This window comes from Coloeus monedula (genome assembly GCF_965178545.1).
Source record: "Coloeus monedula genome assembly, chromosome: 1".
NCBI classification, from domain to species: Eukaryota; Metazoa; Chordata; class Aves; order Passeriformes; family Corvidae; genus Coloeus; species Coloeus monedula.
The window spans coordinates 109,646,966-109,900,240 of record NC_138781.1 but is presented as its reverse complement, the minus strand read 5'-3'; the positions used below and the strand labels follow the sequence as shown (position 1 = coordinate 109,900,240).

The following is a 253,275-nucleotide window of genomic DNA, read 5'->3' as shown; positions in this document are numbered from 1 at the left end:
GTGTTCAGGGGTGTGGACATGTTGGTTCACATCTACCTCAAAGAATTTCTGCCTCAGAGTGAATGTTGACCCCAAATCTACTGATCTGTACTCTCAGCAACATGCATTTTATATACATATTCCTTTTCTGAAAAATGACTTTAAACTTAAAAAGACATAGTGGCATCCTGCTAGAAGTTTTAGAATGCTGATTGCTGGTGCACGTCTTTATGACAGTTCTAATAAAATGAAATTTCTCCAAATTAAGGGGAAATAAAGCAGTGCAATTTGTGGTGGAAGGTTCTCCAAAGATTCATGTCTCAAAGATAGGCTAAGCATTAAATTGGCGTACTCTTGATATATCTTGAATACTTGAATAAATGTATTCAAGTATAACATCTAACACCAGCAAGAAACTAAACTAGCCCTGCCTTAGCCCTTTTTTCTTTTTTATCCTCTCTAAATTTAGACATCAAGACTTGAACCAGGCAGCCATAGTGAAGGGTTTGCCATGTAATAATTTGTCCCATCACACCAAGTTACTTGATAATATGTCTTTTAAATACATTTATTTTAATTCTGACATCTGCCTAGCCTTAGCCTCCAACCTTGAATCTTGTTGGATTAAATACATATTCTAACAGAAATGTTTCCTTTTGGAATTAATCTTTTGCTTTTGGTAGTCAGTGTAGGCTCTACCAGCATCATGTGATGTATGTCCCTGCTAAAAAGAGGCAAACAGAAAATTAAGGATGGTTTCCAGGGTTGTGCAATAGCTATCAGAGATTTCAGGAAATTTCACCAGGGAACTTGGAGGATTTTCCAGCAGAGTGATGGCAAGTTATTACAGTGCAAATTACTACTTTGCAGCTGATATGGTCATAACAGAATGGAGCTCTGAAGGTAAGTGTCAATTTTTTTCCTTTACCCACTCTTTACTTTGTAGCAGAGCAGAGACCTCAGCCTTGCTGGGCAATGTGTATTGTCCTCCCTGATTTCATGAGGAGCTGGTGGAATACCATGCTGGAAAACTGGGAGAAAGTGGTTGCAGTTCTGGTCTGGGCCTGCTTTTCAGCTAGCACCCAGGGATGCAGAGACTGCCTGTCAGGTGAGTGGGGATGGATACCCCATGTAGCCCAGTGATTTAGGTTGGATGACAAGTCCCTTCTGCCAAACCACACTTGTGGTATTACAGCCCCACCATCAGTATCATGGCCCTGACTCTACAATCCCATTATCACCAGTACTTCTCTGCCCAGGGGTATCTCATCTGGGACTTCCTCTGCCTCCTCCAGGGCCGAAGTCCCCTTGTCAGCCAGAGCTCCAGTTCAGGGAAAGAGCAGTGAGAGCAGAGGAGGAAACGATGATGCCCAGGGGAGCAAAAGGAAGGCAGAGCAGCAAGCAAGGCAGGGAACCACTGAAGGATGTTGCTATGTTACCTGCTGTATCAGCAACATTAATGAAAAACACACACATTCCAAATGTCCATTGAGACACCCTGTGAGACTATAGCAGTGTAATTACTGGAAGTTTTCTGCTGAAGCCTCCAGAGGAGGTGCATATTTGATTAAGTTAGCTTTATATTGCTATTCTGAACTCCATTTCCGCTAAGCCTTTAAAGAGATTTGCAATCACCATTGGTGAGTGGTTCATACTTCAGTTGGTCACAATGGGAAGAGAGAGAGGGAGGTTGCTTGCTTTTTAACAGCAAAGGTATCAATTGTTCTTAAAGACTTTGATGCTTACAGTACGTTGCTGGGGTTGTGTTAGTGTCATTTTGTGGATATTTAATAAAGTATTAGTAAGGAGCTGTTACCTGCCTTCATGCACCAACATTTTCTCCCAAAAAATTCTGTTCCCAAGTTGTTTGGTTTAGGGTTTTTTAAATATTTAGGAAACAAAGCCCATTAAAGTTACATTTCATGATCACACAGCAAGGATAGGCAACCATCACAGACCAGATCTGCAGTAAATTCCTTTTCACCTGCCAGAATGCAGTATGGCATAGGAGAAGCCCAAATTAGTTTTAATATCTTCTTTTTTAGAAGTCCATTTGCTTATTATCTAGGAACTAGAATATGTCTTACTGATGGTAGCAGTATCAATAAGAAGCAGCTGTTCCTCCTGTTCTGCCTGTTCTGGACAGGGTGTAGGGATTTTGACATTCCTGCCACACCAGGTCATCTCCCCACAGGAACAGACATCATTTCAGGTTCATAAAAAGTATAGACATGTGTATGTGCATACACACACCAAGTTATAATGTACATGCATACATATAGTTCTTCTATTACCCCGTATTTCCATAAACAAGCTCTTCCACACCCACTGTGACTGTGGAAAAATTCCAAGAGTGCTACTGTGTTGACTGGGATGTGCTTTAGCTGCTCACATGCCCTATCTCTGCCTGTGTGGCATGTCTTTCTCTGCTGTGAAATGGTTCTAAGAGCAGAGCAGCCCCAGCTTTAGCAAACAAAACTGACTTAAAAGAGGGGTGTATGTAAACTAATTGAATGCAAATTTATTTTAAATCAGCCTATATATAAAAGTAAGGAAAATTTCCAGTTACTAGAGGCAAAAAAAATTAGCACCTTCAGTTTGTAAATACATAAATTCCAGAAGTTTTACAATATATGTTAATAGGTTCTTACAACTCTAGTTTTTATAGGACTTAGTGTTTATGAGGGCTCTAAAGAAATCCCCATTGATTACTTTGTAGGTAATTATTTTCCAGTAGCCTAGCTCTTCATGACTGCACTATTTAGGTCCTGTTTGTATGCACACCATCAAGCACACATGGACTTTGCAAGCGAAATGTGCCACAACGACCTTCCTTCAAGTTGCCAAAATTGAAAATATTGTATACAACAGCAGAACTATGTGTTTTACAGTCCTACCTAGGAACAAATTAGGAAAGAATTTTTTTCATCTAATAACACAGTCCAAGAATCTTTGCCTAAACTATGTAATGTTCACCCTTTTTAGCAAATGAATGTTACTTTCTTGTTACTTAAAGGACATTCAGTGGTCTCTCATTTCTTACTATCCACTCCCTCTTTATCCCTTAGCCTGTAACTTTGGTAAATCAATTAAACCATATAATGCAACAAATATTTCATTCAAGCCTAATTTCAAGAATGGAAAAATTACTTTATTTTCCCCCAGTGTACTTAGAAGTTTGGAAGACTGGTGAACAACTAACTCACTGCAGCAACCACTGATTCATCATTTTTCACAAAAAAAAAAAAAGATTAAAAAGTTACTGAATAAAAACCTGAGCTATTGAATTAAAAGTTGCTGCTACTTTGTTTAATGGAAAATGGGAATGATCCCAAAAAAAATAGAAGTTAACTTTCACCAGTAAACAGCTCGTGAAGACAAATGTTTTGCATTAAATACAGCTCCTGCTTTTAGTGTGTTCTTATAAACAAAATATAGAAGAGAAATGAAATGGCAATGTCATAAAATTAGTAGCTAAAGACTGCCTTCTAAGAAAAGGGCAAGGTGTACTGTCGTGCTGTCATGCCTGTCTTTGTAACTCCAAGGGTCTCTCAGCAGGTGCATGCTCCCGTGTGCTGGTATAGTATCCGCCTAAACAACCGATTCAGAAGATACAGATCAAAGGTCCAGCTCTGCTCAAGCTGGAAGAGCTGGTTGAGCAAGAGGAAGATTCATGACAGCCTGAGGAATTCGGTGAATTCTTCCGAAACAATGGAGGAGGCCATTCTACAAGTTGCTCAAGAGTTTCTTTTCTTCAGCAGAGTCCCCAGGGCAATTCTGGGACAGAGACTGTCCTGTGAAAAGTGAGAAGGGATGATTAGAAGTCCTCTTAATACTAAGGACTTCTGGCAGAAGCAGTCATGAGAGTAGATTTGGTAATGCATAGCAGAGCTAACTCAGCGGTGAAGGGAAGTCAAAGCAGAGCTGCTGAAGTGGAAGCACACTGAGGGCTGGGTCACACGTGAGAGGCTTCACATGCTGAAATTGAGCTTGCGTCTGTTGCCAGTGGCAATTTTGGCAGATAAATAGGTTACAGAGAGTTGTCTTCAGTATGGCAACTTCATCTTGCATCATCCACACCTGAGCTGACCTAAAGCATACAACGTGGCCGGTTGAGTCAAACTGCTGCAGCAGCACGGTAAAAATGGGGGGAAAGAATAGCACCTGCAGTTTGTAAATATATAAATTCCACAAGTTTTACAATATATGTTAATGCGTTCCTACAACTCTCGCTAGATCAGTTAGTGAGTTACAGTGTGTTGCTGTTGCAGTGTGGTGTTGCACGGACACGGGCAAGCTTGCAACTAATCATGTCCTTCACTGGCATTTTAACCACTGTTTTGAATTTTTAAAGTACATTCCGAGTGGAGAGCCTTTGGATGCCAAAGGCAGTTTGTTGTCATGCAGAGCTTGAAAGGAAAAAGTCCCTCTGAAAGTGGGTGGGCCAGACTGAGACAGGCTTACCCAGCTGCACTCTGGGTGGAGATTATATCTACCTGCAGAACTTAGCCCATCCAGGAATCCATGTCAGAGCATCTGATCCGTACAAGATCTAACCATTCTTGTCCTCTCCCTTACTCTGGAAACAAACACTAGCAGGCCATCAGGAGTGCTGGTGGAGCGCTGTACTTGTCTCATGCTGCACAAAGCCAAAAGGGCCTTTACTTTTTCCTCTTAACTGTAACTGGAATAAGCTCGTGATGCTGGTAGAATCTCCCTCCCCTACTAATCTTTGCCACCGTCGTGTGCCAAGATATTTCAAAGATGAACAAGTGTCCTCAGAGAAGTCCGAATGGAGGAGTGTGTGTAGGGGAGGTGGTAGTGTGGAAGCAATAAGAGCATGAGGAATCAGACATCACTGGCTTTGAAATTTGGGTCTGAAGTTCCACATCTCCCAAGAGGAGACCTGACAGCTTGTTAGGCCTCTGTTGCTGGATGCTTCCAAGACTGAAGCAGTTTAGGATTAGACATGAACTAGCCATGGCACATGACTTGAGAGTGTCCCCCAGGAGACTCAGAAGTGTGATAAGAGTTCCCTAAAAATGGATGCTGATGGCACAGGGAAGATGAGCAGAAAAACAGAAACTGCAGGAGTTCCCAAAAATAGAATGCCAGATAAGTATGCAAGGAGTAGCAGGAAAGCTGACCCAAGAGATGGACACATCTACCAGCATGAGAGAGAGAAGTTTATGGCAGATTTATGGAGGGCCTCACCAGTGCAACTCCTAAAGCCTGTTTCTGTTTCCACACTGACAGATAGGCATGGATTCGGGATTCTAGTGGATGTACATTACAAAACCTCTTTGCAGTAGACTTGGAACTTATGCCAAATACCCTGTTCCAAAAGATTTTATGGGCCATTTTTCCTCACCATTGTGATCCCAAGTTGCTGAAAGGTCAAGGAAACAGAATTAACTTCTAAAAAAAGGTTTGGTGGTAGAATAAACTATTTTTTTGATGAGAAAGAAAGCACTCTGAATTTTTTAGATTTTGTATCATCTTTGTGAGGTATTTTGTGGCCCCCAGAGTGATCCAATTCCCAGTTACTCAACCACCCACTGGATCACAGCTTTGGAACGTGTGTTCTAGGCTATGCAGGCCCAAGTCATTTTTGATGTTAATGTTTCTTAAGTGTATTTTCTAGAAAAATAAGCAGGTTTGGATATACACCAATATACTTCATAAGCTTTACATATAAAATGCCAAGTATTCTGGAGATTAGTTGTTCCTTATATATTGATACACTGATTCTTAAATGCCATAAATACATGTAAAATGTGTTGATTTTTTCCCCTGAATTGCTCTACTTTCTCTTACCTTAGAATTGTAATATATACCACTTCTGGTGTTAAGAAAGATTGGAAATATTATTTTAACCAAATGTGTTGAAGTGCAAATAACAAGTGAACTTCTGAACTCTTGCATTCTCTGAGGATTTGGAGGGGTTTCTGCCAGGCTTGGAGAAAGAGCTGAACATGGATGCTTTTGTTAGAATTTTGGCAAATAGAATTATCTGTACTCAGCATGGTTTATTCAGATTCCAGTCTGTCACTTCAAACTAGATTTCTCTTCAATAAGAGTTACTCAGTTTCTCTTATGAAGGTTTCCTGTATGTAAGAGGGTAATAGTGACCCTGAGTCAAATGCATGATAGCATTATCAAAATAGAGGAATTTGGGGTCAAAGAGTTTGCTGGTTAGCTCTGTTGCCAAGACTGACTGTTCCAGATCCTTATAAAGACATGCTGACACATCTGTGTGATGTGTCAAGGACCTGATGATATGGAACATTTTCCATAACACCACTTCAAATGTGAGCCTTTCCTTTGTTGAAAAACTCTCCTGCATGCACAGAGATTGTATGCAAAAAATAATAATGACAAATATGCCATCTGGGGGCAGGGGAGAGGGGACAAGAACTGGAAAGAAATTTGGGCTCTTTTTCCTGAGTTGGAAAAGCACTAAGCATTCAGTGTTCTGCATTAAAATGTATTTTTTGCAATGCATTTATAATACAGGTAGAACTTTGGGAATCAGAAAGTTTAATAATTGTTATTGTTCTCTTGTTCTCAGTTTTCATATGTTTCAAAATCATAGCTATCTCTTTTAAGTCTGTTCTGTCTTTGGAATGCGTTTGCCATATTTTGCATGGACACTAACTGTATATCTCACTCCACTCTTTCTAGTTCTCCTGATTCCTGGGAAAGAGGGAAATTTGTGGGAACATTCCTCAGGTTTTAGGCAATGCCAGTTATTGCTCTTGGAACACTTTGACAAAGCAACTACACAGAGGGATACAGAAGTAGTCAAATCCTGTTCAAATTTTCACTTAGGTGAAAAATAAATAATGCCATCTTAGAATCCGTAACAACTAGAGCTTTCATCTGTATTATTTCCTCTGTCAGCTTACCTTTTGCAAAAACAACTGTCTTCTATATATATTATATATATTTAGTAAAGATTGAGAAAGATTTCTGAGTAGTAAATGTAAGCTTCTTCTCAAAAGGAAAAGGAAAACCAGAATCTTTAGTATGAAAGAGAGCTATCAGATTATCTTTGCCAAAGGATCTGAAACTCTTTGAAGATGAAATGCTGGATGTCACTTCATAAGATTTTTTTTTTCCTTCCTAAAATTCCAGTTAAGTCAGCTGGTATAAATTTCTCTGGGATAGAAAATAAAGATGATTAAATAGGATTCATTCCTGCAGGCAGAGAAGCAGTAAGCTTCTGTGGAAGCTGCTGGCTATTTTGTACTAGACATCAAGCCATTAGATTTCCACCCTCAGAACACAACATTGTGGCTCTTTCAGTATCCATTTGTGTCCATGATGGTGATGGCAAGTACATTTGATCTGCTTGTCGCTGACTGTTAGAGCTGCCAAATCTGGCTCATTTGGATGGTATAAATGTCATTTAGTAACCTGCACTCAGAGTTAAGTTTTGATAACCAAATGCTTTCTCCCTTTGTTTAAAATATCAGCAGAAGATCCAAGGTTCCAATAATGATTAGAGAGCATCTGCAGATGGGTCTTACATTTTTTAATAGTCTGATCCTCTACTACACTGGATAAAAGTCTTACTCACAGGCAGAAGCCATCATTCATTTAAATGTGTACAATTCTGAATGCTGCACACGTCTGTGTTTGCAGCAGCAGCAGGAGCCTGCAGAGGCCCCTCACCTTCAAAAGGCCTAAGCCAACCTTGTCCTTAACAGCAGTGAGGTTTTGCTTTCAGTGTAAAATGTTTTGTAACCACTTTTTGCCAACTTAAAAACAGGACCAGACCCTAGAGACAGTCTGTAGAAAAGGATTGATTTGTTCCCACCCCTGGATGTGTATCCAACCTATGTTGCAATGTTTGGCTGTGGAATTCTGCTTTCTTTTTTTTTTTCCCCTTTTTTTTTTCCTTTTTTTTTTGTTGTTAACTGCCTGTTAACAAAAGAGTATATCCGTGCAAAGGATCTAGGCCTGAATTTTAAGCTAGCTCCTCGCACTTAAATGGCTAAAGCCTGGAAAAAATTATCAACGCTTACATCTCAGAAGAGTTTTGCAAGTCACCGAGAAATGAGTCAGGCATGAAGTGCTGTCTGTAGGTTTAGGGGGTGACTGAAATGTAAATACCCAGTTACCACAGACAGAATTGAGGGGAAAGAAGGGGAGAGTCTCACACCAGTAACTCAATCCAGATATATGATCCTTACCACAGAAAGCTTACACACAAGGAAAATGAAATAAAGTAATTGCAAAGCAAGGTTGATAAAAGAGTGAAGAACTCTGAATCTAAAAATAAATAAATTAAAGTCATTGTTGTCTTTCATTATGCCACACAGCAAATAGTGCTTTAAGGTAATCTGTGTTTCCAGCTTCAGACAGCAACTCCAGAGGACTGCTGAAAGTCAGAAGCAGTTGGGTAAAGATGGTGAATTACTGCAAAGCTCTAACAGTAAAAAACAAAACAAAAACAATTCAGGAGACTGGCTTAAAAGTCAGATATGAAAATGATACCATTATATGTACTTTCCTTTTTGTTTCTGAGTCTGTAGGATGGATTTGAGTCAAATTTTCAAATTGCTCTCTGCAAAAGAATGCCAGAACTAACTTTCTCTTGCAATACAATCTGAAGTGCTCAAATCACACTGGAATTCCAGGAACTGGAACTTAAATGAAAAAGCAAAATGTAGATGCTGCAATACTAAAAAAAATGTAAGGACAAATGAAGCACAGTAGGTAGAGAAATTATTTTCTCTGCCTCAATTTTTAAAGAGAACACTGATGTAACAAAATACATCCCGTAATCTAACAATGATAAGTCATTCCTTCCCCGTTGAGATTTCCCTGTTGCAACTTGTAAAGTACATTGAACTGAGCAGACCTCTCTAGGAATAAAGGTCTTGGGAGCATTCCCATTTTTGCAAGGGAAAAAGGACAACTCATGCATGAGGCAGTGAAGTTTTGGCTGTCTCAGGATACACTCAGTGAAGTGGCTCTTTGTGAGTTATCTAAATCTCTCCAGTTATACACAGTTGATATTTCTAGACGTTTGGCTTAATGTTTCTGCTCTGGCTATGGATGTCTTCTCTGTAAAGAAGGACTGTCCCCATAATTCGTGTTAATCTTCTGCAGTACACTATTTGCAGTGAAAATACAGTGTAATAATTTCCAGTGACTTCCCTGACCTCCAATTAGGAAATGTCCTACTGTGCTTCAGGCAATTTATTTCCCCTAGTGTAGTTTAAAAATATGTCTACAGTCACAGCTTCTGTGATATTATTTCTCTATCAATGGAAAACTTCAGGGAACAGTAGGAATGAACTGCTGTGATTTACTAATTGAATGTTTGCCTTCAAGTGGCCTATTGTTGGTAATGCTGGAAAACTGTTCAAACTGATTGTGTAGGCTGGCAAGAAGCAAGGCAGCTTCTTACAGTAAAGATTGTACTATTTCTCCAAAATCAAAACTGAAAGGAGCAAAACAGTAGCCAATGTATTTCTAAGCAGCAATGACAAATATAATTATTTTATTTGTTTCAGAAAGAGAAACACAAAGCAAAAGAAAAGACCAAAAATCCCCTGCTCCTCTTCTGCTTTCTTCCCACTCCCTCAGCCTCCATCCTAACCTCAGCTGCCCTACAACACTTAGTGTGGGTGGTGTTATTACTGGAATACAGGGATTTTCATCTGGCACAGTTTAACCACTTCCCAAATTAAAATAGGCTATCTCAGCATATGCACAATAACCACACCTGTACCTACAGACTTTTTCTGGCTTTAACACTGTTGGTGTAACTGGAGTGGCAAAATTCCCTGTAGAGACCAGGCCTCGGCACAAAACTTGAGACAGTGTAACAGTGAAGACAACAGAGCTCTGAGTTTGTTCATATTCTCTAGCATCACTGACAGGTACCTATAAAACAACAGGATTCCTTCCTTAATCATTTCTCATCCTAGAGCTGTGATGACTCCACCGTGTTGTTCTGTAAATGGCTAAAGGGAAGAGAAAGAAAAGCCCAACACCAACAGGAGCAGAGAGTACTAACAGCTCCTGACAGAGTTCATCCTAAAGTTTAGATTTAATTTTAACTGTCATAAAAAAAATATCTTAAACAACATTCTGCAAGCCTGAAATTCTGTGCTTGTTAAAGTAAAAGCGAATGCTGTAAATAATGCCAGATGCCCTGAACTGAGTCCATGACTGAGTTCATTCTTGAACACATGCTCCTATACATAAATTCTTCATATCTTATGTTCACTGAAGTAAATTCTAAAACCATGAATTCATTTTACCACTACTGCATACAGTCTTGTCCAATGGAAGTATTACTGTCATTTGATCCACCATTTCCCAATCCATCACACAGGAAACACACCAGCAACGTTCATCTTTTAACAACTTCTCCCCTGACCATCATCCCTGTAGCCATTGCTCTTCCAAGACAATATAAAACCACACCCTCTTTTGGCAACAGATATTTCCTTTTAACAATAAAAGACAAATTAAAGAGGATCCAAGTCCGTGGCTGATCAAGAACAGTTGTCTGTACAGCCTGCAACAGGAAGGATGCTGAACTGTAAGATCTGTCTGAAAGAATCAGAGGAAATGGTGTCACCATCCTCACCAGGAGGTTTTGATCTCAGGTGGGAAAGAGGAAATTCAAGACTAATCTGGACTCATCTCATAGATAGCTTAAGGATAATGCTGAAATCTCTGAGATGTTCTAAAATCAAAATATCAGCAAGATATATATAAACACTCAGTTAACTGAAGGATATTATGATACAAAATGGAGATGTCATGGTGAGTGAATTTGAATACATATTTAAATACTCCTCACTGTCTACCAATTGTAATTAACTACATGGCTACTGCTTGTTAGGAGGCATGTATTTAAACCCACCAAGTCTCTCCCAGTACTGGAAAGAAACAATAAACTAGGCCATTGTCCATGGAAAACACTTCTGTACTTCCCTGAACTCCAAGGGCTTTGCTGCCCAAGTCATGGAATTACTTCAAAACAGCATGTCTGAACAACAGAATATTTGGTGTTTTTAAATAAACTACTGATTCTTGTCTGAGATTTTCAAGATAAGGTGGCAGAATGAGGCAGAAAATCCACAGAGATGGTATCCAGTGATGTTATCCAGCAGAAGTTTGACTGAAACAAATCTTGGGTGCTCAATCCCTAGTTTTCACAGAGATGAGGGCTGTTAATTCTCACTGACATTGGTGGGAGTGAATTACTTACCTACTTTGAGGATGTTGGCCTCAGCTCATTTGGATTGCTAAGCTGATCAAACCAGAGCACTGCTATCACCAGTATATTTATTTGCAGCCCTGAGAAATCCAATATACGTGGTTTGCACAGTCTGATTAATACACAGTTGGACACACTATTAGGATACAAAGCAAAACATTTATCAAGAATAATTCATTGAAAAATCTGTAAACACAGGTAATTATTAAGTAAACTTTTTTGAATGCAAAATAGATAAGAATCGGAAGAAAAGTAGAGAAGGTTTCCTTCATTTTTTTCATTGAGAAATAATTAGGCCAGGAGTTATTTTTTTCCAAGGAAGCAAGACTGATGTTGTGAATCACAGTATGAGGTCTTACCGACGTGAAGAATTTCCGCCTCTTGTTTTCAGGAAGACCTTATTTTAAGTGGACTGACTGCATTTTTAATAAATTCCTTTAAATAAATCAACATCAATTATGCCTAAAATGAGATTATAATGTCTGCATAGAAACTTGCACCTCTTATAGTTAGACTCACGTAACTTTCCTGCTTAGTTCAAACTTCAGGAGCTTCAGCAAGACACTGACTGGACAAACTGATGAACAAGGAATTCAAGCTTCAAAATCATGTGATTTTCTATCAAGAGCAATGTAACTGTTTAAAAATCTGCTGACAGCTTTGTCTCAAACACTGTAAAGCCATGTGCCACTCCCTTGCAGTCCATTCCAGCTCATCTCTAAAGTATCATGAAAGCTGAAATCTGCCACTTTCAATCAGAGAGCAGCACGTTGAGAAGGGCAGTGCACACTGTGAAACTCTGGAAGCTGCCCTGTACTAGAGGTAAGGACTGCAGAGTAATTAATGCCCTTGGATTTATGCTTTTTCTGAAATATTGCACTACTATCAAAAGTGAAATATCAAAACAAGTATGACAGGTCTTCATTTCATAAGAAGCAAGATTCAAATAAACACTTTACAGCAATGGTAAACAGTGCATACAATTTCAGGCTCAGCCTTATAAATATGTTTCAGCAATTTGCCGGCAGGTTTTTGAAGAGCCTGTGCACAGGTAGCAACTATAGTTTTGTACAAACCATCTTTGTCCTACTGCATGTGCAGGTTAGAGAAGCAGTAGCTGTGGAAAGAACAAAAGAACACTGTGCATCTTCTCCCTTGAAGTCACCTGGCAATTTCACCAAATCAAAGATAAGCAGACACAAAAGAAACCTCCCTATCTTCTCTACCCTCCCACCAACATCCCATCTGCCAAGAAATGCCAATCTCCTCTGATTTTATTCCAGTACTCATTAACTTCTTCCACCTTTGCATGTGTCAGCTAGCCTCAGACTTTCCACTGAAAGATCTTTTGGAGCAATAAAATGTTTTCTTCTGATTGTCATCCCATATTGGATGTCCAGACTTGCTGTGCTCAGAAAACCAAGGTAACAGCGGATGATGTGTCAGTCGGTCCTCCCACATTATATAATAAGTAATATAAGAGAGCACTTAACTTTTGTATGGGAGGAGTGTAGAGCTTAATCCCACTCCTTCTTTAGTGTCACAACCACTCACTATAAATTAGATACGGTGTTCCACAGGTGTGGCATACTTGTGGCTACCATGCTCCAGCACTCAGGCAGATCATTCTTCCAGGTGAATAATGTATCTTGAACTCTGCTGTCCTGCCTCAAGGCCTTGTACAGATTGTAAACTGAGAGCTGTAACTGCTATGGCCCTCCAAGTAAAGACAAAACCAAAATACTCTGCTCTCCCTTCTCTCATTTGTTTATTGATTGATCTCTGACTAGTGCTTGGATTTTTAATACAAGTTAACCTGTTTATAAATAGTAATTTTATTAACATCTGTTACTTACTTTTCATTCAGTCATTAATTTTCATTAAACATTCACAGCTAATATGTGTCTGGCAGACTTTAGTGAGGTGATTACACATAAAAAATTAAAAATTGAAACCTGCTTCTTGCAACAGGGAACGATTTTTTAAAAGATACTGCAAACAAAGCTCACGCTCTGATCCGAGAGTGGAAAAGTTGAAAAACACCCGTCCTAGACTCAAATTGAATTTTTATGTTAATGTTAAGATTACTATGTGATGACATACAGGTCAAGTGAATGGGACAGGGCTGTATCATGTCCCTGTAAAACAGGATTCAAACCCCTCTTTCCCCATAGAGTACTTTTCCTGGTATATCCAAGCCAGTGTGCGTCATACACCTCCATCCAAGCTTTCCTCTTTTAGCCTGAAGTTCCCTACAGCTTCCTTTCAAACTTTTCTTTGTTCCCTAATACTAGTTCCATCTTTCCAGAGGGACACTGTGACCTGCTTTGACTCATGGACAGAGTTAACGCAGCACCAAATGTAAACCCGGACTACTCACAGCTGTAGGCCAGCTCCTCACATCTGGTGGCTGCTGAGAAGTACCTGAAAGACCTTCTGTGCCACAGACAATATTTCCTGATGAGAGAGAGAATCTTTTTCATTAAAGAGAAGCATCAAGGCAGTACAAACACCTCTCTGAGAACCATCCACCTCAGGTTATTTTGGCAATGTGAACCTGAAGAAAAGGAGCCCAGAATTCACAAAGCAAATTGTTCCTGAAATGTACAGAAAAAACCCCCAAACTGATAGATAAGGGAGGTAAATTGCAGGGAAAACACCATTTCCACCCCATGCACCACACCACTACAGACACATTTCTCTCTTGGAGTTCTGCAGAAAATACTCCAGTAATATTTTTGCTATTTATTCTGCCCACCTGCTCTGTGCACTTTTCTCTCTCTGACAGGCCCTTGTACATGGCCCTTGTTTCCCCATCATTATCCTGTTATGAAGTAATAAAGTGTGGTTGATCTTGGTGCTGGAAACACAGCCAGACTGCTCAGTAAAGAAACAAGAACTTTAAAATATTTCAAAGGATTTATGGACTCACGTTGCTGAACTCCGTCTCCCAAGGACATCTGTACTGAGCTCGCCAGCCACTGAAGCTCTCCTCTCTGCACTCCCAGACTACATGCTCCATTTTTAGGGAGGGGTGGAGGGATGCTTTCCATGTACTGTAAGAATCATGTCTTGGGATTTCTGTGAATTTTAGAGATGAGAGGACATAGCACAGAAATACAAAATGTGAACATTTCTGACTCCTTGAGAACACGATTAACCCTCATACTTACACTGTGAAATAAAACTAGTTACACCCACAGAAAAAATGCAGCCATGCACAGAGCTCGGACCACAGCTTCAGCGTGCACCTGAGCTGAAGATTCTTCTGGCAAAGCCCAGTTTCTGTACTGGTTACTGTTGAATCAGCTGGTATTGGAGGTCCAGTGTGACTATCAGAGGAGCTGAGGTCAGATCTATGCATCTCCCCAAGTTCATCCATTTCTATTCAGCTCAATACTTCTAACACAAGTCATCCTCTGCTGATCCTCCTTACTGAGCCACCATGAAGCCATGCTAAAACTTCCCTCTCTGCAGCACCACTTGTATTCAAGTTCCCACAGATCTCTAGTTTCAGGGAGAAGATGGGAATGGTCCTGCAGGACTTTGTTTTTCATTGTTATGGTTTATTTTAAATGAAACAAACTCCAAAATGCACTGTGCTTTGCAATGGAAGAAGTCTCACATAGCCTGTTAGAGAAATGGCAGCCAACGCTGTCAAAGCCTTGTTTCATAATATTTACAAAGTTGTTGATCTGGACAGAAATCAGAAATCAGGAGAGATTTTCTTGCATAGTTCTCGAGTGAACAAACATAGACGGAGTCCTGAAGTTGTAGGAAGCTCCTGACTCATTATCTGTCATATCCATGGGGTAAGCAGGGGCTCTAACAACTCTCCTTCTAGTGGTGCCCCTGTGTGATGTTTGGTCAGGCAATCGACTCTGAGGTTCACAGGTAAGTAGGGTGCCCTCATGGCAAATCAGGTAACATCTGCTTTGTCTTCCTTCACCAAAATATAAGCTCAGTGTTCAGCATACAGAAATATACTGTTGCTTCATGCTCATTTTGTTTAAATCAGTCTATTAATTTTTGTACTATGCAGTCATTCTCAAGACAGGCATGACCTCAATCTTTCAGTATTTAATGACTTTCCCTTTGTGGGACAACGTACAGCTCTTCCATGTTGCTCATCACTTTTGGAAAAGCACCAACTTTTTGAGTTCCTCGGCTGAGTGAGGAGGGGGAAAAGGAAGAAAAATCCTTCTTCATTGCTTTTTAGGGACTGAACTCTAGTCTTGCTTTCTACAGGCTTGGGAAACTCCAGATAATTTCTGCCAGCACAAGTAATGAAAACTGAATTACATGCTTCTGTGAATGCAAACAGTGTCAGAGGAAATTGTTTAACCCTTGAGAAGGTTAAAGCATAATTTAAGACAGTGAGGTGTTAACCTCTTCAAAGCATCTGCAGAGCATTAGAAGGGTTTCAAGTGAAATGGGACAGGTGGAAGCAACATCTCATCCTTTTCCATTGCTATTTATCACCAGCGAAGTGTTCCTATGCATCTCTAATGGCACACATTTCTCTTGGGGACAGGAAGCTTTGGTGTATATTTCCAATGAAACAGTTTCTAAAAACCAGTCTGAATGCATGATTTTGACCTCAGCATTCAGAGCTTGCTTCCCTGCAGACTCGGAGGAAGAGTGAAGTTGTTGGGTGAGACTCACAGTAAGACTGGCAGATGAAATTTGCCTGTTTCAGCAGATCAGGGCAAATGATGAGGTCAGCAGGCTGCTGCCTACAGCAGAAGGAAGAGTCCTGCCCTGCTGCTGGCTCTGCCTGCATGTGAGACCTAGGAAAGCCTGAGCAGCTGCTGTTGGCCATGGGAGGCCTTGGGAAAGCATGAGCAGAGTCGGAGCTGGTCAGGCTCAGCAGGAGCGGCAGGCACGGCTCCCAAATCTCCCACCCAAACTCTTCTCCACCCAAACATCGCTCTCCCCGTTTCCCTCCTTCCCACTCATGGGAGCACCCTGCCCAGATCCAGCCTCGATGCTTTGTTTTCAGTGTCGCTTCAGCCCAAAAATCCAACTCCCAAAAGAGCAGGAGCTGAGGAGGATAGAGGAACATCCCTGTGGTCCTGCCCTCGGTGGGACGGCCTCACACGGGCAGACCACTCAGTCAAGGTGCTTGAGCTGGATTTTAACAGCCAGGTGAAGCTGAATGCCCATTTCTCTCTCTGCCCAGTGAACACTTCTCCTTACGAATAAAGGCTTATTGTACGCTCCTCGCTGAGGTAGCCGCCAGCAGCCTTCCCATGACAGTGGGCGAAATGAGCCGTCGTCGGGCCACGCAAGGGAACACTGGCCACCCCATGGCACTGGTGTCAGGCGGGACCCCAGGGCTGCCACAAGGCAGCGAACCAGCCTCAGCCTCCCCCGCACACACCGGGAGCTCACCACGTCTGCACCGGCCCCAGTTGAAGAACGCAGTGCCCCCTGCCCAAGGAACCCGGGCCCCTGGGGGCAGGGGGCTCTTCCCCAGCGGCCCGGCCGCCTCCTCCCATCAGCTTTCCAGTGGGAAAAACTGGTTCGGGGGCTGTCGCCGGCCAGCTCGGGCAGGGGCCGGGGAGCGGGGGCTGCGCCGAAGGGACCCGCTGATGGCGGCCGGGCACCACATGGGGCCGGGGGTGCCTCACCGCCCCTGCCCGGTCGGGGGGCTGGAGCAGGGCGGGGGACCGGGGCCGGCCGGGCGGGCGGGTGGAGGGGAGCGGCGCCTTGGCCGGAGGGGGGTGCGGAGCCGCCGTGGAGGGCGGAAACGGGGTGGGGGGATTTGCGTCAGTGAGGGAGCTGGGAGCAGGCGAGGGCGGGCGGGACGGACGGAGGGACAGACGGACGGAGGTAGCCCTCGGAGAGGCACCGGCCCGCTACGCTCGCCCGCCGCCGCTGCCCATCGCCCCATGGAGCTGTGCCCGGGGCCCGCGCCGCCCTCGGGATGGGCGCTGTCGCTCCTGCTCGCCCTGGGCGCCGCCGGGCTCAGCCACGGCACCCCGCACCTGCCGTACTCCCGGCCGGGCTCCCGCAGCAAGTGAGTACCGCCCGCCCCGGGCGCGCTGCGGGCCCCGCCGGGCCGGGCGGGCTGCGGAGCCCGGGGTGCCTGACCGACACTGTCCTTCTCCCCCAGGAACTGGTGCGCCTACATAGTGAACAAGAACGTCAGCTGCTCGGTGCTGGACGGGACGGAGAGCTACGTCCAGGCCCAGTACAAGTGTGCCTGGAACCAGTTCCCCTGCGAGCCCACCCTGGTGTAAGTAGCGCCGGGGGCGATCTCGGCAGGGACAGCGCTTGGCCACCCGCTGCCGGCCGGGAAGCGCTCAGTGATTCCCGGCACCCCGAAAAGCGCAGGGCCGGGGCAGGGGGGCGCGGACCGCCCTCGGTCCCCAGCGCGCCCCAAACAAAGCGCTCGCTTGGTGCGGACATCAGGCTGCTGGAGCTAATTAGAGCCAGATTGAGTTGCTGGTCCGTGCAGCCGGGAGGGAGCTGCGCTGGCACACCTCGTCGGCATGGAGAGGCGTGCAGGCGGGCGGAAAGCACGCGGGCTGCTTTCCATGGGCGGCGGGAGCGCCGGCATCAGGACCGCACCTATGCGCTGCTGGGAGCGCACCTGGGCCGGAGCTGCCAGCCTACAGCCGCGCTCAAAACCGGTTTCATGGCTGCTCTGTGTTGCTGGATCGGCGCGTAAAGGGAGAACCAGGAACGGGAGCCAACCCCTTTACAGTCTGTGTATCCCCTGTCTGTTATCCAGCAAGGGGAGCAGCCAGTGCAGAGATTTTTACGGGGGGTAATGCAAAGTTGCTTATTTGATTTTAATCTTCGTGCGTGTGACCACGTGGTGATGTGTGGAGTGGCCTCCTAGGGCAAGGTGTGCTGCAGCAGGTACAGCAGGCATCAGGGGACAGATGGATCTCGCTCACCTGCTGGTAATTGCAGGCAAATCTCCTTTCCTCCCTTTTCCACTTGAAAAACAGTAATATTTACACATTTCTCTTTGAAAGCTCTATGCGATACACACTCTGTGAAACCACTTCAGCATCGCCAGAAAGTCACTGAAAAGACACCCACAGATTTTCATAGGCTCAGACTTGGGCTGAGGTGATGATGAAGATTGTTTTACAATAAAACTACAGTAACTAGTTTTTATTTTGACATGAAACAGTGAGGATGAGACAGATACTGCTAGATCCTGGGTATTACTGAAACAGAACTTCAGACACTGATGGCGTTGCCACCCTGGGGCCCATGACAATAGGTGTTCAATGTTTGGCATTCAAATGTGCTGCTTTCTGTTTGTTTGGGTTGTTATTTTTGTTAAAAACCCATCTTTTCTCTCTATAAATACTAGAATTTGAGGGGAAAAACCAAAGCAGACGGCTGAGTAACACTGTCTTATGTAACTTCCCTTGTTTCTCTTTGGAGTCTTGAACTGGTGATTTTGGACTTCTGACTGAGTTTATGGATGTGTAATGGGGTGTGCCCTCTGTCCTGAGAAGTCTCTGTAATGGAGCTACAGAGGCAAGAGGAGGGGTTGAAGCTGAGCTCTTTAAACACATAAATCACCAAGTATTAAGATAAAGAATTTCAGAGGCAGTAAATTAGGACTTTCGTGGGCTATCTGCTAGTAGATAGTGAAGAAAGTGCAAAGGCATTGCTTCTAGCTCAGAAAATTCTTGCACTGAGAGTGTGAGATTGTTGTCAGGAGTAAGAAGGGGAAGCCCAGCTTGAGCAGGGGCCTGGACTGCACGACCTCCAGCAGTCCCATCCCTTCCAGATTTCTCTGTGGTTCTCTGAAATGGCATTGTCTGTCCTTGTGCTTCTAAACATCTGGAGTTGGCTGCTGTCAGAGAGAGAATGTGGGACTGAACAGACATTTGGTCTCACCAGCCGTGTCCAGTCTCATGGGTTTTTTTTGTTCTTTTGAGAATGGAATTAGATACTTATCATAAGACTTTGTTTCCTCTGTTTGACTTTCTTTGGTGAACATCACTGTTTTCTTCATAACCATAATGGCAACTGCAAAACAATTCCTTGTTCTTAACATAAAATATTCCTTATTCTTACCATAAAATATTTTTGTCTTGTCACAGCACCAGCTGATTAACACTGAGAGAAGGTGGAATATCAAAATCTTGAAATTGTATTGTGTTCAAAACTGTTTATAGGTTGTCATTTTATTTTTGTGTCTGTTGCATATATACTGTCTCTTAGTGGCAGAGTAAGAAAGGTGCTAATCCAAAAAGGTCTGAATTGCATGCTTCAAATCCTGCAAACCCCTAACTTATTTCCTGTGAAAAATATTGTTTAATTCAAGAGTAGCGGTCTGAATAACAAAATGTGTTTTTATAGGTTTACTAGCCAATGTTCACGAAAATAGGATAGGAAAGAGCTATAAAACAACAAAGAAATGACTGAGGACTTTGTGGAAATTATTCTCTTTTTTTTCTCCTTTATACACTTGAACAGAGAACTTAAAATGAGCTAAATAGCAGATATTCATGGGAATAAAGTACAGTCCCTGTGTAGTCTCCTCTTGATACCCATGGTTTATCTAAGAGCTCATTCAGCTGCAGACAGTGGGGACAGTGAGATCCAAATCAAACAAAGAGTTCCTTAACTGTATCATGGATGTGTGTGTTTTATTAGTACTTAAGTACTATTAGGTCTATTTTTAAATCAGTCAGTGGATTTACTGTTGGTTTATATTAGTTTAAGACTAGATTTAAAGAGCCCTTCTAGTGTTTAGGTACAGTCTAGGTTATGCCTAACAATTACTTAGGTTGCAGTGTATAGGGGAGCATTTCACTGCCTTAAACTTGCAGTGTACTCCTGAATTCCTTATGCTCTTTACAGACAAGAGCGTGCGTGCTGCATATATGGATTATAGTCAGCACTGATTTGCCTTCGAAATACAAAGCTCTGGTGATTAAGCCTAAAATTATATGCATGCATGAACCCTTTTTATCTACCCTTTAGGCCTATTAAAATATAATTTGTCTGAAGACAAAAGCCCCAAAGACCCTTGCTGGAATGACTACACTTCTAGGATTGTTAACTGTAAATTCACTTTGGCTGCATGGTGTTTTTCCTGAAAGCTTAAGCTGAAATTCAGGAAATTATTACACTTCATTGTTTAACTGTTTTATAGGTACTTGGGCTCGATAGTGCATTTCCTTGCTGAAAAGTCGGTGAATGCTTTGGCTGATTAAGGTGTCAGGGATGAATGTGAGTTGAAGTGGGGCTGCTTGAGAGATAGGAAGAGAGAGAGTAGAAAGAAAGAGCAGAAATGCCCTTTGAAGTATGTTCCCTTTGAAGTGTTGGGGGCTCCTGATTTATTTTTCTTAAAACTGTGACTAGCAAAGGAAGGAGGAACTTTGTTATTAGTGGGTCATTGGGCTGAAAGGTACAAAAATATTAGTGTTTATACTCACTAAAAAGAACTTGGCTGTTTTGAAATTTAATATTGCTTCATAAATAACCGACCCCTCACTGCTTTTGTCGTGGATTTCCATTCGTAGCTTTCTTATGAATGGTTTGGTTACTTACTTAGCAATAATAGCAATTTGTAACTAGTAGCATTATCTATTTCTAAAAGAAAAAACATGTTGCCTGTCTGGTTAGATCCTACGCACTCTTTAGGGTTGTGTCTTGTTTGGGACATCCTCTGGTCACTGTAGCCGGTTCAGGGCAGGATGTTGTCATAGCAGTTGTTTGTGCAGAGCATGTGAGTACACCTGGCTGTACCAGAGGTGCACCAATTTATGGCCCAGCACTTTTGGGAAAAGCTGCTTTCACTAGTAAGGTTTTGATTTTAAAGTCTGAAGTGAACTGAAGTGGCTGGGGCAGAGGGATATTTTCTGGGTTTCTGCCTTTGCTAGAGAACTGCAAGCAGGACTTCTCCCTACAAGGTAGTAAATCAAATAGAAAAACATTCAGATTGGTAAGGACCTCGGGAGGTCATGCAGTCTCCTCAAAGCCCCCAGCTAACAGCAGAACCAGCTTCAAATTTAGATAAGGTTGCTCAGGGACTTGAAGAAAGGAGTTTTTATCAGATCTCCTAATTCATGTACCAGCCCCCATTAATTATGCTCATGTGAGTAAAGATATCTGTGTGCTCAAGTCAGGTCATCTTTCTTTAGCTTGTGAGGAGTGAATTTCATGATTTAGTGTAAGTTTCTCATCTTAACACTAATGATACATTAAGCCCATTATTTCATTTATAAAATGACCAAGAAAATGATGAATGAATCAATAGCTAAATTATCAAGCCTCTCCAAATTTCTAATTGAGCAATATTTTCCAACTTCTTGTCATTTTATACTTTCAGATGATCATAAATAAGCCCACTGCCAAACTAATCACAACTTTATTCATGGCCCAGAAGAAGATTCAAAGCACAAGATTGAAATAACTTTAGAGAATGTTGCTACAAGTTTTCTGCATTCATAAATATCAGAACAGATTACTGCTTATGAGTAAAACACTGCTTTTAGTAAGCAGCATTCAGCATTTCTTAACAATATATTATTGGCTAAAAGTGGAAATTTTATAACTGAAAACCCTCATAGGAGACCTCCAGTTCAAGCTGAATGTTTTCATCCATCTGGCAACCCCAGAACGACCTGGGTGGAGCACATCAGCCCCAGTCTAGGAATATATAGGAAATCCCCATGTAATTTTCAACCTTCTAACAGTCCCAAAGTAGTTTTCTCTGAGACTGTTCTGTTGCTAGAAATTAAGCATGCAGATCAGTGTCAGAGTTCTCAGCACCAGGCAGGATCAAACCTCAGATGCACAAGTCTGCACGGACTGAGCCTGTTTGCTGCTGGCCTCCAGCAATACATATCTCATAAGAAAAACTTCTCAGGATGCACAAAGACTTGAAGGGAAAGCAAGAACTGTTTAATGTTTCCCCTCCAAGTATCTATAAAGGTCTTCAGGACTTTCTTTCCAACTTTGTGTATTTTGTATGAAGCAGAATCTCTTTGTACAGGCTCCAGCTAGCTGACTACATAGGGAGGTTAGCCTAGGGGCTTGTGCATTGAAAACTGTAAGGAAACTCGAAAAACTTCAGTCTCCTGGAGTGCTTGTTTGAAAATCTTTGAGGTCCTGCTGGGTGTGGTAAGTTTTCCTGGCTGCCTCCCTAAGCCTGAAATTGTGCATCTCTGTCTCCACACACTGAACGCAGCAGAGTCTTTTTTTCTCCGTGAACTGGACAGGGAATTTTCATTCCATGCATCATTTGAGTTTGTTGCAATAATGTTAAAAAAAAAAAAAACCCATGCTACTCCTCACTTCACATTAATGTAAATACTTAGAGTTTCATGCTCTTCTGATTTGAGAAATGTGTGACCTGGAGGTCTGGGGCCTCTTCTGTTAAGCACCAAACTGTTGCCAAAGAAATAAGTTTTTATTTTCAGGGAGCTGCTGACCAATCAAGGTGTATTTCATCATAAATACCCAAATAACCAAGGAACATTCTGTACCATTAGACCATTAGTGGGCAGTGCCAGTTTTACACATTGGGGATATTTTGACTCCCATCTGACTTCAGTTTTGCGTTCACATCTCATCTTTCCTTTGCCTTCTGGTTCACTTTTAACTTGGTGTCTTGGAAAGTAACTGCTCTCAAAACAATGCTCCATTTTATTCTTGAAGTTGGGGTCCCACTTAATCCCACAGGTTAGCTCTTGCCTTCATGAAAGTATTGCTTGTTTGTTTCATCTGGGTATATTTTCAAATAATCTCCAGCAATAGCTCTTTCTAGAGCATTCTAGAATTTTATGGGCAGAGAAGCAGAAGAGAGACTGAGCAGGAGCTCAGTTTGTCAGGCAGCTTTATCAGTAGCAGTGCTCTGCATCCTCACTTCATCTTTCCACTCGTGTAAAGTGAGAAACTTGATCCCTACTGCTGGGAGAGGCAGGTGATGATGTTGTTAACATATAACCTGTTGCAAAGTTGTTCCTGTTCCATCAGTGTTAAGAGTACATCACTTTGCAGCTCTACAAAACTTTCCTGAAATCCTTTTGAAAGGGCTGTATTTTCAGGGTTCTCCTATCCCATTCTATTTAGGTGGGATTTTAATAGCTTCTTGTTGGTCTGTTACCATGTGTTTGACTGGCATTTCAACATTGTAAATCCCAAGACTGAAGTTCTGCTCTGAGCTTTGCCACAGGCTGCCTGTGGCTCTGAGTTACTTAAATGCATCCTATGTCTTGGTTTTGCTGTTCATAAGAAGAGGATGCCTACCTAGTGGTAATTTATGAACATTAAGCATAATAACATCTTAAAGTTCTGGGCATTTCCTGCTGGACTTTAATGGTCAGCTTTTTGAAAATAAGACCCTTGGCAGCCAAGAGAGAGTTAGACAGGTAGGTAGGTATTTGTGTATGTGTGTGTGAAGTTGTATATACAACAAGAAGAAATACCTAATATGTGACATGAGCTGACATTTCAGAATGTGCTTAGTTCTTTCTTCCCATAAAGAAACGTTTCTCCCCCAAGAGAGAAAATTGTAGTTTGAATCTCATCTTTTTTTGATAGAAGAATTCCAGCTGAGTGGCATAAAATCCACTGTAAAAGTAATAAACAATGGCACTTCTGGAGACTTTGAAATGAAACCATGTGGTTTTGCCTGAGAATAGTTGAATGTTTTTGTCTTCTACCAGTTCCTGTAATCTTCTGTCCTTCTTACTGAGCAAAACACGAACTTTGCAGTAAAATTCAGCCAGATTCTCTCAAATGCATTGAAATAGTGTTCAGTATTGAAGACAACTAAGTGCCAGCGACCAGGCTGTAGTGAGCTAATTGGGGCACCATGATTCTTGGCTTCTTCCCTGGCACCAGTAGATGAGATGACTGTTTTATTTAGGGATAGACAAAAACAACTTTTTCCTTCCTTGTATGAAGGAGTAATACAATCACCTGTGCCAGGTCTCTGCCCACTTAGCAATTTCTTCCAGATGAAAGGCCATCCTCTACCATCATGCTTTCCAGGTAGCGTGAAGACACCAAGTAAAAATAATTGATGGAAGAAAGTACTGAGTCTCTCAATGCTCATTCCTATTCTATGAAACATTCAGTGTAATTACAGTGCTTTTGTAGTCAGATACTAAAGCACTCTTTGCAGTGACCTGGATGGGTGATTTCTTGGGTGTGCACACAGCAGGCAGTTGTGTTCCTGTGAATGCAGAGTGTTTTGACTCATTCCCTTTCTTTCCTTCGGTTTATGTCCCTGTTAATGCTCTCAGCCAGCAGCAGTTTTTTGTTCAGGATTTAGCTCAGAACAGATCTGGTACAAATGTTGGCCATGCTATACATGAGGGCTAACTTTATTAAGAACTCCCTTGTGTGCCTGTGCGAGCCTGGAGAAGCTGAGTCTCCTTGGTCATATGCCCTAGTGATGCTTGTCATAACTTTATATTTTCCACAGGAGTGCCTCAAAACTTTGTTTCTCCCAGCACAAAAAAATTTGAAACACTCTCTTCCTGCTTTCACTGAGCACTTAGACTTCTGTAGGTTCATCTGTTCCTGTCAAAACATCTTTTCACTGCTTGCTATAAATGCCTTAGGACAAATTCTTAGTAAAGACACATTTTTCTCAAATTAAGCTCATCTGTGGGCTGGAACACAAGCTAGCTGCCAGTGCTGCTGTGTAGTAGCAAGGTAATAAAAGAATGAAAAACAAAGGTGGGATTTGATTCACCCTGACCTAAATTGTCTGCCCTGTATGCAGAGGGATGAAACTGAGCGTGGGAGCTTAGACGTGCAGTGATGGTGACTCAAATGCAAGTCAGTGGTGTCCAGCACACTCTGTAGGTAACAGGATGTAAATAATGACTTTAGGGTGAGATGCAGCCCTGTTTTGACTCTGCTGGCTGTGTTGACTATTTCTGTTTGCCTTCATGGAAATACAGACCCTTAAAGCCTGTCCTTACCTACACAGGAGGCACCTGAAATCCCTGTGTGCTGAAACTCACTGTTACTGACAACTGCTAAAATCTCCGAAGATTTCAGTGGAACTAGGATTTCTACCACCATTTGCAGGGCTTACAATTAAGCCTGCACTCTTGAGAAGCAGAAAACTTAGGATCAACTGGTTCTAGTTCAGTGTTTGTGTAGTATAAACAGCCAATAAGGTGTATTTTCAGCCTACAAAATAAAAAAATGCTTGGTCAAAATATGATTGCATTTAATTACATCTTCTAGGTAGTGTTTTTGAGTGGTGTCTATGTGCCACTTAAGTGCTCCCATCGCAATATGTTGGAGATTTAGATGACTGGGACTATATAACTGTAGTATAACTGTATAAATATAACTACCAGACTATGCAATTTACGAAGAATGTGTCTACATGCAATAAAAATGTTAGAGTGTAGATTTTGTATCTTCTATTTTGTAAAGACAGAAATTTGCAGGCTGCTGAAATCATGGGACTCGTTCCAATCACTACAGAATTTTGGACCAACCTTGAGGCTTTGTGCTCAGAGTAAACATTTTTTATGCTGCTTATGTAGAAACATGCTGATTCTGTGGTCCCTTCCTCACAGTGAGGATGTGGTGGCACTTATCTCATTGTATTTCCCAGAAGGTTGAATGCTAATATCTAGTTACAGAGCTGAGCCATATGTTTTCCCACCAATTTCACCCAAGTGTTTCTGATTTGTTTTATCACTATTAGGTGACATTCCAAATATCAGCATTAACTGTTTCCTTCTGTGGCTTAGCACCATGAGAATATTATAGCTCATTCCCTAGTCAAAATGTCTAACATTTACAGCAAACATGTATTTTTAATTAAGCATTTTCCTGTGGAAGTACTTCTCTCTCAAAGAGGAGGAATATTTGAATGCTATTGTCACCCTGTACAACTTCATTTCAGCTGTGAAACACTTAAGATATTAAAAGTGGAGGTTTCTGTTAGTGGTCTGGGTGTGTTTTCTCATTTGATCAGCATGTTGAGTTCATGATGAAGGTAGTAGGCGTGGGTAGTTACAAGCCTGTTGTGGAAAAACTCCTGCAAAACAGCTGTTCTTATGTTCTCTGTTGCAATGAAAGATTAGAGATAGTTGATATTAACCTTTATTCATGCTTTATAAAAGAATGATTTCAGTATTTAGCTCAGTTCATCAAGAGATTACGACCACCATCTTGGACTTGAAGTCCACAGGAGAATGGAGTGACTCGGCACAGTAATTGCTGGTGTGTTATATGTAATTTCTAACCACATAAGAAATGACTATTTTTTAAAATAGTTTTGAAGTATACTTGTAAAAATAATTACGTTTGTTAACACTTATTTGAATAGCAGAAATCCAAGTCAAACAGACGAAGATTTGATGTTTTACTGGTTTTAGTTGCATTGCAGCATATATAGGTGTAAAAGCGGAGCCTCAATTTTTAAGAGACTTAGGAAACTTTTGTGGACCCTTTTGACAAAATTGCTTCACTAGATAAATCTGTAAAGATTCACACCTGGCAGATAAACAGTGTGAAACTTGATGTTATATTCCAACCATGTATCTTTATCCAGCTTCATAGAGAAGCAACATTTTGCTCTGAGTACCCTGAGTGCATTTTATGTGTTTTGTGTGCTTGTGATTGTATATTATATGTTTGCTGTGACTATGAGTGAGTAGTTGGATTCAGAATACTGCAGATTTAAATAAAGACATGTCTAATTTGTACATTTTGATAGTTCCCGGTCCTATGTCTTTCACATACATAGAATCACAAATTATTCTCAGGATGCAGTCCCCAGAAGAAAATTATGGTTTGTTTTGTTAGAACTGTAAGCAACAACAGAATTGTGTTCAGTGCTGTTAGACTGCTATATCCTAGCAAAATCATGGAAGTCTACAGCTCCTCCTCTGAAATTCACTGAGTGAGCAAAGTTCTGACTTTAAAAAGCATCTTGTATGATTGAGAATCTCCCTGGGGCTGGATGCATGCTGGTGACTGTCATTTGCCAGTGCACCGTGACACCTTTTCTTGCATGGGCAGCTTGCACAGCAGCTGTGCATGAAGAATGTCATTGGTAGAGAAGCTGTAGCAGTGAAGTTGTGATTTTAAAGAAATTTTTATGTGACTGGATTCAAATTAGAGAAGTGCTAGTGTAAGTTCCTGTTTCCCAGCCTTACATGACTGGCCCTCCTGGAGGAAATGGGAGTAGCTCCGTGATTCATTCAGCTGGACTGGCAGTATAGAGAAGTAGTTCTTGGTAAGTAAATCCCAACTGAATTTTTGAGCTTTCCATGAGTATTAACTGTCTTGTTACCACAGTTCAAAGTCTGAAATATGAAAGCTGTTCTAGATCCAGATTTTGAAATGTTCTGATTCTAGCTTATTTTGGCTCTAGGAAAATAGTGATTTAGGATTCAGGTTAATCTGTATTTGATGTACCATATCCGAAAACAAAACAGATCCAATTTGTGTATTTGCTTGAGTTCTCAAACTTGCAAGAATTTGTAAGAAGTGGACTGCATTTCAAATAGTTTTTAAAATTAAATAGTATTTAGACATTTTATGCCTATTAGGATCAGGAAACAATAAAACAAAAAAGAGTAAGAACGTCAAGAATGCCTGTTTTTTAATTTTAAGATGGAGTTTGGAAAAGTTTTAAATTTTTGACGCTGAAAAAATATTAAGCTTGATTTCTTTTTATTTGTTTATATTCTTCTTTTGCATTTGGTTGTGTCTTATGATTTGTCTGACTGTTGAAGTCATCTCAAAGTGTCTATGTTGATGAATATGACTACAGACAAGGTGTTCAAAGAGAAAATTGTCAGAAATGTGATGGAAAATCCTTGTTCTGTAGTTTGAGTGAAGAAGCACACAATTTGCATATAAATAGTTCTTATTCATTTTATGAAATTAATTTCAGCTATATTCTTAAAGCTTTGTTAGGGAAAAAGAGAGATGTGGCATTTGAAAATAACCAAAATACTGTAATTTTCAGGAAGGGCTTTGGCCCTGACAATAAAGAGGAACACACACGAAGTTAGAAGCAGTTAAGTGTTTTATGGAAATCATACAGAAATATGTACAACCATTTCCGGCATGTGAAAACTGATCTGGAAGTTCCAAGTTTGCACTTCAGTAATGTGGTGGTTGTGAGAGAGGTTGTAATGACTCTCAAAACCACTTCAAAACACTAAAGCATCTAGCTAATCCTGTGCTCCTGATTCTGGCAGCTAGCTGGAAGGAAAGGATTCAAACCCAAATTATCTACACAAGATGTAGTTTAATGCTTTAGATAAGGGAGAAGGAAAAGGAAGTTCCTGGGTGGCCGGGATATTGTTCTTCCCAGTGGTGCCCTCTACGTTGCACTCCTCTATTTAATTTTTAAAGCACTTGACCTTGGGGATTTCTGTACTTTGTAAACAGGATTCAGCAGATGTTTAAGTGAAAATTGTAGAAGAAATGATGAGCTGGAGTGCAGTCTACAGCTGTTTCATATATGGTGTTCAGAAGGTATAAAAGGGTTGGAAACCCTCTCTGAGTTTACGTGCTCCAAGTCAGAGTATGAAAAGCTGACAGCCACAGCAAACCACTGCAGTTATGAGCAGCTCATAGACAGAGATACAGCACAGCCTGCCCCTGCTCTCCTATGCAGATTCACAGAAGAAGGGAGAGGCCTCCAGGGAGGCTTTTTAGTATAAACTACTCTTGGCCTAGAAATAGTTGCAAAAAAATATGATTGTCTCTAGTGAAAGCAGCTTTTTCCCCTTAAATGAGGAGTCATAGACAAAGTAATAATGTGAAACAACACTGAGTATTTCCCGAGTGCAGAAATTAGACTATATTGTGGCAGAATTGGGAAAGATACAGTTGGAAAAGAAACCAATTCCTAATTAGCAGTTAGTATTTTAAGCACACCACTGCAAGTTTGTTACCAAAAAGGGACAGCAAATGGCTGTCAGATGGGAGGACATTATATTAAAGTTATGTATCTGAAATATGCTGAATAAAAAAATGTTAGAATTATTTCAGCAACTATTTGCATGTGTGGCAGGAGAAGCCTTGAAGGGTAACAGTAAGTTAAGTCCCTCTCTGTGACTTTCAGCAGGAAATGTTTCACAGTCTGTGTAAGATTTACTTCTTTCCGTTTGGTAGCTGATTACTGATTTTTTTTTTTTTTGACCAGTAAGGAATTTTGCATATTAATACAAGGCCACGTTCAATGAAATACGTGATTTTTGTGGGATAGCATGGCTGCTTCTGGTGCTGTTCTGTACTGTATTCTCTCTGTCCCAGGATAGAGCCCCTGTGAGCCCAGCCAGGCTGTGGCTGAAATCTACTGCAGAGCTCCTGTAGATTCCTTTGCTACTGTTCTGCATTTATTCTGCTGGTGTTACTGTTTAGGGGCACCTCAGCTGTGAAGTGAGCCTGTCATTCATTAATGGATGCAAACTGTTCTAATCTGAAATAATATTAAGGAAAAAAGATCTGAAAAAGCCATAGGGAAATTAGTAACGTGATGCTAGTTTTACTCAGAGAAAAGAATTCACTTGAGAAATTGGGATGACTTTTTTTGTTTGTATGTGTTCCAAGAATACCATTTTCTAGAGCTCAGGTGGCAAATCCCTGTTTTACTCATTTTCCTCATCTCTCAACCCAAAATAAGCTGTACCTTAAATTGATGTAGTTTTTATCCAATAGCACAGGGGATGTGTTTGAAGGGACATTATGGAAGAAGTCTTTGGTTAAAGAAAGTTGCACAACCAGAATCAGTTTGTCATTTATTAACTTCTAAGTTATTAATCAGGGAAGCTCAAGGTTGTATGTACATAATGTGTGCATAGGTTTGTCTGCCAAAACCTCTTCAACTTAACTGATGAAGTAGGAAAGAGTTGATTTCTTTGTTGGTTGTAGTGTTTCATCTGACTTCTCCTTTCATGTCCTTGTCTGAACTCACACTTTCATCTTTTTGTCCTTCACTGGAATATCCCTCCCAGCTTTGACTGCTCTGTTCATATGGGTTCTGAGGAATGGTTTAAGTGGAGACTGTGGAAAGACAAGTGGGACAAAGCAGGCAGAAGCATTTTTGTGATGTTCAGAAGAGCCCTGGGGGGAGGGTTGCAGTGAGAAGTTAGAGGAAAAACATTTTGAATATATAGAGTAATACACTGGTGGTCCCTGCTACTCTCAGTGGTGTCTGATGAGTTGTACCTTCACTTGCCACATTTTATCCCTCTGCTCATACATGAAAGCCCCTATTCCGTGGCTCCCTATCACGACTGTGTTGAGTGGAGGCAGCTTTAAAACCTAGACAGAAACATTTGTTCATTTGATGTTTAAAGCAGAAAATGAATCATAGCTGTAAGTGTTTGATTTTCATTATAAAACCCCCTGAAACTTATTTTAATTTTAACTTTAATCTAAATAGCAGCTTAGGTTACAGATTGTTTAAAACACTTTCTGTTTTCGCAGATACCGAACAAGTTTCAGACCTCGGTACACAGTTGCCTATAAGACAGTAACAGAGCTGGAATGGAGATGTTGTCCTGGCTACAAAGGGGAGGACTGCAGGGAAGGACCAGCAGAAAAGCCAAACACTGCTCGTCGTCCCACAACACCAGCAAAAGCTGTTGTGAAGAAAGGCACAGGTAGTTTCTTGTTTGTATGCACAATCATGTCTGGTTTCTTGTTTTGTCTTCTAAGGATAAGAATCATTATGGTTTCTATTAAACTCAACTACTGCCAAGTACAAAAGCCATAGGAAAGACTCTCTGTGGTGGGAAAACAATAGCCAGGCCATAGCAGTCTTGATACGGAGAATTTTCTGAAGAGTAACAGAGGAATGGGCTGTAGAACACTGGCTGGAAATGCCAGCTGCCTACTCATGGTTCCAGAAAATCTTTGTGTTAAGTCTGTGGGTTTTGTAATTTTACAGGGGTTTTTTTTGTGGTTTCTCCAGTGCTCAGAAAAAAAATTTAAAAAGAAGAACTGTTATTAAAACAAAAGAAAAACTCAGGTACTAATTTTAATCATATATAAGGGTTCCTAGCAGTTTCACAATGTTCTGTTCAAGATTGTGAAGATTTTACAGATTCATGTTAGACTACCTGCCTTAATAATAAGGGAATAAGTAAGGATAAGCCTCAACTTCTCAAAAAGTATCTTAAGGAATGAATGATGTTTGTTTGTGTAGGATACTGTCTTCTGAAAGGGCAAGAAGGAATTCTGTTACTGCCATATTATACCTTTTCTCCATTAAGAAAAAATGATAAGCAGATGTTTCCTTCTGAAGGACTTTTTCCGACAGAATTGGAGATTAGTGTCACATACAGCACTTAGTCAGATTTCCACATGTGTTTTCTGTGTAGTGGAATGTATTGAATGACTGAATACATGGTTTCAGACTAGTCCCATAGATTATATACCTGCTTTAAAAACAAGCTTTTAAAATATTTTGTTAGCTGGCCTAAAATATTAATTCCAAATGATGATAATAAAACATCGTGGTATCTGTACCCTTCTCCCCTCTTCTAGACAAAATTAAAAATTACTTTGCCTTTTCCTGCAGTTTATCCTTTCTTGACCTCTGATAATGTTTGTTTTTTATTTTGTGGTTCTGGATTTTCTGCAATTGTTACATATTTTGCTTGAAACTGAACATCCAGATTTGTACGTGGCTCTGTAAATGTGGTGCTACTAACGACAATATTCAGATTCATTAATTGATTTCTCATAGGTAAAAAGCAGATTGCAGCTAAAAGTCTTCTCTTTCTGATTTTCATTCAATGAGGATAAGTTGTTTTTATCTAACAGTTTTGAACGTGTAGAACTTACGCTTTTATGCATGGTTTTATTGCCTGCTTAAATATATGTCAAATAATTAGGTATTTGTGAAGCAAGTATGATAAGTGGAGTGTCTTGCAGAACCTCATGTCATATATGGGATGTATATTTGGACCCCAGTTCAGTAAAACACTGAAGCACAAACCCACTTCAGGCACATAAATGACTGCCACTGAAGTTTTCAGTGGGAATTCAGGGGCAAATTATTGTTATAGGAGATGCAGTGGTTCTAAGGTGATTGGGCTGTGATGTGTATGGATCTATAATGGTCTGTTATATATGCTGCAGCTCAGATCCATTGCTGAACAAAAGGGATGATTCTGCTTGCCAGTTTATGTATGGCCACTGTATCTTGGAAGGAATTGGTCACTGTGCTCAAACTTTTAGTTCTGACAGTTTTGATAACGTATTAATTATAAACAACTGAAAATAAGGACAGAAAAGACAACAAGCATTAGGCAGTTTAAATCATTATTTCATTGTAAAGGAAAGTGAAGTTAACTGCAGCTGATTGAAACAGATACCACTGGGAATATTTACATCCACATTTTGTTATTTCTGGGAAACAGATGCAGAACCAACAGAAGCACCAGAGCCTCCACCATATGAGAAGAGAATGCAGTTTCTTGAGGACGAATTGTTTAGACTTACACGGTCTGTGATTGAACTTCAGTCCTCTGTGGCAGGTGTGAATGAAAACCTGAAGCTGACTGTACAAGAAGATGCTAGCAAGATGTTGGTCACTTGGCTGAACAACCTTTACGACCGCCCAGAGCCTGACAGTGCAGTTGGTGGTGCAACAGACACTATTCAGCTGCCAGGACTCTTCAACAATAAAGATCAAAAAGACCCTTTTATTGATTTTGAAATGGAAGATATAAAATCTGAGCTAGCTGAGGTCAAAGAAGCCTTGAAGATGAGGAATGATGAGCTGGAGGAACTGAATGGAAAGGTAAAAGGTTATGAAGGACAATTGAAACAACTGCAGGAGGTAGCACGAGGACCTACAATAACAATGCCCCGTGACAATATATATCAGGAATATATAGACTCAAAATTTGAGTCCCTCAGGCAAGAAATAATGGAAGCACTTGAAAAGGAAGTGGCAGATCTGAAGAACTCCTGTGAGGATATTCAGCAGCAGTATGATGGCAATAGCTGTGTAGGGATAATCAATGTTATAAAAGGAAAAGAGAATGACTTGAGAAAAGAAATAAATATGCTCCGCACTCAGATTCCATCAAATGACTCCAGTTGTTGCAAGAAGGGCGAGGGAAATGACTTTGACCAACAGATGAAAGATTTAGATAAGAAGATTGACAGAATTGTGGAAGCACAGAGGATGTTGAATGTCAGAATAGATAATGAAATCATTCGATTGTCAACTCCAGATCTAGAAGATGTGTTTGGTGAGAGGCTGGAGGAGCTGGATGCGAGGATGAATATTACGGAACGAAATGCTGAAGAGCATTGTTTTTATGTCGAGGAGACTCTCCGCAGTGCTATCGCTGCTGAGGTGGACGAACTGAGAGACTTGTTCGACCAAAAGCTGCGGGCACTGGAGGTTAGGCTGGGCGGCACTATTTTAGAGCTTGCCAACACCACAGACCCGGATGGAATGTTTGTTAATCCTGGGCCCATCTTGCCCAGTGATGCAGGATTTGCAAATGAGCAGTTTACAGCAGAGATGAATTTCCTGAAGGACAAACTGCTGTCACTTGAACAGGTCTGTGGGCAGAAATGTCAGTCTACACCACAAGGTATGGAGGGCCTTCAGAAAGAGCTAGAAAATTGTAATGACAAGTACAATCACTTGCTTTTGAAAACAGAGAATAATTCTGTTCTCCTGCAGTCTCTAAAAAGCTCTCTTAATGAGAAACTCAGCTTAATTAAGAGTAACCAACGTGACGTGCAGAAAATGCAGAGAGATGTACGTGTATTCCGATACAATCTAAATGCCATTGATAAAGATATGAAAAATCTTCAAGATGGCCTGAGTAGCTGCAGGGAGCAGCTTCTGGGTGTCAATTCGACATGCAGAAAAACACAACGAGGTGTCTTCCGAAAAATTGATCAAATGCAGAGGACATTTGCAAATCAAACTGCTCATTCCAATGAGAGCTGCTGTGGTGAAGTGAAAGACAGACTAGAACAATTGAATGACCATATCCTGAATGATCTTAGCAAGTGCAAAGAAAAGACCCAAGGTGTCCAGGAGGGTGTTTCAGATGTTGAGAGCAGAGTCTCACATGTTGAAAAAGTCTGTGGCAAGCTGGACTCTGTTTCAGACAGCTTGCAGAATATAAAAGACGGTCTGAATAAGCACGTGAGCAGCTTATGGAACTGCATCCGTGAAATGAATGGAACTATAGCATCTCATTCTACTGATATTTCTGGACTCAAAAAGTCTGTACAACAGTTTCATAGTCAGGTCTCCAAAATCACCACAGACATTGAAGGCGTGCTGAAATCTCAGTCTGACACAAGTAAGTTCCTTGCTTTCTTTTTTTTACTTTTGTTTGTTTGTTTGTTTTTCATCTGGCTTTCCTTTCTGAAACGCTTAGAAAAGAACTAAACAAGGGAGGAAAAACTTAATATTACACAATATCTACTTTGTTTTTACAGTGACTCTAATTTTGGCTCTTTGCTCCAGAACGCCACAGAGTACTTTGAGTGCTTTTAAAAGTACCCTCCAAAAAAATAAAAAAGAAGTCTTACATGTCTTTATGTTACTTTGAGCTAGAATAAAGAGAGTGGGAAAAAGTAGTGGTTTTGAATAGTGATTCTAAAGTGAGTTTTTATGTAATAATTGTCTGTATTATTCCAGTTCATTTGATTTCATTTTTGTTTTGTTTAATTTTGTTGTTGATGATTATTCTGTATGTCTCAGGGAAAATTGAACAGTAAATAGAGAAAACTGAAGTCAAATGAATTCAAATTTATGATAAGAAAGATATCCTCTAAGTTGTGTTTTTAGCATGGTTAATGATTATAATTCAGCACCAACTCTTTGATCTAGAAGTTTCACAAGTGAGCTCTGGCATATTTTGTCATGGCAATGTAAGACTAGTGCTTCATCTCTCTCCCAGAAGCTTCCATTCTCACAAGGTTGTTGGCAGTAGTTGGCACATTCCAGCTGGCAGTGTTCTAACACCTCAGCTGGTTCTGTTAGTCCAACATGTTGCTGCAAATCTACCTCCACAGGTAGTTTAAAGTTTGCATCAGAGCAGATGAGAAGCCAGGGCACATTCCCTTTGGCTCAAAATGCTGGGAAATGGTAACCTCAGCATGTTGGTGAGCCTTGCTATGAAGGTTTAGAGACCTTGCCCAATGCCATCCAGTTCCCTCTGCAGTTCTTGCTCAAAATTTCAGCAATGGGTTGTTTTTCTGAGACTTGAAGTTTACAGGAGGAAGCTGAGTTCCTCTTTTCCTGTTTCTGTTAACATGACACAAAATCATAGGAATTGGAGACTGTTTTGAAGCTGCACTCCCCAGGTGGTTGATGCTTCTGGTTCTAATTCTGTGCATGTATGAGATAAATAAGAGGCCAATTTCTTTGACTGGCCTAAAATTAGAAGAGGTGCTGAGGGAAGAGCCTGTGGGCTGTTGCAACTGATGGTGGTTGGGAGAGATCAGATGCAAGACTCTTGAGTGTTCTTTCTTGAATGGACAAGTTGTGTTTCTTGAAGGGTCTGAAATTAATTTCTGTAGGGAAAAATATCGTCCTCACCCTGAGGCAGAGACTTGAAAACCTGTGATAGATGTGTTTCTTTTGTTTAGTTGTTTAAAACCAAATGCATAGCAGCACTTGACACAAAAATCCTTCTGAGGTGAGAAGCTTTTGTGTGAATTAAAAAAAAAAAGTTTCTTTTCCTTTAAAGGAGGAAATAGAGTGAAGAGGGACTGTAAATTTCAGGTGATTCTTTTACTGTAATTTTGACTTAAATTCAACAGGGTTAGGACCTCTATCCCTAAACCTTGCAGAAGCAGACCCAGTCTCCATTAAAATGGAACATGATGTATCTATATAATCCTGTTTCTCATCCATCTTGCCCAGAATTAACTAGCACTAGGGACCAACATTGGAGAAAGGTCCAAGATACACACAATTAGTAATCTTTCTTCTGCTATTTGAAGCAGGTGTTCAAGTAACCTCATGGGTTGCATTTATCAGCCCTTGTTACAATATATTAAAGCATTAAAAAGCCTCAGCACGCCTGGGTTTCCATAAAATACCTTTTCAGGGCAGACTGCTCCATCCACCACTGTGTGATAAAAGTCTATGGAAGGACGCTGCTGCTGGGTCTGGGGTGCAGGAACTCTGAGCATCCCTTGCTGCTCTGGGGTGCCTCTGGCCTCTGCAGGATTTGTGAAGCATACACTGCAGTTCCCAAATGTTTCCAATTACAATAACACTGTCTGGCACAGCAGCCTAAGTAAGTTTTGATGGCTGGAGTTGCAGAAAGATTTTGGCAGAAGAGCCTTTTTTGGAAGTGATTTTGGGAACCCTGTTACATGAGTTGGGGTATGGCTTTAACTGTTTTTACATCTGTGATCTGCAGCATTGTCTCCCATACCAATGTTATTTGACAGGAAGACCTGGACTTGGATCAGTGGAGAATTTCTTAGGCACAATTTGCCAGCATATCGTAGCATTCAAACGATGTCATCTGACTTCAGAGGGGCCGAAAACAGAAACAAGTTGTTACTAATAAAGTTGTTTAAGGGCAGTAAGGCAAGGATGTGTTGCAAGAAATAAAATGTACAATCTTACCAAGCATTGTAAAGCCCAGCAAAGTCAAATGACCCTCATCTTAAAAACGTGGCTGCATTTTCTCCCATATTTTTTATTAAGAGGTTTAAAATGCCTCAATCCTCAAACTAACAAGGCAACTTAGTGATTGACTGTGCATCAGATACGAACCCAGAGACCAGAAATGTATTTTATTTGTTGCAACTCCTGGCGAAGGTAGTGAAATGTCTACAGCACGCAAGGTAGTGGTGACAGCAGGCAGTGGTCTGCTCGAAGCATTTAGGGAACCATGCACGATGTGCTCTCCAAGGTAAAGCAATCCAGCAGCTTTCCATTCCCATTAAATGGTGCCTTCCCCCAGCTCCATGTCTCATAGTCCAAGTTGCTCTCATTGCACTCTGTTCCTCTCTGTGGGTATGTTTGTTCTTCACATGGCACAAAACTGAAAGACATGTTAAAGTTGGTGGTCTCTTTTAACTTACTGCCTACTCATATGTAGGCGTGATTCATAGATCCATGAAGTTTTCCAGGAACCAAAACTGTGGTCTTGCAGCCAGATACCGTGCTGGGAGTGCAGTTTGCTTTGGTTACGGTTATTTGACCTGACCTGCCATTCCTATGGTAGTTGGCTCTGTAGCAGGGTTTTGAAACCAACAGCAAAATGTTGTCTGATGAAGTTGTGGCCTAAGAAACCAAATGTGTGCTCTGCATTACAGCATCTATAAAATGCAACATAAAATTTTAATGTGGTGGTGTGAATAGTCATATAGTCAGTTCCTCTGGGTTCCCTGTGAGCTTGTGCACAATGCTGCTTTCTAACAGAATTGTAGAGTCCCCTTGGTGTCTGTAACAAAACTCAAGTGAGGTCTTTTTGGCTACTTGTGAGAGCAGGCACAGATTCCTTTACTTGCTAGTTAGCTTTATGCACTTTGTTCCTGTGTGATTTGGGGGCTGAGGAGAGCATGAGAAGATGCTGGTATGTGATGTGGTAACCACATTGCCACTCACAACAGTGATGACAAGCAGAGCAGCAAGGCTGCTGCTGCTGAGAACAGTGTTACTGTTCCTGGCTGCGTAATGATCTCAGCTCTATTCTTTGCCTTCCCAGATAGATGGGAAGAGGATGGGAAGATTTTGTTCGTGGCCTGCTCAGCAAAGTTAAAGCAGATCTCTACACACACGTATCTGATTGCTTCCACTTGAAGTTGAGCTTTAGGCAAGTGATTCTGGATTTAGTGTTGTGGAGATGGGACAGTTCTGAATATTGCAGTATTTATGTTGCATGCAAGGAAGCAGTTTCCTCAGGATATGGGACTTCAGCAGTTGATGGTTATTTAAAGGTCCAGAAAAGCAAGCAGAGAAATATATTCATTTTTCCAGTGTCATTTCAAATAACTGTCTTTATAAAGCTTAGCATAAGTGACTCAAGAAATGACAAGTACGTGCATCCCAAGGTATTTTGTCAATTTGTTTTTTCAGTGAGGTTAATCTGAAGATTTTAGTTGAAGGTCTAAATGAGTACCTCTGTGGACAGAAGTTGTCTCACTAAGTTAACAATTCTGTTAAACAATTCACCTCAATACTTAAAGACTTTTTTGAAAGATTTTATAAGATTTTTTTAATTTTAGGGTTTTAATGAAAATAATTTTAATCTGTAAAAAGTGACCATTTCACTCTCTAGGCCTCTGCCCTGTGGGCTGAGTGAGCTTCAGCCCAGCTTTGTGGTGCGTTGCTTGTATGAGTTTCAATTCTCCTCACAGTTAAAAGCCAGCCAGCAAAGCTCAGGGAGGTTTTTTTCTAGCAGCCATATCTAGCAAATGAGTGCAGGTGGTGTGAGACTATGACTTCAGACAGGCTCCCAGTACTCTGGAAGGCTTATGTGGGCTTTTAAAGCTTTTATGAGACTGAAAACAAGAAATGAGATTCACAAGGGTAAAGTGCAGGTGTCAAGTTGTCACAAAACAGCACATGGGTTGCCAGTGACACTGTCTGGACCCCAGCCATGCGTTTGGGACAATACCTGCACAACTTTGTTGTATGCTCTTCCCCAAAGGCGCAGAGTAAGGCTCTCCTGGGGTCCCCAGACACACAGCCGAGCCAGGGGAAGCCTCACACCACATCTGCTTCTCGGCACAGCCAGCTGGCTTAGCCCTAGCCACTGGTGAATTTGCCTTGGTTGATTTTGGACTGTACTGAAGTGCTTCATTCTGAACCACTCAGAGAGGTGGTCTCCACTGTGGACCATGGCAAGTGGCAAGTATGTCTGGTCTGTGATGGGTTGTGTCAGATAAATTTGCAACAGGATGTTTGCCCATTTCCACAGAAATTCACATCCATCCCTGTCCCTAAAGACATGTTTTGGTCTCAAAATGCAACCAAAGCAACCTATGCTGAAGTTTAATTTAGCATGAAATTGTATTTATTCTGTGTAAAAGCTGTCATTGCATCTGCTAAAATCTACACATTTGTAAATTTCTGTTCTTAGTGTAGATGTAATTCAGCTTTACTCTTGGGAGGACACTGCATCCTTAAGTGTCATCTAGGACTTCATTTTTATGAATAAACCAGAATTCCTATAAAGGGCTTAGAACTTGACCAGATACACAAATGTAACCATGTCAGCGCTGTTCAACTCTGATGTCATGTGGGTTGGCTGCCCTAGTGGAAAAGTCTTTTAATGGTATCTCTTCTATTTAAACAATAAAGAATTTAGTGATAGATCATATCCTGGGCTTCTGCCTTCATTGTCAGAAAATATTAGTAATGGAGGTACTTGGAAATTTAAGTCCATTGCTTTTAAAAGTAAGGGAGAAAAACCACTTAAGTCATGTTCATTTACCGATGTTTTTTGCTGTGGATAATTTTCGTTATGATCGTGCTAAAGGTCCAGCCTTGTGCTGGGAGTTGTGTGAGTACAGAGTCAAAAGCAAGCACGATGGGTGTGAGGGGTTGAGGAGAACTGACGTGAAAGCAGAGAGAGAGAGCAAGCTCTAGAACGAGGGTACCAGTGGGAATAAAATTTGACACTCAGCCTGCTTGGTGCAGAAAGGCCAAGCTGGTCTAGCAACTGAATGAATGTTCATGGATTGTTTGATTGCTGATTGTCCTGTCTCCAGGCTGTCTTCATTCCTTTCCCTCTGCCACACAGGCTGTAAAGAGTGGAGTCTGTAGTACTTCAGGAGTGGAATGGCATTTAGCCAGCGCAGTCTTGGGTCTGAGGGAACAGGTGGCCTCCAACTGAGTCCTGTTTTATTTTGAAGTATTTATTATGCAAAATTATGCAATCTTATGTTCTATTTTTAGGCAAATAATTTTGTATTTTTCCTCTTCTTTCATCATGTCAAAGGGCGACCAGAAGTACCACAGCAGCCCTTGCCACCAAGGCCACCCGTGCAGCCCCAGCCTGGCATATCCCTGCTGCCATCAAGGCCCAGGATACAGCCCCCACGGCAGAGGATCCCCCTCCTGCCACCACAGCTGAGACCTCCTCCACGTCCAGCTCTGCCAGGGTCAGCAGTTGTGCCACTTCTGCCTGGAACAACCGGCATCATCTTGGAGACAGGGGAGGCAGGGCCTCCTGGCACGGTTTTAATGTCTGGGAGAGGGCGTCTTAGAAGTGCGGATGGTCAGGCTGGCCAAAGTACCATGCCCATTGCTGAAGGGTATGCTGGAGCACCAGGTGAGAGAGTCAAACTGGTAGTGAGTCCCTCCTGACTAGGTGTAATGGCTATGTCAGGTCTTGCTGGAGAGGTGTCACTGAGATCTGTCGTGCTTTACCAGCCCCCTTCTGGCCTTTAATGGACACCCACTGAGGCTGTTGCTGTTGGGAATGGGTTTTCAGCAGAGTTGATTTGTGAATGGGCCTCTGCAGCCTCCAGCTGGCTGCAGAAGTAGGGGAAACATGTTCAGTGCCAGTTTTGTTGCCTTTCCAAGGCTGCACAAAGCATGAGGTCAACAGAGATGATGTAAAATCCCTGGTAACTACAGCAGTCTTTGCCACTAGGGAAACTTAAATAATTTTTTTTCTTTCCATAATGCTTGCATTGGATTTAGTACATTGGAGTAATAACTTGGTTCTCTTTGCCATGAGCACCCCAGTTTAACAATAATTGAGCATCCCATAGGAGACACTCTTTAGTAGCTATTTTGGTAGGTAGCTGTTCAGTAATCAGGGATGCTTTTTAGAGGTCTGCAGTTATCTTTGGTCATAATGTACTCTGCTATGTACTGAGTCACACATACTACTTTTTCTTTGTAGGATATCCAAAGTCATCTCCTTCTACCACGGATTCACAAGGTAAGGCAGTTGTTTCCTAGAAACTTTTCACACAGGTACTTAATGTTCATTTCAGTCCCTGGAAGGTCATGGCTAAGAGAAAAAAATGTGTTGATTTTTAGTATTTAAGTTTAGCATTGAGGAAAATCTGACCAATTTTTGCTATACCTAAGCATTAAAACGTAATCTGTATCTTTTGAAAATATGGAAGTGGGGAGAAGAGTTAGGTTTTGAAAAATAATTTTGGGTTCTTGCTACTTAATTCACTGTGTGTTTTTTAAATACAGAGAGTTTGTATTTTCTAGCTAATGTCAGTATGGACCTTTCTATTTGCCTTCTAAATGAGAAAATAAATAGATATTTATCGTTATTTTATTATTTCTTTAATAAAATATGAATAAGGCCAAGACTAGGACCTTGAAGAACTGCTGGTGTCTTAGCCTAGTGCATGAGGTTGTTCTCCTCTTGGGAGAACTTCTGGCTTTGTTATCATCACCAGGGCTTGTGTTCCTGACTTCAGTGAAAGCAGAAGTGCTGCCACTGACAGCCACTGATTAAAACAATTCAAAATGCAGTTTTCTTGGTTTGCTGGGGTTTTAAAAACATTTTTATAATTGTTAGTATCACAATTTATTTATGAATTTGTATGATGAACAGGTATAAAACCTATGTAGGACATGCTAGCTGGCCTAGATAAATATGTTGATTGGGTGCTGCCAGCCCTGCAGTCTCATACTCCAGATATTATCGAACCCTGGGGAATAGTATCCTCAATCAAAGTAAATATTTCCACACCCTCTTCGAAAAGAGCTATTTCATCTAAATTTGTTTGAGGAAATATGGGCAATAGATGGAAGTAAAACTTTAGGGCTTTATGAAATCCAAAATCCTATGCCCCCAGGACTTAGTTTGATGGCCATAACAAAATCACAAATACACTTCATGAAGACTGGTCTGGGGGCTGACAAAGAATTGTAAAGAATTAGTGCTCTAATTCTGATATTTATACCTTCTAATTAAAATTCCATCATAGCCTTAAAGCAATCATTTTGCATTTGAGGATTGTAGTGGTAAGAACAAGGCAGCAATAGATGAGGTTTCTGGAAGAGGATAAGAAGTAAAGAAACATTCATTTATCTTGATGCCAGCAAAGCCAATACAGATGTCTAGATTTCTGTGATAAATGTATTTCCTGGGGGTTTTCTTCCCATCATAATTTATAGATAGCAGTATTTTAATCAGTTTATGCTAAAACTGTGTGAAACAGTAGGTGGATGTTAAAAGTGTTGAAAAGGCAGGGTAAAGCAGGAGTGTGCCTGTCTGCTGCTTGGTGGAACATGTTGGTGGAACAGTTACCACCCTGGGATCCCGAGGGAGGAGGGCTTGACCAAGGAGTTCATTTTCCTGATCCATGCCCCTGAATACCTATCTAAATACAAGATATACCTGCTGATTTGTCCTTGAAGTTCCCACAGTGTGCCTTGTCAACCTCAACGCCAGATAGTCAGAAAACAGAGAGATAAGGATGGTACAAAAAGCTGTTAAGACTTCTGTGGAGTTGGAGCATTTACATCCACTGTCCCTAATCTGGACTGGCTGGATTGATGGGCTGAGGACAACTGGATGAAGTTCAACATGACCAAGTACCAGGTCTTCCACTTTGGCCACAATAACCTGCTGCAGTGCTACAGGCTGGGGCTGGGAAGCTGCCCAGAGGAAAAAGACCTGAGGCTGCTGGCTGACAGCAGCTGAACCTGAGCCAGCTGTGGCCAGGTGGCCAAGAAGGCCAATGGCATCCTGGCCTCTATCACAAATAGTGTGTCCAGCAGGAGTGGGGAAGTGATTCTTCCCCTGTATTTGGCATTGGTGAGGCCACACCTCGAGTGCTGTGTCCAGTTCTGGGCTATTCAATTCAGGAAGGACACTGAGGTGCTGAAGAGAGACCAGAGAAGGGCACTGAAGCTGGTGAAGGGTCTGGAGCACACGTCCTATGAGGAGCAGCTGAGGGGGCTGGGGTTGTTTAGCCTGGAGAAAAGGAGGCTCAGGGTGACCTTATCACTCTCTACAACTCCCTGAAAGGAGGCTGTAGCCAGCTGGGGGTCGGCCTCTTCTCCCAGGCAACAAGTGGTGGGACAAGAGGACATGGCCTTAAGCTGCACCAGGGGAGGATTAGGCTGGACATGAATTTCTTCACAGAAAGGGTGATCAGACTTTGGAATGGATGCCCAGGGGGGTGGTGGAACCACCGTCCCTGGAGGTGTTTAAGGAATGACTGGACGTGGCACTCAGTGCTATGGTCTGGTTGACATGGTCGTGTTTGGTCACAGGTTGGACTCAATCTCAGAGGTCTTTTCCAGTCTGATTGAGTCTGTGATTCTGTGGTTCTAATTGTCAGTGTCTGGTGAAGAGAGAATTCTGGGACAGCATTCAGCAGTTAGCATTGTTGTGGAAATTAACAGCTGGGGAAGGGAAGATTTGTGGCTTATTGGAGGAGGAGCTTAATGCGTAAATAAGGCATCAAGGAATCCTTACTGTCTAATTAGTTCAGGACAACTGTTTATGATATCCTTGGCAGTCTTCACCCAGTATGTTTTGTGGTACTCAAATTCAAATTTAAAAGATGATCAGATGTTCTTGTACTATAATTCCTAATATAAAAATCTTGTACTATCAGGATGCCCTTCTGAGTACTCTCTTTCTGTTTCTGAAAATCTTCTGTGACATAAAAAGACTGTCCAGGAAGAAGTCGAGGGCTCCAATTCTGTCTCCTGGGACTAAAGTAGCCCACTTTCACGCTTTTCTTGAATGCTGAGGCATGATTTGCATATTTTCAGTACCAAAGTTTTTCTTGATTTTTTTCAGATTCCTTAGATATGTGCAGGCGTCCCACAATATTAAGTTGTAGGTGAAGATCTTTGAGGACTTACAAGTGTTAATGAGAGAGTACAAGATACAATATTACATAGTAGCTCATACAGGCAAGGAGTTTACAGCAAAGGTGAGTGTGAGTTAAGTGTCAGGACCTGAGTACATCCACTTAATCCTTTTTAATACAGCAAGAGTTGGATATTTGTGTAAGGAGCAGTAGGTAAGTGCTGAAGCAAATCTTCCCTTGCTGCAGTGTGAAAGGATGAAGCTGTAAGAGCAGACAGAGGTGTTACTAACAGACTCAGGAGAAAAGTATGTGTGCCTTCATAGCACACCGAGTTATTATCCACATTAGAATCACTGTGACTTAGCAGAGCAGCTTCATTGAGCACTGGCTCATGGAAATCAGTGGGGTGCTGTGCTGTATGGCCAACCCATAGACAGGAGGAATGTTTCTGAAAATGAGATGTTAAGGTCAAATTGGAGAGTTTAAAGAAAAAAAAAAAGGCAGGGCGGTGATAAATTGCTGGTATTTTTGTCTCATTCGCTCTAACTGAAATTACACACTTTGCCCTCATTTAGACTTAGGAGTATTGACCATTTGTCAGAGGAAATCTGATAAATCCTCCTTACTCCTGCTATATCCAAGGGAATCATAAGTGCCTCCTGACAAATGAATTATGTACTTACAGTCTCTCTTTTGTGTTGGTTCTTCCTCGTTCCAGTTGCTGAGTAGTTGTCAGCAGCACTGTCACACTGTTGGCTTTTTCTCCTTTCATCTTGATAGCAAATGCCTATGCTGTGTGCTCTGTGGGAGGCATGAGCTGTGCTTGGAAGTCAAAAGAGAGGTGGAGAACCAGAGACACAACTAGCAGATGGGTGGAAGTAGCCGTAACCTAACAAGGGCCACCCATGCATCTTCTGTGGTCTTTTGACTCCCCAGAATGCATTACAGTAGCTTTGATTGCCAGGAACAGACTTACCTGCTCCTGCTTACATCTACGTGTAATATCTCAAGTGAAACCTTCCTGAATGCATCTGAAGCCAAAAGAGCTTCTTCGTCCCCCAAAAGGGGGAGTAAAACTGTGGTCGAATCTTTTGTTAAAGTTTTTGTCTGCCTAGCAGTTTCTTCATCAGAGCTGTGCCTGTGGTTCACAGTTTTAAAATGCTTTAATTTTTTTTTCTGATGTTTATACTTCCATAATACTGACTGCTCAAATGACAGTAGTGTCCAAGCCTGGACCTTCCCTCGAGAAGCTGAACTTTGATCTTTGCATGAAGAAAAGTGTTTGCAAGAGGGGACATGTAAGACAAGGTGGTGCAGCCCTCTGTAAAGTTCTGCAAAAGCACTGCTGAGCTGTTGGTAGGAATTATGAACACTTCAAACAGGCACAACTCCAGCTGGAAGCTGGAAGAGGGGAAGAGAGCACAGACACACTGCATCTTTACTGTGCATCTTCTATCGACCCCTGAACTGATCTAGAGGATAGTCAGACAGGTTTAAGATTTCTCCTTTGAATAGATACATATGGTATGCTAAACTAGGCTGCAGATCTGAAGCAATTTCATCAGCATAGCAACAAATAGTTATTTCTAGTAACTATTCTAGCAATTAGTGAAGGAAAATCTTGAAGGAAGCCATGGAGAGCCAGGGCAGGAGTCACTCCTTTATTCAGATGACACCAACCCAAACAGGACTGTAGCTGCTCCAAAGCTGGCAGTGTTTCTGGGCAGGCAACACATGGTTTGTTCCATTTGTGCAGTGTGACTGCAGGGGATAGACACCTTCTGAGTGAGCCAACAAGTTGAGGTGTGTTTTCAATTAATTTGAGTCTCAAGATAAGCTGAGAGGAGCTTTCTGTAAGTAGCGTTGTGTTAAGGTGGTGGAGCTCTATAGAAGCTGTTTAAGTAAGTAGACTTTCTGCAACTAATTTTGCTCCTTTCAAATAACATCATTTTAGCTTACAGGAGCACCTGCAGGCACACTGGCAGGTAGGAGTAATGAAAAAGGGCTTCTGTCTATCTGCTGAGCATGAGACCAAATGCTAAATAGGAAGATTTCCAAAGATAATGAGGCAGCTGGTTACCAGCCCCTGAGGGAAATCAGCGTAGTTATTTGCCAGTTCTGAAGTTGCAGGCATGTCTTCCCCTTTGCCTTCTCCTCCCCCCTGCCCCAGCTGAGTTATTCAGAAAAACAATGGATAGCAGAACATTTGTATATCCACATTTTAGATTATGTGACTTTTTAAACTTTTAATCAATATCATCTGAATTGGATTGGATTTCAGGAAAAGGTTCTTCACCCAGAGGGTGGTTGGGTGCTGGAACAGGCTCCCCAGGGAAGTGGGAACAGCACCAAGCCTGACAGAGTTCAAGAAGTGTTTGGACAATGCCCTCAGACATAAGGTGTGATTGCTGAGGTGTCCTGTGCAGGGCCAGGAGTTGGATTTAAATGATTCTTGTGTGTCTCTTTCAATTCGAGATGCTCAATGATTTGATGAATGTTGCATTTGTTGCTGATTGGCATCTCTGAGAGGGAGAGGCCAAACATTAATTTTAAGGAAGGCAGAAGGAGCAGGATGAAACAGCAGCTGTGGATGACTTCAGGGCATTTGTTGTTTAGCTACTTGCCCAGACAAAGCAGCAAGAATTGACTACTTCTAGCAGCGTGTACTGCCTTAAGGAAAATGTTTAAAGGGAACTTAACTAGAATGGGACTAGTAAGCGATTGAGCACTGAACACTTGCCATTAAGTCAGTCTGTTAAAAGTAAAAATTTGTCTTAATTGTCCAAATTATATTTCATCCAGCCCAGTCTAACAGCAGTGTTTATCTAGTAACTGGATAGCCACTATAAAATACCTAAGTGTCTGTTTGATCTGATGAGAGAAGAAAAAATTGTGAAGTGAAAAGTCCCCCAAAAGAGAAGTGCTGGAGAGAGACAAGAGGTTCTCTTTGCATTAATACTGAAGTGTTATATATTCTTATAGCCGTTTTCACTATACTTTGGCAAAGTGGGAAATCTAAGCCGTGCACAGCTTCTCAACATGACAAGGAAAGCTGGCACGAGCTATAATCTTTAGCATTCCTATGGCCATTGTGATAGTGATGGAGAGTGGAGATTTTGGAAGTCAGCCTCCGTCCTGAAGAAAGTCTTTGGCAGAAGCATTGTTGAATTGAAAGGTGGTAAGATTTCCACTGCCGGCATTTACAAGCCATTCCTTAGAAGGGAAAAAAAACCCAAAAAAACCTGTGGCCAAGGCAGGAACTTTATGGTGCTCAGTAAATTTTATGGTGAGACACCTGGGGCCTGGGCCAGCAATTCTTGTTCTGCTAATTCTGGCATCCTGCAAGTGGCAGGATTAGTCCAAGTGGAGTATGTGCAGGAACAGAGACATTGGATTATAAAGCATCATAGGGAAAAGGCTGTGTTGTCATCCTGATGTGACTCTGACTTGTGTTGTTACCCATTTCAGGACCTGCCTCTGCTGCTGTGCCCTCTCTGGTGTCATTTTCTGCTGGGCTCACACAAAAGCCTTTCTCCACCGATGTTGGCGTGGTTCACTTCAACAAAGTGCTTGTGAATGACGGGGACTACTATAACCCCAATACAGGTAACAGCCAAAGAATGGAGCCACAGACATGCTAGACAGGCAGTAGCATGGGTTACCAGTGTTCCATGTTACCTCAGGCCTTGCTGGCACGCTGGACCAAGTCCATCTAAGCCAGACACACTGGGGTAAAAGCTTCCTGTGGGTGTGGACAGGCAGACACTTTGCCACGGCTGGTTTTCCACGACTGCCCAGTACTACTGAGGCCCATCTCACCAGTACACAGCTGCTTGTGCATCCTCAGCCCACCTGAGGCCAGCTGAGCCCAGGTAGCAGAGGTGAGGTTCCTTACTAATCCACTTCACTGTGGCTGGGTCACCTGGAGGAGAGGAGAGGAGAGGAGGAGGGAGGTTCTCATACTGCCTCCCCAAGGGCCCTAAGTGGGGGCTGCCTCCTTCTCAAGCACTGAGGTGTTAGGTGGGCCTTTGCCTTCATGACTTCAATCAGTTGGTCCCCTGCCCAGGCTGACCTTGTTGCAGTTACGTGTATGTAGCAGTGGGTGACCCATGTGGCTTTATGTTTGTCACTGTGCTTAGAGCAGTCAGGTGTCCCCACTGTGAGTAACTGTGCTGAGCCCAGTCTGTCTCTGTTCTACAGGCATTTTCACATCACCGTATGAAGGGCGCTACCTGATCACGGCCGTGCTGGCCCCGGAGAGGGATGAGTACGTAGAAGCGGTGCTGTCCGTCTCCAACGCCAGTGTGGCTCAGCTCCACACTGCTGGGTACAGAAGGGAACTGCTGGAATATCACAAACCCTACTCGGGGAAACAGACCTGTGGTGGTCCTGGGACGTTCCACCTTGTTCTTCACCTCAAAGCAGGAGATGAAGTAAATGTTGTTGTAACGGGAGGCAAGCTGGCCTACACAGACTCTGACGAAATGTACTCCACGTTTAGTGGAGTTCTCCTTTATCCTTCCATTTCTCATGTTTAGGTTTACCTTGAACAGGGCAGAAGGGTAAGATATTCAGAAGAACTTAAGTGTAATAAAATTCAAAGCTTTAATATATTCAGTTTATATATTTGATTTCAGTGATGGGTTTATAGTCTATACAGAAACCTTTTCCTTGTCCCTTGTTTTCAGAGATAGCTACAAAAGTCACATTTTTGTAGCTAAATGAACTCCTTCCCAAGCCCTTGCTTACCTGTACAAGCAGAACAACTGTTTAAACAACAAGTATGTTCTCAATAGATACTTCTCCATTGTGCTCCTGCTGTTCCCCATTAAATTGCCTTTGCAATATTTTCCCTAGTTTTTCAAACTGTCCCTAGTGTATCAAAGTTTACATCTTCACTCAAGTTTACAGTCGTGGTCAGCTATTTTCATGTTTTCAGTAAAGCAGAGCCAAGAAAGTGAAACTGTAGTGGATATGGTTGATGACTTTTTACTCCTTGTATTATTTAATAACGTGTGTTGGCATAATCAGTTTGTTCAGTACAATTGCAAACCATTGTGGTGCAAAGCAAAATTATATTCATCTGCATCAGTTTTCTTTTTTGCCTTTAAGAGCCAAACACAATGCTAGGAGACAAGCTGAGTGATTCAGTCAGGTGGAAGCAGCAGCATAGGGAGAAACTTGCCTCAGCTTTCCACTGGGCAGATGTGAGCTCAAGGTGCAGTTGCTACTACTGAAAGATTTAGAACAGTTATTGTCTATTTATAGAGTAAAAAAGATGATTGGTTATTCATGATGCTCTTGAGATTAAAGCTTGCTGCTGGAAATTAATAAAACAGGTCAGATAAACCAGAATCATCATTGCTTAGCCAGAAAAATGGTGATTTTGAAAAGTTTAAAAAATTTTATAGAGTTTGTTTCTGGTACTCCAGCAGTACTTGCATTAGAAGGGAAGTTTTTGTCTTCAGTGCATGGTAGAAGACAAATCAGAGAAAAAATGGTTGATAAAGGAAAATAGTGTTTTTAGTCAATATTGTCAAATGCACAAACCAACTGTCTGCCAGAGTCCTTGTGACAGCCTCCTGCATTGGTGCTTTTGAATGAGGTTTGTTTTAACACTCAGCATCTGTTTATATGGATAGAGCAGCTTCCTTAGCTTAAACAGATAAACACAATTTAGGCAGCAGTATTTTACTTCTCACACTAGCCACTTCTCAGTGGAGGTAATAAAAACGATGCTTTGGCTCTTAGGAGTTAGCATTTTGATCACTTTTGTGGCTGAAAACAAATCCAGCCACATTTAACTGAGAGCAGGACTGTACATTCATTTTTCACATGTACATACATTTGTCACCTGTACATTCTTTATATCAACTGATCTTTTCAATAGTCTGTTCATGCCACACAGAGTTGTATTTATCACAGTGGTTTGTGTAGTGTATTTTCCTTATTACAAATGCAGAACAGCTGTTTGTAGCCTCAGAACAAACAATTTTTTTAGGTGAGGGAAGAACTCCCTGTGCTGTAGAGCAGCACAGTGTATTTAGCTGAAGCCCTTCCCATCTGAGAAGATCAGAGGAAGACTTGTGCTTTTGTTACTTAGTTTTGGAACAGATGCTCCCTAACAATTGTGTTTCCAGGCAATGAGATGGGGCCTTCCCACAACAAACTATCACATCCTGGAAGCTGAACTGCTTTTAAAAAAAGCAGGCAGAAAAAACTTTCTGTCCACAGAGGACCTCTGAGTCAGTCCTAGGGCAGCTAGGGTTGCACTGGGGGAGTTGTGGGCACAGGAAGGAAACGGTGAGTGGAGTTTTAAAGCACCTGCCTGGTTTGGGAAGATCTCTTGGCACCTGATTTTCAAAATGACGGTGTTAGAGATAAGCAGAAGCTAGGGCTGGCTGTGTTTGTAGCAGGAAGGCTGTTTCTGTCAGAGCAGCTGGCAGTCAGTAGCCAAAGATGTACAGTGAACTTGCACTCCTGATAGAAGGAGCCGCCTCCGCCTCATTTCCCTGCATTTTCCTGGACCTGTGCATTTTCATGCAGTCAGCAACTGCACGCTTCTTCAAGGGGGGCTTAGCTTTCTTTTGTCCTTTCTGTCCCATGCCTTTCTAGGTCTCAGAATTGTATGGACAGAGAGGAAGGGTTGTTTTCTGTGTTTTCAAAAGCCAAGCATATCATATGCTTTTTTTTTTTGTTTTAAAAACTTAATTTCTTGTTACGAACAAAAGCCAGAGAAGCACTTTTCCTTTCAGCATATTTTTCACTCTCCTCAAGAAAGCTGTGTTGTCTAAGAAGTTGGCTCCAGACTATGTGTGACTCAAGATTATTGTTGCCTGTTCTAAAAATGACTCATGGAAACAAACAAAATGAGCTGAGTGCTTAGGGAGACCTAGCTGGCAAACACAACTTTTTTGTCCCACCTCCCTCCAAGTGAGAAATTTTTAAGAATCAGTAGGGCAAGTTTAGAGCTAAGAGTTGCAGAAGTTGTATCAATCACGTAATTATTACCTAACTGCTCCAGGAGATTTCAAAATCCAACCCACAAATCTTCACAAGCCCAGTTCTGCTGATGGGACAGGGCCTTCTTTCTACCAGAAAGTTTCCCTTTAGACCCAGGATCTGCTGCTGCAGTGCTGGGATAGTTTAAGCCCTCATAATGCAGCATAACTGATACTTGTAGCCTGCTATGGAGCATTCCCTAAATTGTGTCACAGCAGGGCACAATCCCAGCATCTTATTTTGAGGACACCTTTAGACCTTTCAGGGGTAGCTTCCCATTCATGCCTGGCAGTGTGGGTGGCTAAAGCTATGACCTTTTACAAGGAACCTCTGTCTAAGATTCCCACCTTTGTAGAGGGGGACTTGACCCTTAATTTGCACTTCCTTGGTAATTGCTGTAATCCGAGTAGGTGGCTCGGTTCCTCCTAATGAGGTTATTTTCCTGGAGCTTACAAGGTGGAATATTGACCCAGCTGGGAAGACCGCAGGGATGTACAGATATTTCCCATGAATAGGGAGAGGGAGGATGGAACCTGAGTTGGTCTCTGCTCCAGTCAGTGCTTGTATAAAATATTAATAATGCAGCAGCTGGAAGAGATTCAAGCACAAATGCATGCAAAGGCCTGACAAGGGTTGGCTCCACATAGAACAGCCCAGCTTCAAAGGAAAGAGCAAGAGCCCTGCTCCAGAATACCCTGAGCCTGTTGATGGAGCATTTACATCTTTGGTGAGAATCAGCAGCAGAACACAGAAATACCTGCACTGAAAGGAACATTTCTCACTGTGGGTTTGATTTGACTGCCACATCCAGGAGCATCCACAAGCTCAAATGGGAAGCATCTGTTAACTGAGAAAGCCTTAAAAAAATCCAGTAGGTGGGAGCTCTAAGACAGGACTGGTGCCTGTTTCATAGATCACAGTGCTACCTTTTAGACTGCTTTGTAGGTAGTTTAGTAAGGCATTATGTGAGAATTGCAAGACTCTCAGACAATACAGTATCTATTGGGCCAGGTGCTCTAATTTGACATCAAAACAGGAAGAAACCCAAACCCTACCAGGTGAAGCTGTGCAGGCAGATGAGTGTCTGACAGTCCCTCAGCCAGGCACGAAGCACTGTGGTTCCCCAGGGACTGCAAATATCCAAACCAGGTGAGTCCCCAGGGCAGTATCACTTGTGAAACAGGTGAATTCCCAGAGGCAGGGCTTTAGCAGCAGAACATCTAAAGCCAAGCCAGCATGCTGACAGCCAGAGAGACTTGGCTCTGGCCAAATGTGGCAAGCATATCCTAGAGCCCCAATGTGATATATAAATCAGTCATATCCCCAGGAAAGACTGCAGCAAAGCAGGAATGCCAATTTTCACTGCAAAAAGTATTAAAAAATTCTACCTCATTACTTTGCCATTAAGACCTCTGAGACAGCAAAAACATTTCTACTGTCCACTTTGAGAACACTCAAAGCAACGAGGATTTTCTGTGGTATTCTATCACATTTCCTTTCAGTGTACACCAGGTTAGTTGCAGCAACTTTGTGCAGTGGCACTGAGACGCTGGTTGGTTTGGTGTAGCCAACTGGCCCAAAGAAAAATTGCAAACAGTCAAGTAAGCTGTAGGTGGAAAGCATAAGAAAGCAACTGAAACAACATGCCCATCACCACCCCATGCAGCTTTAAAATGCACTGGGAATGCAAGGTAAAGGGCTCCCCAACTGCAATTGGGAGATTCAAATCAGGATTGAACTGTTTCCTGAGAATACAGCATGCATTTGGAAGTGATTGCTGATTAGGTAAGTCCTTGCATTACAGCCCACAGTGGTTATGGGTCTGTTTCACTAAAACCAGAAATGCACTTATGGTCTCAGCTTGGAGATAGGAGGAATGTGCACTCCACTGAGACTTGCTCTGCAGGTTGCTGGCTGCTTCTGGATAATGGCAGAGAGTTCAAATCATTCAGCTACCAGGAATACCTGGGGGCAGTCTCCTGCCATCACAAGACAGACTTGTGCTCCAGCCAACACAACCTTTTTGCAATGTACTCAGCAGACTTGAGATGCAGAACAGCAGCTCTGCCAATTCCTTGGGTATATGGGAGACTTCAAACAACATCTTGTAACATGTTACTGCATAAGCAGGTTTTGGCATTTATTTTCCTGTCCCAACTGTGAAAAAAGGAACATTACTACAATTTTTCAGCAAAAGGAACAGTGCATTTCAAATTATGCTTTGGTGTGCATGTCTATACATATATTCATGCATATATATATATAAAATAATCTCAGATGGGGAGAGAGTAATACCCAGCAACATAAAGAGAACTGTGTGACAGAAAACAACTGCAGATATGTCCAAATAAAGCCTACCTCTTGTGTCATGCTTCAATGCTCTTTTGCTTTCCAGGGAATACAGCAGCACTGTAAGCCAAAATTTTTGCTCTCTTCTCCACTGCCTTTAGAACTGCAATTTCTGGCTTCTCAGTCAAGCTTGCATGTATATTTTAAATGTTTATTCAGTGTCAAGCACTGTTACATAGGCTTTGCAGTACATAGAAATTCTGCCAACACAATTCTTGTCCATCTTACTGGCTCAGTCACTGCCCTGATTCCTGGCAAAGATAGCATTTCAGTTGCAAGGGACCTACAAGTAATGCCTGACCAGTTCAGGGCCGGACAAAAGCTAAAGCATGTTGTCAAGGGCATTGGCCAAATGCCTCTTAAACACTGACAGGCTTGGGGATCCTGAAATGGCCCCTCCACTCCCCCAGCATGGCAGTGGCAGAGCCCACAGGCTCAGGACCTGGCATCTGCAGGGCTCAGCCGGCCACTGCAGCAAGGCTGTGTGTGCTTCACAAGCAGACGGAGCACGGGCTGGCCATGCCCGGGAGTGCTGAGCAGCTGCACAGACCACCCCGGGGCTGCATTCCCCTCTGTCCATTCTGCTGGCATGTGGTGTATTTCCCAGTGACTGAGAGACTGGGCAGCCAGCCATTCCCAAGGCCCTGGTGGGACACCCTTCTTTGTGGTCTATCAAATCAGCTTGAAGTTCAAGAGCATGGGGAAACCAGGGTGGGTTCCAGGGAAAAGGAAGTGTCCTATGGCATGTGGGGAGTGCACTTGGCTGCCTTACACACAAGAGGTTTCCAGAAACACTTTGGGGATTTTTCAGAGTTGTTGGTTGGCTGGATCTTTTTATTGTTTGATTGTTCATTTTTATCAATCACTGGCCTTTGCATTTGTCCTAGTTCTGGTAGGGACAGAGTTAAGTGTTACAGCAGAGGTGAGGAAGCACATGTGAATTGTACACTCTGCTGGTCATTTTGCTGTTGTTACTGTTTCTTATTTCATTGCTGTTTCTAGTAAATTGTTCTTATCTCAACCTGTGATCTCTATCTCTGTGTGCCTCCAGCCCTCATTTCCAGCGCTCCACAAGGGAAGGGAAGGAGCTGGAGGAGGGGTAAGAAAGCTCAGTGGTCTGGGGTATTTCAGTGGGAACATGAAATTGGGGAATACCATTCCCAAACCATGACAGCATTGCAAGCAGATGTGCCCAAAGCTCCAATCCATCTAGATCTCTCTGCAAGGCCTTGTCCATCCAGAGTGAGCAGCACCTCCCAGTCTGGCATAATCAGCAAACTTGCAAATGGTGCATTTGGCTCCTGCAGCCAGGATGATAAATATATTGATAAATATATTGAACAGAACTGGCCCTAGAATTGAGCCCAGAGGAGCACCACTGGTCACGCAGCAGCAGCCAGAAGCAGTCCCTTTCGCCACAACCCTTTGAGCCCTGCCCTTCAGCCAGTTCTAGGCTGAGCAGTTCAGGCTGTTGCTTGTCACTACTAGAGCACAGACACATGAAGTATCATCAGAGGTGGGGAATTTAAGATTAGAGACCGGCAAGGTAGGAAGATGAATTAAGAAGAGAAGGCAAAGAAAGGTTGACTGAAAGACATGACCAGAAAGGAAACAGGAGGTGCACCAGCTCTCAAGTGGGACAGAAACACCAGTATGGGTTTGATTAATTTAAGGGAAAGGAGGAAAAGCAGCAAGGGACTGCTTAGGAAACACTGCACAGAAGTGGCCACCCCTGACAGGCAGAAGACCCTGACAAACCCTTGCTGTGCCCAACAGTGAAACCTGCAAAGCTCTGAATGCGTGCAGCATGTGCAACATCTGCTCAGAAAACCCTTCTGAGCTGACTCCCTGCTCACCTCACCACTGGTACGAGAGCTCAGCTGGCAGCAAGTGGGAGCATACACGTATTTCCCACCAAAACAGTGCAGGCCTGCAGGCCCGCAGTGCACCAATTGTATGACATAACTCCAGGCAGTGTCCTGCACAGAGGGAAGTGCCTGTTCCTGGAAACTGTGGTTCTGCTCTTCACACATCTAAGCCAGTTGCTCCAAGACAGAAAATCCATCCACCAAAAACAAGACCACCCTAGTAGGAGTGCATTAGGGTAAGATGGCCACAGGAGAAACAAGGGCAGCTCAGAAATGTTTTCACAACAGGTCCAAACATTTGGCATACACAGGACACACTTCCCTGGCTTGCACTGGCACAGTCACTCACTGCAGCACCAAGGAAGCAGTGAGACCAAGGTGTGAAAATGGGCAGTGAGGAGAGTGTGGGGTGAGGAGTGAGTGCAGTGTGCGAGCACAGTCATCATGGGGGAAACCCAGCAGGAACACAGGAGCTGATAAAACACCAATACCACCACAGAAGGACCAAAAGGCACAGCATCACTGACCTTTTCATGCAGATGTGTCACAATGTGACTGAACACTCAGCTTCTGTAGACAGGTTGCTAGTTGGTTGCATTTACCACGAGCACCAAGAGACCAGGAAAATCAATTTCTACTGAAAGCCTGAGGCCCCTTTTCCAAGACAGCCTCACAATATTAACCTCGAACTATTTAACAACTGCTGTGGAAGACAATACTCTTTCCCTTGAAAGGGAAAAGTTAACTTTGATGGAAATAGGATAAATCTCCAAATTAGGGCAGATTTACAAGAGCTCAAACTGCAGTTATAACATTTTCTTCAAGGCAGCTTCTACATTCCCAGGTCGTGCCTCTGTTACCTGATATTTTATATTACCAAGTGCATGTTTGCTTTTCATTATAGTTGTAACCCAGTATTGGTACTGGCATGTTGCAGTGGGGATACTGCAACATGCATATATCAAACCAGGAGTCCCGTGGAAAGGAAATATATATGGACAGACAGATTCTTGGTAGCTGTTTCAGAGATGTTTATTTCTCCAGCCGCATGCCCCTGCTCAGCCTCGTTCCCATGGGTTGGTTTGTGTTCCCTGCGCGGGCAGAAGGACCCTCGGGTGCCGTGACTGGAACAGTTCCTGGGCAGAGCCCCGGCCACGCGGCTGGAGAAATAAACATCTCTGAAACAGCTATCAAAAATCTGTCTGTCCTATATATTTCCTTTCCACGGGACTCCTGGTTTGATATATGTGTGTTGCAGTATCCCCACTGCAACACTGGCACACAAGTTAATCTTGATGACAGCAATTTTTTATCAGCTGTATAAATACTCTGAAAAAAAGTAAATCAAGCGTGAAAGAATGCAAATGTACTGTAGTCCTTAGAAGACCAACTTGAATTCCATGTTAAATATAAATGCAATTTTAATAGCCCCACATTTACTCGATCAGCACTACAATAAAGGTATTACCAAACACAAAGGAAAGAGAATTTTCACTTTAAGTCTGTTTTTATTGTGATAACATTGTTCCGAACACCAATAAACATTGCACTGAAGTGTGGGTTGCTGTACCAAAGACAGTCCAGTCTTAACAAAAACCACTGTATTGGTATGATCACAGATTTGACATTTTAAACACACTACCTTATTAGTGATTGGGTTGCTTAACAATCAAGTATTCCACATCTTCAAGATAAAAATGAAACAAATGACTGAAGAGAGTTTTCCCACCCTCAAAATAAACAACATTTTAACTTTCATCTGGAAGGAATTAACACTGTAAAAAAAGTCCCAAATAATTCCATTCTATTTAGCAAATTTTAACTCTGGAAACTAAAATTTCTTCAGGCAACAGTGACACTTTAAAGGCATCTCAAATTCACTATCTATCTGTGATGTTTCATTAGGAATTTGCATTACAGTCATTTAAACAACTCATTCATATGACAGCATTTTCTAAAATACTTGCATGAAACATTAACATGAAAGCTCATCTCTTCTGCGTTTACCATAAACGGATTCAGAGTTTGCTTCAGAAGTTCCATAACAGAGTTGACACAAGTGTTAAACTTTTCCAGTTGAAAAGAAAAAAAAAGGGTTTTGGAAGGCATATACTGATGACAGAAGGGTAATAAGACATGAGCCAAGATTGCACATGCACTTGTATACTGTTGGGAATGAAAGCCCAATCTTTTGAAGTACAAACATGCTTGGTACAGTAAATTAAAAAAAAAAAATCCAGAAATGCGTACCCTTAAAACTGCTGATCTTTGAATCATTATAGAAATGGGTAATGTCCAAGTCACTAACAAGTCTTGAATTGCAATGTTCCTTATTTACTCCCAGACAGGTGTCATTGACTCAGCCTTTGAGGGGTTCCAACGCTAAGAGGATCTGCATCTTCAACAACACAGTCTTAACAGGGGTGTGCGTGTGCCCACAGCCAGGCACACTTAGAAGTTCCTCTTTCACAGAAAGAATGATGTAGCTTGCGCTAATTTTACATCAGTACAGCACAACTTGTTCTCAAACATTAGTTTCAGGCCACTTCTCTCCACTAAGGTAACAAAAGGACAGGCTAATGCATAATTCTTATTTACCCCACTCCACACTGATATTGTGGCACAAGCCCAGTTTGACAGCAATGAGATGTCTGCTCTAGAGTCAGTAAAGTGCCCAGCAGCCCCAAGAACACAGGTACGCAACGACAGGCCCCATATTCTGTCCCAAAACAGGGTTAACAAACAATCTGAGACGTTTCAAATACAAGCTAGATTTAGAAAAACCAAGCTCCCCGCCCTACTCATGTCAGAAAGACTCGACAACATTTACATTTTATCAAAAAAAAAAAACCAAACAAAAAACTGTAGCTGTTACAGAGAAAAAAAAATCAATTTTTTTCAATTAAGCAACCTTTTGGACACTCCTACAATGCAAAATGACATGTCAGCAGAATGAGGAGCTCTCTACACAACTCACACAACCCCCATTTTCATACCAGCTGAAAGTACACGTATTTGGAGGTACACCCAATACTATTTCTCCATGCTTCCCATTTACTCAAGTCTCCACTTTGAAATCCACATTTATCTTTATGACAGTCTAAAAAGATGAAGGGAGTTGAAGAAAAAAAAGTAAGACTAGTGGAAAAAAAATATTAACCAAAAAAGACACAGCCAAACCTTGGTAACAATCTGTTCCACTTGGGAACTCATCATAATTTCATGAAGTGCTTTTATCTTTAGAAAAGCTGTGTAATACCAGGGCTACCAAGAGTAGACTTAAGCATAGTAAAGAAAATTTTGACATCCACAAAAGCAATGTTTTAGGAAAGGCTGCTTCACTCCCTTTCTGCAAAATAGAATCTTTAGATAGAATATTTAATCTTGTAATTAAAATACTTTATTACGTTGGATTCTTATTTATTAATTTTTAAGTATTTAAGTGACTTAAAAGCTCAAATCACATTGATATTCAAAGCACTTGGTGATCATGAAAATTTTTGTTTCTAATGAAACCTATTGAATAAAAAGTAAGAAAAGCAAAAAAAATACATGGAATGATGTTTGCAAGCTTTTGACATTACAAAAAAAATACCAGAAAAAAGCAATAAAATATCCTTTGAATTGAATCCTGTGAAATCCACTTAAACACTGAGTAGATTAGTAACCAAGAGCCACAGAAAGTATTTTTCTCACAGTATAAAAATGAGGATGCCTTTCAGTTCACTGACATGCACGACACACCGTGACAGGTTTTTTTTTAATCCCACTCTCCTTCTCCTGTTCTGAAAGAGATTCCAGATTGATTTTGCTTGCTTCCACTCTTTATCCAGTGTTTTATAAATACAGGAATACACTAGAATTTTATAATGGGGGGAAAAAAATAATTTCATTTATATAGTGATTTAAAAATGCTCCCCCCCAAGCAGCACACCAATTGTCCAGAGTTAGCTGGTGTTACATCAGAACTGTGGGTTAAAACTCTCAGCCTGACAAGGGAGAAAAAAATACTCCTAGAGGGACGTAAAATCCTCTAAATGTACTCTTCTGCAGGTAGTAAAACCGAGCGAGCTCCCTGCCTGCGTGCAGCACATGAGCTGAAGCAGGAGGGTCTGGCCCAGCTGTTCCCAGAGGAGCAGCCCAGTGCAGGACGGCAGCAGGCAGCCACAGAGACGCCTGCCAGAGGGCACTCGCTCTCCCCAGCTCCCACCGGGAGCTGAGTACAGGGAAGAACTTGCCCCAGAGTCCATGCAAATTCTGGACGCTGCCCCTGGAAGGATCTTTAATACATGGTCCCAGGAACTCACTAAAGGAGTGAGTGACAGGAAAGGCTTTGCCCAGAAAGCCCAGGACTGGTGTTTAAATGATGTTTAAACATGACTGTAGTCCTTAAGCCCTCTGGGCTGGTGAAATGATACATTCTCACCATAGTTTTGTCCAAAAGAAGTTAAATGTACTAATTCAACTTAAAAAGCAGCCACCTTTGCCTTCAAGTACTCTTGGAGAAAGAACAATTATCTGCTTTTATAGCTGATAAACACCAGAATTGGAACGTAATTTGTTCACAGGCTCTGATTGGAACCTGAGGAATGACCAGCATGATGTTTGTGAATAACCCAAAACACTAAAAAAAAAAAAAAAAGGTTTTATTCTGCTCTACAGCATTTAACCATTCTGACAGCTGGAATCTCACGACTGAGTTGTATTTTGTTCCAGCTACTGAAAACCTGCAATACAGAACTCTGGAAAGACCTGCAGTAGACAATTAAAAAATTAAATACATAATTTTTTTTTAGTATTACAATTCCCTGAATATAATCTGTACATACATTTTACTGGCCTACACAGCATACACACACATACACATTATCTCTGTGCGGAAAAAGGGAATAAAAATGCCAGTTCCCCAACTCTTACAGAAATGTTCCAAGATTTTTCTTGATGAAAATTTAACATGATGCAGCACAGCCTGAAAACAACAAAAGCCATACAAGTGTCTGAAGACAACTTTCATTTTAACAAGCTCATGAAATAGTTTAAGCGTTGTGTGTAAAAAACCCCAAGACGTAATAAGCAGAGTTAGTTTGAGTGTGATTTGTACAAGCTCAGTCTTGTACATGTAACAAAAGGCATATTAACATTTAAAGAGGAATTTTATGTCTTCAGAATCTGTCAGGCTAGTAAGGGCTATACATTTTCTGTATTCTAGCTGAGAAAGAGCACAGTGGTCTTAGGCTCTGGCTCCTTTCAAAAATGGCCTAATTGACCATTAGAACATTAAACCACATTTTTCATTAATAGGTCTGACATTCTATTTGGCAGTTTCCATACACTTTTTGGCTTCATTTTAGAAAATATACTTAGGACAACTTAAAAAAGAATAATCTATGTTTACAGTAAGGTCTGTAATGATGAAAATGCAAAGTCATATTTTACCTCAGCATTTAGTTGCCCAGAAGCACTTGGGTACCATGACCATCAATGACAGGTCAATCTCAAGTGCCTTAGAACAGGTATATAATAATAAGCAATAAACAAACAAACAAACACAAAAATCCACACACCCTCCCACAAAAAATAAGACAGTAGCTTTGCATTTTCTTTGTTTTAAACCAATGAAATTAAAGTGATTTCTTTAGTAAGACTTACGGTACCAATATATAAATTAACATCTTCATTAAGAAAGTTCTTCACATTTAAACTGAAGCTGAGTAGCTGAATATGAAATTCCTTCTTCTGGTGAGAAGTACTTTTCAGGCCAGGTCATCCATGTTAAGTTCAGGAAGAGGCTCTCTCCAGTAGCAAAAAGAGCTGAATTCTGGGCATGGAAATGCAGAACTCTGTTCTTTATTAATCAATGGGAACACATATTCCACAAGCTCACTTAGTCTGTAATACCTGTATTAAAGAAGAAAAAAGACCATTATTTAGCAGTCTAGCTACTGTTCAGCTGTAGCCAAAAGCAGCTTTAGAAATCTAGACCAGAAAGTTCTAGTCAAATAAAGCCCCATGACTGCAGAAGCTATTTTCAACTTTATTTTGCCAGTTTTCATCTTGAAAAATTTCAGTCAAGTACCCAAAGCTGTAAGTCCCTGGCAAGTAAGGCTTTGCACATGTCATATGTAACAGGGGATGATGGTCATAAATGCAATTATTTCATAATCTCATTCCTAAACACCGTCTTTGGCTGAAATAACAAAAATGGGCTTACGAAGATTTGTTTCCCTTAGTCTGTTCTTGGATCAGTTCACCCTTTGGATTCACAGTAAATATTCTGCAGTCTGGAACTCCCACTTGCATGTAGGCATATACGTCCTGCAAAAAGCACCAACACAAGTACATGCTTCAACATTTCCTTATTGAATGTGATCCAACAAGCAATTTATCAAAAGAATGACAAAAGCTGATCCAAAAAGGCTACAGTAAATCTGCTTCTTAGAAAAAAGGTCCCTGAACAACAGTAAAAAAACCCCCACCCCCAAAACATACACATGCACACTTTAACAAAATATTCCCCCTGCCTCCAAACACTTAATTCCTGTTCCCAAGCCTGGGACCACAAACGTGCACAAAGTCTATACCACACAACACCACTCCTGGTGACAATATTCTTCTTACAATACCCCTCTTTCTCTCACTCAATTACAGAAGTACTGAGCTGCAGAGAAAATACAGGAACGATACGTAAAAGGGATTCAACACCATGAAGCACTGAATTAATACCCTTAGGTGATAAAGCAGTTAAAATACTTCAAAAGAATTTGCAAAGGTGCCACATATTTAACAAAACTCTGAGAATACTAATGCATCTTTGTAACCTTTGTCATATAAGCAGTTGTAGCAACTTTTATTTAAGGTATCTGCATGTGGTTTTTCCTGATCAAACCCATAGAAGCAGCAGTGTCCTGCTTCCATATTCAAATTTTCATAAACACAAAAAGAAAAGCCTGTTTGTTTTGCTTCTCAAGTACATATATTTTAACCCTTCAGTTAGAAAGGGGCACTTACATTGGGCCTGTTTCCAAAAGCAGCATAGAAAGGCTGTTTACTGGGAGCAAACAAATTCTTGATATCATTCAAACATTCGATTTTGAACTTTTCGGGCTTCTTTTCTATTACTTCCCTAAAATAAAATTTCAACAGTCAAATTCTAAATCATGATTTGATAGAAGGTATCCTCCTTACCCCATTTATCTGATCTTTATATTCTCATTGCTTCCTGTTGCTAGCACTGGTAGTTGTGTAGACAGTGCTAAGTAGCTCTCCAAGAACAATACAAGAAACAATCAAACATTCCCTCTTTTCCAACATCCACAGTAAAAAGAAACAGGTGAATACTGTGCATAGGCTAAGTAGAAATGGGAAGGAATTCCTAGCTGTGAATGCAGTTGTGAACTGCTTTTATGTAGCTGACTATCTGAATCAGAAGATCTAATCAAGTACACATAAGCTTGTTACAACTCCTGTCTTACAAAAGTAAGGTCCATGACATTAATGGAAGTTGCTGTCATTGCTATCCATGACAAAATAAAAACCAAATAAACAAAAAACCCCAACAAACAAAACCTCCTTCACAAACAAACAAAAAACCCCCAAAACTTTTCCATCATTAGCTCCTCCCATCAAGAACAGGTAGACTATGGCTGGTCCAAAAGATCAACTGAGTTGAACCATATCTACACTCCCATCCTGTTTTTTAAGTAGCTGTACATGAAGCACTCCCACATCCACAAGATCATTTCACGTGACAGTCCGTACTGCCCACTTTGTTTTCTTTTCTCTCTACTGTGTAGTAGCACTGCACTGCAACCCTTGCAGGTATACTTGAAAAGACAGAAGTGTACTAATATAAACAGAACCTAATAGTCATCAGTCATGGACTAGATGAATGAAGGGAAAACAAGTTCCTCTTGGACTGATATGTTGTGTTTTGTAGCCACTTCCAATGTGCCCACAGGAACAGAAGTATACAAGTGAAATTCAGACGAAACAGAGTTTTTAAATGATCACTAGAGGGACATCAAGTCTCAGTAGCAAATATAGTCCAGAACGGAACGTTTCATTATAGCTGTAATGCCAAATATTTTTAATTTACTCTTTCTCTGAAATGAGTGAACTGATACAAGAAATCCCACATGCTTACCTATGAAAGGCAGAAAACAAACTGCTGGGGGACAACATGAGAGGGCCCCTGGGGAGAATTGTTCCTTTGTCATTCACCCAGTGCAGGTATCCTCTGGTGATATCTGCCATCCCAATGGCACGGGCAGAACAGTACAGGAACTTGTAGCCATTTCTAGAAAAAAAATTACCAACTTAGTTCATATTCCTGCCAAAGTTTCTTTGCAAGGGTAAGTACATGATTATAGCAACGTCCAGAGGCACCAGTTTAGGTACTGAATTGCTGCAGAGCTCTGCACACACACAAGGAAAGACTTTTCTATTCTTAAAAGAATCTGCAAGGCATGTAGCAGTTTAAATACACAACCAAACCTGAGAAACAGGAAGTGCAAACAGAATAGGGATAGTAATACTCAGATGACACCATTAGACAGATTAGACTGTGCTTCAGTAAGTGTCACATTGGTTTTATTCAGCTTCTTTCAGCTCAGCTGTAGGACGGCAGCAATTATTTAAATTATCTGCATCACAAAACAATGGGTGCCAGATCTCCTGTCTCAGGTTGTTGGCAGAATTTGCAGTGCAGAGTGAAGGATGGATAACAACAAGCATTCATTAAGCCCCTAAATTCTTCTTGCAGACTCTGTATGTTCATCTGTCACACAGATTTGTATACAGTTACTGCGTGCACAAAAGGCTTGAGTGTTTATGTGCATTTTCAAAGACTTCACTGAGTTTGGCAAACAATTCCAAAACTGCTCTTCTATTATGCACTGAATAAACAAGGAAACCCACCCCAAGCCACCCAAACAAAACATAAACATTCGTATTATCTCCCATGAATCACGAGGGGCCACATGAAGGCCAACAATATAGACCCCAAAATATTTTTGTGGAAAGAAAGACTACTGAAAAAAAAAAAAAAAGATAGAAGTTGATTATTTTAAAGTAATCCTGAAGTTTCTAACAGTTGATTGTCCTCAGTAAGCAAGTATTATTTCTGGAATCACTGCATTTTTGAAAAAAGTTTGCTAGACAAAGGACCACATCTGAAAGGTAAGGAAGTACATAGGTTTATTCTGCCCTAAGTTATTGGACACAAATATTATAGGGCTATGTACCTCTTAGAGGAACAGTACATTTATAAAGGTGCAGTTTACGACACTTTTGAAGAAAGCAAACACCTCACTGTAGCTGCAACGGGGAGGGCACATGGGCTGCGTCTGCAGGTCCTTGCAGATCACAAGGTGAACACATTCATTTGACTAATCCAGAGAGAGGAAGGGGAAATTGCTGATTTGCTGCATTACTTTTCCATTGTTCTACTGTACTACATTGGCTTATGTCAGAAATGCAACAAAATGACAGAAAACTTGACCCTGGTCACCAACCTACCCTTTGTGCCAGGAATAAACTGTTCCAGAACATAAAATCTAACCTATGGAGCATTCACCTGGCTTTGGGAGCAAACCCATTAAACCAGAAAACACTTATACACTGCAAGGACACTATTTAGGTTTTAAATTTATGCCATACCATGTTTCTGAAAGGCTTTGTGACCAACCTGAGTTGGTGGAAAACAGGCGTGCATGTTTGAGAAATTATTTCTATTCTCTTTTGTATTCGTGAAAATATTACACACAGTTTCTAAAAGCTAAAATGCAGAACAAAATGTCTGAGAAGGGAACTAGAAAAAGCGATGGCTTGCATTCCTGTAAAAGTGTATATGTGTGGAAAGAACTTAGTTTCATTTGTGTATGAGAGAAATAGCTCACTTGCAGCATTTCGACCAATACATTTTAATAAACTGCGTAATTTTTAACAACTATCCAATTACCTGTACATTAATTCCCATATTCCAGAAAATCCTAAATGTTTCATAGATTGTATACTCACTCATTTATGGAATGATAGAGTTTTGCAATGCCCTGATGAGTCCAATCCTTGCCAAACTGAGGGAGGATATGTCCCAAAGCATCAGACCTAAAAGGAGAGTCAAAGGTACCTGACACATGGTATATGAGTTTTGTTAAAGACAAACACTAACAAACGTACAATTTATAAAGAGTATTTATAGAAATATTTGTGTAGAAGGTTCATACTATTTAAAAAGAGAATTAATAACTAGTCCAGACAGAGCAATTAGTGAGGTCATACAACACAAGTCAGTTCCAAGTTAACCTATGGGTGCTAAACCTGGAGAAGTCTAATGAGGAAACAATCACATGGCAAACATTATCATCTTGACATTATTCTTTTAAAATACCTTTTCTAGTTTGCTTTAAAGGCAAGTACAAATTAAAATTAAAGTAAGATTGTTAATGAACTTCCTTTAGTATTTGTCTTAAATAAAGTTCCTTTACCTTGTTTTGAAAAGCAGGATAGGATCAGTAAAGTAAGATTAGGAAAAAAAAAAACCAACAAAGAAAAGAAAGAAAATCCCCTAAGATACTTACTTGGTTATTGTTCCATCAATGTCTGATATGATGACTTTATCATTCCAGTTCCAGAGGTATATTGTTCCTGCACAACGGCAAGTCCCTTGATACTGGGTTGTAATACTAAATACAACATCATTAGGGCCATCTCTGAGCTTCAACTTCGCCTGCAGAAAAAATAAAAATAATTGAAAATATAAGTTGCCCTCCCTCTAAAATTTTTCTTTTATGATTTTAGGATCATAAATGAGCTGCACAAAATGGTTCATATACTCTTCCTTGCCTATTTTGATTAACTCATCAAAAACTGAATCATGGTTTAACACTGGCACAGTTTTGCTGTCAAAGTCTGTTGCAGGCTTGGTTCACGTGCATGTCCACAGTTCTTATACTGACTACAGCAGCAGATATTTCACACTCTGCCACTTTAATTCGTGCTATTACAGTAGAACTGCAGCATTCTGAAATTGAACTCCCAGTTTACCATAGGATACGACAGTATTTTCTGCTCAGTGAAGGCTTTCATCAAATTCTTCCTGATGAAAATCATACATTTAGACAGTAGCAGAACTAACTTGTAAGTTAGACCACAGTGCACACCAATTTAAAATGTATGTTGTTACACAGATGTGCAGATCCCAGGATATCCAAATTGCAGAAGCAAACAATGTCACTTTTTTGGCAACATCTTAAAATAACTGATTACAGAACTTTGTAAGAAATTACTGGGTTTTAATCTAACAGATTCTTAAAAAAACACAGAAGAAGAAAAAATTATCAAAAATTCCCTGCAGCTGCCTACTCTTTTCACAGATATACACTTTAAATTTCTTTTTGAAGATTTTTTTTTAAGGGTTATGAAGCATCCAATGCACAAGACAGGCATGTCACTTACTATTTGGTCTGAAGACAGTCTAAGTGACTTCTTATAAGATGTAACATTCCCATGGGGTGGATGCTCTGCTGGGGCAGAATCCATTTTCAGGGATTCCTTCAACTCCTGGGATGCTTCATCACTAGAAGAATCATCCTCTGGAGGCCTAACATGACATCAACCAGAATAAATGTAAGCTACATAAAGTCCTTCAATAGAGTAAGATGCTTATGCCATAGTAATTTCTGCTTACATTGAGGATTTGCTACTACCTGATAGCACAGATTAAGGAAGTCCATGGCCTAGTGAATGCCCAGATAAAAGCCAGTAAGCAAGTAAGACTTGTAATGCCAGTACTGGTGGAGCTCTAAACATGACTATTCCTAGCTGGCTCCACACACGATGGGTTTAGTAAGGACACAGTGTCAAGTGGTCACTAATACTGTGCTGATGAATTAGGTAAACTGCAGATGAAAAGAGACACTGAATGGGTAGCAGTGCTTTGTTTTTAAAAAAGCTGCCTCAGTTACTACGTCATTTAAACTGTGGGTGATAAGTTAGTGAAGTTGCTCACCTTTTAAGGTTATTCACAGACTTACTTTCCTGTTCATTAGAGATTTGAAGATTAAAAGCAGCATTAAGTTTCTCTTAAGTATTACATCACAATATATTTAGTTCTTTAAATCTTTAAGACACCAGTGTTCACAAGTATCTTTGCAAAATCACGGGAGAATATGAATATGCATAATAAATACCCCAGAATGGGAGAGTTTTGTGCAAAGCGCTGACAGCTGTCTACAACAACCTGGGCAACATGTGCACTTTGATTAATATTATTTTATTGTTTCAATTATGTAATGTTACAAAAAATTCCACATGGTTCAAATTATTCATACAGTATTAGGCCTTCACAAAAGAAAAAAAGTATTACAAAGTGTATCAGAAACAGTATCACTGTATTTACAGAGCAGTGGCCTATTGATAAAGGTTACCAGGTACGTATTTGTTCTGTCAGTTATGTTATGATTTAAGAAGTAAACACAATAGGATTTAGGAAATAATTGTAGTGTATTTGTAGTTCCTACAATGTTTGCTGCCACATTATTTTGCTGAATTGTTTGCTATACACATCTGGTTCCTCTTCAGTAGCTTACAGGAAAATGTTTTTTCCCCACAGTACATTAATACTGAATTCTTCATTCCAAAAGAAAAGAAAAAAAAGGAAAAGAAGATACAATTCGGTCCACAAATAAGTCTTCAGACAGGAACACACCTACTATTAACTTGCTCTTTTATAGTTGCTGGCAGTTCATTTGCTCTTTGTGTCTCAGTTTTCCCCTCTTTGGCCTCTGGTATCTAAAGCAACAGGATAATAAAGAACATATTGACATTTTAAGCATTTTAAACCAATTCAAGTGAAAAACAGCTACAAAAGTAGTACATAAACTATATCAAGTCTCAGAACCATCCATTCTACATAATAAGTTCTAAAAATTATTTAACAAAAGGATGCTTATGAAGAAATTATCTATTAAAGCTTTTCATTATTTCAGGAAACAAAACTGTGTGCCAGAAATTGAGAACTGCTAGATTAACACAATGAATTTAGCATTAAAGGAGCTGTCAATCTTTTAAGCTTATAAATCGCTTTTCTGTGCGCAAGTTTAAGGCCCATACTCAAGGTTAAGAAAGCTTGATTTAGACTAAAATGGGGTGTCTCAGCTTAACTATTATGCAGTACAGCACATACATATTTATTTGTGTGTATATTCCTAAAACATACTGCAGTGATTGAAGAGTAGCTTTGATAACTGCTTATGGCTTAGAAGAAAGAATTTAAAGAATAATGTACAACAGCTGAATACAGTAAATTTTGTTGAAGAAACTAGTAACACCAGGCAATGATGCAGTCTGAATCTAAATGAACAGATGCAGCTACAGCTATGCAACTCTCAGCTGGCCATCAGTGACACTGAGCTATATGAGCGCTGTTTTGAGGTACTGCTGACAAATTATAATTTTTTCATCTTTTAACACCTAACCTTTTAACACCTTTTTCATCTTTTAACACAAAAAAAAAAAAAAAAAAAAAAAAAAAAAAATCACAGTAGGCCTCAGTCACCTGCTTAGTCATGCTTTCTTTCTTGCGCCAGAACCACCACCGTCCAGACTTCTTTGGCATCTTTTCTTTGACCCAAGACTCAACAGTGGCCTGAAAAATTAGACGTGTTTTTAATTTGTATAGAAAAACAAAGAGATAATCAGGTGTTACTACACACAAAATTTTCAAAGAAAGTATGCATTTATCTATTTACCTTAGGCAAACTCTTCTGGAACACCTGCAAACTCAGAATCATCGGAGCAGCCAATGCCCAGTTATAATACCTGTTTTAAAACACGTTTTTGGTAAGATATTACAAAATCTGACTACAGATCAATAAATACCAGCATGAAAACTTGCCCTTGTGTTGATGAAAATATGTATTTGCTGCCAAACCACTAATATTAACATTTTCTGCAAGCAGAGTTATTTTAATATATACAATTCAACATCAGTGGCAATTGCAGAAAAAAAATCTCACTTAAGCTAAAGCTAAATTTAATGCAAATCTTTGGTTCAAACAGATTTACACACAAATTGCAATAGATGCTGAGAAATGTGCTCACTTCAGAGACAAGATCTGAAATGGGATTTTCTATGACCTAGTTACATGACACTGAGAATTTACCTGTTATAAATCCGTATTACCAAATTAGGATTGTCTATGAGTCCAGGGTTTTCAGCAAATTCATGATAAGTAATAATATGTTCCATGAATTTTTCTGCAATAGAAAGAGATTTTAATTAGAAATTAATAATAAAAAATCCCAAGATGTCTGATTAGTCTATATCTAGGAAAACCTTTTTGTCATTTCAGAGTCTCTGCTGATCTTGCAGCATCACTGAAGATGGGCTAATGTGGCCTACCTGTCAAGGATCCTGTGACTGCCTCATCCCTACAGAAAAAGCCTTGTACCACTTCAACAGTCACAGTAAAGAGCATTAGGGAATGAGAAGAGGAAGGATAAGGAGGAACTAATTCAGTCCAAAGGTTGGAAAAAGAAAGCCATGCTTGTCTAGACAAGTTTTCTTCAAAAATTGTGATGGCGGGTAAGGGGCCTACATTCTACACTAAAAGAAGAGGGGGAAGGGTGATATCAGCTTTTCAGGTTTGAAAAGCTACTATCACTAACTAGCATTTTCATAACTAGTCTCTATACATGTTTGCAGAAATCCATGATTTAGTGTAAGACTCTGCAATCAAGACATCCTTTTTTTCTAATCAAATCCAGTATTACTACCATGTTACCACGAGAACTCATGTTACCTGAGTTTTTATTAATAAGCACCTAAATTTCACTAAATGTATTAGAGACTGGATGACCATTTAAAAAAGTAATATGAAAACACTGTAGTACATGTCCATGAAGATTTTATGCTCCTAAAAGCTCCCTCAAAAATACATATGACTTCAATATTAAACAAACTAAAGCATTAAAAGAGAATAGTCAGCTGATAAAAGTCTAGAGGTTAACAATCATTTAGGACAGAAGAAGAAGAAGAGCAGAAAAAATAGTCCAACACAGAGGGGTTTTTTTATCACTTGAAAAAAACTGAAAAAGAGGAAAAATCAGGCAATTGGAAAGAAGATGAATTGTTAAGATTTATACAGGACTAAGCAAGGACTTGCAGCCAGAAATCAATGTAGTTGGTCAGATAAACAATACATAGTACAAAAAAGGAGACAGAAAGCTTCTCAAGACATCAAGTGTTCTTGATTTATCTGAGGTTAAATTCTGCTATCTCTGCTTAGCAAATGCTTGTGAATTTTAGAAAAACGAAGATTTTCTATCCCCTTTTCTCAACGTGAGCATAGTAACAAGCTAAAGTTTTGTGAGGAGGAAATCAGAGCATTCAAGCCACTTCATTTGTTTAGCTGCCTGAGCTCTATTCCCCTTTATGCTTTAGTCTTTCACATACCTTTAGAAATCTCTCCATTTTCATTGAGACCTCCACAAAGCGAAAGTGTAACATCAGGCAAGTCCATAGCAGAATCAGACATGCACTCTGTACCACTATCAGCAGCAGCACTTCCCACTGACTGGGGTGACTGGGAACCAGAAAGGGTATCTGACTCTGTCCACTGCCTGAAGCCAGGATCAGAATCACTAAAGGAAAGTGAAAAGTATTTTACTTTAAAAAAAATGTACAGATTTTAGGTTACAGAACACACTACGTGATTACTCAAAAAAAAAAAATTTCTTGCTTTTGCATTTTTACAGCATTTCATAACATAAATTTAAACCCAACCAAACAAAAACCCCAGACACACACCCACACCAACCCTTCAAAATATTGGCAGACTGCTTCCAGTTCTCCTAACATTCCACTAAACTGGGCAATAATTACATTTCTTGCCAAATTGGATTTAAATTAAGAAAACATCCTCTACATTCAGCTTCTGCAGAATACCGTGCTCCTCAATTTTTACCAGAAAGTTGTAAAGTAAGAGAAAGGAAAAATAGGGCACTGCTTTTGGTGTTTTCAGAACACCGTCTGTTGGAAAAAGCACAACAGAAAAGAAAAATGACATAAAAAAAAAGTCACACTGTCATTTAAGGCTAGTTACTACTTTGATCCACTGCAAAGTCCACAATATGGCTAAACAAGAGTACTGACACAAGTGCAGTTTCAATGCACTCCCCTCTATGTCTGCAGAACACAGAGGTTCCACAAACAGGTAACTCTCAGTAGTCACCTCCCATGTGATCTTTCTATGTGTTTCTTGTCAAACTAGAATTTTCACAATGAGGTTAGTACTGATTACTTCACAAAAGCCTAAAAACACAAAGTGCGATTCTTTTTATCAGAACTGGTGCATAAATAATATATGTAATGACTCCGGTAATGCAACTGCAGAATTACCCCAGATTTACAGCATTTTACTTCAAAATTACCTTTTGGGAAAGTAGAGTGCTGCAACTTCTGGTTCCAAAGCCTTTAGGTCATCCAAGTAAATATCATCAGGGCCTTGATGATGACTTCGCTTGTGCACCCCTGTTAATTTTAAAAATTACGATTACTAAAATGAAGTTTCCCAGACACGTTAAATACAAACATAATCATGGAAGATTCAGACTAATTTGTATGATTTGTAAGTTCCAGAGTTTCATTATAATTTTAGTCAGATAAAATTTTAAATAGGAAAAACTGAAAAGGCACATTTATACTTTTTCCACTATGACCTCAAGTTTGGTAGATCACACTGAAGGCAAGAATCAGGAGCTTTATTCCATACCTTTCTTTTTTGAAGGAGAGTCAGTTTTGGCTGTTGGCTTTGTTTCTGGTAAAGGATCCACCAATATTCTGGAATGATGATCACCATCCAATGGCAATGGAACTTGTGGTTCTACGATTGCAGAAGCAAGAGAGTCTTTAACATCCATCTGCTTAAGCAGAGGATGAGTTCTTGGCTCAGGTTTCAGTACTGTACAGACAGAATCTTTCACATCATCATCGTCTTCAACTTCATCAGAGCTGAGGATGACCCTAAAATGAGTCTTCTCTGATGGAGTAATGGTAGCTGTTCTGCAGTGCTCCAGTTTTTCTTTCTTACTTATCTGGAAAGCAAAAGTCTAGTCAATCCTTTCACTTCACCTGTTAGTTTTATTCTGCTCTAAACACTAAGTTTGTACTTGTGGTACAAGTTCTGGTCACAAGTAAACCAGTAAATAATTTAAACAAGTATTTTAGCAACATAAAACATGTCCCACCATATTAGCAAAGTTCCCTGCAAAAGAATTTTCATGAGCTAATTTACAAGTCCAGTAAAGAAACTGGCATAGAGGAAGTGTTGACTTGACCAAACCACAGCAAGGACAAAGCTTAAGTGCAGATGTCTCAGGGCCTCTGTTAGATACCAAATTTACTCTTATCAAGGTTACAGTTCCTCTGGACTGAACTAAAACTTACTCTACAGTAAAGAAAATTAATTTCTCAAGTTGTTTCCTTCAGGTTTTAACTAAAAATTTAAAAAGCGTCAGACTTTAACTGCTAGGTTTTCTGGGATTACTTTGCTGAGCAGGTTTTGAACTCAACAAAGCTGACTCCCTCTGCCTGCCACAAGGGGCTGCTACTTCCCCATTTCAGCCGTATCTTTCTGAACAACAGCAGCAGATTTCCAATCCTCTCCTAGGGCAGTCTTAAATATGCCAAAACTCAGTTACAAAGCTAGAGACATTAAAGAAATTTACCTTGGTTGATTCTGGGAATCCTCCCCATGTCCATTCCATGTGAGATTCAGATCTGAGCAGGCTCTCAGCAGGCTTAACTTCTAGTTCTGAATCACTTTTAGGGCAGACTTGCTCAGAGAAAGCGCTAACCAAATCAATAAGAATTAAAAAAAAAAAAAAAAAGAAGAAAAAAGAAAGCCAGTGTTTAAAATGCATTAATGCATTTGTTGTGCAGCTACTGTTGGTAGAGTTTTCAACAGCTTAACAGAGCTTCAATTATTTGGCAACATGGCAAGGAGCCCAGCAGGGTTTTCAAACGGTGAGAAATTAGGTTAAAACCAAAATCACATTAAAGACATTAAAGGACGTACATAGTGATCACACTAAACAGATTCCTCCACTGTATCTGCAGTGCAGAAATAGCTCTCCCCTCAGCCAATGTTCCATTTTTTCAAACAAAACAAGAACAAAACTAAAAAGTTTATTTAAAAGTAAGACAGAAAATAGTTTTAAGTTCCTTACCTCTGTAAAAATATAGCATTTCAGCTTGCTATACAGAGACTTCAGTAATAGAAGTCTTGCAAACTAACTCACAAGTCCACAAAACAACATCAATTCCCAGTGCAAAGAAAAAAAAATTCAGAAGATAACTTAGGAGAGGGACAGGAGATTACTTGAAAACTTCTTTCAGATGTGTTTGGACTACATGACCTTTAAAATCCATCCTATTTTTTCCTACAGTGGTTATTATCCATAAATCAGAAACAGACCTCTGAAATCTAATTTAGCCAGGATTACTTTTAAGCCAGAAGAACACTCTACAAAATGCTAGAAAGGAGTGATTTCAAAATCATTTTGCACTTAAGATCTTAAGAGATTAAAGGAAACACAAGGTTTTGTCTACCCTTCCTTGAACAGGGCAATTATATTGCACATTACAGAAATGCTGTTCTTTTTACACTTTGACATTCATAACATATTATGGTTTGGGTTTATATAAAAAAATCTCAGTAACTGATTCTAAAATGTAGGGACCAGAACTGGACACAGCCCTCTGTGTGTGGCCTGACCAGCACTGAGTGGAGAGGGATAATCACATCTCTGTCACTAATGCCCCAGTGGGTGCAGCCCAGGATCCAGTTTGCCTTTGTTGCTGCAGCCGTGCTCTGCTGACTCATGCTCACCTTGCTGTCTCCCAGGTCAGCAAGGCAGCTCCCAACCACACAGATCCCAGCCTGTACTGGGTTCTTTAGCTGTGTCATCCCAGTACAGGATTTCACACTTGTCTTTGCACTTGTTGCACTTGTAATTTGTGACTGGTCTGGGTGCTAGACCATCTCTTTGAGGCTCCCCCTCCTATAAAAGGTTAGGCCAGATGAACTTTTGAGGTCACTCCAAACCTGGCCTGTTCAATGATGTAATGAAAATTTTAAAGTAACTCCCTACAGATATTTAATTTATGGATTTTTTTTCCATACAAAATTCCTGCAAAGATTAGTTACCTAATTCAGTACTACACATCAAAATTTCTGAAGGTTTGAGGAACTCAGGCTTTGTAACTAACTACAGGACTAAACTGTGATCACAATAGACACTACACAGATCACAATCCAAACAGTAAGAATCCCTCATGGTGCTCTGAGATGACACCTCAAAAATCCAAGACAGAAGGACATTTAAACATCTCTACAGTAGTAATTCATCATTTCAGACAACTTCCAGCCTTCATGACCCATGGACATAAAAAGAAAACTGCTATTTCCCCCCTCAGTACTTCATTAACAATGTCACACAGAAATCACATTTTCTGTACTGTTAAAAGGGCAGTGTAACACACTGATGAAAATACATGTACATCTTTGTTTTCAAGAAGAATACAAACTAACTTTCCCTACATGTCAAATAACTTATTTCACCTACACCACAAGTCAACTGGAAGCCATGCAGAATATTAACCTGTTTCTAAGCCTAATTCTTAATACTGAGCAGTACCTGCAAAAGACTGAGTATTTCAGGGCTTTGGGACCCTACGTCTGTTCCACTTCCCCCAAAATATGTTCTCCACTGTCACTCTTGGACAGAAGTCTTTAGCCAAAAGGCCCATACTTGTAATAGTGCCCTAGTCATGCCAACACTGCTTGTTAAAATAGGAGGAACACTGATGGCATCAGGTATAACATCTTATTATAGTGAGTAGGACAAACAGAAGTGTCCTTATGGAAAGGACTTGGTCTGTTTTCTTTCTTAAGCTCCTTGCAAGGGTTCTGAAGAGCAAGACAACCAACTGAACTACAAGTTAGTTAGCTTTTTCAGATCGCCAAAAAGGAGGTTATTAAAACTTCCCATTTCTCTTCTGCTATACAATAGCTACATGATAAAATCTTTCTTTGATGGCTTAGGAGAAAGCAAAATTTCTCTTCTTCTAGATGGCTCTTGTGAGAGAATCCCCTACCCAATGCCCTCCTCAAAGACAGAAAGGAAAATTGCCAATTTCTCTGTTGAACTGCAAGCTGGACTGGGTAGCTTTTTGTTAAAAAGCAACCCCAAAACTGAAAGACCTAGGTACCTCACATGAGGCACAAACAAGTTCTTGCAGCACACTTGCCCCTAAACACATAAATGAGAAGAGATGCATGAATCATCTCTCCCAGATATAATCTACTAGTTTACACTAGCTCAGAGTTTTATAAACTGAAAACAAGAATCAGCCTCCATGCTACAGTCATCTAGGTGATACAATCCACACAGCAATGTACCAATCCTTTGGGTCAAACACTGTGACTGCTTTTCAGTCACAAACCACAAACCTTTGGGGAACATTTGAAGACTACATCTCATTAAGTGTAACTGAGGATGTGGTTGTCAGCCCAAAACTTGAAAAGGAATGATAATGGCATTTCCTGTCCAACTGCTTCTGTTCATTAACCAGCTATGCACTGGGGGAATTAGCAGGCACCAAACATGGCGTGGTACATTGTGACTCCACTGAGGCCACAGCCCTGCAAACACCTCAAGCAGAGAGGTCATACACACTTCAAAAAATACTGGCTGAAGTTGAGCTCTTCTATTCTGCACCACCTGTTGATACAGAAGAACATGCACCTGTGCACTGAGAAGGTAACAAGCAACAATGGCCATCACAAAAGGCTGACCAGTAATCCTCACCGACCTTGTGAATGTATCTGCTATGAGGCAGATTCCTCCATCAAACTGAAGAGCAGTAAAACTAGACACTTGCCAAAGAGTTCAGATGAATCAAGATACTACTTAGCATGCTATGTGAGACATATATGCCCTCTCCTGCATGTCCAAGGTTCAGGGAAAGTATGAAATTTACCGTAAATACTACCACATATGCACAGAGTGCTTTCTTATGCATACAGAGATTGAGGTTAGAGTGGTGAAACCCAAAGTGTGAGCCTTGAAAAATCTACAAACTGAATGCAAGAGGAATAGCATGAACATCAGAAACTGAAGAATGCACTTGAACGTACAAACAGAAGTGCCCTGGTCACAGCAAAAGCTGACTGGCAAGCTGTATTATGCCATTTTAAAGAATCCACAGTCAACTGATGCTGATTTCAGTATCTCTGGACAAAGAAAGATACCAGAACTCCAGCAAACCCCCTGTTCTGAAGCGGAATACGATTCAAGTTTAGGATCTAGCTTTACCTTGAGCAATGCAGATTACTTCACACAGCAAGATGTACCTTACATACTCAACACTTCCGTGTTCTGGCAGATCAAGTATTGCTCGTGATAGGGTGAATCACAGGGAACCATACTCATTTTCAATACCCTTCTCAGCCTGAGGAAAGCTCATTAACTGTATTTCCTCTCTTTAACAGTAAAATAATACATTTAGTAAAGTTCCTGAAGTTTCAAATTAGTATCAAATGCTGTATTTGATATCACAGAAGTTGTGTAAGTTTAATAGTTTTACAGATCAGCGGGAAATTGAACATAAAGGCACAGTAATTTTTTTTACAATTATTCATCACTATACAACAGGCAATGACATTACAAAGTGACTTACTTCTCCAGAGGGGACCAGTCTCCATCAGATAAGGGGTAATGATCCTTCGAATGATAAATCAAAGATTCTTTTTGCTCTTCACCCTTTGGTGATGAATTTGAGGATCCTCTGTAGAGACACATAAGACAAAGTCAGCTATAAGAAATTTGCATTACTAATTCAGTAAAAAAAATTACATAGATGTTATTAAAAATCTAAGAACAAAAGTAAGGACTTGTTTGAAAGACACCTTTATGTAACTTAGAATGTATTTTAAAACTATTATTAATACTTGAAAATATTGCAAATTTAAAAATCTACTACTCCTACAAGTTAATACTGAAGAAATCACAATAGCATAAATGATACTACTCTAGTGGTAAATGATATTGCTCTACAGAGACAAATAATATTACCAAAACACAAAGATGAACATAAATTTTTTACACATAAACTTTACTATGTGCATCTTACAATCACAGGGAAAGTTAAATTAGAAAGCTTACTTTTGACAATGTACATTTGACAGATTAAAACAGTAAGAAACCAGGTGTAAGTACTAGCATCACAAGTTACCCAAGAGCTTACAAATTAACATCATCTACAACAAGGACATAAAATACTGCACTTTTCTGAACAGTGGGGTTTGTTTTGCAGTGGGAAGTCTACTCAGTATCTACATCAAAGACCCAAACCCAACCAACAGTTAGACGCACTGAACAGGCATACACCCTATTTTACACAGAAGTCCCCTTGAAATATTACCATCATAAGAGTACCTTCAGATCTTATTACAGCTTTCTGAATTTAACTGAATAAATACCTATTCTCAGGATACAACTAACTTGTTTTGAGGTTAGATCAAGGGCATCATGGCTATACAGTAGATAAGAATACAAGGAAGACATGCCTGGAATTTGTGTGCAAAATGCAATAGAAATTATTTTAAGCCATTATTATGAAAAAACCCACTATTTTTATTCCAGTGCACAGTTGCACTGGATTTGTTTTGGAATGGTAATGTTCATTTCTCTTATGGAGGGAGGAATGAAATTATTTTGCTATCATCAAATGTGTAAATATTTAGAATTTACATGCTTACTCAATTATACACTAAGCAGCGACAGTGATCTACCTCATTTGCCCAAGTCTTTCATTTGGAAGACAGTCTAGATTATGGTAAATGCTGAACTCTAAAAATGTCTTTGTAGCTCCACTTCTTATTCTGCAGTAGCATTCTTATGAAACCTGATGATGCTGCCTGACTTGAGAACTGCAGAGACTGTACATCGTTTGTATTCATAAACTAAGCTAAGCGTGACAGAAATATGTTTCATACCATCTTTGCAGGCAGTACTAAGTATCTCCAAAAGAGGAAAAAAGTATGATTGAACAACTAAGTAAACACAAAAAAAATTAGAGGTCCTCAATATTTTCACTTCAGTGGGGAGGGAGGCAAGATGAGACATGGGTGGAAATGAACAGATTTTATTCACTGGAAATCGGCAACAAAAAGGGTCCATACAAAGGATCCTAAAAATCAAATTTAACTGATAAGTGGATAAACACAAAAGTTAAAAATCCAAACTCAGTCGAAGATTATTGAAAATACAAGGGGAAAATCAGTATGCATCAACTTGTAACTTCAAGCTGCACTATCAATTCTAAGCTATTTTGCAAGATTTATAAACCGTACTTCCACTTCTCATTGTTGTCCACTTTACATATAGTCTAAATAAACATATGATATTTCAGAGACAGATAACTACTTTAACCCTTTAAAACCCTTAGCACTGGAGAAATAATACCCTCTATTTCTGAGTTATACATACTGTAATCTTAGTCTTCCTGGTATTATTTTATATAAGTCCAGCACTACTAACGTATCTAAATCACAGCTGGAAAAGACAAAGGACATATTTTGAAAAAAGCTGATAAACACTTGGTAATAGATTTTCCCAAGAAACAGGAAACAGCTTGCTTTCTGCTTTATAAAAAACCAAAGAGATAAGACATTACATACTGGCACCTCTGACTGAATTTTTGACCTTCCTGTTAAAATATCAGCCTCCCTTTTCCTTTCCTAGTTTCACTTTGAAATCTGAAGCTATGTCTAATAACAGTTAAGTTTCTAGTTACTTATCTTTCTTCCTCCTCTTCAGAGCCACACATTTTTAAGTAAAAAAACCCCCAAAAGCAGGCAACCAAAACACAATCTCAAACAAACCTACTGATACCAACTTACATCCCCATGGGGTTTGAAAAGAAAACTTATGAACACTTTTTCACAATCATATTTTTAGCTGGGAAGAGAACAAGTACATGCCTATTGCAAGGCATTTTATTTCCTGCCCTGGTAGCCCACTGGAATGAGAGTATATAAACTTCACTAAGTGACACAGAGCCACAAACCTACTGTCTGTGGGCCTTCACCATTACAATGTATTTTTGTTTCTGTCCTGCATTTACTTGCTGTTCACAAGAAAACACATTCTTTTACAAAATCATCTTCCTTTCACTTTACAACACTGTCTGATGATGTATTTCTACTGCTGTTTCTGCTTATTCATGTTAAAAAAAATAAAGATTACAAATAAAAAACCTTGCCAAACTTTCATTCTAAAGGGTACAAAAAATAAAACCAGAGTAAACTTGATGAAAACACCATGGTAAGTTCAGTTATGACTAAACATTCGACATTTCTGTCAAACACACCATTTTTTTATTCCTCTCTAGTCAAAGTAAGATGATTGCTACAACAGCAATTTGAATCCTAAACACTGGATGAAAGCAGCCCTTATTAACATGACATTTCTAAATACTTCATGCCTTTGTAATGAGACGTTAAATAAAGAATAAACAATTATCGAGTTATATTTTCTCTTCCTGTACTTGACGGTTGTTTTTATTTTTGATGGTTTCACTATGACAAGTTTATTGTTGTCTTAATAACTGCACACTAAAGACTGAGTAAAAGTCTTCCTTTTCTTAAACTGAAAAAAAAGATAAAAATCTCAAACTAAACAACATGCCAATTCCCAGACTTAAACAGAGCAGTGAATACCTAAATGACAATTCCTTGACATAAATATAACACTAATAAAATAAAGCATATGAACTAACAAAGCCACAGACGCTCTAAAAAACACTTTAAAATCCAAATTTTGTTTGTTGTGTTTTACTGATCATAGGTATAATAACAGATTCATGTTTTTCTGTTGCACTAACTTTTTTGGCTGGTACTTACTAAATTTGAGACTCCTTTGAAGATCCATACTGAGGGAGTTTTTTCAGTTATATTTTATTCTCTTACACCAAAACATTCTTGCAATTCCCAGACCTGAACTTGAATTTATTCAGACAGTATTGTATTTAATAACAATGCTGTCCAGTGAAACACCTAGATTTCTTTGAAAGCTAAGTCCTGACAGGTAGTTTTTTCCTGGACTTTAAGCATTCATATGCTTGATAGCTTTCATGTATAATCTTAATCTTTCCTACTACCCTATAGATCTCTTCAGTGTGTTAGTATGTGCTACCACTTTAGCACAAACTTTACTAAGAATTTATTTACTTCAAAAATACAGGACTAATTCTTTTTCCTCTTTTTTTTTTTTTTTCTTTTCTTCATATACTTATAAAGAATTCTCTTCACTAATGTGAAGGGACATTCATTTATATAGTTTTCAGTTGCCAAAGTAAACGTCAGGTTACAGAGAAGCCAAATTCAAATGTGGTGTACTACCACACATTCCACACTGCAACCTACCTAGAAGTTACCAAACACACCAGAAGATCACTCTGCCTCATCAGAGAAATTACACTGAAACTTTCTCAGTCACACAACAGATCACAACAACACTTCTTCACTACAATGGGCTTAACTGCACTTCTTGTTCATTAAAAAAGGCCCAGCTTTAAGGTGAATCTGTGAAGATTTGGAAGATACCAGTTTGGAGTTTTGTTTGTTTGCTTGAGGAAAGGCCTAGGCAGAGCCTACCAACACTTATGCAATACCTGCATACAGGAAATGAACATATCACCTTTTAAACGTTCAGTGGTAACAGGGAAAACAGCAACTACCTAAGAACTTACCTAAGGGGCTGTACACTTTTCTCATCATCTGAGCTTATTTCCATTTCAAAAATCTCTTCAGTCCCAGCAGAAGAGATCTGATCTTCTTTCCTGATATCTTGTTTGTATTTCTTTCTTCTTCTTTTTTTCTTTTTCACAGAACCTGGGGTAAATACAGTCTCTGTTTCTGCAGAATGTGGAATTTCTGAGTTTGCACATGGCCTCTCATTTTCACCTGATTTCAAATGATTGTCAGTGTCTTTAAAAAACTGATCTTCAGTGGGTATTGGAGATGTTGCCAAATAAGCAGGAACTTTTTCCTAAGGAAAAAAAATTAAAAAAAGAAAAAGCTATTTTTTTCCACTTTGTTTTGTGCACACAGTATAGTTGTCAGCTACAGATTAACCCTTGTACCTATGTTTAGACACAAAGCCATACAGAAGCCCAGTGGTATGAAGCTGATATCCAGAAGTATCACCAAGTTCACTAGAGTGATTACAAGAAGTTCAAGAAGTTCAGAAAAATGCATGTTAGTACTCTTACAGTTTCAGACACAAACAACTGATTTTGCCAGCAAAGCAAATACCCAGTCGGTGGAATGTTTTTGGAGTTATCTGCCCCGAGCATGCCAGTTCCATGCTTATTACATGTGTTAATAAAAAAAGGCTAATTAAATCCCCTGTTTATTTTGAAACAGATTCATGGGAAAGCAAAAGTTGAAAGGGACATCTGGACACCATCTGGTTCAATCTTCTGTCAAAAGCAGGGCCTCGGGTTAGGTCATCCAGGGCCTTGTCAAGCCAAAGGTTGAGTATTTCTAGGGAGGGAGTCTATCACTTCTCTAGGCAACCTATTCCTGTCCTATATTGCTTTTGTACAGAAGGATTTTCCTTATATCTAGCTGATATTTTCCCCTGTGCCCTTCACCCCATTTTATCATTAGGCAGCCTTGTGAAGAGAGTCTCTGTCTGTTCTACAACAACCTCTACTGCAAGACTGTGGTTAGATTCCCCTGAATCCTCTCTAGGCTCAACAGAACAAGTTCCAGCAACTTTTCTTCCTATTTCAATTTCTCCAGCCCTCTACCAGACTGTCTCCAATTTTCCACATCTCTCCTGAACTGGGGAGACCAGAACTGTGTTCCAGATCTGATCTAACATACACCAAGCTGAGCAGGACAACCCCACATCCCTCCATGTGCTGGCTGTGCTATTGCTGATGCTGCCTGGGACACATTTGCCTTGACTGCAGCCAAGGCATGCTGCTGGCCAGGGGATGCAGAGATGCATCTCATGCAGTCAGATCCCAGCCTGCACTGCTGTGTGTGCCACCCTCCGCTTCCAACCCTTATGAGACACTGCACGTGTATCTTGGTTAAACCTTGTGCAGATCTTGTTGGTCCAGTCTCCCAGCCTGCCAAGCTGCTTCTCTGTGGTGCCTCTTTTTCTGACCTGCCCACCTCTCCTCCCAGTTCACTGTTACCCACAAAATTGGTGAAGGCGCCTTCAGTCATGTCATACATGTCAGACATTATTTATCTAAAGTATCTTTCAAAAAGAAAAGCTCAACTATAATTTACTCACATTAAAACCAACATACAAACAACCAACCCTCAACTAATTACAACCCACTGTCCTTTAAGGGAAAAGCTTTAGCTATGGACTGCCTGAGGTTTATTTACATCATAACAAGAAAGTGAAAAGACATTGACACCTAGTCTGAAAGAAACACACTGTGAAGGGACAAAGACAAGGTGGAACAAAAGCAGAAGAATTTGCATAATGAAGAGAAAAAGTTATGGAACTCAATTTTATGGTAGAAAATAGAAGTAATTACAAGATGTCTGTTATTTTACTGGACTATTGTACAGAAGATTAGTCAGAAACACTGATGAGACACAGCCAGAGCACTGATATTACTTCTGATGTGTTCAAAGTCTTATCTGCTATTTAACACTAAATTGAAATTTTTCATTGAGTTAAGAGTTACGGAGCAGATTAACAGTTAAGAGAACAGATTTTGTTCCACTGGTTGTAAAGTAGAGTGAAGTAGAGAAAGGAGAACAAAATACTGCCTTATACAACGGTGATGATACACAGATTTTGCATTGTGAAAACCTTGAAATAAAATGCTAGCACCTAAACTAAAGTTAATATTCTACACCATTAGTGATAAATAATCAAGAACAAATAAACAAATAAATAAATCACGTAAAAAGGTTAAAAGAAAACTGGCTGAAAATTTGTCTTGATTTACATTATTGAGGTGAGTGGTATTACTTGTGAATGTCAAGATGCGAAAAATGCGAAGACTGATCCCTTAAAGGACCATTCTGAATCCCCCCCAAGGGAAAAAAAAAGAAAAATCAATGAGAGATTTATGACTTATCCCTTAAGCATAGCTTCAAGAGGCAAACAAACAGGTGTTGGTCAGTTGCAGGAAAAGAAAAATGCCTAAAAGCAGTAAAAATAACTCAGTTTTGCTTTGTAGCAAACTTGATCTATATTTTCAGCATGAACTACCAGCTTTCAAGAACACGTTAGACACAGACAAGACACTCTTGTTATAAATCAAAATGTACTATGCATGTGCAACAGCTCCCTTAAAATGTTGTACTGGGGACAAAGGCAGTGGTTATCACCCCTGCTTTCCGAAAGTCGTAGGACTGATCAGTTCCCATCAATGTCTGACACGGTCTAGATCTATAAAAAACTGCTTTCAGTTTTTATTTTAATCATGGTGTACACTGACACAGAACCCAGCCTTCCTTCTGCTTATGAATCCTGACCCCAAGTTATCATTTGGGGTCTTAATGCTTATTTTTGCCTTCCACTTTAAACTGTTATTAACTCCTTTCAAGATGAGAGCTTCCTCTGATCCCTCACAGTAAACAAGCAGCACCCTAAACCAAAAACTGGATCAATCTTATTTCCTTGAAAGACTGATTCCAAGAGGAAATTCACACTTTATCTTTTACTTCACTGAGACCATTTTTTTCCTCTCTCTTCTGACTATTTTCATTAAACCTTTTGGAAGGTTGTACTGAGATCTTCTTTCCCCCAGACTTGCTGAAAAATGCCAACAGATTCAAAAGTGATCAGAAGCAATGCTCAGGACTGCCCAATGTTGTGATTACATAACTCCCATATCCTTAGGAAATCAGAGTAAAAATGAACCGTTATTCCTGTTTTTCAGGGGCTCATCAGCTTCCAGCTGCAAGAGATTCTTGGGAAATAAATTCTCAAGTCAAAGAAGTTACAGTTACCTGGTGAAAGTATCATAAAGAAAATTACGAAAAACTGGGCTAAAATTTGTAAGGCAAATTAAAAATATGCCCCAAAAATAGACTACCTTTATTACTACAGGCACAACCTATATGGAAGCAAGGCAAAAATTATCGTAAGACACCACAACCAGTGTAACTGCATTCAACAAGAATGAATTAACTAAAACAAAATAAAAAATACTTCAACACACTTTCCAAATAATGCTCTAATTAATAAAAGTAATTAGTTACTTTATTATTACTGGCGGCAAAATTATACAAAGCATCAAACATCTTGGCAACATATGAAAGAGACATTAAGATTCAGTTACAGAAAATCTAGCTTTCACAGAAGTGAGGACATTGACAACACTGTATGAAGCATTTTTAACCCATTACTCTGTTAATACTACATTGTAGCCATCAAGAAGCACAAAGCCCTTACATTTTCCTCCTCGGTTTCTTGCACAAAGAAAGCTTCTCCATTGTCACCCAGTTTCATATGAAGATCAACAGCATCGCCATTAATTTCTATATCAATCTGTGGAAAGAGACAATTTATTGTAAATAATTCATCATGGGGAAAGCTCTGACCTCACGGTCCACTTAGCTCTGAGTGTAAACTTTGTTTCACTGTATAATGGCGTCCCTTTCTCCTCTCTCTTTCTGATGCAAGTCTGTCATAATGGTCTTTAGTTTGTTCACCTGCAAAATACGTCATGCTCCTGGCAGAGAGCCGAACAACCACAAGAAAAATAAGAAAAAAATAAACTTATATAAAGACTGAATCTTGTTCAAAGAATTATTGATCTAGTCTTTATTTCACGGAAGAATGACTGAGACTGTTCAGATGTTTAAATCTCAGTCTGAACTGGAGTTGTATGAATCTGAATCCTGAATACCAGAATTTTCACCTGGAAGCCTCCTGGAGGCAGGCTTTGTCTGAAAGTGGAAAGAGACTTGCCACAATTATTTCTGTGACTCCAGTTAGTGTTGCAGAATGCTCATGAGTTTATGGGGGTATGACATAGGACCACAACCCTTCTGCAACCATAGTGGTTTTTTCAGAGAATAATGTTTTTATTATCCTAAAAAAGTACTTTTTAGCCAAGAAAACCCAGTCATAGGAGATGATAAATTAGGTAAATAACCAAACATGCATGGGGACTATACCTAAATGCTTAAGATAACCACTTCTTTTTCCCCACAATAACTGATTTTGATCTGAAAATCATATATATTTCACTACTGCTTATTTTTAAAATAATTTCTTGCATTTCCAATTCAGCAACATGAGTTTATAAAACCTCACCTTTTCTACGTGCTAGTTTAGACATACAAACATCTCTAGTTTTAGCACTGATATCTCACACTGGTTTCTGGACACCTTAATATATACGTGAAGTTGAAGCACAGATATGCATACTTTGTGTTCCTACACAACTTGGGACTACCAATTGATCTTGGCCTCATAACATGCCAGAGAAAAATGCATCCACAATGCAGTAACAAACACTCAACTGACTATTCAGAGAACTGTGTGAACAGTAACTCCCAGGATGGAAGAAACAAGGAGCAGCAGTCATCCACACAAGCAAAAGCTGAGAATTATGCTGACAGTCTAGTACAACAGGTATCAAGAGTAGATGTTTCCACTATTCAACAGCTTTTTAGAGGTACCCAGAAACTGAAAACCTCTCAAATTTGGTTCAGCTACTCAGAAGTGTAATTGAAGACATTTAACAAACTCAAGTTTCAGACCACTCCTGTTGTAAGCCTATCTCACTCGCCTAGAGGTCAGAAAAAGTACAGCTATACCACCTCTTCTGTACCCTGTTGAAAACTGTAATGTAATCTGTTACAAAACTGTCAAGGTTAAAAATTCTTTGTCATCAGCATGCTTGTTAAAATAAACACACATGAGAAATCAAACAAAAAATAAACACAAAACCTGCTACTCACCTGTGTCACTATGACAAACATACAACTCTAATGCATGTAACTGTAACTACTGACTTTTAACAAAAAAATTACCTGACCTAACTGCTCTTTTAGCTTCACTTTATTCTCTTTTCACAATGAAAATATGAAGAGAGGCGTAGCTTCCTGCAATAACCATTACCTCCTTAAATAAGCAGAATATAATCCTGAGGGTTTATTACTGTTTAAAACAATCCATATTTTGGTAGCACACCAACAGGCCATACACAGTATTCCTAACTGACAGTAAAGTCCCCCCACAACAGCTCCATCTTCCAGCCGACCCAACCCAACTCACTTTCTGAACACAATTAACAAAGCCTATGGAAAGGGGATGGCAGGACAATCTGCTCGGGTAGCACCACCATCTCAGAATGGCTGGACAGGAAATTGTACCAGGTTCTCTTTCAAACACACCCACACAGAAATGAAGCCTCAGTCTCAGTTTTCATTTGCTGGTGGATATTAATAACTGCATTTTCTACTGCAAATCAGCCTTGAACACAGCTAACAAGGAGCGATATTTGTAACAGGTCACCAACACTTAACATACGCTCTTGTCTGTCCTTCACACATTCCAAAAAGAGTTGCTTACATCTGGGATCAGTTAAATAGCATTAAGCATTTCTTCCCCAGCCTACTTGGATAAGTAAGTAAATAGCCTCATGTAAACATTTTACAACTGTGAAGTCTATGCATTTGTATTAGTCTTTGTGCATAGGTCCAGAGCTGTCAAAGCTCTTCTTTCACAGTATTTTTGCAGAGTCCTTAGATTACCACAAGAAGTTCTGTTGTGCATTCCAAATCTACCACCCTGTACAGCATCTATGAGCAACTGCTCTGGACTAAACTGGCCTGCTAACTGGGAATGTGGGGAGCTGTGGAAGGAAGGAAGAGGGGAAAAAAGGAATGCACTGGTACTCAAAACTTTGTTTTGACCCACTTTCTGAACTTACCACTTTTTCTTTAGAGCGCAATACACCAAGCTTCCCAAATCGGACATGGAAAGGGGAACACTGGTATGTCCCATCCTGCTGCCGGACCACAATGACATCGATGCATCCCGAAAGGGTTGCCTGATTAATGCCTTTGTACAGCTCCTTCACAGTAACCAGGACTTGTCCTGCAAGTTGCCCTACGTAGTTCATAGTCTGAGACTAAGGGAGAGAAAGAAAAAAAAAAAAGTAAATTTCAAATACATGAAAGGTTTTTTGAAATGAATTTTTAAAAAACATTTAAACATGTGCAATGTCATTTATCAATTACTCAAACTATTGCAATAAGCTTTACACAAATATTTTCAAGAATCAACAGAACTTTGAGGCAATCCTTGTATCAGTAAAAGTCTCCAGAGTTATAAAACCTATTCTTAATGCTTTATCAACTTGAATCTATGACTAACTAAATACTTTAAAGAAAATTTTGAAGCTTGTCATTTTTAGACCTCAAAGCCTCGATTTAAGTGATACTTAGTATCTTGGATAAGCCAGAAAGAAAAATTCATTCTCTGGAGGACTGCCGGTTTAATACAGCTGATCCTCTATTGTAGATGAAGATAACTGTACATAACGATGCAAAAAAAATCTTAGAAGTGGGGAGAAGCTATGTAGAGCATACTGCATGGAACTCTTCCTTTACACATCTGTATTTCAAAAATGGTTGAGTCACCTGAGAGAAATTACCCAAGCATGCAATGGAAGGAAAGAGATACATTAAGAAGATTATGCTACAGTCAAACAGGATAAACAAGAGCACAGAATCACTTATCCAAAATTCTGTCTAATTTATTAAAAATACTTAAGTAAATGAATGAATTCTGAATGACTGCAAGTCTTTCAGACTAAGAATACAATTTGAACTATGACTGCAAATAAGAAATGAAGGTCCAAAGATTTCTCAGAACATCTGAGCTTTAACAGAAAGAGGAGGGAAAACTGTGAAAATGTTTTGATAGAAACCTAAGTTAAACCCTTCCTCATTCTACCATCTCCAGCCTCCCACCCACAAGTCTGCTTGTTACAAGCTCATTTTAAAAACATCCAAGCAACTGTAGCCTCTAAAGTTAAGGATATTTAGGAGAACAAAGAGCCACGGCCAAAAAGCAAAACCCACAACACTGAACACACAAAAGAGCCTAAATCATTAAAAAAAAAAATTTTTTTTGGGGGGGGGGCGATATTATTTCTAGAAAAAAATCTACAATGAATTTTTTTTCTATTTGCATTTCTGTTTTTATTAGTTGTTGAACAAGGTTTAGGACTTTTCTTAATACCTCTAAACAAAACTGTACTGCATTACAAGAGCTCTTCCTACTGATACTGCTTTCACTGTCTAGATAATTAATCAATTATTTCTCTTTTGAGCCTCCAAAGTCTTCCTTACAGTAACACAGGGTATCTCACACTCACTGAAAAGGGGGTTACTTTTGTGGCATCTACATACCGATATAATTGTAAACAGGCAAGAAATCTGAAACTACTTTCACACTTAGAGCAACTATGGAAATATTTTTCTCCATCTCAGGCTTCTCATACATTACCAAACCACATTAACATTTTTTTAAAATAATTCCTTCCTCATCACAAGTATAAAGGAAGGTGGGGGGTTTCCAATACAGATTTAAAACTGTCTTGAAATTATCCACAGAATTACTATGCTACTTAACATGCTAGAGAATTTTTTCCTGTAGCCTTTGTACAACATAGTTGATGAAGACAAAAAGAACAGACTGTCATTGAGTGAGTAATGAGATCAGGAGGATGGACTCCTAACATTAGTCATTAACTCAATTTCATCTGTAAGTAGCTTCACGTATAACTATAAAACTGACTGCTTGGTAGTGAAGCAATTAGCTCACTTTTGCTAAAGAGAGAAAGTCTCACTTCAACCTTTCCTCATCTGACCCTCTTAATGAGCCGATTTTAGCTCACTGACACAGCTGGCAAAAGTCTACCATTTCTGGTTGTTGTTTGTTTCAGTGGGTTGCTGGTAAATCAGATTAGCTCACTAAGCAAAACATGACAAACACCTGAGTCATGAGGCACTGAGCAGCACCAGAGAGATAGGAAAAAAAAAAAAAGAGGCAGGGAATTGAACATCATCTTTTTGACAAGTGAGGTAATTGCTGCATCTCATGGAACTGTAACTCAAGACAGAGAGGTTACAGTATCTCTGCTTTCCTGTTGAAGCAATTAGTCTTCCCCGAATATGACAGTCATGTTTAAACTCAATCTCATGAAAGAAAAAAATCTTTAACACATAATCATTATCATTCATGGCTCTACCTTGGTCACTTCCAAGGGCAGTCTATAGTATCAGCTTAGAAAGAAAAGGTGACTTTGTGTCACGAAGGAGACTGCGTTTGTTACAAGAAATGTTTGACACAATCAGGAACAAAAATCTTTAATAGGGTCTCCATTCCATGTATTTATTTCAGTGAACAGGACTTGAGAAGTGGTTATTAGCAAGGAATTCTCTCTAAGTAGTGACTTCCTAGAAGACCAAAATTTCCCACCTTCTACTAAGAACTGAGTTCACATGATATATAATTTAGTTTTTCTCTACACATGCTAACTTGACCATATAAATTCGTCACACAACCCACATAAGACCAAAGCATTCACTCATTTTACATATACTCTTGCTTCCCTGTAGCAAGAATATCCTGTAGCAATGTTATCTCTTCTAGAGGTATCAGTTTCATTGCTGTAGCTCACAGCACAGCCACTTTTATGAACATACATAAACTGAATATCGTCTTAGATTTGAAAGTTCATAGCTGGTTCACCCTAACATGTGAAAAAGTTATGAACTTTTGTACCTACTGAGTATTAAAAACATTGCTTATAAGCAAAGTAGCTTTTTATGATCCAAGTCTTAATGTAAATGTTGTTTTGCACATTGCAAGTAAACCAAACTAGATCAAGGTAATAAACTAATGCAGTTTATTGCTTACCAGGCTGCAGCTCAGCTTTTAACGTAATGGTTGACTTTGCAAGATAAACATGTTATATAAAAAGGTTCAAACATTAGCAAGAAAATGATCAAATAGAAATGAAGTGTCACTATATGCCTGAGAAACATGTCATTTTATATCAAATGTCAGTAGAACCCCAGCTGGGAGATTTTAAAATCTGGGGGTTAGGATTGGGTTTGGGTTTTGCTTGGCGTTTTTGTTTGTTTTCCTTAAATTTTACTGTGTATTGTTGGAAAACTTGTGGCAGTACAGAGAGAGAGGCACAGTATGAAATGTCATTGTGTTAATTCTTGCAAATGCAATAGAAATATCCCAATCACAGAACAACCAGTAAGACACAGTATTTCCTTAATAACATGCTCTATTTCATGCTTAGTAAATATTTATTAAACATCATTGCCTTGAAAGCAGAGAGCAGTATGCCTTCATAATCTCCTATAAGAGCCTAAAAAGCATGCTGATTTCCAGGTTTGCAATTCAGGACAAAAGCTGGATGGAAAAGACAAGCTAAGAAAGGCAATGTAGTAATATTTCACGATACTGCTTAGCTTTTATTTCTTTTGATATCCAGAATCTATACATTGCCTGATGCAGTGAAACTCTGGAACTCTGCATAAAAACTGAGGTTAATGCAGCTCACTACTGCTTACTCTTCTCAGATAGCATATTCAAAGGCTATGAATACCTGAGGTATCTAAGTAGAAACATTTTTTGTGACTTCTGAGGCTGCAGAGAGACTGATTTTTGAATATTGATGCAATACTACCTAGTTTGCAAAAATTTTTACAGCTGAATATATTACTACCACTAAGCTAACTGCAACTGTAATTGGAATGAGAGAAAGAATATCTCTGTCATATCATGAAAATAATTTTTTTTCTGGCAAGAAGCCATTGCACTGCCAAAAGTAAAAACTGAAACTGCTTTGGTTTTTGAACTTTCTTTTTGTGAGAGGGCACAAAACTAAAAACAAAATAAGAAAAACATCTACTTCAGAAGTTCAGTAACTAAAATTCTGTGCCTCCACTTATAAAATACTCAAATCAGTTCAACTAAAATTAACCCTGAATATGCTGTTTGTCTTCCTCATGTTACAGCAATGGCTCTCAGAAATTATGATTAAGCAGTGCTCCACCTCAGAGTAACTAATATGCTCGATATGACAGACAGACAAATTTTCAAAACTCATTACCAGAAAATGCTTACATTCACATAACCTGAGCAGGAGGTTTTGTGGGTAGGAATTATATCTCTGTAACATTAAGAAAGATGTTATTTTGGCTGCCACTAGACCAACATGTTTTAACTTTTTTTTTTGTTATCCAGTAATATCCATATACAGGTGCAAGATATAATCAAAAGTCTGTCCACAAGAGGTGTTTTCTGTGCACATGGAGAACGACTTTACTAATGGTAAACTGCATTTTTTTTGTTCTTAAAGCAAACACCTTTTATACAAGTGGACTCATATGAACATGCATACTACAAGTGTCTAGTTCAACAAGAGAAAAAGAAAAGTGCAAGTTACTCAAAGGCAAGCTATCAGATTGCTCTAGAGAGCTTCAGCTTTAGAGGGCATGAATTTTAACTGTCACTGCAAAAAAAGTTACTTAAAAGTAGATCTTAGCTTACAGGAGAGTAGATATTCATACATCCCATTTCTTTTGAGATACATTTGGAGGATTAAAATATGTCTAATAACACATGATGTAAACAGCAAAGACATTGTACTTGTTTCAATAGATTAGGTAGAACAAAATAAAAAAAAACATGCAGAGCAGCAGTTTACCTCAATTTATCTAATTTTGCTTATATTTGCATACATATAAGTTTATGAGGCAGAAGCTTTCCTTAAGCAGAGGAAATCTTTAGCAAGTGTATTGATAGTTTCTATTTTGTACCCTGAGAAAACTGGGGGAAAAAATGATCCTGCCAAACAGGACCCCTGTAGCATCAGGTCTATCCAACAAAAACATCTTTGTTCCCAAGTTAAGATTTTAATTAGGGGTTTAGGATTGCTCCTAGTACTGCACAGAGCAGCTATGGAACAGTAACGGGAAACACAGTAAGTCTGTTGAATGCCTAATTAAAGTATTCCACATACTATTAAATATAGGCAGCCAATTTTTATATATTTAGCAATAAGTCTGTCAAACTCACCAAGATTCCAGAAGGAACCTTTTCATGGGCAGCAACATCACTTCTATTTGAGTCATCTTCAAGAACATCCTTTTCTGAGTTATGCATCTCAGAAAGCAGAAAACTAACTTTACACAATACAGGTAGATGCAAAAATTACAGCCATAACAGAATGTTGTAGCAGCATTTCTTCTCATAGAAGCAGAACAACTATGTAAACCTTCTGGTCTCTTAGAGGAAACTGCTTGGTATACATTCCCACGCAGAATTACTGGTAAAAAGGAAGTGCTTCTTTAAGAAAGCTCATACAGAAACTCCCTCACCAATAGGCTTTGCTTGAAATGTCCCAGCCCCCCTGCACGCCCTGAGATAAGTAACAACATGGGCAGACTTTGCCATATGTTTGCACTGATAGGTGATGATCTTGGTTTGCATCACATCACGTGACTCCAGCTGAAGCTTCCACGAAAACAGGGATTTAGTTAATGATTCTTAAGCAAAGTCTACATTAGCTTGCTTGGAGACTTTTCACCCACTGTTGCAACTCCACCACTGGCAGCAGCACTCCAAGTCCTGGTTCAGCCTAAGCCAAGCCTGCCTGCTGACACTGCACGCGCTGCTCCCTCTGCTGATGGCGTCACTGGGGCAGCCAGTCATGTTTGATACAGCAAATTTCACAACACTTCGGGGTCTGGTATTTGTGGGCTTTTTTCCCTCCTTGAAACTGAAATTACATAACAATAGTAAAGAGACAACTGACCTGGTGTCAAGTTTACATTGAACCATACAAAACCAATGCACACCAAGATGAACATTTGTTTTCTTGTGGAAATTGTCTTGCTTTCTTCAAACTGAATTGTAAAGCAGTATAATTTGAGTGTGTGGAGAAAATACAAGGTTTTAAAATAACTAGCTCCATGACTCAGAATAAGAATTAATTTTTTATCTGAGGAATTCTGAAATGTCATTACTCATCTAAATAATATAACAGGTGAAATAACTTGAGGAAGAGTAGTAGTGTAAGGAAGCAATTCTGTCCCAGAATGCGAGACCTTCTCTGAGGACCATCAATATTCCCTCCACACAGACGAAGTCTCATTACTCTAAACCCATGCATCTCCTTCCCACACTCACGGGGTTACAATGTGTCTGCTCAGAAGATTGTCAAAGATTTCTTCTTGAATTACAAGCTTAAAAAAAAATTAATCTAGGACCCTACTACTATTCCTCCTCTAAGTTTTTTAAATTCATGTAGTCGCCTTTCATGCAAGGACAGTGAACCACATTATAGCATGCAGCCAAATAGCTTGTAGGTTTCCAGAATAATTAATGAACTACACTCAAGGCCAAAATGAACTACACTCAAAATGAACTGCACTCTCACTGCATCAGTGTCAATGACAAAATCCTAAACTGAGTGTTGGGACTGCTATTCCTGCAGTAAGGTTGCAATAAACTGCTACTATCTCTGAGCCCTTTTCTAAACATTGAATAAGTTCGTATCTGGCTTGTCACAGGAAAAACGAATGGGTTTTTCAGCAAACATGACAAGTATTTTCATAGAATATTAAGAATTACTAGAAACACTCAATTTCCCCTTCCTGTTCATCATTCCTTTATCTTGTATGTTCCATTAAAATACAGACTAAACCACACAGTATTTATGAGAATGAAGCAAAACTCACAAGCCAGTGCTTCTTTTCAAACACTATTGACTTCATTTTATGTTGGGGTTTTTTTCTGTGATACCTATGCTATTTCAATATCGTTTAGTATTTCAGACTGACGTTATTATCTTCAAAGCTTATAAAAGTGTTTTAGACAACAGCCTTTCTAGAATACAGATAAAATTGTTATCACTGCATGAAGGTAAGATTTAGACAGGTAAGCTGTCTAAGCTTTGCACATTTAGCTTCACTCCCTCTTGTCTTTTATTTCTCAATATTAATAAGCTAAGTAAAATATAATTCCTGCTGAGTAAGTTTAAGCACTATGTTATTTACTTACAATTTGCACAGGAAAATTAGCTTTCATTTTGAAAAGCAAATACCTCAAATTTGGAAGTCTTAGAAGCAATGTTTTCCATGCAACCTTAATGAAGCTCTGTGGTGTAGATAGGTTTTCCTGTGGTTCAGTCTCAGAAAGCTCACATGAGTTTTTTCACTAGACTCACACAAGTTAATAATGCTGACAAAGATCATTCACCATCCTGTGTTCTTTCTTTGATGCGCTCTTTGTGGGTCTACACATTTTATCCTCTCGCTCATTAGTCAAAATCCCTGATGGGAAGTATGATTCCATTTTTAAAACATAGTTTTCTGCAGCAATCTTCATAATATATTCAATGGCATTTCATTCAGTTCTACAGCATCTCAGGGATGCAGTATTTTTTTCACCTATGCAATGAAAAATTCAGGCCAGATTAGGAATTAAACATGCAGAGGGTTTTAGCACATCTAGAACTTGATTTTTCAGATTTTCCCTCCTTTTTTTACATCTTTGCATATTCAAAACACTGCCTCAATAGGCTACATTTGTAGTTGCAGATCAGATTTCTTTTTAATGACCATCTGGGATATGTCAAAGTCTGACTGCCTGTGAAAATGACATTTAAATGATTATTGGATTGTACTGTATAGGAACCATAGAACAAATGCCACCAGAAAACCACTACAGCTTTCATCAGTGCACACTGTTCTGAGTTCTGGAAGGAAGGAAGCACAAATCCTAGACATAGTTTCCATCAGCACACTATCCCAATTCACTCAGAGATCAGAATAAATATGCCAGGACAAATGAATGGACCAAATCCTTCTCTATTTAACATGTCCTTCTATATTTAACATAGATACACCAAGTATGGGACAGCCTTTGTCCATGTTCCAATTGTCTCCTTCACCCCATCCTGTCACACATGATTTTACTTACTATTCACCAAGAATTAAACACCGCAGTTCTCAATGTCAGGATGGGGTGTGACCATTCTTAGTCTCACAGCCCATCCTGACACTGAAAAAGATCCTTTCTCCACAAGGCTCAACTCCAGTTCCAAAGTTCCAACACTTCTCTATTTTCATGCCCTTTTACACTTTGCTTATTAGGTGCAAAAAAAAAAAAAAGTGGACGAGTTGCCAATTCTCCTACACAGATTGCAAAAACCAAACTGGGGCTGAAAATGCTTTTCTGTGCCCAAGTTCTTGGTCCCAGCCCCGGTCTGAAGCATCTGCTTACTGAGACTGGAAAAAAAGCTCTGCTCATTCCAGACTGTGCTAAAACACATTCAGTACAACATCTCTGATACTTTTAAGGGCAAAAGTCTATCCATTCTCTATATGAGCCTTTAAACCTAATTCAAAGGTTATTAACTTGCTAAAATAAAATATACCTTGACATGACTAACAGAAGACATACTGAATGAAGATTATCTGCCTCAGATCCCTTCTGAAAGGGACACATGAATTTTTCTAAAAGAAAGCAGCTAGAGTTTTTCTTCTAGTAGAGTGGAAAAACACCATCAAGTGTCACTTCTTATTAAAAAAAAATAATATGCTTGCAAAGAGTTTCCATATAAAAGCTGAAAGTAGCTAAAATATAACTTGAAATTAAGTTTTCCATTTTAGCAAATTACATGCAACTAAAAATGAAATTCTGTTCAACAATGTTGAAAAATACTAATAGGCAGTACTACCGGCTTTTACCTGCAATTCCCAGCAGTCCAAAAAATGAAGGAAAAGCCCTATCACAAGTAATTAGAGCAGATACAAGAATTCAAGCAGTTAATAGACATTAGAGAAACACTAGTGATACAAAAGTAATGTATTGTTCACTAAACTGGTAGTTAAAAAAGAATAAAATCAAATTTGTTTTCCACCTATGATGCAACATGGTAAATTCAATGCTTTCAAGATCTCCCGTCACATGGAATCAAGACCCATTCTAATAAAAATATTTTTCAGTGAAACTTAAGTACTTTTTTATCACAAGGGGAAAAAAACATAGCAAGAAAGGAAATCCACAGTTTATTTGGAGTTGGTGCTTTCGTAACTGTGTCAACAGTTATATCAGTATGATCTGCTATGAATCAGCTGATTTCAGTGTTACAGTATCTGTCCTTGTATTCATTTGAGCATATTCTTTTTTTTTTTAAGTTACCCTTTTTTTCTGTTTATGAAGGAACGTCAGTGAAGACAAAGAATACTTTAAGAATTCCTAAACTGAGTTTTACTGGTAAAATGATCAGTTCAATCAAAAACTTAGGTTACACATACACAAAATATTCTTATGCATGTGGAAACCTTAACTTCTTTCAAGGTACTGGAAAAAGTAACTGGCTAATCCAAGAGTGCAGCCCTTTGGAATCTGTATGGGCATATCCCACCACCACCTGCCAACCTTGACATATGCATTTCCAACAACACAGACTCTTCTACAGCCACATCATCCTTGGCTGAACTTATTCCCAGACACGTAACAGAGAAACCAACGCTTCTGAATAGAAATTCTACCAATCTCATTTTTGCATGAGATGAGAGAAAGCAGATTGAAGCTTTTCCTGTATGTTGCTAGAAAGCACTAAGCATTTCCTTAATAAGCAATCCAGCAATCCCTAATCTTTGTTTTCTCCTTTTAACAACATTTCTTTCCAGGTGCTGATCTGCCCCAAGTGTATTTAAATTTTCTTGCAGCCTACCAGGGTTTAGGAAGTCAAAGCAAAAGAACACAGCCACATGTGCACACATGAAATCTATCTATATCTACTCTATTAGTGGCAAATAATTTGGTTACATTTAGCATGGATACATGAATATAAGATTTGAGACTAATACAAACCTTCAGGTCGCCAAGAACAGAAATACTTATTCTGAGAAACACATATATGGAATATCTAAAAAGCTCTAAATATTCAATATATAAACAAGATCTATCTCCATATTGTTGAACTCATAAACATATACCAAAATAAAGTAATATCCCTAAATTTAATCGGCATATAAAACTTGGCTATATTATTAACAAATTGGATAAAAATGCTAGTCTTACAGAATTCCCACACAGAGGTATTTACATGACATGTTGGGAAGAGAAAAATTAAGATACAGCTGAGCAAAGCGGCATACGCTTACTCTTTCAGCAAACCCAGTCCACCTGCATTATTGAGTTTTAATGACCACAGAGGTCACATCTGGCCAAGGGATCTGTTGGCCCCTAGCAAACAGCAGTGTGTCTGCACTGTCTATACAGGACACAACACACCTCTGAAGTGGCCTCACAGATTTCCTGTTTGTGTTAACATGCACACTTTTTCCTTTGGGGAATGAATGGCTTTAAGTCACCACCAAGTACTTTTCTTCTTTAAATCACTGTATTTCAGTTCACATCACAAACTGAATTCTAGTTAGCCCAGTGAGAGTCAATTACTTCCATTTCTAATGGAATCGCAGCTACAATTCATGATCCAAAGTACTTATCTGAAAGAATTTTGAAACGAATCCTTTACACATTTCCTTTAAAAGGCTTTTCATAACCATCAATTCAGAAGTGTATTTCCTGAGGAGACAGTTATGCAATCTAAAAAAAGACAAGTAAATCTAGAGACACAGCCTGAGACCAGCTTAGCTGGCTTCAGCCACATACACCAACAGAAATATACCACCGAGTACACTGCAGACTTTTCTATTATTACTACGCATATTTACATTTCTGGTATTGAACTGAAGCACTTTGGATAAAGAAATGGGCCAATTCATCAGCTAAAAATCTCATCTGTTCACTCAGTGCATACAGAAGCAATGAGGAAGTGTACCTCAGTCTTGGGAAAATAAGTGACTCAGGACAACTTCTGACAACTGATGTCAAATTATGTTAATGCAAAGGTGAAAGAAACTGGTAAAAATAAAATATTCAGCTAGGAAGGGGACGCTAGCACTCTTTATTTGATAATTCCCTTGTAAATGCTTGTAAAGTACAATAAAAAAAACCTCCAAGAAGTGTGCTTAAGCTTTGTCCTCAAGCAGAAAGACAATCTGACTTGACTTAGCATGACAGTTTCATACTAAATCAGTCTGCCTGCCCAAACTGAAATGCAAGCACTAATGTAACAACCAAGATGAGACAGCAGTTAGGCAGATTAAATTCATTTTTAAGTGCCACATTCTTTGCAAAAGCAGCAACATTTTTTACTATGCTTAAAGTGGGTTATTCTATTTACAATTAAAAAACCCCGCTGTGCTTGCCTATGTAACAGTGAGAGATGTCCAGAGATGGCATCTTTGTGTAACTGTAAAACCTTAAATTGTAACTTCAACAAGATCATAAAGAATATACTTCAGACAAAAAATCACTAGGATATAGTATGCCACAATGCTGTGTTCTCAGAATGTGCCCAGTATGGGATGAAGACATCTAGTATATACGCTTTAGACTTCTATTTGATCACAAACATATCACATACTGTTGTGTATAACCCTGAAAGCTTTTTCACTGTGGAGATCTGTAACATACAGCACTGAATCTCACACCAGAAAGTGTCCTTTCATCCCTTTTCAGACAGTTACATAGAATGTATTGCTAAATCATGACATAACCAATGATTAAAAGTTATTTCAAACATAATCCAAAGCTATTTTACAAAAAAAAATTCCAATTTGTTAGAAAGTCTAACTTAAGCACAGAGATTCAGTGTTCATACAGACCATGAGAAACTGTTTTCCTGTGTGCTGTGATCTTGCACTTAAGATGCAAGACTGGAAAAAAAGAAAATTGTAAACTAGACTATTAACCCTGTGACCATCTTCCAGAAAGACAAGCAACAAATGTAACTAATTTAACCTCTGGCTCTGACAAAGGTTCCCAAAGTGGCTTTGAACAAAATCCTTTCACCTCTATCTGATGTAGGTTGCAAATGCTCTGAGGCAGAGACCAAATCATAAAGCATGCAATGCAAAAACGGGCTGCTCAGGAGCCTCAAGGTACATAAAGGAGGTGTCAAGTGCCCTAAGTGCAGTTTGGATTTCCCCTTAACTGATCAAGACTTCATGAGAGTGGAAGGAAACACTGGAGGTAGGACAAAAAAGATATAAAATTCACTGCACTGCAAACCTGAAACATTTTAAGTGGATGTCTTCCAAGTACACAATAGCAAAGAATTATACTTACTTTTGCAACAACCCAAAATATTAAATTCCAAGAATAAGATGAAGTATTAAGTACCAAGAGTAAGTTCAAACACTATCTCTGTTACAGGCCACTAAAAAATTCAAACGTTTTGATATGCTTAACTAGAAAGTTATGATACAAGCTTAAAAATCAATACTGTAATTGCTGACGAGAGCCATTCAGCACTATCCTAGTTATTCCTACTGCAACTAAGAGTAATACCAGATAATACAGCATTTCAGTCAAAGTTCCTGGCATCCTGAGATCATTTAGGAACCTTTCAGCTTTAGCTTATCAGTTTAATAGTCTATTATATAATAGAGACATGTTTTTACAGAGCACCTCACTTTACACCATTCCAGTAAAGAGATCTTCCTTGATTTTTGTAAGAAATGGCAAAACTCTTTACATTCCTGTATGTTCTGGGATGCAAAGAAACTTTAACAGGGGCTAGGAAAGAAGGCACAACTGTTGGCCCTGGCTGGAGCTAGCTGCCTAGTATGTAAACAAAAAAAACCTGATTATGTATCCACAAACTGATTGACATTCCTACACTTTTAAAACAAAAAAAGAAGACATTTTGTGACTTACAACTTTTCATTACAGCTAATGAATACCCGTACATTTTTAAAATGTACATAACACTGTAAATTTTTTTCTATTTTCCAAACATTAAGTGCTCGGTATGCAAAATTATCCCAAAAAATGCTTGTGAAGTACAAAAACACCCCAACTAACTAAAGAAAACCAAAATAGACCCCAAGGAGTTGTACTTCAGTGATTCTTGTGGGTTCCTTACAAGCTGGGATATTCTATGATTCTAAGCACTAAATTTTGTAAGGTTGTCTGTCATCTTCTCTGACAGTATCCTGAATAATACCACATACCATTATGGTATATGGCTAACAAATTATTTCTTGTAACAACAATGGAATTTCGGTTGGGGGGAAAAAAAGAAGTAACCAGATGATGTGCACGTACAAAGTGCAGCCACAACACAGGTATATTTATGACATCATTTTGCTGGATGAAAATGCACAGCTTTACACAGCATACTGCCCTGCTCCATCAAAAATCATTGATGTACTCAGTATCCACTTCAGGAGAAGAAAAACGCAGTTCACACATATTAAACCAGACGCACACTTGGCAAGAACCCAAAGAGAAGCACACAAAAAAATGCGGGCAGTGGAGTTCCACTTCAGACTCCCCGCACCAGAGGCACAAACACGGGAGGCAGAGGCGGAGCGCCCCGCCGGAGCGAGAGTCCCCTGCCCGAGTGTGAGGGGAAGGCGCCGGGCGGCGAGGCGAGGCGAGGCAGGGCACGTATCCCGGTGTGCCAGAGCGGCACCGCCAAGCCGCGCCGGGAACACCGGCGCTCCCGGGCGGTCCCGCCACCCCCGTGTCGCGGAGGGGCGGCAGCGCCGGGCGCCTCCCCCACGCCCGGGCTGCCCAGCCGCACACCGGGCAGCCGCGGCACGGGAGGGGGTGCTTCCCCTTCGTCCCGCCGGCCTGGGGCAGCGTCGGGAGCGCTGGCAGTGCCGGCCGGGCGGCCCCGCTTCCCAGCGACGGTTCTGGGGAGGTTCTCACGGTTCTCTGCGGAGAGGGAGCCCGGGCTGGCAGCCGGGGCAGGGCCTGCGCCGCCCTCCCTTCCTCCCGCTCTCCCCCCTTCCCTCCCTGCCCGGCGGCCGCCCGGGATCTCTCCGCGCCGCCGCCGCCTGTACCCCGCAGGCAGGCAGGGACACCTCGCGCCGAGCCGACCCGGCGACAGCGGCCCCTTCCCGCTTACCTCGAGCGAGGCCCGGCGGGAGCCGGCGCCAGCCGAGGAGGGACGGACGGTGGCTGTACGGATGGATGGAGGGAGGGAGGGAGGGAAGGAAGGGAGCGGGGAGCCGAGGGAGCCGCGCCCGGGCGGGTGCGAACTGCGCCAAGCGGCGGCCGTTGGCGCAGCGCGTGCACGCTCGCGCGCGCTCCCGCTGGCGGCGGGGGCGCGCCTCGCCCCGGGCGCCACGTGACCTTGGAGCGGCGCCGGGTAGGACAGGGAGGGAGGGGCGTGGCGCGCGCGCGTGCGCGGCCCCGGGAGCACGTACCGCATCCCGGAGCCGCCCGCCGGGAACCGGGCGCGGGGATCAGCTGCGGAGCCCTCTCGGGAGCAGCTGTTTATAGCCGCGGTCTGAACCGGGGCTCGGGATTAGCACCTCGTGACGGCGGGGCGGAAAGGACGCGCTGCCTTCGCGGTGTTTGCCGCTTCGTATGTCTGTCACTGTGAAAGTTACCAGCCTACCCACAGGAGGAGGGAAAATACTTTTTTTCATGTACATGTAAATATCTATATACATACATATATATGTTATATCTGTATTACGCCGTAGTCTTTCTATATCTATATACTGTAGTCTCAAGATGCGCCAGAGGAGGTTTCAGATGGACATTTGAGGGATTTTTTCAGAGAAAGGGTGATTAGGCATTGGAATGGGCTGCCCAGGAAGGTGGTGGAGTCACAATCCCTGGAGGTGTTTAAGGAAAAGACTGGACAGTGGCAGTCGCTGCCATTCGTGGTCTAGTTGACACGATGATATTTGGTTGTAGGTTGTACTCGATGATCTCAGAGGTCTTTCCCAACATAATTCAGTTATTCTGTTTTATATATATATATATGTGTGTGTGTGTGTATATATATATGTGTGTATATATAAGTATATGTGTATATATATGTATGTGTATATATATATGTATGTGTATATATATATATATATAGTAATGAAAGTGTAGAATTGCAAAATCAGAACATGTCCAGCAGGTCGTGTATGCACTTCAGGACAGCAATTTCATTTGCCCATGGCTTTTATGATTCACATGACTGCTTGCTGAAGTTGGTTTGGTGATGTGTTATTCTTTACCTGAGTCACACTATTGCCCAGAGGCCCCAGATGATACTGTGACATAATATGTACTAAACCAGGGTAATAGTCTCACTTCAAACAACTTGCAGCTAAAATAGGGAAAATAAAAGGAGAAGTAGCATAATTGGAAATACAATTTGGGTTTCACAAATGTGAATTGTGTGTTATCACGACCCATGTTGCCTCTTTATTTTATTGTACTTCTGTTTGTCTACCAACTACTTTTTCATCCACCAATCTGTTGACAAAAGTTTTGTTAAAAGCTGGCTTTGTCCCACTTGGTGTTAGAGGCATTTTAGGTTTTCACACAGGTTTCCTGTAGTTGTCACATAATGAGAAATCAGGCTGGTCAGCAGAGCATTCAGGGCAACTGACAAAAAGACATCCTAGCATGCAAAGTAATATATAGACAAAATTTATTGTGGTAGTCTATGTATCTCTTAAAAGATGCTTGACAATCTCTTTTTACCAGTCCTACAAAGAGATAAGATCTGTTTATTCATCTGTACCTCCTGGAACAAGCTGCCTAAAAGATTATAGCCAGTGAGTTTGCTTATTTGCAGATAATATATTTAAATCCCTTTGAGCATGGAACTAAACAAATCTATCCCTGCGTAAAATGCAGACTGGGTTTTTGAGGAAAGTGATCCATGGAAGGAGTCACAAACACTGAATTACATGGATAGAATGACTATATTATGCATATGTAAAGAGGAAGGTCAGATTTCACGCCTGCCCATTTTGATGATGTTACCACCATGTCAGGAATTCTGAGTCAATCTTGGAACACTTTCCAGGACTCAGGATACATGGAAGCACCAAAGAGTAATGGAGCAATTTGCCACCCTTCAGCGCAACCATTTTCCAGTTGCAGCAGTTTTCTGAAGAGGGCTCCTGTTTGAGTATAACATTTCAATAATAATTACCTAGCCACATTAGCATAACATCTGTTGCAAACACACAGTCTGCAGATCATTTCCCTTCTTTGCTGAGTTCCTTATTTGGCATCTTAGTCTCTCAGTTTGTGAGGGACACCACTTTCAGCAATTGCTCTAACAAGAGTATTTTCATTTGTATTTCTGTGATCTTATCTTTGCTGGTTGTAACAAAAAGTTATTTTTTTGGTTGAGGGGGTTCTCCTTTTCAACACCAGACAGCCCTGTTTACAGGGAGATAAGAGGTAGGGGCTAAATCTGTCATATGTCCTCAAATATTGACATTAAGCTAAATCCTATTATAAAAATAAGCCAGAAAAATCTTTACTTGAAAAGGGGTTTTCTGTTTCAAACCTGGAACAGGTGCTTCTGAGGAAAGAGCCTGTATTTGAAAACACTATGTCTTCCCTTTAGGTAACATTTACCGTTCCAAAATTATCACCTCCGGACAATCAAGGCTACAGAAGTAGACATCTCTGAGTATTCTCCTTTTGTATTCTTTATTCTTTTGCACTTACACATAGAAGATTACAATCAAGCTGTAAAATGGCTTCAATTTTCCACAGCTATATCTATCAAGTGGGATTGTTTCTGTTTTGAGTGTGTGGAGTGGTGTAGATAACGAGCTCTCTACACTGATGCACCATTTGTGGTCCTTGTTGAACCACAACTCACCCACCAGTGGTTAATCCAGGGCCTCCAGGGCACAGGTAACCTGCTACCTCATTTACGTACATTTTGCCTTTTCACCACAAATGTCACTACTGCTTCCCCCACCAGGGAGAGGAGAGGTGTGATGAGAGCAGCTGCTTACTGGTGTGCTTATTTTGGTGGAGAGGAAGCAATTTGAAAGTGTGTTACCCACTGCCATATGTAAATCAGTGGCTCTCTGGCTCTTCAACTGCGGATCGTGTCTGGCAGCAGCAGTGTGTGAGAGAAGTAACCTGCTTAGGGCTACCTGCACACAAGGCAAAAAAAAGCTGACATTAGTGATGAGGTATTGTTCTGTCATTTTGCCTGTTTGTATGCATACAGCACTCAGAAAGAAACCACTCTCTGGAGCAGTCATTTATTCCATACCCACCATCACCCCTGCTCATACTACAGCAGACAGGATATCCTTTTTGGTTTTTTCTACTTTAGTGTTGTTTAGACTCTTATGTCTTACCCTGTAAACCTGTGAGACTCCTTATCTCTGCCTCTTAGTTGTGACCAACACATGTCCCTCAGAAGCATTTTCCATAACTTCTCTGAGATCAGAATGACATTACGACAGGATGTTATGATTTAGTTAAGTTTAGTTTATCTTTTTATTTCCATTTAAGAGTAAAAAAAAAAAAAAAAAAAAAAAAAGAAAGAAAAAAAAACCAAAAAAAACCCAAAAAAAACCAAACCAAAAAGAGGGAAGTTAATAGCAAGGGTTCAGGGCGGTAAGGAGCTGTACCCTGGTCCACCAAAATTTTTAAGCGCACCAATAGTCCCAAAAGTTGATGGGCTTGTGTGTAGAGTTAACATATTTGGTTAAGCCAACACTTACTTAACCCAGATCAAGTCTCATGTGAGCAGTATTTCTCCATTCTTTGTCAATCAGTAGCAGGTGTTTCACAAACCATTTTCTGATAATAGATATGATAGGATTTCAGGCCTCTTGTTAAGAAGTCCCTTATCCTTGCCAAAATCACAGCCTAATTAAGCAGGAGGTTTTATTCTGGTCTTGTTAGTGCAAGTGATGGAATGGTAAATGGAAATAACTGTGTCAAATTGGATGGTAGAAGATGCAAGATTGGGAAAGAAGGAAGGAATGGTATTTCATTTGAAAATTTGCAGAAGGAGATTGCAGGAAAGAACTCTCACATAATGAAATGGGAAGTGAGACTAGGGCAAAAGCTGGCAGAAGATTGCACCCAAATCTGGGGCCTTCCTTCCTCTCCATCAGCCCCTCACTGTCTCTCTCATAGTACCTTCATCTCTAGAAGCCCTTGTGAAATGGAGCAGGTTTTTCTAACATTTTTTTCTTTGCAGCTTGTGTTGCTCTTTTCCATGGACAACATTTTGCTTCAGTTCTTAAAACCTAATGTCCTTTTAGCAAGACAAAAACAAACAAACAAACAAACAAAAAAAAAAACGGTGGGGAAAGACTTGTTGCAGGTGTCTGTCTGATCTGTGTAAGTGCAGATTAAATGGAATCTCATTTGTGCATTCACCTTATAGTTGCTGTTCAAGGACAAAGAGCAGAAGTGCACTCTGTGCTAGTTTAAGGATGATCTCAGTTTGCAACTAGCTGCTTCAAAGATTACGGCTTAATGTATTACCAAATTATGTCTGTCAGTCTCAGAGCACAGACAGATCTTCCTCAATAATTGGCTAACAAATCCAGAAGAATTCAAGGACAGCTGGATTCACAGTGCCTTTAATACAGTGGAAGCCAAAGCCTATTTTTCTCATCCCTTTTCATCTTCAAAAATCATCCTTTCTGGTTTTAGAAGGTGATTAGATAATATAGCTTATTGCAACACTTTCCCTTACTGTTAAATACGGTTATTATAGCACGAGAACATGAATTTCTAGAAGAGTTATAAATTTGAATATAAAGAGTAATATGTGCTGAAATTGAACATGTAGGTGAGAAATAAGAAAATAAAGAGAATTGGTGCTTCAGATAAACATTGCGTCCAGTGCCTGAATTTAAATGTAGTCAAATGATTCTGTGTGTTTGATAGGAGATCCTGTTGCTACAGAAGTAATTTGCATTCTATCATTATGAGATTCAGAGAGACTGAAACAATTTTTCATACTTACAATGGAGAATAGAATATAAATAATACATTTAAAATGCAAGAAAGAAATTATTCCACTGTGGTAATCATAAGCTTTAGTATACTCAACAATTCTGTTAATATTAACTTTGGACATTTTGTTATACATTTGTGAACCACTACAGCTTAAATAATCAAAATAAGAACAGAGGGGTAATCTTTGATATGTTTATCACATTATTGTGCATACTACACTATACTTCTGGATAGCAAATACAGTCCTGTAGAACAACACTGATGTGCCTCCATTTCCAGCTTTATGAGGAACCATCCAAATATAACAAAAAAATCCCCAAACTCTAATGTATTTTAGTTTAAAATTTTAAAGCTATTTCCAGTAGGTTTTAATTGAAATATCAGGAAAATAGTGATTTTTCTTGCAGCAAAAAGCTCAGACCTGATTCTGCTACAATGACACAAAAGAGAGATCTGCTATTGGCTTCACAGTGAGAAAAATGGGCTTTGTAATCTGAGACTTGGGACATTTTTAGAACGTTCTTCTGAGATCTAGCTTGATTTCTATTAAAACTAATGAAAAGACCCCTGTGGCATTTTGCAGGAATTGGATCAGGCTCTCAGTGGTACAGTCCGTTCTATATATAACTTACTCGCTGCCGTTGGTGTTTGTGGCAGACAGGCTCCCAACGCGAAGGAGCTCTGAGGGGTGATGGATCTTTACAGATGTAAGGCAGCTTGACATAATTGCCATAGCAAGGGGGAGTTGTGGGAAACAACCTGCAGCTTTGCACTGCTTTTGGAGGTCCACACTCTGTAACTCTGGCAGAGTGATAGAATTGCACATCTCTAGGTATTTATCATTTTCTGTAGTAGTTGCATGAGAAACGACATGCACTGGGGTGTCCTACCATGGAAGTGCTCCTTACTGCATTTCTCTGTGGCACCTATGCTTACATCCTTCACTGCTGGGCTGTAATATGTAGGTTTAGAAAAAGATGTGATGCAGAACTGAGTCAAGCTCAATGTCAAACAGTACCTAAGTGTAGTTGGATGATTTTAGTTGTAGTTCAGTCTGCATTTAAGTTTCTCCCAACACCATTTTGTGTAGAACTCAGTATTTTGATTTCTGTAATTTTTTCTCTGTTGCATCCTACGTCCTTCTGTCACTCACTATGGACCATCCCAGTTGTTTAAATCCTTTACAATTTTTACAGAAACATTATTACTCTACTTGCCTACATATAAGTGTTCTATCCAGTATTTCATCCAGCAGGAAAATTTCTGTTGATTTTAAAAAGAGTTGAATAGAATCTTGTTGGAACACTACTGGAATGAAATTAATTTCTTCTCATCAGGGATATCAGTGTCTTGACTTCTACACATTCATATGCTATTGAGACTTTTTGCTTTCTCATGCTAGCATTTCTATAAGGATGGATTGGAAACTCGTATTTCTTGTGTTTTCAGTATTTCCACATTCGTCATAGATCCAATACCTAGAAATACCAGTGGAATTCAGTAACCTTTCATCAATAATCTATCTGGAAAAAGACAATACAATATGATTGAGCCTTCTTAGAGTTGAAATCAATAAGAATATTTTCCTAGTAATTAAAATATCTCATTTTAATTTCTTATGTCTTATAACTTCTGGTTACTTTAAAGTTGAACTCAGCTTGCACAGCAACAAAATAAATTCTGACCTTTATTTTAATTGGTTTTTTTTCAGCTTGAACTCTGCTTCTTCCATGGTATCTAAGCATTTGCAAATGAGTCATATTTTCCTATATCCTCGGTACATAAACACGTGAGTGAACACAGTAATAAACGTGAATGAGGACAGCAATGATTTAATGCAGAGATTCTTGGCTTGCATTTATTCCTTGCTTACATGACCATGAAGCTACAGTCTCTTATAAGAAACCAGTGGATATGATGCTAGTGAGTGGAAGAAGGGATAGTCTTGGACTGAGCTGCTGAGGAAGAAGAGCAGTGGGTTTATCAGAAATCTGAGTGCTGTAGCAAAAATTGGGGAGGAAAATGAGCATGTGAGGCAGCTGATACTTCATGGGTTAATGCTATATACACAGTAACTCATGAAGGCTTTAAGGGAATTAATGAAGTGGAGAGGACTGAAAAGAAGTCAAGTGGCTCTTGGTGATAAAAAATGGCTGGATGTCATCCTGGTTCACCTGATGAAACAGGTTTGCATGAAAGAAACTTGGATCAAAAGAAACTTGGATCAAAAGAAAACCGCTTATGCTCCCCCTGCATCCATAGGAGATGGTTCTGTTTCTGGAGATCTTCTACTGTGGCCAAACTGGTCGTGGTGAAAAGTAGAGCCCACATGTCGTGAAGAGGGCTGTATATATAATTTCCTTGAAAAAGTAAGGCAGCATCTGCCTCAAGCTGTGATGGCCTAGAAATATCGATTAACACATCCGTGTAACTGATACCAACATTCCTTTACACTGCAGTAAATATGTCAGTTCTGGACAAGATTTGCTCTAATGAACTCTGCTTATAATGGACTTATTTTAGTAATTAAATTCACATTGACAGTGTATGCTTCATTATTCAGATACTTAGAAATTCCTGCAGTGCAATTATCTGGTACTGAGACATAAGTGCCCATCTACTATGCATTTAAATTTAAAGTTAGGAAGTATTACAAATGTTACAGAAAAACCGCCACTAATAAACTTTTGTGTTAAAATATTATCATTAATATATTGCTCATGAAATCTCAGGTTGAATTTATTATTCTGTTCCTTACAGGATCACGTTCTTCATTGAAGTTCAGTGGGGTTTACCCAAGGCTGCTTTTTCTGGTTGTTTCTTTCCCTGCCTATCCAAGCCTTCTGTGGGTTGAGGAACCTTTTCTGCTACTCCTGCCTTTCCATCAGTCTTCTTTGCTGCTTGCTGGTTGCTTTTTGTATCCTTTTCCTTTTCCACAGGGGGCATTTCATTTGGATCAGGTGTCTCTTCTGTAGCAATAATTTCTTCTACGTGTGGCTTAATAAAATCTGATTTAGGAGAAGTAATAAAATTTCTGAGTAATCTTAAGTAACAATATTTACTGTGCTCAGCAACATTTCTTTCACATTAGTTATGACCTTATCATGTTCTTTTCCTCTTTCCCTACCCATATAAAGAGATTCAGTATCACATATAACATTACTACTTCTTATGGAACCAAAACCAAGCCCAAGTCTTTATGGCCTCTAATTAAAATGATTAAGATGTAGATACTGGAAAACATTTACAGGTACAGAAATAATTGTTTCCCACTTAAGTCACCTAATTTACAGGATTGCTCAGAAAAGTCTACCATACCAGAAAGGCAAGAGATGAAGGAAATGCTGTAAAATATTTGTTCTTGCCTTAGGAGCAAAAAGGTGGGGGGGGGAATAAAAGTATAAAATGTTCTGTCAGAAATGATATAACATGTATGCAAAGAAAAAGTACTTAGGCAAAAATATGTAAAACATGTTCTGATATTGTTGGAATTAAAGACTAATTTGGAGTTAAAATGCTCTATATGAGAGAGTTGTAATTGGGAAGAGTAAATCAGTGTCGAACTAGTAATTACAGTAAGAGTCCAAAAGAACAGTAAAATAATATACAAGTAATATACAAGAAAGCTGAATCACCAGAGAGCTTTTAATTTTCTACCCTTTCTCTAAATGAGACAAAAAATGGTCGCTTATAATTCCAACTTTACCATTCCATGTGGACATAAAACTGAGAGAGAATAATTGATGAATCTCAAGTAGTGGCTAAACAGTCAGGGTTTTCTAAAGCCCCTAGGCATTTAGGGTCCCTGAATCAGCAAGGCCTTATTTTTGGTGAAATATCAAACATCTAGCTGCTGAAATGAGTCTCACTTTGGAAAATAACACCATCTGTGTATGTACACATGCTTACAAAGTCTTCCCTCTGCATTCAGAAATTTAAAAGGATTTATTATGACTTAAAAAACTTTCATCAGCCAGGTTAGTCAAGGTGACAACTTGCAGTGGAAGTAGAAAAAAGGTGGTTTAAAAATATTGATTTAAGTCTCTCTCACTTAGGCCTAACCTGGTAATTCATACTTTGCATCTGTTGTTGATTGAAAGTGTGCTTACTATAAACTTGATTGATTGGGACCTATGAAATCTTGATTGGCACAGACATTTAACTCCATAACAATTTAACAGTTTTTTCATTGGAATAGAAGACTGTAACAGTGAAAGCACTCACCTTTCTTTTCCCCTTCCTTCTGTTTGCTTGCTGTCATTGCTTTCTTCTTTTTAGATACAGTTTTATTATTTTGATTGTGTCTTTGGACTGTATCAGTCTGCCCTGACACAGGCATCACAATCACCTGAAGCAAAGCAAGAACAAAACATGCACAAGCAAGGCATGTGGATGCATCACAAAGTCAGGCTGAAATCACCATAACTGAATCCCTGGAAGCAACACCTTTTGAAGCAGCTATTACTCTAACTTTCAGGGACACATACATCTGCCAAAGCAAAGAAAAGTAGTATCCAGCCTGGGAGGTGACCCACGTGTATTCCCTGGCAGTTCTGCCAAAAAGAGGGAGGCAGGAGGACAGATTTTTCAAAATAAAGTGGTAGAAATAAACTGTTGCCAAAATGCAATCATTATTAAAAATAATACTAAGTAATAAACATCAGTTATTGCAAAGAGTGAGTCATATTCTTGTTTGCACTCTGGAGGATGGAAGAGCTGTGACACTGTTATTTGTAAGTTATATGTCGTGGGACAAATATGGAGTGACCTGCATATCATCCTTGAATTGGCTTCATGGCCTACTAAGAAAAATTATAAAATAATTTTGCATTAGTTCTTTGAACTCGGGAAGCTTGCTGTATCTCAAATTTCAGATCTTCTCATGATTATATTTTGAAATTCAAAAATTAGGCCTTGTTACTTTGTTTTACTCAGCTGCTGTGATAATAATAAATAATCTGAACTTTTTTTTTGTAACAGATATTGATTCATTAAAGGACATAATTACACACTTAGGCCTTAAAAATGCAATAATGTCATCAATTTTGATACTTGAGTGTTAAATATTTTAGGAGATAACACTGTGTGAGCACATATGCTGTTCATGTGAAACACCAAAACCATATTGGTTTTGCATAATTTCATGTTAAAAATCCCTGTGATGTGAAATCTCTTCGGGAAGAAAGAGAAATTTATACCAGATAAACGTAACATGTTCCTTGAAACTAGTGGTACTATTAGTGCAGGCATATGCAGTAAAGTTAGGCACATGCTAACATGTTTTGGTAGTTCATAAAACTGATCTAAATATGGATTATTTTTATAAGATTAAGATAATAATCATTAGCCCTTTCTAGAAACTGATTTTTAAAAAAGAAATTGCTAAAATTGGCATTTTCACCATTGGTAACTGTGTTGAATCTATTTTTACCTGAACCATTAAGAATTCCCTCATGCTTCCACTTCTCCTTTAACATCAGCTGGCAATAAACCTCATATGGCAAGGGTTTAAGTGAGTGTTAACTGTACAACACTTAGTAGTGGCATCCTCACAGAAATGCCAGTACTGCACCAAAGTGAGTGCCTGGGACTGCAGCACTCTTTCTGCAGTCACAGTAGCTAGAAAAGACAAGAAAGAGTATGTGAAAGGTGCACACAGATCATGCTTGGACTGAAAATATATGTGTTAGTTCTTCAGATTTTGATGTGAAGAATTGTGGTATTGTGAGACTAGTAATGAAAACATTTATTGACATGGAACATTGCTCTCCTAAGTAGCAATTGGACTGATAACTGCTTCTGATCCTATCCTATACATATAGCATCACATGTATATATCATACATATGTCCAGCATGTTCTGTTGCTTTTCCTCAGTTGATATAATCAGTGGCATTGTAAAATGGCAGACATGGAGTTTTTAATCTATGTAAAGTGCATTCAAAGATCTGGACAAATGTTTCTTTGTTACATTTTTGTGTAACCAAAAAAACCCCACTTTTTTTTTCTGTGTTACAGTGAAGATTCTTTTTGTAGGTTTAAAAGATCTTGATAAAATATGTTATTTCTGAATCTCCAGTGTTAAGTTTGGATGAAATTCACTGACTTTTCTATCTAACAAAATATTTACATATCACCCTTAAATCACAATTCATGCCTTTGGTGCATTGAAAGACATAAGACTACTTCTGTGACAGAATTTGCATAAATACCTTGTTGAGTTGAGAGGTGAAGTAGTGAAGGTCTGGACAGAGAGGTGTGAGGAGATGCCATTGTGTTTTTGTTGCAAACAGCAAAGTGAAGATTAACAGGGATCTAAAGGGAAGCTGGAGGTAATTACAGTGGTGAAAGCATGAAGACACTAAGACACTGTGCACAACTACTGGAGCTGTGACTAATAAAACAAGACACAGTGAAACAAGCTTGTGGTGGAAGGAAAGAAGTGAATTCAGTTTATTTGTGAACATAGAGCAGAGTTCATACACTTTTACAGACACACACAATTATTAGTGTCCTGGCCTCCTAAGCCTTATATTCATTTATGTTACAGTACTGTTACCCTGTTTGGGCAGATTAAACAATATTTAGGGATGTAAATGACACCCATATTAAGGCCTCACTAAATTAACACAGCAATAAAAAGGGGCCTTAACACAGACAAAAACCAGCAATAATTTCTCTGTGATCTAACACATTCCATCTATGCTACTTTACCAAAGCTGGAACAAATCCTAACTGCTGCTCAAAAACGCCCCGATCATTTTTGATCTTTCCATCTACCTCATTAGTTGCTTCTAATGAAAGAATTTTTGACCCTTTCCTTCCATATGCTCCAGGAAGAGGGTGAAATGGTGTGTTTACAGACAGCAAGCACTTGGCCTTGCTTAAGATGCTACAGTTAGTTTCTGTGAAATTAGCAGTAAGAAAACATTTAGGAAAGGCCCTGTTCACCCTGGCATAAATAAGTATATTAGAAGAAAACGTGAAGTAAATGGAAAAATCCAAGGCTGCCTGCTAAAGCAGAAAGCCATTTACACACATGGATTATGTCAGCCTAACATCCAAAATCTCCTCTGTACTTCTGTCTTCTAGTCTTAAATTCACGCTTTCATTTTATCTTACTGCTTATTCTCTTGCTCAGACTCTCTCTTCCTCAGGTATGTACACACTTACAGTGACGTCGCTGGTCTCTGTACCGTACTTGTTCTTCACCACAATGCTGTATTTCCCAGAGTCTTGTGTGGACACAGCAGAAATGGAAAAGCTGACATTTTTTCCAGATTCAAACTTCAGGATGCAATTGGCATCTGATACAAATGATTTTTCATTCTTCAGCCATGAGACCTCTGGGGTGGGATCTCCCCAGACAGTGCAAGAAAGATTAAGTGCCTGTAGAAAAAGTACAAAGGAATTATGAGTCAGTAAATATTTGCTGTGTTTTCTGATGCCTGACTCTCCAAATATTCCAGCTCCCCATTTAGCTGCCTGCTTTAATAAAAGGATGCATACCATCATGAGTAATCAATAATTTATGTCACTCTATCATAAAGGAAAAGAAGGAACTCGGTTAATTCAAAAATGCCATTAAAACCTTTCAATATTTTATGGACCTTCTTCTCTCATAATCATTAGTAGATGCATATTTCTTAATATAAAATTAGATACTATCTGCTTTTGTGTGTTAGACCTGAAATGAGATTTTAATGAACTGACAGATGGTTTTGTTCACATTAAACTCACTATATATATATATATATATATATATATATATATATATCCCATAAGTAAAGAAAGTGTGCCTGCTTTTTAAATAACTAGGAACAAAGGGGCCCTGGAATATTTTGTTTAATTTCGAATCCTTTTAAACTGTGCCCTGACAGCTCTTCTAACAGACTTGAAGCATTTTATGCACTCCTATAAAACTATTTTTAACTGAAATCAATACAGGCTTTACTCATTCTTTGGTGTTCATGTAAGTATTTCCCTTTGATGCTAGTACTGTTCCTAAGGACTGAATTCAGTCTCATCAGACTGCAAGAAGTATCTTCACTCTTAGAGAATCATATTGATGGAGATGTCACTGGCAGCTTCTTCTACCTTCAGTGGGCTGGTGAATTTCTTGAGTACACTTTGTACAGGCCTTCTTTTTTTCCTTTTCAGCTAAGAAATTAATTTTTGGGAGATACTTATACATAAAAATGATCCCCTCCTCCAGTCACTGTGCTATGGCAATCTTCTCAAAAGTGTTTGCAAAAGTGAGTATCACGTAGAGAGTCAAATGTGAAAAAAGTTCACATGACAATTCAGTGGTACATAGGCCTTTCTCTGGAGATTTATTTGGGAAGAAATTTATTTATATGTAAGTACTGGATAGTACACTGGTCTAAATTTAAAATGCTATTCAAAGGGGAATCTAACTGGACTGGAAATTGAAGAACTTTTACTGCAAAGAAAATGGTCTTCAGTGGTTTATTAGGAATAGTGATAAATAAGTGATAAATAAGGAATAGACAAGCTTTCACTTGACAGGAATCAAGTATCTTTTCCATTTTGTTTAAAGACTCTTTCTAAAAATGTGGCAAAAATAAGGGCAACTGAAAAGCACTCACATGGTTAGCCCTATAGGCTGTCAAGATAAATATCCACAGTGAGAAATCTGTTTAACTGGCTACCTTCCCTTCAACTCTCTGCTTCTTATCTGGTAGTGTGATAGTGGAAGATGGGACAGAAGAGAGATGCCTGGAAGGCTGTTGAAATGAGCAGATAGAAAAATTGATGCCTCTATAAAAGTGAAAGGTGTTGATATCTGTGAGAACAAAATAAAAAATAAATCCCACATGCCCAACCTGAGGACCAAAATGAGAACAAAAGGGAAGGGGAAGTTTTTCCTCCATCAGGAACACATAATTCTTAGTAGTGAAGGAAGGGCAGATTCCAAATGCAAGGTGGTTATGACATGGTGGAAATAGCCTCTATCTGATTTCCTGCAGCCACCTACAGGTGGTGAACATGTGGGGCTGTTGACTTCCTTCTCTCATAGCCCACTGGTGTCAATGTGGCTTTGATTGCCATATCAGTCCATCTTTTTGAAAAACAAGTGGAAAACAAGAGGTTTTACATTTCCCCCTCCTCCTTATCCCTCTGGATACAAGCATGCTCTCAGCCTTAGCCAGGCAATGCGTGTGGGCCCCTTCAGGTGCTTGGTATTTCTTTATTGTCTTCTGATTCTCTAGCAACCAAGAGATCAGCACCAAGTGGCCCCAGCTGCCACTCCACCACAGTGCTCATGAGCTGATGTCCATGTCCAAACAGCTCCATTAGTGGCATCATTCAAAGCTGGGGTGTTTGAAGTCGTATCATACTCCATAATTCAAAGAGACTCAGGCAGCAGTGATGATTCTTTTCTTTTTCTAAAGCATTCCTTAAAATAGCTACATTTTCCTTAACCTTGTATCACTAGCTCCTGTTTGACATGAGTGATTCTCTTGATGTTCCCACCTCCTTCTATTTGTTTTCCAGCTACTAATGTGCAGAGATGTGTCTTATTATTCACTATGCAGATGGTAGTATCTTTGGTTTTCTAGAAGGTAATTCCATAGCCAAGGGGAAGTGGTTGCTCACTGTGACTGCACCTATCTGTTTCGGATTTCTGTCCTTTGGGCAAGAGATTGTCTTTGCTCATGTATGTATTTATTACTCACTGAAACCCTTGATTATAATACTGTGTTCAACTGGAAATCCTTACGGTAAAAAAATGTGTCCTGTGCTCCTGGGCCCAGGGCATTGGGGCATGTGCACTTGGGGCAACCAGCAGCTGGAAGTACAGACCCTTTGTGCCCCTCACTATCTCTTTGCCTTTTACTGCAGATTATCATGAGTAGGGTAGTACAGGTGGCAGAGATAAATGTGTCATTGTTTTTCGAGTATTGCCATTCCTCTTTTGTATTAGCACAGAGTCACAGTCGTGGATGGCTTGGTGAGTGGATTGAAGCAGCTCAGTCAAGGAAACCTGCTCCCTTCTTCCAGCCTATCTGTGAGGATCTACACCCCTGGCAGAAGGGTAGAATAGTGAGTTAGTGGGAAGAATGATGTTATATGTTGCTTCTATGCCTGAAAGTGCCTGTCAGAATCCTAAGCCTCTTCACTCATTTACAGGCCTTCGTTAAAAGAGCCACTTAGGTTAAGTTGGCCAGCTGGACATGAAACTTGTGCTAGCATTCTCTGTCAGGTCAGATTCCTCCCTAATGTGAACTGACACTTAGCCTTTTCCAATTATACCACACTGCTGAGGAGCATTTATGTCTATCAGTGGAAGCCTCTTAGGCCATCTGGAACACTATTTGATTAATACTCGGTAAACACTGGTTCATTCGTTCTCACCCATACCCTTCAGCTCACACATAAAAAACTAATAAATAGCATCACAGTCACAATGTTAAGTTTAAATTTGAGATATGCATATGCTTGGAAGTTCAGTCTCGGGATACCAATCTGTTCATGTAAGTCTGTGGTTACGATGGCACCAGTATTCACAATCAAAGCTTGCAACTGCCAGACCTCTGCTACTTCATTTGCTGTTTTACAAAATCCTCAATGATTGTGCAATTTGCGTGAATTACACAACAGAGAATTGCATTCCCCTCTGTCCAGCATATATGCAAACAATAGACAGATGAGCCAACACCACCCAAACCAGCTCTGTTTTCCCCAGTAACTCTCTGTCCTACTCAAAATGATCCTCTACTGAATCAAGAAACGTAAGGTCAAGGATATTTGTCTTGAGTTCTGGGAGTATTTCAGTCATTTATTCAAACGTTATGAATGTCCTTGCTCTCAAGGACAACATGTGTCCGGGTAAGATTTTGCAACTCATTTTTTACAAACTCTTTTTTGTAAACACTACACATTTGCTTCAGTGAACTCATACACAAGTTCATATCAACTCTCTTTTGGCTGAAAGCTTAAAACTGGTAATCATTTACACCCTGTTTACACCCTGCCAAAACATTCTGAGAATCAAGCCTCCAAGCACTGATTAGCTGAGAATCTGCTAATTCATTCTGTTCCTTGGTGTCTTCTATCTACAGTTACAATGCTCACAGGAGTGCTTCTTACTTTATAGCATTTCTCAAACTGCTAAATCTGTTAAAGAATTTTATTTTGTAATGTCAAGATACTTGATTTTCCCAGAACTGCTGCAGTCAACTATCTGTTGGCTATATCTCACATTGTTAAGCATTTCAGAACAAGACTTTAGATTCTTAACACTTCTGCTGAGCTTATAATCAAATTATTTTAACCCAGCTGACCTACTGCCAGATAAAGCCAGAAATACCAGGAAGCTGCCTTACTGTAGTTGTCACATTACAGGATTTCAGTGACATTCACATGCCCTATTTCACTGTTCACACACACTGTGAAGAGGAACTGCCTCTTCAGAGGCAGAGCAGCAGAAAGAGCAGGCACTTCTTGGTCTCAGTACTATTAAACAGCAAGTTGTAGAAGCAATGTGCTGGGAAAAGGTTGTGAAATTGAGAACTGACTTTCTGGTCATCTGTTCCGTGCTCAAGCATCGATGTCTCTCTGGGAGTGCCTTACCATAATCTTTCAGCTAAACTCTCCTAATATAACCCACTATAACACCAGTGACTTATTTTGACTTCCTTCTCCTTTACCCTGATGAAGTAGAGGAATTTTTCTCCTATTGTCTGAATGAGATTTGAGTTGTTGTAGTTTACTACTTTTTCACTATTTAAAAGCCAGCCTCTGCAGGTATGACTACCATGACACATTGCAAGGAAGTTAACTGTAAAAGGCGTAGAAAGACTGGCCCTCATGTAAAAAAAAAAAAAAAAAAAAGAATTACACTTCCCTGATGCCCTGTTACAAGAAAAAAATCTAACTGTGAAACCTGTGCATGAATTTTTAAAGAGCTGGTTATATAAGGAGTTTTAGTCCCGACTCACATTGTCATCTCACTTTTATCTAATTCTTAAGAAGAGACACTGCCCTGAATATATAAACCCATCTGTGCAAGTCCGTTGAATTATGTACAGAAGGCAGGGGATGAATAAATAATGTAGCAGATTTTAAATATGGCATCTTAAAAAAAAAAAAGAAAAGGTGAATGTTTTCCCATCACTGAAAGGCATTCAAGCTGTTGGGATGTTGTGTAAAGCTTCAGTTAATTTACTGTACCTTGCCCTCTTGGATGGTGACAACATCGGGCAAACCTCCAAGTACCCGTGCACGATCTGGAAATAAAAAAGAGTAATTTTCTTTAGTGTCTCAAAATCAAATGCGTGCCGGATTCAGATTCTCTTCTAGTTCTTTCCTTTTTTCTTATTTATGTACAACTTGTCTCTGATATCTGTGCTAGCAGAGAACTATCCAGCATTTTTAGCACACCATTTGGACTTAAAAAAAATGTTGAATTCACAGCAAAAGATGTGTTAATAGCTGGTGTCAATCACTTACAGAGAGGAATTAAAAGTACATGTGCTGTGTCCTGCAGATTTAGACATCAATTCAGTTTTAATTCTGAGTGCATTAAAAATATTTTCATTTTTGAGATCTGGTGCTCAATATTTTTACCGCGATAAACGAAAAACATTGGGTGTCCAAAGGGAAATGAATGACACCTGGTAAAATTCTGGACATTGGCTTTTGATCTAAAGACAGACTTCAGTCTCAGTGGCAACAGTGAAGTTGCACCACTTACATGTATCTATGTGTAAATGAGAATGATAGCTGCTTGATCTAGTTTTAAACTCAAGAGTCCCATAGAAATCTTAGACAAATACAAATAAGCCAATCACACGCAGGCTTTAGTGCACTTAATCTGGAATATGGATTTTGTTCGTTACATGTCTGGGTGGAGCCTGGCAGAGGAAGGAAATGACTGTACAAAATGTTCCCCTCTAATGTGTTCGGTAAAAGATGTGCTCTGGAGCACAGAAATAACAACCTTAGGAGACCAGGAAAGGGACTGTGTTATGTCAGTTAACATGCCAGCGCCTTATGGATAGTCCAGGGTCAGAAATTAAAGGTCAGGGCAGTCACTGACCCCTTTGCGCTGTCTCAGCTGGGACTCGTTCAGGTTACCACTCACATCCAAGCCCTGCTCTACCTCTCCACACATTTTTCTCAAATAACCTTTCAAATGCCAGTTCTGCCCTCATTTTTATACAGGTCTGAAAGTCATTTGCAGTGGAACAATTCATTTTTCCATGGATTCTTTTGTAAATAGGGAGGATCATGAGTTTAATAATTCAAGTTGAAGTCTAATAACTTGCTCCTTAAGTAGTTAATACATATTTCTGTCTTAGTTGCTCTGTTGGAATTGACATACAGGCAAAAGTATGAGGAGATTCAAAGCAATTTAAAAGCTACTGTTGCTTTCTTACCCATTTCTGTAAGTAATGCAGAGTCATTTGACATTTTAGAGCATTCAAATCTAGCCAAATTATTTTCTCCATCTTTGAAAACAAAGAGATTTTTGTGCAGAGAACATGCATGAGAGATCCCAGAGATAAAGTTAATTTTTAGAGAAGGCTAACTGGCATTGAGAACAGGAGCTTAGATGAGAAAAATCAACCCAACCTGTAAGAATAATATGATTAGCTGCAAAGTGCACTAATGTTAAATCAACAAAGGGTCACTTATTTCTCCTTGGTGTAAGGACGAACTCATTTTAGGATGAGTACATGCATATATACATGCATACATGCCCTCTCCCAACACACAACCTTCCTGGAGAGGAAGAAAAGCTTCATAAACAGTTTATTGCAACCATTGTCAAAGAAGGCCCACTTACTTTTCTCTGCAATCGCAGCTTGTCTGGAGTTGAAAGAAACAAAGGGAAAGTCCAATTTCAGTTAAGGTTTACTTACAGTGATTGAAAAATATGTTATCTTTTTAACTGCCTTTAATCCATTAAGGAAAATCTCTCTCATTGCTTGGCAGTACTGCTTTTTCTTTGCTACCTGACTGTTACATAAGAGTTGCACCAAAGAAGTCACATGCAAAACTCCTACGGGCTTCTGTATGACTAGGACTTGTTTCATCTCCAGTTTCATCTACAGTTATCTCCAGCACAAAACAAACAAAAAATACTGTTATTATTTTATGGCTGCAATTATTGTATTTAGATGACATAATACTTACTTTAGTCTCTGGAACTCAGCAAAGGCTTCATCAAATGCTTTGTAAAGAGGAAAAAAGTAGGTTTAGAGATAAATCATTGCACAAGTTTAAATTTAAAATGAGTAAGTAGATTTAAAATGTAGATGTAATAAATTTAAATTGTAAAATTTAAAATGGCTGCATGCATGTGTATTGTACAAACTCTAAAATGCTGAATGGTTCAACTGATAAAGGCCATCTGGTATATGGCAGCTATCATATATACATATGAATGCATAAACAAACTTTTTTTCTTCTAGATGTCAGGCTTTAAGACAAAGAGAGAGCAAGAAAATAGTAGGCTGAAGTAATTTCACAAAATAGAGGAAGAAATGCACAATACATCAGCTAAATGAGAGATTATGGCAGTGACCTCCGAAGCTTTTAATATTATACATCCCTATCTAAAATTTTTTTGAGCATGCACAGCCAGTATATGTATATTTATTTATAGATTATGTACATGGACAAGTGAAGTTCTCCTGTATTCTTCCTGCTGCCCCAGCAAAGCACACTGGATCACCTTGCACACCCCCACTTCTGAGACCACTGGTTTATGGAATACAAGAAATATGATTTTCCAAGCATTTTGCACATCCGCTTGAAGCACTACACTGATGGCTACAAGCAAACCAAACAACAAATTGCTGTCTCCTTTGTAAATTCAGGCTAAGCTGCCATCATGGGGGAGACCAACCTCTCCTGCTTTGAAAGGGAAGAAGAAATGTCTTTTCCTAGAAAGTGGAGATAGAGTACAGAAGGAGCAGCGTGGAGATGATTATAATGTTATCTCCCTTATACAGAGCTTGCAAAAAAAGAGTGAAGCTTTAGGAACGGGAACAGCTGGGAATGGAAAGAGCAGTTTGGAAGGAGTTAATCTGTTCTCTAGGATCTGAAAGGTCTCTCAGAGTAAAAGCTTCCAACGGTCAATCCAAATTGTTCCCCTAACAGTCCTTCCTCACGCTGATGAAAGGTCTTGGCATCTCTGAAGAATAAGGAGTTTTATTACACCCATCAAAGAAATGTGGTAGGAAAGTATCAGAACAAACTTGTTCCTCACTTCCTCCTTCAAATATTCCTCGGAAGAGAGACACAGAGAAGGCATTCAGTGCTACAACTCATTTAAAACTGCCAATCAATGCCAGCAACACAAGGGGTTTTGTAAAATAGCTCAGAAACTGGGCTGGCATCTCAGTAGGCAGACAATAAGTGGGTATTTGGAATAGGAAAAAGCTGTTTGTATCTTACGACCTGAGAGCACATATTGGGGAAAACAAATGGCATGGATTGGGGAGAACAAATCAGAGAATCACAGAGTACACTGAGTTGGAAGGAACCCACAAGGATCATTGAGTCCAACTGCTGATCCCACACAGCATCATCCCCAAGAGTTACATTGTGTGCCTGAGAGTATTGTCCAAAAATGCTTCTTAACTCTATCAGGCTTGGTGGACGCAGTCCCTACAAAAAATGCCAGACTGGTGGGTGCACACACGCAATGGGCGACAGGTTTGTATCAAGATCCTGCTGTGGATGCTCCTACACTACCCCAGCATACTGCCCACATGGTGATGATGGTAGCAGAGGGAATGGCCTACCTTGTCCAGAAAGATCCACTGTCTTTTTGTGTGTTGTGTTGCCATCAAAGAGTTCCATTATGTATCTGCCTTTGTCCTGTGGAGTCGGCTCATTGATCTGCAACCAGATCTGCTCCCCGGTGACACCAGTCCTCATTCGGTCTGTGAACTTAATCTGGGTATCACTGAAAAGTACAAAACAATGTTACCTTTTCATTTTACTGGAGTATAAAAAGGATTTGCTCACTTTGAGTCACTGAGCACATCTGGAGTTACTAAATGATTTCCAAGATGCTATGGTATGCCACCATATTGTGAAACCTTTGAAGTCAAATCCTTGCAAGAGTTGTGAGCCAGCTGGCAGAATCGGTGGGACAGCCTTTCCCTGTTCAAGGTCCGGCTATCCTCAGAGCTTGCAGAAAAATTACACATCTCAGTCTACGACCTGAGCCGTGGAAAAGCTGTACAAGTCTTAAAGTCAGATCTCTGATGGGTAGCCCAGGCATCCACAATTGTTGCTCTTCTCTTTTTAGCATAGGTTTATTTCTGCTTGGGCAAAAGAAAACCATACAGGGCTGTAGATACAGATCTACAAAAAAACCCCACTTTTGATACAAATGGTATTTGCCCAGTTGGAATGATTTCTGATGCTCTGCTATGTTTGGAATTTAAAACCACTTTGACATAAGTATATCTCCTTCCATAAAAAATCCAAAAAACCAAACAAAAAAAAACCCCCCAAACCAAAAAAAAAACCCGGAAAAATCAATTTCTTAGCTTCCTAGCTAAGCAGTTAATTTCCCTGGATGAGGCAAAAGATATTTGTCAAAAACCTACTCATTTCCGTGTTATCTTTAAACTGATAACTTTGAATGCACTGGAGGGAAAAAACCTATTTTTTTTCCAGATTAATTTGACATGCTTCAAGATGAAACAGGTTTCTAAAAATGAAATGGAGAAAAGAGAGATAGAAAGGGGGAAAAAAAACCCCGGGATACTTCATGTTCTCTTGCACTTATTTGAAATACTTAGGACTTTTGATGATACCAGGTCAAAATGAGTGGCAAGAAACAAGAACACCTCAAGCTGCTTTCTTTTCTCTGACAGGGTGCTGCTTAACGTTACTGTCAATAATTACAGCAAGCCTGGTACAGCACGTCCTGGGTATTCTGTGCCTCATTTACATGAGTTTTATTGAAAGATCAGTAATTCAGATTCCATCATACGGACTAACTACTATCATGTCCACAGGAAGTGAAACAGCAGGGATAGAAATAATAGATTTGAGGTGATGTAAGTTGTTTACTTCTCTTGTTTACTTCTCTGGATTTTCCAGTGCAAGCTGTTTGTGCTGGCTGAGAACTCAAAGCTGTCTCGTGGATTTGGATGTGCAAGTCCAATTAATTTTATGGGGAGCTGGATATTCAAATTCTTTTTATAAATCTCAGTTCTTCTGTCTGTCTTGGTTAGGTTTGTAGTGCTTGCAGCAGGGGTTGTCTGGATTTTACTGCCCTGGGCACGCGCTGGAATTTGCTTTGCCTCCTAAAAATGAAGCCATGTATTAAGAGGGTATGCCTGCTTGCCCCAGTTCCACTGAATTGTGGCTTCTAGACAAGCAGACCTCCAGGGTAGGTATCTCTGAACCCATGGTGCTGGCCTCTTTTGAAGCTTGATGGTCTCTTGGGTTATATTTGCATCACTCCTTAAAACTGAGTCAGGAAAAGATGCAGCTCCCACTGGGGAGGTAGGAAGTGCTCTGAAGCAGTACAATCCTGCTAGCATCCTGTGGCATGGGACTGTCTTTCATGAGAGAAACTACAGGAGGGCCTGGATCCACCACACCTGACTCTTGTACTGGATTCATGTGAATGTAATTGACTGAAACAAACCCATATGAGATAAGGACTCATGAGAGAGGAAAGGAAACCTGGGGTTCACCTCTCTCACATAGCCGGGTTCTTTCTGAATCTATAAAAACAAAATTGCGCTGGGTTTTGCAAAGCTCTTGTATACTTACTTGTGCAACCAGCCTACTCTCAAATCTTCCACATAATAAGTAACATAGGAGTACAGTCTGATACCCTCAGCTGTGCTCTGGATTTTCAGGTCTGTTGCAGACAAAGCTGAAAGAAGAGCACATGGTTTTATGCAGCCATACAGCCATTCATTGAGTGCCACAATGGGTCATTCATTTGAAAAAAGAATTAAGTGCTTACCAATCCTTCTGCATACTTCATTCATCAGATCTGCAAAAGCTGTAGAAATAAAATCCAGAGACTAAGACTCTGTGTCTGCAGTTCAAGCACAGTCAATAGTAGGACAAGTACTGGCTCTGAAATATTCTCCCCAGAAGGTTTGAAAAACCAATCTCTGAAAAAGCTACCTTTTCAAGCATACTAGAAATCTGAGTAATGCAGAAATGTAGCCTGTTATTTCAGAGTTTCCAGACTTTAAGTGCAGCCTTGATGAATACTGCTGCAGCTGAACAAAACTATATTTTATTATTTTTTTTGTAAATGACTCTATTCAGCTGGAATGATAACCCGTCTATATACATTCTAATGGATATGAGTGAAATGTTAAGAATATAGTAATCACAATAAGTGGAAAGGCCCCTAAGTAATTGGCAAAACATAATAAAAATCTTCTTAAATGAGCCAGTTCTGTAATGTTTTTCTGTACTTGTAGCCTTATTGATGGCCCCCTGAGAAAATCTGTTACCATTTTTAGCATTAGTCACTCTATGCTCTCAAAATTATACAGAATCCAGATGCAATAAGCTGTATTCAAATGTTATTTGAACTGAATAATCTCAGTTTTTCTAATCATATGATCTTGTATGCATGAGGAACAAAGCCACAGGAAGGCAGTGTGTGCAGATGCCTGTATTACCCTGAACCAACTTCAGTCAGGCTATCTGCTGGTGTGGCTGACCGCAGCCAGACTCTGACCTGTGTCCTTGAGCTTTAGCTCACTGGAATCCTTTCCTCTGTCGTCCTTCAGTATGACTTCATAAGTGCCAGCATCTTTCTTAGAAAACTGCAATATTGTAACAATAAAACCAGTTTTCAGAACAGGTACTGTAGAAAAATCTAGATTTTACTTCTGATCCCAGCTGATATCCCGTCCCTGTCCCCAGGGAGGTACCCGGTGCCTGGGGCTGCCCTGGTGCCCCCCAGCTGCCCTGCTCCTGACTGGGGTGGTGGGATGGGCTTTGGCAGGAGGTCCTACCCCAAATTTGCTGCAAGCCTGGATATAGACCAGGCCCCTCTGGTGACTCTGCGACCCTGGTGACTCTGAAAGCCTGAGTGACAAGCATTTTCCAAATGCTATTCAGAATGGAAATGTGGTCTCAATCTGTTGCTAAACTGACATGCAAAGGAAGTGACAAGCTTATTATCTCTTCTATCATCATTTCCTGAAAATCTGAACAAGCAGCTACAGAGAGACATTTGCTTCAGCTAAAACACAGACGCCTTGTGAGCTTTTCCATTTTTAAAACCCACTTCCTTTTTCAATTGTTCTGCTGGAGTACCAGATTAGATCATATCATTAATCTGAACGCTAACTTCAGCTGAGGGCTAATGAAGACAGTCACTCACCTCTGAGATCAGCAGAGTACACACGCCATCCTTAAAGTCATGTTCTTCATCTACCATTATCTCCCTGTCATCTTTGTACCACACAATGTGTGTTTCCTTCTTAATATTAGCCACCTAAGATGGATGAAAACCACATTGCAATTATTCTCGTCATCTGAGCAGGGGAACTCGGTGTTGCATAGGTTAGCTTGTTCTTTGGGTTAGCTTGTTCAGGTCTCTCACAAAAGAACAGCAAGCTTTACAACCTGATGGCAGTGAGCAACTGCAGGCCTCCATTTTAAAATGAGGGAGGCAAGAGGGGAAAACAACAGGGATGCAAACAGAGAGAAAAGGTGGGCACGGAATGAGTTGATCCTGCCCAGGGAATTTCTATGTGCATAAACAGGCCAAAAATGAGTAAATCCCTGGATTTACAAAGACTGTAACTTTCAGGTGCCTTTCTCTGAGTGGGTGGCTGATAGACCTGAAGAAAGAAATTCAAGCTATTTTCCAACATATTTTGTTACACGCAATGAGCTGTTGCCTCAGCAGGATTAACCTTCAGAGGCTCTGTCACTGTCCAACATGCAGCTGGGAGTACAAAAGCAAAGGGTATGTTTTTAGTCCCTTCCCATCCTCACCATCAAGGTAGTGGTAGGTCAGTGTACTCTGAACATTATACTCAGTTGCCCCTTACCTTACATTTCAACATCACATTACACTCATCGGTAACTTCCCATCCCAGTTTATCCACGAAATGAGGACCTGTTTGAAATTACAGGTATGTTTTTAAAGGTCACATCAATGGTATTCGTGATGCAAAATGAAAGAGAGATGTGTTTTACTTGAAAAGAATACTGTTATATTTTAATGTGGTTTTATTTTTCCTATTTCTGCTTCAGAAGTAACCATGTAACACCAAAAAACCATGTATTTCAAATGAACATATATAAATATAAACAAACTCTTAACAGACTAACACATATGTGATTCTTATAAGTATTCATATTATCACCTTGTTTCCTGTGCCACTCTTTTCTCTGGAAATCTGCTTCATCCCGTAGCTTCTTGAATACTAGGAATTAAAACCAGTAAGAAATACAAGGTTAAACTTCATGTGCTGTTTGTACAGTGCTGAATGTAACTGTAACAGTTCAGTCTAACGCTGTCCCTTGGATGTCAGTGAGAATCTGGCCATAGGATCAGGTTTTCACTGAACATTCCAGAGTGTCAGAAGCTGATTATGGCTAACTCAGCTTTCCTAGCTGCTTGCAGTCACCAGAAGTTTAATGTGTCCTGTTTGATGATGTGCAATCTCCAATCATACAGCTCCTGGTAGGAAGGCAAATGAGAGGCAGCAGAGTCAGCAGCTGCTTGAGCTCTAACAGGTGCAGCTACTTGTTCCCAGATGAATGGGCGTTTTATATGGGAAATTTTCATTCCACCCATTGGAAAACCAAACTATGACATGCTGCAGTATTTTACATTTCTGTAACAATTCCCCTTCCTCCCATCACTTTAAAAATTTCAGTTCACACACATGCCCTGTCCTGTAGGAGGCAGGCAAAACTGTGAGATAAAAAACCTGGAACGTCTATTGGTGTTGAAAACAGTGAAAAGTGAAGATGACAACTGAGGTAACCTCGGTATAAATTTTCCAGCCCACTGCATAATACAGGTTAGCCTACCATCACCAATGAGGACAAGACTAGATTGATTGGTTGCTTTTCCATCCTGCAGCTGGAACGTGTAAGTGCCTTCATCCTTTTCCTCAAGTTTATCCATAATCATTTCAACAAGTCCAGTCTTCTGGTCCACCTTCATTTTATATTTCTTCAGGAGTGGGAAGTAAAGCAACAATTAATACATATCAGAGACAGAAAGAATTTTTGAAGTGTTATAATGGTCTCTTTAGGAGAAGTTATGTTTTCTTTATTTGGATTCCCACTTACTTAGGTTCCCATTTGTTCAGATCCCTATCTGTTCTAGATTCACTATCTCTAGCTCCAGCTCCAAATGTACAACCAAATAAATAAATCTGTTTATTTACTGATGCTGTACAAGCACATGATGTGCCTGTTGCACAGTGAGTACTATGTTCTTTTTCATTAGAAGGGTTTAGATTTGCATCTCTTCAGAGTAATGCTTTCTTTGAGGGTGATTATATTTTATAAGGTTGTGTCTAGAATGCTCCATCTCTGCCTTGCCTCTGATATCAGTGTTGCAACAAAATCATGCCATGTTACTCTTTGGGAGTAACAATTTCTGCAGCTGGAAACAACCACTTTTTTCTGTAATGTAATAAATTCCTTCAAACCAGAAAGAGAGGTAGGAGGAGCCTGCTCTATTGCAGTGATTCCTTGAAGACCACTGTTAATAGAACACATGGTATTCACAAAAGTGACAGGAAGACATATAACTTTCCTTTATAAAATGCATCCAGTAGAATTCATCTGAAGCTCAGAACTATGGATAAAATCTTTCTAATTATGCTTTCCATGACATATGTGATTTCTCATGAAAATGCACCTGAGTGGAGCATTAGTTGGAAGTATATTGAAGATAGACATGCTAATCCTCATTGATACTCATGAAAATGCAAACACATGTCAGCAGTGAAAAGCCTTACCTCTCCATTGAAAATCTCCTTATCATTAAATACAAAGTTGGCCTTTGCATTGCCAGACAGTTTTTCAGCTTGCAGCCAGAATCTCACTTCTCCTTTTTCTAAGATTTCCACTGCCAACTCCGAGACAAGTGGGACAGCTACGAAGAGGAAAGAAAAGAATGATGCATGTATTTTGCCTGTGCCCCAACAGCTATTGTCTTCTACAACCAGAAAGCCACTTAATCCTTCCATACTTGAATACTGTGTGCAAGGTAACTAGCTCATAACAGCTCTTCACATAGACAGAATACCTCTCCACCCATATATGCATAGGGTCAAGATTTCATCTTTTGATCCTTCAATCACAAGGTCTGGTCAAACTAAAAGTGTTCAAGATTTGAGTTATGCTCCATTACAAAAGAAGGCTATTTCAAATGCAAACTGCAAGTATCTGTGCAGCATTATGTGAGTCTGTATGGTGCAGACCCATGTTTAATGAGTTGTCTAATAATATTACTGTAAGACAGTGACCTGACTCAGAGGAGGAAAACCAAAACAAAACACAAAAATACTCCAAGCACAAAGCCAGATCAGAAAGTCAGCTGCTGAGCTGTAGGTTGGGAGATTTTTGTAAACACTCTGATCCTCTGCTGAGTGGAACCTCCATCTCCAGAATTCACCAAGTATCTCAACACATCCTCAATCTTCCCAGCACATTTTGTTTTCCTATAAATGACTGAAACCCCCACATATAAACCAATTCAATATGTCAACAGGGAAGAAAAAAAAAGTGAAACCCACGTACTATACCATAGATAATATTAGTCTCTCTTTTTTAGTTAGTTGGGTCCTGTTAGTAAGAATTCTCAGCTTGCTTTCGCTTTAACTTTTCTTTAGGGCACCATAATCAGCAACATTAAGCATGAGTAGTTAGAGTCTGATATTGGGGCATATTGCTCATTTTATTGACTTCCATCATGTTATCTTAGTGGATGTGCAGATTCTCAACAAAAATCATACTCTCAGGATTACATGTGCTGCTGTGTGTGAACTCTCCCCCAGGCTCTACTTTTTCAGTAGTCTAAAGTCTGCATTGCTAGGGTGTAGCATGGAACAGCTGAGGACAGTGCACAAACACATGCAAAACACATGATGATCTAGTCTGGTGATAGTGTAAAGACACACCTTCCAGGGCAGGCTGGTTTCTTAGCTCGGTGTATGCAGAGGCTCAGCTACAGCAGGAGAGGACTGGGACCAAAGCAGTGTCTGATTTCTCTCATCTTTCGATTTGCACCCTTCTAAATGACTGGGGTGCCTTCTGGACCACAGCTGCCCTCTCACCCCACTGCCAAACAGACTTAGGGGGTGAGGACCCCTCAGCTCTTCCTCTGCCATGCTCACTCCTTCTCCCTCCCATACCCCACATCCACATGTGTGCTTTTGGTGCCTGAGTGGCACAGGGTCTGTCTCTGGTAAAAATAAAGCTCCTGGGAGGTGAGGCAACAGTCACAGGGAAACAAAGAGAATTATGGGAAAGACACGTGCTTAGCCAGAGAGGGAAAATCCTGGAGCCTGGAGGGGCAGCACTGCCATGAGGGAGCGGGGCAAAGACAACCCCCTGGAAGTGTGTGCCAGCTGTGCAAATGGTCCATGTGAGCCTTCCTCACCCAGCACATCACTTTGTGTGTAAGAAGCAGAAGGAATCTCAGGGCTTGCATAATTTCTTAAAACAAAGCAACTGAAATGCTACAGGAAGCAAGTGGGAGTGTGAATAGACATCAGGCTGCACTGCTTTTGTCTCACTGTCAGCTCTACAGCAATTTTAAACCCCCACTTGGCTTGCCTGTTATTAACCAAGAATATCTTAGTCTAACATAGAAGAGAGCAAAGAATCTCAGCAGCTGTTAAATAAAGGGCTGGAAGGATGCAAAAGGATTCTTTTTTGGAGAAAAGTGTGATCACTTCTCAGCCCAAAGAAAGCGGACTAATCTGTGTTACACCCTGCCATGAGCCGAAGTCTTATTTTAAAATATTTCCATAAGCACTGACAGCTATTTTAGCCATTTTCCAGTGGTTTTACATCCTATTTGTTTAGTGTCACAATCTACTGGCAGTGCTTGACAGGCAGTCCTTGGGCAGTTGCTAAATTGAGGAGTTGGAAGAGTTTCTTTTTACCTCGCACCACCACACTGTTGTACCCATACGTAATTGTGCTCCGTAAGGCTGTTATTCAAGCAATCCATTTTTCCCATGGAGTTACTGGCTGTGTGTGTTCCTAAGCAGAAGTTCCATTAATTGCTGCTCACAAGTACAGACAGCTGAATCTCAACCCCTAGCTGTGATATATATTTTTCTTGAAGTGTACACAGGGCCTGGAGTGGCAAAAGCACATAAGACAGTTTCCTCCTTAAGGATACTTTCTGCTGTGATCTCCCTTTTCTGCCTGTGCCTTCTGGAAGCTCATGCACAAATGTGTGTGTGTGCCGTTACCTAATACAGTGCAAAAAAGATGCCACGATCTGTGTCCTCAGGAGCTTATTTTGTGATGTTGGTAGTGAACACTACGTGTGGAAGAGTCCTCAGAAGGCAAGGGTCAGGGCAATTAGGGTCATGCAACAGCAGTAAGGTTTCGTGATGACCAACTTTCAGTGTGAAAAAATAATTAGGAGAAGATAATTGGGAGGAGCAGAAGTAAGCAAGGGTTTGGGCTGTCATTAAGCTATCAAAAGGTGATACGGTGTGTTGAGAAGAGTAGAGCTGATGAGAAAAAGATGAAGAAGGAAATGAGAAAGAGAGATGATGTAGGCAAAAAGGCCATTTCTGTAGCCAAGTATTGGCTGAGAGGTGCGATGTGGGCTGAGTTGGAAGAGGTGCCAGCAGTGCATGCACTAAGCTGAAGATTTTAAAATGCAGGCAAGAGTTTTAGTGCCTGGAATGAAAAAGAAGAGAATGTAGTGGGAGAAGAGGAGACCAGGTTTAGGTCTCATCTTGTTGTGTATATTAAGATTCATTATGCAATGCAATATTATTTTTCCCCCATTTATTCAAGTAATATTCCAATAAAAATTACAAAATCATGCTACTGCCAGGGTATCATAAATGTCATAAATGTATCATAAGTATCATAAGCAAAAATACCATCCCAAGAGCAGAAAGCATGTTCAAATTTTGTCAAATGTTCCAGGAAAGAGGGAGAGAATGAATTTCAGCAGGAAAATTCTGTGTGTATAGATCATTACAGCTGAATTTACTACACTTGTCAACTTTGTTAACCTTAATTTAACTTATGTTAACTTCTGTTGGAGTAAAATTAGAGAATCTTTCGAATTCTGGTTTTCAGATCAGATTAGGCTGAGTAAGTATTAAAGCCTGTTCTGCAGAAGAAGCAAAGCCAATATGATACTTATTTTCCAGCTGTTATATAGACTTATTATATAGACCAGTAGCCTGCAATAGTTTGGGAAGAACATCAGTAATATATGAATGTACTGAAAGAGAGAGAGGAAAAAAAATCCATCTTAAATTTTTCAATCCAAACCCACTTTCACTTGGAATTACGATAGTGACCTCCCTACCTGATGGTGGCAGGAGCTTTGTGATCATAGAATCACAGAATGGTTTGGGTCGGAAGGGACCTTCAAAGGTCATCCAGTCCAACACCCCTGCTCTGAGCAGGGACATCTCCAACTAGATCAGGCTTGTGATACCCCACTGCATGCAAAGCTCTTCCCTAAAGACATTAGTGATTCACTTACTTGGGAATTGGCGTTCATGGCTCAGAGCAAGCAGGCGTTTCATTTCTGCAAAAGACATAAAAGAGGTAATATGAGGTGTGTGCATGCCTTTTGGATCTGAGAGACACAGCAGCAGGGAAAAACAGATGTGGAAGCAAACTAGACATGCTTAGTAGGCATTGTGTCTACCTTCCTCATCAATTGTGTAGCTTGATGAAACTCCATCAGTGTCTGTAACAATACAAGAGTAAATTCCCAAATCATCTTCTCCAAGATCCTTAAAGGACAGTTTTGACCTATATGGGAAAAAAAGCACATTTTGGTGAAAAGGTGAAATCCATCTGAACCAAACCTCTCCTTTCTGTCTATAATAGCAGATATAAATAGCCTTGTGTTAACTTTTGCTCTGACTGGACAGACAAAGGTACAGCCCTGACGACTATAAACCGGGGTGCGTCCTACCATGTGTGGTACAAATGGTGATGGCACCAAATTAAAAAGGCATGTTTTCAAGTCTTTGATGACCCTGGAAGGATACTCTAAGTACAGGCCGACTCAGTTTCCATATGGCAGCACCATGACTGTGGTGGGCCACTGCTTCTTTTGATATGGCTTCTATCACTAGGAGAGCACATAGGCCCTTCATGGGCTGAACCTGTGCAATCACCTTGTCCCCCTCTGGGAAAAGCCTGAAGAAACAGAGTAGGCTTGGAGACCGTTATATAAGTTACTAAATCAGGCCATGGTGATGCTATCCTAAGAAAGCCTTGCTTACTGCAGCAGTTCCAAAGATTACAGCGGCGTTACAGGGCAATAGCATTTTGCAAGCAGCCGTATAATTTTATTATTTGAAGATTTAAAATAATGGGAATAGGAATAGGAATAATAATAATGCTGCTACTACTACTACTACTACTACTACTACTAATAATAATAATAATAATAATAATCTGCCTTGACTGACAGGTTATAAGCTGACAGGGCACAGATTTTCTCTCCCCATGCCTAAACATCACAAAATTGCCTACAGAGGAGGTCTGACTCATTCTGTGCAAGCTACAGTTTCCAAATGGTCTGTGTATGGATTTACTGGAGAACAGCATTCTCAGGAAGTAGCCTTCAAGTAACTGAGGCAGGTTTAACTCTTCCTGAGGTCATACATGAAAAGGATCTCTGTGACAGCCTAGATCTCCCAAACACAAGGCTATTGCAATCCCCAAGGGTCTTACTTTCCGCCTTTGGTATTGATATTCAGTCGAGAGTCATCCTCAATTGGTTCATAATTCTTGGACCAAATGAACTTAGAGTCTGGAGACATCTGATCACATTCAAAGTTCAAGGAAATTACTCCATTGTCATCTACATCAACCACCACTTCCTTGGTTCCTTAAAGAGCAGAACAAGGCAATTCCAGTTTCTCAGGGAAGTAAGCATACAAATTTCTATAGAGATCATTCAGAGAGTGGATTAAGCAGATCCTTGCCATTTTCTCAGCTGGAACATAAATTGCTGCACTCATTGATATCCCGGGTCTTTGATTCACAAGAACAGTTCTTTTTCTAATCCACAGGTCAAAAAGCATCATAAATCAACTGATTTATCTAAGATGAATCTAAGCATCTAAGCATACATGAGAGTTACAATATTTGCTATGAAAAAGCCTGAAGGGGTGGAAAAAAGCAAGCCTCTAAACCCACTAAATGTTTGAAATATTAAATAGCAATATTTTCCATGGTAAGGAGTAGTTAGAGCTTTCATTATGCAGCATGCATTTCCTATTCTCTAATAAGGTAAGAGCTATACAGAGAATAATGTGCAAATGTGAGCATTTGAAGAGGTGAAGAAGAGGAAGCAGTCAAGTTGTCCAGCAGTGCACACTTGTGACTGAGGCACATTTTTGGTGACACTGGCTTCACTCAGGGAGGTTGGTTTAATTGCTGTGCTTGGCATCCAGCCCTGCTGCTGTCTGGACCATTAATCCTCGGCCCACAAAGGGAGTGAATATTTGCAATTAGCTGCTTAAGTCACCCACCCAGTCTTGCCAGTACCCTCAGTCCTTGAGCTGGATAGGGTGACCTAGTTCGTCCTGTAAAAGGCCTTGGGGGTGAATCCCAGGTCAGCAATCTGAAGGCACCTCTGTTCTGCTCCCTCACACCCCAGTGGAGCTAAGGGAATTTCATCAGGGATTTGGGCAACTCAGTGAGCTTGTCATCTGTGGCATTAATGTTCATTTCAACAACTTGTCTGAGAATGTCAGGGAGAGCATGTGCACTGAGAGGTGCTGGAGAACGTCCAGCCTTCTTTTCTGAACAGCTCTGAGCTGGATCTTGCATCTGAATAGGGCACTCATGTCCTATTACTTGGGCTAAGACGATTCTGGGCTGCCCAGAATACTAATGACACACTTTCTCCACAAACTATTGTTCTTTAAAGACAAGAACCTTATTCCTGACACTGAGATTAAATGCTTTATTTTCAGCATAACTCTTAGTGACCCTCAAGCATAGAAGGAGATTTCTGTGTTTCATCGTCCTAATACTAAACACATCTTTTCCAGCACTGCAGGCAGCTCCTGTCATGACAATCTGTGTACACACAGCTTTCTTAGTCTTCACACATTGCCATAAGCATTTAAAGAAAGATGAGATTAATATTCCCATTTTGGTACTGTTATGTACCAGCCCTTGCAGCAGTGAAGCACATTAAGTACCAATACGTGATAAATGAAGTCTGAGGCCCACAAATATTTTACTAAGCAGCAGTATATTTGCAATTTTTTGTTATAATTTAATTTATTGTATGCAAAATTCATCACTTGCAATTTCATTAGTGTTTAGTTTCCTGTGGGTCATTAGCCCATGAATCTTTTGATAGCACTTTATGTGACGTGGAAAGAATTACAGCCATAAGGTTAATTTGAACAATATAATCTTTTACATTTGTTTTAAAGCATTCTTATTATGGTAACAATGCGTAGCATTTATTTCCAGAAGTGATGATGGAATTTACCAGTAATATTTATATGAGTAAAAAAAAAAAAATTGTCTAAATTACTGACTGCAATTGAAGACCTCACTCCACCTATCCTCCAAAATGGAGCCAAAGAAGCTGCCATAGTACTAGCAGTCTTAATTTCCCTCCTCTAGATAGCTTGGTGGTTTCAACATGTCATCCAGAGCTTCTCTTAGAGTCACAGTAAGAAATAAAATACTTAGATGTCATATCACACCTCCATTTATCTGAGCATTTTATTGCATTGAAAGTAAAGAAATAACAGAACATAAAGCAGACATTTTCCATAAACTAGAGATAATGGCCTCATTTTGAATACAGACAGTCAGAAAAGTTGAATGGGACAGAGTTTCATAAATTTCTGAGGTTCAAGCCTTTCTCAAGTGGCTGATGCAGGCTCATAATCTAGTTTTGCTTTGTATCAAGATAAACAAGGACTAAGGGCAGCAATGTGGAAGAGTTGCAGTCTGCTCTTGGGTTTCTCTTGTTTCCTGTGGGATCCACATATGCCAAAGTGCTTTTGTCAAAAGCCAAAGTTACAGCTCAAAAGTAGCATGGATTGGTATTTGTTTACGTGATTGGGTTTTGAATTTAATTTTAGAAGATAACTGTACAAATTAAACATGGTTTTCAAAGAAAAGAAGGTGGATGCAAAGTATTGAATCATTATATTTACACATTTCTTTGCATAAAGACAACTGGCACCCTTTGTATGAAATCATGTATTTTCATTCAGGATATTATTTGCTTACATACTTTGATTAGAAATCTCGGTCTTCTTGTGATTTTACACATTCACCAAAAGTAGCACTCCAGCAGGAACTGTATAGAGAGACCTGACAATATTTTGTCTCCATCCAAGATGGTAATAAAGGCATGATTCATTGGGCAGCACCAAAAGATTTGTGGTAATTTTTAAAAAATAGTGTGATTGTTCTTGACATTTTTGTGGTTTGAGTGAGAAAAGTGGAAGCCTGCTCAAGAGGCTGTTTTATGAAACAATTGTTTTTAAGAAGTCCTTGTCTTTTCTTAATACCTTTAAGAAGCTTAGTTTGGTGGATTCTGTATCAGCAGATCTTAGCTCAAAATATGGGCCAAGTAGATTTGTACACATAAGCAATTTTCAGTTCCCTGAGTTTTGACTGGGCTAAATCCTCACTTTCTGGTGATCCTTCATACCTATGAACCCTCCTTCTCTAATGGTGAGGTCTATAAAGCAAATGTTCTGCTCAAGTTCACCTCATTTGAGTGAACACTGAAAATAGTATCCAGTTTTTTTTGGTCATGTCATCTTCAAAAGGGTTTATGTTTCTATTTTTTTTCAATTGTAGTAACATGGCCAATCCTTTATTTAGGACACTTGAAGAGTGTTATCATCACAACGTTTTATCAGAAGTATGACACGCAGCTATTAACCCACAATGAAAACAGATTAGTATAGCCAAAAGTTTGGTATTAATAGTGGCTTAATTCTCTTTGTAGAAGTGGTTGCTGTATATAAGCTCGTTGCAAGAATAAATTTTTAAGTTTTGCCTTTTTCCAGTTGCAGGTGATAGAAATAGCTGTGGTGCTTCAGCAGCTTATAGATCTGAAGTTAGAATTCCTATCTTTTTCAAAGATCCTGTTTCAAACCCTTTTCCCTTTTTCCCACCTTAGCCTCACTAGTAGTCACCCCAGTCTCCCTACTCTGAGTTTTCCAGTTCTTTTACACCCCCAGCTTCAGACCTCTTCTTTCAGGCTTTTGTGAATTACAGCCTCTCTAAGGTCTAACTAAGTACTAGTTAGAATTTTTACTGCCCTGGTCATAAGGATTGGACATCTATGAGAGCTGAGCAAGAGGAAGTAAAAATGAACCTGGGGGTCAGAAACAGGGAAATGAAGTCTGCCAGTGTAGGAAGGGAACTTGTCAGAGGACAAGAGGGTGTGTGGTGGATCCAGTTTGAGTTGTACCCCTGTACCTTCTTACATCATACTAACCTTATACCAGATTTGTTTAAAATACCTTCTTTTGTTTTTGTGCCTTGTAGGACACTGCACTTCTAAAATAGTCTATAGATGAGTAAGCCACAAGCCCATGCTTGTGTTTTCTGTTAGGGGCTGACAAAAAGGTGTTGCCTCTGACCAGTCACCTATTTTACTTGTATAGCTAAATAAACCCCTAAAGTTCCTAAAGTTCCAGGTATGGAATACGCTGCCTCTGTTCTGTGTTCCTGTGTTTCTTGCTGATCTTACAGACACACTGGAGCCAGCCTTCAAGGATGACTCCAACAAAGAGTTGCACTTGAATTCCTACCGACAGTGGTCTCCAAAATTACTTCAGTATGCTTTTAAAGTATTTCTTTTAAAAAGAGAAAAAAAGTAGTTTCTTTTACCCTTTCTTGAGGCACATTAGATAAGAAAAGGAAAACAATAAAGCATAAACAACTGGCTTAATACAGGAGGAGCAAAATTTACATCTGTAATATTATTTGGTGGAGCTGATCTTACTCAGTGCTCTACCTATGCATCTACCTGTAGAGACATGCAAATCTTACAACTTTATTGTATCTTTATATTCTCAAATCTGTAGTTACGATAAGAAAATCTGTTCTGACCTTAAAATATACCAGACAAGGAACTTAAGATATGGCCCTCAACTCATATCTTGCTTCATAAACAAGCTTGACTTGAGAGGGATCTGATTCTTGGCATGTAGCCTGCAGGTAAACACATTGCACAAACAGGAACCTGTGTAAACATGACGACAAAAAAGGAAGTATTTCTAACAAACCTGGTCGTGTTTCAGCTACAACAGCATCTGTGACATCTGATGGTTTCCCAACACCAGCCTGGTTTGTTGCCCGCACACGAAACACGTAGCTCACACCTTGTGTTAGGCCACCAATCTGGAGGAACCAAATACGCATAGATGATGTGGTGCAAAACACTGATTTTTATTTCACACTTATACCATACCAGTCTGGGTATTTGACAATTCTATTTCCTTCCTTGTTTTGTTTTGTTTCTCTCCGAGTTCTCTTTTTTTTTTAAATTCAATTCCAGAGTGACATGACTCATCTGTCACTGGCTCCTTCCTTGTGTGCATAGTTAATGTTCAGGCAGTGTCATTGCTGTCATTGATTTCTTTGCAAAAGGAGTAATGTTTTTGAAACAGGATGTTTTTAACTCATGTACATTGACCTCTGAAACACCATAGTCTTTTACTGCAGCTAAATGCTGGCTTTGAAAAATAAATTATCAGGGTAATAAATGCCAGCCACACCTATTTAGAAACAAGAGGGAATTAATAGTACATATTTAATTGCAGTGACTTGAGGAATTATACTGACATTATAACACTTGTTGATACTCCTTTAAAACATATATGAAAGGATCACACTTTAAAGTGAGTTGTCTTTCAAATATTCTGAAAAGCATAAAAATAGCAAACCTACTTCAGAAGTAGCTCCAGAACTGAGATACTGCCGATCACTTATTTAGAAGTTATTCCACAAAATTATGTATCATAACAGTGCAAGAAGCTTGGGTTTAACTTGCTGTGAAATGTGAGGAGAGGCTACTGAGTATTAGAAAAATCACTTGCCACATTATCATATCTGGGTTTGTGCCGTCTGTTTTCCTACAGTGTTACCCTTTAAGCCAAAAAATGCTAGGGATGCTTGCTGTTACAAGAATGGTATTTGGGTTTAGCAGTGCTTTCTTTCATTTTTAGGCTTGCCAGTTTGTCTTCTGAGTTACTGTCTTGTCCGACTATACAGGTATCCTTGGCACAGCATGGCCTACTGAGTATTCCATTAAGTGGAGCTATGATCAGCACAGGATGATGCTATCAAAGACTGACTTCCCCAAGGTTATGCTGCTATGCCAGTAGTTGAATCTTCAGCTATTTACCTTCAAGAATTTCTTTTGAAGTGGCTTCTCATTGACACTTCTCCAGTGTTCCTCCTTTGCTTCAGTTTCCTTCATATCAACATAATAACCAACTATGGGACTACGACCAGAATAAACTGGTTCCTTCCATAGTAAAACCAGAGAGTCCTTCCTAACTTCTGTGCATTTGACATCATGGGGTGGCCCTGAAAGGTAAAAGTTGGACTTGTGGCATCAAAATAAATCCCAAAGGGGCCCATGCATAAGACTCCAGAACCAAAACCAGACAGAACCCAGAACTGTACAGAGAGCTTACATAACATTTAGCTCCTCTGTGTCATATCTAGACCCAATGTAAACACAACCCATGCCAATTAAAAATACTAACCCAAAATACAATCTAATTCATTGGAATTAGTATCTTGATTAAATATTCATGAGCTTACAAAATGGACAAATAATCCCCAAACTCGGGGAAATAAGTTAATTAGTAAGCTAATGTGCTGCTTCAAGGACTGCTCTAAAGTCCACTAAAGTCAGTGGAGGTTGTTTTCATTCATTTCAATGAATGTTAAAAGGTCAGGGATCCGGCCTTGTAGTGATACATTTAGACAAGGGTTACAATTCTTCTCTGCCTTGTACCTTGGACAGGTATTTATGTTTAGTATTTAAACTAGAAAGCAAAGTGCCAGACACAGTAGAGGAGCCAAGCAGGAAAGATAAAAAAACCCAAACAGGCTGCTTGTTTGGATCACTGTAATGGTACTAAATCAAAGTACTGAAGTTTCAAGCCTGGGCATGAATTTCAGTGCCCGGCTGACTCCCCTGAAAAATGCCCATATTAGATATCAGTCCCAGAGCATGCCTGGGCTGTGTCCCACTCAGGATCCTACCAGGCACAGCAATGGTCCACTCTTCACATTTGAAGGGCTTGCTGGGTTTGGAGGGTGTCCCAACCCCTGCCAGGTTAGCAGCAGCCACCTGGAACTGGTACACCATGTTTTCCTTCAGGTTTTGGATCTGCAGGATCAATAGGATGGTACTTATTAACTTTGGATTAGGACTTCAGAACAAAGTCACAGTGACAATTATTGAAAGCATGAGCTTGCTTTTAAGTGTGCCTGAAGATGGAAGCATTATTGACATCTTAACATGATAATTATCTTGGCTTTTCCTCTGATCAGTGATGCAGCACATGAGTGATCTTAGCACATTCAAACTGGAAACCCCCTTTCCTATTGATAGACACTTTGGTAGTCAGGGAGAAAGAGGATATTGCTCAACAATCATCTTAATCTGTCCCGTGGTATGGAGCAAGTTCACTTAAGGCAAGAGTTGTCCTCATGGTGGGGTGAAACTCAGGCCTGGCATTGCTTTTCATTTCTAAAGCAGCTCAACGAGGTTGTAGCTAGCACTTCTCTAAATTGGGTCAAGAACTGATCACAAAAAGTAGCTGGCACAGAGCTGGTTTCAGCACCAGCAAGCACTGGGATATGTCCACCAAACCGGTAGGAATCCCATTCATTGTGAGGGCCTGACTTACAAAATATCAGACTATGTCAGTGAATTTACAGATGACAGTTGGTGCCAGACCAACAAATAAGTGTACAAACAATTTTGCAGAGAAGTTTAATAGAGCTAAATAAATTTACCATCATGGATTTAAAACCCTCTGAACAGCTATCTGTACACTGAATCATAATTCATCCCAACCTATCTTTGAGATTTGATTTGATTTGAAAATCATGTCTGCTCCCCCAGCAAGAACTGGACTTAATCTCTTACCCTGTATGCCCTCTCAGTAACAGCCTTAATGTTGGCCTCCTTCCATTTCCCAGGAACTCCATCAACCACTTCCCGGTAGTTCACGTAGTAGCCGGTAATTTCAGCTCCACCAATGACTTCAGGTTGTTTCCATCCCAGTACCATCGAGTCACGAACACTCTCGAGTACCACGATGTCATAAGGTGGAGATGGAGCAGCTGTTTCAACATGAATAACACATAAGTAGGAAGTAATATTTCATGCTGCCTTCCACTTACCGTATTCAGGTGGCTCCTACCCTGTGTTTCCTCATAAGGACAATATTTATGTGCTCAAGGGACGTTTCTGGAGCTGGAATAAGAAATGCAGGATAAAAGCTTCCACAAACCAAATGCAGAAGCCCAAACTGCATACGAATTAGTTTTCAGGATCCCTTGTTTTTGAAAAGCAAGCTGATACATAGCAAAAGAATGTGTTGCAATTGCAGCTCTGATGCAAGTGATCAGGACTCACTTTACTCTGTGAAAAATGAGGAGCTAAAACTAACATTGCAGGAAAAGCAAAAAAATTGGAGATGCAATGATTTGTTTTCTTTTGCAGAAACCAAACCCCTTCTTACACATACAATATTCATTGTAGTTCCCTTTTTTTAAAAAAAATAGTCTCACATTATTTCCTCCCAAGAATTGCCTTTATTTGTTTCTTTTTTTCTTTTAAATTTATGCACTGTGCAAATTTTATCATTGCACCCATCATATGATCTTACCTTAATGGAAGGCAGAGTGATCATAGGCACTGCAGACTGACCAGAAATGGAACATGTCTGTTACTGGAACTTACATTAAAAAATATGTGGCATAATCCTCCTTCTTCAATTTTTTTTTTTTTTCTTTTTAACAATACGGAAATCATTAACTTCATCCCTATGCACTTTCTTATATTTCTTCAGTATCTAGTAGGAAAATGCTTGCCCACGCCCAATATGGAACATCCCAGTGAAAAGCCCTACTTGTGCCCTGGAAGTCATACTTTGGATGGAAATCCCACGTCATAGATGTTCCCTTTTGTGCGTAATGTTTTATATTGGTGTCAACTAGACCGAGGTCCCTCTACTTTGTTTTCTGTTCAGCATTTTCTGTCTCACTTCAGAAGCCTAGGGAGGAGTTTAGTTCCCTGGCCAGGTACCAGGACTTAAATGAAATTCAAGCCCCACGAATCTTGGGCACAATGGGTGTCTAGGCTCTGAAAACTTAAAACTTGATTTTGTGCATGTGCCTATACCACGATAGGTTTTTCTCCTTACGTATCACTACTAGTCAGAGAGAGAACACAACATTCATTAGCACAGTGTGTCAGAGGATAAGATGCAGCTTAAGCTAAAATCCACAAAGAATCTTCCTATATCCTAACAGAACACAGATTTTCATGCTTACCATCATTATCAGATTTTGCTTCCTTCCCACGAAATGATGCCTTAGGTTTTAACTTTTATATTTTTCAAATTCTGTACTGCTTAGTGTGCAACTCTGGAAGTTTCTTGTAGCCTGTTAATTTCTGCTCTTGTGCTAGGTAGACATAACAAAGCTTCTCTGGGTCTGCTCTTCAAGGACACTTAGGCTGTCCTAAGCCCAAAAGTATAAACCAAAGAGCCGCTAAGGGGGGGTAATCTGAGGGGAAAACTGAAGGTTTAATTGGAAAATTAACCCTGCTATGCAAATGAACCCAACCTATAAAAGTGTGAAGAACTCGTGATCTGTTGTCCATCTTGGGGTCCATCTTGGCTATAGCCTCTGGCCCCAGGGGGTACCTTTGAAGGCCTTTCAAATAAATACCTACTTTTATTCCCTTACTCCTGTCTAGTCTCCGTTTCTAGGAGGCCACTTAAGGCATCAATTCTTTGGCACCCCAGATGGGACTCAAACCCACAAATCCTGGTTTAGGAAGACAATGCCTTATCCATTATCCCTGGTGAGACCAGAGTGGAGGGGGGAGAGGGAGAGCCAGGCAGCTTCTGGGCAGAAGCCACTGAAGACAGAAAAGCCTTCCAGAGCTGCCACTGCAAGTTTTCATCCTCTTTTAGATGCGGCCCTGCCAGAGCCTGAGTTGCGGCCGGGAAGTCTCCTGGGTCTGCGGGAGGCGGCGGGGGCGGCCAGTCCTCCTCCCCCTTCTCCTTTTTCATGGGCTGGAACCCATCTAAAGCTGCCTCTCCTCCCCCGCCACACCAGGGACCCACATCGGCTGAGAAGGAGAGGGGAGTGGGGAGGAGAAGGAGGAAGGGGAGGAGGGCCCAATCTCACAGCGGGAGCTATTAAATCCATCTCCACATCTTCCCATTTTGTCGGGCTCCCCATAGACTTCCTAACCTTTTTCTCTTTTTTCCTTATAAACAGTATATGCTCTCTTTTAGATATTTGTAACTTAGATGCAGCCAAGAAGAGCTTTGCATACTCTAGTTCTAAGAAACAGTGATCTCTTCGGTGGTACGATATTAAACTCAATATTAATTCTTCATCTAAGCTTCCAAATTGTGGCCACTTTTGCCAGTTATCTAACCTATAAGCTGGCCAAATCAGTGTGGAAAGCCTAATTAATTCTGCTTTTGTAAGGGTTTTACTTTTCCCAGCCAATTTTCCTCAGTTATCTAAGACTAAGTTTAAAGGCGAGTTCTGTGGTATTTCACTCCCCATACAAGAAATATTACCACCCATGGTTTTATGCTTATAAACCGAAAATTCACAAAAACAAAACAACAAGATCTAAAATACTCTATAAAGCAATGAGAGACAAATAGAGAAGGTAGGATTTGAACCCACAAGCCCAGGATTTACACTGTGGCTAGAAACACATTCCAAGTCTCTGAGCTGCTGCACCACCTGGCTGGATGCTGAAGGGTGGAGGCTGGACACAAGCTAGCAACAAACCAACAGAAGGAAAACTAAATTCCCTGGGACTCTCACACGAGTTCCCTGGCAGCTCTCACGAGCTGACAAGCTATCAAAAGGGGGAAACACCAAATGAAATCCCCCAGACTCTTCTGAGTCCCTAAACAAACTGTAAGAGAGCTCTTGATTGCAGCTAAGACCAGAGATGACTGCATCCAATTCACTGTAAGCTTGTTAAACTTTTTGGGACAGAGTGGGTACGGAGTTTCCAAAGACAAGGCACAGATGCCAAGGAAGCAGTAGTTTACTTGGGGCTTGAGATCTTCCATGGACACCGAGAGCTCAGCAAGGAATGGAAAGAAGCCATTTGCTGACTTGCAGAGCCCCACACCATGAGAGAGATGCAGGCTTTTCTGGGAATGGAAGGTTGGTGTCGGTTGTGGATAGCAAATTATGGGTTGTTGGTGAAACCCTTATATGGAGCAATAAAAGCAGCTGAAAATGGCATTATAATTTGGACTGAAAGCACAAGGGCTGCATTTAAACAGCTGAAACACCCTCTAATGTCAGCTCCAGCACTGAGCTTACCAGACTTGACTAAACCTTTTGAACTTTTTACACATGAGAGACTGAATGTGGCACTGGGCGTACTAGCACAGCGCCTCGGAAGCCAGCGGAGGGCTGTGGCCTACTTTTCCAAACAGCTAGACAATGTTAGCCAAGGGTAGCCTGGGTGTTTGAAAGCCATGGCAGATATGCTCATCCTGATTCAAGAGGCCCAGAAACTCACCCTTGGACAACACATTGTAGTGTATGTTCCACATGCAGTAGCAGCAGTACTGGAACAGAAAGGAGGACACTGGCTGTCCAGCAATCAGATGCTTAGATATCAGTCACTGCTGTTGGAACAGGATGATGTTACCCTGAAAACAACTTCTGTTGTTAACCCTGCTGTGTTTCTGTCCTCTACCTTAACTGACGATGTGCCTGAGCATGACTGTTTGCAGACAATCGAGGAGGTCTATTCCAGCAGACAGGACCTGAAGGACATGCCCCTAGAAAATCCAGATTGGGAGCTGTTTACAGACAGGAGCAGCGTCATGAGAAATGGTAAATGAATGACAGGTTTTGCAGTAACCAGCCAGGACAAGGTGATCGAGGTGAAGGCCCTGCCAGCAGAGGTGTCATCGCAGAAAGCTGAACTGATTGCACGGACAAGGGCCCTAGACCTGAGCGAAGGAAAGAAGGTAAATATATGGACTGACTCTAAATATGCATTTAGTGTTGTCCACGCCCATGGAGCCATCTGGAAGGAGAGAGGAATGTTGAACGCTCAAGGTAACCAGATCAAACATGCTGAACAAATCCTTGCCCTCTTAGAGAGCATTGGAAAACCCACAGAGTAGCTGTCAAGCAGCAGAGGTCACCAGAAAGGGAAAACCACTCCAGAATTGGGAAATCGCTTTGCTGATGAATCAGCAAGAAGGGCTGCAGAGAAAGGTATTCTTGCAGTAATTCCACAAAAAAAGAATGATTTGTCAGGGTTCACCCCAAAATATGATCAGGCAGACCACAAGTTAATTAAGTTTCTTAAGTCTGAGATCACAGAAAATGGATGGGCTGTTACACCTGCAAATCAGGTTGTAGTCCCACCTCTAATTCTTCGAGAGCTAGCTCAAAGAGAACATGAAAGCACACATTTCAGGGTTGAAAATCTTCTGAATCATCTGAAAAAGGTAGTAATAGGAAAGGGAATGACAGATATTGTACAATCAGTAGTGAGTAAGTGTGAAATCTGCTGCAAACACAATCCTGATACGAGGGAAAGAGTTGTGTTAGGAGTAACAAAGGCAGGGGATCCTCCTGGAGATTACTGGCAAATAGACTTTGCTGAGTTACCACACAAAGAAGGATACAGGTGCATACTGTTATTGGTTGACACCTTCAGTGGATGGCCTGAAGCTTACCTTGGAACTAACACAGCCAAGGAGGTGGTGAAAGTTTTGCTTAATCATATAATACCAAGGTTTGGGATTCCTTTAGGTATGTCCTCGGATAGGGGACCACATTTTGTTGCAAATGTGATTCAAGAAGTTAGCCGGAATTTGGGAATTGCTTGGGATCCGCACACACCTTACAGACCCCAAGCGAGTGGTAAGGTGGAACTCATGAATGGGACCCTTAAGGCACAAATTAGCAAAATTTGCCAAGAGACATCCATGACATGGGTTCAGGCCTTGCCTATTGCTTTACTGAGGATCCTCATACAACTGAGGTGGAGGGATAACATCAGTCCCTATGAAATACTGTGTGGCAGGCCATATCAAATTCCACATGTTCCAGGTGAAATTCACATGAGGGGAAAACTTGATTTGCAGAGATATCTAATGGCTTTAGGTTCCACTTTGCAGAAGCTCCAGAATTACATTGTGTTATCCAGACCCGTAGGACTGGAGACTGGGTCTATGTCAAGTGGTGGGACAGTGATCCTCTACAGGCCAAGTGGAGAGGACCATTCCAGATTTTGCTGACCATGCTCTGGGTAGATAACCCAGAGAACTAGGTAACCAGACTCCTAACAAATTACTGAAGTGATTTAGAAATAATATATTAGCTTGGATACATTAATATGTAGTCAAACAAGCCATTAAATTACTAACCATATTTATATGTTTGACTTTCAGTAACCACTAAGTTTGTAAAGTGGTCTCCAATACCATTACATGCATAATGATCTTAATGGAGAGTTGAGCACATAATTAATGGGTTTGATAGAAGATGCATCACTGTAGAGCACGTTAACTTGTGGCACAGTTGAACAGAAGTTACAGCAGTCTGAAGTGGACCTACCAAAGCAGCAAAATCTATTTATTTCATTAATTCTCACCTGTATCTTTCTTCTTGGTAACTTTTTCCACTGTCAAAAGATCCCTGGGTCGAGACTTACTTGCCTGCTTAGCAGCAACTTTTTGTGGTGCAGACCTGATAACGTCTTTAACCATTTCTCTCATGTTACTGTCTCCTGTACTCCCAAGTTTGCCACAGCTACTGGGCAGTGTCTCTCTATTAAATTTAGCATTGCATTTTAGCAAAGCATCTGTGTCAAAGATAGGCTGGGAGGCGCCATGCATGCCTTCCCAGCTGGTAGTGCAGTCTGTTAGTCCAGCAGCTTTACCACTCAGTTCAGGACACACACCATGAAGCAATCCTCCCCCTGTAATTGCCAGAAAACAGCAAAGACATTTGGATTTAGAATACATTCTTTTTTCTTCATTCAGGCAAAAGAATTAAGAAATGCATGCAGTGAACAATACAGCTAGAGTATAACAAGTCACTGGGTTTACACACAAAATGTTAAGCTTGAATTCAAGAAAACTTGAAATGCATAGAATACCTCTCAGCCTGCTCAAAAATAATGCTTTTTAAAACAATGTCTAGTATTCAGAGCAGAAACAAAGATGTGAAGTTAGTAGTATTCTTACTTTTCTACAATTATTTTAGTATTAGATCTTCCAGGTCACATTTCCAATCCTATCAAGATGATCTCACAAAATTGCCCTAGGCCACGTGTCTCTGCTCTGAGGCTGAGAGGTATGCAGCTTCAATACAAATGAGAGTGAGGGTGTTGCAGACATACAATTTATTCTGGTGCAATGATCTCATTAATCTTTATGGATTAGTTCAGGCAGTGGCCAACAGAAACAATCCATCAGCAAAGAAAGAACACACAGGGTTATAGAAGGTTTACAAAAGACACGTTGCACTATTAGGTTTAGTCATGGAAACAAATTTCTTAGGAACTGACTGTGTATAGGATGGTGTGCATTAGATGTGATATAGCAGATTACAGAATCAGAATGACATTCCCATTTTCTAGGATACCTATTAAGTGAACTTGGCAGTGCTCTCATACAGTGGCTCACAAGAAACACCTGAAGAAAACTGGATGGTGAAGCTGGACAGTCTACAAGAGTGCAGTGATTGTGAATCCATGGCTGTGAGACTATAGGATCTTTAGATAAATTATTATTTGTGGACAACATTGTGAAACAAAGCAATTAATTAGTTACAAATAATTGCTGAGAACTTATTTGCTTCATTAATTACAATTGAAAAGGGCAATGGAAAATAGCTTACCAATGGCTGCTTTCACTTCTATAGGCTCTGATTCCTGTGAAAATTCACTGAGCCCTGCTGCATTAACAGCTCTGACTCTGAAAATGTACTTCTCACCATTGCTGAGCCCATGGCAAATGAATCTAGAACAAACCAGTCAAGAAATACTTAGAAAGTATTATAAAGAAAATAAAAATTTTAAGGGGGAAAAGAAAGCATTTCTTCAATAATATTTATTCTGGTTTCTGAAAACCAAGGACAAACCATGACCCCAGTCACTTATATGAAGGTCAGAGAACACAGAATGTATCTGGGCACCTCATTCACACAACAAAGACAGTGTCTAAACTCATCTCTTTTAAGTCATACTATTTCAAGACTCTTTCCTTCTTGAGGCTACACAAGTTTCTGTGTTACCACAGCATCTACCTTACTTCTGCCAGTATATAAAAGCCATACTTCCTAATAGAAAAATGTGAAAATCTGCACAGGTAAGGTCTATATTTGCTTCTTGTGGGGTATTTCCGTGACACAAGTAAAAGACACATGTAACACAGGTTCCCATAAATCCCTTCCAATCATAAATGAAAAACTGCAGAGTTCAAAAATTACAGGGCATTTTACAGGAGCTAAATGATTTTTGTACTTCACTTTCTTGCTTCTATACATGACAGTAATCCAAGTCAGACAAATTCTTTTATTTGAAGAAGTTTACTTGATAGTCTAATTGTCACATAAGAAAAACCCTCATAAATTTTCTCTGGTGTCCACCCTGAAAACATAAAATTTCCAAAGACAAGAATCATTTATTTAGGAATAGATTGTGGTTTGGAAATTCAATTGTTTTGTTTAAAACCACATTTATTTTTTCAGTGGGTATTTTAGGTGTATTTTAGTCCATGTTACTTTGATTTTTTTCTACTTCATAAGGTACTTATAATTGCACTGATGTAATGCAATGGCATATGAAGCCACTATAATGTGGAAAACAAAATCAAAGTTTTATTTTGAGAAAAAAAATAAAACCTGAATCAAAATTTCCAAAACAGAATTTTCCCTACCCATTTTTCCAGACTTTTCCAAATCATTTGCTTTCCCCAGGATATGTGCAGAATTTCAAAAGACCAAAATATACTGCATAAGGCAAACTATGAACTACAGCTAATGCTTTAAGATTGACTCAACCAGAAAAACCAAGAGTTGACAGCCTTGCCTGACTGCATCATACATTAAATCACACTGACTAAAAATGCAGGGATAGAGACCTATGCAGTGTACTTGTATCACAGTGTATAGTAACTCAGAACAGTATTTTTATTTCTACAGTGAACAAAGGTTCACATTTCATATTTTAAAATAAGCAAAGAGCATGAAACTTCACCAACACTCGATATAACTACAATATAACTCACAGAAATACATATGAAAGGATGTAATACTGGCACACATAAATATAAATGCAATATAAATGCAGAAAAGAATACATAAAGGAAATTGTTGTGCCTGTGTTCAACCAAGTGAGGCTTGAAGTACTTCCAATATACTAGGCATTTACAATACCCTTCTAAACAACAAAGCTGGTCCAGGAGTATTTAGCAGACACTAATTTCTTGTAACAAAGGTTCTCATGGATAGCAAGTACAAATAAGCAGAATCAGTCATAACAAGCAGGGAATACTTCTGTATTGACACCAATCCACTTGAGAAAAAGTTCTGCACTTACTCCTTCAGACTCTGAAGATTACATACTTATTCAAACAAAACCAAATCTGATTTATCTCAGGAAGTTTTAAGTCTTGATGATTTTTCTGACTGGAGACCAAGCTTCGTATTGGTAAGAAATGTGAGTTTGTACCTAGTATTTAAGAGTGTTCAGTAATTTCTTGATGATTACAAGTGAAAGAGCAGTCAGAAAGTAATATTTTTAGTGGGATATAGTCCACATGTCCTTCTGACAGTCTAGATACACAGTCCAGAAATGTTTAGAGCAGTCTTCCAAAACAAAGCACTTTGCTTCCAAACATTATGCAGTTTAGTTTTCCACATTTGTAACTTCAGTCATTCCTCAATGTCCTGCTTTTCATCAAATTGATAGGCTGTACAATAGCTAGAAGTAGCAAGCTGCTTCCTTTTGCTTCACTAGCAATGTTCTTCCCCCTTGACTAATTTGTTTCTAATATAAGGTTGATTATAATATCTCTTTGGACAAGACTTCCTGTTTGAAATATGTTTTTATAACTTCTTATGAGCTTTGCATACAAGAGGGATTCCAGCCTGCTGGCTACCACAGAGAGATCAGCTCCACTACTACTAATGGCTGGAAAGCACATATATCCAGTAAATCAGAAATTGGTGACCATAATTTCCATGCTTTAAAATTAATTACCTTGTGCCTTTCACTGGATTGTTGTTGCATGGCTCCCAACGACCAGATCCTTCCACACTTGACTCAATGTAGTACCCAACCAGCTCCTTGGCATCTGGGGGCTCTGTCCAAGTGACAACAACTGAAGTATCTGTATTCCTAGTTGGCAGAATACGGCCAGGAGCTTTGGGAATATCTGTGGGAGAGAAGCATAAATAAATTAGTGGCCTGCCAGTTAAAATGTACAAATAAATTAAGCATGAAATTCTATTCTTGATTATTCTAGCATGACTAGTACAGATTTAACCTTCAAAAAATTTCTCTTATTTAAATTAAATAATCTGTCAGGACTGGACAGGATCAGTAGGCTCGAGACTTTGGTGGTGATGTTCCTCACTTCTCTAGTGCCTATGATTCAGTGCATTTCCTTAAAATTATGTTTAGTTTTCCCCTTGTGCTGAGTATCTGCACCAGAGATGTGATTTGGAGCTTTCTAAAAGGGAAAGTGTGCTAGGTGCACATTGAAGATCTTGTGCAGCCTGCAGGATAAGCCAGAAACCAAAGCTCCTGTTAAGTAGCAAAGTGTATCTACACTGTTTTTTTGAGAAGAGATGTTTTACTCTTCTTAAAAAATGTATTTCATGTGCATCCAAGTGCTCTGAGAAGTCGATACGAAGTGAACAGAGATCATTTGGGAATTGGATTGAAATCTGCATTGCTGTTTGGAAATAAATTGGTAATGTAGGTGTAGCTACTGATGACTTACTGTATTGAACATCTTAGCTTCTCTTCCAGTGAAAATAGTCTCTGCTTTCACATAAGTATTAAATTCTTCACTTTTGTTTAATTTGGCAAACAAGGAAGGTTAGACTCTGCTGATGTCTGGGCTTATTTTCAATACAGACTCTAAGTAAAACAAAACATTTTTGTACTTCCTTGAGTTTTCATTTTCTTTTGCTATTTGCAGTCTTTGCAGTTCTTGGCATTGTTATTTGCAGCTTAATTTCTTTGTTTTGCATCTGCCATTTGACTGTACATTAACGGTTGAACAACCCAAACAAAAATTATTTTAGCTGAAGAGAATAAATCACTGACTACTTATCATACTTGAATTATTTTCTGGGCAGCTACCTGCTTGCAGAAAAAACAATCAGATCACAAACTGAAAAGTTACCATGGTGGCAATTTAATACACGTCACCACACGCCTACCGAGTTTGTCATCCACTACAGTGGCTTCGGTTGCTTCTGAGGGTTCACCAATTCCAGCTGAATTGCAGCAGCGAACTCGGAAGCAGTAGGATTTGCCTTCAGACAAATCAAAAACTGCAAAGCGAGGGGATTTCACAGGGATCTCGGTGTTCACCCTTTGCCAGTCCTCTGTGCCAGCAACGCACTGCAGTCAAACCCAGAAACAACGTTTAGAACACAAGTATCTGAATGCTGAGTGTCTAACATGACAAGGCCTTCTCCCTGGACCACTGAATTCATGTCTGCTGTGGAGAATAGGGAGACACATCCCTTCTTTGGGCCTTTCCACAGAATGAGCATCTTTCAAAGCTTATGAATCTGCCAGAGGTCCACTTACTCCAGAAAACATACAGAAAAGTTTACTGGTTTCAATATACCAAAGCTAAACCCTCTCCACTGCAAGGAAGCGATGTTATTAACTGCACCCAGTCTGGACCATTTTCAAAATAAGTTCCGCAGATTTTCAGCATTTTGTTGAGAGCAAAACCCTAACATTACCACTTTGCTTCTAGATGCTCTTGTGGCATTCTTAGAGGTTTTGGGGTGGCTTTCAGAATTAATCAGGATTTAACCTTCATTTTCCAGAAAAGAATTCACATATGAAATTAATTTGTGAATTGTTTTTACTTCTGTGGCTAGAAATTTTACTTACCATGATCGCTTATACCACTAATATTCGTGATTAATTTTTTGCTTTGATTTACATTAAGTATAATTTCAAGTGATGGTTCTGGATTCTGAGGGATTCAAATTCTCAGGAGGATGTTATCAGACTGTGTGACATTAGTGCTGGGTACTCAGCATGCAATTGGTTATTAAAAAGCTTTCTTATATGGGAACTCAAAATTCATATATTTGTCCTCTCTAAGGCTGTTGCTAAGTGAAACTCATTTATTTGGACCAGATTTTGTATGAGAGATGGAAAACATAATGGGAAGATATTTATGTCTCCCTTGATGACACCTCTAGACTGATAGAAAAAAACATTGATAAAAAAGTTTGAGCCAAGAGATGCAAGTAGAAAGGGTGATGGTGTGAAGAATTTTCTAGGCTAGCAGCCATGCAAAAACACCTCAGAAAAGCAGAACAGTGAAATTAAAACTGATTCTGTTCTAGGAAGTCAGGAAAGAAATTTTGTGATATTTGTTGAGTTGGTGGAGCAAATGGAAAGCTAATGTAGAGGATAAACATGAAAAGGCATCTGGAATAGAAAGTGCTGATGCCAAGAAACTCCTGTAAAATGCAGCCATCCAAAATGTTAACAATCTGTCCTGCCAGACAAGCTTCATTTATACAAATTATACATATATGAGATGCATATATAAAAAATAAACATGTATCATATACATACATAAGAGATATATATATAAGCATGTGACTTTGCACTGTGCTTTCACATTATAGAGGGAGTTTTGTTCTGTCTACTCTAGGTGGGTCACTGACACAATTCAAGAAGAATTTTACTGGGTGTGACACATTCTTCATCTACTTTCCTATTTCCCATCTTTTTTTTATTCCTAGTTCAGCTTAATCTACAGTTTGACCGTTATCTTGACAAACTTCTAATCCTTGCCCTAATTTGAAAGTCTCAGACAGAAATGAAAGTTAACCAGAGGTCCAGAAGAGATGACTAAAGAAACGTCAAATATTGCCATAGCATGATTCTGATTCTGTCCAATTTTACCTTTTCCACAAAGTACATGATACCCTCATGGCCCCGCTGTCCAGGAGGTTTCCAGCTAAGCACAACATAGTTCTTGGTGGCCTCAATAACTTGGAGGTCTGTGGGGGGACCAGGAACAACACCCTCTGAAGGACAGGGAAGAAGAATAGGAAAAAAAAATTAATTCTTTTGTTTTTGTATCAGAATTAGCATCATAATTAAAAAATAAGAGTATCAATATACCTCAGATTTTTTTTTTTTTTAATGTAGAGTTAAAAGTCTTCTAAATATTCTTTTAATTCTAAGTGTTATTTTGTTAGGTCCTGAATAATGAAACCTCATCTCAACAACCACGTTGTTGAATTATTCAAGGTCAAGTGACTCTCAGAACAACAAACTTTGGGTGAGTGCCAAAGTCCACTGAACTCACTCAGAGTTTTCCTAATTACTCAGCCAGCTTCACATCAGACTTTTGTAGGCAAAAGGGCTGTGTTTACCTGCAGGTTCTTCCTCAGTCACAATAATCTGTCCAGTCCAAGGAGCAGAAGGGTGACCTGAAACAAATGTCAGAGATAACAGCGAAGTAGGAGACCAGGAAATTTTCAAACAAAGAAAACTGACTCTTTCGTGGTTCAAAACTAATGTTTGCAAGATCCCAGTGAGCTCCATTTCTGGTTAATGCTGTGACTGTTGCTCATGTAGCAAGCTAGTTACCCAAGCTAGTTTTAGGCTTACCAGCTTGAATATTGAGAGAAGCTCAGCATTTAACATAGCTAGAAAACTTAATTTACTGAAACATCTATTCCTTCCTGAAATGTCACTGAAGTCTCCTAGGTGACAAGCAGAGGTATTTGGTTCACTCAGCTCATCATTTTCAGAGAATTAGTTTCAACTTTATTTTCCATCCTCTACTGCTTTGGTTTAACAGCTCACTTATTAAAGGAACAGCCAAATTCCTGCAGGCTGCATCTTGTCTCTTTTTAACCACTTTCCCTCACATTACCAGCTTTAAAGTCATGGGTCACAGTCACAAACAGGCTCAGCCTGACTCAACATGTCCGCTTGATAAATTTGGGTGGCTCTCTGAGCAACCAATATTTTATCACACTATTGCAGTTATGCATTCAGCTTTCAACCAGGTCAGTGGACTTTCAGAGATAATTTTTGCAAGTACTGTTCTCCGCCTCCACATTATTCACCTTACATTGGCTGAACTGTTTTGGAGATGAAAGAAGAGAGGGAGCAGGTGGGGAGAAAAGATTATGAGGGATGAGAGGAGAAGATATAATAGGAGTAGGCCACCAAACCCAGACTTCACCTCCTGTGACAGCTTCCATGTTGCCCATTGAGAAGAAGAGCTGCCCCTCCTCCCAGAGTTAGGGTTTCACATGTCTGACTGAGTGCAGTGTTTCTTGGCAATGCCAAATCTCCTTCCTCTCGCCTTTTGTTTTATCTTGAATGGGAATCTAGCTCATCTGGCAGCAACATTACACACAGTAGCTCACACAAGCTGGGACCATGGGAGCACCATAATTTTGTGTACGATACCCCTTCACATTGGACCATTTCAAATAGTAAAACTTCAGAAACATGTAGAAATAGATTTTGAATAGAAGTACAAATTTATTTTAGGAATATAATTATGCTATATGGGTAGAGAGGTGGGTTTGGAAGCAAAATGGCTGAGACATTGTGAGGCCACAGGAGAAATATCCTTGACTTGTAAAATGCTAACCTTAAAGCAGAGAGCCTGGGATCTGTTGGGCTGTCCTGGTGTTATTGCAAGATTTGGATTGTCACATGAGCACAGAGTCAGCCACCCTTGTCTGTGGCTCAGAGAGAGACTATTCATAGGATCTGTTCAGCTATTTTGCTGGCTGAACAAAAGCAAGTCTCTCTAGGCAACTAAACTCTCCTGTGCCTTTTTCCCCACTTCCTGCAAGTTTGGAGCATAGCACTGCAGTCAGCCAAAGCCATTTCAGCAGATAGAACCCTTAGTGCAAAGACCACTGGGATGATTTCTTCCCGCAAAGCTGTCTCCAAAGAATATTTTGGCTTTGCCTTGCTCCCTCTAGTGGGATTTCGAAGGCTTGTGAGTTGATAGTCATACTTCTTTTTAATGAGTTGTGACTTCTTAAACCTCTCAATGCAACCTGTAAAAAGCACATCTTACTTCTAAGCCTGGCTCTGTCTGCAGGGTCCAGAGCAGCCACAGGCTCTGACACCCGGGACGGCAGGCTGACACCTGCTTTGTTCACCGCTCGGACTCGGAAAATGTAGGAACGGCCTTCAATCAGACCAGTGACAGGGAAACGAGCAAACTTCACGGGATTCTCATTGCACTGGGTCCAGTGGGAGGTGCCAACCTCACACCTGAAAAATAAAAACAGCAAGAGCAGTGCTGGGAAGGGAAAAACATGAACTCAGGGCACCCACACGCCTTTGCAGCTTTACCATCTGTTCGTGTTCATTGGCTGGTCCGTACCAGTTTCCTCAGCAGAATTTTAAACTGGTGACATCAAAGCAGCTGCACCAAGGCGTCAGGCTGAAGTACCAGCTGGGCATGCACTAAATCCCCCACAGCTGCACCCCTTCTATCCTGAACTGAAAAAGGGACAAGAGCAGACTCACTCCACTGTTTAAACCCTTCAAAGTATGCTTAGGGAGTGTCAGCTTTAGCATACTTGAAGGGACAGGAACTATGCCTCTCTTGCAGTCGCCAGAAGGGCACTACTTCATCTTTTCTGCACAATGCTGCCCTGTACACCCCACAAGACACTAGGCTTCATGGGGTGCAGAGACCCCCACTGTGAGTTCTGGGACCAGCCCAGCACAGAGATGGCTGTGAATGGGGTTAAAGTAGGGCACTTAGTCAGACCCTGCTTCAGAGACCAGACCACTGGGGCTGCCAAGGGAGCCTGTGGTGTGCTGGCTGCAGTCCCTGCAATGACAAGGCCCAGTGTGGTGATGCTAGTCCCACAAGTGTGAAGCCTCACACATATCAGGAAGCTGTTTTCTGTCAGAAGGAAGATATGACAAGCAGCCACTTCAACTCAGGGAGCCAGGAGAAGCCTGTGGTGATGGCTTCCCTGTGTCCAGCAACATGGTCAACAGGAATGTGACCTTGCAGCTTAGAAAAGACTTTTTATTGTGGGTGAGATTCCTGCCAAAGAGAATGTTACAGGTCCTACCCAGATTTCTTGGTACATGCAAGAATCCCTCTTGAGAATTTTTACCAGCCCACTCAGGGTGGTTTTGTGGTTCTTGTGCCTGCTTGGGGTGAAGGACACCCAAGCTTTCCATCTACCATTAGCACAGACCAGTCCTGCTGGCTCAAGCCATCCCCTCACTCCACAAGGCAGCTAGGGGCTACCCTGGCTGAATATGTGGGTCCCTAAATCCCTTCGGTAGCGTCCAACATTGGAGAGCAGTAACACCACTTTGAATTTGGGAGCAAATGCAGAAAAAAGGAGGTGAACGCAAGAGAAAAAATGGAATGCCATTTCTCTTGCAGTTACTCTCAGTGCTAACGTCCCTCAATAGCCTCATTTTAAAACGAGATATTGATGTTCAGAGTCCAGTCCTGTCTTTTGTTTAGGATCGATGAATGTTAAAGAGCCATAGCTTAGACCTAGCAGAGCATAATTACAGCAGTGACTGACACTCAAAAGTTAGCAAAACAGTAAAGTTATATATGAGTGCTAGATTATTTCACAAAGCAATACCTTCTTTTTACAGATATATACTTTATGTATATCCAAAGGCATAATATAATGGCATACTTCATATATATATACACACACACACACACACACATAAATGTTTGGGTGTTTTTTACATGCCTCTGAATAAGCCCAGAGGAACCTCATATTACTCTATTACTGAAATTCAGACAAATATTACCAGCACTGAAGATAATTGTAACTCTCAAAATACTGACTTAATTTCTTAAATCACAGGCTTCTAGGATCCCGCCACTGTGTGTAACACGTGGAGGTTTCATATTTTACAAATTATTTCCATGAAGCTTTTGAACCTAACAGCTGGAATAATAACAGCATATGGGAAAGAAACCCAAGTCATTTTAAAATAATATTTTGCTTCCTGGTACATAGTAACTATTAGGAGAGAGGCAAGAGAGCCCTGGTACTGAAGGAGCCACAGCTGTCTGATGCAGAACTACCAAACACCACAAAATCCTGAGGCCTCTCAAGTCTCAGAGGAAGCAGGAAGGGCTGAGCTGTGCAGATCTTGCAGAACCCTTTCTATTCAATTAAATGAATGAAGATGTGATTATTTCCATGAAAGTTAGATTAGGCCCAGCCAATCCAAGACAAAAAAAAAATCAATTTTCTTCTGGCCAGCAAGAAGAATGAAAATAACAAATGACTATTTTATCTCATGTTTTTCAGTGTGCTTTTATTTTTTGAGTTAGAATGAGCAGCAATGTGAATTCTCCAGTCCAGCACACTCACTGACCTGTCAATGAAATATCCAAGGATGGGATTTCCTCCGTCGACAGCGGGTTGCTTCCAGGAGACAATGACATAATCTTTGTTGGCATCTAAGCACTGCACATCCAGTGGTGCACCAGGGGCTCCAGGGATTTCAGCATCAGCATCTGTGAGGATGGAGAAATATGTTTGCAAATGTGAACCACAGTTCTTTCACAATTACTAATCTTTAAGGACCAAATTGTGCTCCTATTGGCTTCAAAAAAGTGTTTGCTTTTATATTGCCAGTGTTTTTCTACACTTTTGGCTTTTCTTTGTAACATTTACAAATGTTTAATATTTTACAGCATACTGTAAATGTAATTCACCTAGACATTTTAAATGGAATTAGTACCCTGCATTCTGGTTAGGGAGCTGTGAGAAACACCATTGAACTGAAAACTTGGCAGCCAGGCAATAGTTGAATCAAAAATATTCACCCACTGGATATAGCAATACTGAATTAAATATCTCCACTCACAGTCCTTCATTGTTTGATTTTGTTTGGCTGTGAACTGCAAAGGTATCAAAATGTTTTGAAGTTTAATTATATTACACATACATTATCACTGTGGAATATAATCTTCATAAGGATGAGTATATTTTTCCTTTGAAGTGTTTACCACAAATCTGGGACTGCTGGTGTTAAAGGGCCTTGACTCCAGCATCAGCTTCTGGGCATGTATTATCTAAAGCTTTAAAAATAGAGCATAGTGCTGGGCACTGGGGAATTTTACTGTTTACACACAGTCTGATTTGTGAGATGGTTTAATTTTCATGTAGAGAAAAAGAACCTTTGCAGGAAGAATCTGTGAAAGACTTTCAAATAAGAGATGTTGCTTCTCTGCAGAATAAAATTGATTTGTACCATTCTGAGCTACTTCAAAAGAAGACCTAAGATGTATATACCTGAATAAAAATATTTTGCTAATAAATATTATTCAGATATTCTATACAAACCCCCAGAGTTCTTAAAAAGGTTTAATGTTTCGGGGCATTATAGGTTTTTGTTTTACACTACACAGTAATCTCTATTTTTCATGATTTTGACTTTCAGGAAAAAAATGCCTTATTAGAGCATTTAATATGCTTCATTACATAAAACAGTAGTCTTCCAAAAATATATATCCCAGCCACACTTTACAGAGTCTTCTCTTATTGGCAGCGTAGCATCCCACAGAGCTTTTGAAGCTGTGCCAAAGTCGCCGAGTCCAGGTTCTAATTACAGGTAACTCGATGCATTTTAAGAAACGGTAACATAGAGAGTAAACCATCCAGTTAACATCACAAAATACTAAGAACATTAATAGTAATAACAACAATATTTCTTCAGTGATCTCTTTCTGAAAGGTTTTAATTGTCCATATTTACCACTTGACAGAACATGAGGTAACACAGTTTCTCTCCAAGACACTCTGGGAAACAGCTGGGAGAACCAGCGCTGCTGATCAGCCTCTAGGAGGCTAGGATTTCATCCCTGCTAGCCTGCTGACAAATTATGACCTGTAACCACGGCAGAGGAGTCGCATATGCTCTCGAAGCCCATCTGAACATGTAACATTATGAGCCTCTCTTCCATTGATACACTGTGATTTCTGTGTGTGACACAAAAAGACAACTGCTCCAGCTAAAACACCAGAGCTGCCATTTAACACAAATCTGGCTACAGTTTGGGAGGAGCAATGAGGAATACAGTAGCCAACCAAGATTGTGGGGACCATTTAAATAGGAATGTCAAATATAATTAATGTAATTAGAATTTGGTAAACACACCCATTGGCTAGGAAGATACTCTGCTGAAAGGGGTGATGGGCTCAGTCAGGTCACACCTGTGTTGCCAGAAGATGTAACAGGATTGAGGGTGATCATTTATTTATATGGCAGCACAATGTAAAGCAAATAAAGAAAGACGAGTCCTATTTCTTGTCAAGAAGCTCGTTTCAATAGGTTCTTTCTTCAGGTGATGAAAACATCTGCTTCAGTTGTATTTTCTGAGCAGGTTGTTATCTCACACAGCTCTGCTGAACTTGGCAACAAGGAGCCATTCTGGGCATGGCCTCAGAGCCAAGAATTTCCAGAGCCTTTTGAATTAGCATTACACACTTCAGCTGCTTTTAGCAGCTGGGACAGATATAGAATCAGCACACAATGTGATAGCCATGGCTCCTTTTAAAGAAATAATTCTCAATGGATAGTCAATGAAGGTTTTGATGGTACAAGCAAACAACATTCACAAAAATAGCATTTTAATTCTACTCTTTGCTTCATTATTTCAGAGAATCACACAATGGTTGAGATTGGCAGACAGCTACAGATATTGCCTAGTTTAGCCCCTTGCTCAAAGCAGAGTCAGCCAGAGCTGGTTGCCCAGGGCCATGTCAAATCAGGGTTTGGGTAACTCCAAGGACTGAGACTCCACAGCCTGTCTGGGTAACCTGTTCCAATGTTATTTTACTCCCCTCCATCAAGTACACATGGATAAACTCCTCCCATGATCTCTCTTTTCCAGGTTGAACAGTCCCAGCTCTCTCAGCCTTTCCTCATATTGAGAGATGCTCCAAGCTCTAAATCACCTTCACATCCCTTCAATGGCCTCACTCCAGTGAGCCCATGTTTCTTTTGTATGGGGGATCCCAGAATTGGATCTAGCATTCTAGATGAGCCCCACCAGTGTTGAGTAGATGGGAAGGGTCACCTCCTCAGCCTGCTGGCAATGCTTTTCCTAATGCAACCCAAGATGCCACTATCTTTCTTTGTGACAAGGGCACATGTTCACCTTGGTGTCCACCAGGATCCTTCCTGAAAAGCAGCTCTCCAGACAGACACCAGCACATACTGCTGCATGAGATTATGCTTCTCCAGGTGCAGATCTTTGTGTTTCCCTTCCACTGTAGTGCTTCCCGCAATGTACATTAGAGAGAATCCCTCAAATGGCACACAAGATCTTGATAAAAATAGTGCAGTTTAGCTAGCAGTGGGATGGTTATAAAAATACATTTTTAAGTTATTATGTGGATTTTTCCTCCTTATGACTTATGTTCAGAGTACTGAACATAATACCCTAAATTTCCTCCTCAGGATGTCAATGGAGTTTAGAAGTCTTCGGGCATGTGACACCAACGCCTGACACATGCATTGATTTTTTTTCCAGAGATATTGACTGGAATCTATATTGTTAGAATCTATTAATAGGAAATTATTATTCTATTTTTTATTGTTGGGAGTGGGGAAAGAGCCTCAAATATCTGAGACTGATTTTGCCAACATGTTTTCCTCAGCTCTGTAGTGAGTCTTGTGCACAAGACAGTATCCTACCTCGAACAAAGACATAACCGCTGTACTCCTCATAGTACTCTCCCATCGCCACACGGAGGGTGTAGAGACCTTCGTCTTCCTTGTTTGCATGAGTCAGTGTTAAAGAAGCTCGCTCCCCACTCCACTGCATCTGGACCCATTTGGATGGTGTGATAAGAACACCTAGGAATTAGAGAGTTTCACCATGAGAACCAGCTGGATCTTCCAAGGAATAGATTCTGGAATGTGGAGAATATATTGGAATAGCTTATGTTGGGAAAGATGAAACAGGAAAGCCTTATAAATATGATTGCCTGACAAAAGATTTTGGGAATATGAAAACTATAAGCGACATCGAAATGAAAGCCACCTTTGAGATACCAAGTCTTAGTTACTGAACAACTGGAAAACAATGGTATGGCCGACTGAATGTAATCCCCTCTTGATTGAACAATACCCTCTGCTTGCAGGCAGGTCCAAGGGTCAGAGCAGACCCTACTAGCTCAGCAGAAGGGGTCCAAAGAGTAGTTTTAGAAGTTAAGATGTAACACTCTATGGTAATATAAGAACTCTTATAGGCTGTATGTAAATGCTATAGGATTTGTATCTTGTATTAGATTGGTTAGTGACAATTAGAATATTCAGTACAGAAGATGATTTATTGTATTGTAACCAGGACTTCAGACACACTTTTTACTACACTTCTTTCACTACACTTCTTACTATACACTCTTACTGTAGACTCTTACTATTCTCTCTTTGCTTACCCGCGTACTCTCTTGCTCTCTTGGGCCTGCTCAGAGCTGCCAGCTGCAGCTCTAAGCAGTGCCTCTGTACCCACGCCCTTCGCAATAAACCGCATGTTCCAAGACCTGACTACAGAGATCTCTCGTCTCCGTCCCCGACCGTCCGAACCCGCACCGAGCGTCCCGAGTGACCCCCCTGCTCCTACAGCTTGGAAATACGAAAGAGACCACTCTTATTAGACAACATTCCCTCTTTGAAAACAGTCATAAATAACGTCTAATTCTGCTCCTTTGACGACTTTGCCATTGATTTCAAAGCGCTACTTCAGAAAGCAACACTTTTTTATCAGCTGTTACACAACACTGTGCAACTACTGAAAAAATATCTTGGCGTATAAATAAAATAGTAAAAGCTATACGAGCTCTATAAATGGGCCACAGAGATGCTGGATCTGATAAAAATGCTTCTAATTTAAATTATTTTTAAGAAACAAAAAATCCCTAGAAGACATCTTCACAATGCTTTGTCAGTTTTCCGTGTTTTCACATCAAAATTCTAAATTTTGAAACAATTCTAGCTGAAAAAGAGTAAATATTACCATTGGAAAACCTGAGAAAATGATGACCAAATCATAACATTGACATGAGCTGAAATAAGTAAAGATTTACATGAATGAAGTTTGTATTTCTTCTTGTCAAACATTCTCACCATTTCTGTACCACTCAATATCTGGTTTGAAGCGCTTGATATCAGGATTGATGACAACTGTGCAGCCCAGACTCATTGTCTCGCCTTCTCTCCCAAAGGCTACATCAAACTTGTCGACAAAGCTGATTTCAAACCTGGAAGCATAGCCATGAGGGGTAACGGCAACTGTATAAAAGAAAAAAAATCTGGTTTTCTTTCCTTCTGTGACAAGAGTAGGAAGAAAAAGTATTCAGTGATTATGAATATGGTCCCACGTAAAGTTCAAGGTATAAAGAGGAACAATATGTATATTAAGTCATCATCTTCAGAGATAATTGCAGTGTTGGATAATACAAGCCCTTTCTATCACAGAGAATCAACTATTTCTTTATTCATACAATTCTAGTTCTTACCTTGATTTCATTTTAGCAGGGAGAGGCTTCTGCAGAATTTAATTTCAGAATTTTCAAAATTTCAAATCTGGTGTTTTATCATAAGGTTTGATTTATACACTTAAAAAGATTTCTATTTGTGATTAATTATTTATTCAGGTCAAGTTGATCTTTAGCTTATATGGTTCTTCTCTTTTCTCATTTAAACTTCTCGCTCTATCTCAGAGCAGTCATGTGTCCACTCAGCCTTTGTTTTTGTAGGCTAGTAAGCCTTTGTGGGGACTACTATCAATATAAAATTAGGTCTCCAATCCCCCAGGCATTCAGGTAGCCTGTGTCTATACTTGTTCCTGAATTTCTCTCTCCTAATACTGTGTGTCCCAAGTTATGCCGTTTTCCAGATAGAATACCTAAGTGCCTTTCATTTGTACCTCACATACATGGCAGAGGGGCTTCCATGTTTGTTTTGAAAGCAGCTCAGCTGATAAAACCTAAGGTCACACTTTCCTTTTATGCAACTAGCCTACACTGATAAATGTCCCTGTAATCAATGAATATATGCAAATCGTGATCTTTCTTTCTCATAACCGAGTGATAGATCCCAAATTTTATTGGAAATATATGGCCTTGCATTATGCAATGCTGTACATAATCTTGTATCTATAATTTCAGAGCTTTGGTATATAAATGCCAGCTAGTATGCCTTTGTAGAATATCTGGGATCATAAGTCTAGAAGTCTCATCTGTCAAACCTTTCATGGGGTTCCTAGGGCACCTTAACCCCCTTGGCATACATGGGTGGATTTTCTTATCACCATGGAAGCATGGATGCAAAATTGTTAAAATGTGAGGTTCTCAGGTAAAATGCACTACAGTTTTTACCTTGATATATCCCAAATAGTCTCACTGGGTTCTGGGTATTTAATCTTTTCTATGCATTTTCTGTGCATTTTCACAGCTTATGAAATCAGATAAGCAGCAGACAACAATTAAGTCACCTACTCTATGTAGGCTCATGCTTCCCCATGCCATGTTTTACATACTGCAAAAGAGGAAGTGTCTCTCTCTCTGACAGATTCTATTTCATAATGAAGTACAATATTAACAGGATGTTTCTTATATAAGCCAACAGACCTAGAAGGCAATGCCATTTTCCCCTGCTAGTGAGGCTAACGCCATCTGAAATTGTAGAGCTCCACACCCTTGTAAATCAGACCTGCTTCTTTTTAAAATAATGTTACTGAATATTCTGCTTAGTCATGTGTCATGATGTCACAACTATAAATGGAAGTGTCAAAGAAACATATTGTAACTTACATGGAGAGAGGGAAAGATTTCTAGAACGCAAAAGACTTGCATCAATTTCTCCTTTGTACCCTACACAGAAAAAGACAAAATTGGTCACTATCACCAAGAGGTAAAGGCTCTGTGAGCCACAAAAGCAAAACTGGTAATGTGCATCTTAACAAAAAAAAGCCTTGAAGGAAATATTTTGCAACCTACTCTTTACCACGAGGGAAGCATAAACAGAAACTTCTCCTTTAACATTCATAGCAGAGGCATGATACTGGGCAGTGTCATCAAATTCACACCTGAAATTATAGAAATGATTAGGCAGAGCACCCATTTACTCCTTGGCATAGCCTCTCCAATGTTTTAGATTAAGGAAACCCTCAGAAATCTGGGTAAAATCTATAAAGTAAAAGCCTGTGAGACAGGCATACTGGACACTGAACACTGGATGGATTGTAACCATTAAGTTTTTCTCAGTGTTAAACCTCAGTGTTTAAAATAAATCACAGATTTGAAATTGGGAATGCAGTATAAGTAGGAAAAACTCTCTGATAGTATTAATGTCTAATTTACTGTCTTCTATGAAGTGATGCCTAACATGGAACTTGTAGAAATGGTAGATTTCAAACAATACTTTCAAATGGCACCTGGCAGTATATCAGTTGTCAAATCCAGGTTGTTGTTGATTAGGTCTCATGTTTGCAATGTTTGTAATACAAAGTGAGTGCAAAAATTTCCCATTTGGAAGATGAGTACTGTTAAAGATATTTCTTGTGTGTAAGTGAGGACATCTCAGTTCTGTTCCTCATGTCAGTAAGAATTGTAAGTTTTGTTATATTTGAAAAACAGTTAACTCACATGTTTTTACATGTTTAACTGTACTCATCACCAGACAGATGGAAAAAGTAGTCATAAATGTCCCACGTTTCTGACTCAGCCATAAATAGAATATCCAGATAAATAATCCAGATAAATAGCTCCGGTAAATTTCATGTCCTCTACTGAGGTAAACTAGAACTGCTTCAACATTTAGTAGACAGCATTCACCACAGCTGATATCACCTGACTTGATATCTCTTGATCCCCAAGAGGTATGTTCACATTTTGCAGGTCTCACTCTACAGCAACATTTCAGATCAAGCTTTTTGTTAAATTATTAAATATTTCCTTACTCGGTAATCTCCAGGGAGTGCAGCCCATATCGACTTTGAATGATATACTTGCCAGGGTGAGCCTGTACATCAATGGGCACGTTATTTTTGTACCTATGGAAAAGCAAAGAAGCAGTATGTCACAAAGAGAAGTCATTCTATGCTTTAAAAGGTCAAGTGCTTGATATTTGAAGTAGAACATCAGCTTCTGCATGTTTCTCCTAGATAAACTGTATTCTAACTCCTTGGGAAGACATTAAATATCTTTGGAAGTGTAACCTTTCCCTCTTTCTCTTTGACCTGCCCCAGGTAGATTTTATTCTCAAACTAAAAGAAGAAAACAGTCTCGAGTGGGATGAAAATCAGTTCATATTACCATGAACTTCACGTTAGTACTTGTAAAGGAAAGGAGGAGTCTCATGAGCAACATCTCAGAGTTTTGTAAATTGCAAATAAAAAGTCTGTAGCCTCCTTTCTTACTAGCTATCATAAACATTTTGTTTGGTTTGCATATTTGACCTACTTTTAAAACCTTCATATACACAAAAAATGTTAGGTAGAAATACAACTTATTTGTTTACTTGCAATTTAACAGAGTTAAACTGGCATACACTTTGACTGTTTTCTGGCAGAGATAGGAGAAGTTTACTGTTCAAAATTCCCAGTACATCATTTGAAGGAATGAATGAACCAGTATGAATGATCAGTAGTGAGCTGGTACTGTTAATTTCAGAATTTTATATAAGACAGCTTGAAACTCACATAGTGGAAGAACAGTGGTGCATGAGAAATTCTTCCTCTTCAATTGTTGCATAAAATATCACTCATTCTGGACAATACATGGTGTAATCAAGTAAATGTTTGAGTGAATCCTGTCTTAAGCAGGCATTGGAAATATGTAAAAAACTGGCAATAGAAGTCTAATAAAGAAATTGCCCTCTGAATTGTATTCAGTACATTTGGCATTGATTTCAGGTCCATAAAGAAAAAATGTTTCCTAAAAGAGTGTCCTACTTTAGCATAGCTTTCCTTGTTCTCCATAAGATATATATATATATAAAGGAAGTGGAATGATAAAGGATGATAGATAAAAGTATCTTCACCTTTGACATAGTTTAAACAAATCTTTCTCCTCACAACAGATAACTAGACAAAGAGGTTTGCTTCTAAATTTCAGATTTTATATTTTAAACCTTCCATGATTTTCAGTCAGGAAAGGGAACTAGTCTGGTGCCAGTGGCTTGCTACACTTCACCAAAGAAATCAGTAATTAATGATTTTATTTGCCCCAAGAATATTATTAGTTGAATATATCTCAAGATGAAGCTATATCCACAATAAATCTGAAAACTGTCTTTCAGCACCATCAGCATTGTACAGTAAAGAATATTTCCCTGGCTACAAATATTTGGGCATAGTCATACACTGGGAGTTTTCCAAGCATTTAAGTAAGGACCATAAATCCCAATGCTTTTCATCCTGATTTTCCTCTCAGCAAAATGTCCGTGAAAAGGGGCTCAGTGCAGGGCAGTACTCTCTATTCTGCACATCAATCATTTGCAGAGATGCCTGACCTCATTAATCTATTATCCTGGCTTAGGCAAAGAATAATACAAGAACCCAGCAAGAGTAATACATTCAGCATCACTCTTCACCTCATCTGTGAGCTGGTGCCCCCCAGACCAATCTGCCTGGGAACATCAGGGCATCTTTATATTACATCCAGTGTGTCAATATTTTAGAAAATCAAATAATGCCATCAGTTTGTAATATTTTCCAGGGAATATGCAATCCTGTAAACAGGACTTAACTCCACAGTATCTTTATATTTCCTCCAAAGGGCTGGGCAACCCTTGGATCCTATGGCAGCCAAGTTGTTTGGCAGCACGGGGTGCTGTGTAGAAACAAGCTTTAACTGAGTCATGCCAGTAGCAAGAAGACTTTCACTTCTTTTGTCTTCATTATCAGGTTAGTAAAAATTAATTGATTCAATTTTTGCTTAATTATATTCATCTGTAGAAAGAATGGGGCTCGTATTAGAAGGACCACTTGTTATTTCTGGAAATGCAAATTCCAGAGCAGCCAAGTCATTAGCTAATGTGGGACTGCGACCTCCCACTGTCATTAGGCACTGATAGTTTATGCTTTCTGCTACTGGTTTCAAATGTCCTGGGTTTTCCATGTGCTTTTTTTCTCCAAGGGAGTCAGAACAGCTGCATCAGGCAGTAAGCTTTTCTTTAGAGAAAGTTCATAAAGCTTTGTAGTTTTTCAGGCACAGCATGAAAAGATCTTCATTGCTTATACAAAGAATGACTGCTTGCAATATTCTACTGACATTTTGTTTGTAGGGCTGAATGAAAGCTGACAGATCCAGGTCAGCACTGTTCTACATCTTAGAGCAAAGACACCTGCTGAAATGGATGTGAACTCTTCTTTTTACTTTTCCATTAGTAGCCTGCAGCAAACTGAAATCCCTTTGGAACTCAGATGTACAGTAAAATGATGTATTAATTTCCACCATCCACATTTAGCACTTAGATGAAAGACTGTTTCACAGTGAGAGCAACGGCAGACAGCTGAAGGCTCAGTTTAACCATGTCAGGTTTTGGGGATAAGGTGAATCTCAACCAAAGCGAAAATGACCCAGCTCTTGAATTCTTGGGTAGGACTCAGGTTACAGAGCTGGATTACAGCCATGAGCGTAGCTGACCATTGCTTATATCCAGCTGAGACCAGATCTGAAGGGTTTGTTTGGAATCCTCTCCAGGAGGAATGTGAACACAGGGCACTTGCAACCCTTACAGGATGGGAAAACTCTGCCCATGCAGAGCCTGGCTATCAATTGTCAGAGTCTAAGGAGAGAGATCAGTGACTTTGTGGACTCAGCTCTGGCCTGTTAACACACCTCTTAGTAGCAATTTTTGACAAGCCCTGAGATTAAGGTTTTTAAGACCTAAATAAATGCAGAGTCCCTTAAGCAATTCAATTAGCAAATTGCCATATATGACTATCACATAACATTTTGATATACTAGATGTTTTCCTTCCAATTCAGCATATTCTGTGATTCTGTAAAATTTTCCAAGAGACTGCAAAGCTTTCAGCTTATTTGGATGGTTCCACATCTACCTGACATCATTGACTTCAAACACTGACGATGTGTCTGCTATGAATACATCACCATTATTGAGATTTTACAGCATCTCCAGGGGATTTCAGTTTCATGGAGATTCAGTACTATAACTGCTCAGCTGCCAAGAAGTTTGCTAGTGACCAAAGCCTGCTTTAATGCTTCAGGGACATTAGTGTCATTTATAGACTAAAGACAACTATTTGGAAAACATTGCTAGAGATAGTATGATAGATTAAACTATTATTTTTCCTTAATCATTGACAGAAGGAATATATTTGATGTCTCTACTAAATAAAAAAAAAAATCTATGTATTCCTAGTGCTGTTACAAAAATATTTTAAATATTAGTATATTAATTTACTATAACAACAATATATAATTATTTTTGTTATTATTATTACTTCATTTTAATATTTTGTTCTTTTCCTGTACAATGTGACTTGAAAGGTGTTAGACAGGCCTGTCATGAGTGCCTGATTTTTTTTTTAATTTAACTTACATCTTTTCAGCAGAATGACTACATTCACTGAGATGACTTCAGATTCTGGTAAGTGGTGCCTTTCAGTGCCAGGGATACAAACTTACCATGTAACACGGGGTGCTGGCCAGCCAGCCACGGAACAATTAAATCTAGCATTTTCCTTTTCCCAGATAGTGTGGGAACGAGGCTCAATGATAAACTCAGGAGGATGTAAGAGTTTATCTTGATTCAACTTTTTATGGAATGCCTGAGTGTCTTCTAGCTGGAAAAGAAACATTTTATTATAAATTTGATTATAACAGCAATTAGAAGTGGAAATTATTAACACCCTCCGCCCCCCCCAAAAAAGTGCAAAAACCCCTGCAATTTTTATTTAAAAGTCCAAATAGATATACTTAATGTATTTATCTCACCTGGACACAGAAAACAAAGTTTTCATTTTCTGGAAGTTCTCCTTCCAAAATAACTAGATTTGATTTTAGAGGGCTTTTTCCCTCAAAACTATTCTAAATAAAATAATTTTCCACATTTAATTACCTATTTATTATTTTAAATACAGAGTGAAGGTGAAATAGGCCTGAAACTCAGATGTCTTCTGTACTTTTGCTGTAATGCAAGACTGTCTATGCCTAGATCATCTCTGACAGAACTACTCTCAAACCTTTCCTCTTTCATCCTCCCAGGTAATTCGTTCAACTGCTTGACTATCCACAGAGCTGGAAAAAACTCCCAATATGAATCTTACTATCTGCAAACTAAATTATTTATTTTCTGCCTTAACTTTTACAAATATGGAGAATTATAGGTCCCTGTATTCAGATTGTTAAAAGAGGACTTTTATAAACTGAGCAATACCAGTTTTCTTTACAGTGGTTTCTCAGTCCTGGACAGGTTTTATTTGTCTTCAACATTCATCAGACAGTGACTGTTCCTTATCATAGGTCCAACAGACTCCAACACAATTAAATAACTGCTCCTTATGTGTTACTGATAATACTCTAGATCGGCATTTGTTTTACAACAACAAATTATAACATTTATTGACATTAAATTGGCTGGTGTTAAATTTGTAACCTTTTATAACTCTCAGATCCTGAGAGACTTCTACTTAGCCAGGCATTGGTCATTTACTTGATCTTTTCCTTCTGTGTGTCGTAATTTCCATTGGTTGTTATCAAATTTCACCCTTACTGTTTCTCAATTTTTGAGATGATGTTGAATTTTTTACCTTGTCCTTGCAAGTGTTTATACCCTTTCCAACCTTATGTCATAAGGATATTTTATATGCATATCACCAATTCTTCTGCTTAAAACAATAAATAATAAAATATAGTAATAGTATAGCATAGTAATATAAGTAGCATAGTAATAGAAATAAAGAAATACATTTGCACTTACATGTCCTGGCAGTCTGGTCACAACATATTTGTAACTATGCTCTGAGTATTATTTTTTAAGAAGTTGGACAATAATGCACACAATTAAAGATCCAGTTCCAGATGTTCCTCCCTAATTTACACCTAATTTACACCCAATGATTAAAACTCCAGAGTGGACACTTTGTACAAGCTTGTTCTCAGGCCATAAAAGTCCAGAAATTACCCATTCACCTACTTACGACCAAGATACCTAGATAACAAGGCTTTTAAGTAATTCAAAAGATTTCCATTGAAAGTACTTTGGTTAATTACTACCATTATTGCAATTGCCTGTGGAGTAAGTCAGGGCCCTGGTGTGCTAGGCACTTTACAAACACCAAACAAAAAAAGGCTCCTTTTCTTTTGCAGCTTAAGTGTTCATTGCTACTCTTTTACCGTTTTCTTCATGGCCACACGTTCAGCAGACTCCCGGATCGCTACTTTCCTTGACTTTTTTTCATGATGCTCCTCTTCAGAAGTTGTCTTGGCCACCTTGCTGACGCTAACTCCTTCACCTGTGGCAAAAAGGTTCCTCTTGGCAACATATGCAGCACTTTCTTTAATTCTCTCTTCTTCAGTGTCTGTGATACCACTGATATTCACTTCTCTGAAAGAGTTTTTAAAAAGCAGAATCCCATTGGTAAATGCTGAGAACATGTTCCATTTGTACTTGCTACCAAATTAGCCACTACAGAGGCCAACACTCTTCTGCTACTACAGTCTCATATGTATTCAAAGCAGAAACATGGAAGGGGTTCTGCAGAAAGACTGAGTATTTCACTGTCAAAAGTCTTGGCCATTTTCAGTGCCTCTCCCTCTAAACATGCCATACACATTTTCAGTTTAACCATGATCCTACTGTGTTTTTTCATCTTCATCACTATAAAGATGAGTGTAAGGCATAGCCACAGATCTTCAGTTATTAACTTACAGCTGCAGTGTTCATACCAAGACTGCCAAAGGGGCAGGAGGTAATTGTAGCTGTACAACAATGTCCTCATTTGGGATTTATAAACCCCCCCATAAAACTGTAGATAACGAAAAGTTCTCTTCTTTCATAGAAAATTCAATCCTATATTACTTTCAGGAAGATAATTAAGGATTTTCTTGAAGCCTCCTCTACAGGCTTTGTACACAGGTGAGACACAAAGAACTCCCAGTGGGTGCAATCCTGTTTCCATACTCACATGTGGATGTACCATTAAAACCGTATTGTTTTGGCACTGTCAGGACATTACAGCTGCTGTAGTAGTACATATACAGTGAGAGCTCCTTTGTGAGAAACAGGGGAGTAGAAACTTCCACAGGCATTAATGAGTTTGATTTACAGCCCTGGAAAGAGCTTGGGTTGATGTAATGATAAAGGTATACAGATGTTAAGCAGAAGGATTATAAACTTATGTTTCTATAGTTATAAGTAAGAATATGTACTGGGTGATATGGTGAAGGGTTTTTAAGTATAGTAATGTGATTTTATAGTTTAAGTTAAGAATTTAGATGTTATAATAGAAGTATATGTGTGTATGTGAGCTAGCAAGTTATTGGTTGTGGAACAGACGCAATGCAGTAAAAAGAACCAAAGGTGACAGGTTATAAAGTCAAAACAAAGCTTTGTGTTAATTGCTTATTGGACCAAAAAGTTATAAATTGCCATGTAACTTTGAAAGTTGTGACTGTCTTCAGTTAGGGCGACTTGTTACTAAATACACAGCCTCTGAGACTGATGCCTTGTTTGATTTCTCAAGTAATAAATCGTGATAACCATGACTGTCCCATCTCTTTAATAAGGCACTGACATTCCTTGAGTTAAGAGGAAGCATTAATATCCTCCTGGTGAATTTAGTAACTTTAAGGGAACATTAGATAGCACACTGAAATCAAATTCTGTTTAAATTCTCATTTGTGCCCGTCTTGCAAGCACTATAGAAACATCACCTCTGTTTCTAGAGTGCACTCAAGCACAGCCTCTCTTTTATCATAAAACACTTACTACTACTACAAAGCAAAAATATTAGGAAGAATGATGTTTTTTCTGTTTTCTTTAAGATTGCATTTGATAGCAGATCTCAATACTCAAAAAATTTGGATTAAGCTCAGAATTAACTGTCCAGCCCTTTATCTATGAAGTCAATTCAGTGAGATGCAAGACAGTCAAGCAGTGGAATGTGCTGTAAACTTAATTACATTTAAAAACTGCTGGAAAGACTAAAAATCTTACTTAAGAGTATAGAGCTTTGACCACCCTCAAATTCAACTTCCCGTGTTTTAGTCTGCTTTAAGAGGATCATCCTTAAAAAATCAGTGGAATGATAGATTCCTTCCACTTAGGCACATGCCCCCATAAATATCACCTGAAGCTGCAGATATATGGAGGAGGATTTTGAAAAATCAGTTTAATGAATATGGATCTGAATATAGCTATCTACATCCATTTTAAATTAATCCATGGCATTTTTCTTCAAAGGCAAACTGATACTATTTCCTCCTTAATTACAGTAGTTAAGATATCAGCAACTTCACAGTATGGACTGGTTTCTCAAGGCATTAAGCATCTTTTGGGAACTGATGAATATCCTCTGACTAATATAGAACTCATCCTAGTCATCTGCAGTTGTAATCCCCAGATGCTTTTGATCAACAGTATTAAATATTTAGATTTTCTAATAATTTCTCCCTGTTATACTCTTCCCAGATCAAAGAGAAACATGTTCCCTGAAATGACAAATGCACTAAACCAGCAAACCATACCATTTAAGAATTGATTTTACAGTCAAGTCTCAAGGGTTTCAGTAGAAAACCCTTTTCAAACAGTTGCAACCCAATGCAACTCTGAATGGCACACACAAAATATAATTTTAAGGGTATCTGCCAACTACAGTCCTTTGGCATAGGCTTATTAGTGATTGCAAATAGTTCCATGAGCCACATTCAGGAACTTCAGCACTTAGGGCATTTCATTAAGCTCTGGGTATTTTATTGTCTAGAATACTGTCTGGCTGTCCATAATTTTCTCTTGCAAGGATTAGCCCAGGTGTTTAAGAGGATCTGTTGCAAAGTGAATAATCTGAGAAAAGTAGCTTTTCTACAGCAGAACCTGAGGGTTCTGAAGTAGAACTAAATAATGGAAATGGTGACACATCGCTGAAGGTCACCCAGCTCCAACCAACCCGTGGAGAGATGATCTTTATAAATAACTATTCCTTTTAAGTTATCTTCCCATGGGAAACAACACATCAGTTTCACAGGGGAATTTGGGAATGACATATAGCATGCACATGGTTCAATGGGCTTCAGCTGTTATCCTTCAAACAAAAATAAATATCTGACAGGAATGTGTGCAGCCTTGGCATGTGGTCATGAGCATGATACCAACAGAAGAAAGCCTAAACCAGACACCATCTCATGCCATGTTGAGTTGAGCACTCTAACAACCATCATATGCTCTTTTTAACTAATTTAAAAAAAAAAAAAAAAAAATCCCAAAACAAAAATAAATCTTTCTGGATCATTTCAGTGGCAGAAAAGCACACACAACTTTCTGAACTGCCGTATGCAAAAAGTAAGATTGATACCAACAAAAAAAAAAAAGAAGAAGAACAGTGTTGTAAGAATCTGACAGTATCTTTTAATGTATGATCCCAAAATATTGCACAGACACAAATAAATGAAACTATGCACCATCACATGGAGTTAGATATTATTGTATGCATTAAAAACCAAAATTAAATTATTTCTTAAGATTTGTTAAGATGTTAACATGATGGGCTAAGATCCCAGAGACCTGTAAAAAAGCTAAGTACTAATCAACAGTTGTGCTTTTCAACTATTGCCCTACACTATACATTTTACTTGTGTAGACTCAAGACACAATGAAAAGGAATGATATTTGTGCTTGAGGGCATGGGAGACAGATGATGGTGAGCTGCTACATAAGTATAAACACCGGCTGAGGTGCAAAAGTAGTGAAGAGCCTTGAGAATGTTATCTCAAGTTTTGTGTGAGACTGTCACATTTTTATGCGTTTCTGTCACAGAAGATACAGATGAAACTCCAAAACATTTTTTTAAAAAGGCAACAGTGTGTTTCTTAATGTTGGTTTGATCAAAGAGCAGTGAATCCAACACAGGAATGTACAAGGGATGAGAAAAATTTACTCAAAGATAGTGGGAGGGAGTTAATAAAAAGCAAAACTACTGGTCTCATCATAAAAGCATCACAAATGCTCCAAAGGCCAGAGCAATAACATCCTCCACTGAGAAGTTGGAACTCAGGTCACATGAAACCACAAGTTTGGATATAAAGCAGAAGTGCCATTGGCTGTTGATTAAGCAGTAGACAGAAAAGTACTGGCTCCGAGAAACAACTTGGAAGTGTCCCCTGAAAAATGCCGTGCTGCAGAGGAAAGACAAGTTGAAGGGAGGTTTCTGTTCAGCTGCAGGTAGACAAGAAAATTTTCTCCTGGCCTCTAACCAGGAGCCAGTTTTCCACACTGCACCCCAGTATTTATTAATCTGAACAAGTGACTATGCTGGAACTGCTGGAGACTCCTACTAAAATCACAATGCCATACCCCCAAAAGAGCATGGGGACCTCTTTGCTAATGTTGGTTCTGGCTCCCACATAAAGTTCACATTCAGCTTTACTGAGAACACTTCTGCAATAAGGTGTATTACATCAGTAGTAACCATGCAATAAATACCACCAACACGTGAGATCAGTATGAAACGTTACAATGGATTTGAGAAAGCATTTGGTTTTATTCCAGGTTTTCCCTGTGCCAAGACAAGACATGAGCACGTTGTTTCATTGTTTCTATGTTTAATGCTTGGTCAGAGACATTTGATTACAGAACAAGACTTCAAACCAAAATAATAAGCTAAATAATGTGGACAACATGCTTGCCAGGTTCCATATAAGCAGAGTTATATTTTCATTTCATAGAAAGTGTCTCTGACGATGTGTTGTAAACAAAGTCCAGACCCATGGGTTCATTTGTCCTGGCTCTGGATGATCAATGTCGGATTTTCTGCCAGTCAGTTGACTTCTCTTTGTCTTTTTATCACTCATGTGAAGTGCAAACTATCACCATAACATCCATGAGTATAAAGACAGATTAATGGATTTGTTATTTTATAATTTGTTAATAAAATGTCAGAAATAAGATACCAAACAAAATGAAAATTAACATACCGTCCTGTGAATATGGGCACTGAGTAGTCTATGGCTTCATTCTCTTTGTCCTCTGATATCAAACTCTGTTTTGCTCTCTTTGCTTTGGGACTCATCTTATAGGATTGATCTTCTATCATTAAATTGGAATTTTTCAGTCTGAAATAAAAATTATATTATTAAATACAGGAAATAAGCTGTTAAGAAGCACTCCAAAACACAATTAAAGTACTAAAATTGTTTTGCTGTCTTATTTTGTAATCAAGAATTTACAATTTTTAATAGCTATAGTTTCAGAGTTATTAAACACATAACTAAGTGTACTTTTCACAATCTCATTACAAACTTACCACTGATGCCCCTTGATATTAAATCTAAATAGATAAACAACATACCTGATAGCAATGTACTTTTAATAGCTTTTGGTTTGGGACTCGGGGAGTTTGTAATCCCCAGTTTCGATAGCTCCTGAAGCCACTGAGTCCACTGGGTAATTCTAAAGATTGTATCTGAACTCATAACCTCTACTTTTCCAAAATTTACAGTCCTGAAATTGTATGGTCCTGAAACAAAATGGTGGTGTGCAAATATATTCAAAGTAATTATGTGTTCTGTTCTACAGAAATTGTAGGGCAGAGCACTGCTCAGAAACCAGTGCTGTCATTCCCACTGCTCTCCCACACCACTCCAATCCATTGGAAGAGAAGAGCTGAGCGAAGTAACACTCACTGTTTAACATAGCACAGATAAATGAAGGATAACTGGAAAGGAGGAAGAGCTTCCCCCTGTCCTCACCAGCCTGGGAGGGATTCTGAAGAGCATGAAGTGTATTTGAGGCAATCATTTTAGGTTAATTTTTAAAATAGTTACAAACTGTATAAACAAAGCTCCAAACACCTGGTCCTCCTTTGCCAAAGCAACACATCTCTAATTCCCATATCTATGGAGTATGCTAATTATTTGTCAGCCTTATAAATCCCCAAAGTGTCTATTCACCTGTCTTGCAACATCACCACAGAAAATCACATGTGAGTCTGCTTTGGTCTGGGGATTTGTCTACACAGTATGAGCTCCCTGCTTACATGTGCAGATAGAGGAACAGAATTACGGTTTCTCAGCAAGGCTCATTAGCCCTGACATGTGCCTGTACCAGGGATAACCTGCTTCCCACACCCTGGATAGCTTACACTGGTGTCTCTACACAGCATGCTGCACACATATATCAAACCTCGTGCTAACACTGGGCCCCTGGGAATGTTACACATGCATAATGTAATATAATATTATATCCTTGGGCTAATGTTTTCCTTAGGCTGTATCCCTGCAAAAGTACCACCACCAACACACGAAGAGTGCTTAGTTTCCAAAATATGTGCCAGTAATCTATTCACTGAGACTGTGTGCAAGAAGGCACAGGTCCACTTTCATTCTCCCATCTTTCCTTCCTTCATTGCTCTGTGTCCATCTCTTTGCCCAGAATGAGTTCTCTCCCTACCCAGTTCCTGTTAAATCAGTCTCCCATTCTCTAGCTCTCTCGCTGTCTTTCTTAGTGTAATTGCTCTCTGCTCCCCAGGTGCTGCCATGGCCAAGCCTGCAGCACTGCTGCCAAGAGATGCTCAGTACAGGGGGTGAAAGCAACCATGCACTGCTTCTCCTTCCTTCCTCCTCTCTCTGTAACCTGTTTTCCATGCAAAAGAAGGCACAGCCAGTGAGGGCACATCACAGCACTGGGGCCAAGGGTTTTCCCTTGTCAGGCACCACTGGATCAGCCAAGGCACAGACCACATCCACAGGAGAGAGTTGCTGTGGGCTCTGGTCTCTGACACCAGGCACTGCCCAGGACAGCCATGGATGGAGTACAAGACAGGCAGATCCAGCTTTAGGGACAGAAATCCAAGCAGAGAACACTGGGGAGCAGGCCAGGCAGAGTACAATAAAAACGAAGAGACACGCTGAAACAGGGTATGCAAAGGCCTCACTCCTGGCTTGGAGAATGATGTGGTGCAATCACTAGAGCAAACCACAAATGCACTAGGAGAACTCATCAAATAAGTGATGAGAAACATCACAGGCAAACTATTTTCATTATTTTTCTTAATTGAGCTAGAGCCTGTAAGGAGCTGCAGATCTTTACTTAGCAGGTGACTTTCATTTTTGTCCTATTTTAAAATGGGTCAAACCTGGAATTTTGACTCTGACTGCCATTAGATTTCCTCAGAGCTTTAGGCTGAACCTGTTAGGAGGCCACTTGATTCCTGGTTGTTTCTAGATCAAGAAGGATCACAGTACCAATTGAACTTAAGTTAAAATGTCAAAAAGTTTCTATTTTCATAAAAGTAGTTGAAATGTGAAAATTTCAGCTCAGGCATTTACAGCACTGTTAATTCCAGACCAACACATCAGTCCTAAAGGAGAGTTTGGCCTTGCTGTCAGTTTAATTTTCATTTAAGGTCCAGATTACACACTTATGTAGGGAATTAATAGTTAGCATATATATCAGTTCCCATCACTCCCTGCTAGGCATCTTATTGATGTCTTTCCTGTATGGTAGTGGGGGTTTTCTATCTTTCACTTATAACTCTCTAAAATTATTTGAAAAGGTAAGAATAAATTGTTATAGGTTCTGTTTATTTGATGGCTGTTATTTTACTCAAACACTCTAAGTGTTTGAACTTGAATGTCTCACCTTCATGACCATATCAGAGCACCCAGCTAGTGTTTGCAGAGAGATAGCCAAAGTCACTCCAAAATGTTCTTTAGAATTGCACTGCATAAACCAAGAGATTAGTTCAATAAATTTGAAGCAGCAGAAAACATTTCTCCTTTCCAAATCTTATAATTTGTTTCTCTTCTGGCAGAGCTACATGGAGGCTAGTAGAAACACATATTCAAATGGAGCTCTGAGAAAACAGGTTGAACACTATTCTATCATGAGGTTTATTTCCCTGTTTTCCTTTTGTGTTCTTACTATTTCTTCCTGTGCAACACAAAAAGCAAATCCTGCCTAAAAAACATTATTTAGGTGGCCCAAAGGAGGACTCTGCTTCTTGAACCAGATTCTAAAATCTTGCCCTTTATTTTAAAACGTTCCAACCTTTTACCTGATATGTGGAACAGAATCTCCCCAGAGGAGAAGGAGCAGGGTATCAGTGCTCTCTAGTTTCATAGGAAGGAACAGTACCATGACCTTTTAACATCTTTCAGCCTCATTTGATATGCCCAGCTAGCATATGTATATTTTTTTCCAGGTCAGATACTATCTGTACTGGCTTATCAAGGTTGGTGACCCAAGTCTACTGCCCTCACTTTAGGTTGGTTTTCAGCATGTTAAAATATCAACGTCAGCATTTTTCTAGTTTCTCATAGAGTTACTGAGTTGTAAAAGGCACAGGCATTGTCCTGTAGAGATTTAAAAAACAGATGCTATTAACTTTTCCCTCTAGCCCAACAGAGGAACTAATGAAAACACTGTGCAGGGCATCTGAAATCCCAAACAGGTGTTTTGTTCTGTTTTGATGTCTTATTCTTAGACAGAGAATATGTTGGCACTGCCCTTGTTTCTGTGCCTGAAGGGACAGGTTTCCCACACTACACAAAGAGAGTCTGCACCCCGTGGATGTAGAAATGTGTTCTGGGAGCAGACCACAACACCCTATTCCTTAGTTATTTCACTCCTGAATGAAAAGGAACATGTAAGCTCTTTTATACCTCTACAAAATCATGTATCTTGTCCTAAGCAGAAAGAGATGATGGTATACACAGTGGTTGCACCAGTTGTACTTGCTGGAGAAGCTCCATTAGCCACAAGGCATTTTCCAGGCTCTCTTTTAGCAGCTGCTTCTTTCCTAATATGCAGTATTTTAACTTACTGTAAATAGGAGATAGTGGATTGGCAAACCCAGTTACAGGAAAGGAAAAAAAAGTATTTTCAGAACAGAACTCTTTAAATTCGGCCTTTAAAAATGAGAAGTACTTTCTTGTGACTATATTAATTTTGAGTTGCTGACAGGTTTGTCACAAGCCCAGGCAATATTGCTGGCAATATTCCCTAACACAGCTTCCACAACAATTTTATTTGAAGGGGAATTGTTTCCACATAGCAGGTCTCATTAGAACAATTTCCAAGCTTGGGGATGACATCTGGAAGCCAGCTTCTTAACCCTCACCTATAATAAACCAAAGGATAAACAGTGCCAAGACCATGGTCTTCTCATATTTCTGGAAGTGTATTATTTACTCAGCCTTGTCCCGATCCTGGTTACAATGTTGCTCAGAAGAGCATTGGCTCTCACTGGCAGCCTAATTAATTGCAATTTAGAAGGGCATCTCTCTTCCTTTTGCTTGGTACACCTGAATTACACCACATCTTCTTCGCTGTTTTGCTTGACCTGCAAAATACATGCAAATGCCTGACCCACACCAGTAACTTCTGTTTTCCCTCTAAGAAGGTGTCCGGCCCTTTGGGTGACAGATAATCTGTCTGTGACACAATGGGATTATCTGATACTGCTAGACAGGAGAATAACAAATGGAAAAGCAGTGAAAGTTTGAGCAAAGGCAAATCACTGAGCTCCCACAAAAAAGATTTAAATTAGTTTAATCCAGCAGTCCGGTTTGACAGGCCTGTTGTGCTATAAGCAGCTTTGGCAGATCAGACTGAAAGCTTCTCAGAAGCACACGGAGGATGGAGCACTGCTGTGGAAGGTTTCCCCACAGAAGCCAGCTTTCCCATGCTGGCAGCCCCCAAGGATTGGATGGGGAAGAGGATGGATGGCCACAACATCAGCTTGTGGGAGATATACATCCCTCACCTATACAGAGCCTCATGGGAAGCAGCGCATGTCGCTTTTCCTGCCTCTGCTGAGGCCAAAGAAAAAGTCCTTGGCTAGAGACAGCCCCACGAGCTGGTGGGGAGGGCTGGGTGTGAAGAGGCAACCTCTACATGGTGAGACGCTCTTCCTCTTGGGAGCCCAGAGGTCTGCACCTTTGCCCAACTGCAACCAGCAAAGCTGCAAGCTTCCATACTTGCTCTCGATTTTGCCAGTTTTCATTTCTTTCCTTGTACTTCCTCAAGCTGTTGTGGTGTGAAGAAGACTTGGAATGTGGGGGACAGGCCACTTGCACATGGAAAATTTTTTGTCCTCCTGAAAAATCAAGCTGTGGTTCCTTCAAACTGCCTGTGTCCACACTCTGGCAACGTTTTTCACTCAAGCAAGGCTTCAACATCAGAGAACTGGGTCTGGGTCAAGGTCTTGCAGGTCACTTAGTTCCTAGTCCTTCTCCACTGCTCTCCCCGTGATAAATTCCTCACATAGCACTACTGCATGCCAACACTCTTGCTTCATGAACACTTTTTTGTACTGTGACTACAGAAAAGGATGAGACTTAAATTTTGCAAGAACAGTAAGTTTAACAGAAGCTACTTTAGATAAAAATAAGAAGTGACCTGAATAGAAACTTAGTATTTGAGTTTTCCTGTTGGGTTTAGGGTGTTTTTCTGCAAAACTATATCCGTTTTGCAAAAAAGTATATTTGATGGTCATATTCACTGATGTGCAATCATCAGTTGTTAGCTGAAAAATTTTGTTGGGATTTGGATTTGTGTGTCAATTCTGGTTTCAAGCAAACACTACTGTTGAGGTCATTTAGATACAGCATTTCAATTCAAGGCCTTTTCTACTTCTAGAAAATTGAAAGAGTTTGAAGGCTCTTTATTTTTTTCCCTACACCAGTCTTTTCATATAGACGAAAACAGAAAATCTGATTTTCCTAATATGTTTGAGTAATGCTTTTTGCCTCCACATTATCCCTTGAAGTGTTTTGGGTTATCTGGGAAAGACAGCACAAATTTGGCAAGAAGTCCTTCAAATTTGAACTACATTTAACTGTAGAATTGCATTATTTTTCCACTTTACCTCTTGCAAACTGCAGAAATATGGGCTGCAAAAAAAGAAATAAATACCAACATAGAGGCTATATTAACCATAAACTCTAGTTAAATATTGAGATTTTCATTCAGAAATATTGTCTCCTGTGTTAATTAAGTTTTGTGCAAGAGAGATTGGAATCACATCTGTCTAATCTTCAGAGTCCTTGTCTTAGGTAGCAGTACTGAATTTCTCAAACTTCCAACACAATGACAGGATCACAGAAATAAAGAAGTTGCAGCTGACACATTTTTATCTCTGATCAATCTATTGGCAACTCTTGTACAGAGTATTATATATGCAAATATGCTCTTTTAAACCAAAAGCTTTTATCTCATGCAAAACCTCAGGAAACCTGGAAATATTTTAGGTTCTCTCTCAACTAAGCAATTTAATTTCCTTCAATATCACACTGCTCATATTAGAGTTCTTCTTAATGAGAATATACAGATTTTAGAAGAAACTCACATGACAACTGAAGTGCTTGTGACTGGGACTCAGAAAAGGGTTTGTTTAAACAATAATTTTTCACAACTTGAAGTTCCTTTTTTTATTGGAACCTTTTCTCTAAGAAGAAGGAGGCTTTGGCTTAGGGTCAGCTAGAGTGCAGGCACAACTGCATTGCTGCAGAAATTTGGGATATCTTCCCCTACCCAGCTCCCTTTGGAAGCATAACCCTCAGTCCCAGAACCTTCAGTTTTCTATTTTTTCATCATAAATGAGATTCTCACTGCTTCACTCAGTGGTTAATTATCTGCACAAGTAAAATTGTTTCAACAGCAAAGCCTGGATATGACCCAGCCTAAGACAATCAACTACAGAATCATAGAATCATTAAGACCTCTAAGATCATCAGGTTCAACCAGTAACCCAGCACTGCCAAGCCCACCCTTAAACCGTGTCCCTAAGTGCCACATCCACACATTTTTGAACACTTCCAAGGATGGTAATCCCACTATGTCCCTGGTCAGCCTATTCCAATACCTGATCACACTTTCAGTGAAGAAATATTTCCCAATTTCCAATCTGAACCTCCCCAGTGCAACTTGAGGCCATTTCCTCTCATCCTGTCTTGTTACCTGGGAGAAGAGACTGAATCCCACCTGGCTACACTCCTTTCAGGCAGTTGTAGAAAGTGATAAAGACTCCTCTGAGTGTCCTTTTCTCCAGGCTAAAAAACTGTAGTTCCCTCAGCTCCTCCCCATAAGACTTGTGCTCCAGAACCTTCATCAGCTTTGCTGCCCTTCTTTGGACACATTCCAGCAACTCAATATCTATCTTGCAGTGAGGAGTTAAATAAAGTCATTCACCTGGGCTGTAACAGCCTGAGGTTCAAATTCCTGAACAAACCCAAATAGAGATTGGACCCTGAACCTCCTGAAAGCCAAGGGAAGGCTGAAATCACAAGGTATTGTTTACTATGGTACAGGTAGTCCTTCCTTCACTGGTTTTGGCCAAGATTTCACCATTATCCATAATCCTGGGAGGATATTAAGTTTTCAAAATTTAAATTTTCTGGTGGACAAGTTTTGGCAAGTTCTGCTAATGGTACTCTTAATTTTACATTAATACAACAGCGAGCAGATGTTCAGGGCTGTAATTTGTTGATCATTTGTTCTATTGCTAACAGCTGCCCTAATCTTACTTTAATACTTCCCTAATTTCTGTAAATCTCTGAGATATATGCACACAAATAATATAAGGCTATTATATCAAAAATATTCTGCTAATGTAATTTTTTGAGCAATATTTATTATCTTAAATTTTAAAAACCCCATGGCAGCTAAGCATAGCTGCTCTTCTTATGCAAGATGGACACTTCAGGTTATTTCTACTTTGGAAATAGTATGCCTCAACCAACACACAGTGTGAAAATTTCAGTTTCTTGAATCACTCAGCACAAAAGTGAAACTATTAGGCCAAAGAAGAATTAATCATATATGGACACATCAGCTCAAACTTGCATGAAGAGCTTTGAGTTCTTTTACTCCTCCAACCTGGCCAGATAAGAGACAACCTCAATCCAGAAGCTGTCTCAACTCTTCATATTAAATTCAGCTGTATTAATATGGCTAAACAACTTGGAAGGACAGGTAACTCATGCCTAACCAGTTTGGAGCATGAATATGTCACCATTCAGCCACATCAGCACTGCCAGTGCTATTCTTATGACAGTCCAACCTTCACACATGGATTAGTCCAGCAAACTAAGCTGACCACAGCCCTTCCCATTGCCAAAGCCAAGGGAAAACACCAGACCAGGAAAACAGATTAACGCCAAGTTATAGAGAAACTTTATGTGGACAAGGAGGAGAGTTTTGCCATTGTTTTCAATGGGAAGTGGTTGGACATACTTGCACCAGAATGCTGTTTTGAAGACGGATGTTCTTACCCAAAATTGTAGGCTTCAGATCCCAGCCTATAGGCTGCAGCCAGCTTGTTGATGGATTCAGATCCATGGCTGTAGGCAGCTGAGCTGGTGCTGAGGGACTGAGAGTCAAGGCTGTAGGCAGCAGATCTCTTACTTTGCATGGCAGAGTGGTCATAGGCTGTGGATCCATGACTGTAAGCTGCTGAGGAGTCAAGGCTGAAGCCTGCTGCAGACGAGTGGCGATGGGCCGCAGAGCCCCTGGCATAAGCTGCAGATCCTTGAGCGTAGACGGCAGATTTGCTCTTTGTCTCCTTTTGGTACTGGCTCACAGTGGACGACAGCGCTTTGTGGCGGTATGCACGGTCATAGTGCTCGTGGTGTCTTTGGTAGAAAGGTAAAGACATCATGGGTGCCTTTGAATTTTGGGTTTCACTGCACTTTTCTGAATGTAAATAAACAGGATGACGTCTGAAAAAGAGCAGGCCAAGCATAAGGACTATTGTAATGAAAACTCCTGAGTTAGCATACAAATAATACACAGCTTCACACAAACTAACACTGAACTTGAAAAATCAACTGCGATGAATTTAGAGTTATCTTTTTATTATATGATTCACACTTTCAGACAGATTCATATTCAGGTGTGAAGATGCTCACATATCACCTGTCATGACCAGAAACCTTTGCACCGTTGTGTCTGTTCATTTGTAGTTGGCCTCCCTGCTACTGCAAACTATTCAAGGTTTATGTGCTCACGTATTACTGCAAACTAATGAAACTCTGTATGTCTGGCTTCTTCAGAGATAGTGTAAATAATTTTGTTCAATTACAATAGAGATAATAAAGTAATAAATTTTTTTTAAAGGCGTGAGTAAATCCAACAAGGCTATAAAGGCTGAAACAAAAATATATTAACATTAAATTTGTTTTTGTAATTCAATTTTCAGATTGAATTTAATGTTCCATTTATTATTATAACAGTGAATCAAAACACTAAGATTGAGAAGGATGTCAGTTTTTCTCTAAATGTGCATTACAGTGATTGTTTTGTATGTGATACCAGGGTTCAATTCAACAGGGCTTATTGCTTTTTATACCTTTACAGTTTAAACAGGGATACAGTCTGTATGCAATGGGTAAAATAATATCATGCTCCTCAATCCAAATCCTTTTTTTTAACCAAAAATACCATGTTCAAGACTGCCAAAACCCTTCCTCCAGACAATAGGCCCATTTAAGTTTTATTTTGCATGACATCGGTAGATGGTCTTGTGGTAACTTGTAGTACAAAATCTGATCAGGTGAGAGGTAGTTCCCCTCTCAAAATGAAATGACAGTTGAGTGCAGAAAGAATTTCCCTTGTTTGTTTGTTTGTTTGTTTTAAAGCCAGAAATTCAGTCATTATTTTGCTTTTATTTAATTTTGCTGTGGTTATAACTGACTTTTCTACTTTGACATGCAAGCTTGCCTCAAGTAATCCATATGATAACCTTTCTTTCTCTTTCTTTTAGGCTTACAAGGCTACTAGGATTGTCCCTGTAAAAGCAGCTGACTAGTAACAGAAATTAGCTACAATGAAGAAATATTAAGAAGGATTTAAAGAAGATCCAAAAACAATGGTGAGAGCTGTTTGTTATTGTTTTGGGGGTTTTTTAATATCAATCACAACAGTGGGAAAATTGTTCTGCTTCTTGTTTTCCTCATATTAATGCAAAACAATGTAATGTTTGGTCGTAAAATACACTTACAGAACTGGAGAGCAATCATGACTTAATGAAAATCTAGATATGTGATTTGGGTTGTCCTGTGCAGGGGCAGGAGTTGGTCTTTGATGATCCTTGTGGGTCCCTTGCAACACAGAATATTCTGTGATTCTGTAATTTTTTCTCTGGTCTTTAAGCTTCCTAGATTTCAGTCGTTGGCTTTTTCTCTAGTATTTGGTTCTGATAGCAAGTCAACAAATTTCAAACTATTCTCTTTGACGACTGCTGAGGTATTCACCCCAACCAAGGCAAATTATGAAAAAAAAACCCCAAAACCACAACAAACCAAACCAAACCAAACCAAAAACGAAGAGGAAAACTTTCTTATATTTCATGGCTCTCACAAGGAAGATGCTCTTTGTAGGATAACTGAATAGATCATTTAGTCGAAGGAAGTCAACAAGGAAGAAACTCATTCAGAAATGCCTTATGTAAAAGAAGTTGCTGATATCTTGACCACAATGAAACTATGACTTCAAGGAAACCAGATTACGCATTTACTTTATTTTTATCTGAGGAAGAAGGAGAAATGGGAAAGAGTGTTAGCCCATTGCTCCCTAAGGCAAAAACTGATGTTCCTTTTTAACTCCCTTATTCCTCATGCTGGCTATTTTTTCATGTCAGTCTAAAAGAATGCAATTATTCTGTCTAGCATCCTTGTTTCTAATACCTGTCAGTATTTTGTGTTGTTACTTATTTCACTGTTAGCTACCAGTAATATGTAGTTCCTCTTAATTTCCCTAGTTTCAGAAGATTTTTTTCTTCATTTTTCTTCATTGCCTTCCTCTTTAAGCTCTGCAGAGATAGGTTTAGGATTTATAAGTGTTGTGGTCACTGCTTAGGAAGGTTAAGGCATACAGAAGAATATTGTCTTGCACACTGAAAGGGAAGGAACATGAGAACATCCTGTTTTCCTTCTGCAGAGTACTACAGTTTGTCTTCACCAGCTTTATTTGAAGTGTTGGCTGGCTTCATCATTCATACAACAGCCACAATGCTAACAGCCATTCAGCTCAGGCATTCCCACAGCCTTCCAGGCTTCAGTGTACGAAAGGTGATCCAAAAGTATAAAGTGCTGCATGTGTTGTCCATTAAGAAGTTAAGTGAGGCATTTCATTTACAATTTATCAGACCAAAAGAACAACTTAAAATGTACAAAGGAAACATTTTTCTTCCAAACATAAAAGGTCAGGATTTCACTGTCCTCAGGAATAAAAGTCTATGATAGGAGTAAGGATAGCAAGGCAGGCACTGAGCACCAAGTCAGCTCTCCTGGTTCAAATCAAAGACCAACACTGACTCACACCATGTAAAAGGAAACTCCTTTCATAGGTATTTTATCACACTATGAGTTATGTTTTATATTTCCTCTGAAACATCACGGATTGCTCACAGGCCAGGATAAGCTAGTTACATTAGTCTGATCAGATACAGTAGTGTGATGCTATCGGAGATGACAAGTAATGCAGAAACCTCTAAGGACTTTGCACTGCCTGATTATCAGATTGACTCCCATCTCTTAAGTTATATCCATGCTACCTGCACCCACTTAGACTGCATCCACTAACCAGCCCCCTTCAGTGTGAGGGCAACACTCCCTCTCAAGATCTGTGTAGCACTTCATAACTTCTGAGCTTGGCCTAAAAATATTAGTGGCCATAGTTAGATGAATTTGCAGGTTTTGGAGCTATATTTTATCAGCTGTTGAACTGAGTATTTAAAATTACTACTGAGCAGGCAGACAGTTCTGTACTTGCCCATAGTTCATAACTACACATTAAGGGAAGAGATTTTGCTGGCATTACCTCTTGTACTGTTTATCAGTCTGTGTGATTCTTTAAAGATCTACTCCACCAATCAATGAAAACAGTGAAATAGATTTAAAAAAAGAAACTCTTGTAAGCACAGAAAAGATAACATCCTATGCAACAAGAACATATTTTTTTATTTAAACATTCTGTAAGCCCACGGGAGACTACCTGACAAACTTCTCCTGTATCTCAGTAACCCATGCTTCATTTGAGAGTACTGTGACAATATGCATATTTCACTGAGTGACAATAAAAGAGCCCTGCACTTCTTTCATTTCACAGCTGAACCTTCAGATGTCTTCAATTCACATCCACAAATCCCTCAACTGCTGAGCTAAGACGAATAAAGGAAGCTACTATCAACTTCACATTACAGATTCAGATTAAAAATAATTGAAGCCTTCCAGCATAAAAAACCCCACTTACCAGGATCCAAATGAATGGCAGCAAATGGAAAAGCCCCAAGTGGATGAATAGCACAAAAATACAGCAACAATGAAGCCAGCAAAGAAAGCGGCAGTTAGGACGAGGGGTGAGGACTGGACTTCAAGGTCCAGAACAAAAATAATGCCTGCAGTCAGTGGAATGTCAGAGCCCCAGTCCATACCTTTTATGGCCAGGGGGATGCTATAAATATAGCATCGAAGAGGGAGAGAGACAGAGACAGATACCGATACCCTGTACTATCTCTGTGCAAAGACATGATGACGGCAGCTTCAAACTAAAGCAGATACAGAGTTCTCCCTTTAAAATATCCTCACTAAATTCTGCATAAAATCAGCATTCGAATTCAAAATTATTTCTAGGATTTTTTTTTCCTCAGTTATATCAGATTTAGGAGAAGAGAAAAAAAAAATTGTGTCATGAACCAGAAACTAGGAAAGACCAATCCCTGTATTGACCTTTGCTACGGTATAAGAATATGAACATTTTACTGGTTCCTTTTTATTTTAATGCCAAGCCACAGTACATGTAATACAGATACTTCAGCTTAATGACAGACAATCTACCAAGACTCTCTAAAGTCATACAATGACTTACATTTCAATAGAAATGTATTTTCTTTGTTCTGTTGACGGTGTTACTTCTTTATCATTTTCTTTAAGATAAAATACTAAATTAAGAACATGACCTCATGAGGCATTTAAATAGATATATACAATGCTGCTCTAAAATCCAACTTTTTGTTTCTAAATTAAACAGTATTCCCTCTAGGAATAATTAAATGAGCTTGTCCACTTTCATTTTGGTCACAGCATTCTGGCACAAAAATGAGAAATCAGTGTGGCTGAATATTACATCAGAACAACTTCTGTTGTCCAAGATCTAACAGGTGGAATGCAGTGTGACCGCATTGTAAATACAGTTTTCCTCTGCACTGTAAATACAGCTTTCAATAAAGGTGATTAGTGCATTTTATTTCATGCATTTGCATTGCCAGAAATATTAACCCCCTCAGTTCTGCTATAGCCTCTTTTCACACTTGCCATGCAGCACAACTGAGAACTTTCCAGATCCTCCCGCTCTGCTCACGCTGTCCCCTTTATGGGTGCAACAACCAGAAGAAGGTCTGGACAAGGCTAGAGGATCCCAGGCTTTTCTCTACAATAGCTCATGAGTATCTTCTTCTTCACCTCACTGCCTTGATTCTACCTGAAATCCCTTTGTTGTCCCCACTAGCTACTTGTTCTCTGGGGAGCCACTGCCTCCTGCCTGATGCTCCACCATGCAGTAAGTTCAGAAGCGTCTTCATCTCCCACACCAGCAGCTGCTCAGCTACACCAAATCTATGGGCTTTTGCTCATGAGGACAGAAACTACGGCCAGCAAAAATGTGTGCAGTCATAGAAACTGTACTGTGGCTCAGGCCAAATCTGCAGACAGGCAGAACGAAAAATGGGACCCCTAATATAAGCTTTTCTTCCCCCAGAACACTGTGCCAATGGCAGTGCCACTGAACTATAGGTTCTGGGCTATAATGTATATTTTTAGATAGAGTAGATGGGGCCTCACTGGACAGATTCCTGGATTCCATTACAGACTCCTGATGCACTCCTTCACCATGGGTCATTTGTGCTGACATCGTAAAAGTCTTAAAGACATGCAAATTGTTTTTTAAGAATTCAGGAAGATGCAGAGGAATGAAAACAATTAAACATCACATTGCTCTCATTGCACGACGATCTGTATAGCTCACAGGAGGGGGATAAAAATCTAAACAACATTTTCAGTGTTTTTCCAGGTTTAATGGCACTATGAAGTTCAATACAGTTTTCAAATTCTGTGGTGCCTGTGTTCATTCCATAAATAAAATGGAGATACAGTGTAACTGCAAAATCTTTTGTATTATTTTGCCCCTTAAATTTACACACTTTCAGATCTAGCTTTATTACAATATTCACAGCTAATATCAAATCTCTTAGCTCCTATTTGAATATCAAAGTACATATTTTAAATCACTTAGAGCTCTTCAAGCCTCAGAATCCCTGCAGCACTCTGCATCCACATGTATTTAGTCACATTAGTCTTGGGAGAAACACCCTTAGGAAATGTTAGTTCTGTCTTCTCCTAATGAGAACTATATAGTGCTAGAGACCAGTTTGCTTTTCTGAATGGGAAAGCTGGAATCTTAATTTAGAACCCGACATGATAGAAAAAAGATGCTTTCTGGATTGTCCATTGAAGTTTTGAGAATTACAGCATCCTGTAGCTGGGGGCATAATTCAAATTCCACAGCATTCCAGGCCATCTCTTGAGTATAACCTTAAATAAATCTAGCTAAACAATTTTTGGAGAACAGAGGCTTTGAGCATGTATGTTGTCTTCTGGAGTTTGCTTTCAAACTTGGGTCCAGTTTTCTGAATTGATTTTTCTCCAGAAAAAAATCACTTTAGGAAGATGTGCTATTGTCCATTATACCCCACCTAGCCATCTTCATAACCCGCTGAAGAGAAGGGAGGTCTGTGTTCCTTGCCTTCACCCATAAGAAGGTATTCATCTCCAGGTTTCTGTTTATTTTCTGCATCATTCAGTTCATATATTTAACAAGGAATCAACCTTTTAACAGAAGGGTCTGGGTGCAACCTACAACAGCTTGAGTGTCTGACCTCACACCTGAAGAACCAAGTACAAGACAACTGTCTCCATGATATGGATAGAAATTTTTCCAAAAGCCTCTCAAGCTGTTGACTGTTGGTGCCTAGATCAATTTTTCATCATATGGACATATTTGCCTTTCCATTATTAGCAACATTTATTCTGCAGCATCTCTCTGGAGCTGGAAATGTCACATAAACCTGTTGTTGCTGACAGCATTTATTTCCTTTGCAACATTATAAAGGTTTCTGTTCATAATAAAACCTTACCCCAAGAGTATATAGCAGATTCCTGGAGTTATTCCAAGAGAAAATTCTTATACTTTCCTTAAGTAAGTGCTTTTGGCACTTAGATGTTTTTTCAATCCAGAGTATCTGCTGTCATTTTAATTTACCTATTGAAACAGACGGTTGTTAAGTGCTGTTCCATAATTTATCATTCTTTCCTAAACACCGCAGATTTTTCAATACCTGTACAGCAATAATGATGAATATTTTCTAATACCATCACTCAGTTTAGTTTCGTATCTTGGACAGACCGGCTGAAACACCTTGACACACGATTGCTGAAGGACCAGAGCTGTACCAACTGCAGATAACCCGAAACCAGAAAACTTGACTGAGGTATAATATCTTAGCTCTTGCCATTTAGGTGTGCAGCTTTTAGAAGCAGGCAATATACTTCAAAATATGAGTTAAATCGTTTAGGGAGGATATTGGCCAAACAGAGGTGCCCAGTGTCTGGGACTGTGGCAGTGAGATGACACTGGCTTCCAGGTCCTGATAGAGCCTGTGGGGGAGCTCCTATGGCCCCAGGGGAGCACTAAAAACAGTGACTTTGCAGTGATTGTCACCCCCTTTTCTGTTATCCACAGCCTGTGTAACTGAACAATTTCATTACAAAGAAAACAAACTACAGATATCATCTCACTGAAGTGCGAGCTACTATTGCAATAATACAAAACAATTGCCTCAGGTATTATAATAATCATTTCCACAATCATTCAGGCACAGCTAACACAAATTTACCACCCAGTATACAAGAACATCTTTCATTTTCGTTGTCCTCACAATGATTGATGAAATACTTCTGAATCAATCAAATGTTTCTTTTAAAAGAAAGGATAGTAGCCATGTCTTAATAGAAGAAACAAAAATGTTTTTAGCTCTTTAGCCATCACACTTGGAAATTATGTCTAATATAACAATTAGGCTGAACAAAGCTTTGAGGAAAATTTGCATCAGAAATTTATAGATTGCTTTATTCAACACTCCCTGCAGGACAGACCCTCAAATTTCAAACATCAAATATGAGTTTAAAAAGTCTTCCAGAAGTTGAGGGTGAATGCAAAGAGATCTGGTGAAGACAAAGAGGGAAAACTAGACTGTTTAGTATTTGAAGAAGAGAAGGAGATACACTGAAGAACAGAAGGAACTGAGATTAGAAGGATCTGATGGGTGAATGCGGAAGTCAAAGATAATTTTGGTGATTATTTCCCAGGTGTGATTAACTTTAAATGAAGTAGCTCAAACATCAACAGCCTAAGCTGCAGCGCCAAATGATTATGAGACAATTGGCAAACCCACCAGGACATTTTATAAATATCCAGAGAGTTAGTCAAACGATTTGAATAGTTTTTTTCAGTAACTTAAAATACCTGCTATAGCTGGTGACTTCAGGCTCCAGTACAGTTATACTCCACAAAGGCAGCAGTATGTTTAACTCTGAAATGGATTAATCCTGATTTTTATGTGACAGGCCAATATTCTGTTTCTCCATCCATGCTGTAGGACAAGTTTTTTTCATTTCTGAGCAACTTCAAGTTTGGAGACTCAACAAAAGGGACTAGCATGAACTAAAATAAGATACTTCAAAGACTCGAGAATGTATGAACTTGCAGGTCAAGATCAGTTTTCTGACTGACAGTGGTCAGTATTGGATGGTTCAGGAAAACATGTAAGAAATCAGAGTGGACAGGTTTGCAATATCCTTTCCAGGGGATGTTTCACCTTAACATTTTTTGCTTAATTTGTTTATGATCTTATAGCTCTAATGACTTACAGAAGAAGTTGTGGTGGCTTAACAAAGCCCCTTTATTTAAATAAAGTATATTTTGAATAGCAGTTTATAGTAAAATTCTAGAATTCAGTATAACACTAGTCCTACAGATGAGAGCTCAGCCTTTACTGACTCTCTGAAAATCAACTGGGATTTGGTTATTTTATAAGCTGTTGAATGTTTCTAGTTGCCCATCTGTCTTTTTCTTGCTATAGCTTTTTCCTGGCTTTATAGCAGAAGCTCTCAATGTCTTGTTAGCACATCCTTGCCTCTTCCTCTGAACACTCCTTCAGCTGGACACAGCAAGGTGGCAGCAGTCTTCTCCCCTCAGTGACTGGAAGGGAGTAGAGGACCCCTGCCTCATTTCTAATGACTGCCATTCACAACCCAGCATCTTTATACCCAAAGCAATCCTCATAATGCAGTGTAAGGTTAAACAGCAGCAGCAAAATGCAACCAGCAAATCCATCTCCTCCATGTCATTTAGCCACAATAAATTTTAGAAGTGCTTCTCCAAAATACTGTGCCTGTGTATTCCCCCGGTGAAAAGCAATGACTTCTTGGTGAGTGATTTACATCTCTTTTCAGTACTTCCACTAAGCAATCTGCAGCGACACTGAGAGGAACACATATACCAAATGGGCACCAGGTGTGCCCAAAACCCCACTGGCTGCTGGGGCTCCCAAGGAAAAGCAACCGTGGGTTCACTGCCAGAGTGAGAAATCTCTGTGCCTGCAGGTGGTGGAACCAGAAAGAGGTAACAAGAGCAACTTACAGTGCAGGGAAGGGGCAAGCAGGGAGTGGCTGTCAGCTATTAAAATAATCTCCTCTGCCTACTCAACCAGCTGGCTTAGAAAGCAGAACATCTTTTTTTTCCCTGATAACAGGTATAGGAGACAGATTTATCCATGAAAGATTTAATTAACTAAATCCAGCACCAGTGATGGTGTAGCTCTGGCAATACAAATTCCCAGCACAGGAATTTTTCCACCTGCTATTTACTGAGCTAATCAGTTTGGGGTGAGTTTTTCAGCCAGCTCTGATGTTGGCACTATACAGCTAGTCCAAATGAACTAGTTAATTTAAATCTCCTCCAGATGCATCTCTAGACAATGTCTATGTGGGCATAACATTAATTATTTTTTCAGCACAAGAGCTTGAGCTCATCAAGGCTCTGTTAAAATGGAGATGATGTTATAAAATGAGGGATAATGTTCATAATGAGAAAGCCCAGCATCCTAATGAAAACACTTACTTATGCAGCACATAGGGCATTATTTAGTCAAGTCTGTGCTTATGCAGCCTTAATTCTGTCCCTGTGTCTGATTATTTCTCGTATTTGTGTTTGTATTTCTACCACTTCTCACAGAAAAGAGCATGACCACACCACTTTGATGTGGAGGCACACTGATCACCTGCTCACTCACTCCTGTGCTATTCTTAAAAATTCTCCTATGGCTTACTTTTCCTCTACAAACTTTCAATTCAAAAAGACGCACTGAGTGCTGATGTTGCTCACCAGTATCTGAGAAAAAATACATGGAAAAAATAACCATGATATTTGGCATGTCTTATATGGTCTTACAAATATATCTATGAAGTTAATATTCTCTGCTCTGGTAAGACCCCACCTGGAATGCTGCATCTGGCTGTAAGGCCCCAAACACAAGAAGGACATGGACCTGATAGAGCAAGTTCAGAGCAAGGCCACAAGAGGATCAGAGGGCTGGAGCACCTCTCCTATAAAGACAGGCTGAGAAAGCTGGTGTTGTTCAGCCTGGAGAGGAGAAGGCTCTGGGGAGACCTTAGAGCACCTTCCAGTACATAAAGGGAGTCTACAAGTGAGCTGGAGAGGAACTTTTTACCTGGGCTTGTACTGACAGGACAAGGGGGGAATGGCTTTGAAGTCAGAGAGGGCAGATTTAAATTGGGAATTAGGAAGAAACTCTTCCCTGTGAGGGTGGTGAGGCACTGGAACAGGCTGCACAGAGAAGTTGTGGCTGCCCCATCCATGGGAGTGTTTAAGGCCAGGTTGGATGGGACTTTGAGTAACCTGGTCTAGTGGGAGGTGTCCCTGTCCATGGCAAGAGGGTTGGAATGAGATGATCTCTAAGGTCCCTTCCAACCCAAGCCATTCTATGATTCTATCCCAGGAGCTCAGTTTCTGAGTCCTTACATAAGAATTTAAAAGGCTGAGATATGACATAATATGGTAGAAACAAGTGATATAAGGACTATTTTGGTGTGGGAAGCTGAGGCTGTAGCACTGCTGAGTGTTGAGCTTTTGATGGGATACCTTCCCTTTTCAGACGAGGGTAAAAGAGCAGAGGAGGCTGCTGTCCTGCTAAAGTTCTTTATTTCATTGTCTCTTAGTTTTCTGAAGGCAGAGTTCAAAGGGGTTACATGATAAGGCAGTAACAGCAGCAGCAGCAGGCAAACAGTGAGTAGAAAACAGCTTCTTTTTCTTCTCCTCTAAACTTACAGAAGTGTGGATTATATTTGTTAATTGACCAATAAAATTGGCACATGATTCTAGTTTTTCTTTTCTTAACCTATCCTGGTCTAATTCTAACAGTTGTAAGTCTCACACAAGTGTTACATAGGTATCACACAGATTTACGTATATAGTTTCTATCAACTCTTATTGTTTATGTGAACACTCTATCTAAAAAATGCAAACAGTATAGTTCCATCTATGTTTTGTCTAAAGTAAAGAAATTCTGTGAGAAGGTAACACTGCTGCAGTAAGAACTGTGTTTAAGGTCTCCTTGGTGCAGCTTTTCAATATTTAAAGCACTTAGCATATATTTCTACTAAAAGTTAAAAATCTGTATTTCTATTTCACTTTGGTGTGACTTCATGTATCTCAGCTTATCCGAAAGTTTTAATTCAACCCCTGTGCTTTGGCTTTCCTCTGGGCCTGGGTCCAGAGGAGCTCTCACTCCCACAGCTGAGTATACAGCCTGGCCTGTTCTGCATACTCAGCTTCTCATCCACAGTATTTTTCATTTGGCATTTGATTTAGTAATTTGAAATGGATGATGAAAACAAATCATTGCCCAGTTAAACTAAAAATCCTTCTATTAAAAATCTTTGTAGTGTTTCACACCAGCTACTTTGAATCTCTTCCACACTTTGTCACTGCTTGATCTCTGTGTAAACTGCACAAAGATTTTATATGTGCTTGTAAATTTGATAGGGATATGTACCAAAAATTTATTCAGAATATGCAAATCAATAGGGGAAAACATTCTCTTGCTCTCTTTTTTCCCCTGGCTCTGGTGATGGTTACTGTTGCTTTGCATAAATCATAACAGAGCTGTGGGAGCTGGAGAGATACAAGATTCAAGCTTCCTGTCTGAAGTAATTTGTCAAAAATCTTCCACGCGCTGATGTGCTTTCAAAAGAACTAAGAGATTGTATCTCATATCGTCCAGTTATTTTATATTTTAAACATTAGTTTATTTAACTTTTACTTATAACCCTGGATTTTTCATCAGGTCTTACTTTCTTGTGTCAAAAGTTTTCTATGTAGTACCTGTCGTGGCTGTCTCAACTGAATTGTATTTCCTTACATGTTTTAAATTGGACCCCCTTCCATTTGAAAGAAGGGTTGTTGGGTTTTTTAGCCATGTTATGCATATTTAAAGAAAAAATTTCTTGATTTTGCCCCATAAAGAATTATTTTCTTACCATATTGAGAAAAAGGCAGGAAGACTGCAAACAAAAATTAAATTTCTTTTAAATAAATAGTTATTTCTTCAAAGTCATCCAAGATCAGTCTAGCAGACAAAGAATTTCATGTGGAATCTTAACAGAAACCCATCTTCAATATAATGGTTTACAAAAGGAAAATTGCTTTTCTCCATGCGTGTGGGTCCTGTTCTTGCAGCCACTGGCTTTTCTGAAGTACTAAGTAAACATGAACTGGAAAAACCCTGCTGGAGGCTCTCATAGATGAGTAATTGTCAAGCATCGCAAATAGGTAGAGACAAGAACATTCTTCACATTAAAAAGAAGTGAACCTTGAGAATGTGATTAACTTCCTGTTCTTTTCTGGTTTCCAAGGAAAACCTTCACCCAATGTTTGTGGCAAAACACTCCCATTTTGCTGCCCAGCTTGGTATTTTGGTACTGCTCCCTTTATAAGCCATAGGAATCTGGGAAATTTTCCCAGTCTGTAACCACCACAGCTGCATGGTACTCATGGCATAACAATCAGAAGGTTTTGGTTCATTTTTCTTCTCTTTTATATAACTTTTGGTCTTGTTATTATGTGTTCTTCCATTCCTTTTTTCTCTTTTTCTTCTCTTTTCCAAGAGTGTTGTGCTCTTCAAAGGATCTTGCTTGACTGTACGAAGCACTGATTACTAAATTTTCTTTGCACCACGGGGAATTACTATTAAAAACAATGCAACACCAGCAGAATTTCTAAATCTAGCTATACTTCAATTGTGATTTATATTCACACTTCTCTCCAATGAGTCTGCATTGTGTGCAGCAGTACAAGACCAGTCTTTTAAGCTATTCTGGTTAGCACGTCTGAAGTAAAATAAAAGAGTGGCTATTAATTTTATTGGATTGCATTTATGCACTTGGAACAATTTCCAGTTGCCAAGAAAGTCATTACTGATCTTAAGCAGAAAAAATCCCTCTAGGAAAATGATTAAGCAATTAAGCCTCTGCTTAATTAAAATTAAAATTAAAAAAATTAATTAAAATTAAAAAAAAGACTTCAGAAACTGGCAAAAGATAGGATTGCTGGTGACAGAGAACAAGTCTCCCATCATTTTACTGTCATTGCTCTATTTGCCACTTTTTCTGTCTAAATAGCCTTTCATTTGTAGAAATTTGCATACTGTTTTACATCTCCATTTTCATACTGCTAGTCCAGCTACCAATTTCTAGTAATTCCTATCAACAGACAGTACAGCATATCTAAAAGGCAATTTGGATCTACAATGAGAATCACAAAAATCACAAAATAATTCAGGTTGGAAGGGAGGTGATCTCTTGTTGACCCTCCAGTCGAATGCAGGGTCAGCCTTGAGACTGAGTAAGCTGGGTCTTGGAAACCTTCAGCAATGGAGAGTGCCCAACCTCCCTGAGCAACCTGTGCTAGCCTTTGCCTAGTTTACCATCTGAGAGACAGGAGTATCATCCATATATCCTCGCAAATTCGGGGGTTCTCCTCCAGAATCCTACTTTGATTTTTCATTTGTCATTTTTAAAAAACTGTGGCATGTTTGTGGCTCTACAATCTGGTGTTTGAACTCCTCCTGATGCCCCAATGCCCACAGGTTGTCAGTACTCTGAAAGTTGTGGAACAGTAACAACAGACCATTTGGAGATCTGACGACAGATTTGTTTTGAAAATCTCTGCAGTTTAAGCAGCACAGTTTAAGCTGTATTTTACTATTCTCTTTACTGTTTCAGAACTGTTAGCATCAAACCCAGCCCTGGAGCCAGTAGTTTATCAATGACACAAAGCAAAACTATTTTGCTCTGTTGCACAAGTTTCCAGTGTCTAACTGTGGTTGCAAAGCTTTCCTTCAATTCAAGGGCTGATTTTTGACAGTGACAGGCTCTAAAGATGACTTAAAGAATATTCTGACATTGCAATCTACTTGCTCTATCTTCCATCTCCTGTCCTATGTCCCTATGTCTTGCTTTTCAAACTTTGCCTTACCCTGGAATATCTGGACTGAGCTCAAGTCAACGGGCTGGCAGAATTTAAAGGAATGGAGCTGGTGAAAGCTGCTGAGGAGAACAGGTTTCCCCATAGTCAGTTGTGTGCTGCCCCCAAAGAGAAGGTTTTTCCTAAGAAGGCAAACCTTGACACCTGGATGATCTCTGGACATAGCTCACAGAAGGATTAGCGCTACATCACTGCTGGATTGTCATGAGGGCTCACAGGGTTACAAACATTTGATATGATCAAGAATATGATGTCCAGAAAGATGGTTAGGTCTTCAGCTGCACGTCCAGATAAAAGATGTGGGCCTCAGAACGAAATCATCTTTCCAAAGGTTCTGAAAGAGCTGCATAGAAGTGGTTTCAGAAGTTTAATGACCCACATGAAAGAACATGACCTTCTTCACACTGGACAGTGGCAAGGAAAAGCCACTGACAACACCTGTCAATGTTAGAGACAGGCAGTCTGTATTTGCCTTACTCAACACGGAAAGCACTGAGCTGTACAGATACTGCAAACATGCGGAGCTGTTGCAAAAACAGGCATTTTAAAATTTGAATCTGTTCAATAAAATTCCTGAAGAACATTAATTTTCAGAGCACTGCATCTCTGAATTATGTGTATAACTAACAGATCATAGTTCAGTATTCTGAATGCAAGCTCAGACTAGCTAATCAACCACATGGTTATTTGCATAGATCAGTAAAAACTGCTGAGAGCAATATTGATATTCACAATCTCTAGCAAACATGGTAATGCTTTATTTGTTTTTAGCTTTTCTGTCTAGGTGTTAGATACAAGCATAATATTATTTCACTAAAAATAATTTTAAAGTAATGAGCTGAAACCAGCTGTACAATTCACAAAGCTCCCTAGTTTCAATCCCTTCTCAGCACAAGTTCTAAAAACAAGCTTGTAATAACAAATTGATTTTGGATTTCAAATAATTTTACTTAGGAAAAGCGATTGCCTGGGAAAGACACATCTTGAGAATCCCAAAATATACTTCAATGAAGAAAGACTACATATTAGGGCATTACTGTTCCAGATACAGTATTCAGGGTGTTTGGGAACTGTATTCACTGGGTGAGCTGCACATACACCTCATTAACAGCTACCTTTTAATAACAGTGGACTTAAAGTTCATGGGAAACTAAAGGTTCATTCACAGTGTCCCAACTTGGACAGGCAGATGGAGGGCTGACAAATCTGAATAGTCTCAAGGAATGGTCTGGCACTGACACCAGTCTGAGCATAGGAGGAGTTGCCTTTTTTTACACTATGATGACACCCCAGCTTTTCAGTCTGTCCATAGAGGTGGAGCAACAAGGAGATACAACATAAGAACCAAATATGTGCAAGACTGATCAGAGAATATAGTACTGGAAATGTGTTTCAGACTACAGTCATCTAAGTCAAATTTCCAAACGTTGAAATCCTGCTGCATAATTGCCCTTGAATTTTCTTTCGTAACTGGCTCCTACTTTCTCTGTATCACAATGAATAGATATCTATTTCCAAAGCACACTTGCAAACTAACTGGTATTTAAAGTCTTTGAGTCATGATCACTTTGCTGCTACATGCCTTTGTCTTATTTTGAAAATGGTTTCTCTCTGAGTTTGCTCAGTAGAGCAGGTACCACCCATACGAAGCGCCAATATTGACTATGCTGGCCAAAGAAGATGCTGCAACCTAATTCTCTGCAATAACTGGAAAGCTAGTGCTCACAAGCTTTGCCTGGGTTTCTCCTGCTCACCTTGTAAAGGCAGCAGCCATTTGACACCTGCCTGGCATCTGGCATTAATAATTCCACACTTCTGTCCCAGAATGTCTTTGGTTCCAGTGTTCTCAAATGCAAATAATCCTGTGATTAACATTAGCTGCTCCATTTCAAGAAGGTGCAGTAATATTGGCCTCTTGGGTTTTATCTTTCCAGGAGTCTCTGAATTGTTCTGAAAAATGTACTATAAAAATCTCTGTAAACATGTGCCCTTACTAGCTGATCTCACTGTTGCTGGTACCAAGCTGACAGTGGAGAAGAAAGTCTCTTTTGCCCAGATATTTTCTGCTTCTGGACTGTTTGCAATCATGGTTCCTCCAGCATCCATCCTCTGTGAGTTAAACTGGGCTAGAGGAGTTATTTAGAGAACTATACACAGAGAGCTGCACTCCTTATGGATAGGCACAAAGGGTACATGATCCTAAAATTCCTGCTGTTATAATGGCAAAACAGTCTCTTTATCACAAGAGGTGCTGCTCTGCATGGCCCATGACACTGCTAACCCCAACAGATAGGACTCCCAATCCTCACCAAGAGAAAAAGAGTGCCAGGGAGATAGCCTCTAGAATGATCATCTCTACAGACACACACACTTTGGATTAATTAGAAACATTCCTATAGATAACAGCATAATCTTTGTAGGAATAATTAGAACAGTGATACGGACCAACAGCACTCAGAGTTATTAGATAAAGTTAAAAGCACGTGGAGCCTGGAGTTCATGTGATTCACTGTCTTATAAAGCTGATACCAACCCGAGGACTAAATGTGCACAGCAGAAAATATGAGGCATACCTTTGTTTGGTATTTACAGCCACATACAAAAACAGAGGGGAAGCATTTGTTTACTAGATGGGTCTTATTTTCTACAAGATGGTCCAAATTGGAGCCCATGTGATGTCCATTTATCACATCCTGGCAGTTCTTTGAAGTTTAGCTGCATTTCTGTTGCAGAAAAGATTTATTTAAACATCACTTTTCCTCTGGCCAAAAGCCCAATGAAAATTAATGTTAGCTTCCTGGGAGAGATCAAATTGAATAGCTCAAGTACATTTTCACATTCTGTTGTTTCATGAATTAAATTTTTAGGTTACTTAACTTGCAGAGGCTGAACTTCCTGAAAGCTCCAGATTCCAATGGCATTTTGTGAAAAATCTTGGTGATTTCAACACCGGGGGGAATTGGCAATAAATTGAGACTGGAAACATATAATTCCTAAATATTCTGCTAGTATTTTATTGTACTTTTTTACATATGATGGAGAAACCCAGCCAGAGACACCTTGAAACTTTTAATATATGTATTTGTCATTACTTCTGCAAGTCTGAAGTGTCATTAAAACAAAATACACTATGGACATTTTTTTCAGCTGATGTCTTACTTCTCTCATTTTGCTTGTATAAAATAATGTTAACTTATTAACTGTACCACAGTACTTTACACTTCCCATGGATGAAAAAGTCCTGTGTTCCAGGTTCTGGAGGGGAAGGGTGTGTTCTGCTCTGACATCCATGGTGGGCAGAGAGCTGAATCCTCAGCCAGCGGCTGGAAGCACGTTTGAGTACAATCCTGAAAAATGTATTACTGGTTTCCTGAAGAAGTGTTGATTTCCTGCTGACTCATCTGTAAATTCTTACTCTTTCATTAGAGTTCTCCAGAGGCTGTTACACTAGCTGGCAGGGTAAACAGAGGGAATCTGTCCCTTCCCTCTGCTAATGCCAGCAGGGACTCGTGACCAAGCGCAGCTGCATAATGACTGCTAGAGGCTTAAAAACAGCTGCTGATCAGCTCCAGAAATTGCTGGTGGAGCAATTAGGGTTTTCTTTTGCTGCTGGGTTGCTCACCAAGAGAGGAAGAAGTCTGATTGCTGGAAAAGCTCAAGTGAGCAGCATCTGGCCCCGTTCATGGGCTTTCTGTGCTAGCAAGGGGGTAACCTTCCAGGAGGGTGCAGGAGCATGGGAAACCCAACCAGCAGCAAGGAAGCCAAGGTCCCATGTTCCCCACTACAGCAGCTCCAGAGAAAGCAGGGAGGGCTGGACAAGCAGGATCTGGTGGGAAGAGGGCTGGACAAGGGCTTCAGAACCTCCAGTTGGAAAAGTGGGAGCTTGTCCTTTTCCTTCCTTGAAAATGTTACAAGGGGAGAGGAAGTGGAAAAAGGATTTTATTACATCAGTCAGATACCCCAAGGAAGCCTTTCTGGGGTGCAGCCACAGGGCAGCACGGTCTGTCAGCAGCTATTCTGCAATATGAGATGCAAGGAGCCTACCTTTAAAAAGGGAGTACTTAGAGGGACTGAAAGCCAGTTTTTTTCAATTTCCCCTATATTTTGCAATCAGCTCCTGTTCATTATTACCACAAAGCTGCGGGTCAGACTACAGTTTTGGGTGGAGCACTTGGAAAATGATTATGCTCTCCCTTATCCCCAGGTAAGTCAAGTTACTCATGCCATTTCACATTACCACATGGTTTCTGGTCTCAAGGCTGCTTTAATGTGTAAAATGGCCAGAGTCTTAATACTTTTCTTTCTAAAGTGAGATTTCCTTTTAAAAAGCACAAAATCTTTCTCTCTAAACAATGGGTTTTGAGATGTCTTTCCAGCTCATCAACAGAATAAAATCATATATCCTTCCATAGCTGCCAAAAGGGAGTCAGTGGAATACTGGGTGCAAACATACCAGTTAGATAATGTTCAGATAATGGGAGAGGCTTATAGATCCCAAATGCCTTTCATCAATTTTTTTGCAGCCCTCATTACTTTACTACACAAAGGAGCAAACATGTTCTAAACATTAACACCAAAATTAACATGTTCCTGTGGGATATGCAGGTGTACTCGAACCAGGAAGCATGGCTAGAGAAGGAAGGGGTATCAGAGCTTTGTGAAGCTGGGTTTAATTTCCTGTGTTAATTAACTCATTTTTCCATTGCAATTTGTTTTTTTCACTGCTGTAGTGAGCTCATTTCATTAATTCTCAATAAAAGAGGCTCATAAACTATGAGTTCTCCACTGCCTTCCAGGTTTGAAGGAAACTCATTCCAAATGTGTTTTTCTTTTCCAGCTCTTGACCTACTTTAGAATATTTGTTTTCATATACTTTCCAAGCACTTGTATATGTTATTTAATTCATATTTATTCAAAATTTCCTTCTAAATTCAGCCCAGATCCAGAGGAAGATTTTCAAACCTCGTTCAAGTGGTAAGTCAGCTCTGGCTCATCACACTCAAGCAGAATGTTTCTCTGCTGCAAACAAGGAGATTCATTTTGTTATACAAATGGAAAACATATTTGCCATAAGTGGTGTTGGTCACTATGATCTGTTAGTGCATTTGTAACTGTGATTGGAACAAAATGCTTTCCATCCTAGAAAAATGATATTTGAGCTTTCCATAAAATGAACACACTGGTTCCCAGCCTGTACCAAAACCAGAGAGACAGCTTAGGGTTTCATCACATGTGAAACTGCAATGTCAGGTTTCATAAAGTTTTAACAGCTGTGATACACCCAGCTCACAGGAAAGTTTCTGAAGCAACCAGAGCTTGGGGACACTTCTCTTCATTTTCCAGTGACTGGCAAAAATTAACAGGAGTGAAGCAGAGCAAAGAGGGGCAGCTATATCAAGGCAGGCCCTCACTTTGTAAAATGCCAAGCAATTTCTCTTGGCGGGCAGATGCTTGCTACTGGCACTGCTCTATGGCCCTCAGCACAGCAAAGACATGGACATGCTGCAACAGATCCAGAGGTCCTCAAAAAATGATCTGAGGGCTGGAGCACCTCTCCTTTGAAGATAGGCTGAGAGAGTTGGAGCTGTTCAGCCTGGAGAAGAGAAGGCTCTGGGGACACCTTATAGCAGCCTTCCAGTTTCTAGAGGGGGAAGAGAGAGCTGGAGAGGAACTTTTTGCATGGATATGTGGTGATAGGACAAGGGGGCATGGCTTCAAACTGAAAAAGGGCAGATAATAGGAAGATATTAGATATTGGGAATAAGTTCTTTACTGTGAGGGTGGTGAGGCAGTGGAACAGGTTGCCCAGAGAATCTGTGGATGCCCCACCCCTGCAAGTGCTCAAGGCCAGGCTGGACAGGGCTTTGAGCAACCTGGTCTAGTAGGAGGTGTCCTTGCCCATGGTAAGAGGGTTGGAACTAGATTATTAACTTTAACGGTGCCTTCCAACCCAAATCATTCTATAATTCAATAATTCTATTCTCTGATTTGCGGAGCTCAGAAGTGCCCTAAGTGTCACCCCAGAGCCCGCGGCACTTGTCAGGTGCCCCTTCCTTCCGCAGCCCACAGCAGGGCTTAGCCCCACATCGATTTGATCTAATTTCACAGCGTCCTCCCTCTTCTGTCCGTGGCGGTAGCGGAGCCGGGCTGTCTCTCAGGTCCTACCCAAATGCGGAGCTCCCCTTGCTGGTGACAGCCGGTATGGGACCGGCTCCCGGCTCCGAGCGCCGTGCAGCGACACAAGCGTGCCCAGGTCAAGGTGGGAATCCGAAATCGAGGTGAGGGAATCATCCTCTGCCTCCCCAGAACCTGTAAGCAGGCGGCTGCCGGGCTCCGGTGCGGGTGCAAGTAAGAGCACCTCTGGCTTCTTTCCAGGCACATCATGACGCGTCAGTGAGGTTTAGGGGCGTATTCCCACCCTAGGAATGCCCTAAGAAGGGCATCACCAGGCCCACGATGTGACACCCACCTTCCACATGCTGGAATCAGCTGGAGTTGCACTGTTTAAATAAACTCGTATTATTTACTGTAGTGTGGAATTCATGTGTTGCTTGCTGGCGCAGGTAACTAGTCAAAGCCTACTGCTTCTTTCCTGACTCAGTAGTGATAATTCCCAGAATGTAACTGTAGTCTGGCTTCTTTGGTTTATTTAACAGTCTGACTATCCTATTGTTTACATAACTGAGTAACATAAAATAATATATATTCCCCTGAGCTTTGTTGCAAATATATTGAGTAGTTGTCATTATTATTGTTATTATTGTTGTTTATATCGTTGTTATAGTTTGTTATTGTTATTTGGTAATAATTTCACTTCTAGGAAAAACAAATAATTTGAAAAGCATTAGACAAATTGCTAGATTTGATTTATCATTAGAGTAGGTAAATCATCCATTTGAGTACGGTGCTTTGCTTTTGTTTCCTTGAATACCCTAGGTCCCACTGAGTTGTCTGGGGATTTGTATGACACATGAACTTCATTAAAGTATGCAGTTCACTAAAGGATCCTTCTCCTGTAAAATGCATCCTCACAGAGGAGACACACTGATGAAGAGATGTGACATCATGGCCCTTTACTTCCATATGACCAGGATTTTGGTGGCTGCAGACTCTTCTTAGTAAATTCATATAACACATTTTAGGCTGCCCCTGACAGCCTGAATTACAATATTATCATTTCCACGGAGGGAAATTGTATTCGATGTATGTGGGAAATAACAATCTGCACACAGAGTAAGGTTTTGAGACTGAGCAGTGTATAGAACAGAGCAGTGGAGAGCCCTATAATGACAGAGCATGAAAAGACATGAAAGATGCAAAATGCAGAGATACCAGAGACCAGGAGAGCCCAGGAAGTCAGATCCTTCCCCAGACAGTGCGGGCAGAATGCCTGCTAGGCAAGAGAGGAGCCTGGTTGTTCCATTAATACTGTATTTACTGCAGTGAGACTATCCACACAAACAAAGGAGTCACCAACCCAGAAGGATTAGCCTAAGTCTAGATATAGTCAAGACTGAGTTTAAAAGCAGCCTTGCAGTACTTCTTTTTTCAGGGACCTCTGGCCTCTGAGGAAGTAGCAAGCAAGTCACTTTAAGGTAGATTCTACAGTTGCTTAGGTGTGCAAATATTGGAAGCTCATAGGAGTTTTGGAAGTGTGCAAACTTTCAAATTCCATTGAAAGTAGACTCCAAAACTACCTAACCTACAGACAATCCCTTTACATTCCCAAACCTCATCTTCAGCATTTATGGTGGTTTAGCTCACTTGTGTTCCGTTTCACCATCTGTAAAGTGAACTCATGACACTTTTATATAGTAGAAGGAAGTTTAATGAGAAGACTGTTACGAATGAATCATGTATTTTTTTACAACTGGTTAATTGTCTTTTTCTGGAAACAGAGTTGCTCTTCATGAATCAATATTACTGCTGTATTTCTTAAAGATGCCTGAAATCTACTGAGTTTCTCCCTACTTCTCAAAATAAAAGGTTCCTCAGCTTTTCCCACTATGAAATCATTCAGAAAAAAAATTGTGAAAGGTTAATCAACTATGGTGATTTAGAGTGTAGGCCAAAGTCCTCTGTAGTTAGTCAATACATTAAGTATTACTCATTATGTTTAATATTAACCCTGACAGCACTCATATCCAGGACTCTCCAGACACAGATCCCAAGTACAAAGGATTATTCTGACAAGCCTTCCTACATATTCTTTACTGGCATTTTAGCCTTTGCTTGTTATTTCCATTTTTCCAATTTCACATAAGCTAAAATATTCTTTTAGTATAGGTCATAAAAATGAACATTGAGCTAGTATTGTACCAATTTTTGAAGGAAAATATTAAGAAATCATTGTCGCTGTATTATTTATTAATTTTTGGGTAAAACCCCCTTTAAATAGATAAATATTCTGATTTCTGCTCATATCAAGGCAAACTCGCATAAATTACACATCAGTTTCAGCATTGACTCCAGCTGTGGAAGCACTGGACTCTAAAAACATAAGAAACAAAGATGGAAAAAAGTGATTCAGAGCATGCATGTGTTTTGTACGTGGCATAGGGAATGACCCATTTCTAGATCATGAGAGGAAAGGTTATCTCAGCTTCCATGTTATCTCAGCTACTCTGCAACAGAAACGCACGTATTCGGAGTCAGGAGCTGCCTGTTATGACACAATAGGCTCATCCCAAGTGGGCAGCCTGCAGCATCAGTGCCCAGGGAAAGGTGGGAGATGTGACAGCAACCACCACAATTCCCTAGAGGTAAAAAATACTGCTGGCAGTAGAAGGGACAGGGAAAACTGCAAGTGTCTTTTTCCTTTTGACTCTGCAGGTGCTGAGCTTCCCCCGCAGCTGATGTTCCCCCAGGGCTGTGCTCTCTGCCCCGGTCAGGGGACCCCATGGTGGGCCACACCTCCTGGACACTCAGTTAAGTTTATTTCCCTCAAAAAAGTCAGAAATATGAGTAATCTCTTACTGCTTTCACAAACTATGTGACTTTATATACAGTTGCAAACGCTGTAAAAATTAAGTAGTTAGAACAAGATGCAAAGTTTTAAATTAGGCCACATACTCATTGGTTATGATGTCTATTTGTTATAGGATGTTGTTTGTATCTTTGAGCTGTGGTCACTGTTTTTTGGATGATATTTCTGTTCATCCCATATTCCTCTTCACCTCAGCTTAAAACCAGTATTATTTACTGGGAAAAGGTTCTTCTTTTAGAGGATGGTTGGGCTCCCCAGGGAAGTGGTCACAGCACCAAGCCTTACAGAGTTCCAGGAGAGCTTGCATAATGCTCTCAGGCACATGGTGTGACTCTTGGGGTGTCCTGTCCAAGGCCAGGAGTTGGGCTTTCATGATCCCGGTAGGTCCATTCCAAGTCAGGATGTTCTGTGATTCTGTGAATCTTCCAGAAACACCAGCACCAGCTGAGCATGCAGGACAGTGCCATACCATGTGTTGGGTTGTTTAGAGCTGCAAAGTTCATCAAGAGACTGGAGCATCTCTCCTGTGAGGAAAGGCTGAGGGAGCTGGGCCTGTTCAGCTTCGACAAGAAATAACTGAGAGGGGACCTTATCAATGTCTGTAAGTATCTGAAAGGAGGGTGTCAAGAGAACGGAGCCGGCTCTTGTCGGTGCTGCCAAGGAATAAGATGTACTGGAAGTGCCGCCTGAATGAGGAAGAACTTCTTTACTGTGCGAGTGACCACACACTGAAACAGGCAGCCCAGACAGGGCGTGCAGTCCCCCTCACTGGAGATATTCAAGAGCTGTCTGGATGCAATCCTGTGCCATGTGCTTGAGCGGAGAGGTCAGACCAGATCTCCCACTGTGGTCCCTCCCAACCTGACCCATCCTGTGGCTCTGTGATTCTGTGTTACCGGCTCCCGCCCCGCCCCGCCCCGCGCAGCCCCGAACAGTCACAAGCAGCTGGGAACGGGGCACCGGCAGCCCCCATTGCACAGAGCCCCTCGGGAATGCGGCGCAGGAGGCTGAAACACGGCTCTGGCAGCGCCGGAGGCCTGAGGGACGCGCACCCACCGGCGAGCGCCGCGGCGGGGCGGGGCGGGGCGGGGCGAGCGGGTGAGGCCCCGCCCCCCTGCGCGAGCAGGAAACTCCCGCCGTTGCCTTACAAGGGCAGGCGCGCGGCTCCCTCCGCCCCTCGCCCTTGGAATGCGGTGACCACACCGCGCTGCACCAACGCCTCAGCGGGATAGGGGGGACGACACACACGGGTTAGAGGGGCTGAGTTCGGGGCTCTGACTTTCTCCTGCAAGGAAGGCAAAGACCCCAGGGAAGGAACGCGAAGCACGGGCGCCACCGCGGGTCCTCTCCTCGACACGGGTCGTGGCGCCTGGCCGCCGAAGCGATGAGCCATGCCGCCACCTCCCCCTCATGCGCGGATGGTCTCGCCCACAGCTTCCTTCCTGCTCGGCGGGGCGGTGGCCGCTCCGCTCTCCGGAAGTGTCTCTCCAGCCGCTCCCCGACCGGGACCGTCTCCCGCCGCCGGGTGAGTCGGGGGGCTTCGCCCGCTGCCCGCGGGGCCTGGGGCCGGAGGGTGGTGGGGTGGGGGCGTCCCCGGGCCGCAGGTCGCCTGCGGAGCCGGAGTCGCTTGCGGCGTCGCCCGCCGCGGGGGCAGCTCCCCTCGGGCCTCGTCCCGGTGCTTCTGCTCTTGACGGGGATCCGCCCTGCGGGCTGGGGCTGGGGGAGACCCCGGCTCCGGGCCCCCCGACCCCGTCCTGTGAGCCGGGCAGGGCGCGGTGCGACGGGGATGATGCCCGCGGGGACGAGCTGCATTTCATGTATCATTGCAGCGAATTGTATTAAAAGATACTATTTGTCTCCCTTGCTTGGAAGGGTTCGGCTGCCTCCCGGACACATCGAGCCCTCTGCGGGTGTTTCTTCGGCTTTATTAGAGCACGGGAAGGGTAGGGCTAGGAGGTGCTGCGGTCGGAAGAGGGTGAGGTAGTGGGACTGGGTCTGTCTTCCTGCGCGTGTTTTGGAATAACCACAGCCGCACAGGGGACTGCGTGCGGTGGTTCCCGGGCTCGCAGAATCACAGAATCAATCAGTTGGAAAAGACCTCTGAAATCATCCAGTCCAACCTGTGACCGACCACCATGTGAACTGGACCATGGCACCGAGTGCACGTCCGGTCTTCACTTAAACACCTCCAGGGACGGTGACTCCACCACCTCCCCGGGCAGCCCAGTCCAATGTCTAGTCACCCTTTCTGCGAAGAAATTCTTCCTAATGTCCAGCCTAAACCCGGCGCAGTTTAAGACTGTCCTCTCATCCTATCGCTTGCTGCTTGGGAGAAGAGGCCGATTCCCACTAGGCTACACCCTCCTTTCAGTTGTTTGTAGAGAGCGATAAGGTCACCTCTGAGCCTCTTTTTCTCCTTTGCAGACAGACTCTGTTGACTCGCTGGCGCTGGATTTTGAGGTAAGTGGTTTTGAGAAACTTACTAGTGAGGAGTGTGTTAGAGTGGCTTTTAGGACTGGGTGGGACAGCGTAGGGTTTGGTTTTTGCTCGTTTGCTATTATGAAGTGTAATCTGCTCTTTATTGAGCCTTGACACAGATCTGCTGGAGAGCACCTTGCTCTTATCTCTTCCTGTTGCCGCCCAGATTGTGATGGATGTGTGACTGTATGTGATGCTGTAATTGACTATGTGGACAGAATGTGGGATTTAGCTTTGAGGTTGACTTTTGAGTTTGATGTTCTGTCTCAGTTAGTTTAGAGATTTTCTTGGCTATGGGTTGTGGGGATTTGTTGTATGGTGGTTTGGTTTTTTTTGAATGACAGATACTGCAATTATTACAATATTCACAATGTTAAAACATGAGAATGTTTTCCAAAGCATAACTTTTGGTCACTGCTTCTGAACAGGTCCAGCTTAAACCGCTGTTAGTGGGTGGTAAATTTTCACAGCTTATTGCCTGGCTCAAAATTTTTAGTTGCCCAGGTTTTTTGTCTCCCAAGGGTTTATCATTTTCCCAGAGGAAGGGACCACAGGATGACTCTCTGTGCTTCTGTAGTTTGATATCCACTGTTGTTGCTTGGCTGAGCAATAGACAGTACAGGCAGCACAAAGCAGCACTACTACCTATTTATTATTTTTTTAGTATGTGAAAATCTTCCTAAAGAAAGGTTTTATTTTCAGAAATATCTTATGGTGTGTCTCACAGGTAAGGTCCTACATTTGAAGTTTCTTGGACAGCTTCCAAAACAAGGCCCAGACCATTCAGAGTATCAGCATAATATTAAACAGCAGGGACTAAACCTGCATGTCATGACTTGCACTACCTAATGTGGAGTATTCCCAGTTTTTATCTACTGAAATTCTATTTGCAGCCTCTACTAACCCTATTTCAATTATAAAAGCGTTGGCTTAGGTGTGGATCTTTTTGTTGGGTCTTGGTTGGTTGGTTTGGGGGGCTTTTTTGGTGGTGGGTGGGGGTTTTTTTGTTTTGTTTTGGGGTTTTTTCGGGGTTTTTTTTGTTGTTGTTGTTGTTTAATGACTTGGTGAATTTATCAGGGTAAATTCTACTTTCTCTAAAATTAGGGGTCTGATGCTTGACTCAAATGAGCTTAGCTCTGGCTCGTTACATCATTCACTGTTATACAGGGAGATAACACAAAGTGCAAATACTTTTGGAACTTTTAAATCATAAATTGATCTCTTTGGCTAACTTTATTGATGGCTGGTTTTCTGAACATGTTTCAAAATGTACCACCCTCTTTCTAACAGAGATTCCTGGAGCTGAGTGCAGTGTTTCAGGCATAGCTGCACCAAACCTGTGCTGAAAGGCACTGCAGTCCTGTGAGATCTGATGTTTCTCTGTAGCTAGGCTGACAGCTCTTTGGGACTGGAGGAGTTCCCAAGCCTGGTTCAGAGAAACTTAGAAAACAGTAATGCAAGCATTGGCACTTTTTTCATTTGTTCTAGTAAAATATACTCTGATAGGTCAATCTTCTGAACAGAGTTAAAAAGAATGTGTTGGCAGTCTGCTTTTACCTCCTCTTGCTTAGGATTGAGTTGAGGGGAGAGAATTGCAGTAGTGACTTGCTGGGAGCACTGCCTTTGCAACATTGATGCCTTTTCATTGGTCCTAAAATTACAAGCCAGACACAGATGATAAAGAGGGATTGCCTTTATTAGGATCCTTATGGTGCACAGCACGCTGGATGAAAAAGCGCTGAAGATGCACACTGTAACATAAAGGGAGTACAGTTTTATATGTTCAGCAAATTAGCATAACTGACAAGAATCCCCAGTTAGAGACATAGGTGATGAGGTAATTCTCCCCTGGTTCTACCCTCTTCTGAACCCCCTCCCCCTTTAGACAGGAACTAAACTTTGTTTATGAAAAAGTGTCTCGGGAAGCTGTTTTGACCTCAGTTCCCCAAAGAATCCAGCCTTGGACCCCAAGGCCTTGGAGCTGTTGGGGAATGTATTTTTTAAAATGTTAGCTACGAATAGGCTATGGAGCTACCAATATATATGTAAAGAATATAGGGAATATATAAAAGCAAAAAGGCAAAAATCAATTCACTTGGCATCAGCACATGCAAAGTAAACTTTTTTGTTTCCTTTGAATGGGTCATATTCTGAAAACTGCATTATTTCAGAGAAGAGTTATTAAAAGATACTGTTTGGCTCTATTTTGAGTAGTGGAACTTTTAATCAATAATCCAGAGTTAAGCAGAAACTTGCCTGAGGGTTTTTACAGAGGTAAGAAAACCACGGAAGTTATGCACAACCCTTGGCTGCAGCATGAAAGCAAACTACCTTTGTTGTCAGCTGTCTACATAAATATCTTGATGTCAAGAGTTCACATTTATTTGTTGCAGTGTTGTGGAGGCCAGACATCTCGGGTAGCTCGTGGTTAGTGAGTGCAATGAAGAGAACGTCTGCATTGCTGAGCGATGCGCAGTTGCATTTCAGGGCTATTTTTAGTTCGAGACATAATGGTTTGTTTTTTACGTCAGAAGAACGTTGCAGATGCACGATTTAAAAGTGTGGAATTAGCAGGGGAAGTCAGTAGCTGTCTGTGTGGACAGACTGAGAGGGACGTAACCATGGAATTTCCTTTTATGCTCCAGATGCTTGGTACACCCTGTCAGGTATCTAATACAAAGCAAGGTAAAATGTCTTTCCTTTTAGTTAAACAAACCAAATAATAACTGCTTTTTGCCTGCATATTGGGTTGGTTGTGTAAGGGAGTTACTTTGCTTAATTTTACTCCCTTTTTTTTATGGGTGAATCCCAGTTAGTGACTTCAGTCTTACTTTTTGGCAGTCTAAGCATACTCTATCTTTGAGCAAACTATCTGAGAAACAGAACTGTGCTATGACTCTGATTGGCATTGCATTTCTGACTAGATAATTTGTTTCTAAGTTATAAAACTAATACTTAGTGTAAATTTCAGAATATTGATATTCTTGCAATTACAGGTGAAGCTTAAATATGTCTTCTGTCAAGAGACATTTGCTACAGGTGCTTTCAGTAAAAATTCAGAATCAAGGGTGGAAGGAATCTGGTTTGCATAACACTTTGGGCATAATAAAGGATTATAGCAGTATGAATTACACTTCAGTTTTAGCTAATGCAAGCAGAGGTTGTGAGACTTTTGGAAACAACATTAAAGAGGGTCTAACTTGGATCCAAAAGCAATATTGAGGGCTTTGTGTTTGCCTTTCAGTGAATGACTCAGCTTTTCGAGTTTGTACTGTCATACATTTAGTTAGAACACTACATGTATCTTCCCAGCTAAATAGATTCAGTTAACTTAAAAGCTTCATTTCTTCCCTGAGTGTGTTAGTGTTATAATCTACCATGTTTATTTCTTCATTTGACAGCTTCAGGGGAAACAATGACATTGGTATACCTGTGATATGTGAAAATGTATAAAAATATATAAATGTTTCTAAGGGTTGGTACTTTAAAAGAAACAGTCTTCACATTTTTGTAGCTATTATGCCAGTAATTAATTTAAAAGAGAGTATGCTGGCATTTGCATGTGTTGTGTAGTACTTACACTGTGTAGGGAATAGCAATGTGAAGCTTCTGAACCGAGTCAGTGTTCTCTGTTTCTCAAAGGCAGCTATTCTAACAAAATGCTATTCAGCGCCTAAACACATTTTTTCCCTCCAAAATGTTAGTTTAGCATACTGTCTGATCTATTTAACCACTGTGCTAGTTTAGCAGCACATATCCTTATATGTGGTAGGTCAACAGTGCCTCCCAAACTCCTCAGTATATACTCTTAATTTGTGGAAGATGGAGGTGGAGTGTTGAATTCGCAATGCAAACACTTTGTGAGTTTCATTTCAAGAGCTATGATTTGATTTTGGTTTTTTAATGTAGCGTGCTATTGGCCTGCAGTGCCAATAGGCCCCTGAATGAAGTCCCTGAATTTTCAAAGACATTATGCTTTAATAGCAAGTGAAGTCTGAATGAAAGAAAATGGAGCAGGAGATACCGAAGTAAATGTGTACTTTGGAGTATATGCCGATAACATGAAACTTGATGTCCCTATACCCATCCTTCCCCGAAGGACTTGTAATGTGGCTTAATAAGGCTAAATCTTGGATATGTTTCTGTCTCCTTAGAACCAACAGCCACCATGTCTAGCAAAAGGGCAAAGACAAAGACCACCAAGAAGCGCCCTCAGCGCGCCACTTCCAATGTATTTGCCATGTTCGATCAGTCGCAGATCCAGGAATTCAAGGAGGCCTTCAACATGATCGACCAGAACAGGGACGGCTTCATTGACAAAGAGGACTTGCACGACATGCTCGCCTCCCTTGGTAATGTCCCTTTGCTCTTTATGCTTGCCAAGCGAATTTGTGGTGTAAAAATCAAAATGCTGAGTTTGGCATATGAGAGGTGTCTCCGTTTGTATTAATGCTCCTTTTGTATGAACACTCAGTTTGTACTGACATGACTTTTTCAATTGGAAAGCTAAGCCAAGTATGAATCCCTTTATTTGTAGGAAAGAATCCAACGGATGAATACCTGGATGCCATGATGAATGAGGCTCCAGGCCCCATCAACTTCACGATGTTCCTCACGATGTTTGGTGAGAAGTTAAATGGCACCGACCCGGAGGATGTAATCAGGAATGCTTTTGCTTGCTTTGATGAAGAAGCAACAGGTACATGGATGAAACAACAGAGTATATGTATTATTTCTACTTACTTTTATAACAGTAAATTCTTGTGTTCATAGAAGTGGTGATGAATTTTTTAACTTGAAAAATTTTAATTTCTGCAGACTAAAAATCATGCCTGTATCCTCACCTGCTAAGTTTACCTTTTCAATCTCTGTGAAAATTTCAAATTTCTGGCAGTTCAGTTCTGTTGTTCAAGACAGGAGAAGGTATAAAAGCTGCTGATTGGGGACTAGGGCCTTAATTTATTCCTAACTTAAAATTCACCTCTGAGGCCACTTTTATGAGGGGAATCATTGTTTTCAAAGCTGTTGTGCTTTTATGAAGAACTTGTGAGCTGTTACACTTTTATGAAGAACTTGTTTTCTGTCAGCAACTTGTATCCACCTTTCCTCTGTTAAGCTGCATTAAAAGAAGAAGAAAATGAATGCAAGAAAATTCTTGTGTGACTCACAGTGCTGATAGAAGCAACCACAAGTTAGACAAGCCCGTTTGTTTAATAAACAATGCCAAAAATTTATTCTTTGCAACCAGACTAGTAAAACTGAATTTTACCCTGGTTTAAGATCAAATTGAAATGTTGTAAACTTTCCTGTGTTTCATGCCCTTGTTGAGTGTTAGTAGTCAAGTTCCATGACTTTTTTTTTTTTTTTTTTTTTTTGGTGGTTTTCAATAGGAATGCTCAAGGCAAACTGTTCCCCTTTGTGATTTTTTAAATGCAGAGTTGCTAGAAGGCTCTTTGTACTACTGGGAATGTAGCCCTGCTGTTGGGAAGGATTACTTACAAATTTTTATATTTGGAACAGCAGAGGCAAATCATAAAATGGTCTTCACTTGAAGTAGTGGGACCTTTCAAACTAAGATGCCTGGTTTGATTGAATCCTTGTAATTGGCAGTTTTAGTAATAGTCTTTAATGGCGTTGTTTTCATTTGGCAGACAAGGACTGTAAGTATCTTTAATTGAGGGAAAGAACTCAAAGAAATTATCACCCATGTATTAGCAGATAAATGTAAAAACTCCTCTTCTGCCCTCCTGCACTGTGCTCCAGGGTTCATCCAAGAAGACTACCTGCGGGAGCTGCTGACCACGATGGGAGACAGGTTCACGGATGAGGAGGTGGATGAGCTGTACAGAGAGGCCCCCATTGACAAAAAGGGCAACTTCAACTACATCGAATTCACGCGCATCCTGAAACACGGAGCGAAAGACAAGGATGACTGAGCAAATCCCTGGATACCTGCAGATTATCTCGACACTTACGTTTCTTTTTAACGGTTTCTTCCTGATAGAACTTGTTGCATGCATTTAGCTCCAAAGCTTTTGTCTTTTTCAATATATTTATCTATTCCAGGCCGTTTAGGCACATTTGCACCTGTAATCAGACTGGAAGCGGGGAAAATATTGTGAGGGAAAGGCTACAGGACAAACATTCCCTGGAGTTGATAGTCCAGGAAAATAATCTCAATGTTTCTGGTTTTGCTGGATTTTTACATTTTTGTAATAAATGCCATTTTGAAATAAAGATTGCTATATAGATAAAATACCTCAATATCTTTTGTGAAGAATGACATTTCTATTACACATTTACAAAAGCAGGTGTGTTGACTGTATTTTTCTTGCAGTTGCAAGTCAAGCTAGAAAATTCATTTTCCTATTTGTTCAGTGTCACAGGGTTCTGAAATGCTCCTAGCAGCATCTGCTGGCATCTTTAAAAATGCAGCTGCAGAAGTCTTTCATCTCAGTTTTTTGAAGTGGGATCTGACTACTGTGTGAGTAGTTAACCAAAGAAATCGTTAGGGAAGACTGTTAAAACTGCCTCATGGCCAGCAAGGAACATCTGATTCTTAAGCAGATACCATGCCCAGCTTTTGCATCCTTTTAATACTGATGGGTTTTCTAGCAGTACTTTCATGTCAAAACTGTGCATTCTTTCTTAGCTAAGTCTTTATGCTGGCAGTAAATGGGAATTAGGCATATTTTTTGCCTTCTGCTGAAGGCTTGTGCAAAGGAATCTGTGCTGGCACTAATTAACAGCAATACATGGCCAGAAAACTTAAATAAAGCTTTATTTTTCTACACCTAATTAATTTGCATGTGAGAATGTGAGTCAAGTCATTCTGAGAATTAAGTTGGTAAAACCCTACAGGTGCTGAAGTTGCTCTCACTTTTTAAAATACATCTTCCTCAGCTATATTGGTAAGATGGCTTTTAACCAAGCACAGTCTTTCAGACCCAGTTGTGCTGCTGTTGTCTCAAATACAAAGAAAAGAGAAAGATTGTTCTGTTAGTATGATGATGCTCTTCTGTGTGCCTCATTCTCTTGGCTACTGCAAGTTAGAAAGCAGAAGGAGAATTTACTTTGCCTATGTATTTATCAGTTAAAATAATGACCTGTTATCCAGAAAGCTTGCTCTCAGCTATATCGCATGACTTAAGACCCCAAGGAGTAGGAATTGAGCACAAAGGATTGTAAAGGCTCTGACAGCTTATTCTGCAAGGTGGGTTTGTCTCATTTTGTGTGTAGTAGCATGAAGGCTTGGTTACTTAACATTGCTTGTGTTCCCCTATGGCAACTCTGAAAAATACTCTGCCTTCAGGTTTGTAAATAACTTGACAACGTATACTCAGTTGGCGTACTTGGACTATTTTTTTATTCCAGGGTGTTTTTTTCCACTTATGGGCTTAATTAAAATTGAGTTTTTAACCATTCTTTTCCCAGTTCTGTGTTTTAGCTGCTAACAAACTTAGCCTCAGTTTTTCTTTTTCTCCTACCCACATTATGTTCTACACTACTTCAGGTTGCCACAGCTGCTCCTTTTTTTGAAAGTTTTGTTTTTAACTATCTTGGTGCTCTTCAGTAATGGCTGCTGAGGTATTTCTCCATATGACACCTGCAAGGTTCTAGTAAGTAGTTTACGAGTATGCATGGAAGTTTTCACCAGCAGTGCCCATGTGCCAAAGACAAAAGAGTGGAGATTTAGGGAACACTGTCTTGTTGAAATGTTGCTATGAAACATTAGGCTGGAGAACAAATTATGCTGTCACTTCTTTAGACTAATCTTGTCACCTCTGTGCAATTCAGTACTGTGTGCATACATGCAAGCAGCCTGCACAAAGGACAGATGTAAGATATTATTTTTTCCCTTGAGTGTCTAAATGGCGTTAACATTCAGAGATCAGTTTACTTCTGTTAGAACACTGGATCCCTAAACCCTTCTTTTCCTGATCCCGTTTTCTCTGTAAATGTTAGGTGCTGGTATGTTACACTGAGTAATTGGCAGGTGTGCCAGCTGGATTTTTCTTGCTGGAAGTAGTGATCTAAAAATCGTAAATATGAGCTACATAGAAGTGAACTTGGCATCCTCCTTGAGAGGAAATTGTCCACTTCAAAAATACTCTCTACTGCTGCTCTCGCTTTCTGAGCAGCCAGCTGAAATGTGGGGTGTAGCTGTTTTTTGCCTTGTCGATCTTGGATGCTCCCTCTGAGTAGAGGGTGAGATGGAGCTGTACTCATGTAAAGATACCTACCCAGGAAGATGTGTTACTGAGAAAGAATATCCAAGAATGTTTGAGTATAATGACAACCTTTCAAGTTCCAGTTTCCCTGGGTTTTTTTTATTGCAGGACACCAGTTAACCTGCAAGTGGGGATAAACCTCTTAACCACTGAGAGGCTACAAAGCCAACAGCCCCTGCCAGGAGACCATATAAGAGCATCAGATGTTTTTTGTAGCTAGCCAGGGAGGAATGTGACAGCTGAGGTTGCGTGCCGAGGGCTGTAGGGATGTGTCATCAATAATTCACTTCTAAAAATAAAAATAACTTTGGTCACTGAAACAGCTTAAAATTCTGATGACTTAGCCTTAGCATTTTGCAGCCAAAATCTCAGAACCTAATCTTCTCTCCCTCGGGGTTCATATATAACAGTCTCCAAGTTCTACACCAGATTAAGCTTATGATTAAAAACTATTTTCATAGGCTCATGCACACATTTAATAGTCTTACAGCCACAGGGATCTGTAATGCCCTGTGAAGCACTACTGAAAAGCAGTGATTTATTTTACATGACCCACTTACCCTGTTCTAAGGCTACACATGCAGAGGTCAAAATGAAGCCAAAGAGCTACTGAGGCTGCACAAGAAACCTCCCAAGAGGACCACGTTTGTGTCGAGTGCTGCCAGGGGCTGTCTGCCTGCTGCCTTTTCTTCTCCCCTCTGTTGCTGGAGATAAAGGTGATGTGCAACATTTTACACTTATTTCTGCTTGTTATTTAAGCAAATAAGCCCATCTTTATGGCACAGTGATCAGATGACCGAAGCATTTCACATAATGAAAGCAGCTTGTTACACTAGCTCAGCAGCTAAGGGATGTCACAGAGGTGGTGTCCCTACACTCTGGAGCAAGGATCTGTTTCACTGCTGACCTAGGGACTATCTTTAGATCGCTTGTTTCTAGGATCACTGTCGTATCTGGAAAAACGAATCCAGCACGGCAGCCCCATCCTGGCACAGGGCATCAGTAACAGCATGCCTTTGTGTCCTGACACCTGCATTCGATCCAAAAGCTGGAAAATATCTGAAATCTTGTCATCACATGTTTCTTGTGGTCTTTTCTTGTCTGAAGTGTTATTAATCTATTATTTGGGATGTTCCTGGGGATTTTCAAACAACAACAAATGCAAAGGCATTCAGACAATGTAAATCCAAATAACCGGTGAGTAACAATCAAAGTATAGTCAAGAACATTTTAGATATCAGCAGTTAATCCTCCACTGGTACTGCTTATGCACCCATGCTCCTATTTTGGCTTCTTACTTAATTTTTCAAAACCCTACTGTCATTTTTAGATAACTTCCTCCTTTGAAAAATGATTTAGGATTACAGTAACTCAGAAACACTATTGCAGAAACTAGGAACAATACAGAGGCAAAAAGTAAATGCCTCTCAAAATGCAGCTTAAAATTATCATGAAATACTGAAAAGTAATACTGGGGGGGAAAAAAACCCCCTCCACACAGCTCTTTTTTGTTTTTGTGCTCTGAGCAGCAACTCCTCAGAGATCACTGTTTTCCCAAACCTTTGATATACTAGATAGTAAACTTTCCACCTTAAAAAAAAAAAAAAAAAAACAAAAAGATAAAAAATCAAAGGAGGCAGCACATGGTTGCTTTTCCTACTTTTCTCTGCAGCCCATGGGTAAAACACTGCCAAAGAATGTTTTCAGCCCAGAAGTGTGATATTCCCTGGAGATCATACATAATAGGCCCTGCATCACAGGACTTCAGGGGTCAGGCAGTTTGTATCGATGTAATAAATCTGAGGGAAGATGTTTACATGTTTCTCAGCAGCATGCACTTAACAGGAGAGCAGGAAATCAAACTGGCCTCCTGGAAAATCCCAACTGCTTGCTGCGTGCAGACTCCCCTGCCATGCAGCTGTGATTCAGTCCCTTAGTAAAGCAGCCTTGCACTTTGATAAAGCCTGAAAAGTCAGTTACAAATACTACAGGATTAGGCAGGTCGAGACTGACTTTAATATGGGTGCCTAAAGGAGGAGATGATGGCAGCAGCAGTCATTTTAGCGTCCTTGTAAATTGCTCAGTTTTGCAAGGCTTATTTAATCCTTAATCCTCACTCTGACTATGTTAGGGTATCACTAAATACTGAACTAGGCTTTGGTTTGCTTTTTAATTATGAATAATGGGGAGTTAAAAGACAGTATTTCACAACAATTTCCAGCCTGTGCCAAGCATAGTCAAGTGAGTGGGTGTAAACTGAGGCCTGCAAGACCTGTCTTAGTATGTGCTAAAGTAGAGCTGGCATCAGACACGAGTTGCTTGAACCTTGACTTGGCCTTGTATCTCACAGACACTGGGGTTTTTCTCTCTTTTGAGTTCTTCCTTAAATGTGAGCTAAACATCTCTAATGCAAAAGGTTTAATAGTGGTAACATATTCCCATCCCATGAGAATTATGTTGATTTTGAAATTGCTCCACCAGCCAACCAAACTGGCAGAAGCATCAGCTGATAAGAAAACTGATAACAGCTTACTTTTCATGCCAAACAATTGTCTAAATGTGCTGCTTCTTGTTTTCTGGGTATGTTTTAAAACACTATTTTAGACCTTCAGCCAAGCATTGAGCACATTTCATTTTCTTCCATATTTGTACATACACATTGTCAGATAGATACAAACTCTAACAAAAGGAGAGGGCACATATGTACATCCTTAGGTTCAGCAGAATTAATTACATTTGTTTGAAAGATTGGAGGCCTTCAGCTCTCCTTATTAAGAATACCCATCAACATTTATTTTTGCATTTCAGTTTTTGACTTTATGGAATCACAGTGTCTGGCAATACTCCTGATTAAAACTAGTGCAGAAAGAGCTGAAAACTCCACAAAGACTTGGCTAGAATTGTTGCAACTTATCGACTATGATAAAAAACAAGGGAAGGACATATAGCACAAGTGGCAGTACAGTGACTTTGATCATAGAAAACAGGGAACAAAAACCCAGCAGAAATCAACAGCCCAACAGCCAAAAATGTACTTTTCAATGCTTAGTTGGAGTTTTTAATTTGTTCTTCAAGTATAAAGCACTTTGGACTGGGGAATGCAAGGAGTACTGTGTCTGCTGAGTAAAGTCCCTCAGTACTCTCTCAAACACGTGTCAGTGCCCACTCATATAGTGAGTGAGATGCAGTTTTAAATAAATATATCGAGGTTTGTTTTCTTGTGTTTATAACATTTCACAGACTGACTGCATTTTATTTATGTTCCATTAAATTTCTCTGCATTATCCTTTGACCTGCTATTATTGTCTTACAATGCTCTAGAGAACTCATGTTTTTGCCTCTTCCTCAGCCATGGACAATGGAAGTTGCTAGAAAGTCAAAACAGTGCTAATTTTAATTTCCAGTATGGAGAAAGAACATCTCTTTCTTCTATAGGCTCCACTACGTTCTCTGAGAGCTTTTGTTTTTCACACTTCAGCATTTACCGTGTGGCAGGGACCACCTGGGAAAGCAGTAACCATTTTTATTCATGAGGTCATTGAATGCAAACAGGGAATAACTTGCAGTCTGAGGCCCTCCAAGAGACCCAAGTGAAGACACATGTTCAGAATCCCTTCTTTAACTCATGACTCCTCAAATGTTTTCCCCTTGGATCACAGCACTGGAGTTATTTTTGGAGAAATTGCAGAAAACTTTGTGACACTCTCAGCATCTCAAAAAGAGTGACTGTCACTCTGACTGATACTGCACTGCACTTGGTATAGCTTGACAGAGGCAACAGATGCCAGCTGGAATCAGGGATGAAGGGGTGGAAAGGCAGAAGGATGAGCCAAAATACCAGGTGAAGCAGCTGACAGACAAAATGCTTCTATTAAATGATAGTTTAGACCTAGAACTTAGATGGATATATTTGACTCTGCTATCAATACTTAATCTCTGTAATTAGCATTTGTTGAACAGCGATAATATGCTCAGAAAAAAAATCTCCTAACTGCAAAACCTTCCACTCAACTTTCACACAATTTTAATTCTTAATGTGGAAATCACACATCTGCTTTTTCATCTAGTCTCTCTTTTCAGACCCTTTTGTTTCTTATGCACATCCTCAGCCTTACTTCTGTGATGACCAAGGGTATGAAGTGGCTTCTGGACAAGAAAAATTATCTAAGCGGGACTCTCTGCAACAGCTGGTGGAACACATAAGAGCTTCCTAGAAGCAAAAGTAACACAAAAGAGGTGGACACACCATTCAGCCTTAGTATTTCTTCCAATACAAAGTCTAGAGCATAGAATAAACATTGGATTAGGTCAAGATTAGTAAACTGCAGTTGTTCATGTAACAAATAGCAACCTTGCAAAGGGCTCTGAAAACACCAGCAGAGCATATTGTGGATGCTAAATGTACACCAAGTCAAGGATTACGTATTAAGCAAGTTCATGAAAGAAGCTCATTGTGGGTTACTAAATACCACATCTGGCTCAGGGTAGCTTATCCCTCCATGAACTAAAATAGTAGATATTGGGAGAGCATTCTGAGTAGATATCATAGGCTACCCTGATTCTTATTCTTCCCTAAATACCAGCACAGGCCATTGCTGCTGCTCGCCCCTCAAGAACAGGCTAAAAGCACCCAGCATGCTTTCCTCCAAAAAGAACAGGAAGTATAGAGAGAGATTTTTTTTTAAAAAAATACGATTCCAAGTTTTGGGTAAAAAAATCCAAAACAATAAACCTCTCCAGTGACCTGTAGGGAAGACCTCATAGCATTTGTTATTTCTTGAAGGCATCCAAAAACCCAGTAGACACATCCCGGTGGTGCTCCAACCCAGAAATGGAAAGAGCAGCTGCTGGGCTTCCCCATCCCCAGTCTCAAGAATTTTTTTGCCAAGACTTTGCTCCCTGCCTTCCACATCCAGAATCCACATCTCTTTGCAGCTGAGTGCACTGGTCTAGGCAGACTTTTACAGTGAGCCAGTGCAGCCATTCCTGTAAAGTTAATTAGATTCACAAAGAAACATCATATGACACAGACTGATTCTGCTTCATTAAGCAACCAAGTTAACCACAAATATTTGCACTGTCATTGTAACTCAGCAGAGGTGGGGAAATAGAATCACAGAATTGCTGAAGTTGGAACATACCTCTAAGATCATCGAGTTCAACTGTTCATGGAGAGAGTTAAATGAAAGGAGGGAAAAGATTTGCTGTAACTTACTGTCTGTAGCAGCCATAAAAAGTATGAAACACATAATTTTGAAGGTTTTTTGACAAATCAAAGAAAACAAGCATTTCAATGGCACCAAAGTATTTGAGTATTTTAGACAGAAAGGATAGGAACAATTCATACATTTTGCTTAAAAAGGTTTTTTTCTTAAATAAGACTGACATAAACGAGAAAGGAGAAGGGAGTAATGAATGAAAGAAGAAGAAAGAAGAAAAAATGAAGAGTTAAGAGCTCAGCATTTTTTTTTATACCATCTTTTCAGAAAGGATCATTTCTATTCTGAATGTTTGATGCACAGCTCTCAGGAAGCACCACACTCACAAAAAAGACCCTTATTTTTTTTCCTTTTCAACATTTATGTCAATGAGTTAAAGAGATATCCTCCAAATATTATAGAAGGCAAAACAAATCTCTTTTTTTTCCCTTTAAATTTCTTTTATTGCTGCGATGAATGCTGTAATCAAATAAATTACTTAGATTTACATTGAAGAGGAAATAGTCTGCCTGTAGGAACTGCTTCTCATTTCACCATGATGCAACAAATTGGAGACCAAAGGTTAAGAGAGAGACACAGAGTGACATGCAATTTTGTCATTAAGAGCTGATCTCATACTGGGCAAGTAATATTAGTGTACCTATCCCCATATCTGCATCAGTTAAATGCTGAGAACAACATCCATGGTGACAGGTATCATGTAACACCCTTTTAATAGCATGGAAAACAATACAAGACAGACTAGCATGTTTGCAGTAGTTCAATTTAAAGTAACTGATGAAACAAGTTTAAATCAAGAGATCAGATAATGTTTCATAATTAAATTTCAACACACAGTTCAGTTGTTGAACATTATCATGAAGTATTTTATTAACTCTCTTAATATCTTGATATTTCTGCTGCTTTTCTGCCCACTCATACTTTGCATGTAATTATCTTGAAACTATGTGCCATGACTAGTAAGAAGAGAATTTTTTATCCAAAACTTATTCCATTAATAGGCTTTCAATTTAGCAAAATTTAATCTTAGTTTCTATTTCACTTTGAGACAAACTTTAGAAGAGTGATATTAAAATTCATTGGGGAAGCATTATAAGCTAATTAGGCCAAATTCTCAGCCCTCATGAAATAACTTCTGATTTGAGAAGAGAGCAGGGAAAGAGAGTTGGGCCTCTTGGCAATTAAAATGTCTCCCTTCAATTTTGAGACTGCAACCTCTGGATTACATATTAGATTATATGTTAATTTCAGTAGGTCCAGTGCCTAAATGTAGTTCATTTACATTTGTAAATATAATTAATAATTTCAGCAAAACCCTGTGTGTCTTATTTTTTCCTTTGACAGAATGACCAAGGTTGGAAGGGACCTTTAAGATCATCTAGTCCAACCATCAACCCAGCACCACCACAATCCCCAAGTGCCACATCCAGACACCTCTTGAACACCTCCAGAGATGGTGACTCCACCACAACCTCCTTGGGTGACTTACTCCGATGCCTGGCCAATGCCTTTCCTCCTTAAGAGCTCTTGTTTTCCAAGACACAGCCTGTACACCAACAGAGCTGGCAGCAGGAAGGAGGGGGATTCAAGGAATGATGATCTGGAAGCGGAGCTTTCCCATCTGACTGTTTCGGGACCTTTTTGTGCACTAAACAACAGTTTTCTTGAAGCCCAAGCTATTTATGTGGGATTTCAACAAGCCAAATGGGAATGAGTATTCCCTTCAGAAGATTTCAAAAATGTACAAGTGGGCTAAAGCCGAACTGCTTCTCAAGCAATTTCAGATCCCATCCTCCTCGACTAAAACTAGCTTGCACCCGAATTTATTTGAGATCCTACATCAAATGACGAATGGAAAAATAAGTGTCATCCTTTTTCATTAAGAAAATATATGCAAAAAAAATTTTTTAAAAATCCTCCCAGGAGCCTCACAGTGTATGGCTGCGAGAGGCATTAAGCCCTGCTCCTGCGGGAGCACTCACTTAGAAGACTTTACGATGCAATCTGGAATTCTTCTGAGCCCTCAAGCGAAGCAGGAGGAAGACTGAAGGTAAGGATAAACCTCACACCTGCTAATCCGGGCAGGACATCCCCGCAGGATGAGCAGGCTTCGTTCACCTCCCCGATGCGGCACCACCATGTGAACCTGGGGACGCACCGGCTCCAGGAGCACGGAACGGAGCTCCACCTTCAGCGTGCAGAGTTTTTAGGTGTACAAAAGAAGAACCCCGCGGGAAGCTCTCGGTGACCCGCAGAAGTCTCCCGAGCTCCGCTCCCACAGGCTATCTGCACCCCTGCCCTGCAGGCGGCGCCCGGGCCCCAGCGCCGGCGGCAGCGAGCTCCCCCGGGATGCGCCAACGCGGCCGAGGCGGGGGGCGCATGGAAGCGGCCGAGGGGCCGTGCCGAGCCGGCCGCCGCCCAGGGCAGCCGGGGCGGGCTGCGATCCCTAAGGAAAATCCCCGGCTGCCGTCTCGCTGCCCTCCCGCCGCCTCTCCTGGCGCTTGTCCCCACCCGCGGCCCGGGAGCGCGATGGTTTCTCCAGGAAGCGCTGGAGCATCCGCCGGCGCCGGGGCCGCTTCCTGCCTTCCGCGTCTGTTCCTTACCGGGTCCTCGCAGCCACCGCCGGCGTAAGAGACCTTTGAAGACTAAAATTTAAGTTAATTTACGTCTTATAATAATGACTTTTTCTTTGGTTTATGAGTCTGTCTTTCATTTATCCATATTCTCTTCTTCTCTTTTTCCCTTCTTGAAAATACTAGGGAACTACGTTCTGATGAGAGGAAATGGGAGTGCGTTAGAGGCGCACTTTACCATTAAACCATAGTACTTTTTCCTTCAAGTCCTAACTCTGATCTTATTGCATTTACTGTATTTCCTTCTCTCTCTAGTGTCCAAAAGTCAACATGTCTAGCAAAAAGGCAAAGACAAAGACCACCAAGAAGCGCCCTCAGCGCGCCACTTCCAATGTATTTGCCATGTTCGATCAGTCGCAGATCCAGGAATTCAAGGAGGCCTTCAACATGATCGACCAGAACAGGGACGGCTTCATTGACAAAGAGGACTTGCACGACATGCTCGCCTCCCTTGGTAATGTCCCTTTGCTCTTTATGCTTGCCAAGCGAATTTGTGGTGTAAAAATCAAAATGCTGAGTTTGGCATATGAGAGGTGTCTCCGTTTGTATTAATGCTCCTTTTGTATGAACACTCAGTTTGTACTGACATGACTTTTTCAATTGGAAAGCTAAGCCAAGTATGAATCCCTTTATTTGTAGGAAAGAATCCAACGGATGAATACCTGGATGCCATGATGAATGAGGCTCCAGGCCCCATCAACTTCACGATGTTCCTCACGATGTTTGGTGAGAAGTTAAATGGCACCGACCCGGAGGATGTAATCAGGAATGCTTTTGCTTGCTTTGATGAAGAAGCAACAGGTACATGGATGCAACTCAGCTGCTTGGCAGGGATATGGCTGGGGTTTTATGTTGTTTATTTCAGTTTCTAAACAGTATGCTGATTTTTTTGCACCTTTATAAATTAAGTATGAGATGGTAATCCTAGATGGCATATTCTACTAAGTAATGAGAATTTGGCTTATTACTGGGTGAGAGTAAAACCTGTCTGACTGTTCTGTGTCAGTATGGAGGACTAGTAGGACTGTTCTTCTGTGAGGCTTTGAAGAAGAGTGTTTTAACTGGGCAGTGTGTATGTTCCCCAAAATGTAAAACAAGATGTATTTGCTCTAAGATAAGGAATTCACATCAGTAATGTGTGATTTTCTGTGGCATTGAAAAGGTAATGATCTGTTATACAATTGGGTTTGTCTCTCCTCTGCAGTAGGTCTGAGATGCATCTGAATAATTCTTCAGATGTTTAATATTTCAAGACAGGCTGTCCAGATTCCACAAACTCTTTTGAACCCGTATCTGGCTGAGTGTTCTTTATGGCTCTGTGGATAAATGTTGTGCCCTCACCTGCAGCTCAGTTTGCTTTCAGATTGCAGGAAGGGCTGCAGCCTTAGTGGTCTAAAGGTAAAAACCGGGTGGGGTGTAGAAGACAGAAATGACAGATTGGACTGACTTGCAAAGCAAAGTGAAGGGAAAGAGTAAAACACAAGAGCTCAGCTTTACTATATCAGACTTCCAAGGTTGCGCCTGTAATCTTGAGGTTAGAGTTTATGCTTTTATTTATTCACCTAGGCTAAGATTCCTGAGAAGTGTAAAGTAACTGGGGACGAATCCATAGGGCAGTCCTGTGGAATTACAGTGTACCGGTGCTTTGATATATTGTGAACTTGTCTTACCAGCTCACATTGAAATTATGTAGCCTCTGTACTAGAGACGACACTGCATCTGTATCTTTCCTCACAACTTTCCACTGCAATATTTTTATTTAACCAGTCGATATATCCTCTGAATCTTTCAAAGGATATTGTTCCATCTCATCAGCTATTTTCAGTCTGTGTATTTTTAGCACCTTTTGCCTTTTCAAAGAGCATCCCCTTCCTGCTGAGGTGTAGGTAAACAGGCTTTCTGTTGGAAAGGCCTTTTCAAATGTTAATCGACTTCCTCCGTCTCAAGGGAAATCTCTTTACCATCTCCTAGAGAAGGAAGTTTTGTTAGTGGGTTAATTATTTTCTCTCCACAGGTAGTCTGACTCACTATGCTACAGGGTTGTTTTCATGTGCACCAAAACAAGAGTCTGTGAATTACAATATAGAGAAAATGATTGTGCTACCAGTTCTTTAGAACAGAAACCTTCTGTGTAGGTGTAAACAATAAGTGACTAGTTTGGGCACCCATATACTGATAAGATTGATTTTAATATCTTTTAGCTCTGTGTGGTAAATGTTTTAGTCTAGTCCTACGATGATTTGAGGATAATAGTTTGTTGTGCATGTGGTCTGTTTTGTGTCTTATGCCACCCTCAAATTTTAACCAGGAAACATGTGAGATAGTTATGCTGTTTTATTGAGTTTTGATTCATAATAGTCAAAATGAAGTCTTCAAAATAGTGTCTGATGTATTTGTACAACCCATGTTATGTTAATCCTTTATTAATTTTATCCTCTGATTTGGCTTCTGATCCATTTGTTCCTTTTAAAAACATACAAGACCATATCCAGCTATGTCAAACTACTTTTTTTTTCATTGCATGGTCCCCACATGTGTGTTTGTTATGGGCCTGATTTTCTAGCTCTACATCAGTGTAGGTCTTCTGAAAGGGAGTAACACAAATCAGATACTATATATGAGGATAAGGTAGCCACACTCATTGGGTTTTCCTTACATTTTCTATATTGCCGGCCTGGTTGGATATGTTGCTTCAGCATTACTATCACATGTAGTACTATAGAATTGGTATAAAAGTTGGATCTGTCTGCATTTGGAGTATTTTTTATTTGCTTTTTGATCCTGCCTTGTCATCTGCCTTGTGCTGCCTGCAACAGGCTGAATCTTAAGTTTTGCTTCATTTATTTGTTATTCCCCATTCACACTGAAGTTGTGTGGAAAGGAGAGGAGCCCTGTTTGCTTTACAGTTCGTTGCTGATAAAACTTGTGGTGTATCCCTAGTCTGGCAGCTCAGTTCAGTGTTTAAACACCTAGCTATTCAGACAGGAGCAATTAAGTCCTTGAGGCTAAACTTGCAGCACCAAAGGCCTTGCATTCTTTGAATACTAATCCTGGTGTCATCTCTCATCACTGCTTGGTCTCTGTAGGACAGCAGAAATAGAGTCTAATCTGTTTAGCTGTCTTTTTCCTCTTCTTTACACCCATCTGCAAAGAGACAACTCCAAGGTTTGACCTGATAAGGATGCGCCTGGCTAACTGAACATTCTCCCTACTTTTGAAGTAGAAGATTGCTGCTAGCCTTCTTCATCTGGAGTCAGTAGCCAAGGGCTGGTCTACCCTGGGATATGATGCTGTTTTCATTAGCATATGTTGTCCCTTCCCCCAGCATACACCAACCCTCGTGCTAATTTGTCATGCTCATTGACTGCTTTTTGGTCCCCTGTTCCCTGTTTGGTTTTGTCTCACTAATGAACTCTGTTTGCTTAAGTTATTCAACTCTCTTTCCAAAGCAGAATTTTTTTTTAATCACATTCTAATTGAATCTACATCAGTTGATGTGGGTGTCTGCATATGATTTCCAGCTGTTCCACAGAGTTTATGCATCTTCTTTTTGGAGCCTACTTCTACCTAATGTGTTCTGTTATTGATACTTCTCCAACTAAAGTCCAATAACCAATTTCTTTCTCAAATGAAGCAACTATTGTGCTGCTCAAGGAACGGCTGGTCTTATTTCAGCATTTAGCAGTTTCTGTATTCTACTGTCTACCTTTTGTTATGCATGTTCATTTTTTCATCTCTAAATTTTCCTGTAATTATTTGGCAACTGGTGGTTCTGCCCATCTCTTGAAATGGAATTAGCAGAAGATACCTAGAAACTGCTCCTTTTTATATCTTTGTTAACTTCCTCAAAAGTCTTCTGCTCTTTTAGCAAAAAATAAATAATACATCCTTCTCTTTTTTACTGGGTTCTCCACCTTTACCTCTCCACCATAAACATTCTTCCTGCCTCCTGAGGTAACTTGCTCAGTCCTGCCTGAAAGTCTCTTCTGTTATAAACTCCTTTCCTGGACAGTTGCCAGGAGTTCACTGTATCTACATAAACTGCCTCCAGCAACAGTGTTGTGCAGCTCTGAAAAGCCCGAGTGGTTATTTAGTCCCCAGGGGAAAGTAGTTTAGAGAGGATGTGCAAATTTATCTAATTAAGTCAAGAAAAATATAGTTCATTTAAGAGAATTGCTTGTATAATGTAGACTAGCAGTGACAGGAACTTGTTTTTCCACTCCGAGCCGTTGAAGATCAGTAGATGGAAATAAGTGTTATACCACAGCAGGTCAGGCTCTGTCTTCAAAAATCTGTGTGAAATGCATTAAACTTCCTGTCCCTCTGCACTCAAGGAATCTCTTTAGAATTCAGTTAAGGAAGTTGTTTGGGGCTTTCTGTGCAGATGCAAGTGTAATATGTTATGTGCTGCACTGGTTAATTGCCTGTCAGTTGGCATGTCTGTGCTACTGCTTTAGGAGCCCCGGCTAAGAGGCTCGGCCTCCCTTTTGCGTTTCTCTCTTCATGTCTCATTCCAGGGTTCATCCAAGAAGACTACCTGCGGGAGCTGCTCACCACGATGGGAGACAGGTTCACGGATGAGGAGGTGGATGAGCTGTACAGAGAGGCCCCCATCGACAAAAAGGGCAACTTCAACTACATCGAATTCACGCGCATCCTGAAACACGGAGCGAAAGACAAGGATGACTGAGCAAATCCCTGGATACCTGCAGATAGCGCCTTTAATTTGTTTTTTCTTCTCACTAATTTTATTTCTCAGGATCTGTTTTTTCCATTTTTTCTTGTTGGGACCTTTTGCATATATTTTTAGCACTGCAGCTTCTTCCTGTGTGGATCCTAAGGCTGCTCAGGCACACCTGCACCTTTGTAATAAGACTGGAAAGTGGCAGCGGGAGAGAGGACAGCTTACAGTGATAGAGGTTGAGGGACAAAGATCAGAGAGTGTGGAGGCCCGGGTAAAAATGTCAGTGCTACTCATCCTAGCTAGATTAATTTTACATTTTTAATGATCATTTTTCAAATAAATCACTGTTTTGCTAAGTGCATAATTAAAATTTTCATGCTAGAAGTATAGTGCTTCTCTAATGATACCTGTAAATATTTTTGCAACTGTACACAGTCGTGTTGTTATCTATTTTTGCCTTAAAAATGATGCATAAGTCACTTAGGCATACTGATGTTTGTACTTCAGCAACTGAGGATTTCACCTGCTACTGTGAGCACACAAAATGAAGAAATTCCCATCCTTCGAATTTTAGTGTATAGTTAATTAATCATTTCTGTCCAAGACTTGCACATTAAACATTTTAAATCTTATGGATGTAGTTGGGCATGTATTTTAGCACCTCAGTGCCTCCATTTCTGGACACTGAGTACTATATTAATAGTGCTTTTAAAAAACTTATAATGTGAATCCTAGTGTTTTCTTTAAAACAAGATGTCATATATGGGTAGAGTTGCTTGAGTGATGCTTCTTACCAGATCTGTGAGGCTGCCAATATTGAATTATTGACATTTCATTGCAACCATTTATTTATTTATTTTACCTTTCTATCTTTTTTCCAAAACACAGTAAGAACAGGGTTGGATGAAGAAGGAAGGTGTCCTGTCTCTGTCCTTTTGTTTTTCTGTCAGAAAATGTTATTCTTGGTTTTCAAATGAAACAATATACACTATACTTTTAAGACCTCCTGCTGAGAGTGGTGCTTTGGATGTGTGAGGCTGAGGCATTCCTTTTTGTTCCATTTCTCACAGTTGTATCCGCTATAGTTCTTGTGGTATGGAAGGCATGGCAGATTTGCTACAGTGTTCTGAAGCAATTTTGCCATAATCAGACCACAAGCATTTGTGGTCCTGGGGTTTTTTTGTCTTGAGAGGAAGGATGATCAGGGGTGCTTTTGACACTTCTAGGAATTACATTGTTAATCCCTTCAGAATTTACGTTACAAAATTAAGAAAAGTCATTTGGCTGGAGCATTTTGCTATTTCTTGGTAGGCTGCTATTGCGAACTGAACTTTTAAGAAATGTCAGTAGATGACAGTGATCTACCTCAGTCCCAGTGAGCTTTGCCAAGGCGTGGGAGCTGTGTACACAGGGAATGACCTGCTCCTGCTGACTGTGGGCCTGTACTAAGAGCTTGGAAAAGCAGAGAGGGGGGGGAAAGGTGCTGAACGGAATCAGAAGAAATCCAAACTCTTCACAAATCTTTTGCCTTGGTTGCTGCTGGTTTTTTTGTTTGTTTGTTTGTTTGTTTTTTTAAATACTTACATTTGCAGAAGGCAGCGATTAAAAACTCGAACAAGAACTTCTGTAAGCTATTGGTGAAACAAGTACTGATTTTCATGCTTCTGAAGGGGGCAAAGTCCTCCGGCCACCGCCGGCTGGGGCCATCCGCGGAGCCGCCAGGAGGTGGCAGCACAGCTCCCGGCACGAACGCGGCTGTGACGGGCAAGCGGCTCCCAACCCAAGTTTTTGTTGGTTTTGGTTTGGGTTTTTGGTTTGTTTGTTGTTTTTTAGGGTTTTTTTAGTCCCAACGAGCTCATTTGGTGCATCGTGCATAGGGGAAAATACTCTCCGTTCCCAGAGAAGTCCTGCTCCTCCCACAGCAAGGGCTAATGCTGCCAGGATTTTTCACATTGCAGCTCTTGCATGTGCCAAATTTTTGGTGCTTTAGTCAAATTCATTCATTACAGAAAAAAACGAGGTCTCTGCAAGCCGTTGTTACAAGGCTACATGCACAAACACACATGTGGTGTATGTTTGGCAAAGACTGGGTTTCAAAAGGACTTACAGACTTCCTTGTAACTCAAACCAGAGACACTGCTCCTGCGTTTCACTTCTCAGTATCTCAGTGAGTGCTCTGCTTTTGGTAAGATTACCTTTGAAAAAAACTACTTGCAAATTTAAATGTATATGTTTGTATAACTTTGTTTACATACGAAAGACTAAAACCTGTGATATAAACTAAACTGCTGGGGCTTAGAGTGAGGCAGCTGGTATTTACCTACAGCAATAAATGCCAATTGTTAAACCCCAGTGCTTGCCTTACGGGGCTAGGGCTGTGTTGCTGTATAGCAACACCTATATGCCATTTGGCCTTGTGATGACGAATTGTAGTTCACTAACACTATTGTTCTTAGCCTTGCCTTCAGCAGAATCTTGGTTCTACTCTTGAGTTTAATGGCATTTAATGTTCTCATAAAAGCATGTCAGAGAGAATGATAAAAATGGATTTTTGGTGTGTAATTCAGAGGCCTGGGATGTCTCTTGCAAAGAAATTTTAAACCCCTGCTCAGCTCTGATACAGAGCGTGCCTTAAAGTCTGTGTGTGTCTGGAACCAGTAACACTGGTTTTATAGACTAATTGCATTCTTAGTCCTGGCAAAATAATTCTCAGTAAGAGCCACAGAATTTTCAAGTGTTGTCACTGAAGTGGGTCAGCAGAACATGAAGGCGTTTGTCGTGGGATGTCTTTCTCCTTTTATTTTTATTATTAATTCAGCTGTTTTGTAGCTAGGTCACTTGAGTGGAGGGTGGGAACAATGTGGCCTTGAATCCTCTCAGCTAGAAGAGAGAATTAAAAGTAGGTCTGCAACATTCAGGCTGAATGTTAAACCACTGAACAATTGAGTAAGGGAGGGTGGAACCATCACAAGCAGCTGTGTTTCTTATTGTGCCTTCTTTTTTCTTTTTTTTTTTTTTTTTTGGCAAATGAAGGAGCTTAGGCAGTGATCCCAGGAGAAGGAATAAAAGAGATCCATTCTACCTTGAGAGGACTCTTCCCTGCTCTTCAAGGTGAAGTTCCCAAAAGCTATGACTCACAAGTGGGGCTGGGATGCTTGTTTCCTGTGGTTGCAGAGGCAACACAGCTTAACCCTGAATGAGTTTTAGCTTATAAACCGTTTCCTCTCCAGGACTGTTTGTGAGAAGTAGTGGCTTGCCAGGGAACTGTCTCACACATCCTGTATCTGGCTTAACACCCCCCACACTAACTCCTGCCAGTGTAGGTAATAACTTGTAAAGGTTCTCACTGTCTTTACTCTGTTAGAACACCGTGCTTTGTAAGCTGTTGTGGCTCAGCACCTGATTATCCTTGAGCAACTCAGCTCTCTCCATACTGGGGCAGTCGATTCGAGAGCTGTGCTGTCCCTACATGTGAATTACAGCTCCTGTAGAAAGGGCAGTGGTGACTCCTTACCTCCTCTTCAGTATTTCTTGTTGATGAGATTCAGCGGATCCTTACCCAATACCCTTGTTTTAATAGTTACTAATTTTAGCTCGTAACTCCCCTGTCTGGGGAGAGAGCAGCATCTGTCAGTGTGGCAGACACGCCTCACTGTGGATAGTAGCAGTGGTGTCGAGCATTCTTCATTTACATACGAAGTAGCCGGTATTTAATACAGCAACCTCCAAATGTCACATAGAACGGTGCTTGTTCTAAAACCCGCCAAGGTCTGGAGAGAATTCCTGTCACCAGGGTGGTGGTGTCTAAATCCTAAGCACTTGGTCTGACCTTTGTGGACGGTCTCCTAGCGGCAGGCAGGGCTCGTTCTGCTATTCAAATAACCCCAGCTAACTGCTGACTCATCTCTAGTTCCACTCGGCACATCCCAGTGCTTAAATATAAAAATTGTTTCAGTAGCACTCTGTAGCTGTGAAAGGCAAACCTAACCAGAGTCCCTGTGTAATCATCATGAGATCAGAAGTGTCGTGTAACCAGCGTAATTAAAAACATTAAAAAGCGTTCACATGACTTTAATAGGGATGCATACCAGTCCCAGCAGGCTTCTTTCACTGAGTAGGTAAGACTTGCAAATTAAAGATACTTGCAGCTGGAAACTTCCTTTTCAAATAACTGCAGGTCATTGTGACATTGGAAATGGTTGCAAAAAGCTACAGTGAGACCACAGTCATGGCACGCTGCCCCCTCCCACACACATGCACACGATTTCCTGGGAAATTTGCTCAGCTCCATGCCCCACAACCCTAGCAAGCTTCAAAGCTACAGGGCTGGAGTTAGTTAAAAGGAGAGTTGACAAGATTCATGTTAGTAAGATAAGCTCATGAACTTTGTGATTCATTTTTGGAAGAGAATTAAATGGAACAAAATTACTTGCCGCTAGTGCTTGCCTGTTTATTTCTTTCACTAATTCAGGGGATAAGGTATTGTATCTTTATAAGAACCTCAGATATATGTTGTGCAAAACACAAGTTATAACACTACTATTGCTATCCTGTTAGCAAAGAGGGGAACTTGGTCATGAATCTAAATCATCCCACTTTGCCTGCCCTTCATATTTGCTAATTAAAAAAAAATAATGCAATTTTCAATTGTCAGAAGACAGCATTTTTTTCAGACTTTGAATTTTTGGTAACCTAATTGAACACAACCTTATAACTTAACCAACAATAACTAGTTTTTCTGCTGTAGAAAGTCTAGATATGCAAACTGTTGTTATTGGTGTTTTTTAGCATATCCATCTATTCCATGGCCACTTTGCCCAGGTGGGGCACAGAACAGCAGCAGTGTTACAGCTGTATGAGGGGGTGCTCTACTACATGCAGACCTAGAAGGAAGAAGGAGTCATCAAACTTGTACAAAATTATGAGTAAGGAATACACTGCAAAAATGCAGAACTCTGATTCATTTGCTGGAAGATGACATGGAGCTATCTGAATCCCAAAGAGGAGGATGAGCTGTTGCCATGAAGTGCTAGTTACAACTGCATGATAAGCAGAAAACCTACCTGATAACAGGTGCAGCTGAATTTGGAAGCAAGTTGCAATGTGGATGGGACAGCAATCAGAAGACAGTGATGACACTTGTTAGAAGTATTTGGTTTTACTCTGTTCCTGATGCAAAGAATGCAGCCTGCTGCCCCTGAAATTTTCTGCCCCAAGCTCTGGACACAGATTTTGGGTATCTGAGTAGCCATCTAAACTAATGAAGATTAAAATACCAGAAAAGAAGATAGGGGCCGAGGCACTCAAGTATTTCCTGATGCAGCTGATCAGACATATTACCCTCTAGCTGAGCTTCCAGTAGTCAGACTTCTCCAGAGGCTGGAAACCAGTGTCCAGTCAACCGTTTTTGTAGCCCCATGCTTTGGCAGCTGACAGCAGCTTTTCCAGGGTTCTGTTTTCCATTTGATGTTTGACTCCTCTCCTCCCTTCCCCTCCCCTCCCATCCTTTGTGCGAGCACTTAAATGCCTTCCACATGTCAGGGGCCCGCATCTACCCTTTCTATTACAAGCCTTACATATGCTGAAGGGTTAAGACCTTCAAGCAGGAAAGGCATTCCCTTGCCTACTTTGTGTACCACACCTTGGGCCTCACTTTGAGATAAGATTCAAAGCAGCTAACAAGCTGTAAGGCAGGCTTTGCAAATTTTGATGAGCAAAACTTCACCTCCAGGATTAAAGAGTATTTCAGTGGCAGCTTTTAAAATGCTGGCAAGTATCTAAAGGGGATGGCAGTACCTCAGACATTTCAGGCTCTGGGGTGAAAGTGCAGATCAGATTCCTCTGCACATCTCTGGGTGCACAACACCTGACAGAACTGTCCTCTGAGGGCAGTGGGTGAATGGAGAAGAGGAGACTTTTGGCTGATGCTCTTACTAGTGAGGCCTGGAAGATCTTACCTTATGCCAGGTTTTCAGGGCTGGTAATTATGCCTTTTTCACTGTTCGTCTCAAGGATTGCTATGAAAGAGTGAGTATCAAACAAAAGGGTACTGGCTGCCTATTTTCACAACACTTTCCCATCTCAAAGTGCTCTTTACACCTCTGGATTGACTGGATTATTCCTAGCCAGGACAGATTTTGTGTTCACACACACCCTTTGCAGGAATGTTTTTGTTACCTCCCGGTGGTTTGTAAAGTGACTATAAAATCAAGGAAAGCATTTGGGAGATGCTGTTATTATGAACAGGTTAGGGTGTGTTTATTTTAGTTATTTATTCTCCTTCCAATCCCTCCATGCCTCCCTTAAGCCTATTAACAGACAATGCTTCTACGAGCAAAGTATACTGAATTCATTGAGGCTCACCTAAAAAGGCCATTTCAGCAACATTATTCAAGTTTCCAATATTTATCTTTACCTACCAATATGTATTTCTGGCTCATTTCTTGACTCTGCTGTTCTTAACCTTGGGGCATGAGGAGGGGTGTTTTGGTTTTTTTTTTAAGGTATAATCTGCTTCAGTTTTAGCCTCTAATCACTGTTTTATTAATGACTTGCCTATACAGCTTGCCCCATTTTATCTCTGTTGCAGTCAAAATTTTCATTTTGTGAATTTCCTTGCATTTCTCAGCTATACCCTGCTGAACGTCAGACACCTGTGACATCTGGGCATGTTCTTACATGGTCCACAAAAGTTCACTCTGGGCTTTTTTTCCCAAAAGCTACAGAGAAAAGCACTGTATAAAATCTGTTTAGAACAGAAGTTCGTTGGGAGTGGGAGGTGAGAAGTTTTATCTCTGGAAATAAAAGCAATGGGGCATGAAGGTATTTGTAATGTGGGTTCCTTTTAACGAATCTTAGCCACTTAGTTGACTGAAGACATTAAACTGGTGTTTCCCTAAAGTAAGTAATTAACTTTCAACACTGAAAATTAAATTGCCTAAGATTATTACACAGCTATCTGAACAATACTTCTAGTGTCTTGTTGCTTTTATTGCTTTTTTGCCCCTGGCATTTTGTGTGTAAGCATCCAGACACCATGAGACATATTGATTAAAAAATTTGGGGCACTTTGCACAGTACAGTCTTGTTTTATACAACCTTATGCTATTATGTTATTACTCTAGCCAAATACTAAGTAAGAGCAGAGTTAAGAGAGAAACTTTGGGCAGTGCCTATCTGTCCTGTCCTGTCCATAGTCAGAAGTAGTTTGGACTCCTGAAACAAGCTACATCTTCACTGGGAGAAAGACAGACAGACTCCTGAGCTGACTAGTAGATATTTTTATATTAGGCTGAGAATATTTCCTCTTAATACACTGAGAAAAACTGTTTGAAGAGCAACTTCTGTGCCAAGGCTCCCAGAGCTCCGGAGATGTGAGCAGTCCTCCGTGTTTGTACAGTGTCAAGCACAATGGGGATTGGAGTGTGAGTGGGACAATAAATGTCTTATGGCATTTTCATTATAAAAGCACTTTTTTAGTAGATGTGACAAAAGCTATGTTTAAAGAGCACTGGGCCCTCTCTAACTCATTGGAACATCAGTTTCACCTCTGGCTTGGCTAGGCTGATTTAGCAGCTTTCTGCTAGCAAGGCTCTGGATAGCAAGTGGCAACCAAAATATTTTAAGGCTGCCTTATCCTCTCTTATCCCACAGCCTAATGACAAAAAGAGACAATTGTACCTTGTTTGCTAACTACATGTTGTGCTTTAATCTTGCATTTTGGCTAATGTTGTCATGAAGTTGTTAATCATCATTTTGTGATGCTGTCTGCACAGCCCCTCCACAGAGCTCTGGGCTGCACTGCATGGGCACGGTGTCACAAAAGAGCAAACACAAGCACTGGCACCTGTTGATAACTGTTGTTTAGAGGGAAGTTGTTCCTTTTGCCAGCCAGTGAAACATCAAAACTCCAGGCCACTGAATAAATGCTATTATACATCATCTGGGCACCATATGGTCTGCGTGCTCTGAGTGTAGCTGAGCCACAGCCCTCCAAGCAGTCAGGTGAGAGACCTGGCTTCAGCCTCAGTAGCTGTCTGCTTTAGCAGCAGTAAGGCTTCCACACTGGTGTGCTCTGAAGAGAATCAGGAAAAGCCTCTCATAAAGCACCAGAAGGATTCTGGTCCCCTGTACAAGTGCTGGAGTTTCTGCTGACCCTTCCGAGCATACCTTCCAGGGTACAGCTCTGCACCCTGGGGTATCTGCTGCTCTGATGCCCCCTCAGAGAACTCATCTTCTACTCTGGTAACCAAAACTGTGGATCATATCTCATCTCATCTCATCTCATCTCATCTCATCTCATCTCATCTCATCTCATCTCATCTCATCTCATCTCATCATCATGTCATGCAGCTTTTATTATATCTTGCAAAAGAAGTCCACTCTGCACTGAAGTCTTGCTTTGGCACCAAGCTTGAATGGACACAACTGGCACACATGCATAGTTGGAGGTAACTGGGTTAAATGTGTCAGCAGGCTGAGCCCTTCCATAGAGGGAAAGAGGAAATGAGGTCTGAACCAGTTCCTAGAGTAGCACAAATTAGTGAGCTACTAAAAGCCCTCAGAGAGGTTCCTAGAGGATCCAGGTAATTGTGGCTGCAGGTGGCTACAACCATGAATCACGTAGGTGAAAGTAGTGCTGAAGCCTCAGCAAGACTGGTTTTATAAGCCCAGGAGCTCAGCCCAACCGCTAGTCCACTATTTTATCTACCTTACTGCCAAACACCCTCAGTCCCTGCACTAACAGCTAGCCAGAGTAGAGCATCCTATTGCCTTTTGAAACACTGGGACTGAGACAAGCTGTGTTGGCCAAACCCTAGCCTACATCCATACAAGTAAATCCAGTATGTGTACAAGTTTGACAGGGAAATTTGGCTCTGTGTCTGAAATTCACTTTTTAATAAGTGAAGATCTATTTGCATCCCAAAGTGTTTGAAAGGTACTTCTGTTTTTGAGAACATGAGATAATTACAGTAAAAAATGACTTCATCATCAACCAATAATGTCTTGTATGAATATATAGATTTTGCAAAGGAACTTAAAACTTCCCGGTTTCATAGTGAACTTAGCCTTCAAGCTCTTAACAGAGTAAACTGTACTTTCCTTGTCCTCACTGCTTACATGCCTGATTGTCTGCAGTGGTCTTTTAGTTTTTTTTTTCTAGAAGACTCACAACATATCTAATGTTCTAGGCTGAGCCAAACAGCTTGATTGCTATTTCCAACCTAAAGTCATGTTCATTCTACAATGTGATGATGTCTTTGAGCCTAACTTGTGTCTAGCTCCTTCAGAGCCTGAGTCCAGCCATAGGCTGAATGTGTTTAGCAAGGGTGGACAGCATGGAGTTAAGCACAAGCTCAGTGGCATCTCACACAAAATCACAGCTGATGAGATTCATGCCTTTTGCATCTCAGCTCAGTATCTAGAGGTTGCATATGGCAAGTCAAGACCTGACTACAATTTCCTTTTGAGCCTGAGACGGTTCAAGGATCTTATAGCAGAAAGTCTTTTACAATTAGAGCTTTTTCTACTGTTCCTGTTGAAGCTGGACTTTTAAAAGAGGGTCGAATTCATGGGAGAACAAGGAAAGGCAGAAAGAGACAGTATACAGTGCCTGTTCCTGGAGCACTTGGGCTCCTTCACTGTGAGGCTGAGAGACAGAACTAAGGGGTAATGACTCAAAACATTCCCCTATTTGTGGAGATGCCAGAGTGCTTTGTTGAAACGGAGGAGGTGAGCTTTTGTGTGTCTAATGGCTAACCTCTGATCTGATAAGACAGAGGGTGAGTGATGGGCTATGAGTGCGACAGGAGATGATCCTGTGGAGATGATGGTGCCTCTTGTCATGGTAAGTTGTTCTCCCTTGCACAAACCACTAGGTTGTGGGGCTCCTCCTCCTCCCTGGGGACATTCATGTGTGGCCTGAGGGTGTTCATCTCTGCTGAGGGCCATAATGGGCCATAATTGACTCAACTGCTTGGTGTGATGCACAGCTGTGTTGTCTTAGAGTGTGTGAAGGACTCCCAAAGGCTCCCATGATCCACATTAATACATCATCCAGTGTGAACCTCCCCACCCTGCCCCGGGGGAGGTACCTGGGCATTCCCACCTGAGCAGGAATATAAACCCAATAGATTTTGTGTTCTGTGGTTGTCCCCACCACCTGATGGATCCAGTCTGCAGCTATCGCTTTGACCAAGACTGACCATCACACATCAAAATTGCAACAACTGAGTCTCTTCGTGAGGCCTATGGTGGTGAGATTTCTACTTTTATCCTTTCCTTCTCTTTCTTATATATTTTCTGAAGCGATATTTTCATATTATCATATCACTATAGACAATAGCAACCCAAATGGCTGCATACCTGTTTCCCTTTGCAATCAAACTGTTCTAAAATAAACTCTACATATGTATATTTGCAAGCACCAATGACTCAGCACCATTTCACTCTAATCTGCCTCAAGGGATCTATTACCAAGAACCTTGGCTACTTGTGCTTGCAGGGACGGGTCATAACAGAGGCCCAACTCAGTTTCACATTTTGTTCAAGCAAAAAATTCCTCATCAGAAGCTAGGCCTGCCTTCTCTCCTAGGAAATGCCCTTACTAAACTGTAGAAGTGGGTCCAGAACTACTTTCTCTTTTCCACTTTCTTTTCTGCTTTGTACACACTGTTATTATTGGCATTTCTTTTTGACCAATTAAGGTATTTCCTTTCCTGGTATGATGGTTGACACCAGTCTCATTTTTGCATGTAAAATTTTATTTTTCTATGGCTAGAAAGATGAAATGGTGAACTGCAGATGCAAACTTCATAATGATTCATTAGTCATTATAGTAGTTCCTAACATAGGTCTGAGTTATTCAGGATTATTGCATTTAGAGATATCCTGCTTCAAGGAATACATTTTCTCATTTGTGGAGGTCTGGTGTACAAACAGATGTTGTGATGGATTCTGCCTGGAGAAGAGAAGACTCTGGGGACATATTACAGCACCTTCCAGTACCCAAAGGGGGTCTGCAACACAATTGGACAGGGCCTTTTTACAAGGGCATGTAGTGATAGGACAAGGGGGAACAGCTTGAAACTGAAGGGAGAGTAGGTTTAGATGAGATATTAGGTAGAAATTCTTTACTGTGAGGGTGGTGATGCACTGGAACATGTTGCCCAGAGAAGGCCCATCTCTGAAAGTGTTCAGGCTGGATGGGGCTCTGAGCAACCTGGTCTAGTGAAACATGTCCTTGCCCATGGCAGGGAGGTTGGAACTGGATGATCTTTAAGGTTTCTTACAACCCAGACCAGTCTATGGTTTTATAATTGGGGAAGCAAATTTACATCAAAATTTCCCCCACTGGGGAAGGGTCACAAGGCAAATCTGGACCTGCAATTCCTGGTGAAACTCCAGTAAAGTACAGCTCTTACACATTGTCTGTCTTGACCTGTTCCCTCTTCAAACAGTCCTTAAACGTTCAACAGAAAGATGGGCAAAGTCCTATAGAGCAGATACAGCCTAGGCCTGTGATGTGGAAAGTTGTGGATGAGCTCCTCAGACTCCTAGAATGGTCTGCAGTGCCTAAGCACCTGAAGGAATGTTTTAATCCCAATTTAGAGGATTAGCATTTGTCAAGCTTAAATGACTGTAAAAAACTGGGGGAGAGGGGGTGGTAATAGGAGCATACCAAATCTGTGCTACACATTGTGCCTGTTCCTGCTCAGGTTCTTGCCTGACCTCAACCTCAGACACCATTATTGTCATTTTTTTTATCGGTCTAGTGTCTCTCAGGAGAGCTGTTATGCCACAGCCCAAGTGTACCAACACACAGCACTCCATACCTTTAAGTAACGCGGCTTTTCCGTGCATGGGTTTTCCCTGCCCTCACCTCCCCAGCCAGACTGTCTCTGGTACAGCACTAGTTTGAGAGAGGGATACTTTCAATAGACTCCCATTGTATCAGCTTACCATAAGAGAGAATGACAGGACAGTGGCCAAGCACTGCAGGGAAAGGGGTTTACAAGTGCCTAAGTGAGTGAAGTCATGCATTGATCCCGTTCCATTTTTTCCAGAAGTGGTGCTTAGGGTTTGTAACGTTGCAGTAGGCTGTGTAGGTCCTCTGTCAATGTTTTTACAGCGTACTGTGGGAGAATTCATCTGTCCCACCCCAGATCCTGGCAGAAGTAGCATGGGTATAGCAAGTCATGAAAGTGAATTGGCTCTGGCTCCACATTTGTGGTTCCACTGGTGGCAAGGCATTGATCCAGTGGTTCACTCTCCAGTGTATAAGTTATGCAACAAGCCTGCTTGTCTCTAACTCTCCTTCTTTTCAACTGTCTAGAATCAAACATTGAGCCTATTTTGCACTCTACCATCAGCTGTCTGAACCAGGCAGCCCTTTCCATATCTGCTGCATCCCAATACATCCTGCTCTTAGCTTTGGTGCTATGCAAGTCAGCACATTCCCCTTCCCCTGGCACACTTCTGCACAAGTCTGCCTCTGCTCAGCTTTCTAAGCCAATTTCAGCGGTGTCAGCCTGTGGCTTTCTAGGCCTGGTTTTTATCTAAGCTCTGTGAATCTACAGACATGCACAAGACAATCTGTTCACTGATCCAGTCCAAGCAGTCAGAATATACCCAGCTGAAACACTTTTTGCTGCAAGCTGACATAGAACTGTTGAATTGTTAGTGTTGGAAGAGACCTCTAAGATGCTCAAATCCAATTGCTAACCCAGCCACTGTCATATTCTAAACCCTGTCCCCAAATACCATGCTCACATGTTTTTGAGCACTTCCAGGGATGGTGATTCCACCACTTCTTTGGGCAGCCTATTCCAATGCCTGACTACCTTTTCAGTGAAGAATTTCTTCCTAATATCCAACCTAATCCTCCCCTGGTGCAACTTGAGGCTATGCCCTCTTGTCCTACATTATTACCTTGGAGAAAAGGCTGACCCCCACCTGGCTACAACCTCCTTTCAGGCAGTTGTAGAGAGTGATGAAGTCACCTCCTTTTCATGACTGCAGAGGAGAAAGGTTTAGGACCAAACATCACAGTCTGATATGACATTTCTGGGCTGCCATGGAAAAGAAGTTATGGTACTAAAAGGGAATCACTATGAACAAACAATAGTGATGTCTGCATAACTAGTACATAAACAGTAACCAGTACACAAGGCAATACCAAGATCACATAAAAAGTGTCAAAAGGCAAGCAGTATTAATGGCCTATTAATCACCCACTGTGAAATATTAATAAAAGTTAAGATTAGTTTCAACTGTATTTGGTGAAAACCCTAAAAAGATGAAACAAAAGTGCTTTCATGATTTGCTTGCTGAAAAGGGAGCTTTTGAGATTCAACAGCAAGCAGTTGGACTGTCAACATGAAAGGAGCGATTGATCAGAGGAAAGTGCAAAGGGGTTCCCACTACAGTTAGCTCAGGAATTCTGTGCAATGGGCAGTAATAGTGATGATGGAGAGCCCAGACCAAATGTTAGAGGAGGGGTTATTAAGTGACAGGAAGGCATAAGGGTCTACTGGGATGAGCCAGGAGGCAAAATAGTAGTGGCAGAAGTTGAGGGGGAGGGGTTAAAGGAAGGAGAGAATTTAATACAGTGATACAAAGTTCTTTGCATGTGGCTCAGGGAAAAGGCCAAATGGGGAAGATGAGCTGAGTAGAGTGATGGAAGTTACTGGTATTGGAAAGGGAGTTGGAATTATTAGTGTCTTCAGATAGCTGTGCATGACAGAAATTAGTGGGCTGGCTGGGAGCAGCAGAGAGTAATGTGGCATATGTGACAGATGAGGAAAGCTATTATCTTCATATTTTCTACAACTGTTCAGGTTCATAATGGCTGCAGAAGAAAGGTTGGCAAGGGACTGGTGCAATCTGGCTGAAATAGGAACAGTGTGTTCAGAAAGGCACTGACCTGCTTCTTTCTGAGTGTGAGATGATGGAAAAACATCCAGAACACAGGAACATCAGGTAGGTGAGCCCAAGAGTGGTTTTGGGAAACAAGCAAGAGAGTCATTCCAAGCAAGGGCAAGAACATAACTAACTGTATTGGAGTGTAATCAGACTGAGGCAAAAAAACCCACAAAAAATCACAGGTTATTTTTAAATCACAGGTAATTTTTGCTGATTCGCTTCATTGAGAAGTTTACTTAATATTTCATGTGGAAATCAGGAGTTTACATTTCTTGCATTCCTCTGTGGTCAGTTTTAGCAATGTAACCCCCGAACCCTGACAGCCATTTTAAAGAAAAAATACAAAACTTCCGGGAAACCAGAAGTTTTGCTATCCATGTGGCTGGCACAACCCATTCACATGTGTATACAACTAATATGCACAAAAAATAAAATAACACCTTCAAGTTAAAATTTTGTTGTCTTCTGTGCCCTGCTGCTTTTTCTGCCTAGAAAATAGGTGTAGACATCAAGCCTCCTCTTTTCCCTCTAATGAGCACTGTCCTTGTGTGCTGCCCCTGGGACAGAGGATGAAGGCAAGGAGAGCTAAAGGCAGAGGTGTGTGGGAGAAGAAGGCATGATCAACTGAAGGGTGCCAGCAGATAAGAAGAGGAAGGGAGGAACATCTCATGGAGCTCATAGTTTGGCAGTGCTGCACAGGGCAGATGTCCAGGGGAGGGACCAGGTAAGCACACATGGGCCGTGGCCAGGGCAGCTGGGTTGGGAAGCAGCCACAAACTCCTGCAGCTGGTGAGAGAAGGTGACAGACTCCCCTGCCAGGGATGGCACTCCCCTGTTCCTACTTTTTTCTCACTTTGCCTCTTGAATTTTTTGAAGTGGTATGTCATCCTTACTCAGGCCAGATTCATTCTTACCCTGGGAGTGACTCTAGGGATTCCAGTTCAGATGTTAACTGTTTGGACACAAATGTGTCATGCAGAGCATGGAAAGGTAAAATTGTGACCTAAAAGAGGCAGGATAAATATTTTGAACACCAAAGTTTCCTGTGTATAAGTTTTATTGAGGAAGGCTGTGTGGCAACATCATGACATGACCAGAGCTTTGGGTGCTGGTTAGGTTAGCACTGTGTTGGTATCCTGCTTGGGCTTTCAGAGGAAGAGAGACCAATACCACCAGTAAGGTCCTACAGCAGCTATTCACAAAATAAAAAACCAAGTGCGGAAACAGTAGTTCTGATGTGGCACTCAGATCTGGATCGGGAACTGCCTGTCAGCATCTGTGCCCAGAGGACCTAGCACAGCGGGACTTCAACAGAATTCCTCCTCCTTCCTGAATGGCTGAAAATATTGGACCCCATGGGCTCTGCTGGCTCCCTGCTCCCTTCCACATTCCAAATAAGAATAGGAATCATCCTGAGAGAAAATTAGTTATGTAGGCTGCTACTGCTGTCCTTCAGAGAAGGGAAACAAGCTAAAAAGCCACGTAGAAGCTGAAATTAAAACTGAGGAGTTTCTGGCTGGGTGCCCTTTGGAGCTTGTATCACTCATTCTGATTAGAAAGAAAAACATTTAATATACATTGAAATATTTCTGGCAAGAACAAGGAAAAATATGCTATATGATGGATATGGTTTTAATTACACTTTGAAAGTTTGGCTAAGTGGAACAGTAGCAGCAAAATAGTTTGCTGTTTAAGCTATTCCCCTCACAAACTTAAAATGAGCCTTTTCTGCTTAGCTAAATAGTAAGATGACATTTCTCTCCAAGTTCAATTAACTCCCAAAGTTGATCTCTCTTTACTAAGAAAACTTTTGACTTGCACATCAAAACAATTATGGGTAAAAATAATCTTGACCAGTCACTCATGGATCATCTCCTCCTGTTTATTCAGATGTTAGCCCAGTATCTTTTCCTTTCCTCATTACAACCATCACTTTAACATAGGAGCTCTTTAGTGGTGACTGATAAATGTGAACAGAGAAAGAAAAGGTATTTTTCCAAGGAATTACTGCACAGCACTAGCGCTGCAGCAAGCACTTTGTGTTATAACAAATGCAGCAAAAGCCATATAGCTGAAATTATTTGCATATCTCCATTTTAAATTCCAATTTCACATACTTGAGATGTCCCATTTCTGGTCTGAGTCTAAAGGAGAAATATTTTTCTTCCTTTAGTTTAAAAATTATTTCTATCTCAGACTGGAAGTATTTTGTTTTTGCCAGAGTTCCTGCTGTTCTTTAATCTATGGATGTTGTGCATAACAGGCTGGACAGAACTATAGAATACCATTTATTCTGGTGAAGATCTCTGAACCTTAGAAAAAGGCTGGCAAAAGGGGGATCCAAATATTGGATCTGGACTGTTCCCATTTGGTCAGGATATGAGCAGTATTCCCTTTTTATTTGCATACTCACCCTGGGGGTTGGGTTTCTTAGTCATTCTTTTATACATGCAGCATGAAAAACATGTTACTTACCAAATCACTCTGACTCACTAGATCCCGTCAGTTCAAGGGCTCATCTATTATACATCTGACCAATCTCTCTGGAGTCCTATTTCATGGCATAGCTAAAAGCTCCTCTTTCATTATAACTCACGACCATGGCAAGAATCCAGTTGCATGATTTGACAGACTGGATCTCCTGACAAAATTAACATGATCTTATAGCTATGAGTACATATTTGCATCTCCAAAGCAGAGAAAACAATGTACAAGGTAAATATTAAGGTTGCTGGATGCATTGTACAGCAAAAGCCAGGGTATTGAACACAGAATTTGCTTTCCCCTTCCACAGACACCTAGTTTAAGAACTTAAAGTACCAAGGTAATCTTTAATGCATTCACTACTCCTGGGCAAAATGTCTTTAATATATTACACTGCCATCCTACTAAACTACCATTCTGAACCTAGGCAAACACTTCTACAACCTTTATTCAGAAATTTTCCATCAAAATCCTGGGCAGCTAATTATCTTTTTAAGGAGATTAGGGTTCTTTAATAAACCCAAAGATTTTTTCACATAGAATTGAAAATAGCCATATCAAACCTGGTACTTGGGAAACACACTTGATTAAACAGGAATCTGTATTTTGTGAGTGCTTCTTTCATGGAATCATAGGACCATGGAATGATTTGAGTGGATTGGGATCTTTGAAGGTAGAATCATAGAACTGTTAAGCTTGGAAAAGACCTTTAAGACCATCAAGTCCAACCATCAACCCAGTACCATCACAATGTTCACCATTAAACAGAGTCCTCAAATGCCAAATCCATGCATTTTTTGAACACTTCAGGGATGGTGACTCCACTACTTCCCCGGCCAGGCTGTTCCAGTGCTTTACAACTCGGTCCATGAAAACATGTTTTTCTAATATCTAATCTAAACCTCCCCAGGTCATCTAGTCCAACATCTTCAACTTTCTGATCTGAGAAAGCCCTGCACCCAGGATATCAGGACACACTAAATCAGAAGTCCTCTTCTGTGGGGATCTTGAGCTTCCCTCCAGCATTGCCTCATGGTTCTGCTGGCATAGTCCTCACGTTGCCTCAGCCACCCTCCCTCCTATGGCCAGATGAGGCACAGTGGTCACAAGCTTCACCTTGCACCCTGAAGGTCAATAGTGGGGAAGACCTGAGTATAGAGCAGGCAACTCAAGGAAACTGAGGTCTTGAATCAGTTGCAATGCCACGGGACTGGACTCATCTCACAAACTACTGATGAGGTTGCTGGTGAAGCTGGGTGTGCTGGGAAAAGGGGACACACATCTCAAATGGGGTTCTGCTGAATTTGTTGCTCTTTCTGCTGCAGTAGAACTTCCTACATCACCACTGCATGTGAAGCATCCCACCAGGGAATGTAAGAACTTTCACCAGGCCAAACACCTGGTGTAGGTCTGTAGAGAAGAGCTGTATGCCTGTGAGACCCCTCATGCTTACATGGAGTCAACAGTTCAGGCCCCTGGGGCAAGCAGAGAAAATTCCCCCTATTGAGATGCCACTGTTGCTTTGCCCTTCTCACAGGGGAAAAACCACCAACAGGATCATTCCTTCTGTGGAGGAGATCCCAGTGTGCCCAGTGAAGGGGAAGCCCTGGCTAGGTAGGTTTCCCCCAGACCTGCTCTCTCCACCATGCAATACAGACCCTCCTTCAGCCAGGCTGCTTGTGAGGTGTTCCCAGGAGGCTGCCGTGGCTCTCACTGAGCCACGGACCTCTCCCCAGAGCAGAGCAGGAGGGAACACTGCTTGTAAGGTTTTGCCTTGCATGCAAAAGATTTGCTGTTAGTTTCAGTCCCCTTTCCCCAAACATCTTCCCAAGCAACACCCAACCTCCCCGCCCACCCTCCATAAACCCGTCCCTGCTCAGGGATACTGAGACCCTCCCAAAGACTGTCCTAACTCTACTCTGCCGTTGGCAAGACCAGGAAGAAAACTCTCAAATTCAAATCATGAAATCAGGCCTAAACTTCAACCATACTGATTTTAAAACATTTATAGAAAAAAGACAAGTAGAGAAAGCATGCAATATTTGTCAGCATAAACTGAAATAAGCACTGAAAAGAGAATTGTGGAAAAATACATTGTACTTGCTGTGGTTTAGGCCACATCCTGATTTAATTCAACACATCTGAAACAATGCCACTAAATCCACTTTGCATTTACCCCAAATAACTGAGCAAATGACGATCTGGAATGAAGTTGAACTAGATTTTAAATTAATTGTTAGGCTTAGTAGCACAGATGAAAGTATAATCCCAAAAACTTCTTCCCCTTCCTTCATGTCACGCTGCACTTTAAACATGCCAAGACAATGAAACTATTGCAGAGCTGGGCACTTCCTTAGTTACATAAACATAGTTTTCAGAGGCATCAGTTTGTGCTTTGATTCTTCAGGAGTCACTTATTTAGTAGCAGTCTGAATTGTAGCAGCTGGTTTTTCTCTGGACAGCTCTGTGCAGCCCTCGGATTCATCAGGTGATACTGCTCTGGGTAGTAAGTACTGCCTGGTGGTTTTCTCCAAAAGGTTGCTCAGCTTCCCACTGCCTGCCAAGACTTGAATAAAGCAATTGCTTTACTGAGCTTCTGTCCGTGCTGCAAAGCCTCTACATCTTCCTGACTTCCAGACTATAAAAAATGCTCCTGGAAGAAAAACCCCCCAACTGTTAAATCCTTCCTTTTGGAGAGGAAGGGGTATGGTGATATCCACCAAGCTTACTGTGATTATATTTATAGTTGAAATGAACTCAGGCTTTTTTCTTGTCACACTTGCAAGAAGCATCTAGGAACAAGACTAAGTGTATCTTTCTTAGGAAAAAGAACCTAAAAATCTACAAACAGTTATTTTGATCTGTTTATTCCCTGAGAAACTGAGGTAGTTTAATTCCCTGAGAAACTGAGGTACTTTCATGACTGTTTCAAGCACCATTTTACCTTTTTTTTTGGTTTTCATTCTAAAATGACAATACTGGGACATATATAACTAATCTATTCCTGTATCACTAACTCCAACTCAACATACAAACACCGAAAAAAAGACACAACATCAAGTGATACTTGATGACTAAGCACAATGGATTTCTGCAAAAGCTGCTGTCTAACACTGCATGTAGGTACACTTTCATGATCTGATGTCCTCAAACCTATCCTAGGTATGTATATATATATATATATACACACCTACCTCCATAGGTATACCACTGACTGAAGCAAACTCCCAAAGTCCCAAAGCAGAAATCTTCAACCAGGCTCTTCCTCCAGCACATTCACCAGGATAAATGGACCCTGCAGGTCAGCTCTGAGCCATCCCTAAGATATACATAGTGCTCACAAAAGCCAAACCAAGATTTTTCTGCCTGTATGTTTAGCACTTAGCTTCTCATATTAGTTTAGTGGTTAGAGTATTTCCAGCTACCATGGAAGATCATGTTTCAGGCCCTTAAAATGGAATTTAACCCAGGAGTCTGTAACTCTGTGTAACACAGTGTTGGGTAAGTCTCTATTAGGTAAACTGTTTAAATAACTTTATATGGTTATGTATAAATAACTACACAACCGTTAAAGCAAAGAAATGAACCACACTCAGTGACAATGCAGCTGAGTGAGAGAGGAAGTAATTCTCTCTCTCTGACTTGATAAATATTTAGTTAAAAGAGACTGGAAGAGATCTCTTACAGAGCATGCAGGAATCCAGTAACGGGAACATTCCCTTGGGATGTGTGTCACTTCATGACTAAGCAGCATATGCTTGTTCTAGTTAATGACTGGCATTACCTCTCAATGACTCCTGATTTAAAGATCACATCTTTTAAATAAAGAAAAAAGTTTCCACAGTGTGGTAGGGCAAGAACTCCAGAAGAGAATGATGACAGAGAGAGAAGGATTACAGCCTTAAGTGTTATGCAGGACTTGAACAGTCCTCATCATACTGGAAATCACAGCTGTTCCTGTTCCCTCCTGATTGCACAGCCGGCTCAATATAGTGACTTGGAAAATCAGCAATCCTTCCAAAAGGGTTTTTAAATGCAAGGGCAAGTCTAGATACCTACTTACTGGTGGAGGGACCCAATGGTCTGAATTGAAACTGAAAAAACATATAGTGTCTGAAGACAAGGAACATGTTTCTTAACAGTCACCAAGACACGCTTGTGAAACTGAATCCTTGACAAAGAGATGGTGAAGGTGAAATCTTCAAAAATGAAACCCCCTAGAATCCTACAGTGTTTGAATTTGAGCAGAGGGACTAGCAAAGATGGTCTGAAAACATAAAAGTTTCTAACAACCACCTTAATTTTCCTTTCTCCTGCCATGTTGGAGATAAACTCATGAAACAATTAATTCTTCCTCTGGAAAATATTAAAATCAATTTCACCCAAGTTTAGGTCTTCTAAATCATGGTGTTTTCAGTATTATCTCTAGGTCACAGATCAAGGAGAAAATGATGTGCCACACAAAGGCATATTTGACCCAGACCTCTGGATCACTGATTTTTATCAAATGACCTGTGGGTGAGACTTGATCACAAGGCATCCGAAATGGTACTAAGCACAATGTAAACAACTTTCTGTAAACAAACACATGCAGATACAAATAAACATGAGGGGTAGGGGGAATAGAAGTCAGTTTAGAGGTATTTTTAGTTTGGTTGTAAAGGACCAATCAATTCCAGCAACATTACACAAAACCTGTGTCCCACCAGGGTGAGATCTGACATGACTCAGCATTCCCTAGGCTGTTTCTTCCATGTGGGACAGCCAGACAGGAGCTGGTGTACACACTGTTCAGTTTCCCACTTGGCATGAATGAAGAAACAGGACGTAGAGTGCAAGCATATCATCGTGTGTATTCATTCCTTAAAGTAAATTCGGCCCAAGCCTTCCTTGGACAGAGTCAGGGTTAGGGATTACGCCAGGGCTGACTGCCCAGTCAAACAAATACCATTTACAAAGCTAGACTTTGCACTTCAGTGAATGCAGGGATGACCAGAACTAAGAACTCTGGTCCCAAAATACTTTTAAAATTGCATAATCACTCTTTCTAATGGGGTAACTAGATCTAACCAAAACTTTCCTCATTTAATCCACTGTTTTGAAAACAAACAATACTGGCACCAAAGAAGAAATATTACAGATCCAGTGTTTAATTCCTTTAGCAGGGCAGTTCCACCTCAGGATCCTGGCTGAATTATGACACTTACCAGAGTGCTGCAGTAACACGGTATGTGGTTGCTTTTAGCTTATCAAAAGGAGACAGAATGATTTAGCTTTTTCCTGGAGGTTCATTCTAACACATTTTACCTTACACTTCATACAGCCCAACAGCACATATGCAGTGGCAGTTACCCATACCACAGCCAACATGCAGGAACTCTTCGAGCAAAGAAATTCAAATGTGTTGCCTCTACCCAGATCTCTGAGCTCCAGTCTCTTACAAAGAACACTTCACAGAAAAGCTAATGTAATTATTTTCAGTAAAAATATTCCTTTTTTTATCCTCTCCTCCTACCTCCTATTTTTTTTCCTGAAATTGTAAAATAAAAGTTCATGAAGGAAGAAGTACTGATCTGTTGCAAATTGGTGCATGATCATTACAGCCTTATCATAATGCTTTAGCACTGAGTTTGTACATCTGTGCCTGTGAAGGCATTCAGTTAATTATGGAGAAAGGGAGTGATTCTCAACAAACCTGATCTTTGGCAGCTAATTCACTATCTTAGTAGCAGATATTGAAAGGACTGCTTTATAATTTAGCTCCAGCAGTATCTCAGTACTATCACTGAGAAGTGAAGCTACACAGAACAAGGGAAGACTTCGACGAATGTCAAGGACTTCCCACATGCAAGAACCTAATTCTTCTGCTTCAAAGCAGAAGAATAAAAATTTTAAGCAATAATTTCACTGATATCAAAGCTGACCTCATGATAAAATACCATCAGATTGGGAACAGGTCCAAAGCATTCCTCAGAACTCATTATGCAGGACATATATGTAGCCTCTTAGTAAGGCACTAATGAAGAACATGCAGTACCCAGAACATACCGTAACTAAATATAGGTTCTGTAACGTTGAGTTTTGGATTCAACTTCCCCTTTAGCATCTCCATCTTCCATTCTTAAAGGAGGATCACGACTTGCCCACAGTAACATGGCAAATGAGAACTCACAATGAACAGCGTCACATTCACCATTCAACCACAGCTCACATTCCACAAATGCAGCCAGACTAGAAGTGCCCAACAGTTGCTGTGGAAGGCAACACAACTTTTGCTCTTCTGAAAATCAAGACTATTGGCACCATTAAGAGCTGCAGAATCAAAGATTGCTACAACTCTTCAGTGATATCTAAGGCTGAGCCCCCAGGCCTGGGATAACAGCCTTGCACTTCAAAGGTATAGTTCAGCAGCTCTGAGATTGACCAAAAATTGTCCTCACCATGGCTGTTCTCTAAGGCGTCTAAACATTTTTTTCTGGGAAGACAGCAGCTCATAATTCAAAATGAATGTTCTAATGCACACTTCATTTTGGAGAGTGCAAAATTCTCTGGAAGAATGATGATAGAAATCTGTCAAACATTATGATGTTGATGCAGAAAACAAAAATCTTTACAAAACATATAAAGATAGTTTGGTATCTATACCACTTTTTTTTACCCCACTGCATATAACCATATGTAAAGACACAGACATACTATAAAGATTAGATTCTCTGGGGGTAAAAAGGAAATTCCAGGACATAAGGTTACATCATTTGCAATCATGAGCAAAGAAGTGCTAATTAAGGAACTGTTCTCACTGAACAGGCAGCTTTCAAGGGTCCTGTTTTCATACCCATAAATCATGTTTTGTTAGAAAACAAACTGACAGGTGACAGTTGCAGCAAAATCCAACAATAGGTTTTTTCCCTAAAAATACATTCTTCCAAAGTCTATGCAATGCCAGATGCTGGTCTCCTATTTTTCATTAAA

General features: G+C 40.3%; 4 protein-coding genes and 1 pseudogene across 8 annotated transcripts; 3 read left to right on the top strand and 2 right to left on the bottom strand.

Annotated features, from left to right (window-relative positions):
• Window positions 1-17,121: 17,121 nt before the first annotated feature.
• Window positions 17,122-48,788, top strand: EMILIN2 (elastin microfibril interfacer 2; the record flags this gene model as incomplete). The annotated part of the gene is made up of 8 exons (XM_082278510.1): window positions 17,122-17,249; window positions 17,346-17,468; window positions 30,647-30,822; window positions 32,587-34,503; window positions 40,117-40,449; window positions 41,029-41,067; window positions 47,390-47,527; window positions 48,122-48,788. 8 exons carry the CDS (start codon window positions 17,122-17,124, stop codon window positions 48,457-48,459), a joined length of 3,192 nt encoding a protein of 1,063 aa, XP_082134636.1. The 3' UTR covers window positions 48,460-48,788.
• Window positions 48,789-56,647: 7,859 nt separating this feature from the next.
• Window positions 56,648-101,367, bottom strand: LPIN2 (lipin 2). Of its 3 annotated transcripts, none has more exons than XM_082289254.1 (20): window positions 101,240-101,367; window positions 87,137-87,337; window positions 84,646-84,741; window positions 80,957-81,255; window positions 76,883-76,990; window positions 72,868-72,991; window positions 71,913-72,234; window positions 71,572-71,671; window positions 70,595-70,782; window positions 69,303-69,396; window positions 68,889-68,958; window positions 68,696-68,785; window positions 67,847-67,929; window positions 66,595-66,739; window positions 65,718-65,866; window positions 65,158-65,244; window positions 63,284-63,436; window positions 62,149-62,263; window positions 61,352-61,455; window positions 56,648-61,038 (listed from the first exon to the last, which is right to left on the bottom strand). In XM_082289254.1, the coding sequence occupies exons 2-20, from the start codon at window positions 87,326-87,328 to the stop codon at window positions 60,894-60,896; spliced, it is 2,664 nt and encodes an 887-aa protein (XP_082145380.1). In that variant the 5' UTR covers window positions 87,329-87,337; window positions 101,240-101,367; the 3' UTR covers window positions 56,648-60,893. The 3 variants fall into 3 exon arrangements, with proteins under 3 accessions (XP_082145380.1, XP_082145379.1, XP_082145381.1); XM_082289253.1 differs by lacking the exon at window positions 101,240-101,367 and adding an exon at window positions 92,317-92,541; XM_082289255.1 differs by lacking the exons at window positions 62,149-62,263; window positions 101,240-101,367 and adding an exon at window positions 92,317-92,541 and having other exon boundaries at window positions 60,899-61,038.
• An 11,135-nt stretch (window positions 101,368-112,502) lies between these two features.
• MYOM1 (myomesin 1) lies at window positions 112,503-187,377 on the bottom strand. 2 transcript variants are annotated; one of them, XM_082288089.1, is made up of 38 exons: window positions 187,241-187,377; window positions 183,262-183,708; window positions 174,964-175,101; window positions 170,170-170,380; window positions 168,460-168,617; window positions 164,764-164,856; window positions 163,802-163,890; window positions 163,616-163,675; window positions 161,928-162,092; window positions 160,494-160,655; window positions 157,165-157,306; window positions 154,859-155,058; window positions 153,183-153,239; window positions 152,707-152,831; window positions 150,984-151,167; window positions 149,794-149,968; window positions 147,429-147,550; window positions 146,179-146,505; window positions 140,431-140,627; window positions 139,539-139,665; window positions 138,667-138,851; window positions 137,546-137,660; window positions 132,993-133,149; window positions 131,953-132,059; window positions 131,785-131,829; window positions 128,051-128,187; window positions 127,110-127,254; window positions 126,437-126,496; window positions 126,119-126,186; window positions 125,443-125,556; window positions 124,792-124,879; window positions 124,057-124,095; window positions 123,858-123,963; window positions 121,862-122,025; window positions 120,246-120,282; window positions 119,896-119,918; window positions 118,278-118,333; window positions 112,503-113,468 (listed from the first exon to the last, which is right to left on the bottom strand). In XM_082288089.1, the coding sequence occupies exons 2-38, from the start codon at window positions 183,645-183,647 to the stop codon at window positions 113,217-113,219; spliced, it is 5,016 nt and encodes a 1,671-aa protein (XP_082144215.1). In that variant the 5' UTR covers window positions 183,648-183,708; window positions 187,241-187,377; the 3' UTR covers window positions 112,503-113,216. The 2 variants fall into 2 exon arrangements, with proteins under 2 accessions (XP_082144215.1, XP_082144214.1); XM_082288088.1 differs by lacking the exon at window positions 146,179-146,505.
• Window positions 187,378-211,425: 24,048 nt separating this feature from the next.
• On the top strand, window positions 211,426-215,393 carry LOC309583195 (myosin regulatory light chain 2, smooth muscle minor isoform-like; annotated as a pseudogene). The gene is made up of 4 exons (XR_014227382.1): window positions 211,426-211,814; window positions 213,284-213,481; window positions 213,667-213,828; window positions 214,893-215,393. The product of XR_014227382.1 is annotated as a myosin regulatory light chain 2, smooth muscle minor isoform-like (transcript).
• A 9,763-nt stretch (window positions 215,394-225,156) lies between these two features.
• LOC309573413 (myosin regulatory light chain 2, smooth muscle minor isoform) lies at window positions 225,157-230,528 on the top strand. Its single transcript, XM_082282375.1, has 4 exons — window positions 225,157-225,206; window positions 225,468-225,666; window positions 225,852-226,013; window positions 229,730-230,528. The coding sequence occupies exons 2-4, from the start codon at window positions 225,483-225,485 to the stop codon at window positions 229,900-229,902; spliced, it is 519 nt and encodes a 172-aa protein (XP_082138501.1). The 5' UTR covers window positions 225,157-225,206; window positions 225,468-225,482; the 3' UTR covers window positions 229,903-230,528.
• Window positions 230,529-253,275: the final 22,747 nt, after the last annotated feature.

Excerpts from the sequence above, each read along its gene's own strand:
- LPIN2 (XM_082289253.1), bottom strand. The coding sequence starts at position 92,403 with ATGCATAACTCAGAAAAGGATGTTCTTGAAGATGACTCAAATAGAAGT. Across the intron at positions 76,991-80,956 it reads AAAAGTGTACAGCCCCTTAG|AGGATCCTCAAATTCATCAC; the intron begins GTAAGTTCTTAG and ends GTGTCTCTACAG. Across the intron at positions 65,245-65,717 it reads ATTGATGGAACAATAACCAA|GTCTGATGCTTTGGGACATA; the intron begins GTAAGTATCTTA and ends CTCTCCTTTTAG.
- MYOM1 (XM_082288089.1), bottom strand. The coding sequence starts at position 183,647 with ATGATGTCTTTACCTTTCTACCAAAGACACCACGAGCACTATGACCGT. Across the intron at positions 126,497-127,109 it reads TCTTGTCCTCATTGGTGATG|TATTCAAGAAGCTACGGGAT; the intron begins GTAGGCTAACCT and ends TTTAATTCCTAG. Across the intron at positions 118,334-119,895 it reads AGCTGCGATTGCAGAGAAAA|ATCGTGCACGGGTACTTGGA; the intron begins GTAAGTGGGCCT and ends TTTTATTTCCAG.
- LOC309573413 (XM_082282375.1), top strand. The coding sequence starts at position 225,483 with ATGTCTAGCAAAAAGGCAAAGACAAAGACCACCAAGAAGCGCCCTCAG. Across the intron at positions 225,667-225,851 it reads CGACATGCTCGCCTCCCTTG|GAAAGAATCCAACGGATGAA; the intron begins GTAATGTCCCTT and ends CTTTATTTGTAG. Across the intron at positions 226,014-229,729 it reads CTTTGATGAAGAAGCAACAG|GGTTCATCCAAGAAGACTAC; the intron begins GTACATGGATGC and ends GTCTCATTCCAG.